Source organism: Sus scrofa, chromosome 7 (genome assembly GCF_000003025.6).
Source record: "Sus scrofa isolate TJ Tabasco breed Duroc chromosome 7, Sscrofa11.1, whole genome shotgun sequence".
Lineage (NCBI taxonomy): Eukaryota > Metazoa > Chordata > Mammalia > Artiodactyla > Suidae > Sus > Sus scrofa.
Genome location: NC_010449.5, coordinates 49,946,632 through 50,234,989, shown reverse-complemented (window position 1 = coordinate 50,234,989; position 288,358 = coordinate 49,946,632). Strand labels below are relative to the sequence as shown.

At 46.5% G+C, this 288,358-nt stretch overlaps 3 protein-coding genes across 6 annotated transcripts; 2 read left to right on the top strand and 1 right to left on the bottom strand.

Annotated features, from left to right (window-relative positions):
- TMC3 (transmembrane channel like 3) lies at nt 50,929–106,468 on the top strand. The gene is made up of 22 exons (XM_001928958.5): nt 50,929–51,136; nt 52,547–52,693; nt 59,667–59,742; nt 64,595–64,676; nt 68,281–68,387; nt 69,491–69,589; nt 69,693–69,835; nt 71,945–72,092; nt 73,056–73,099; nt 79,851–79,998; nt 82,422–82,531; nt 85,602–85,680; nt 87,260–87,496; nt 88,531–88,659; nt 88,956–89,023; nt 91,373–91,501; nt 94,210–94,320; nt 95,926–96,051; nt 96,703–96,781; nt 99,155–99,197; nt 101,702–101,951; nt 105,631–106,468. Exons 1-22 carry the CDS (start codon nt 51,048–51,050, stop codon nt 106,466–106,468), a joined length of 3,282 nt encoding a protein of 1,093 aa, XP_001928993.3. The 5' UTR covers nt 50,929–51,047.
- Nucleotides 116,338–127,957, top strand: STARD5 (StAR related lipid transfer domain containing 5). Its single transcript, XM_003128449.4, has 6 exons — nt 116,338–116,554; nt 117,246–117,295; nt 117,651–117,783; nt 121,099–121,216; nt 122,204–122,297; nt 127,334–127,957. Exons 1-6 carry the CDS (start codon nt 116,456–116,458, stop codon nt 127,479–127,481), a joined length of 642 nt encoding a protein of 213 aa, XP_003128497.1. The 5' UTR covers nt 116,338–116,455; the 3' UTR covers nt 127,482–127,957.
- On the bottom strand, nt 132,644–261,053 carry IL16 (interleukin 16). Of its 4 annotated transcripts, none has more exons than XM_013989017.2 (19): nt 260,650–261,053; nt 228,291–228,703; nt 188,983–189,091; nt 180,286–180,428; nt 177,713–177,823; nt 174,220–174,334; nt 166,590–166,663; nt 165,510–165,729; nt 164,522–164,639; nt 161,886–162,018; nt 157,254–157,341; nt 154,300–154,781; nt 150,035–150,185; nt 146,226–147,336; nt 144,083–144,251; nt 141,278–141,379; nt 135,961–136,219; nt 135,607–135,732; nt 132,644–133,124 (listed from the first exon to the last, which is right to left on the bottom strand). In XM_013989017.2, the coding sequence occupies exons 1-19, from the start codon at nt 260,687–260,689 to the stop codon at nt 132,931–132,933; spliced, it is 4,158 nt and encodes a 1,385-aa protein (XP_013844471.1). In that variant the 5' UTR covers nt 260,690–261,053; the 3' UTR covers nt 132,644–132,930.

Genomic DNA, 288,358 nt, shown 5'->3' with positions numbered 1-288,358 from the left:
CAGAAATCGTGCTGAAATGTCTTGAAGTTGGAGTCAGGCTTCCCTGAGACTGGTGCTGGTAAACTATTGCCCTCTGCTCATATTCTTTTCATGATGTGAGTGGGAATGCGTGAGAGTGGAGGCAATTTGCTGAGCCCAGGTCACGTTTGCACATGGGACTCTAGAAACCAGGCATTCCCATGTCCCCTTTCTGGTTCCCTCATATACCAGCAGTGGGGGAACAGGGGCAAAACAGCCGAGCGTCATTTTAGGGGCATCCAGTACCCTTTTTTTGGCTACCCTCCTTATGTTATCTCACCCAATCAGCACCCCCTTTCTTCTTTTTTTCTCTTTTTCTCTTTTTCTTTTTTTTTTTTTTTTTTTTTTTTTTTTTGCTTTTTAGGGCAACACCTGTGGCATATGGAGGTTCCCAGGCTAGGGGTTGAATCGGAGCTGCAGCTGCCAGCCTCCTACACCACAGCCACAGCAATGTGGGATCTGAGCTGTGTCTGCGATCTACACCACAGCTTCATGGCAACACCAGATCCTTAACCCACTGATCGAGGCCAGGGATCGAACCTGTATTCTCACAGACATTTGTTGGGTTTGTTTCTGCTGAGGCACAATGGGAACTCCCCCCTTTTTTCTGATATGTGTTTTTGAGAAACCAGTGAAACCAAAGCCACACTAACAAATATCTTTTTGCCACTGTGGCCAAATCTAGCCATATACACATATGACAAAGTGGCATCCGAATACAAAACAGACACCAAATGTTCGGTCTGTGTTGGATGCAGAGTCTGACCTAAAAGATTGTGAATGTAAATGAGCAAGTTTGCCCAAGATTATCGCATCCAATGACTCCAGTGTTCATTGTATCAATTCTCAAATTGTGTTTAATTTCATTAAAGTCTTTTATGAAAAATTTCCTTGCCCAATTATTACATCTCTTGTGGCTTGGGGAGGAGAAGTGATACCATGAAAAGGTGGTTGCTGATGGGTAATTTAATTAGCATTCTCATAAATTACACATGTTTTCTGTCTGATTTGCATAGAGGGAAAAGTCTCCGGGCAGAAAGAGTGTCTTCCATATTTTAATTTGATCTCCAGGCCTAATTACATTTGCTGAAATTTACCACACTTGTGATTCTACAAAGAGGACAATGCTGTGCGGTGGTATTTCAGCTTTTTTAAAACTTCTGAAGTTGGTTTCCTCTCCTGGAAATTGAACTCCACTGTAATCCGAGGAGAGAAGCATTGAAGGGAACTTACCTTTATCACAAATGGAAGGAAAGATTTAATGTAAAGCTGCTAAATTGACAATAACCTCTTTGCAAAAAATGACAACAGAAGATAGAGCTAGAATTATCTAATAAGGGCAACAGGATAAAAACTTGCCAAATGTGTAGTTCTTTCAGGTACACAAGCTTTATACCTTCTCCTGAAATGCACCGCTTATGTCACAAAAGGTTTGTGAATCCTGTCAATTTCTTTGCACAGTTTTTCATTCCTTTTCATTACCAAATTCCATTTTTTGTAAATCAATAACTATATTTTAATAATTGTTTTTAATTTTTAAAAAGACAAAAGAAGATGTGGTACCTAAATACACAATGGAATACTACTCAGCCATAAAAAATGATGAAATAATGCCATTTACAGCAACATGGAGGGACTTTGAGATTATCATACTAAGTGGTGTCAACTAAAAAAATACAACCTGAAAGTTGAGAGTTAAGTTTTGTTTGCAGGTGAAATTAGGACTTCAGCCCAGGAGACGGCATCTCAGCCCTGGGAAACCTCTCCGAGGTGAGCGGGGAAGCTAGGATATATGAGTTTTTGCAGTGAAGAGAAGGTAGTGGGAACAAAAGATTTACAGATAACCAGATTTATAGAAAAAGATTTACAGAAAACCAGTTTCTATGGGAAGATGTAAAGGTCTGGGCTTCCTGGAGTCGCTCCTTTGATGTGCACCTCAGCTGTGGGCCAGTCTTCTCTGTTTCTTTCCTGAGTTCCCTCAAGGCCCACGGGAGCACCCTTGGGAGTTACTCTTCTCACAGATGACTGTAACATCTTTTGTTTTGACCATGTAATTGCAGCCCAGGAGGCAGTATTTCAGAGGGGGAATATCAAGATATAAGTCATCCTGTTGTGTAGCACTGGGAACTATGTCTATTCCCTTATGATGGGGCAGGATGGAGGATACCGTGAGAAAAAGAATGTACATATGTATGTGTGGCTGGGTCATCTTGCTGAACAGCAGAAAATTGACAGAACACTGTAAATCAGCTACACTGGAAAGAATAAAAAAAACTTTTTTTCTTTGTATTTTTGCCTTTTCTAGGGCCGCTCCTGCAGCATATGGAGGTTCCCAGGCTAGGGGTCCAATCGGAGCTGTAGCCACCGGCCTACGCCAGAGCCACAGCAACGGGGGATCCAAGCTGCATCTGCAACCTACATCACAGCTCACGGCAACGCTGGATCCTCAACCCACTGAGCAAGGCCAGGGATCGAACCAAACCCGCAAACCTATGGCTCCTAGAGGGATTCACCAACCACTGCACCACGACGGGAACTCCTTAAAATTATTTTTTTTAAAAAAGATATAAAGTAAAAAGGTGAAGGGGGAGGTGCCTGCAGCCAGGCACACATTTATAGGAGTTCGCTGCTGGTCTCGTGAAAGTGACTACCAGTCACAGACATCAGTCTTCATTGAAGGATTTTAGCGTTTTTCTAGATTTGAAAAAATGCAAGAACCGGGCTCATACGATCATCTCCTGAAAATATCTAACTCTCTGAACTCTGTTCTTCCAGTTTTCCCAGAGCACAGAGCGCCTCACTCCTGGTCTCCACCCTGAGCTCTGCTCAGGGGGTGCTGCATGTTGGCAGCTGCTGTGGCTCTTGTTTTACTCCATGCAGAGGCTGATGGAAAGTGCCATACTTCAGTTCACAGGGCTCCCCCATGGTCATAAGTTTGACCATAGTTTGGGGAGGCATTTCATCCCATGGTGCTAGGAATGCTCATTCCCAGGTCTGGAGAAGATTTTGGTGGGAGGTCACTCAATGTGCTATTACTGGACTGGTCTTATTATTTATTTATTTATTTATTCATTTATTCATTTATTTATTTATTTTGTTGCTTTTTAGGACCTCAGGTTCCCAGGCTAGGGGTCAAATCAGAGCTGCAGCTGCTGGCCTCCACCACAGCCCCAGCAACCCGGGATCTGGGCCACCTCTACAACCTACACCGCAGCTCACGGTAATGCCAGATCCCCCACTCACTGAGCGAGGCCAGGGATCAAACCCTCATCCTCATGAATACTAGTCAGATTCGTTTCCATGGCACCACTTTGGGAACTCCTCAGACTAGCCTGATTAACAGTAGCTAAAAGTCTCTGGACCACCCGTCTTACTAGTTTCTTATGGTCCAGGAAAAGATTCCCTCTTGTGGCATCTTCCCATATCCAGAGTTACACTATTACAACCATTGCTCTGGTAAAGAACTATATATTTGATCAACTGCTTCAAGTCTCCTAGTTATCATTACTTCCTTGGAGGCTCGGTTACACATTTGATAATACAAGAAACAAAGGTCTTATAAAACAGGGAAAATGTAAACAATACAGCAGTTACAGCAAGAGCTTCTTACACCAAACCAGTTTTGAGGATGCCATCAAGACGAGGAAGTGGGTCACTTAAAGCAGCGGAGGACCTCAGAATTTAGTAGGCGAATAGTCTGGCTACTGTCATTTAAAATCTGTTGAGTGAATTTCTTTAAGATTTTGCAATGGCTGAGTATACGTTCCAATCCTATTGAAGGTATAGAAATAGCTGCTAAATTATCATACTAGCTGAATATAAATCTCTTGACCCACTGGGCTCATGCCAATGCTAGATTGGTTGGGGTCATTTTTAGATGGTCATGTATGTGGCTTTGCGTTCAGAGGAATCCTAGAGTACATCTTCCTATCCATCCTGGTGGAAGCCAAGGCCATAAATTAGTTCTACGGATTAACCGAGTTCCCTTAGGTGCAACCCAGGGAATCTCCGGTCCTCTGACCCAATCTGTTCCATACCAGCCACTATCCTGAAAGGTAATAATTTCTAGACGTTATTTATTAAACACCCAACCTAATTTTCCAATGTCACTAGGCTGATCATCCTTAGTATGACTCATTGTTCTCAACATGGAGGAGCCACAGCCTGGTGCTAACCACATAAATCCATCCCACAAGGGTGGGAGACTCCCTTCTAAAAACAGGAGGTTACAATTTTGATGGAGACTTAGCTCCTTGTTCTGACTGGGTTTGAGTGACCCTAAAGGAAATTTCATCTTTATGGTCAGAGGCAGAGCAGGTATCATGAATTGGCCAAGTGAGGAAAATCTCATCGGGTTCATTACCAAATTCTAGATCAATTGAACCTAAAGTATTTTTTTACAAGCCTGAAATATTACAGTATCTTTTATTTCCTTTCCTTCTAATCTCTCACCTACTGATCTATTCAGCACATAATTCTCATTTTTATTATTTAAATTACCTAATTAAAATACCCATAATTATTTCCTCAATCAAATTCAAAGTCTATAGACTGAGAGGAAAGTAAAAATAAAATAACAGGAGTTCCCGTCGCGGTGCAGTGGTTAACGAATCCGACTAGGAACCATGAGGTTGCGGGTTTGGTCCCTGCCCTTGCTCAGTGGGTTAACGATCCGGCGTTGCCGTAAGCTGTGGTGTAGGTTGCAGACGCGGCTCGGATCCCGCGTTGCTGTGGCTCTGGTGTAGGCCGGTGGCTACAGCCTCCAATTCGACCCCTAGCCTGGGAACTTCCATATGCTGCGGGAGCAGCCCAAGAAATAGCAAAAAGACAAAAATAAAATAAAATAAAATAAAAAATAAAAATAAAATAAAATAACAGTAATGAGGAGCTCCCGCCGTGGCTCAGTGGTAAGAAACACAACTGGTATCCATGAGGACTTGGGTTCGATCCTTGGCCTCGCTCAGGGGGTTAAGGATCCAGCATTGCCATGAGCTGTGGTGTAGGTCACAGAGTGGCTTGGATCCTGCGTTACTATGGCTGTGGTATAGGCCAGCAGCTGTAGCTCCGATTTGACCCCTAGCCTGGAAAGTTCCATATGTCTCAGGCGTAGCCCTAAAAAGACCAAAGGGAAAAAATAAAATAAAATAAAATAATGGTAATTATATTAATTGTGGTTAATTTTCACTATTTTTGCCTTTTTTTTTTTTTTTTTTTTAAGGGCCGCACCTGTGGCATATGGAGGTTCCCAGGCTAGGGGTCGAATCAGGCCTCTGGCCTATACTACAGCCACAGCAATGCCAGGTCCGAGCCGCATCTTCAACCCACACCAGAGCTCACAGCAACACCAAAATCCGTAACCCACTGAGCAAGGCCAGGGATGGAACCTGAAACCTCATGGTTCCTAGTTGGATTCATTTCTACTGCACCACCACAGGAACTCCAATTTTCACTATCTTTGATCCATACACTTTCCTACGTTTTGCATGAATGTAATTCATTATTTCTCACAATAACCCCTACGAGGTAGGTGAGATTATGTACCAATTTGCCAGACGGGGAGGTAGAAGGCAAGCTTGAGGTGACTCTAATTTCAGACACGGCAAAGGAAAAGTGCCTGAGCCTGGGCTGAAGCTAGGGGAGGGAGAGGCCAGGGTACCAGTGGAGTGTGAGTCTGCTGGGAGACCACAGAAACCCTTAAGAAGGACTCATGATAAAAGAAGCCCTTGTGGTTCAGCGGGTTAAGAACCCAACATGGTATCCACGTTGGATCCTTGGCCTCGCTCAGTGCATTAAGATTCCAGGATCGCCACAAGCTGTGGTGTAGGTCGCAGGTGAACCTCCCGTCCACCATTGCTATGGCTGTGGCCTCAGCTGCAGCTCCAAATCGACCCCTAGCCCAGGTACTTCCATATGTCACGAGTGCAACCTTAAAAAGAAAAAGAAACGAGAGAGAGAAGCCCTTTAGTGTCCTCAGGGTACTACTGTCTAAGCAAAATGACATCCCTGGAACTACTGAAGCCAATTAAAACTGTAAGGGAAACTAGCTTTTTGATGAAGCTGATGCTAAGGATGGCAGAGCAGAGAGATGGAAGACACCCAGGTCTATGAGACTGTCTTTCAAGCCCTGAATGTACTGTGCCTTCTTCTTTCTCCTCTGAACTTTCAGTTATATGAAATAATAAATGTACATAAGACAGTTTGAGCCTGGATTTTCTGTTTGACATGGAACAACCCTTGACGTATAGAAGGTGCTCTGTTAATACCAGCAGAACAATGGAATTGATAGTTCACCACATCATTGCCTAAAGAGTTCAGATCCAACTACCATAAAGGAAGAGAAATTATCAGAGAATAGTATTTTTGAGTAGCTGCCATGGAAACTGACACTGGATTTTTAAATGTTTAACAAGAAAATGAGGGAGTTCCCGTGGTGGCGCAGTGGTTAACGAATCCGACTAGGAACCATGAGGTTTCGGGTTCGATCCCTGGCCTTGCTCAGTGGGTTAACGATCTGGCGTTGCCATGAGCTGTGGTGTTGGTGGCAGACGCGGCTCGGATCCCACGTTGCTGTGGCTCTGGCGTAGGCCGGTGGCTACAGCTCCGGTTCAACCCCTAGCCTGGGAACCTCCATATGCCGTGGGAGCGGCCCAAGAAATAGCAACAATAACAACAACCAGACAAAAGACAAAAAAAAAAAAAAAAAGAAAATGAGACTAGTACCAAAAACGTTTTGTGCAAAGATGTAATATGGCGACATATCACGATTTTATATATTTTGGTGACACAATGGGGTTTTATACTTTGTGGTTGTGACTGTTGATTACTACCAAAATTCAACATACACCAGCTACTATGTTTTTAAAGCAAAAGACTAATTTAAACTATAGATCATGGTAGTGGATTTTTAGTAACTGCCACAATGCTACATTTCCATTTCCAAAACTCTATTACATAAACCAGTTTATTTGTTGATTATTTCATAGTCCCATGTCCAGAGCAGTTCATTGTAACAATTAGGAATTCAATGCGTCATTTATGAAAGAATAAGAGGACGAGAGTATTGATCTGTTAGTTATTTTGTGATTTAAAATGTCTTTGTTTAACACATTTATCTATCAAAAATAGGTCATACTTTTTTTTCGTCTTTTTAGGGCCACAGCCATGGCATATTGAGGTTCCCAGGCTAGCGGTCAAATTGGAGTTGTAGCTGCCGGCCTACACCACAGCCACAGCAACGCCAGAACCAAGCCGCATCTTCTACCTACACCACAACTCATGGCAATGCCGGATCCTTAACCCACTGAGTGAGGCCAGGGATCGAACCCGCAATCTTATGGTTCCTAGTCGGATTCATTCCCACTGTGCCACAATGGGAACTCCAGGTCATAACATTTTAATGAATGTCTGTGAAGACTGATCCCAAGTTTGGAAGACTTTTTTTTTTTTTTTTTTTTTTTTTTTTTTTTTGTCTTTTTGCCATTTCTTGGGCCGCTCCCACGGCATATGGAGGTTCCCAGGCTAGGGGTCCAATCGGAGCTGCGGCCACCAGCCTATACCACAGCCACAGCAACGTAGGATCCAAGCCGCGTCTGCAACCAACACCACAGCTCATGGCAACGCCAGATCGTTAACCCACTGAGCAAGGCCAGGGATCGAACCCGCAACCTCATGGTTCCTAGTCGGATTCGTTAACCACTGCGCCACGACGGGAACTCCTGGAAGATATTTTTAAGGATATGAGTCAATTTTTCCATTTTAGCTCTCTAGCATAAACTAGAATAATTAGCATAAACTAATTATTCCCCAACTAAAACTTACAATTTAGAGACAGAGATAGAAATTGAAGAATTCACAGTACTTCCTTTAGTTTTTCATAACCGTAATTCCAGCAAAGGGACATAAATTCTGTTTAACCTGGCTTCACAAGAGATCTATCATGGCTTAGTGCTAACATGTCAGATCTACTGTTGAGAAATTAATGTTATGGGTGATGGAGCAGTTGCAAAAAAACAGACTTTGGAATTCCCTGGCAGCCTAGTGGCTAAGGATTCAGCCTTGTCACTGTCATGGCGCAGGTACGATCCCTGGCCCAGGAACTTCTGCATGCCAGGGGCTTGGCCAAAAGAAAAAGAAAGAAATGAAAACAGACATGGTCTCAATTTGCTGTGACCAGACTGCCCTGTCTGAACTCTGAGCTGCATGGCATCGGGAACCAGTGTTTTATTTTCTTGGTTTTGGTCAAGTTCGGAAACATGAAAGTGAACACCAGGAACTGCCCTGCTGAGATCATTCTGAGAGTCAAAAGAGTAAGGAAAGGAGTTCCCATCGTGGGGCAGCGGGAACGAATCTGACTAGGAACCATGAGGTTGCAGGTTCCATCCATGGCCTCGATCAGCAGGCTAAGAATCCGGCGTTGCTGTGAGCTGTGGTGTAGGTCACAGACTCAGCTTGTATCCTGAGTTGCTGTGGCTGTGATGCAGACCAACAGCTGCAGCTCTGACTACACCCCTAGCCTGGGAACCTCCATATGCCGTGGGTACAGGCCCTAAAAAGCAAAAAAAAAAAAAAAAAAAAAAGAGTAAGGAGAGGTCAAGTGACTCAGCAATTTCAGAGTCTCAGGTTACAGTTTAAAGCCAAGGGCTGAGCAGAAAAAGGCAGATGAGCAAAGAAAGACCTTTTCTTGAGTCTCCCAGGTTCTGCCCAGCCGGGAAGGTGACACTATTTTTTAAATCACATTCAAGGACATAAAGATTAAAGGGGATCCATCGAAGTACTTGCTGGTGCCCTCTTCTTTCTTAGAAGTGGGCTTAAAAATATTTAATTCTTCAACGAGGTGACATGCGGACACCACCTGGAGAGCGAGGACTTGCGCTGTTACCTCCTAAGGGTCTTAGTCAGCTGGAGCCGCCCTGACCAAACACCACACACTGGTTGGCTTAAAAAGCAGAGACATCGTTGCTCAGAGATCTGGAGGCTGTGAGTCATAGCAGCCTGTCAGCAGTTTGGTTTCCTCTGAGGCTTCTCATCTTGGTTTGCAGAATGCCACCTTCACATACTTGGTGTCTGTGTGTGTGTGTGGCACGTGTGTGTGTGCATGCGTGCATGTGTGTTCGCTCGCTTGTCCTCATCTTTTCTTTTTAACGAGGATGCTAGTCAGCTTAGGTTAGGCTCCATACTCATGGCCTCGTTCTCATTTCACTTTAAGTGCCTCTTTAAAGGCCTTATCTCCAAATATCGTCACATTTTAAGGTCTTGGGGGTTAGGACTTTGAATCGGAGGAAGAGATACAATTCATGCCATAACATAAGATGATGATATTAGAGATGCTGTAATAAAATAAAAATCAGTCCAGGATGAGCATCAATTCATGATAAAATAGACTCAGCTGGAACACTCAAGACGTTAAGAATGCCCGTAAGAGTTGTCTAAACTGCCCCAAATCTGTTTTTCTTTTCTTCCTAATCTCATAGGCTAACGAATCAAAACATCATCTTGCTTTTATTAGCATTTAATGCTTTTATTAGCATTCAATACTAATGTGTTTATAGAGTTCCATCTGGGGGTATTTGATTCATGAGTTTTTAAACACCTAAAAACAGAGTGCATTGTTCATTATCATTGTGTTGCTGCTTTGGGGTTTAATTGCACTATGGTGAGACAATGTGTCATGTGTGACAATAATTATTTATTTTAAATATGTTGAAGTTTTCTTTATGGCTTTGGACTTATCCAAATCTTATCATTGTTCCATGTGTATTTGAGAAAAATTGCATTCTCTATTTATGTCCATGAAAATCCACCTTATTAATCTTGTTATCAAGTGGTGTGATGTGTGTATGTGTGTTTGCATGTGTCCAGCCTAAAATTACTGATGTAGGTGGTGAAATTTCCTAATCCAATGAGGAATTGATCACTTTTTCCTTGTAATTCGTTTTATATATTTTGATGCAATTTTAGGTGATTATGTTGAAATTAAAATCTCTCCCTTTCATCATTATTTAATAACGTTCTACACCCATTGTTGTTTTTGTCTCAAAAACTACTTTGTGTAATATTAATAGACAACAGCCTCCTTTTGGGTCACATCTGTCTAGTGAATCTCTTTTCACCTTTTACTTTTGATGTTTCTGTCCAGTCAAAGTCTTTTATGGTATTTTAGTCTCTTGCAGTCAGCAGAGAACTAAATTTGTTGTTTTTTGTTTGTTTGTTTGTTTGTTTTTTGCCTTTTCTAGGGCCGTTCCTGCGGCATATGGAGGTTCCCAGACTAGGGGTCTAATTGGAGCCGTTGCCGCCGGCCTACACCACAGCCACAGCAACACCAGATCCGAGCCGCGTCTGCAACCTACACCACAGCTCACGGCAACACCAGGTCCTTAACCCACTGAGCAAGGCCAGGGATCAAACCCGCAACCTCATGGTTCCTAGTCGGATTTGTTAACCACTGCGCCACGACGGGAACTCCAATTTGTTGTTTTTTTAATCTTATAACCCAATTTGTGCTTCTTCACTGATGTGTTTAGACCCTTCACCTTTTTGTGTTATCAATTATTTAGTTGTATTTACATCTAAAATTATTTTATCTCACTTTCTGATTTTTTTTTATTAATTGCACACATAGACATTTATTCTATCATCTTTTGTCTATTATTGGAAGATAGACAACACTATTTTTATTCTTTTAGGAGGTCTGCCAATCCCCAAATTCACAGCAGTTAGTTTAGACCTTTTTTTTTTTTTTTTTTTTTTTTTGGTCTTTTGTCTTTATAGGGCTGCACACACAGCATGTGGAGGTTCCCAGGCTAGGGGTTGAATTGGAGTTGTAGCTGCCATCCTACACCACAGCCACAGCAATGGAGGATCCAAGACACATCTGTGACCTACACCACAGCTCACGGCGACGTCAGGTCCTTAACCCACTGAGTGAGGCCAGGGATCGAACCCACAACCTCATGGTTCCTAGTCGGGTTCCTTTTCACCATGCCACAATGGTAACTCCAGTTTGGACATTTTTTGATAATGAGTTCGTACTTGGCTGAGTTTACTCTATGGGAACCTGGAGGGCTCTGGGTGGAAGACTGTTTTCCCCAGAGAGGGTTTTGAGCCAAGAACACTACCAACCTGGTACCATTTTCATGTCATGTGTTTAGCTGGGGATGGTCATGGCTCTGCAGACGGCAACCATTCGCATCCCAGGCTCAAACGAGGTCTAGAGTTGGTTTACCAAGGTTCAGGGTGAAAAAAGTTTTGTGTTGTTTTGGTTTGCTTTTTTGATTTCTTATCTGTCTGTTCTCCTCAATCTGGAACCTTGTGGAGATGGGCAGGTTTCCTTGCTGACGTCCTGCAGCAGGTATAAATGTTTTAAGCCCCTTTTGGAGGGAATGTCAAATGTCCTGGCTTGATGGGGTGTCCCAGGCTCAGCTCCCCTCCTCCTCATGCAGAGCCCTAATCTCTTGTTCTCGTCTTTGCTGTCTTCCGGGAAGCTCAAGGAAGCTGTGCATTTTCCTACCTTGGCTTCAGTCCCCACTCGGCTAGTGTAGTCCTTTACTTTCTGGAAAGTTCAGCAATGCTTTACAATATGCTCATTCTAATTTACCCAGCTACTAGTTATTTTGCATATGGCAGAAGTTCTCAGAATCCTTAGACCCCCATCCCGATGGAGGCGGAAGTCTAAGGACAAGACCAAGGACAAGGCGTCAAGTTGAACATTAAATTTGATCAAATGTATTTTTATCCTCTGTTGAGAGATGTTTTCTCCCCTTCTACTTACTATCTAATTACATAGAGAATTTACAACATGCAAGGCAATGTGCTCTGTATGTGGTTTATGTGTTTTATCCTATCTATTCCTCAAATCCTCAAAACCTTGTGAGGGTGTCACAAACTATTACTCTTTAGAGATGGGGTGTGCTTCTAGGCATTTCTTTATCACGATCTCCTTTTCCCACAATAATCCACACATCTCAGTGAAATAGCATTCAAAATAGGCAACTTGTCATAGATGTTATTGTTCAATTGTTGTTTAATTATACTGCTTAATCTTTTCAGGTCTCAGTTTTTCGTCTATACAAAGAGGGTAAAACTGACATTTAACAGATAGAGCAGTATGAGATGAAATGGGAAAAATAAAATGGGTAAGAATGTAGAGCAAGGGAGTTCCCATTGTGGCTCAGCAGTAACGAGCCTGACTAGTATCCATGAAGATGCAGGTTCAGTCCCTGGCCTCGCTCCGTGGGTTAAGGATCCAGCGTTGATGTAAGCTGGGGTGTGAGCCTCAGACGCTGCTCATATCCCACGTTGCTGTAGCTGTGGCATAGGCCAGCAGCTGTAGCTTGGGCATACTAAATACTCAATTTATCTAGTCATTCATTCAACCAATATTTAATTGATCACTTTTGATTTGCTAGGCATTGGGCTATGGGCTGGGAATATAGGATTGAACAGGAACAGACATAGGCCCTGCCTCCAAGGGGTTTATACTCTAAGAGAGGCAAAAGAGGCGAGACAAAAAATTCTGCAGCTTCCATCTTACAATCGTGACTGCCTGTGAAGGAGAAATACAGAGTGAGCAAACTGTTACATTTAGAAGGGATAAGCTATGAGGTCCTGCTGTACAGCACAGGGAACTCTATCTAGTCTCTTGAGACCGACCATGATGGAAGATAATATAAGAAAAAGAATGTATATGAGTGTCTATACACCATATAGATATATATAGATATAGATATAGATATAGATATATAATCTCCACCCTTGCTCGGTGGGTTAAGGATCCAGCATTGCCATGAGCCATGGTGTAGGTCACAGATGCAGCTCAGATCCCACATTGCTGTGGCTGTGGGGTAGGCTGGCAGCTGCAGCTCCTATTCACCCCCTAGCCTGGGAACCTCCATATGCCCTGGTGCGACCCTAAAAAAAAAAGAAGAAAAGAGAGGAAGGAAGAAAGGAAGGAAAAGGGAGATTGAGAGAGTGACTGGAAATCATTTTAGAGAGAAAGACCAGGGGAGGTCTCTCCAATGAGATGACGTGCTAACAGAGATGAGACAAAGCCAGGAAGTGAGTTCAGGGAAGAGCCTCTCATATGTCCCCTTGTCCCCTTGCCCACCGGGCTCTGGTTGTGGCATGTGTCTGGGTGTTACTGAATTCAACCACGAGTGTTAAGACCAAAGGTGCTGAGGCTGCTTGCTGGTGGGGGACTCAGCCACAACCTACGCTGAAGGCTAGAGGTGCAGTATAGCAGGGGTGGGGTGGCAGGTGGGGCTTCTCTTTGCTTTCTTTGGGTAGAACCTGTGTCTGTAGGACCAGCTAACACCGGATTTAAGAAGGTAAATTGGGTAGCAACCATTGGTTAGAACTGGCAGTTCCCCTGCCAGTGAGCCAGGTCTTTTCATTCATTCATTCATCTAGGGGACAAAGTGTGTGCAGGTCTCCAACTGCAGATCCAAACAATCGAATTCACCCTATAGTTTGCCAATCACCTCCCAGACTTTTTGAAAACAGTTGGACTGCTCCCTTTGGTGTTCTTTTTTTTTTATGATTCAAGTGTAGTTGATTTGCAATATTGTGCCAATTTCTGCTGTACAGCAAAGGGACCCTATCATACATGTATATACCTTCCCTGCCTTCAGTTTTCAATCTGGCCTTTTTTTATCATTTGGTGAGAGACCGTAATAGGACTTCCTATCTTAAAAGAGGATCAACTACCAAGTCTAAGGTCATGTAGATGTTTTACGTGCTGGCTTTTCTGGCACATATTTATATATGATATGTCCTATGTATATCTGATGACATTGCAACAAGAACTTTTCACAAACAAGTTCTGTAATGACACATCTTTGAGCACTTCCCTGAATGCATTCCAGAGAAAGCCAAGAGAACCTACCTATAGGGGTCCTGCAAGGATCCAAAGCCTGGGGAGTTTCTGTTGTGGCTCAGTGGTAATGAACCTGACTAGTGTCCATGAGGATGAGGGTTCAATCCCTGGCCTCACTCAGTGGGTTAAGGATCCAGCATTGCCGTGAGCTGTGGTGTAGGTCACAGATGCAGCTCAGATCCCACATTGCTGTGGCTGTGGTGTAGGTCGGCAGCTGCAGCTCCAATTCAACCCCTAGCCTGGGAACTTCCAAAGGCCACGGGTGCACCCCTAAAAAGAAAAAATAATAAAAAAGAATACAAAGATGATTTTGGCATCGGAGAGTTCTAGTCGTGAATCTATAACACCAACGGGCATTAGCCAAGAGCTGGGGCACCTCCCTTTCTAGGGGGTGTCAAAGATGATGATTTAGTGACAAACAGGGTGGTTTCTGTAGCCTGCCTGTCTCCTGTAAACACAAAGGCTCTTTAGAAATGGACATTCTGGTTTTCTGGTTCTCTGGTTCCATCTGGTGGTCTGATGCTAAATTCACATCCCCCTCCAATCATTTATTTCTGCCAAACAGGTCCCCATGTGTGGCAATGAGGAGTACATAATTCATAAATTAAGACTCTGTTGCATCCTTAAAGGTGAAGTGAAGCACTGTACTAATGAAATTAACTAGATCCTTCTGTCGACTTCCTATCCTTCATAATGTAAAATCAAATAGCAGGGTTTATGGTTTGCTTTAAAGAGTGAGAAAGAATGAGTTATGCAGATGGACAGTCTACACTGACAGGACTCATTAGGCAACCACTCAGCATTCGTGTACCTCCAGCTTACACTGCATTAGCCCAAGTTCAAGTGTTAGGAGGACAGTAGGAACATTTTTATTTATTTATTTATTTTTTTTTTTTTTGAGTGCAAGTTCTGAAGACAGTGTGCACTGGTTCAAATGCCACCACCATCACTTTGGAACTGTGGGATCATGATCTTAAACAAGTTATTTTCTCCAAATTGAGTTTAATAGTCTGTGCCCTATAAGGTCATTGTGGGAATTAAATGGCATAATGCGTGTAAAGTGCTTACCACAGAGCCTGTAGTAAGACTTATTAGGTGGCACCAGACTCTTCCATATCCTTTACCCAATGGCCCCTGAAGAATGAAGCTTTCTAGTATAGCCGGTAGGACCAGGCTCCGTGCCAGTGGAGATAGTGACACCTGGGTAGTGAGTACTTCCTGAAAGGGGTAAGTGTTCAGCTGACCACACTGACCACGTGTGGGGTATCATCAAGGCGTAAGTTCAGGCTGGACACAGGCAGATGGCATTGTTTCTGAAAACAGATCACTGAACCTCCTATTTGCAATTGGGAATCACATCCAGTGCGATTCTAGTAAAGTCAACCCATGGAACTTCATGTGTTGGATGCTGAATGGTGAACAAAATCTGATCCCTCCCCAGGAAAAGTATTTTCATGCTTCGCAATCTGGCTGGGGACATTAACACACACAGGCAGGATTCAGTTTTAGTAAGAAGAATTCCATCATAGATGTACAAGAAGAAAATTCTAGATGCACAGAGAAGGGGGCCAAAGCCCCCAGATATGGGTGGAATGGAAGAAAGGACCACAGGCTCCGGTGTGCTGCCCGTTGAGGAGGCAACAAGATGGGGTGTGATTTAAAAACATGCATTTAAAAAAACAGAAAAAAAAAAGGAGTTCCTGTCATGGCGCAGTGGTTAATGAATCCGACTAGGAACCATGAGGTTGCGGGTTCCATCCCTGGCTTGCTCAGTGGGTTAAGGATCTGGCATAGCCGTGAGCTGTGGTGTAGGTTGCAGACGTGGCTCGGATCCCACGTTGCTGTTGCTCTGGCGTAGGCCGGTGGCTACAGCTCCAATTCAACCCCCTAGCCTAGGAACCTCCATATGCCACGGGAGCAGCCCAAGAAATGGCAAAAAGACAAAAAAAATAAAATAAATAAAATAAAAACACACATTTTTTAGGAGTTCCCATCATGGCTCAGCAGTGACAAACTCAACTAGCATCCGTGAGAATGCAGATTTGATCCCTGGCCTCACTCAGTGGGTTAAGGATCCGTCATTGCTGTGAGCTGTGGTATAAGTCACAGATGTGGTTCGGATCCTGCATTGCTCTGCCTGTGGTGTAGGCTGGCAGCTGCAGCTCTGATTAGACCTCTGGCCTGGGAGTCTCCATGTGTCATGGGTGTGGCCCTAAAAAGAAAAAAAAAGAAAAAAAAAATTTTTTTTAAATATGTTTTTTTTCTTTTTCTTAAATTCACATTAACATAACACACAAGTTAACTTCTGAAACAAGGAAACATTCTTATTATATTAGTGATTGTTATTCTTGTAATATCAGTCTTCCCCTCTAACAATCGTGTCGCCTTTGTCATTTGCAAAGAATTTTCAAAAGTAAGATCAGAAAGTTTTTTAATACATACCGAGTTAGTAAACGCAAAGCACCTCAGACTGTACTTGGCACATTGGCAGTGCCAAGTGTGTTGTTGTTCCTTTTGTTGGTGTTATCATTGGAGGCAAATGGTTTCTAGTTACACTTGAATCTAAAAAGAATTTCTTCATAGTGTGTTGCCGCAGGTAGATGGGATTTTAAAATATATCCATGGAGTTCCCATCATGGCTCAGTGGTAAGCGAACCAGACTAACATCCATGAGGACACAGGTTCAATCCCTGGCCTGGATCAGTGGGTTAAGGATCCGGCATTGCCGTGAGCTATGTGGTGTAGGTCTCAGACATGGCTCGGATCCTGCATTGCTGTGGCTGTGGTGTAGGCCAGCAGCTACAGATCCAATTTGACCCCTGGCCTGGGAACTTCCAAATGTCGTGGGTGCGGCCCTAAAAAGACAAAAAGACCAAAAATAAAATAAAATAAAATATATCTAATATGAGTCTTTCTTCAAAAAGTAAATTATTGATTTGAAAAAAATTAAGCTCTTTAAGATAAAGTTCTTTGTCTTATCATTGAAACTGATCATCTCTGATACCAGATTCTCAACACTAAAAATTGTCATTTTTGGTCCTCGGATGATAAATTCAAGCTTCTTATGATACTGATCATTCAATGAGTGCAAGTAAATGTATTGAACAGTCTGAACTAAATAAGCACAGCATGAAATGATTTTGCTTTCAGACTCAATAGGTTGCATCTCTCCTGGCCAACATTTAAAGATGCCCTGGGCAACACTGTAAATCAACCATAAAAAAGAAAAAAAAATTTTAAAAGATGCCCTGGACAAACCTCATAGCTTTTCAGTCACTTTCCAGGGCTAACACGATATTTAACAGCCCACTCTAGCCCAGCTCATTTTGAACATCAATCACTTACTCAATCTCACGTGACTTGCCTCGCTCCCCAGGACCCTGCCAGGCATCAGACCAGAGGCTTACGCATGAGATGATACACATTATCCCCATTTCCTCCCACCTTAGGGCAGAGGAGGATGAATCAGAGAAAAGGTGCAAAGATGCTTTTTACTTCATCGGTGTTATTGTCATCCTGGCAGCAAATGTGCTCTGTGTGGGAGGCCGTTTTGTGAGGCGTGAGTGTGTTTCTTTGCGGACTCCATAGGTGGCTTCCTCATGCTCTTTTTCTTTTATGACTTGGGAGAGTCACTCCAGCTAAATCTCTCCATAACCCCCTCCCCAGCTCCTGCCCCCAGAGAGATGCTCTCATCCCTGTGTTCTGTGATGCACCTACAGCTGCTCCTGCCTGATCGACGGCCCACTTGGGTGAGGTGCCATCAAAGTGATGCAAGCCTGACATCCTCCCACGTATCCACTTGAAAAGCAGGAAACATGCCCAGTGTACCACACCAGCTATGGGTACAGAGGTGGTGGGTGCTCGCTGTAGTCCCTCTCCCTGCCATCTATCTCCTCTTTTCCTCTACTTGAATAGGTGCAATTCACTGCCTACACAGATGTCTGGCCAGGGATTGAGAAGCCCACTACCCCCTACTCACACAGACATTATTGAGCAACAAAATCTCTGTGATTCTCGGAGCACTTCTAATTTTGCCTAGAGGAAGAGAGTGAAAAGCCCCAGCCGTTGGCTATGACTCTGCAGCGTTGAGTCTCCTCTTGAGCCCTGATCTCACATACACTGAAGGATGGAGGGATGTGGTGGACAGATGGTACCCAGGCCAGTTTTCCACCTCTCAGCCATTCGTGGGCAGCCCCTTTGCATTCTGATTTCCTAACCTCTGATTTCCTTCACTAGAGATGAGTTTTATTTATCTATTTATTTATTTATTTACTTGTTTATTTATTTATTTATTTATTTATTGTCTTTTTTGTCTTTTCCAGGGCTGCAACCATGGCATCTGGAGGGTCCCAGCCTAGGGGTCTAATTGGAGCTGTAGCTGCCGGCCTACACCACAGCCACAGCAACATGGGATCCGAGCCTTGTCTGCAACCTAGACCACAGCTCACGGCAACACCAGATCCTTAACCCACTGAGAGAGGCCAGGGATCAAACCTGTAACCTCGTGGTTCCTAGTCGGATTCATTAACCACTGAGCCATGAAGGGAACTCCGAGATTAGTTTTAATGCAGTAATATAAGAATACAAATGGACTAACAACCTATCAAACAGAAATAAGATAGAGAAATACAGGGCTATTCGTTGAATTGAAGTTGAGACTAACTCATCCATGCATTTCTTTTTTCTTTTCTTTTTTTTTTTTTTTTTTGCATTTTTAGGGCCACGTCTGTGGCATGTGGAAGTTCCAGGGTAGGAGTCTTCCATATGAGCTGTAGCTTCCACCCTACACCACAACTACTGCAACGCAGGATCCAAGCCACATCTTTGAGCTACACCACCGCTCATGGCAATGCCAGATCCTTAACCCACTGAACGAGGCCGGGGATCAAACCCGAATCCTCACAGAGACTAGTCGGATTCATTTTGGCTGCACCACAACGGGAACTCCATCCATGTACTTCTTGGAGCACTCAAACAACCTTTCAAATAGAATAATTAGGAATGCAACACAATTTTAAAATTTATAAAAATATAAAAATATAGTATCACATTTTTTATTTATAAAACATGCGAATAGAATTGCTCCATCATTTTCTCTCTAAAACTGCCAAACTACAGAAGGACCCTTTGATTCACTGAGAGAAGTATGCAGATCACCATTTGAGAAGCATAACTTGAGGAAGCTCTTAGCTTTTTGAAAGTCAGTGACATACACTCCTCTAGCTAAACAAATGATAGCTGTAGGAAATGAATATTTATGTCTCCCACCCTGAATTTGTACCTTGAGACTCTAATCCCCAGTGTAATGGTCTCTGGAGAGGAGGACTTTAGACTGGTGGGATACATCATTTGCTAAAATTAGCATCTGGGGAGTTCCTGTCATGACTCAGAGGTTAACGACTCTGACTAGCATCCATGAGGATGCAGGTTCAATCTCCAGCCTTGCTCAGTGAGTTAAGGATCCAGCATTGCCATGAGCTGTGGTGTAGGTCACAGACACAACTTGGATCCCATGTTGCTGTGGCTGTGGTGTAGGCCAGCCGCTACAGCTCTAATTCATCTCCTAGCCTAGGAACCTCCATAGGCCGCGGGTGCAGCCCTAAAAAGAAAAAAAAAAAAAAAAATTAAATAAAAAAATAAAATAAGGAGTTCAGCAGAAACAAATCCGACTAGGAACCATGAGGTTGCGGGTTCGATCCCTGGCCTTGCTTAGGGGGTTAAGGATCCAGCGTTGCCATGAGCTGTGGTGTAGATCGCAGACAAGGCTTGGATCTGGCTCCAATAGACCCCTAGCCCGGGAACCTCCATATGCCATGGGTGGGGCCCTAAAAAAGACAAAAATAAATAAATTAATTAATTTAATTTAATTAGCATCTGAAATTATCAGGGATGTGAACCAAGACCTAATGTGTCATCTCAGCGGAATCCAGGACCAGGGGTGGGATTAGGACCAGCAGACACAAGGCCGGCTGGAACTAAAAGCAACATAGAAAAGAGTGAAGGTAAGCTGTGGACAGCCCTGCTCTTCAACGCAAGGGGGAGCGCAGCCAGGAAGGCAATGCACAGGTCCCAGGGCCACCACCCTCTCAGTTCCACCCAAACTGCCAGCCTCTGCCTGGAGCGGTGGGAATGGGACATCCCAGAGCCTGAGGGCAGGGTGGCTCAGAGCCTCAGGAACATGACTTATCCAGGCAGAGCTTCAAACACGTCTCCCTCGGGGAATGGGTGTGTCTGTCCTCCATCTGGGCCATCTTTGCGTTTCCAAAGCATGGAACTTGTCTGCTTTCACTGCTGGAAGGAGATTTTTGCCTCTCTCCAAGTCTCACTGACGTCATTAACATTTTGATGAGATTTTGGACCTCAGACTCCATGATGCAGTTAAGACGTTGGGGGCTGCTCAGATAGAACGTATTTTGAGGTTAGAAGGACAGAAATTTGGTGCAGGGGCTGGGGGGCAGGGTGACACAGGAGGACAATGCTATCAACGTGATGTATTTCCCCCAAATTCGTGTTGAAGCCAAATCCCCAATGTGATGGTACTTGGGAGAACTTGAGGTGGTAATTAGGTTGAGCCGAGGTCGTGAGGGTAGAACCCTCGCTATAATCTTAGTGCTTTTATAAGAAGAGGAGAACAGCTCGTCCGCTCGCTCTCTCTTTCTCTCTCTCTCTCTCTCTTTCTCTCTCTCTTTCTCTCTCTCTTCTCTCTCTCTCTCTCTCTGCCACAGCAAGATGATGGCTGTCTGCAAGTCAGGACAGGAATCTTCCTCAGACACAGAATCTACTGGCACCTTGATATCAGACCTCCCAGCCTCTAGAAATATGAGAAATAAACTTCTGTTGTTTCAGCCATCCACTGTATGCTATTTTTTTTTCTTTGTCTTTTTGCCTTTTCTTGAGCCTCTCCTGTGTCATATGGAGGTTCCCAGGCTAGGGGTCGAATCAGAGCTGTAGCTACCGGCCTACGCCAGAGCCACAGTCACGTGGGATCCGAGCCTCGTCTGCAACCTACACCAACTTTATCCATAAGGACATTCTCAGTAGAATTTTTATAATAGCCAGAAACTTAAATGGCAGAAATAATACATGGGTGAAAAATTTCTGCTCCATCCACACCGTATCTTATTTAAGTCGTTTTTGCAAATGGCAAGACAGCATCATTTACCTCACTGTCCTTTTCCACAGATCTGTTTTACATTAGCCCTCATATCTTCGTCCTCCAACTTTTATCTTCTAGCCAATAACTTAATAAAATCCAGTATTTATATCTCCTAAGAAAGGCTAAAACCCACTGGCTCAGCCCTTTCCACCAGGCCTGCCACATTTTAGCGCTTTCTTCAGATGCTTTTTCTTGTCTTCCATCACCAGCTTTCATGATTTGCCTTCTTTCCAAGACCATAGATCACAAAGAACGTGATTTATCACTTCATGAGCGGTACGCTCCTGCCTGCTGGAAGTAAACAGCCATCCTGAAACGCAGTGGTCTGGGCTGTGCTGGCCTCACTCACGAGGTATGAAATGGGTTTCCTACATTAATGGTGCACACATAGCGTTGTACTATGCCCTTCGTCCTATGGACTAAATGCCACCTTTTCTGGTCTTGTCCACAACTCCTGTGTGCTTTTGTTTATATACATTTGCCCATCTTTTCCTTTCCACATGTCCCTTTAGGGATGCCTCCTGGAAACGGAAGAGAGCCAGGTTTTGCTTACGATCCAACAAAGTATTTTTCCCTTTGCAGGGGAGTTAAAACCCACTGGCAGCTCTTCATCCAACATACTTTGTCTTGATGCTGACCTATTAGTTTATGTTATAGTTCCTGTTTTATCATTTCAAAAGGCTTATGCTATGCGGCGCGAGTGTGTTTGGCTTTCTGATTCAGATAGATCCCTCTTCCTGAAAGTTTGCTCTACGCAGCTTGGCTTTAATAAAAGACCTTGCATGAGTACCTGTTTTTGCTGATGGAAAGAAATTCGAAGAGGATTTTTACTTTCACCAAGAAAGCCATTGCCATGTGAATGTATGTCTTTCCTAAAAGCTTATTGGCCTAAAGTGAACTTCCGGAAACAGGGGACCCTTGTCACTTTATACCACTTCAGCTTAAGAAAAGTTTCATAGAAAAGCTCTACTTGGGAGTTCCTGTCGTGGCGTAGGAACCATGAGGTTGTGGGTTTGGTCCCTGGCCTTGCTCAGTGGGTCAAGAATCCGGCGTTGCCGTGAGCTGTGGTGTAGGCCGGTGGCTACAGCCCCGATTAGACCCCTAGCCTGGGAACCTCCATATGCCGCAGGAGCGGCCCAGAGAAATAGCAAAAAGACAAAAAAAAAAAAAAAAAAAGCTCTACCTAGTATTTTCAGATAGCGGGGGTGTGGGGGGTGGGGAGGGGAGACACACACCTGTATTTCTTTTCTTTTCTTTTTTTTAGGGCCACACCCACAGCACATGGAGGTTCCCAGACTAGGGGTCGAATCAGAGCTACATCTGCTGGGCTCTGCCACAGCCATGGCAACTCGGGATCCGAGCCACAGTTGCAGCCTACACCACAGCTCGTGGCAACTGAGTGAGGCCAGGGGTCAAACCCAAGTCTTCTTGGATACTAGTCATTGGATACTAGTCGAGTTCATTCAAAGCCATGATGGGTATTCCGAAAACCTATATTTCTAAAGGTGTGTATGTGAGCTCTAGTGGTTACCTACATGGCATCATTTAATACCATTGTCTCTTTATTTCTTTAGATACAACGGAAAAATGGTGATATATAAGCAAATTTCTTTTTCCTTGCCCCTTCTCCATTTCTTGCAACATCATATTACTTTATAAAATTATCTCTCTCCCTATTGCTTTTTGACTCTTAGATAATGTGATTATTTGACTTCGATGAAGCCTTAAATTAATTGCTTTGGCTCCTAATTCTTGCAGACTAGGTCATGAGTATATTTGTTTTATCTCCGCAACTTGACTCGACTCCTGGCATCCATGTCTGCTCCTTCTATCAAATATTATACATCAGCAAATACAATATGTCTATTCTGCTCCAAACCCTTACTTCTGCATCATGGTAGTCCTAGTTCTACAAGTAAATGTATTTCTTACTCTTCATGGGTTCTTCTGCCATAGGATCCTCTGTCACTTCTTATTTTCAATGAGGTCATTTATTTTTTCACGTCCTTTAGTAGTTTCCTCAAAAGAATCTGAGCTCTTGATTATTCAAAAGAATATATGAAGGCATTATACTTGCAGGAAAATTCACGTGGAAATAAAATCCTTGCATTTTTCTTTCTCATGTTGAACCTCTCCAAGTGTCTATCTTCTGGCTTTGAAGGTGGCTATGGAGAAATCCAAAGTCAGTTTGAATTTTTTTTTTCCACCTCTAAATCAATTAGTTTTTTGCTTGGACACTTGAAAGGGTCTTTCTTTATCTATAAGGGGAAGTCATTTTATTCAGACACATCCTTGTGGTATTGGCTGTAGGTCATTTTTCCCTGATACAAGATGTGTTTTTACAATGTGTACATTCAGGAATGCTTTCTTGGATTAAAGCTTTAAATATCAATTCTGTTCCACTGATTTGGTTTTTCTCATTGGAGAGATGCTGGGGTCTCTTCTCCTTCTCTCCTATTTCTCATTTTCTCGCCAATCCTTTCATGTTTACTTCTTTGTGTTCACTGTTTGCATTTCTGTCTTGTGTTTTCATTGTGTTTTTCACAATGCCGTTTTTTCCTGTGCCCCTTCCAATTTTATACACTTACCTGTGACTTTTGTCCCTCATGCTCTCTTTCCTATTGTCTCTCCATCTCTCCCCTGTGTTTCCGCATTTACATACCTGAGTCATTTTTCATGCTCATGAAGGCTTAAAAAAAAAAATCCTTGGCAAATTCCTCCGTCACTGCTTTTATCTCTCTGAGTCAACATTTTTACAGTGCGCCCTTCATCTCTCAACAGTCTTACTTCTGTTTTCTTCCGCATTTTTCCTTAAAAAAAATCTTTTTTGGTTGTTTTTCCTTCATCATAAAATCATTTGTTTTTAAGATCAGCTCTTTTATTTATTTATTAACGACTTACTCTTTTTCTCACCTTCTCTGCTACTCGAGAAATGGGCTGCATCCTGTGTGTATGGTTCTCCTGTTTAATTCCTTGAAATTCTTCTTCCCTCTGCTTCTCCAAACCAAATCATCCCTGGAGGCGGGGGCAGGGGTGGGGGTGGGAGAGGGAATGTTCGCTCACTGTGGTCCTTGCACCTGTTGTTGCAAACAAGGTGTGTACTGTGTCCTCCGGGGCACAGGACTGACTTCCAGGAAAGAGGTCTCACTCCTTTCCGAGGTCTGCTGGCACAGGGCTGTCATTTTACTGTCTATCCTATTTCCTTAGTAAGGGTGGCTTCTATCCAGTCTCAACTGCTTTCTAGATTCACTAAAAATGGAGAGGGTAAATCTCTCCTCCTCTTCCTTATGTCATGGGGGCTTAGGGAGGGAAATTCAATTTTTTAAAGAAATTGCTAGTTAAGAGTTCTCATCGGGGCTCAGTGATTAATTAATCCAACTAGGAACCATGGGGTTGCAGGTTCAATCCCTGGCCTCACTCAGTGGGTTGAGGATCCGGCGTTGTGAGCTGTGGTGTAGAGCACCGATGCGGCTTGGATCCTGAGTTGCTGTGGCTGTGGCTGTGGTATAGGCCAGCGGCTACAGCTCTGATTCGACCCCTAGCCTGGGAACCTCCATATGCTGTGGGTGCGGCCCTAGGAAAGACAAAAAAAAAAAAAAATTGCTAGTTTGTCCAAAACAGCATTTCTTTTTTTTTTTTTTTGTCTTTTTGTCTTTTGTCTTTTTTGTTGTTGTTGTTGTTGTTGTTGTCGCTATTTCTTGGGCCGCTCCCGCGGCATATGGAGGTTCCCAGGCTAGGGGTCTCATCGGAGCTGTAGCCACCGGCCTACACCAGAGCCACAGCAACACGGGATCCGAGCCGCATCTGCAACCTACACCACAGCTCACGGCAACGCCGGATCGTTAACCCACTGAGCAAGGGCAGGGACCGAACCCGCAACCTCATGGTTCCTAGTCGGATTCATTAACCACTGCGCCACTACGGGAACTCCCAAAACAGCATTTCTAATAGTGTATTCTAGAGATCACTGCTTTGTGGGGAAAAGGGTTATGCAAAATAATGGGTCAGAAACACTTGGAAAATATTGGATTAAACTAGTGTCAAGACTACTATTTGACTGGCTCAGATCCCCTTGCATGCTACTGGATTTGACAGTCTCCAAAACGTGCTGTAATATTTCCCCTTACCCCTCACCTCCCTCAATAAACTGTAGAGTGCTATTTAGGAAGCCCTGATTTAACACACTTATTTTGGAGTTCCTGCGGTGGGTTAAGAATCCGACTGAAGCCTCTTGGGTCTTTGTAGAGGCATGGGTTGGATGTCTGGCCCCCCACAGTGGGTTAAAGGATCCAGCATTGCCACAGCGGCAGCACAGGTCACGGCTGCAGCTAAGATTCAATCCCTGGCCCAGGAACTTCCCTATGGCATGAGTGCAGCCATTTAAAAACAAAAATTAAAAAAATAAATCACTTCTCCAGTCAGGTATCACTTGAGCCGTGTGCCCTTGACATTGATGCTGAGGATATCTGGTGGGAGAGGAGCCCACGGTGCCTGACAGCAGCTTCCTCCCCCAAGGGCACAGAAACCCCAGAGGAGTTTCTTGGGCTGCAGCCCACCCCTATCCCATCGTGGGCAGAGATTCGGGGACAAGGCTTCTCTTTAGGAGAAAGAAGCATGTGCCTAGGAGGGGAGCAGGCACAGGAGGTCTTGATGGAGATGTGATATCGCACATGGGAGGCAAGGGCTGTTTCACAGGGAACAAAGCAGGAGCTCAGTCCTTTGAATCTAACTTCGAGGCCAAAGAGTAACCAGGCTGACTCCATGATCCAGCTAAGTGTCCTAGGTCCTCACATTTCCAGATGAGACCACAGCTTCAGCTGACACTGGATTTCAGCTTTGCGATGCCCTGAGCAAGACACTCAGTTGAGCTCAGAAAGCCCAGGTGAACTGTGCCTGGACTTCTGACCCACAGAAACTGTGAAATAATAAACGCTGTTGCTTCAATCCACCAAATGTGTGGTCATTGACCACACAGAATAGGAAACGAATGCCACTTTGATACCCAGTTTAGCAGCTCAGATGCTGCCAGCCTCCACAGGAACCACCCAGCCATTGTCCTGACTTTTCACTCAGCCCACCTCAACTTCCCTAACCTTTTAAAATCTTTATTCTACTTTAGCTGCCACAATCATAATAGCACCTAGGTCTTTGTCATATCCTAGCTCTAATCCACCTCTGCCCTCTTCTCTCCATCCCTCCTGCCACTGTCTTGTTGGCACTGTTAACTTTTCACCTGCCCTCCCAATCAATTTCATAGGACACCAGAGTGTCCTTCCTAAACTCATATGACTTACATGTTGACCTCAGGACCAAATCTAAGCTCTGGATAGGAATTTCCACTGTGGTCTAAGATTGTGTTCCGTGTGTGTGTGTGTGTGTGTGTGTGTGTGTGTGTGTCTTTTGTCTTTTCAGGGCTGCACCCGTGGAATGTGAAAGTTCCCAGGCTAGGGGTCCAGTTGGAGCTATAACCGCTGGCCTACACCACAGCCACAGCAACACAGGATCCGAGTCACCTCTGTGACCTACACCACAGCTCATGGCAACGCCAGATCTTTAAACCACTGAGCGAGGCCGGGGATCGAACCCGCAACCTCATGGTTCCTAGTCGGATTCATTAACCACTAAGCCACAACAGGAACTCCTGTATTCCTTTTTAAAATTCTACCCACACTCTGGACTTGACGTCGTAGCTCAGAGAACACAACTAGTATCCATGCAGGCATGGGTTCAATCCCTGGCCTCGCTCAGCAAGTTAAGGATCTGGCGTTGCCGTGAGTGGTGGTGTAGGTCCCAGACTCAGCTTGGATTCTGCTTTTCTGTGGCTGTGGTATAGGTTAACAGCTGTAGTTCCAATTCAACCCCCAGCCTGGGAACTTCCATATGCCACAACTTGGGCCCCAAAAAGACAAAAATTAAATTAAATTAAATTAAATTAAATTAAATTAAATTAAATTAAAGAATTAGGGAGTTCCCATCGTGGCGCAGTGGTTAACGAATCCGACTAGGAACCATGAGGTTGCGGGTTCGGTCCCTGCCCTTGCTCAGTGGGTTAACGATCCAGCGTTGCCGTGAGCTGTGGTGTAGGTTGCAGACGCGGCTCGGATCCCGCGTTGCTGTGGCTCTGGCGTAGGCTGGTGGCTACAGCTCCGATTCCACCCCTAGCCTGGGAACCTCCATATGCCGCGGGAGCGGCCCAAAGAAATAGCAAAAAGACAAAAAAAAAAAAAAAAAAGAATTAAATTCTACCCATTTCATCTCCTATGTAATAATCAGCCGCTCTCTCTCCTCTTCCCTAATGCACCTCCCCTTGCCATCCCCAAGTTAACTCCCACACCTCCCTCAAGTGTCAGCTCAGATGCCTCCTGTCTAGAATACCCACTGGAGGCCCCAGCTCACCCTACCTGCATAGCCTCTAACATCGCAAACTTCCCCAGGTGTTTACCTGCCCCACCAAACTGTGAACTCATTGGAGGCTGGGTCCGGTCCATGATCATCAGTGTGTCATCGCATATAGTGACCCCTCTCTTGAGTAAAAGAATGAATAGCTGTCTTTGCACAGATCACTGTACAAGTTGCAATCCTCTTCCAAGTGGCTGAAGGAAACCTTCCCTGCTGGATGAATGCTGACAAGCTGCGTTTATGTTTCTCGTGGACGACATTGACCGCTAGCTGCTCCTCCAAGTTGACTTTGAGATGGCTTGATGTTCACAGCACTCTCAAGAATGAGCGCAGAGCTAAGTTTAGCCACGAGATGGAGACTTTATCCTGGCTCTGGAAAGCATCCCAGCTCCTGGAATTTCTGTGCTTGGGATTTCAGGAGGAAATCCCTTCATTAATTGCTAGTCCAGCCTCTGGCCCCATCATAGAAGGGGGGGGCGGTCACAGAGAGGTCACGGCGTCAGTTTTCAGGGGACAGATATTCTCCTGCTGATCTGGGGGTAGTGGGGGGGAACAGCAGCGATGTAAACTGCCTTAGAAGAGGGCCACAGAGCAGGGGACCAGGGAGGACTGGACTTATTCAGGAGTTTACATCAGAATTGGAGGAATTCAAATTGAGTAGTTTCTTTCTTTAAAAAAATTTTTTTTTTATTATTATTATTTTTTTTTTTTTTTTTTGCTATTTTGGGCTGTACCCGTGGCATATGGAGGTTCCCAGGCTAGGGATCCAGTTGGAGTTGTAGCTGTTGGCTACACCACAGCCATAGCAATGTCAGATTCCAGCTGTGTCTACAACCTACTCCACAGCTCACGGTAACACCGGATCCTTAACCCACTGATCGAGGCCAGGGATCGAACCTGCATCCTTATGGATGCTAGTCAGATTCATTTCCGCTGAGCCACAACAGGAACTCCAAAAAAATTTTAAAGTATAGTTGATTTATGGTATTGTGTCAGTTTCTGCTGTACTTTTTTCTCATATTATCTTCCATCATATTCTATCACAAGAGATTGGATAGTAGAACAAATTGAGTATTTTCTTATGAGATGAAGGTCGCAGTACCATTCAGTCTCTTTACCAAGGTGCACATCCTAGACACCCCACTGAGTGGAATGGAGTAAAGGACACCCCACTGAGCACTAGAGCCAGCACAAACGAAGGGTGGGGAGCATCCCTTTTCTTTCTGGCCTTGAAGATCATGTCCTCAGGATGGGACCCCTTAAAAACTTCAGGTATCCCTTCTACCCACACTCACTGAGTAGGACAAGATCTGCTGTCTGCTGATTATCACATGGAAAGATCTTTCTCCAGCAGGAATTATAAATATGAAGCAGGAAAGTCTAGTGTCAGTATTCGGACATATGTCTCTACAGGTCCAAGGTGTCAGGAGTTGTCTTCTCAGTGTGGCCTTATCATCATTGGGCTTCAGCGTCTGGAAAGGAAAATGAGTCCATGTGCACCCCATGGGCATGCGCGCACGCACACACGCATGCACGCATGCACGCACGCACATGCGCACACACGTACGCACACATTGTGATCTCCTAATTTCATCACTTAGGCTGGAGTTTATTTCACCTTCCTGCACTTCCCTCCCCCGCCCCCCAAAGGCCAGACAATGAGACATCAGTTCTTCACAACAGAACCAGAAGACAAGGGTTGCTCGTCTGTTACATACTTGACTGTTAAATTCTTTTTTGGGCCATGCCCGTGGCATGTGGAAGTTCCCAGGCCAGGGACTGAACCTGCTCCACAGCAGCAACCCAGGCCACAGCAATGACAATGCCAGATCCTTAACCCATGCACCACAGGGGAGCTCCTGATGATTACATTCAAACGCTTACTGGCATCAAGACAGGAAACTTGTCTAAGTACATGAGAGAAAGTGTGGATGTTTCCTGCCTTTTTAGATACCAGGAGCTGGGAGCGCCAGAGAAGGCAGGGACAAGGTAGAAAAGACAGAATAAGACCCAAAGATCTTCAGCAGTGGAAGGAGTGAGCATCACACGTCCCGATCATCTCAGAGCCCAGTTGTCTTTCTTTTAGTCAACAAGGAAAGACCAGAAATAAAGAGCAGCAGCCACTGCTTTCAGTTTTCCAGGGAGAAGGACGTCTCTCTGTGTTGTAGGAACACAGCCTTCATCCAGCCCACGCCATGTGGAAAACCTGCTTTCTGTGGTACAGAGCACACTTCAGCTGTACCCCATACACAGAAAGAGGTCCTGGACTCCTGCAGAATGGTGGAGTCAAAATGGGTCGTCTTCCTGGCACATCAATGTGTGACATTATGAAGAAATTAGGAAAGCTTATCTCAGCTTCAGTATCCAGAGTTTTTATTGGAGTTTCATTATGCAGGCATAATTGATTGAATCACTGGCCACATGGGTAAACTCAATCTCCAACCCTGCTGCCCTCCCCGGAGATTGGTCTGGTATCACCTGCCTCAAAGCCTCAACTCCTTAATCACATAATTGATCTTTCTGACCAGTCCAGCCCATCCTGAGTCATCTCCTTACCATAAACTATGGTATGGTCTCAGATGCCCATGAGTCACAAAAACTCCTCTATCATGCAAGAAATTCTAAAAGTTTAAAGGCTGGGATGGGGGACAAGGATCAGCCATGCTCTTTATTAGACACCGATTAAAATAATAAGGATGGTGACAAGAAGTGGTTGTGGGAGGGGTCCATTTCAAGGTCAGATCCTGGGTACAAGGAAAGTGAGGATGGCAAAGTCAGAGCGTGTGAGCATCAAAAGACACAGAGGGTGGGGTTAGGAAACAGGGGGTGATGCAGAACAAGGTCTCGGAGTATGAGGGAGCAATGGGGAGAATGCTGCTCTCTGGTTTATGGGATGGGGAACGTTGGACCCTTTCAAAGGCTGTCATCTTCCAATGTTCCTGTGGGCTCTTCTGGCATTGCTGTCTCAATAATGGTTCCCAGATTTTCTTGGAGAACCTCAGTCTTCAAATATTGATCCTGCTGTCCAAATGCACATTAAAACACTTCTTGCGTCTACATAGCCTAGGGAAATTTCCCTTGCTCCTTCCTACTGCATCAGTGCTGAAGACACTGGGCGAGAATCCTAGCATCTTATCATGGTCGGGGTCAAAGAAAGCCATCACTTTTATTCTCATAGTATCAAACAAAAACCATAAGGAAGGACAAAGGGGTTGGTTCACTCCCTCTTTATTTCCACTCTTCCCTGGAGTGAAGTTCATTTTTACAGCCCGTAAACTTAAAGAGTAGCTTGGAGGTCTCCTTCTGAAGGACCAGCACTCTGTTCCAAACCAATGAATCATTCCGTTTCTCGTGTAGATCAATCTCTGACTGGTCCACTATGCCAGGTGATGACTCTGCTATATGAAGGGACCTGGCCCCAGGCTGGAGACGAGGTCTCTGGTGACACAGAGACAAGGGAGGTCATAATCAAAAGTTGGCCATGGCCTGAAGAGTCAAAGATGATTCACTGGGAAGTCCGAATTCGAATGCGAATTTATAGAGGCTCTATTCCGAAAGGAGCTTTGCTTGTGGTGACTTGTTATGTTCATTTGAAATGCCTTTCTCCTGATCCCTGTTCTCCAGGAGTTAATGATATCATTGGAACAAGGCAGTGCTGCAAATAATAGCCTACTTCTTTCTGTTCTGAGTAACAGACACCGAGGGCTGCTTTGGGAAGACACTTGGCTAGACTCCCACCTATTTATCTGCATCAGGGCTGGCAGACACTGTAATTACATTTGCTTCATTTCCTATACAATTTATAGGAAGATCATCGAGCCAAGGAAAGAACGGAGGTCAGAATATGTGAGAATGATACTGAAAGGTGGCCACTGAGATTAGAAAGAACCAGAACGGTTTGCCTCAAGGACTTACAAAAAATGCAGGACATGAGGCTATAATGCTCTCAGGGATTGTCATTCCTTGAGCCAATATTCTTCAGGAGATTTTTATTACAAAATGATAGACCATCAATCTTACAATAAAGAGTATATAATTGCATTGTGATTCCATAAGAGATACTATTTATTGAATCTCGGGTCTTTGAGGGTCATCATGAAAGAGGTTATGTTCAACACAATCAAAATTAGTATCAGGTGGGAGTTCCCGTTGTGGCTCAGTGGCTAATGAATCCGACTAGGAACCATTAGGTTGCGGGTTCGGTCCCCGCCCTTGCTCAGTGGGTTAAGGATCCGGCGTTGCTGTGAGCTATGGTGTAGGTGGCAGACGCGGCTCGGATCCTGCATTGCTATGGCTCTGGCGTAGGCCGGCGGCTACAGCTCCAACTCAACCCCTAGCCTGGGAACCTCCATATGCTGTGCGTGTGGCCCAAGAAAATAGCAAAAATAAAAAAAAAAATTAGTATCTGCCTCCTGTCGAGACTGATGTGGTTCCAGTGATGCTCCAGAGAAGTTCTTCTCCATGTGGTGACTCAGAGCTCCAGCTCACTCCCACCTGTGGCTCTGCTGTCGCAGCCCATAACAACCACAGTCACCGCCAAAGGGGCTAAGTCATGTGGATGGGTTATGGCAGCTCTTAAAGTCTTGGTCTGTATATAACATGTTTTACTTTGCTCCACATGTCATTAAACCATACATAAGGTCCTGGACTAATTACTAACGTGCTGGGAAGTATAGTCACCCCCGTGTCCATGAAGGACAGAAGAAAAACAGATGTGAGGGAGTCCTTGTTGTTCCTCTCGCCTCATAAACTGTCCCTATTTTCAGGGTTATATTAGAGGTACTCTATTATAGTTAACAGATGGTAAGAGCACACAGGAGGTACCTAGTAAATGCTAGCTTTTGTTATTATTTATTATTTCATGTCATTTGAGTAAATGTGTAGTTTTCACAAAAGAAATGTAAAAATAAAAGGAGGATATGATATTTGGAAAGGCAGCTTATGGCTTTTTTCGGTAATGGATGCTACTTTTTTTTTTTTTTTTTTTTTTGGCTTTTTAGGGCCACACCCACAGCATATGAAAGTTCCCAGGCTAGGGGCTAAACCAGAGCTACAGCTGCTGGCCACAGCAATGCAGGATCCAAGCTGCATCTGCAACCTATACCACAGCTCATGGCAGTATCCCCAACACACCAAGAGATGCCAAGGATCAAACCTGCATCCTCATGGATCCTTGTCAGGTTCGTTAACTTCTGAGCCATGTGAAGGGAACTCCCTTTTTTTCCCATATTTTTAAATAAGCTTTAACTTTGTAATAGTTACATACTTAAAGAAAAATTGTAAAGATACTACAGAGTGTTCCTGTATAGCCCACAGCCGGTTTCCCCTGTTATAAATATCTTACATTAGGATGGTACATTTTTCACAATTAATAAACCAGTGATGATGCCTTATCATTAATTACAGTCCATATTTTATTAAGATTGTCTTAGCTATCACCCAGTGACATTTTTATGTTCAAGGATCCCATCCAGGATCCCATGTTACATTTCTTTTTAGACTCCTCCTGGCTACCATAACCTCCACTTTAGATTCTGGATTCTGGTTCCTCAGATCTGTGCCTGGTGTCTAAATGGCCACACCCCATGACCCCTGCCTTTTTTTTGGGGGGGGGTGTTTTTAGGGCTGCATCTGCGGCATATAGAAGTTCCCAGGCTAGCAGTTACATCAGAGCTGCAGTTGCTGGCCTACGCCACAGCCACAGCAACACCAGATCCAAGCCACATCTGCAACTTACTCTGTAGCTTGTGGCAATGCTGGATCTTTAACCCACTGAGCGAGGCCAGGGATCAAACCCACAGCTTCATGGATACTAGGTGGGTCATTAAGCCGTTGAGCCACAATGGGAACTCCCTGGCATATATTTTGTAACTCCCTCCTTTGTAGCCTGCAGGTGAGTGTGAAAGATCAGTGAATAGAATGTCAAAGCTATGATTCAAAGTCTGCGTGATTGGAGGAGGTGTGGCAGTGCCCATGTGTCCCCATAGGCCATTATAGCTTTTAGTCTTGAATGGCCTACCCAGTGCCCCTCACCAGGCCTCCATGGTCCTTTCAGAATAATAAATAAAATTATAATAATAAAATTATTATATAAAATAATAAAAATATTATAATAATAAAATTAATAATAAATAAATCTTTCAAGGCTCAGATTAAATGATACTCCCTACTTCTCTTTGACCCTCTGTAGCTCCAAGCAACCATCTACTGAGGGGTTCAAAACATGTCACCCCAAAATATGTCACTTCAGCATATTGATTTTTTTTTTTGTCTTTTTAGGGCCACACCCATGGCATTTGGAGGTTCCCAGGCTAGGGGTCCAATCACAGCTGCAGCTGCTGGCCTACACCACAGCCACAGCAACACAGGATCCAAGACACATCTGCGACCTACACCACAGCTCACAGCAATGCCAGATCCTTAACCCACTGAGTGAGGCCAGGGATGGAACCTGCGTCCTTATGGATACTTGTCGGATTCATTAACCTCTGAGCCACGACAGGAACTCCGAACATTGATTATTTTGAATTACTTAAGAAACAGCCATGCAAGGAGTTCCCGTCGTGGCGCAGTGGTTAATGAATCCAACTAGGAACCACGAGGTTGCGGGTTCAATCCCTGGCCTTGCTCAATGGGTTAAGGATCCAGTGTTGCCATGAGCTGTGGTGTAGGTTGCAGATGAGGCTCGGATCCTGCATTGCTGTGGCTCTGGCATGGGCTGGTGGCTACAGCTCCGATTCGACCCCTAGCCTGGGAACCTCCATATGCCAAGGGAGCAGCCCTGGAAAAGGCAAAAAGATAAAAAAAAAAAAAAGAAAAGAAACAGCCATGCAAGAAGGACACTGACCCTCCTTCATCCCTCTGAAAACAGGACACCTCCCCTGTGAAAGTTACCCTCCCTGTACTGGGACGATAGAAGGCATTCTTGTCACCAAAGAGGGAACTTAGGCCCAAGAATGCTGTATTAACAAACTTTGTTGGAGTTTCCTGGTGGCCTAGGGGTTAAGGACTCTGTTGTCACTGCTGTGGCTCGGATTTGATCCTTGGCCGGGGAATGTCCTCATGCTGCAAGGGTCAGCCAAGAAAACAAACAAACAAACAAACAAAAACAACAACAAAACTTGTTACTTCTTCACCATTTACTACCCTTAGTCCAAATCCCTTTGTCTTATCAATTCTTCACAAATGTATTGTTTCTTTGTTTACAAAGTGCAAACACTTCCTCTTCTGGTCCCTTGTCCAGGTCTTCATTCTCTTGTGAAGGCTTCCATGTATATGCAAACACTCAACAAAACTTGGGAGTTCCCTGTGGCTCAGCAGAAATACATCTGACTAGTATCCATGAGAACGCAGGTTCTATCCCTGGCCTCACTCAGTGGGTTAAGGCCCCAGTGTTGCCGTGAGCTGTGGTGTAGGTTGCAGATGCGGCTTGGATCCTGTGTTGCTGTGGCTGCGGTGTAGGCCGGCAGCTGCAGCTGTGATTGGACCCCCTTAGCCTGGGAACCTCCATGTGCCGCGGGTACTGCACTAAAAATAAAAAAGACCAAAAAAAGACAGAAAAACAAAAAAATCCAACATAATTTGAATGCTTTAGTCCTGTTAATCTGTTCCTATCAGTGCAATTCTTAAGCCCAGCCAGAGACTCAAATCAGAGAATTTTTCTTCCCTTACATCACACAGCAGCTACCTGCGTGTGTGCTGAGTCTTGCTTTGTGTGTCTATCAGCCCACGAAGCATCCAGTGGCCTTAAGAAGAAGAGCATCGGAGTTCCCGTCGTGGCTCATTGGTTAACGAATCCGACAAAGAACCATGAGGTTGTGGGTTCAATCCCTGGCCTTGCTCAGTGGGTTGGGGATCCAGTGTTGCCGTGAACTGTGGTGTAGGTTGCAGACGTGGCTCGAATCCCTCGTTGCTGTGGCTCTAGCATAGGCCGGTGGCTGCAGCTCCAATTAGACCCCTAACCTGGGAACCTCTATATGCCGCAGGAGCAGCCCATGAAATGGCAAAAAGACAAAAAAAAAAAAAAGAAGAGGAGCATCACGTATTGTTTCCCATTTCTTCCCTGAGGAAGTGCACTGAACCAGGCCCAAACCAGTCATTCAATGCCTGACGAGCCAACACAGGAACTTCGTGCTCTTTTACTTCTTACTCTCCCAGCTCATCCTTCCCCGGCCATGTCATCTCATTCAAGAACTGGCCAAGCCTGAGAATTCTCCCTTGGCCTTGACGTTAGGATGGACTGTCGGGGGGACAGAACTGAAAGGCTATGGACAGTAGGAGGGGAGCAGACATTTTTAAAATGAGAATGCTAAAAGATTTCTGGTGGAAGAGAGAAAGGACAGGAAAGGGTCAACCAGATTTCAGGATACACCAAGTCTGTATTTTAGCAAACGAAACTTTATTTTTTTTTTCCCTCCTGCGTGTCTGTTGACTGCCCTCTCTATTTTATGGTCATTTGGAGATCATTTGAGGTCCATTCCATAATCGTTTTCTTGCTAAGCTTCCTTTATGCAGAAAAATGATAATAAAGTTAGGATGCTTTCAAAAGTCCCAGGGGAAATTAATTTGTTTACAGGATTGTATATCCTATGGTGAAACCAACAAGGAAGAACAGAAGGCTCGCTTTCTCAGCTGAGTGAAACCACTGCCCAGGGAGGTCACTGGCAGGCAATGCTCAGGGGGAGACAGCGAGCTCAACACGGGCTCATTCCACACATTTGCAAGTGTGACCATCATGGCGCCATCCTTTCCAGGGTCCATCCTGAATCATCCTGACCATTGTGCTGCACTCAGTCACACTGGCTCAGCTCTTTGCTCTGGGATCTTAGTAGTCATCCTGGGACTGATATATGCAGCATGCATTAACACCTGTCTGGGAGTTCCCGTTATGGCTCAGCAGAAATGAACCTGACTAGTATCCATGAGGATGCGGGTTCCATCCCTGGCCTTGCTCAGTGGGTTAGAGATCTGGTATTGCCGTGAGCTGGGGCGTAGGTTGCAGACGCAGCTCAGATCCTGCATTGCTGTGGCTGTGGTGTAGACTAGCAGCTGTAGCTCCAAATGGACCTCTAGCCTGGGAAATTCCACATGCCACGGGTGTGGCCCTAAAAGGGAAGAAACAAAACAAAACTCTCCTGCGTCTACCCCTGCTGCTTCCTTACCTGTGACTCTTCTCTCCATTTTGCAATCACTCACATGCTTTCCTGGCCCTGGGGCCTTATTCCCACATTCTGAGCGTTACGGCTGGAAGGGAATTGAGACAACATTCACACAGATGGCACACAGGGGTCAAAAATAAGTATGCAAAGTTGAGATACAATCAACTTAAACAAGGAGTTCCCATCGTAGTGCAGTGGTTAACGAATCCAACTAGGAACCATGAGGTTGTAGGTTCGATCCCTGCGCTTGCTCAGTGGGTTAACGATCTGGCGTTGCCGTGAGCTGTGGTGTAGGTCGCAGACGTGGCTCGGATTCCACGTTGCTGTGGCTCTGGCATAGGCCGGCGGCTACAGCTCCGATGAGACCCCTAGCCTGGGAACCTCCATATGCCGCGGGAGAGGCCCAAGAAATGGCAAAAAAAGCCAAAAAAAAAAAATCAACTTAAATAAATGATTGTCCAGTGTCATCTAGCAGTGCACGGTTAAGAGAAAATTTCCATGTGACAGCATTGAATCATTCATCTTTATCCTCTGTCTCATATGCCAAGTCTGCATTATCACAGTTTCCAAATCTGCAGAAATTTAATAAGACCCTATCATAATCAGGGCTAGTTCGTCTTCCTTTTTGCATCTCACGAAAGATACCACTTAACAGATTTCATCCTTCCCACAACTGGGCTGGGACCACATGTTCCATTCCATAGTACGTTCCCTCTCAGCCATCAGCCTGCTTCCCTGGAGGCTCTGGGAATTAATCCCTACGTTTCTGGGCCTTGGCAGGTGGCCATCATCTGTGGCCGACTGCAGTAAACGCAAACAACCAGAGTTATAGTCTACACTGGTAATTGGCTACTGTTTGAGCTTGTTTATTAGATTTGCAGGCTTTCCGCAGGGGAAAGGCATTTTCAAAATTTTATGTGTATTTGTAGCTGACTTAAAGAAGGCACACTGTGTATCTGTCTTGGGGTTAATAAACAGATTTGAGATAGACTTTCTTTGCAGACTCTCTACAGGAATCAGTTCGGTTCTCAAGACATCAACAATTTCAAAAAGATTCTTATCAAGCTTTAGGTTGAAGTTAAAATAATGTTAGAAACGGTGACGATAATGGTCAGAAGAGTAGTTCGTATATAATTGCTGAACTCGAAACCCTCCTAGCCACACTTTCATGGTGAGGTTTAAATAACAGTACCATTGCAGACGCAACAATAAAGTATCATTGCCAGTTTTTAGGCTTCCACTCTTCTCCAGACACTGGGCTGGGCTGAACATACACACTATCACTAATTCTTACAACAACCATGCACAGTGATTTCTATTCTACAGGTAAGAAAAGAAAGGCTCGGGGATAGTCAATGACTGCTAGTATTGAGAACTCTCTTGTAAGGCTCTAATATTTGGGGGAAAAAAAAAAAAAAAGCTCGAAGGAGGAAAGGTAGCAGGCCAAAGAATGTGTGTGGAAAGAGCTTTCCCACCAGGGTGGAAGACGTGCAAAGGTCCTGAGGTCCCAGAGTTGGTGTGTTTGGACACAGCAAGGAGCCAGTGTGACCACAGCAGAGGGACAAGAGAGTCAAATTATAGGCGACGAGCTCAGAGAGGTGTCAAAAGCTCTCACTGAGCCTGACAGGTCTTGGTAAGGATTTGACTTTGACTGAGAGGAGACGCTAGAGGTTATTAAAAGAGAAAGGACATTTTTCCCAAGGACTCTCTGGCTCCTGTGAGGGGAATGAGGTATAGTTGGGAGGGAAATAGACTTTGGAGGAAGTCAAGAGAAATAGGACAACTGACAATTAGGAGGTTATTGCAATAATTGATAATCCAGGCAAGACAGGATGGTGACTGGGGTTGGGGTGCTCGTAGCAGGGAGGGATGAAACACGCAGGCTCTGGAAAAGCTCTGAAGACTGAATTATTTTTATGAAATATTACATTTCATGAACATCTCAATCATTGATCTTTACCATGATGAAAAATTACATGGCCCAACGTTTTGAATAAATTAATGACAATCGTGTCTCACATGCATGAACCCTCACTATACCAAAAGCACTCTCATGAGGTTTTTGCAGATATTCAATCATTTTATCATCACCAAAAAAACTTGGACGTGGAAACAATTATTTATCTCATTTTAGACCTAAAGTGACTACATTCCTTTCTTAGGGCTGCTGGGACACACACAAGCCTAAGCCTGGTGGTTGAAAACACAGTGGTGGAGACCAGCATTCTGAAAGCGGTGTCACTGGGCCACAGCGTCAACAGGTCCAGTCCCTCCAGAGGCTCCAGGGGAGAATCTGTTCACTCTTCCAGCTTCCAGGGGCACAGGCAAGCCTTGGCTTCTGGTCACATGACTCCAAGACTTGGCTTCCGGTCACATGACTCCAAGCCTTGGCTTCCATGACATGATTCCAACTGGCAAGACCTGCAACTCTGAATCTACCTCCACTCTGTCTTCACAGCATCTTCTCCTCTGTGTGAAGTACGCTCTTTCTCTCCCTCCCTCTTATAAACGTACGTACGTGTAATTGCATGCAGGGCTCCCCCAGATCGTCCAGGAAAACCTTCCCATCTTAAGATCCTTAACTTAACCATACCAGCAAGGACCCCTTACCATTTTTACTTTTATTTCTTTCTCTATGAGATAACATTCCCAGCATCGAGGAATTAGGGTGTGAATCTCTTTGGGGTAGGGGCATTTCCAGCCTGCCTCAATGACACTGAGAGTGATGCAGGCACCTCATACTCCTGAGAGAAAAATTATCTTCCTTATCTTTTTGAAGTGAGTACTTTGAAATTGAACAGCTTAGAGTCCTTCCTTGTCCTTCTGCCTGATTTCGTTACATCCTAAACACCATCACCCGTAAGCTAAAGATAGGCCCCCTGAGCCCAGTTTCCTGGGGGTTAAAGATTATCAGCACATGATGTTTTTCAGGAACTTCCCTAGTTTGTTCTAATCTCTGATCAATATGCCCTTCAAGGCAAGTACTGTTATTCTAGGCAACAACCCAGAAGACCACTCTCAGGATCAGGCCGAGATCTCCCGACTCCAGCTTCGATGGCTCAGACTCCCCCAAAGAAAGAGGAATGTATGTTTGTCCCAATCCTGATTCCTATCCGAAAACCTGTTTTTCTTCTTTTTGCTATAAAACTCCATGCAATTCTTTCAAAGTGGGGGCACAGTCTTTAAGGCATTAGCCTGCTGTGGCCCTCCTTTGCCTGGCAAAGCGATAAAGCCATTTTTTTCTCCTTTCCCCAAAATTCTGTCTCTGCATCTCAATTCGGCACTGGCAGACAGAGAGTGCATTCCGGCAACAGGAGCATAATCTAAGGCTAAACATCACCAGAGCTTTGTTTATATTGATTGTGTGCTGCGCTTGGGTAGATTCTACTAAAAGTGAATCTCCAGGTCAGACCCATCTTCTCTAAACAGTAAGTTCAAGTAAGTTCTTCCTGGGCCCCCAGGGACTTGCCTAGAATCTTCCCAACATTCACAACCCTCGTCTTAGGAGGCTATTGCGACACAGGTGTTTAGTGAGTGTTCGACGAATAAATGAATGAAAGAATGAATACAGAGGCCTGTTTTTGTTTTTTGGATTTTGTTTTTTTTTTTTTTTTTTCAAATTAGAAGGAAACCTGGGGTTTCCGTCGTGGCTCAGTGGTTAAGAAATCCGACTAGAACCATGAGGTTGTGGGTTCGATCCCTGGCCTCACTCAGTGGGTTAAGGATCTGGCATTGCTGTGGCTGTGGTGTAGGCCGGTGGCTGTAGCTCCAATTAGACCCCTAGTCTGGGAACCTCCGTATGCTGTGGGTGCAGCCCTAGAAAAGACAAAAAAAAAAAAAAAAAAAAAAAAAAAAAGAAGAAGAAGAAGAAGGAAACCTGCAGTAGCACCGGAAACTGGGAGACAGCCTTCAACATCCTAAATGCTTCAAGCAGTTTCTAGAAGACATAAAATGGAAGAGGACTAAAGAAAGCTCTGTTGACCACCTTAGAGCTCCTGTGCATAGGAAAGCGGAGGTGCATTTAACAGGAAGTTTCTAGAGCCCCAGCAAGAACACCATTGTGAAAGGGCGGGGCTAGATGTGAGGACAGGCAGTGGAAAGGATGCCTCTCCACTTATTCTTGTTCTGCCCCTTTCCTTGTTGTAGCTTAAAAACTTTCCAAATGATAAACAAAATGTGGTAAACATACAGTGGGGGAGGAGTCAGCCTGAAAAAGGAAGGAAATTCTGACACATGCCACAACATCCATAAACTCTGGGGTCATTATGCTAAGTGAAATAAACCAGTCACAAAAAGACAAATACTCCAGGGTTCCAATTCTATGAGGTACCCAAAGGTGTCAAAGGCATAGTGACAGAAAGCAGAACGATGGTTGCCAGAGGCTGGGGTGGTGGAGAGAGGGGAGTGGGGAGTTAGCGTTTAATGGATACAGAGTTGCAGTTTTGCACAATGAAGAAAGTTCTGGAGATAGAAGGTGGTGATGATTGCACAGCAACGTGAATATTCTTAATACCGCTGACCTGTATGCTTAAAAATGGTTAAAATGACAAATACTATGAATATTCAGAATTAGATTGTAGAGATAGAGGTGATCAAAATAAGATCGGGCATTCAAGGGAGTTCCCGTAGTGAACTGAGTAGTATTCATGCGGATGCTGGTTCAACCTCCGGCCTTGCTCAGTGGGTTAAGGATCCTGTGTTACCATGAGCTGCCAGGTAGGTTAAAGATGCGGCTTGGATCTAGCATTACTATGGCTGTGGTGTAGACCGGCAGCTGCAGCTCTGATTCAACCCTTAGCCTGGGAACTTCCATACGCTGCAGGTTCAGCCCTAAAAAGGAAAGAAATAAAGGCAGGGGGTGGGGGGAGAGGAAGGAAGAAAGAAAGAAAGAGAGAGAGAGAGAGGGAGAGAGGGAGGGAGGGAGGAAGGGAGAGAGGGAGGGAGGGAGGGAGGGAGGAAGCAAGGAGGAAAGAAGGGAGGGAGGGAGAGAAAGAGATAAAGAAAGAGAAGAAAGAGTGGCCATTCAAGCAGGAAGTTTCCAGCATGGGTATTTTCTGCAGGTTCTTTCTCCCATATGGTGAGATCCTCCTGCTGTAGAAAAGTCCCTAAGAGGAAGGATTAGGGCACAGAAGGATCTGAGGAAGAGGCCACGCTGAAGAAAAGAATAGAAAGAGAGAACTGCCCTCTGGTGCAAGAAGGGAGGAGTAAACAGAACAAAGACCCAATTCCCCTTTTCAGGATGCTGCCAGCCTCGCCACCCCCTCTACCACCTCACCCCACAAAGTCATCTCCCCCGTCTCCACCAGCGCCTGTCAAGCTGAGAGATGGAAGCTAACAGCATCCCTGAAACAGTGAGGAAAACCAAAGAACATTAGGGAGGAGCAAATACCGAACTGGAATAAACCACTACTTACTCAAAAAGCATGAACAGGAAAAGGATTCCCATGGAGCCTAACTAAAAATTCTGCAACATAGAAAAATGGAAACAAACGTAGAGTATGCCAGAGGTAAAGAGAATGCCTCTTTCAAACAAAGATTTGCTACAGAAAATAAAATGTAGATCTTAGACCGTATTTACTTTCCTCTGTGAAATAAAATCTAATGCTTCTTTCTGAAAAAGGATGCAAATGGAGGTAGTAAGAAAAGATAGTGAGTTACAAAGGAAACCAGAAGACTTAAGAAAATGTGAGTGGAGAAGTTCCCATTGTGGCGTAGCAGAAACGAATCCGACTAGGAACCCTGAGGTTGTGGGTTCAATCCCTGGCCTCACTCAGTGGGTTAAGGATCTGGTGTTGCCATGAGCTGTGGTGTAGGTCACAGACACAGCTTGGATCCCACATGGCTATGGCTGTAGCTGTGGTGTAGGCTGGCAGCTGTAGCTCCAATTAGACTCCTAGCCTGGGAACCTCCATATGCCGCAGGTGTGGCCCTAAAAAGACAAAAGACCCAAAAAAAAAAGGAAGAAAGAAAGAAAATGTGAGTGGAAATTGCTATGGCAAAATGAAAACTGGATTAGCAGAATCCCACTAAATAGGATAAGGGTAATCCAAGCCCCTCAGTAGCCTTGCAGGAAGGGCTAAGGTCATGGATTATAAAGATAAGGGAGGAGTTTCCGTTGCAAAAATGAATCCGACTAGTATCCATAAGGATGCAGGTTTGATTCCTGGCCTTGCTCAGTGGGTGGGGGATCCCGTGGTGCCATGAGCTGTAGTGCAGGTTGCAGACACAGCTCAGATCCCTTGTTGGGAGCAGCCCTACAAAAAAATAAAAAATAATACTTTTAAACATGGTGAAAGGAAGGATATCAGTCATATCACACATATTGCAATGAGCTTTTTAAAGGTACCACATAGAGGTGCCCAATGTGGTTCAGTGGATTAAGAACCTGACTACTGTCCATGAGGCTGTAGGTTGGATCCCTGGCCCTTCTCGATGGGTTAATAAGGATCCAGAGTTGCCACAAGCTTCGGCATAGGTCACGGACATAGCTCGGATCCCACACTGCTGTGGCTGTGGTGCAGGCCAGCAGCTGCCGCTCTAATTCAACCCCTAGCTTGGGAACTTCCATATGCTGCAGGTGTGGCCCTAAAAAGAAAAAAAAAAAAAAAAAAGATAGAACATAGAGAGACCAAACTATTAAGCCACAGTAGATAATCAAGGGTCTAATCACAATTTCCAGTTGGTTCTTTGCCCTTTATGATGAAGGATTTGGGGAGGAAGAAAGTTGAACAGTCCTGGCATAGCAGTACAACCATCTCTTTTTTTTTGTTTGTTTGTTTTTGGTCTCTTGTCTTTTTAGGGCCGCACCCGCAGCTTATGGAGGTTCCCAGGCTAGGGGTCTAATCAAAGCTACAGCTGCCAGCCTACACCAGAGACACAGCAACGCAGGATCTGAGCCGCGTCTGCGACCTACACCACAGCTCACGGCAACGCTGGATCCTCAACCCACTGAGCGAGGCCGGGGATCAAACCCAAAACCTCATGGCTCCTAATCGGATTCACCAACCACTGAGCCAAGACAGGAACTCCAACCATCTCTTAATTTAAGGGAAAAATCCAGAGGCAAGGGTAGCCAGGAAAGCTTTTCCAGCCAGGGTTCACACCTAGAATTTTCAGCAGGGATTAGAAACCCCCTAGTCACAGCAGCTGGTAAAGTCGATGGAAAGGTATGGGTTTTGCCTCTGCTCTTGGGCCGAAGTTGCTAGGTCCTAGGTCAGGACTGGGAGTCAGGACGGAGAGCTGGGTGAGAAATGGAGGAGGGTGAGGGCAAAAGGGGTTCCTCCCTTCCCCAGAATGACTGGCGCCCACACGGGCAAACTAGAACCCACTTGTGTATCCCATCAACTCCCACCTCAGCAATGCAGGTGACTTACAGGAGGGGTTGGTGCCTTCACACAGAGCTGCACACCACGTGGCCCAGGGCTCAGAGAGCTGAAAGAGGAGATCCAAGAGGAGCCCAAGGAGTTGAGGGCTGAGGAAAAAAGCCCATGCCAGCAGGGCAAGCTGGCAGTTCAGAGACAATGTGTGTGAACTGCCCCAGCACCTGCCGCCCTTCACCATCTCTCTTTGTTTATTCATTTTTGGCCACACCCAGAGCATGTGGAAGTTCCCCAGGCCAGGGATAGCACCTGCGCCACAGCAGCCACTGGAGCCACTGTGGTGACAACCCTGACCCTTAATCCACTGTGCCACCAGGGAACTCCCCACCAACCTTTAGAGCACAGAAAAGGGCAGCTCCTCCTCTTCTACCTTACAAGTGGTACACATATTTCTTGTAACCAATCACAACCCAGAACCACGTAGAAAGGGGGGACATTGGGAGACACTGTTCCAGCTTAGCTGTGTTCAAATCCCCCTTGAGAAAGAGGAAGACCCGATATTTGGAATCTCTCTCTCTCTCTTTTTTTTTTTTTTTTTGTCTTTTCTAGGGCTGCACCCATGGCATATGGAGGTTCCCAGGCTAGGGGTCCAATCGGAGCTGTAGCCACTGGCCTACATCACAGCCACAGCAACGCCAGATCCGAGCCACATCTGTGACCTACCCCACAGCTCACAGCAACACCAGATCCTTAACCCACTGAGTGAGGCCAGGAATCAAACCCACAACCTCATGGTTCCTAATCAGATTCATTACCCACTGAGCCACAATAGGAACCCCTGGAATCTCTTTTCTCACAACAGATCCACAGCACTCTTCTGTGTCTGCCCACGAGATTCAAGGCAATGTTTCCTTAGCTAATACCAAAGGATGCTGCTCGTTGGCCTTCTTGTCACTTCTACAAGGTTCCTCCTCTGCCAAGAAGCCCTCCATCTACGCCTTGGTGGAACATTGGGACTCCCCACCCCACCCCAGAAATAGAAGGAGGGGAGTTCCCGTCGTGGCGCAGTGGTTAACGAATCCGACTAGGAACCATGAGGTTGCGGGTTCGGCCCCTGTCCTTGCTCAGTGGGTTAACGATCCGGCGTTGCCGTGAGCTGTGGTGTAGGTTGCAGACGCGGCTCGGATCCCGCGTTGCTGTGGCTCTGGCGTAGGCCGGTGGCTACAGCTCCGATTCGACCCCTAGCCTGGGAACCTCCATATGCCGCGGGAGCGGCCCAAGAAATAGCAACAACAACAACAACAAAAGACAAAAAAAAAAAAAAAGACAAAAAAAAAAAAAAAGAAATAGCAGGAGGTATCAGCAGAAAGGCAGTCAGTCAGCCACCAACACACTGCAGAGGCTGCTGGAATGAAAGTGAGGTTGGGAACAAATGGTGATGATGGATTTGGCCAAAGAAAAAGAAACACCCTAAGAAATTTTACTTTTGCCTGCTTTCCCTCCAGTTCCAGTTACCCCTGCCCTGGGCTAGCAAGTCTCTAAGCAAGTAATATAAAAATTGCGGATCTGTAAGGAAGATCCTCCTGGCAGTCATGCTTAAGATGAGAATTCGATTTGTACATGCACTATTTCTGGGCATACATCAGCCGAAATAGACCTCTCCTCATTTGAAAATCAGCAAATATGAGCAGACCTATGAAAATACACTTTAACCTAAAAGAAGGAGTTCGAGTTCCGAAAGAAAAATAAAAGAGAAGAGCATTTAACTTTTTAAAAGTCTTGCTTGGGAAAAGTAAAGTCAATTTTAGGGGAAAAAAATTGCTTTGCATTTTAAAAGAAAGGATTTTGAAAGGTCATTGTAAAGCAAGAAGTGAAAATGATATGTCAAAAACAAGATGAGTTCCCGTTGTGGTGCAGGGGAACACGAGGATGGAGGTTCGATCCCTGGCCTCACGCAGTGGGTGGGGGATCCAGAGTTGCCGTGAGCTGTGGTGTAGGTGACAGACGCGGCTCAGATCTGGCATTGTTGTGGCTGTGGGGTAGGCCAGCAGCTAAAGCTCCGATTCGACTTCTAGCCTGGGAACCTCCATATGCCGTGGATGCGGCCCTAATAAGACAAAAGAAAAAGAAAAATCACAGCCAACTACTAAACAGTTACTTGACAAAGAAGTCAACTGTTTTTTGCTTTACCCCCATTTTTTGACAATGTTCTATATTTTTCTGTTTCCTAGTGCGGTTTGTGTGTTTAGATACAGCCACCTATAAAAAAGAATTTCTTTTTGAAGGAGCACTACTGCAGAAAGGAAAGTGCTATAACATGCAGCCCAGTTGCAACTCATCTGACAACCAGTTCCTCCTTCTAAAGGATTCTGTGGGGTTGGTGACAGTCTGAATTTACTAAGGGCAGGGGCAATCGTAAGCCAAGGACAACTCCCCCACCCCGGCCTCCAGCCCTGCTGTCAATCTCACAACTGTCTCAATGAGCAACAGAGTATTGCAATTTCCCTGATGGGACCCTTAGAGTGTCTGCTCTGTTTCAAACTTACTTGCAGTCGGTGATTTCAGGAGGAATTCAACAACAATAAAATTTGCTCTCAGGTCACAATTCCGTTGTGATTTAGAAAACTGGAAACCATTCTTGAACACCTTCCCGAGATAACATTTTCTGGACCCACACTGTAGTTCTAAACTTCAAAGCTTTTAGAATCACGAAAACAATGTTAACAGGCACGTAAATATATCTTGGAAATGGAACCATCTCTCTTGTAAAACCCAGAGCTAAAACTTTGATAGCGCAGAAAAGGGCGCTTTGGCATTGCGGATGGGATCAAACAGCACGCTCGCCGCTCGCTGGGCTATAAATGTCTTAGAATAGGATTCATTTGGTGGCCGCAAGGGGAAGGGGAAGATGTTATTGTTCCTGTAAACTAAGCCATCTGATGATTTCTGTGAAAGCTTCCTGGGATTTACAACACAACTTTATTCTTTATTTTTTTTTCCTACTGAAAGGAATTCGTGTGTTATGCGAATAGACCTTCCCTTGTGCCTCTCCTTTTTCCCTCATTATCCTCTTCTCCCACCAGCCAGAACCCATAAGTGGTTGGTCTAGGAAATAATCATTTTAGCCCATTTTGACATTGGATCCTTTCTGATTTTTTAAAGTGATTCTGTTGTTAGCATTTGATGGCTTTTTAGTCGTTTTTATCTATATACACAGGCTGGCTTAATTTAAAAACCATCCAGCACATCTAAAGCCTCTAATCAAATTGTCTGAGGAAGTCAGATATGCCCAGTAATTTTTCCTTTGCCTTCAGAAAGCAAAGCGACATCTCCATCCTGTATGTGCCTTTTCTTTGTGGCCCTTGGGAGCCCAGAGGAGCAGAAGCCCAGAGGAGCAGGAGCCCAGAGGAGCAGGGGCCCGGGGGGAACCGGGGAGGTGCCTCGAGCTGGGAGTAAGGAGCAGCAATGACAGCTTCACCTTGAACTCATCACCAAGACCAATGCCAGGTGGATTTCAAAAAGGACTTTTAAAAATTAAACTGAGGGAGTTCCCGTCGTGGCGCAGTGGTTAACGAATCCGACTAGGAACCATGAGGTTTCGGGTTCGATCCCTGCCCTTGCTCAGTGGGTTGACAATCCGGCGTTGCCGTGAGCTGTGGTGTAGGTTGCAGACGCGGCTCGGATCCCGCGTTGCTGTGGCTCTGGCGAAGGCCGGTGGCTACAGCTCTGGTTGGACCCCTGGCCTGGGAACCTCCATGTGCCGAGGGAGCGGCCCAAGAAGAGGCAAAAAGACAAAAAAATAAATAAATAAATAAAATAAAAATAAAAAATAAAATAAAATAAATAAAATAAAAATAAAACTGAGGACACCATAAAAAGACCACAGGCAAATTTTAGCACATTAAAACTCATTTTACCAATGTTCACAAAAACACATCAGGAGTTCCCTTGTGGCTCAGTGGGCTAAGAACCTGACTAGTCTCTGGGGATGCAGGTTCAATTCCTGGCCTCGTTCAGTGGGTTAAGGATCCAGGTCGTAAATGCAGCTTGAATCTGGTGTTGTTGTAGGTGTGGTGTAGGCCAGAAGCTGTAGCTCCAATTTGATGACTAGCACAGGAACTTCCATATGACACAGGTACAGCTGTAAAAAGAAAAAAAATAATAATAAAATACAAAAACCCATCATATCATAATTTATTTTTTTATTTATTGTTGCTTTTTTGCTTTTTAGGGCCATACCTGCGGCATATGGAAGTTCCCAGGCTAGGGGTCGAATAAGAGCTGCAGCTGCTGGCCTATGCCACAGCCACAGCAATGCCAGATCCGAGCTGGGTCTGTGAACTACACTACAGCTTATGGCAATGCCGGACCCTTAACCCACTGAGTGAGGCCAGGGAGCAAACGAACATCCTCATGGATCCTAGTCAGGTTCATAACCTGCTGAGCCACAGCAGGAACTCCCCATAATTTTCTTTTAATAAATCCCTATAGTACGCTTTAAAATTTGCTATTATCTCTTGCAATACACAAGTGTGTGTATATATATATATATATATATATATATATGCGTGTGTCTGTGTGTGTATATATGTATATATATACATACACAGTTTACATATATTTGCAAAGAAGCATCAAAAATGCTCAAAATAGTTGATTGCATAAAATTAATCTAAAATATTTCATTCTTTGAATAAATATTTCAAAATAAGGTAAAGTGGCCTTTAGAGAAAGTAAAATGAAAAAGAATTTTTGAAATGCCCAGATATAGTCCATGTAAGTAAAGATCTCTAAAAGAATGCCAAAAAAACCCAAAACCCTCAGGAGGCTAGAAATAACTCTATTATATATGCCATTTTGTCCACTTGATAAGCGCAAATTTTATCCAACATTACTAGATAGACTGTCAAGCTGAATGGCCTCGGGCAAATTGGCAGACAGATGACCTTGTCTCACAGGCTCCCACATCCATCTCTGAGCAAAGGCCAGCTCTGTCACCTGAGTTTCTGCTTCCTTCCCACGCCCTGAACCCAAGGTCAGAACACCTGTCTGTTAGGTTCAGCTCAGGGTCCCAGCCCAGGGCTCCAGCCCAGGGCTCGGGTTTCCTTTGTTAGCAGGGTTCATTGCAGAAGCAAGAGGGATCTAATGTTTTGCTAATGAACTAACTAACGGAGGAAGGAATGAGTGAGTGAATGAAGCTCCTCTCCTCCTCCCCACACCTGGGGCTGCTGATAGATTTCCTTCCTGTCCCGTGGTCGGGTGCCGCCCTTTCACTGACACAATCCTTTGTGGGGTCTCTAGTGTACTGGCTAGAAGTCTTCACCAGAAAGGCCTTTTCTATCTCAGTTCTGCACCTGCTAATTCTGTTAGTGTACAATCAACCTTATTGCAAGCAAACTGTTTCTTGTGTTAATTGGAAAGTGGAGGTTTATGTGGGGAAACTACGGGAAAGTCTTGGACTTAGGGATGAATTCTTTGACAGGCAATCCTAGTGAATGGTGCTTGTGAATGGAGAAAAGTGGGAACCGGTAGGTAACAAGAGACCTGGGTACCATTCTGCCAATGGCTGAGGCAGGGGCCAGGGAACTGGCCATGTTTACCCAGCAATTAGGATGGGCTAGGCTTCCCATTTGACAGCAGATTTCTTTTTGAATATCTATGTGATCAAGTAATCTCTCTCAAATTCTGACTTTTCTTATGAAACTCTAGGAAATCATTTAATTTCTCTTAGCCCCACACTCCTTGATGGGACCACACTTAAGTGAACATAAAATATAATAAAATGTTAATTTGATTATTATTGATACCATGTTGAAGTATGCAGAGGTGATGGGTTATTCTTCCTGAAACCTACTTTTCAATGGTGTAGGGACAACATGTGTAAATTAAAATAAAGCAAAAGTGGCGAAATGTTAACCATTGGTGATTCTAGGTTAGGCGTATACGATATTCATGGTGCGGTTCTCTCAACATTTCTGTAGGTTTGACTTTTTTCAAAGTAGAAAAAAATGGGGGGAATTGATAAATAAAAACAAATAAAATGTTACGATGGTGCTTTTCCTGAACCCTGCTATGGGAATGTTACCAGATGCAAATTCCTGTGCCTGATGCACAGTGAGGCCAAAGAATAAGTAGTGAAATGTTTGGAGCAAAGTTTATTGCAGGGCCATGCCCCCCCAAACTCAGGACTCCCAGAAGAGTTTCAGCAAAGCATTTTTTTTTTTTTTTTTTTTTGCCAAGCCCGCAGCATGCAGAAGTTCTGAGCTCAGGCATCAAACCTGCACCACAGACATAACCAGAGCCACAACAGTGACAATGCCAGAACTTTAACCTGCTGAGCCACCAGGGAACTCCAGCAAAGCGTTTTTTAAGGCAAGGGTGTGGTTGATTATTGCAACTCCTGGGTGCAGAAATCTGTTGTCTATGTAGGTCAGGTCACAATGTCCCTGTAAATCTCCACCAAGATAAATGTTATTCTCTGTTCTGCAACTTTTTATCTCTGTATGAATGGAAATGTGTCATACCTTTAAAGGTCAGAGCCTTGAAAATGGGCTATCCCGTATATTTCAGGCTATAGGCAACTTTCTTAAAGCAAAAGCAATAGAATATAACAAATAAAGTAAAAGAAACAAATCTAATGCCCTCCCCAAGCTTCTTTTTTGATAGGTTTTTTGTTTGTTTTGTTTTGTTTGTTTGTTTGTTTTGTTTTGCTTTTTAAGTATGCCTTGCATCCCCCTAAATATTTTGTGAACAACAGTTGTGGTAACAGATGAAAAGTGCTTTGCAAATTATGGTGCTCTTTCTAGGCTCGAGGGGTCACAGATGTGATTATTTGGGCAGCACCAAGTGATCTTAGATCACCTGGCCAAGCCTCTTGCCTTTGGCTGTCTTGCCTCCAGCCAATCTCTGCTGCCACAGCCACCTTAACATACATATGCATGACTGACTTCCTGGCTTCTCCCCTGCTCCAAGCATCGGCTACAGACGTGCAGTCCTGCTTCTGAGAACTGGAAGGCAGAGCAACTCGCAGATCCTGTTCAGAAACCTCAGTGGAAGCAGACCCCTTGCCTGCCAGCTCCCCAGCACACTGCCCATCCCTCCTGCTCACGGGCAGCGGGTCAACCCCCATGAAACCATCAAAGGCATCCCAGCGTTATAGAAGCATCGGAAGAAATGCCAGCCAGCACTACTTCTACCAAGAGTCGCTGCTGCTCAGGTGAGCTGGTCCCACCCGTCCACTGGGCAGTGAAGGCAAGGTTGGTGAGGAGGGAAAGCCTGGGTGCCCCTTGCTTGCCTCTGACCGGAGGACCAAGTTCCCACCCTGCCCCACTCCCCTTCAGAATGAATTCAGAAACTCCTTTCTCCAGGTCCGTGAACTACTGGGGCGGCAACCTCAGCGATGCTCACGGAGGGCAAAGGCTCTACCCGCTTCTGATCAGAATCCTTTTAAAAGCCTGTGCCCCGACCTGGCTTTATTGCTGGCCACATCCACAGACGTGCTTTCTGTTTTCTCTCTGTTTCCTCAATCAGCGATGTCACGAGAGAGCAGACAATACATCTGTCATAATAAATGAGGTTTCTGTTGGGAAAGGCTGGTTGGAAGTGGGGGAGGACTATTCAAATTTGTTCAGTATTCATAAAGGTATATTCAGACCTCCATTAATTTGGAGAAACTGGAGAAAATTCTCCTTTGTGTAGGTAAAACCAATCTGAATTAGAGAAAGGCAAGGGAATTATTTTCTCTTACTCTTAAGTGCATCGTATATCAAATAGCCAGAGCAGAATATTCTTATCTCCTTCTGAAACCTTGCCTTGGGATTAGTGTATTCATTTTCACTGAGAATGGATGTTGCTACATGTTGAAAAGTTGTTGTCTGAGAGAGTAATTATTCCCCTGAAATATTTGCCCGTGCAAATTTGCTTAGCTAATTTCTTGTTCATAGAAACCACTGCCTGTTTGCCTCTGTTATCTCAGATTTCAAATGAAGCAAAGCAGGAGTATAGGGGAGTTCCCTGGTGGCTCAGCGGGTTAAGGACCTGGTGTTTTCACTGCTCTGGATCTGGGTACAGCTGTGGCGTGGGTTCAGTCCCTGACCTGGAAACTTCCACATGCCACGGGTGCAGCCAAAATTTTAAAGTAAAACAAAACATCCCCACAACAACAACAACAAAAAAACAGGCGTACAGGGATGAGAGAGTTTGGTTTTTATTTATTTTACATCCAGCAATAGGTGACAGGAGGAGTCTTTTCTCTAAAATTAACTGATCATTCCAATGAGCCTGAAAAAGGAATTGTTTTGCCATCAACGATACTGCTATTCGGGAATCCTACATAAGCACATTCTTGGTTCCTTTTAGGACGTCTTCTGATAATATTTTTTATCCTGAGAAGATATCCTCTTTCACTGACCCACCAAAATAGTAGAATCACAGCAAACGTGTTCCAGTAGCTGCTAACGCTGCTGCGGAACTCCCTCTCTGCCTCCCTGGATCCGTCCCCTTCTACACACGCTCACTTCATACAGATGACCCCAGGCAGCAAGATGCTGAACTTGCCCAGGGCAAGATCTTGGCTGGAAGCAATTCTGCTAATCAGATTTCCTCCTTAATGCCCTGATCCCTGCAGCAACTTGGATGACAGCTTTACTGCTGATGAAACAGGGGACAGCAGCGATCCAGAACAAATCTTCCAGAATATACAGTTCCAGAAAGATCTCATGGCCAACATTCGCTGCCGACCCTGGACCATGGGACAGAAGCTGCGGGCACTGAGGTAAGGGCCCCAAACAATGGGTGGTTATTGCAAGGACGCTTCCCCCTAAACCACCCTACCCCGCCCTGGGAAACGAGCATCACCACCCATCAGAGTGTGTGTCTGCGTACCCGTGTCTGGGTTGGGTGTGGATGTTGGTAGGGAGTTGGGGAGTTTCTACCTTCTTTTCCAATGCTAGATTCTAGCCCTCTGCCTAGAGGTGAACAAAATAGCTAAACTCACTAGAGGTGGGTGTACACTCCAGAATGAATACCCGTGTTCATTTTACCTGCTCGGCTGTCACCTCCTTCTAGAGAAACCGAGATTAGTGGGACACATGGAGTCATAGTGCAAAGTCAATTTCGATAATAATGAAATGCTGAAGACTGGGACACAGATTGCCTAGCCATGTGATCTCAGGCTCTTTTCATAACTCCAAAAATCCCTTCCTTGCTCCTTTAAGTTGAAGTGCTGGGGAAGGGCAGCACCGACTTCCTGAAGCAGTGTTTCCCAGTGTTCACCATTTAGCAGTCTGGGTGCTTGCTGCTAAAGACAAAAACCCCTGATTGTCCTTTATTATTTTTTTCAATTTATTTTTTATTGGGGTAACATTGATTTATAAGCTTCACGTGTACCACATTCTGTCTCTGCCCCTGTGTACCTACAGCATTGCTCACCCCAAAAAATTTAGCTGCCATCCATCCCCATCCCCGTTTTACTGTCCCCCACACTCCCGTTCTGGTAACCACTGCTCTGTTCTTTGGAGTTTTTAAATATAATTTTTACTTTTTCCATTATAGTTGGTTTACAGTGTTCTATCAACTTTCTACTGTACAGCAAACTGACCCAGTCACATGTACATATATAGATTCTTTTTTTCACATTATCCTCCATCAGGCTCCATCATAAGTGACTAGATAGAGTTCCCAGTGCCACACAGCAGGATCCCATTGCTTATCCATTCCAAAGGCAATAGTTTGCATCTATTAGCCCCAGATTCCCAGTCCATCCCATTCCCTCCCCTTCCCCCTTGGCACCCACAAGTCTGTTCTCCAAGTCCTGGTTGCCCTTTAACTTAGTTGGTCAGAAATGATGGCAGAAGGTGCTAGCATTTTTAATATGCATTCAGGTTGATTCTTAAAGCAAACTCGAGTTTGAGATCCTGTTGCCGAAATATCAGCTGCCTCTGTACGGAGATGCCAGCTAGAAACATGAAGACTTGGAGTTCCTGTCGTGGCTCATTGCTTATCCACTCCAAATGCAATAAGCGGAAACAAATCTGACTAGCATCCATGAGGACATAGGTTCGATCCCTGGCCTCACTCAGTGGGTTAAGGATCCGGCATTGCCGTGAGCTGTGGTATAGGTCGCAGACACGGCTTGGATCTGGCGTTGCTGTGGCTGTGGTGTCAGCCGGCAGCTACAGCTCCAATTAGACCCCTAGCCTGAGAACCTCCATATGCCGTGGGTACAGCCCTAAAAAGACAAAAGACAAAAAAGAAAGAAAGAAAGAAACGTGAGACAGAGTTGGAAGAAACAGAAAAAGTAGCTTTAATTTCCAGGCAAAGAGGGAACACAGCAGGCTAGTGTCTCCAGGACTGCCCCCCCACCCCCAGCGCCACCTTGGAGGGAGTAGTGAGGAGCCTTATAATGTTTGAGGAGCAGGGTGGGATCAGCTCGTGGACATTTCCTGACTGGTGGGTGCTGAGATGATTGGGAGTCAGTAACATCAGCCTTCCGGTTCCCACCAGTGCTTGTGGGCAGCACAAAGTTGACTTCTTCCACCTGGTGGGGGCTTCAGCACCTGCATAACAGCACCGAGGACATGGCTCAGAGGATTCTCTGCAGTCCTTAAGGAAGAGCTAAAGGTCCTTGACGTTGCTGAGTGGCTAAGCTATGATTATTCTGTCTTGTTGACTGTTTTCCTGTTTCTTTGTATTGTCTCAACTTCTCAGATTAAATTGATTCTTTGACTAAAGTTTTTCTATAGATAAAAAGGCAGGGGACTTCCCGTCGTGGCGCAGTGGTTAACGAATCCGACTAGGAACCATGAGGTTGCGGGTTCGGTCCCCGCCCTTGCTCAGTGGGTTAACGATCCGGCGTTGCCGTGAGCTGTGGTGTAGGTCGCAGACGCGGCTCAGATCCTGCGTTGCTGTGGCTCTGGCGTAGGCCAGTGGCTACAGCTCCGATTCGACCCCTAGCCTGGGAACCTCCATATGCCGCGGGAGCGGCCCAAGAAATAACTAAAAAAAAGACAAAAAAAAAAAAAAAAAAAAAAAGGCAGGTGGTGGAGTTCCTGTCATGGCTTAGCAGTTAGCGAACCCAACTAGTATCCATGAGGACTCGGGTTCGATCCCTGGCCTCGATCAGTGGGTTAAGGATCCGGTGTTGTCCTTGAGCTGTTGTGTAGGTCGCAGACGTGGCTCGGATCCCGCGTTGCTGTGACTGTGGCATAGGCTGGCGGCTACAGTTCCAATTGGACCCCTAGCCTGGGAACCTCCATGTGCCGCAGGTGCGGCCCTAAAAAAAGATCCCCCCCCAAAAAAAGGCAGGTGGAGGCGGTGAGTGGGGGTCCACTCTGGGAAGGCCTCACAGGGTCCCGCTCTTACAATCCCTTGATAGGTGTTCAAGGATTCAATGAGATGATGAACTTTGTGACGTGAAGCTCTTGCATCTGGGCTCTAGGAGTCACTCCCTAGTGGTTGATATTTCCGATGTCTGGGGTCACAGTAAAGGGCATGTGTAGAATGATCTTAATGACCAGGCCCATTGAGCTCCTCTGACCCATGAAGTGGACTTTCCTGGAGAAACAGACACAACCCCTGCTCCTCAGCCACCCCCTGTGTGGGCAGGATTGGAAGCGCCGCCACATCTTACTATTTAGCGCCCCTCTCCAGATGCCAAGCAGATTGCCTTTTCTCTCCAATCTGCCGTTTGGTTTGCATTTCTTTCCCATCAAATCGTGCCTTCATTAGATTTCCACTCCAGGCACTGTTCTTCCAATCTGGCCAAAGATCCAGCCTCTCCCCCAGGTGGCTGAGGTGGGCAGCTAAGGTCATCCATAGTTTCCATCCCCAGAAGTTTCTTAATTCTCCATGTCCATTATCCGCTCTAATCACCTGAATTCCTTTGAGTAAGGAGGGCATTTTTTTTTTTCAGATGAGAAAAATCAATACTCAGAGATGTTAAGGGGCTTCCCCCAGGACATACAGCTTCTGAGTGCTGGAATTGAATTTTATCTTTTATTTATTTTGTCTTTTTAGGGCCTCACCCATGGCCTATGGAAGTTCTCAGGCCAGGGGTTGAATCAGAGCTGCAGCTGGCAGCCTACACCACAGCCACAGCACCACAGGATCCGAGCCAACCTGTGTCTGTGACCTACACCACAGCTCACGGCAATGCCAGATCCTTAACCCATTGAGTGAAGCCAGGGATCGAACCCACATCCTTATGGATACTAGTTGGGTTCATTACCGCTGAGCCACAACGGGAACTCCCTGGAATTGAATTTTAATCTTGGCTTCTGGAACCCCAACTCCAATATTCTGTTCTATTCTACCAATCTATGCTTAAAAAGAAAAAGTCATGCATGTTATCAGAATTTTGATGATTTAATGATTATCTGAACTGCAGGAGTCTGTCTTTTTTTTTTTTTTTTTTTTTTTTTTTGTCTTTTCTAGGGCCGTACCCACAGCATATGGAGGTTCCCAGGCTAGGGGTCGAATCAGAGCTGTAGCCGCTGGCCTACACCAGAGCCACAGCAATGTGGGATCCAAGCTTTGTCTGCAACCTACACCACAGCTCATGGCAACGCCGGATCCTTAACCCACTGAGCGAGGTCAGGGATTGAACCTGCAACCTCACGGTTCCTAGTTGGATTTGGTAACCACTGAGCCACGACGAGAACTCTGAGTCTGAGTCTTTTTGACCCGTGGGCAGAGCCAAGCAAATGATAACTTTTCTGTCAGAATCAAGAGAACAACCCCGACCTTCCGCCTTCTGCCATGGGCGCGACCAGGGCCCTCAGCCAGGGCTCTGAGACGGCCGACACCTGCCAGGCCTTGGCCTGTGGTCAAGGTCCCAGAGAGCAGCTTGCCCTCTGAGACCTGTATCTGTCACCCCCTTGTCACCCATCTCCTCCCCGTCACCTTGAGAAGCTACTGGAGCAAGGCTTCCCTAATTGGAGCTGCCAGCATGCATCAGGTCTGTAGGATACGCAGAGAGCGCTGGACCCTGACTGCCTGGGGCTCAAGGGAGCGTTGGCAGCACAGGTGAAAGGAGGCAGCACTGGCTCTGGGTGTGGACCAGCAGCCACCTGTCTGGGAGGAGAGAGCACACATTCTTTTCTCCTGTAGCAAGACAAGGGCTTAGCACTGGTGGAGTCAGTGTTGGTCTATAAGGGTGCCTGGGTGAGATGCGATCAGGTCCTCCCTGCTGCCTCAGCCCTCCATGGTAGCACTCGCCCCCATCCTCTCGTGTTGTCACTCCAGGTCTCTCTCATCCCTATTCGCTAGAGGCTCCTCTATGGCAGCAACTCTATTTTAAGGATCTCTCTATTCCACGCTACTTGACCATTGAGGGTGCTGAAAAGGTTTGTAAGCAAAAACATATAAATAACGAAGTGAAGTGAATTATCATTTCACTTTTACAGGCCCCTGTCTTTTTCTTTTTTTTTTTTTTTTTTTTTTTTTTGGCTTTTTTTGTCTTTTTGCCTTTTTCTAGGGCAGCTCCCGCGGCATATGGAGGTTCCCAGGCCAGGGGTCCAATCGGAGCTGTAGCCGCCAGCCTACACCAAAGCCACAGCAACACGGGATCCGAGCCGTGTCTATGACCTACACCACAGCTCATGGCAATGCCAGATCCTTAACCCACTGAGCAAGGGCAGGGATTGAACCCGCAACCTCATGATTCTTAGTCGGATTCGTTAACCACTGAGCCATGACGGGAACTCCTCCGTCTTTTAGATGCTGTATAAGGAAAACATTGACCTTCCCTCTGGCTTGCATTTCTGGGTCTGACCACAATGAAACCAGTGCACTGGCAGGGCCAGAAAGGGAGAAAGATCCAAAGCTTGGCCCTCTGGCGAGATCACGGTCTCAAGAAATGATGCTGTTGGTGGGAAAAGGGGGTCCAGCTAGTTCCTTGTGTTTCTCAGGGAAGCACCAGACACCAGTGGGTGTGGCTAGGACACTGCTCGGGATCTACACGCCTGAACTCCCTAACATGTAAACGGGTCAAAAGAATAAATTGAATGATCCCAAAGCAAGTGGTCAACCATGAATCACGAAGATCTCATCCGTGTAGTGACAGATGAGGCCACCTTGACAGGTGACATTCATCTCTAAGAGTCTTTGACTTCATCTGTCCCCTGGCACTAACCTTTGTTTTCTAATCCCACAAGGAAGTGTGGATTTAACCATCTATTCTAATAAATTCAGTCCATTTTTCAAGGCTAAATCATTTAGGCGAGACATCAGGCCAACTCACCAAAGTGGTCAGCTAGTGGGTCAGTAGTTGGTTTAGGCTACATCAGGTTGTGCATAGCTGCGTAGACACAACTTTCTTTTTCACATTAAATGACACCACCCTTTCCTCAAAGCTGATTCTCAGGGCTAGGTCTGACATTCACTTCCAAAGAATCAAGTGCAGGGGGAAGGGTGCTGAGATAAAGTGGAGGAGCTGAGATGCTGTAAAATCTCCAAAGCCCAGGATGCCCAGCCAACAGCCAGCATCAGGGAAGGGCATTTAGAAATTCAGTTGCAGGAGTTCCCATCGTGGCACAGTGGAAATTAATCTGACTAGGAACCATGAGGTTGCAGATTCAATCCCTGGCCTCACTCAGTGGGTTGAGGATCCTGCATTGCTATGGCTGTGGTGTAGGCTGGCAGCTATAGCTCTGATTTGACCCCTAGCCTGGGAACCTCCATATGCTGCATGTGAGGCCATAAAAAGACACATAAAAATTCACTTGCAGAGTTCTCATTGTGGCTCAGCAGTTAAGAACCCGACATAGTATCTGTGAGGATACAGGTTTGATCCCTGGCCACCCTCAGTGGGTTAAAGATCTGGTGTTGCCACAAAAGCTGCTGTTTAGGTCACAAATGCAGCTCGCATCCAATGTTGCCATGTCTGTGGCATAGGCTGGCAGCTGCAGCTCCAGTTGGACCCCTAATCTGGGAACTTCTGTAATGAGCAAGGGTGACTGTAAAAAGAAAAAAAAAGAAAAAAGAAATTCAGCTGCAATTGATTTTGGTAGTCTTTCATCATTTCTTAAGAATTCATGTATGTAAATGCTATAGAAACTATTTCAAAGGAGAAAGTTCCCTGGTGGCCTACTGGTAAGGATCCAGCATTGTCACTGCTGTGATACAGGTTCAATTCCTGGCCTGGGAACTTCTGCATGCCAAGGGCACAGTCAAAAAAAAAGAAAGAAAAAGAGAGAGAAAGGAAAGAAAGAAAGAAAGGACGGATGGAAGGAAGGAAAAAAGGAAAGAAAGAAAAATAAATTAAGAGTTCCTGGAAACTTGTGGCACAGAGGAAACAATTCCGACTAAGAACCGTGAGGTTTCAGGTTTGATCCCTGGCCTGGATCAGTGGGTTAAGGATCCGGCATTGCCGTGAGCTGGGTGTAGGTTGCAGATGTGGCTTGGATCCCGGTTGCTGGGGCTGTGGTGTAGGCCTGCAGCCACAGCTCTGATTCGATCCCTAGCCTGCTAACCTCCACATGCCACAGCTGCGGCCCCCCAAAAAAAAGCAAAAAAAAAAAAAAGAAAGAGAGGAAGGAAGAGAGGAAGGAAGGAAAGAAGGGTGAGAGGAAGGAAGGAAACATCTTGAGGGAGTTTTCTGGTTACCAAACATCAGGAGATGCAAGATTGGCAAAACCGCCTCTCATCCTGCCCCTGCTTGGCTCCCGATTCCTGCTGCATGTTCGCATACTTTGCCAGGATGATCTGTGTGATAAAACAGGCTCATCATCGTGTTTTTCTTCTCTCAGACGAGCGAAGGACATTGTGCTGAAGTTTGAAGGGAGGCTGACCCGGACCCGAGGCTACCAAGCAGCAGGTGCAGAGGTAAAGAGCGCACACTTGGAGGTGCCCCCCCTTCCCGTGGTCTCCCGGCCGGGGGCAGTGGTCCACGCCCTGCACTTGCTGTGCTACACAGGCTGTGAACATCCATCGTTAATAGCTGAAGAGCAGTATGATGAACTGGAAGGTCCGAATTTCCCAAAACTTTTGGTCCCCAGTGCCATCACTTACCAATTGTGTGACCCTGGATAAGCCCAACTCATCAAAAAAAGAATACCTTCCCTTAGATGGACAGTAATTCCTTCCCAAGGTAATCCCACCCATCCAGGTAGGTTATATTCACTGTATTGCATATAATGAGAAAACTACAGGCATATTCCAATGCTCATTTTATAATACCATGCTAAGATTTTTGTTTACTTTTCCCATGCAGTTACAGCTAAATGTTTGTATACATTAAAATTATCTGTTTATGAAGACATTTTTGATAATTTTCATAAACATTTAGAAGACAAAGGAAAAGAACCATTTCTACCATGATCCTCTACTTCCCAAGAGAGTATCTTTTTTTAGACTTCATTTTTCAGTCATTGAGTATATAATTTTCACATCAGAGTAATTATAGCATACAAATATTTTTGTGTTGCTTTTTTTTTTCACTTAACACTGTAACAAGGATTTTTCTTGATGTTGGCTATACAGTTTTTACACATCATTTTCAATGGCTGTGTAATATTCCATCCGAAAAATATATAATTTAATTAGCTACTTGCCTGCTGGAGATACTTAAATAGCTTCTGATTTTTCCTTATTATTAACAGCCTTGCAAAGAATATCTTTGTACCGATGGTTCTTCCTATCTTAAATTTTTTTTTTAGGATAAATGTCAAAACTATGATCTCTAAAGAAAAGACCATGATCCATGTTTTTTGGCTCTTTATAAATATTAATCAATTATTTTTCAAAAGCCTTGATAATTTATATTGTCATCTACATTGAAAGAACTTGCTGTCTTCACAGTTCCTCCACCAATAATGAATATTGTGTATTTTAAGTTTATTAACTGACAAAAACTGACAAATTCTCTTTTCAGATTCTCTGAAACAAAAAATATTCTTAGTAACATTTAAATTGTAGCCAGTCATAAATTTTGCATAACTGAAGAATTACAAAATATCAAAAATCCACAAGTTTCTACCTTGGCTTGCTTTCTTCTTACTGCTCACAGACTCTGCCTGCTGGCTCTAATCCATTCCTATGACCAAAATTACTTAACTCCTTATGCTGTGTTATATTGTGATGGAGCTTATGGAATAAACATTTAAAACAAAATTATCTTTTTTTTTTAATGGCCACACCCTCAGCATATGAAGTTCCCAAGCCAGGGATTGAATCCACACTGCAGCTGCGACCTACCCCACAGCTGCAGCAAGCAGCAGATCCTTTAACCCATTGCACCAGGCCAGAGACAGAACCTGCATCTCACCAGTCACCCAAGCCACTGCAGTCGGATTCTTAACCCACCGTGCCACAGCGGGAACTCCCAAAATTATCTTTTTATAAGCACATGTGCTACCAAACTCTCTTGTTTTCTCTAAATAAGGTGTATGAAATGCTAGGGAAAATATCTGTGAAATAAATACAAGGTTCAGTTGGGTTCAGACAAGCTGTAATATATATAACAATGAAAAAGTACTGGGGGAGTTCCCGTTGTGGCTCATTGGGTTAAGAACCCAACATAGTGTCTGTGAGGAAGTGGGTTCCATCCATGGCCTCACTCAGTGGGTTAAGGATCCAGAAGTTGCCGCAAGCTACGGCACAGGTCAAAGATGTGGCTTAAATCTGGCATTGCTGTGGCTGTGGTGCAGGCCGGCAGCTGAAGCTCCAATTGGACCCCTAGCCTGGGAACCTCCATACGCTGCAGGTGAGACCCTAAAGAAAAAAAAAATAAAGTACTGAGGCTTCTATTAACAATGAGCTCAATATAGATTAAAGGTAAGGCGTAATTTGATAATGGCCTGAATTATTAGAATCAGGGTGTTTTAAATGAGAAAGGGAATCCAAATGTTCAGCCTTACCTAGAGATTTTCCAAACGCTGTCAGCTAGCACTTAACAGACCCAGCACTTTCCATATTACCAATGGCCCTGCAGAAGGCAGTTCCATCCAGTGCAGTGTAATCCATGTGCCATGCTTTGTGCTGGGCACTGGGGGTAAAGAGATACTGAGAACAGCTGCTTCTGCTCCCTGGAGTCACAGCAAAATGTCCAAGGAAAGTCATTCTCCCACCATGTCTTCCTAATATTTTGGTTCTTTCCCTCCTCATTCAGAACATCATTCCTCTACCTTTTTTTTTTTTTTTCAGCTTTTTAGAGCTGCACCTGCAGCATATGGAGGTTCCCAGGCTAGGGGTAACATCAGAGCTACAGCTGCCGGCCTATGCTACAGCCACAGAAACACCAGATCTGAGCTGCGTCTGCGACCTACACCACAGTACATGGCAGCGCTGGATCCCCCCAGCCCACTGAGCGAGGCCAGGGATCAAACCTGCGTCCTCATGGATACTAGTCAGATTCGTTGCCACTGCGTCACAATGGGAACTCCTGGTTTTGGGTTTTGTTTTATTTTGTGTTCACTTTGCTCTTAAAATCAGGACTCATTCCAAGGTTTCAAGGCTTTTGCCATGGAGATTCGGTACCAATCATCAAAGAAGCGTGCTGTTTTTCTCCATGCCTTACTACTGATCCTTGGTCATCAACGCTTCCTGTTTTTCGATGACTTTTGCCTCCAGGAAGCTCCTTGCTAATATAGATTCCCCTTTACCAGAATGCGTGCTGAGGGGTCATTCAATCCAGTGCCCTTTAATGGGGCCCCAGACTTCTCAAATAAGCATCAGAGGCTGGAGAAGGAGGCTTTGCATCTCCTACGTGAGTTGCTCTGCTCTAGTTGGTTTCGTGTCTTGACATTCTCATTAAAATGTATTTGAATTCTAAATATAAAGAGCATTCTGAATCCCACTGATTGAATCCTCCTTCTTGCACAGATGAGGAAATCGAATCCCAAAGAAAGCAAATCACTTTCCCAGGGCCCATAGTAAGATAGAGGTTGAGCTGGAGCAAGAACTCAGGTCTCTGGCCTCCCACCCAGTGCTTCTTCCACTTTAGGGCTTTACAATGGACCAGCGTCTCCAATGCTTTCAATACCAAATCCTCCCCAGTGGATGTTGGGCACCCTGCCTCTGGATGCTCTAGCAGATGAAAAGTCAGAAAGCCTGGGTCTTCCTCTCCATGCTAGACGAGATAAGCCAGATGAGCAATTTAAAGGCAACGCAAGCCCAGCACATGATAGGCTTTAGCTCAGAGACCAAAAACGACTGCCGGGGGAGTTTATGGATGGAAGAATGTATTTCTGGCTACAAGGTCTTCATGGGAGTGGCTGTATTTGAGCTGGGTCTTGAATCATGAGCAGAAGATGAACCATTCCAACTTCTGATAAAATTCAGATTCTCGTTTACAAGCAGTCATTCTGGCCTTAGCAGACACATTCAGAATAACATAATGATGCGTGTCTGCATCGGGGCCACGTGCCGTCTCATCGCTCAGAAGGTTGTAATTACATTAGGAGCCCTTCTTTTCTGCAGTGATATCATTTGCTTCTAGCACAAACCCAGATTGTTTGTGCATTGAAATGAACGACTTGCTAATGTTGTGGGAGAGAAAGCCCGGTATCAGGGCACATTTTCACCCTTTGCTTTCTCCCCCTTTAGGAAAAAAAAAAAAAAAAAAAAAAAAGACCTTTGAACTTTTGGTAATTGTCTCTATAAGGTACAAGGCAAATTTCCAGACTTTATCATGGCAACCCGGGCCAGGACAGAGGCTGGGAAGGAAGCTCTGGCTGTAGGATTGGGAGGCACACACTGGGGCTTATTTTCAAGATGTGTTCTAGACTTTTGGTCCTTAAATAGGGACAGGAATTGTAATCACTGCCAGTTTGTAAAGTCATATGGGTTCCCGAGCCCAAATGTGGGTTCCCCCATATCCAGACAGGGTTGAGTGTTTGGACATCATTCCTCAAGTAGTTTTGTCTGCCCTTAGTCCTCACAGCCAGAATGGTGTGAATAAGGCAGGCTGCTACCCTAGAGAATTACGGTACAGACACCACGGCTCAGAGCCCAGAACAGATGCCCTCACCTCGGCAGGAGCACAGAGAAGAGAAGCAGCTGCTTTGGTCCGAGCGCTCCCTAAGCTCCCTAAAGGCCTGTGAAGTCATAATGAGAGGTATTAGATGGTGCCTCTGGGAGTCTCGCCTCCATTCAGGACCCTGGTACTCCAAAGTCATCACTGTCTTCGTGAATGTCAGGTCTTCTTCTTTTTTTTTTTTAATTATGCAAATGAATTTATCACATCTGTAGTTGTATAATGATCATCACAATCCAATTTCACAGGATTTCCATCCCATAACCCAAGCACATCCCCCCACCCCCCGAACTGTCTCCTCCGGAGACCATAATTTTTTCAATGTCTGTGAGTCAGCATCTGTTCTGCAAAGTTCAGTCTGTCCTTTTTTCAGATTCCACGTGTCAGTGAAAGCATTTGATGTTGGTGTCTCATGGTATGGCTGACTTCACTTAGCATGATAATTTCTAGGTCCATCCACATTGCTGCAAGTGCCGTTATTTCTTTCCTTTTAATGGCTGAGTAATATTCCACTGTGTATATATGTACCACATCTTCTTGATCCACTCGTCTGTTGATGGACATTTAGGTTGTTTCCATGTCTTGGCTATTGAAAATAGTGCTGCAGTGAACATCAGAGTACATGTGTCTTTGCGAGTTGTGGTTTTCTCTGGATAGAGGCTGTGAATGTCAGGTCTTCTAATCTTATTCCCTCCTGTCCAGCTCTGGCGGAAATTTGCACGTCTGGCCTGTAACTTTGTGGTCATCTTCATCCCCTGGGAAATGAGGATAAAGAAAATTGAGAGTAAGTGTTGGCACTTGGAGGGGCAAGTTGGGGGTGTGGAACTAGTGACCAGCCAATCTCGAACTTGAGAGGGGTCTAGGATGTCCTGGTCCTTATACTGGGCATCCAGGGGCACCTGCACAGGTGATGCTGACCTGGGCTGGACATAGGACCACCGTGGAGATGGAAGATACGGTGTCTGTCCTCACCACCTCCCAGGATAAAAACAGCCCCACGTTCCACATTTCTCTGTCAGCTCACACCTTGGTCAGACACAACACAAGCCCAAAAGAATAGAGGGAAAAACTGTGTAGATGAATAAAAAGGTAATATGGACAAAACAAAAATACAAAAATTTGGGCGTTCCCTTGGTGGCTCAGTGGTTAACGAACCTGACTAGGATCCATGAGGATGTGGGTTCGATCCCTGTGGAGGTGATTGAAATCATTTAGAAAAGTATCCTACAAAATAAATCAATCACAATCACGTTTACACACACACACACACACACACACACACACACACTACAAACACACAGATGCAACACCCAAGACAAGAAATACATGTAACCAGAAGTTTGAAACAAAGAAAACTGTAAAACTGGACCAGGGGATGTTTAAAAAGTCTTGTGAAGAGACATAGGGTGATTGGATATTTGGAAGGTGTTAATTTTCTCAATATCAATCTACAGGTTTATTGCAATTCCAAAGAAATTCTCAATGCAATGGTTTTTGTATTCAACAAAATGAACTCATATCAAAGGAAGACTAATTGAAAACTTTTTTTTTGTCTTTTTAGGGCAGCACCCTTGGCATAGGGACATTCCCAGGCTAGGGGTTGAATTGGAGCTGCAGCTCCCTGCCATAGCCACAGCAACACCAGATCCAAGCCACATTTGCAAACTACACCATAGCTCATGGCAACGCTGGATCCTTGACCCACTGAGCAAGGTCAGGGATCAAACCCACAGCCTCTTGGATACTAGTTGGGATCCTTACCACTGAGCCACAACGGGAACTCCTGAAAACTTTTTAAAAAGGAAACGTGCAGATGAACTTGCATAACCAAAATGTTAAAAATATATTATAAAAGGTATAAGAATTGAAACAGTGTAGCATAAATGACGCTGGAACAATTGACTCAACTGTTTTACAGATTAAGTTTAGCTCCTTTGCTTTAAAGTTCCATTAAATATTTAAATAGAAAATAGAAAACCATGAGAGAATTAAAAGAAATAAGAGAAATGGGATCCCAGAATGGAAGCCTGTCAAATTATAAAAGTAAAGAAGGAAATTACCCAGGAAAGTACTGTTATATTTAACTCCATATAAGAGAAATTTTGTGTGCATAAAAAATAAACACAGCTAAATGGCAGATCGAAGGGAAAAAAGAACATGTTAAATATTTAAAAGGAATTAAGCACGTTCTTACCAGCTGGTGAAAATGTCAATGGAGATGATATTTCTAGGCGAAAGTTATAATTTGTGCCAAATGTCTTCAAAATGTTTATCCTCTTTGATAGAACTCTTCCATTCCTTAACAACCAGGGAAAACAACAGCCACAACAGAATCAGAGCATGAGGCTGTGTGGACACAGATGGTGCCCTGCCCAGATCCATCTCCTTGGCTGGGCCGCCTTTTCTCAGCTGCTCTTGGCTGCTGTGACTCATCGTTGCCCCCTTCTCCAGAGGATTAGTCTCCACCCGTTTTGTTCCAGATGCTGGGCATTCATTACCTGCCCTCACAGCCCCACTGGAGAGCCTAGGGGCAATGACTAAGGGGTATTCAAGTCCAGCCTTTTGTTCATGGTGGGACCAACTCTATGATGCCACGTGCCCTCCAGAGTGCCCCATGGGATCAGGCTAAGCCAGGCTCCAGCTGAGACCACGTCTTTGCTTGGCTCTGTCCCCAGACCTTCCCTGATCCCCTCACCCCCTTCCTCCCGAGATTGATTCCTCAATATAACATGTGAGCTGAACCCTTTTCTCAGGCTCTGCTCTAGGTAATCCAATCTTAGATGAAAGTTGCTTCTTCCAGAATTATTTCCCTAGTGAATTCTTTACCTGGTGAAAAGTTAGAAACTTCCAGGAGTTCCCTGGTGGCTCAGCAGATTAAGGATCCGGCATTGTCACTGCTGTGGTGCAGGTTCTATCCCTGGCCCCGGAGCTTCTACATGCCACAGGGTGAGGCCAAAAAATAAAATACAATTTGAGCTTAAAAATACAAAGTTAGAAACTTCCTAAATGTCCAGCTGTGATAGGTTAAATAAATTATGTAAAATTTGCTTGATGAAATGGTAAAATTCTTTTTATAGGGAAATATTTTATATGAGAAAATGCTCATAGTGTATTGATAACTTGCAATGCATGTTGTAGAGATATACCAATTTTTTTAAAGTATGTGTATAGAATTATAATGAAGGGTTACACTAAAAATTTACTAGAAAGTAATTCTAGTGGTGATTTTTATTTAGTAACCTTGAATAGGCAATTTTTTTTTGGTTTTCTTTATGATGTATTTTCCTAATTCTTATGAAACCTAAGCTAGATTTGAAATAAAATTTCAAGATGTTATTTTTCCAAAGTCTGGTACACGTCCGTCTGCCACAAAATGACATCAAAGCATCACCTTCATTCTCATCCAGTTAATTCTATGTTCCCTTACTTTCTCAGAAGAAATCCTTACATACTCTTTTTTATTTTATTATATTTTATTTTACTGTCTTTTTATTTTTGCTTTTTAGGGCCGCACCCTCAGCATATGGAGGTTCCCAGGCTAGGGGTCCATTTGGAGCTGTAGCTGCCGACCTGTGCCACAGCCACAGCAATGTAAGATCCAAGATACATCTGCGACCTACATCACAGCTCACAGCAACACCGAATCCTTAACCCACTGAGCGAGGCCAAGGATCGAACCTGCATCCTCATGGATGCTAGTCAGAGCCGCAACGGGAATTCCCTCTACCCTTTATTTTAGAATAAGTTTAAATATATGGCAAAGTGGCAAAGGGAGTTCTCATAACCACTTCACCCAGCTTCCCCTGATGTTACTGTCTAGCATAGTGTTATTTCTTTTGAAATTAAGACAAAAGAGGTGTTCCCTGGTGGTGTAGCAGGTAAGGATCTGGCATTGTCACTGTTGTGGCTCAAGGCCCTGCTGTGTCAAGGGTTTTGATCCCTGGCCTGGAAACTTCCACATGCCACAAGTTCAGTCAAATAAAATAAATAAAAAATAAAAAAACAGAAAGAGATTCAGACAAAAGAATCCTTAGAAAAATCCTCTACATTTTCAAAACTATGCAAAAGAAAAAGGAAGTATATTAACTTCTCAAGAGATGCTGAAGTTACATAAAATATAAATTTGATAAAAGCATTTTAGATCAATATGACCTTAGGGAAATTATTACATTGGGGATGTTTTTCTGCATATATAACTGGCAGATATTCATGAAGATTTTAATTCCTATAAGTGATCATTTGAGGGGAACACCCTGACTGGTACAATTCTGGCCTTCTTACTCTTATGTCCTGCTGATCTAAGAAAAATTACAGTGTTGCCTTACAGAGAATGGCTTGCATGGGGGAGATTTTGTATAAACCATTCTCATTACCTTGTCTCTCTTCAGGTCATTTCGGATCGGGTGTTGCCTCTTATTTCATATTCTTGAGATGGTTATTTGGAATCAACATTGTGCTCACGATTATGACAGGTGCATTTATTGTCATTCCAGAGGTAAGAACCGTTTCAGGAGAGTAAAAACTGCCATTCGCTAGCAAGAAGAGGCATTTAGAGCAGTAGCATAAAATAACGCCCTCATTATCCTCGTGGGAAGGATCATTTGGTTGTTAAAACAGCTTGGCAAACCTTTTCCAGAAAGGGCCAGATAGTAAATATTTCAGGCTTTGGGGACCAGATGGTTTCTGTCGCAACTACTCAAATCTACCATGTAGTGCAAGGGCAGCCATAGCCAGCAGAAAACTAATCACTGTGGCTATATTCTAATAAAATTTTATTTGTAGATCCTGACGTTTGACTTTCCTGTCATTCTTTTAAACTTTTTTTTAATTCAAGTGTAGCTGATTGACAGTGTTGTGTGATTTCCCATCATTCTTATGTGTCACAAAACACTCTTCTTTTGATTTCTTTCCGACCATTTAAAAATGCCCAAGCCATTCTTAGCTTTCGGACCACACAAAAAGACATGACAAGCTGGATTTGGCTTGTGAGCCGGTTTGCAGACATTGTGTTAAGATACAACCCATTTCTCAATCAAATTTTATCCTCACCAAGGAAATGGGGCCATTTCCTGTGCCATTATAGAAACCCGGTTACTTCACATAGACCATGATGGAAAAAAATATTTTAAAAAATGTGTATATATGTTTGACTGAGTCACTTTTTTGTACAGCAGAAATTGGCACAACATGGTAAATCAAGTATAATTTAGAAAGAGAGAAAGAAGGAAGGAAGGAAAGACAGAAAGGAAGGAAGGAAAGATGGAAGGAAGGAAGGAAGGGAGGGAGGGAGGCAGGGAGGATGGGGGGTCAGGGGAAGAAACCCAGTGGCTTAAATCATCCACCCATAGAAGCCATGTCCGGCCCAGAGAGAGCACACCAGACAGGCCCTGACCAGGCAAAAAGAAAATCTGGCTATTAATTTCTCATCAGCGGTTATCACCCACGATTAATTTGTCATCACTGGGTATCAAGCAGAACCCACCCCCTAGAGATCTTGTATGTGCAGCATCTTCACAGGTGCATGAGGACTCTTGGCCCCTTTTCTTCTGGTCCTGTCCCCCCCAGAGGACCCCATGACATCCTTTCCTTTCTCACCAGCTCATTGCAGGTCAACCCTTTGGAAGCACGGCCAGCAAGACCATCCCCAAGGAGCATATTGCCTCTGCCCAAGACCTGGACACCGTCTGGTCCCTGGGGGTGAGGTTGAGGCCTGGCCATCCTCTTATCCTGGGGGAGGGGGTGAATGGGCCTCGGTTCTTGGGCTGGGATTCAGAAGTGACACCAAGTGCTCTCTTTGCAGGGCTACCTCCAGTACTCAGTCCTCTTCTATGGCTACTATGGCAGGGAAAGAAGGATCGGGAGAGCTGGCTACCGGCTGCCCTTGGCGTATTTCCTGGTGGGGATGGCAGTGTTTGCTTACAGCTTCATCATTCTCTTAAAAAAGTATGTCTGTTCAGTTTCTCAAAAGACACGCCAAAATGGCCCCATTTCATCTTGTCAATAACCGTGTAAAGGCATAAGTGGACCCATTTGGGGAGTTCCCATCATGGTGCAGTGGAAACAAACCCGACTGATATCCACGAGGATGTGCATTTGATTCCTGGTTTTGCTCAGTGGGTTAAGGATTCAGTGTTGCCAGGAGCTGTGGTGTAGGTAGAAGACACTGCTCAGATCTGACATTGCTGTGGCTGTGGTGTAGACTGGCAGCTGCAGCTCCGATTCAGCCCCTAACCTGGGAACCTCCATATGCCGCAGTGCGGCCCACTGCTCAGATCTGACATTGCTGTGGCTGTGGTATAGACTGGCAGCTGCAGCTCCAATTCAGCCCCTAACCTGGGAACCTCCATATGCCGCAGTGCGGCCCAAAAAAAAAAAAAAAAAAAACCGGGGCAGCCAAAAAAATAAATAAATAAGTGGACCCATTTTACAGATGAGAAGACCGTGAATAAAAGAGATATATGCTCACTTTAACTAACACTGATTAAAGAGTTACTACTTTGTGTCAGGTCCTGTACTGGGTCTGGAGAGACAAGAATTATATAGACTTAGCAGTTACTGTAATTTTATTTTATTTTACTTATTTTATCATTATTATTATTTTGCTTTCGTAGGGCCGCGGGTGTGGCATATGGAGGTTCTCAGGCTAGGGGTCGAATCGGAGCTGCAGCTACCAGCCTACACCACAGCCACAGCAATGCAGGATCCTTAACCCACTGAGCAAGTCCAGGGATTGAATCCACATCCTCATGGATACTAGTCAGGTTTGTTACTGCTGAGCCACGATGGGAACTCCCCAGTTACTGTAATTTTAGACAGTGTGGTTACTGTACTAACAGAGATATGAATAAGATGGTCTAGGTGGCCAGAGTTTGCAGAAAGCAAAACATCTTCCTTTGCCTGTGACCTAGTTACAAACTTTGCAAAGGCCAGCCTCAAATGTATTGTTACATAGTTCGAACATGCAGTGCATTATTGAAAGGAGGCACAGCACAAATAAAGCAAGCTGGCTGCCACGAGTCCCGCACCACTCCCATCGTGAGGCCACCGCAACTCACCTTCCTTCCCTGGGTCTCATCTGTAAAATGGGCAACCTGGCTGAGAGAACGACCAGGTTCCCTCCTGGCTGTCACATTCTGTGCTGTGCAGGAGCGAGAATAATGCAGACGGACAGAGGCTCTGAATCCAGGAGAACCTGGCCGCCACCTGCTGGCTGCGCCTGCTACTTCTCTCTGATGGCTGTGCACCATCTGGTCTGTATCACACTGCCCCTTGTGGCGTCTCAGCAAAGTGCAGGTAGAAATGATTGGGATAAAAAATAGGAAACAGTCACCACCACTGCCATCATCATCATGAAACAGAAACCTGTGAAGATGCATAGTGACTTGAGGACCTTCAATTCACAGGAAAGTTTTCCAGCTTAGCCTCTGCGTAGCCTCAAAACCCCACTCGGAACACAGGTCCTTTGCTGAGATGTTACAATGTAAGAGACAAATTGATGTAAACTTGAGAGCTGGAAATGTGGGTGGAGAGACAAGGTAAATACTTATAACAGGAGAAACAGTCTAAAGGACAGGGAGACTTTCCCCTGAGGAGGGAGCGTGATTCCTCCCTTCCAGTACATCCAGGGAATGTCATGTACAAAAGGGACATGACAGGCAGTTTGTCCTCGGTGAGGTGGGCAAGCGTTACCCTCAGTGGGCAGGGCCACCGGGAAGACTGATTCAGCCCCAAGGAGACAACTTTGTTTCACAGTCACAGCTGCACAGAGATGAAATGGGTCCACACACCTTCAGGGACCTCCTGGCCACCAGTGATGAGAGGGCTTGTGCAGTGGACTCACCCAAGAATGAGCCTTTGCCGTCTTCACACCGATCAAGGGGAAGCTGAGGATGCAAGCGAGGCCGAATCCAGCCGGTGCTCTGCTTGCCTTCACCCGGATGCAGCAGCGTGCTCTGGTTCCCACGAGGCTCTTTGTGGCTTCACAGCAGCCCCCAGAGGCTAAGCTTATTCCTAACACTGTTCTTGTGTGACTCTTTCCGGTCTGCTGTGCAGGATGGCTAAGAACTCCCGCACGAGCCTCGCCAGTGCTTCCAATGAAAACTACACCTTCTGCTGGCGGGTGTTTTGCGCTTGGGATTATCTCATTGGGAACCCGGAGGCGGCAGAGAGCAAAACGGCTGCCATCGTGAACAGCATCAGGGTGAGTAAGGGAGCCTGTCCAGGATGTGGGGAGTCAGGGTCCACAGCCCACCTCGCTTACAGCGGGAGCCGCTGGCCCTCTGCTGGGAGAGGCTTCACAGTCCCCTTCCCTCCCACCGTGCTCACAGGCAGGGCAGCCTTCTCCTCAGTGACATGACATGCCCCCCCATACCCCCCAAACAATTCGATGCTGTACAGGAGGAAAGTGATGGAACTTCTCTTTATTTTTTAAAGTCTTATTCTTCTAAAATGTCAATGCTTTTAATCTTTGATCATTTGCACAATGCTTACTATTGTATTGCATGTATATAACTGGTAAATAAGCACATATGTGGGGGGATTAAAGATTTTAGTGTTGACTTTGAAGATAACATAGTAAAAAGCATTCAGAGACTTGGGTCAACTGAACAACACAGACAGCTAAATGGTGCCCCCTTTTGAGAAAAAAATTATTGAGGTCATTTCAATTGATCTCAATAATTTTCTCCTCCGTCTCTTCTTCCCAATCCCCAATTTCCTTTCTTATCTAGTTATTTTTATATAAAGCATTGATAACAGTAGAATCTTAGAGAATATAGTCTAGACATGGAAGTTATTAAAAATACAGGATTGGAGTTTCCATTTGTGGCTCAGTGGAAACAAATCTTACTAGCATCCATGAGGATGCGGGCTCTATCCCTGCCCTTGCTCAGTGGGTTAAGATCAGGCATTGCCTTGAGCTGTGGTGTAGGTCACAGATGCAGCTCGGATCTGGCGTTGCTGTGGCTGTGGTGTAGGCCGGCGGCTATAGCTCTGATTCGACCCCTAGCCTGGGAACTTCCATATGCCATAGTGCACCCCCTCAAAAAAAGCCAAAAAAAAAAATGAAATACTGGACTAAGTCATTTCTTTCATAAACTATTTCTAAAGATTTGTGATTAATGATAATGCTAAGCTTTCAATACATATGTATCTTTCTTTAAAGGAGGCTATACTGGAAGAACAGGAAAAGAAGAAGAGAAAAAACCTGTATGTATTAAGTTTTCTTATACTAAATTCATTAAGTTCTTTTAATTTGGTACAGAAATTGCCAGACTATATCTTATTTCTACATATTGTTAGGCCATTCTTCTTTCTTCCCCAAATCTGTCCTTCAGCTAATATGATATGTGGGACACCATAATTTTTTTTCTTTTTTTTAATTATTATTATTTTTAAGTTATTTCCCCAATACAATTTTTTTTCTACTGTACAGCGTGGTGACCCAGTTACACATACATGTACACATTCTATTTTCGTACATTATCATGCTCCATCATAAATGACTAGACATAGTTCCCAGTGCTACACAGCAGGATATCATTGCTAATCCATTCCCAAGGCAATAGTTTGTATCCATTAACCCCAAGCTCCCCAAGCACCCCACTCCCTCCCCCTCCCCCTTGGCAACCACACGTCTATTCTCCAAGTCCATGATTTTCTTTTCTGTGGAAAGCTTCATTTGTGCCTCATATTAGATTCCAGATATAAGTGATATCATATGGTATTTTTCTTTCTCTTTCTGACTTACTTCACTCAGGATGAGAGTCTCTAGTTCCATCCATGTTGCTGCAAATGGCATTATTTCATTCTTTTTTATGGATGAATAGTATTCCATTGTGTATATATACCACATCTTCCTAATCCAATTGTCGGGCAATGGACATTTGGGTTGTTTCCAGCTCTTGGCTATTGTGAATAGAGCTGCAATGAACATGTGGGTGCACATGTCTTTTTTAAGGAAAGTTTTGTCTGGATATATGCCCAAGAGTGAGATTACTGGGTCATATGGTAGTTCTATGTATAGATTTCTAAGGTACCTCCATACTGTTCTCCATAGTGGCTGTACCAGCTTACATTCCCACCAACAGTGCAGGAGGGCTCCATTTTCTTCACACCCCTCCAGCATTTGTTATTTGTGGACTTATTAATGATGGCCATTTTGACTGGTGTGAGGTGGTATCCCATGGTGGTTTTGATTTGCATTTCTCTAATAATCAGTGATTTTGAGCATTTTTTCATGTGCTTGTTGGCCATCTGTACATCTTCCTTGGAAAAATGTCTATTCAGGTCTTTTGCCCGTTTTTCAATTGGGTTGTTGGCTTTTTTGCTGTTGAGTTGTAGAAGTTGCTTGTATATTCTAGAGATTAAGCCCTTATCTGTTGCATCATTTGAAACTATTTTCTCCCATTCTGTAAGTTGTCTTTTTGTTTTCTTTTTGGTTTCCTTTGCTGTGCAAAAGCTTGTCAGTTTGATTAGGTCCCATTGGTTTATTTTTGCTTTTATTTCTGTTGCTTTGGGAGACTGACCAGAGAAAATATTCATGAGGTTGATGTCAAAGAATGTTTTGCCTATGTTCTCTTTTAGGAGTTTGATGGTGTCTTGTCTTATACATAAGTATTTAAGCCATTTTGAGTTTTTATTTTATTTGGTGTGAGGGTGTGCTCTAGTTTCATTGATTTGCATGCAGCTGTCCAGGTTTCCCAGCAATGCTTGCTGAAAAGACTGTCTTTTTCCCATTTTTATGTTCTTGCCTCCTTTGTCAAAGATTAATTGACCATAGGTGTCTGGATTTATTTCTGGGTTCTCTATTCTGTCCCATTGGTCTGTCTGTCTGTTTTGGTACCAGTACCACACTGTCTTGATGACTGTGGCTTTGTAATATTGCCTGAAGTCTGGAAGAGTTATGCCTCCTGCTTGGCTTTTGTTCTTCAGAATGTTTCAGCAATTCTGGGTTTTTTGTTGTTCCATATAAATTTTTGGGTTTTTTGTTCTAGTTCTGTGAAAAATGTCATTGGTAATTTGACAGGGGTTGCACTGAATCTGTAGATTGCTTTGGGTAGTATGGCCGTTTTTACAACATTGATTTTTCCAATCCAGGAGCATGGAATATCTTTCCATTTCTTGACATCTTCTTTAATTTCCTTGATTAATGTTTTATAGTTCTCAGCATGTAAGACCTTTACCTCCTTGGTCAGGTGTATTCCCAGGTATTTAATCTTTTGTGGTGCAATTTTAAAAGGTATTCTATTTTTGTATTCCTTTTCTAATATTTCATTGTTGGTATACAGAAATGTGACTGATTTCTGAATGTTAATCTTACATCCTGCTACTTTGCTGAATTTGTTGATCAGTTCAAGTAGTTTTTGGGTTGAGTCCTTAGGGTTTCCATATGCAGTATTTTGTCATCTGCATACAGTGACAGTTTTACCTCTTCCCTCTTCTCATCCTATTTGGATGCCTTTTATTTCTTTTGTTGGTCTGATTGCTGTGGCTAGGACTTCCAATACTATGTTGAATAACAGCGGTGAGAGAGGACATCCTTGTATTATTCCAGATTTTAGTGGAAAGGCTTTCAGCTTTTATCCATTGAGTATTATATTGGCTGTGGTTCTGTCATAAATGGCTTTGATTATGTTAAGGTATGTTCCCTCTATACCCACTTTGGTAGGAGTTTTGATCATGAATGGATGTTGGACTTTGTCAAATGCTTTTTCTGCATCTATTGAGATGATCATGTGGTTTTTGACTTTTCTTTTGTTAATGTGGTGTATGACGTTGATTGATTTGCATGTGTTGAAGCATCCTTGTGCACCTGGGATGAATCTCACCTGGTCATGGTGTATGATCTTTTTTACATGTTGTTGGATTCAGGTGGCTAAAATTTTGTTGAGAATTTGTGTGTCTATATTCATCAAAGATATTGGCCTATAGTTTTCTTTTTTGGTGGTATCTTTGTCTGGTTTTGGAATTACGATGATGGTGGCATCATAGAATGTCTTTGGGAGTAGGGAACCCCATAACTTTTCTTTTTTTTTTTCTTTTTCTTTTTACAGCTGCACCTGTGGCACATGGAAGTTTCCAGGCTAGGAGCTGAATCAGAGCTTCAGCCGCTGGCCTACACCACAGCCACAGCCACACAGGATCCAAGCCACATCTGCAGCCTTATGCCACAGCTTGTGGCAACACCAGATCCTTAACCCCCTGAGCAAGGCCAGGGATGGAACCCACAACCTCATGAACACTACGTCAGGTTCTTAACCCACTGAACCACAACAGGAACTCTGGAACCCCATAATAGCAGTATTTAGGAGTTGTTCTTCCTTCCACGGATCTGGCAATAGGGTGAGAGGGCTGAGGCTGACCAGCATCCTATTATTTAACTTAGATCATAAAAGGCACTTTTTTATTTTTTTTGTCTTTTTGCCATCTCTTGGGCCACTCTCGCGGCATGTGGAGGTTCCCAGGCTAGGGGTCGAATCGGAGCTGTAGCTGCCAGCCTACGCCAGAGCCACAGCAACGTGGGATCCGAGCTGTGTCTGCAACCTACACCACAGCTCACGGCAACGCCGGATCATTAACCCACTGAGCAAGGACAGGGACCAAACCCGCAACCTCGTGGTTCCTAGTCGGATTCGTTAACCACTGCGCCATGACAGGAACTCCATAAAAGGCACTTTTTTTTTTTTTTTTTGTCTTTTTTTTTTGCTATGTCTTGGGCCGCTCCCGAGGCATATGGAGGTTCCCAGGCCAGGGGTCGAATCGGAGCTGTAGCCACTGGCCTACGCCAGAGCCACAGCAACGCGGGATCCGAGCCGCGTCTGCAACCTACACCACAGCTCACGGCAACGCCGGATTGTTAACCCACTGAGCAAGGGCAGAGACCGAACCCGCAACCTCATGGTTCCTAGTCGGATTCGTTAACCACTGCGCCACGACGGGAACTCCATCTCTGAAGTTTTAAGACCCAAAGAGTCTTCAGTTCTTGTTGACAAAGTTTCTAAGGTGACTTCTCAGGGTTGAAGTTCTTCTTAAGGTTTGGAGGGCTTCCTTGATGAGGGTGAGGCCCTTTAGCCAGAGAACCGACAGCAGGAAGGGCCATCTCCAGGAGGGAGCAGTGACCTGGCTTCTGGACCCCACACTTCTGCTCATCTGATACCCTTCCTGGTTCTTTGGGCCCCATGATTAGTTCCTACAATGCAGAAAGCCTGTCCAGAGGAACTGGGGGGTTGGGGGTTTGAAGAAACCCTCATCCCCTGGGAGGAAGCACAACGCTCCCTAGTGAGATGGCTCTCACCCTCCCTGTCTCATTAATTTCTTTTTTTTGTTGTTGTCTTTTTTTTTTTTTCTTTTTAGGGCTGCACCCACAGCATATGGAGGTTCCCAGGCTAGGGGTCAAATCGGAAATGTAGCCGCCGACCTACACTACAGCCACAGCAATGCAGGATCTGAGCCTTGTCTGCGACCTACACCACAGCTCATGGCAACACTGGATCCTTAACCCACTGAGCAATGCCAGGGATCGAACCTGTGTCCTCATGGATGCTAGTCGGGTTCGTTAACCACTGAGCCATGATGGGAACTCCCTTATTAATTTCTACGCTGTCTCCAGGCCTCCACTTCCTCGTCTATGAAATAAAAGAATGGAACTCCATCCCTGCCTCTCTGGGGACATAGAGCGCCCACCCACATCAGAATCACCTACGGTCACTACAAATGCAGACCCTGACGGACTGAATTAATATCTCTGGGAGTGAGACACAGTGACCCAGGTTCTTGGCCAGTCTTGCAAAGCAAAACTCACAGATGGTTTTTATGTCCCCTCAAATTTGAAAGCTCCGACTGTCTTAAATGCTTTCCAGTTCAAAAACACCTCATTCAGTGATTTATTGTTACAAGCAAACAGGTCATCAGGAAACCTATTTCTCTGCCACAAACAAATCCTGAATCTTCCTGATTCTGTCAAAACTCAAGGAAAATAGGCGTTCCCGCTGTGGCGCAGTGGGTTAAGAATCCAACTGCAGGAGTTCCCGTCGTGGCGCAGTGGTTAACGAATCTGACTAGGAACCATGAGGTTGTGGGTTCGGTCCCTGGCATCGCTCAGCGGGTTAACGATCCAGCATTGCCATGAGCTGTGGTGTAGGTTGCAGACGCAGCTCGGATCCCGCGTTGCTGTGGCTCTGGCGTAGGCCGGTGGCTACAGCTCCGATTCGACCCCTAGCCTGGGAACCTCCATATGCCGCGAGAGCGGCCCAAGAAATGGCAAAAACAAACAAACAAAAAAAAGAATCCAACTGCAGTGGCTTCCGTCATTTCGGAGGCAAAGATTTTCCATCCCTGGCCTGACACAGTCAGTTAAAGGATCTGGCATTGCCACAGTAGGTCACAGTTGTGGCTTGGATTCAATCCCTGGCTCAGGAACTTCCATGTGCCAAAGGTGTGGCCATAACATAAAAAATAAAAAAATTAAAAAAAAAACCCTCGAGGAAAATAAATGTGTAATAGGCGTTCTGGGATAATGTCCCTGATATTATAACAGGAGTTGGAAGGAAGAGGGTGGAGAAAGGGGAAAACTGATTGGCTGCTCCCCAGAGCCCATTGCATGTATTTTCCAGTGTAATCCCCAGGAGGACCAACAGTGTGGAAAGAGGGGGCCCATTAATACAAGCCCTGCCTTGGGGGACCATGTGGGTAGTGGGACCCTACAAATGATGACAGTATGGCCTGGGGACAGGAGGAAGTGAAGAAGCCCTAAGCTGGTATTCATGGACCTCTGTCTCACATCTTCCATCTCTGATGCTCTACAGTTCTGATCAAATCTCTCCTCCATTGGACGACAAGGTGACATTTATCATTTTATCTAAGGGTGAATTCCCTCACGGGACAGAGGAAGGGACCTACGTGGGGTCATCCAGAAGGTAGAAATGCCCTTTGGGCAGGGGGTGGTACACCTCTTCTGTGCCTCTCAAATCCTCCTGGCCACACCTCCTTCTCCAGCCCCGGCTGCCAGGCAGGCTGTGCAGGATGCCACCAGCATGTATTTATTGAGGGTCTCGCAAATGCAGGATGGTTGGCACATGATAGCTCTTCAGGCCTTACCCACACCCTATAGGTGCAAAGACCAAGGTTCAGAGAGACGAGTAACTTGCCTAGAAAGCAGAGGAGTCTGAATTTGAACCCAAGTAGGAGCTTTTTTTTTTTTTTTTTTTTTTTTTGGTCTTTTTGCCATTTCTTGGGCCGCTCCCATGGCATATGGAGGTTCCCAGGCTAGGGGTCTAATCAGAGCTGTAGCCGCTGGCCTACACCAGAGCCACAGCAACGTGGGATCCAAGCCGCGTCTGCAACCTACACCATGGCTCACGGCAACGCCGGATCCTTAACCCACTGAGCAAGGGCAGGGACCGAACCCGCAACCTCATGGTTCCCAGTTGTATTCGTTAACCACTGCGCCACAACAGGAACTCCTCAAATAGGAGTTCTTTATGCTGTGCCATATGGCTTCCTTCAATGTCAATATTTATAATAGGACAAAAGTAGACGAAAACATTTAGGACAATGCTTTTGTCTTGGCACCTATCAGCTCCACCTGCTTGCCAGAGGCATTTATTTTTAAAACGTTAAGGGCTTTCATTTCTGGCCTGAATCGGTTGTTTGCTTCTGAGATTATAAACAAAGGGTCACTTCGCAGTGTCTTACCAGCGCGAGACCGGATGTCATCTGTAAGCATTAACAGGCACGACCGGCTCTGAATTCTGGGAATTGAGCATTGATTTATTACTCATTGCTGATCTCTTAGGAAATGAGGGACTTGGGGTGGGGGCGGGCAGGAGAGCACTGCTCCTTCAGGGCAGAGAATCTCCTTGGCAGGAAGTGTCTTCGCATCCTGAGCGAGCATTGTCTGTGCGTCGGATGCTCTGTGCAGAGCCCACTGTACCATCCTCACGCCTGCCTCTCCCCACAGGGCAGTGACCATCTGCCTCAGGGTCGTTGCCAACATCCTGGTGCTTCTCTCGCTGGCCGGGAGCATCTATCTCATCTACTTCGTGGTGGACCGGTCTCAGAAGCTGGAGCAGTCCAAGAAGGAGCTGACACTCTGGGAAAAGAACGAGGTACCCACACAACAGTAGCCAACCCTCTCTTTCCTCGGGATTTCCTAAGTGGGTTACCTGGAAACATCTCCACGGGAACATGGTAGTCCTCTTGCTCTTGAGCACGGGCCTACAAGGGCCTGGAGCTAGAGTGGAAATACCCAGGCTTGGCTCAATGATGTCACTGGTCTTGATGAGGAAAGATTTCTATGCAAAACGTCTTCAAGCATTTGCATCTTCTTTACCTTCTATTTGGCTAACTTGGGTTCTGCTTCTCTCACTTGGTGTTTCTTCATATACACACGTCCCAAAACTGGCTTCACCTAGACTTGCATTCACGACTGCGTTGTACTCCATTGCATGTGTCAAAGCAGACCCTGTGGCCATTATTGGACATTGACGTGGTTTTCGTATTTTCAAAGCACAAATAATGCTTCCCGAACCAGCCCCACACCAATGGCTTGTTTTTCAGAAGATCGTTTCCCACTCCATTTATGTGACTCTTTTCATGCATAGAAAATTACCAAGACCCAAGACAAAGGGTATGAATACTTTTCTAATTCTTACTATTTATTATGACTGTTGTCCTGAGAGCTTGGTTCAGTTTATCTGTGGAGATGGGAACGCAAGAAATGGCATAAGTGCCACCTCTCAGACCACTTATGTGAAAAGGATTATCATCCTTGGGATTTATTTATTTATTTATTTATTTATTGACTGTTTAGGGCCACACTGGCCACATATGGAAGTTCCCAGGAATCCAATAGGAGCTGCAGCCCCCAGTCTGGGCCAGAGCCACAGCAGCACAGGATCTGAGCCACGTCTGTGATCTACGCCACAGCTCACAGCAACGCTGGATCCTTAACCCACTGAGCAAGGCCAGGGATCAAACCTGTGTCCTCATGGATACTAGTTGGGTTCATTACTGCTGAGCCACAACGGGAACTCCTCCTCCTTGGGACTTAAGAAACAAAGGGTGCAGGTAATATGATACTTACCAATTTATCCTCACTGTATAATAATTTTTCAAAATCCGAGACTGTATTGGGTAATCTTTTCCTATACCCCTTTCTATTTTATGTCAGTTAAGTGCATCATGTAAATGTGTGCTTGTGTATAAATAGATAAATTTTTAAAAGATATAGTTAGAAATTATTTCTTACTCACCTCGCACCTCTCGGGTACCAGCTAAACCTCCTCTTTCATTTGCCGTAAGTACAGAGAAATAAGAGCCAGGCATGATTCTCTAGATAATTAATCTTCCATGAGCAGAAAGAATATTAAATTACCTCTCAGCCTTCCCTTTTCTATTCTTTTTTTGGTCTCACCCACAGCATATGAAAGTTCCCAAGCCAGGGATCGAACCTGTACCACAGCCATGACCTGAGCCACAGCAGTGAAGCAGTGACTCAGCCATGACACCGAAGGATCCTTAGCCCAGTAGGCCACCAGGGAGCTCCCCCTTTTCTATTCTTTTTTTTATTTTCTTTTTCCACCTACCCTCAGCATATAGAGTTTCCTGGTCAGGGATCAGATCCAAGCTGCAGTTGTGACCTAAGCCAAAGCTGTGGCAATGCTAGATCCTTAGTGCCAGACCATGGATCAAACCTGCATCCCAGCACTCCCAAGATGCCCCAGATCCCATTGTGCCACAGCGGGAACTCCTCTTTTTCTCCCCCTCCCCTTTTCTATACTTAATAGCTGTAGTTATTTCCTTCCTCATCCAAGGTAAGGGAAGAATAAATAGGATGAGATGGTAATTAGAGAAGGTGGCAGAAATGTCAGCAAATCCTGAATGGCACGTGACTGTCTTCAGATTAAGGAGCGTGCCTAGAAGGAATACACCCATGACAAAGTGGCCTTTTGAAAACAGCTAATTAGCAGAGATTTGGGGGAGGGTTTCCATGTAAGAACCACCTGACCCAGGAATCCCCATCATGGCTCAGTGTTAACAAACCCAGCTAGTATCCATGAGGTTGTGGGTTCGATCACTGGCCTGGATCAGTGGGTTAAGTATCCAGCATTGCCATGAGCTGTGGTGTAGGTCACAGACGAGGCTCGGATCCTGAGTTGCTCTGGCTCTGGCGTAGACCGGCGGCTACAGCTCCGGCTGGACCCCTAGCCTGGGAACCTCCATATGCCACCAGTGCGGCCCTAAAAAGACAAAAAAAATAAAGAGAAAAACGAACTGTCTGACCCTCCGAATAACCTCTGACTAATAGCAGGCTAAGAGGAGTACCCCTGTGGCTCAGTAGGTTAAGGATCTGGCATTGTAATACAGTGGCTTGGATTTGATCCCTGACCTGGGAACTTCCATACGCCACAGGAATGCCCCCTCCAAAAAAAAAATATATATAGCAGGCTAAGAGACCAAAATGGTGAGGGGAGGGAGGCTGGGATGTGGGACCCTGAGGAGCTCAGTCTGGCACGTGCTCTCTTGGTAGGTGAGCGTGGTGGTCTCCCTCGTCACCATGTTGGCACCATCAGCCTTTGACCTCATTGCCGCCTTGGAGATGTACCACCCACGGACCACGCTGCGCTTCCAGCTAGCAAGGTACCACCGCCCTGCTGGGAACTGCCCCACAGTGTGTCACCCACCTGGCCACCCATGGTGGCAACGCAGTCCCTCGAGAGCCAGGGCTTGCCCCCCACACCTAGCACAGGTTTCCCCAATGACTGTATCTCAAGACCACGGGAGAGGAGGGCGGGAAGAGGGAGGAAGAGGAGGCAGAGAGAGAGGAGGAGGCCGGAGAGGAGGACCAGGTGGACAGGACAGAGGAACTGGAAGAAAAGGTGGTGACAAGAACAACAGGAGGAAGAGGGGGAGGGGAAGAGGGCGAAACGGGCAGAATTAGCACATACGAGAGAAAGAGAGCCAAGGAGTTCCCGCTGTAGTGCAATGGCATTAGGGGCATCTCTGAATCCCCAGGATGCGTGCTTGATCCCTGGCTGGCACAGTGGGTTAAAGGATCTGGCGTTGCTGCAGCTGTGGCATGGGTTGCAGCTGGGGTGCAGATATAATCCCTGGCCCGGGAACTCCATGTGCCTTGGGGCAGCCAAAAAAGAAGAAAAAAAAAAAAGAAAGAAAGCCCAGAAAATGATGAAAATTGTGCCGTTTTCCAGATGTTGATTCCCTCAGTGGATTGACCCTGAGGAGTGAGAGATCCATACTGTCTTTCCAGATATGAGACAAACATAATGCCTTGCTGAGAATTCCCCAAAGCGTAGACTCAAAGAGGTTCCTGTGGAGAAGTTGGGGAGCATCTGGGCTGTGCAGGGGTGGTCAGTGGGTGTGACAGCAGGTGGCAAATGCAGCCATAAGCCACAACAGGCCACGCCTCGTGGTGGAGCGGGCGGCGGGGCGGGGGGGGGGGGGTGCAAAGGGGCCGTTTCCATGACAACGCATTGTATCTCTAACTCTGGCTTCATCTCCATCTTCCTGAGAAATCTCCATCTCCCCTTAGGTGCAGTCTCTTCCTCTATCAGTAAAGCAGCAGCTTTTGGGGAGTTACTGTTAGGGTGACTGCAGCAAACGGAGGCCCAGGCAGAGCCTTCCCACCCCTCCTGGGTCTACTTGTCCTGATTGCATTTCTTCTTATAACACTTGATCACATTCTATAGAATGAATTTCCCACAGACCACTTTGCAAAGAATGGGCTCTCCTTCAGGAGTCGGCCAATTTTTGTTCCATCAAGGACCAAACGGTAATTTTTTTTTTTTTTTTTGTCTTTTTGCCTTTTCTAGGGCCGCTCCCGCGGCATATGGAGGTTCCCAGGCTAGGAGTCTAATCAGAGCTGTAGCCGCTGGCCTACACCACAGCTCACGGAAACGCCAGATCCTTAACCCACTGAGCAAGGCCAGGGATCGAAGCCTCAACCTCATGGTTCTTAGTTGGGTTCGTTAACCACTGAGCCATGATGGGAACTCCAGTAAATATTTTTAGTTGTGTGAGTCATACAGCTCTGTAGCATAGGCTCAACTCAGGCTGTAGCAGGAAAAGCAGCCATGGATGTTACATGACCCGAAGGCCGTGGTCGTGTTCCTTGCAATTCTATTCGCAAAAAATAGGTGAGGGTAGGAATTGGTTGGAAGGTCGTGGTTTGCCACCTCCTGGCATCCAAGAGTCATTTCAAAGGTAGAAAAACATGACACAAAAGATCCAGAGGTGTGCGGGAGCCCCTCACCCGGGGTAGCTCTGGAGGAGCTTCCTAGCTTCTGGGCTCGAACCCTGGCCTCTGTGCGAGGCTTGGCGCTTCTGTTGACCTCAGAGATGGAAATACCTTCCTCAAAACCCCCTCACAAGCAGGCATTGAGGGGAAATCAATTCTATGATTGCATTTGGTTGAGCACAGTCCTGTTGCTATAGAGTGGCCTCGTTATTCTTGGGTTCAAAACTAGGGAAACAGAGGTATCCAGAGATGTCCCCCTGATGAATTGGAGTTAATTCTAGAAATAAAAGTAAGACATAATATTTTGGTTCCATTAACTCCCCCGCAGACTGAGGTACCTTGTGTTCGCAGCCCAGTGGGAGCCAGAGGGGTAGGATACCAAGATGGCGGGAGGCTCCGCTGACTCAGTGCCTCCCTCAGCCAGCGCCTGCCCACTTGACTCTGAGGGGTCCTGCCCTGTGTTAGGTGAACACAGAGATAGAAAAGTCCCAGCCCAAGGCCCAAGGGGAGCCCTTCACAGGTGGTCAACTCTACACCTGAGATGGAGGAGGCCTGTGGGGATGGGCAACTCAAAGTTCCAATCTAGAGTCTTTTCCTCACCTCACCATTTCTCTTTTTCACCAATTGGCACTGCCTTCAAGACTCTCAAAGCGCCAACCACTGTCCTGGGAGGGATTTGTAAACCTGCCCTTTTCTTTTCTCAACTCATTTTCCCAGACAGGTTTCTGATAAGACCTAAGGCTGCTGCCTGGGAAACACCATGATATGTTTCCCCAAACCTCCAGGGAAACTGGCACCACGTCTTCCATCACGGGCTGATGGAGGCTGCTTCCAGCAGATGCCACCCGCTCACAAGGGCCCACCTGGGAGCAGGTGTGTCTGTGCCCACAGTCTCTCACCTCTCTGGCCCCTCAGTGCCTGTCTGAAGGGTTCAGCCTATATTTTGGAACCAGACCACCAAGATCTGGAAATTGCCTCCTGCCTCTTTTGAACGGCGTGACCTGAGCAGGTCGCACGGCCTGCCTCAATGTGCTCACCTCTTGAGTGGGGTTCGGTTGATGTGAACCTCACAGAGGTGTGAGTATCTAATGAAATAAAGCCTGGAAAATCACTTTATAGAGCAGAAGGTAGGACACAAGGACCCATATAATTCACACTCCACTTCAGGGCCCCGCTCTCTAAGCTCACACCCTTTCTGCTGTACTAGAAGTTTTAAAATGCGGATCCAGAGCTGGGCTACACGAGAATCTGCCAGGATGACAAAAGATCCTCAGACACCATCCAGACCTTCTGAAACACGGTGGATTCCCAGGATTCTATATTTTTAAATGCCCATGATCTGATTTTGAAGGAAACCAACCACTGTCTTAGTCTGACCATGGTAATTGTGGGCTGTCTACAGACAAACCATGGATGTTGTGTGGTGGTCACTGAAGGTGAGTTTGTGGCTTTCAGGGTTCTCGTGCTGTATCTGGGGAACCTCTACAGTCTGATCATCGCCCTCCTGGACAAAGTGAACAGCATGAGCATTGAGGTGAGTGCTCTGTCCTGGTCCCAGCCAACCAGACACACACACATACACACACACACACACACGCAGATATACATACATACACACATATATACACATATACACAAATATACACACATGTATGCACATACATACTCACATATATCACATTATATACACGCGTGTACACACATACACCTGCATATATACACATACAGACACATACACACATAGAGGCATGCATACATATACACACATGTACGCACATATACACACATGCACACGTGTACACTTATATACACACACCCGCTATACACACATATACCTGCATATACATATAGCTACATATATACGCACATACATATAACATGCATACACACACACACACACACACACACGAGTGATCATCAGTGTTGTGAACATCATTGCTTGTGCTTGCACGCTATTCAACTTGTTCGAAACTTAATTCAGTTGTGGTCTTCTCAGCATAAAGATAGGAAAATTAGTCCCATTTCTAAGATAAAGAAACTGAGGCCAGGATTTATGGCTAGTCAGTGACAGTGCTGGAATGAGCACCTGGGTCTCCTGACCCTCTTTCCTTGAATTCCATCAGGAAAGTCTATCAACAGCTGTTGGAAATGATCCCAGGAGAGGGGAGTTCCCGTTGTGGCTCAGCAGAAACAAATCTGACTAGCATCCATGAGGACACAGATTCGATCCCTGGCCTCACTCAGTGGGTTAAGGATCCGGCGTTGCCCTGAGCTTGTGGTGTAGTTTGCAGACGCGGCTCACTCGGATCCTGCATTGTCGTGGCTCTGGTGTCGTCCAGGAGCTACAGCTCTGATTCAACCACTAGCCTAGGAACCTCCATATGCTGCAAGGGCAGCCCTAAAAAGACAAAAAGAAAAAAAAATGATCCCAGGAGAGCAGCAGACCATGAGACTCACTTAGAAAATTAGGAGAAAATAAATTTCTCATGGAGAACAGTTCAGCATAGGCCCCACCATCCCCACCCTACACGGGGATCCACTCCCAGCCCAGGGTGGATTTAGAGGTCACTTTAAAGCTACCCCACAAGGCAAGGGAAAGGAAGGCAGGGATGAGGAGGTTCTTTGGGTGGTTTACCCAAGCCACAGCATACTAGCCTCAACTTCTACAGCTTATAAGACAGAAGAGGCCACGGGGAGGAATCATTCTGCTTCCGGGCTTTGACGTGGCGTAGACTGGCTCCTTAGCTGCCACTTACTAGCAATGTGACCTTGGTGGTTCAGCTTCAATAGCTGAGCTTCAGTCACTCCTGTGCAACGCAGACTCATTCTTACCTGACCCTCTTGGGAGGATGAGAAATATAACATGCTTTCACCTAGGACAGGCTCTGACACTTACGAGGCACCAATAAATACTCCACATTGCAAATTCCTGTTCATTACTGGACCCAACTCTGGTCAAATGGCTATTAACCAAGCTAGAGATAGAAAGAGAAACAGGAAAAAGAGAGAGAGAGAGACTATCCCCACTCAATGCAATCATATCCTTGCTGTTCATGATAGCTTCTTATTTACAAATGCATTGACAAGTTTTTTTCTTCCTTCCCTTGCCGCAGGAAGCTGCTCCCTCGAATAGCACGAGGATAGATCCTACCATCTTCTTTGCCACCAGGGCAGCCCCTGAAGAGAAATGGTCCACGCCTGGGCCTAGGATAGGGCTCAGGAGAAACAGCACGTGGGCCCCAGGAGAGGCCAGTGTTCCAACTTACCCCTCGCCTCTGCCAGAGGCCAACAAGACGACTGTCTCTACCCAGAGTCCACAGGACCAGTGCTGGGAGACATACGTTGGGCAGGTGACTCCCTTTCCCCTTAGAAAGCCCTTCAGCATCCCTTTCATCTCTTAACTCTAGCAACTCTCTGAAGTGGCATTAGCCCTATTTTATAGAAAAGGAAAATAGGGAGTTCCCATCATGACTCAGCAGTAACAAACCCAACCAGGATCCATGAGGACACGGGTTCGATCCCTGGCCCCACTCAGTGGGTTAAGGATCCGGCATTGCCATGAGCTGGGGTGTAGGTCGCAGACGCTACTCAGATCAAGAGTTGCTGTGGCTGCAGTATAGGCCGACGGCTGAAGCTCTGATTCAACCCCTAGACTGGGAACTTCCATATGCCATGGGTATGGTCCTGAAAAGACAAAAAAAAAAACAAGAAAGAAGGAAGGAAGGGAGGAAAGAAAGAGAAAGAAAGAAGGGAGGAAGGAAGGAAGGAAGAAAGGAAGGAAGGAAAATAAAGTTCGGTGATGGTTTAAGATTGTCCGGGGCTCAAAATTAATACTAATCTCATCAGTGTAAAGACTCAGGCAGCATTAACAGTGTGCTTGGTCCCATTCTCAGTGTTTGGTCTTACTGTCTTATTTTATCTTATTGCGATCGTCCTTATAAGCAGAGATGTGGAAACTGAAGCACCAGAGTTTAGGTAAATTGCCCAAAACGCAGATAGTAGAGAGCAGAATGAAGCCCCAAACCCAAGCACCTGCTCCAAACCCCGTGCTCTGAACTGTGCTGCCTTGCCCCTTCGCCATGGAATCTTGCACAGAGAATCTCAACTCCCAGGTATTACCCCAGGGTCGTCCCTGAGTCATCTCCTGTGGCTCAGAACCAGAGAATTTTTTTCTGAATTTGAGCGATACTGGTCTCAGATATCAAAATTCCAATTCACAAAGGTTTATCGAGCACCTATTATGTGCCAAGAATGAGGTCGCCATTGGAGGGGGCCCCAGTGGCTCAAGCCATGGGAATGAACAGAGAAGGGAGGAGCCTGAAGGAACAGGTGGACCGTGGGAGGGGCGGGGTGCAGCAGCATCTGAGGACACCCTGTGTTTCAGGAGATGCTGAAGCTCTCCATCATTGACATGCTCTTCACCGTGGCCAGCATTCTGCTCATCGATTTCTTCCGAGGACTTTTTGTTCGGTACTTAAGTGACTACTGGTGTTGGGACCTGGAAAGCAAGTTTGTAAGTATGATGCTGCATCCATTGGGGACATTCATGTGGCTAGATCCATCCTTTCCTGATGGCCAGCCTGGGAAACTGATGTGGTTGAGAGAGAATACATGAGGGAAGAGGGAAAGGGTATACAAAGCAGAGTTTTCATGCCTTCTTACATTTGCTGTTGGCTGGGCTGGCCACATAGGATGTGATCTCTGTGTATCTATGTGAGCAAAGAATTCAATACATGTGACTACAATGAACTGGTTTATGCAAAATATTTTACCATGTTGTTTGATGCAGAAACCCATTTTCTCTTGTAGCCTGAATATGGGGAATTCAAAATAGCGGAGAATGTGTTACATTTAGTCTACAATCAAGGAATGATTTGGTAGGTATCAAAGCTTCTTCCTGGAGTTCCTGTTGTGGCGCAGCAGAAAAGAATCCAACTAGCAACCATGAGGCTGCGGGTTTGATCCCTGGCCTCGCTCAGTGGGTTAAGGATCTGGCATTGCCGTGAGCTGTCGTGTAGGTAGCAGATGCTGCTCAGATTCTGTGTTGCTGTGGCTGTGGCTGTGGCTGTGGTGTAGGCCGGCAGCTGTAGCTCTGATTAGGCCCCTAGCCTGGGAGCCTCCATATGCTGTGGGTGTGGCCCTAAAAAGCAAAAAAAAAAAAAGCTTCTTCCTGCCTGTGCTTACTTCTCATCAGGGCTAAATTTTAACCTACTCAGTCTGGAGGGAACATGACCATAATAAAAACAGTCATAAGAGCCAGGAGAGGACAAAGAGAGTTGAGCATAAAGCAATATTCCTGGAGTTCTCTGGTAGCACAACAGGTTAAGGATCTGGCAGTGTCACTGATGTGGCTTGGGTTGCTGCTGTGGCTTGGGTTCAACCCCCAGCCTGGAAATTTTCACATGCCTCGGGCACGCTAAAAAAAAAAAGTAATATTTCTTTACTCAAATTCTATATTCTTGTTGTCCACCTATTTTGAAAAATAGTTTCACAAATAGAGTAGTAAAAATACCATATAACATTTGCTAGATATTGGGCACTTTTTTTTTTAACCTGTAATGACTAGTTTAATCCTTACAAACCCCCCCCCCGAGGTAACCAGGGTAACTAGTATTATTTCCCCCATTTTATCTTTTTGTTTGTTTGTTTTTATTTTTTAGGGCCACACCCAAGGCATATGGAAGTTCCCAGGCCAGGGTCAAATCAGAGCTGAACTGCCGGCCTATGCCACAGCCACAGTCCCAAGGGATCCAAACCACATCTGTGACCTACACCACAACTGACAGCAACACCGGATCCTTAACCCACTGAGCAAGGCCGGGGAACAAACCTGCATCCTCATGGATACTAGTCAGGCTCATTACCGCTGAGCCACGATGGGACCTCCTATGTTCCCCATTTTAAATGTGAGGAAACTGAGGGAAAGAGAGGCTAAGTCTCTTGCCTAATATTCCACAGACAGTAATATTTTTACCTGATGTGAAAAACCAAAAGTTTCTTTTATTTTTTATTTTTACTTTTATTTTTATTTGTATTTTTATTACACATCCTTGTTAAACATATCCTTATATCTATATTTACTTTCCTGCTACTAAATGCAAATTCCACAAGCATTATACTGAATGCACATCTGGTATAACGATGCATCTTTTTCCCTGAGATGGTCCAGATCTCTCCCATTGTCCCAGATCTGTCACTCTCAAAAGCATCTCAATCTGGATGATGTAGGTGACCCTTTTATTAGCAGCATGCTTTTGAGCAAATCATCTAATTTTCCCAGATCCACTTTCCCTGTTTACAAACTTTATATATTTACCCATTCTTTTATGATGGCAGAAGATTAAATGAGCTAAAATATGTGAAGATACTTAGTACAAAGTCTGACAGAAGTAGCTGCTTCACATATGTTGATTAAACCTGAAAGCCCAGAGTTCCCATCGTGGCTCAGCAGAAACAAATCTGACTAAGTATCCATGAGGATGAAGGTTTGATCCCTGGCCTCGCTTAGCAGGTGGTATAGGTCACAGATTTGGCTCAGATCTGGTATTGCTGTGTCTGTGATGTAGGCAGGGAGCTGCAGCTCCAGTTCGACCCCTAGCCTGGGAACCTCCATATGCCACAGGTGTGGCCCTAAAAAAACAAAAAACAAAAAAAAACCCTGGAAGTTAATAATTTATCAACACAGCCCTCACCATGGATGAGCAAAATCTAGAGCTTGCTGAAACCATTATTATCGATTACTTGCCTCGGTACCAGAAGAGGCTACCAGTCTTTGTTAAGACTGAAGAGAGAGGAGTTCCCATTGTGGCTCAGTGGGTTAAGAATGCAACTAGTATCCATGAGGATGTGGGTTCAATCCCTGGCCTCCCTCAGTGAGTTAAAGATCCAGCCTTGCTCTGGCTGTGGTGCGGGCTAGCAGCTGCAGCTCCAATGCGACCCCTAGCCTGGGAACTTCCGTATGCCGCGGGTGCAGCCCTAAAAAGAAAAAAAAAAAAGAACGAAGAGGGAGACATTTAGCATTCCTGCACCAAGAAGATATTTTTGCAAATAAGCCCACTGGTCCTCTGCAGAAGTGACTTGTCTTACCTCCAGAAAGTGGAGGGTGGGGGTGTCAGACCTCCGGGCATGTCTTTAGTTCTCTAAGCACAGTGTATAAATCTCAAGCTCTCAGGAGCAGGATAGACCAGAGGAGAGCAGATGCTAACTGGCCTCCCATCACATTTCAGGATGGGGGCCTTCTTCTCCCCATGCCTTCCTGCCTTCAACGTCCTCAAGCTGATTGGCCTCATGTACCTGCGCAGCTGGGCTGTGCTGACCTGCAACGTGCCCCACCAGCAAGTCTTCCGAGCCTCCAGGTCAGTGAGCATCAGGTCCGCCTCGCAGAGCTCCCATCATCCCCATGCCCCCACCCAGGGCTACCTCCAGCCAGGGGCTCTCCCCATCGCTCTGCCTATCAAAATCATGTCTGTCCCCCCACCCCGATTTCATGTCCCCCATGAAGCCATTGCCAATGCCCCACCCTTAGAGTGGGTCAGGACTCTCCTTAAGGTCATGGCGTACCTATTCCAGCTTTTCACTGATGCTGAGTAATCATCTAGATGCACACACGGATCACACATGTCTGGTTGGAGGAACATCCACCAACTGAACACAACTCTGTAGCCAGCCCCCAGACTGAGAGGCAGAACAAGAACAGCACACCCCGAAGCCCCCTTGTACGCAGCTCCAGTCACTACCAACTTGATTCTTTTTTTCTTCTTTTTAGGGCCACACCTGTGGCATATGGAGGTTCCCAGGCTAGGGGTCCAATCGGAGCGTAGCCACCAGCCTACACCACAGCCACAGCAACGCCAGATCCAAGCCGCGTCTGTGACCTACACCACAGCTCATGGCAACACTGAATCCTTAACCCACTGAGCGAGGCCAAGGATTGAACAACCTGATGGATACTAGTCAGAGTCTTTTCCACTGAGCCACGATGGGAACTCCATTCACTACCAGCTTTTAATGGCATCATTCGTTTCCCCCAGTTTTTTACTTTAAATAGAATTGCACTCAGGATGAGCTCTTTTGTTTCCAGCTTCTTCCCTCAATACCGTGCTTATGAGATTCACCCCATTGAGGACACCCACCCCAGGCTCTTTATCCGTCCTCCTGCTGTTAGCTTTACAGAACAATGCTGCCTTGAACTTGCTCACGAGAGCCTCTGTCAGTACCTACCTAGGGCTGCACTTGCTGACTCTGCCGCGTGGGCCATGCATGTGGTCGCTTCGAGCAGACAGCACTGACTAGTTTTCCAAGGTGATGGGGCCCTTTCCACTCCTGCCAGCATCTTAGGAGAGGTCCTGTTGTCCCACAACCTTGCCGACACTCGTTCCTCTCTGCATTTTTCATTTGAGCCATTGTGGTGAATTCTGAACACATTTTGAACACCTTGACTAGAACACATTTATTTTAATTGACATAGTAGTTATTTATGTGGGTGTGTATGTGTCAGTGGCTTTCAAACTTTTTGACACCACACAATACTCTATTTATATTTTACCCAGTGACCAGGACACACAAATGCATACATTCATAAATAAATATTTATTTATATATTTTATTGGTCTTTTTTGCCATTTCTTGGTCCACTCCCGCAGCAGATGGAGTTTCCCAGGCTAGGAGTCTAATCAGAGCTGTAGCTGCCAGCCTATGCCAGAACCACAGCAACGCGGGATCCAAGCCGCGTCTCTGACCTACACCACAGCTCATGGCAACACCGGATCTTTAACCCACTGAGCAAGGGCAGGGATCGAACCCGCAACCTCACGGTTCCTAGTCGGATTCGTTAACCACTGCACCACGATGGGAACTCCATTCATAAATATATATTTATATATAACATATATATGCATGTATATATCCATTTATATGTATGTATGCACATATATATGCACACACATAAATGGACACACATACTCACAAACACACAGACACACATTCGCAGAGACATTTCACGGACAGTCACCTACCTACTACATTCTATGTGCTCTGATGTTTTCTTTCTTTCTTTTTTTTTTTTTTTTTTTTTTTGTCTTTTCGTCTTTTCTAGGGCCTCACCTGCGGCAGGCATATGGAGGTTCCCAGGCTAGGGGTCGAATCAGAGCTGTAGCCACCGGCCTACACCAGAGCCACAGCAATGCGGGATCCAAGCCTTGTCTGCGACCTACAGCACAGCTCACGGCAACGCCAGATCCTTAACCCACTGAGCAAGGCCAGGGATTGAACCCGCAACCTCATGGTTCCTAGTCGGACTCGTCAACCACTGAGCCACAATGGGAACTCCCCTCTGATGTTTTCTATTCTCTTCTAGTCCAGTCTATTTCATTAGAGAGGGAGAGACAGAGCGTGTTGGCTGAGAGGGTCTAGGGTGACGGATCACGCACTCTCTTCCCATAACTGTGTACAGGGCCTCGCACACCAAATAGATCTGCGTTGCCCTTGGGGGAGGTCTAGGCAGCCAATCTCCAAGATACCAGCTTAGAGCCCAGGGCCCAAGGCTTAATCAGACAAACGATTTACCCTGAGCAGCCAGGAGCAGAGCCCATAAGAGGTTGAGAGAGACATTCAAGTAAGAGCGTCAAGAACCATAACAAAGGAGTCAAACCATCCTCAGACGGAGGGGACAAGTTCAAGGCTGGGGATAAGAGAGGGAACCATTAGGTAGATGAAGCAAAGGTTCTAAATTTTTTCATGAATTAAGCTTATTGTGTGATGGCCCTGGGTTGAGTTCTGTCCTGGTTTGAGAAGGACAGGCGCTCAGCAGATGTTTAGCAGATGAACAGGTTGGGTTGGGTGGTCTACAAAGTACCTTTGGTGATTTTTGAGTTTGCTAAGCTGCCTGTGACCCTATGAAAGCCCCTTTCCTAGGCAGGTATAGGAAGAGGATTCTTCCGTTTGCAGAGTCGGGGCTATGGTTTCTGTATTTGCTTGTTGTTGTTTTTTTTTTGGTGGGGGGCATATCCTTCATTGGCAGCTGCCACAGAGTGAACCCAATGCCTGGCCCTCGGTTTCTTTGCAGATCCAACAACTTCTACTTGGCAATGCTCTTGTTTATGCTCTTCCTCTGCATGTTGCCAACCATTTTTGCCATTGTCCGGTACAAGCCATCTCTAAATTGTGGGCCCTTCAGGTAAGTTATTTTACTTTGGTCAGCTCTACCTGGAGCTAAGGACGGCTGTTAGGGCTAGGACCTGGCATGAAACTGAATTTCTTTCTGGCTCAAGGGAGGGCAGCCACAGAGAAGATTTACCACCTCACATCTTTTGAATCCGAGACCTTTTCCTTGCTAAGCAGGCTGCCCTGGTGTGTAATAGCCTCTCTGATCATCTTTTTTTTTTTTTTTTTTTTTTTTTTTTTTTTTTTTTTTGGTCTTTTTGTCTTTTCAGGGCCACACACTCGGCATATGGAGGTTCCCAGGCTAGCGGTCCAATCGGAGCTGTAGCCGCCAGCCTCCACCAGAGCCACAGCAACTCGGGATCTGAGCCGCATCTGCAACCTACACCACAGCTCCCGGCAATGCTGGATCCTTAACCCACTGAGCGAGGCCAGAGATCAAACCCAAGTCCTCATGGATGCTAGTTGGGATCACTAACTGCTGAGCCATGATGGGACCTCCTCTGTGATTATCTTTAAAAGATACAGCCCATTCCAAATCAAAAGGGAAAATGATATTGCCCCAGTGCTGAAACGAAATTCTACCTGGTCAGTCTTCCGCTTCCAGAACTCAGAAACTCAGAGAGCTTTTATTTTTATTTTTATTTATTTATTTTTTGCTTTTTAGGGCTGCACTCACGGCATGTGGAGGTTCCCAGGCTAGGGGTCTAATCAAAGCTGTTGCTGCCGGCCTACGCCACAGCCACAGCAACGCCGGATCCTCAACCCACTGAGCAAGGCCAGGGATCGAACCTAAAACCTCATGGTTCCTAGTCAGATTCGTTTCTCCTGTACCATGACGGGAACTCCAAGAGAACTTTTACTGAACTTTTATGGAACTCCAAGAGAACTTTTATTGAAAGATAATCACTTTTTTTTTTTCTTCCTTTCTTTCCTCTTCTTTTTTTTTTTTTTTATTTTTTTTTAACAGCCTCACCTATGGCATATGGAAGTTCCCAGGCTAGGGGTCAGATGGGAGCTGCAACTACCAGTCTAGCCACAGCCACAGCAACACCAGATCTGAGCTGCCTCTTTGACCTACACTGTAGCTTGCAGCAATGCCAGATCCTTAACTCACTGAGCGAGGCCAGGGATCGAACCGGCATCTTTGCAGACTCTATATCAGGTTCTTAACCCTCTGAGCCACAACAGGAGCTCTGAATCCATGTCACTTTTGATTCTGCACTATCTGACTGCATTGAGAGAGAAGTGTCCACCCAGCTTCCACCTAGCATTTGCTTTAAGTCAGTTTTGATGACATATATGTAACATTGAGAGTCTATCCATGTGTACATTATTCATACACACACACACACACACACACACACACACACACATCATGTAATTATTGACCCTTATCTTCAAACCTGCATGTTAATAAAATGACTTCTTCAGTGGGAATGTTATGTATCTTTCACATTCATCAGATGCTCAACTCTAGCTTTGTAACTGACTTTGAGGACTGGACTTGAGCCAGCCAGCCTTTGATTTATTTTATTTATTTATTTACTTTTTTAGATGACTTGCAGGATCCCTCTGCCAAAAGCAATATAATCTGAAATTATGGTTTTCTTTCTCACAGCGGGCAAGAGAAAATTTACGACATCGTGTCAGAGACGATTGAGAAGGACTTTCCCGCGTGGTTTGGCTCTGTGGTTGGCTACGTCAGTAGCCCTGTGGTTATCCTGCCAGCTGTGCTGCTTCTTTTGTGAGTATTTTCCTGCCAGCTTTGGGGTGGGGGTGGGGGTGGGGGTGGCTCTGCCTGTTGGGCCAACAAGAAAGCACCGCTTTCCAACAAGTGTATAAAAATCAGTGAGCTCGTTCAAAAGTCCCTTGCAGAGTCTGATGGTCTAAGCAGGGACACTGAGTCACACTGGGGCCAGGGAGGTACAGCATGACTGATTCATCAAAAGCACTTATTTGGACAATCGTTGTGGCCACTATTGTGGGGTCGAATGGACTTATTTTCCTCATGATCTTATTTTCCAGAAGTTTCCAATTTTACATTGCACCTGAGTGGTGTCTATTTTACCTTAAAGGAAAAATGACAGCAAGTAATGGGTGCAGTGCTCCTAGCCTGACACAGTGTAACATGCCTCTCTCGTCTTGGCTCCTTCCTTCTTGCTGTCATTCATGCAGAATTCCGGGTCAAGGCAGGTGGCTTTGAAAAGAGGGAGAAAGACAAGGAGAGCAGCCCATTCCTAGTGCTTGCCAGCTTGAGACCTCATTATATCTTCTGTCCTCAGGGTGGGGTGGGCTTGGGGGGCTGGTGGATAGCCCTCATCGGGCAGGGAACCTGCGCGGAGAAGCCGACAAGTCGGGAGAAGACCATTCACCGCCCTGTGCTGTTCTGCCCTAGCATGCTCATCTATTACCTTCAGAGCATCGCAAGATCCTTAAAGCTCAGCAACCACCAACTCAGAATGCAGATCCAAAATGCAAGTATTATGTCATCTCTGCTGTTATGTGAGTCAACCATCTGATTGGTTTCGCTGGCCGGGGAATACAAGTGAGGTTCCATTTTCCTACTGCTGTAGGATTCTTGGCCACCTGCTAGGGTGCAAGGCTCCCTCCCCCTCCCCCAGGATCTCCCAGAGCTATTTCAAAGAATGCCCAGGGGCAGCTCCCAATTGCCAGGAACAGAAAGGAGGCTGCTATGTTTTCCTCCTCTCCAGGAGAACTTGCTAACGCCCTGAGCACTGAGCGCCCCTCTTGTGGCCACACCAAGTTTGCAATGTGCAGGGTTCTTCTGCTGGCTCGGCTGGACCAGGAAGGGAGGGAAGGTCCCTCCTCAGTCCCATGGCAACTTGGGCATCTGAGCCCCAAAACACTCTTTGGACCCAAAGATCCATCTTTTTCATAATTTTTTATTTTGTTTTATTTTTTGTTTTTACAACTGTACCTGTGGCATATGGAAGTTCCTGGGGCTAGGGGTCAAATCAGAGCTGCAGCCGAGGCCTGTGCCACAGTCCAGCCACAGCAATGCTAGATCCGAGCCGCATCTGCAGCCTACGAAGCAGCTTGCAGCAGCACCTTTACCCTTAACCCACTGATGGAGGCCAGGGATCGAACCCTCATCCTCGTGGTTACCAGTCAGGTTTGTTACTTCTGAGCCACTATGGGAACTGCAGGAACTCCTGTTTTTTTGGTTTGTTTGTTTGTTTGTTTTTGTCTTTTTGCCATTTCTAGGGCCGCTCCTGCGGCATATGGAGGTTCCTAGGCGAGGGGTCGAATTGGAGCTGTAGCCGCCAGCCTACGCCAGAGCCACAGCAACTCAGGATCCGATCTGCGTCTGCGACCTACACCACAGCTCACGGCAACTCAGGATCCTTCACCCACTGAGCAAGGCCAGGGACCGAACCTGCAACCTCATGGTTCCTAGTCAGATTCGTTAACCTTTGCGCCACGAAGGGAACTCCCAGGAACTCCTGGTTTTTAAACTTCTTTTTTGGCCATGGCATGCAGAGGCTTGATGTGGGATCTCAGTCCCCAGACCAGGGATTGAACCCAGACAGCAGCAGTGAATGCACTGAGTCCTAACCACTAGACAGACCACCAGGGAACTCCTGCCCGTCTTTTAAATTCTGATTTCTTTTACCTTCTCTCCCACCAGGGACTCAATTCAATGATCTCAGAACAGTCAGAGGGAGGCCAACACTCCCCAATCCTCCCACAGTTTCTCCTCTGCACACCGGAGGTGCTCCCCTAGGACCAGGACTAGGGTGAGGCAAGCGAGGCAGCAGGGTGCCAAATTTCGAGACACAAACTCTCAGGGTCACGGTGACCCTTCATCCTCACAGCCCCTAAAGTGAGCTTCTCCTTTGACCCCGGGATGCCTTACTTGCTTCACCCCAGCCCCAGAACCCCTTTCAAAAGACTTTCAGCTTTCTCTGGTTTTAAAAAAATGACTTTCACGGATATCAATTTGTGTAAAGAAATACCCACTTCTTTCACAAAGAGTCAAATAAGAAATGTACTTGGAGGCATTCCCACTGTGGCTCAATGGGATTGGCAGTGTCTCCGTAGTGGCAAGGATGTGGGTTTGATCCTGGGTCCGGCACAGTGGGTTAAGGATCCAGCATTGCCACAGCTGTGGCATAGGTTGCAATTCCAGCTGGGACTCAGTCCCTCATCCAGGAACTTCTATATGCCATGGGGTGGCCAAAAAAGAAAAAAAAAAAAAAAAAAAGGAGTTAACCATTGTGGCACAGCAGAAATGAATCCAACTAGTATCCACGAGGACGTGGGTTCGATCCTTGGCCTCACTCAGTGGGTTAAGGATCTGGTGTTGCCCTGAGCTGTGGTATAGGTCGAAGTTTCGGCTCGAATCTGGCATCGGTGTGGCTGTGGTGTAGGCCAGCATCTGCAGCTCCAGTTCAACCCCTAGCCTGGGAACTTCCATATGCTGCAAGTGCAGCCCTAAAAAGCCAAAAAAAAAGGAAAAGAAAGAAAGAAATGCATTTGAAGTTGCAAAGGGCATCTTTATGGAAATACACATCTCCTGTACTTTCCCTTCTGGTCCCAAGCAAACCATTCTTAGCAGTATCTATACATAGAAACCTGGCCTATCAAAGAGCTGCCCCTAAAATTAAAACTTGCCAGGGATAAAACTTCAGCTCTCGGGTGTCAGCCTTTATTCATTCAGGTAGCAGGCCTGAGCCCAGAGCACACCGTCCCCGGGTAGCAGAAGCAGTTCAGTCGTGGCCCATCATGTGACAGGTGATACATACATCATTTTCCCCCAAGAGTAGTATTTGTTATTCCTTCCTGCTAAATCCCAAGCAAACATATGATTGTCATTTATATTTTAGGCAAGATCTGAAGATAAGAAAAAGGTTGCTCAAATGGTAGAAGGTAAGTACAAAAATCCCTGATGTCTTTGTTGGTGGGCATTTAAAAATACAGCAGTTTAAGGTGTACCACTAATAAAAATTCCTGTGGTTTTCACAATTAATTAGGCACAATAAAATAAAATCTAGGAATCCACATGTTGGTTTAAATCTGCAATTTTTACATCAGACCCAGGCCTGTGAGTAACCCCAAAATATCAGCATTCAGGAAGAACTGTTGAAAAGGGAAAGAAAAAGGAGTTCCCGTCGTGGTGCAGTGGTTAACGAATCTGACTAGGAACCATGAGGTTGCGGGTTCAGTACCTGCCCTTGCTCAGTGGGTTAACGATCCGGTGTTGCCGTGAGCTGTGGTGTAGGTCGCAGATGCGGCTCGGATCCCGTGTTGCTGTGGCTCTGGCGTAGGCCAGCGGCTACAGCTCTGATTAGACCCCTAGCCTGGGAACCTCCATATGCCGCGAGAGCGGCCCAAGAAATAGCAAAAAGACAAAAAAAAAAAAAAAAAAAAAAAAAAAAAAAAAGAAAGAAAGAAAGAAAAGAAAAGGGAAAGAAAAAGAAGACAGAAATCTGGAGAAAAGCCAAAAGAACTACTTGGCCTTGTTCACTTTTTTTTTTAATTTTTTTTTTTTCTTTTTAGGGCCATACCCCGCGGCATATGGAAGTTTCCAGGCTAAGGGTTGAATTGGAGCTGCGGCCGCCGGCCTACACCACAGCCACAGCCACAACAGATCTGAGCCATGTTTGCGACCTACACCACGACTCACAGCAACACTGGATGCCCAACCCACTGAGCAAAGCCAGAGATCGAACCCACGTCCTCATGGATGCTAGTCGGGTTCGTTAACTGCTGAGCCACGACGGGAAGTCACCTTGTTCGCTTTTGTGTACTGCCTCTCAATGGTCTGTTTCTTCCTTGCAAGACCCCCTCCCAGGGTCTCTGCCCCCTTAAGTCCCATCCTCCCAGTCCCACCCTTGCAGAGCAATGCCAGGTGGGCAGGTCCAGCCAGGCAAGCAGGTTCCAGAGTAAGAAATACAAACGCAGTGGATACACCTTCTCTTCCCATCTTCTCCAGCTCCTGGACCCACTTGTTCCCACCAAGGTTCATGGAGGGAAAAGGAAACCATCCCGTGGAAAGAACAAAACTGCAAGGAGCAAAAGTCTGGTCTAGGCTGAAAAGAGGGGAACGTGGGCAGGTGCAGCTCAAAGGAAACCCATCTGCCCCTTGGGGCCACTCACATGTCACATTATGAGCTTGAAGGATCACTGGGCAACGGCAAAATGGATGGTCCATATTCTCTCTCAAAAAATGAGAATGAGACCCAAAGGCTCTATGGGCCAACACTTTGGTGTGTTTTAAGCAGAGCTAATTGGGAGGGACATGTTCCCTTCCGGGAAAATCCCCGGGTAAGAGTCATGAGGCCTAAGGGTGATGCCTGCTCCACCCACCTCCTCAGCGAGCAACCTGCAAATAAAAATTGTCATGGGAAGAGACTGAAGCTCATGTGATAGAAAATTCCACTGTAAGAATTCCCACTGTGGTTCAATGGGCTTGGCGGTGTCTGCAGCACTGGGACGCAGGTTTGATCCCCAGGCCGGCACAATGGGTTAAGGATCCAGCATTGCCACAGCTGTGGCTTAGGTAGCAACTGAGGCTCGGATCCGATCCCTGGCCCGGCAATTCCATAAGCCACAGGATAGCTGAAAAACAAAATAAAATTCCCCTGTACTTGTTAAGTATTATATGCCAGTGGGGCATACATAAGTTTAGTCCAATTTGTGTTCAAAAACTAGGATTTTGGAGTTCCCGTCGTGGCGCAGTAGTTAACGAATCCGACTAGGAACCATGAGGTTGCGGGTTTGGTCCCTGCCCTTGCTCAGTGGGTTAATGATCCGGCGTTGCCGTGAGCTGTGGTGTAGGTTGCAGATGCGGCTCGGATCCCGAGTTGCTGTGGCTCTGGTGTAGGCCCGAAGCTACATCTCCGATTCAACCCCTAGCCTGGGAACCTCCATATGCCGCGGGAGCAGCCCAAGAAATAGCAACAACAACAACAACAACAACAAAAGACAAAAAAAAAAAAAAAACTAGGATTTTCATAAACGGTCTCAGGATAGCAACCTCATTGTCCAGAGTCCCTTTTCCAACTCAGGACCACATTTTTTTTCAGACTGCTCTGTGAATTGTTTCCCAAAAAATCACAATTATAATCTAAGCTTTATTTTATCCATTCTAAAGAACCAAAGCCCCAAAGCTGGTGAATAACCCACTTCGCCTCATGGGGGCATCAGACGGTGTGTCATCATTGCATTCCTCCTACACGCCCTTCCAGCTCCAGCTCTTGGAAAGACCCGATTTGAATGATGCTGTTTGTTGCCCGTGGGTTAGGTGCATCTGTGAGCACACACAACTGTCTGTAGACCCACCTGCGGGAAGTCATGACGCTCTTGCAGCTAAACGAACCTGAGCGGGTCACCCTCGGCCTGTCTTCTCATGACCCTCCCTCTTCCCGCAGCCCGCATCCAAACCCAAGATGAGAGCACCAAGAGGCTTCCAAAGGACAGCGACCTGGGCAGCCAGATGTCTTCAGCTCACTCGGCGACACCCCAGAACAATGGCAACGTGGTCAATGTTGACTCCTCAAGCAGCAAGAGTGGCAGAATAGAGACCATCCGCCAACCCACGCCCCAGAGTCCCCAGCCAGGGCCTGGCAGTCCCAGCCCGCCTCTTCGTGGCATCTACAGATCCAGGCACCACACCACCAGGTGAGCTTAATTGCAGCTGGGCAGGAAACCCGCCTCCTTGGTGACACCAAGCCAGGACAGCCCAGAGCCATAAAGTGCAGGATGTAAAAACCATTAGAGCTTCAAAGGCTTTAACTGTTGCAGGAAGTAAGAGCCATTAAATTCCATCTCTGCCTGAAGGCCACAAGGACAAGAGACTGTGACAGTTGGTATTGAGAAGAAATGAAGGGACAAAGGTTGTCCAAAAAAAAAGTCTGTCAATTCATCCTCCTTGGCCTGCTGCCATATAACCTGTAAGCCAATTCTCGCCAGCATAGGGTATTTATTTCCATTGTCTAAGAAAAGAAAATGCTGGGGGTTCGCCTGTGGTGCATTGGGTTCAGGATCCAGTGTTGGCACTGCGGTGGCACAGGTTCGATCCCTGACCCAGGAACTTCCACATGCCGCAGGCACAGTCAAAAAAAGAAAGAAAAGAAAATGTCTTAAAATTTTTTTTCATTGGGGACCTGTTTTAATAAATCAAAGGATTAATTTTAACTAGTATATTAGCCATTTGATTATAAATGGCAACAACACTCTAACTCATAAATTCCAAATTAGCATAACCAAATACATTTTTGTTGTAAAGGAGTTGCTAGTATCTACTTCAACACACTTTGACTAAGAATGGGCTCTATACCAGTTTCTATGGTAGATACACGGTCACAAAAATTGATCAGATGTAGTCTCTGCCTTAAGGAATTGACAGTACAGTGAGAGAAGGGCCAAAGTTAATTATACAATGTAATACACGCTATGCTTCTGTGATAAATAGTATACTTTCAGAGGACAAGGAAGGGTGAGATCAAGTCTACAAAAAAACACAAAAAGGAGTTACCGTCCTGGCTCAGCGGAAACGAATCTGACTAGCATCCATGAGGACGTAGGTTCGATCCCTGGCCTTGCTCAGTGGGTTAAGGATCTGGCGTTGCCGTGAGCTGCAGTGTATGTCGCAGACATGGCTCGGATCTCATGTTGCTGTGGCTGTGGCCATGGGCCAGTGGCTGTAGCTCCAATTCGACCCCTAGCCTGAGACCCTCCATATGCTTCGGGTGAGGCCCTAAAAAGACTAAATAAATAAATAAATATGTCCTAGGAGGCAATAATAATAAACCTGGGCCTTAAAGAGTAAAAGCTCACTAAATGGAGAAGAGTCAAGAATAGTGGAGAATAAGCATGAACAAAGGTAGGATGTTTGGAAGAAGTGAGGGGTCTTCGGGAAATGACAGCCGCAGAGGGAGCCTGGGAGCGAGGCGGGAGATGAGGCTGGAAAGAAGTGTGATCCAAGACACTAATGCATGTGAATCTTTTCAAAGCTGGGACTTTATCTTTTTTTTTTTTTTTTAATTGAAGTATAGTTAGTTTACAAAACTGTGCTGGTTTCAGGCACACAGCAAAGTCATTCAGTCATGCATATATATACACACAAGAAAGGAGTAGAACCCTGCTTTTTTTTTTCTTTTTTTGGCTTTTTAGGGCCACTCTTGCAGCATGTGGAGGTTCCCAGGCTGGGGGTGGAATCGGAGCTATAGCTGCTGGCCTACACCAGAGCCACAGCAACTCAGGATCCGAACCACATCTGCAACCTACGCCACAGCTCATGGCAACGCCGGATCCTTAACCCACTGAGCAAGGCCAGGGATTGAACCCATATAGTCATGGATGCTAGTCGGATTTGTTAAATGCTGAGCCACGACGAGAACTCCGAACCCTGCATATTGTGTGTGTGTGTGTGTGTGTGTGTGTGTGTGTGTGTGTGTGTGTGTGTGGAGATAGGACATCTGGAAGGATGCACTGACCCTAACTCAGAATGATTTTTTTTTTGTCTTTTGTCTTTTTAGGGCCGCATCCAAGGCATATGGAGGTTCCCAGGCTAGCAGTCTATCAGAGCTACAGCTGCCAGCCTATACCACAGCCGCAGCAACACCAGATCCGCACCGCATCTGGGACCTACTCCACAGGCTCACAGCAACGCTGGATCCTTAACCCACTGAGCAAAGCCAGGGATCGAACCTGCAACCTCGTGGTTTCCAGTCAAATTTGTTTCCACTGGGCCACGATGGGAACTCCCCCGAGAATGATATTTGATTTAAATGTGACACAGTGAAAGTCATATAAATAAAATGTAGGAGGGTTGTTGGGGGAGTTGTTTTGTTTTTAAAGACAATGACTAAATTAACAAAGAAGTCAAAATCTTGCTGTATGAGAAGCTGTCTTCAGGTATCTACTGGGCTTTGGCAAAGAGGAGGGATTCCAGTGGTACTGGGTAGGTGTCAACTGAAAGAAAAAAAAAAAAAAAGCACAACCTGTTAGTTGAGAATTACGTTTTATTCGGTGAACTTCTCGAGGACTAGGGCCTGGGACATGGCCTCTCAGATAGCTCTGAAGTGGTAAGGGAGAAGCCAGGATATACAGGAGTTTTTGCTGGGAAACAAAAACCAGAAAAAAACATGAAGTGGAACACCAAAAGCTGACTGTTAATCACAAAAAAAAAAAAAAACAAAAAACAAAAACAGATATCTCAAGTTAATGATTTTAATGCTTTTTTCCTGGAAGGGAAGATGCAAGAATCTAGGGTCGTTGAAATCATCCCTTTGGCTGGAGTTCCTGTCATGATTCAGTGGTTAACAAATCTGACTAAGAACCATGAGGTTGCGGGTTTGATCCCTGGCCTTGCTCAGTGGGTTAACGATCCGGCGTTGCAGTGAACTGTGGTGTAGGTTGCAGACACGGCTCGGATCCCACGTTGCTGTGGCTCTGGCGTAGGCCGGCGGCTACAGCTCTGATTCGACCCCTAGCCTGGGAACCTCCATATGCCGTGGGAGCAGCCATAAAAAAGATAAAAAAAGACGAAAAGAAAGAAAAAAGAAATCATTCCTTTGGGGGTTCCCATCATGGCTCAGTGGAAATGAATCTTACTAGTATCCATGAGGACACAAGTTCGATCCCTGGCCTTGATCAGTGGCTTAAGGATCCCATGTTGCTGTGAGCTGTGGTATAGGTCACAGATGCTGCTTGGATCCTGGGTTGCTGTGGTGTAGGCTAGCAGCTACAGATCTGATTCCACCCTTAGCCTGGGAAATTTCATATGCTGTGGGTGCAGCCCTAAAAAGACAGGAGAAAAAAAAAAAGAAGTCATTCTTTTGATATGCATCTTAACTATTTAGGGTCAGTATCTTATTTTTCTCCATCCTGAATATCCCTCAGGGTGCACCGTGGTGGGGAGGGGGCAGCTGTAGGGGCTGATGGCTTTGCATCCTTTGTTTACGGAAATGGCAGGTGACATTCTTGGTCCACAGAGGCTCTGGCAAGGAGTTGTCCGAGAAGCCGGGCACGGCAGAGATGGTGAGGGGTGGTGTTCCTCGCACATGCTCCCCAGCTTGTCCCCCTGGGTGCCTGCTCCTGGACAAAAGAAGGGCTCCAGACTGATATACACTAGCACAGAGCTCTTTGCCCTCCATGGAGATACACGTTAAGGGCGCTGAGAATCCCAGCTTAAAAAAATACAGTCAGCCCAGTTCCCCGAACACTCATTAACACTTCAGAACCAGTTCCGTGAAAATGCAGAGAGAACGGCTGCCCTGGCTCGCTTGCAGTGCTCAGCTGGCATGGGGCTCTGAGAGCACCAAGGCCCTGGTGCTTAACCGTCCCTGTCTTGCAGGTATCCACGTGGCCCGTGTGCAAGCACAGGTGACCTTCACAGGAGCAGATCCTGCACCCCTGGGATGTTTGCAAAGCACATCGAAGACGTGCACTCGGAGCCTCTTTTCCGAAAAGACTTTGAGCAAATCGACCACAGATCAGTGGTCTCGGCCTTGGGGCCACAGGGTCGCTGGTCCCATGGCCCCAGATACTATGTTGTTAATGAACATGACTCTCACCAAAAAAACCATTCGACTTTCCGGCCAGAAAGACATTTCGAGATAGATACCTTTGGGGACATAGTGGAGAGGTACCCCAGGAACATGCGACAGTGTGTGCCCGGGGTCTCCCACCAGGCTTGCTCTCCACAACGAAGTGAAGAAGAGGACGAGATGCTGAGGAGAGAGGTGATCCAACGGGCTTTCCACCCACGCTCCCTGACCGACCTCCACGGGGCTCCTCATTTTTACGTCACAGAAAGTTTAGAAAGTCACGCCCTGACTCCTGAGCCCCAGAGATGCTGGACCCATTACACGTCTTGGGATGATGGTTTTGAAGGTCAACTTGACAGGCCGATGTATGTGCTCAAAAAGCCACGCTCCCGGAATTTCCAGTACCCACAGCACCCAGGGAAGCCCAGGGGGAAGCCCAGGTTCGAGCCATCCGCCACAGAGTCGGATTCCATGTCGGCGGCGTCCAGTAGTGACCAGCAGAACAGCAGCGCTGACCAGTACCTCCAGGTCTCCCGCAGCCAAGGCAAGCTCCTGAGGTCTGCGGGGCAACGTGGCAGGAGGAAGGCCATATCAAGGCAAGAGGTGATGGAAGATCTGAATGATCTGATTTGTTCAAACGTCTAGGGCCTAGAGATCAGAGCCCTAGTGGAGTGCCTAGTATGATAGCATATGTCCCTCGCTGCTGGGAAGAGAGACAACTGCGCCCAGTAGGTGAGACCCTCAGGGCATAACCAGGGCACTGTGTGCAGCCCTGAGACTCACAGGGCCCCAACTCCCTCTTCTACAGCAACCATATACAAGTGCGCTGTTTCAAAAACCTCTGTCCTTGGAGGTCCCGTCGTGGCTCAGTGGAACTGAATCTGACCAGTATCCATGAAGAAGGAGGTTTGGTCCCTGGCCTCGCTCAGTGGATTAGGGATCCGGTGTTGCCATGAGCTATGGTATAGGTTGCAGACTCGACTCAGATCCTGTGTTGCTGTGACTGTGGTGTAGGCCTGCAGCTGTAGCTCCGATTTGTCCCCTAGCCTGGGAACCTCCATATGCCATCGGTGCGGCCCTAAAGAGACAAAAACAAAAAATAAAACCTCAGTTTTTGACCTTCATCCTGGGTGACCCCTAGTCATAGGCAAGCCAGACAACTTAGCCAGTGGCAGAAGGCTGCACTTGTCCTTAATCTTAGGAGTGAACTAAGACTGTGTCTTTCAGCACCCAAAACTCAGTCCTCCCCAGTCAGCACCCCGAAATGAGACAGCTGCCCTTCAAGATTTTCCAGTGTGTAATTACATCATATCAATAATCAGTTTAGGAATGACAAGAAATTTATTGAGAGCTTGCCTTACTGTTTATCTGGCTCTAGATCTGTATGAATGAGTTAGGACACGTGGGCTGGAAGCAACAAAATCCCCAAGGTTTATTAGTCCCTTTAACTGGGAGGGATGGGACTCAAGCTGGCTTCAGGCTCAGTTGGATCTGGGCATCAGACAGCTTCAGGATTCTGTCTTTTCACCTCCCAAGTCTATTTCTGTTTCTTGACCACGTTTTCTTCTACTGCCATGCAGTAGGTGGAGGAAGAATGCAGAGCCACAGAAAATTCCAGGTTGCTGGCACCCAGCCAGTGAGCCCCAGGGAAAGAACAGAGTTGTCCCTCCTCCCTGCATGCTATGTTCACCTTAGGGGTCAATGCCTCTTTCACGGGCAGGTGCTAGGGGTTGGGTAGCAGGGAGTGTTCAGCTGCCAGGATTCGCCAGAAGGGCACCCCTATTCCTATGTCCATGATAATTCTTTTCACTTTCAATTGTGTCTTTCAAGTTTTCTGAAGTCTTCTCAATGAGTCTGTGAGTGCTTCTGGGACAGGAATTGTGTTTATTCATTTCCGCAGCCCCAGTAACTGACACCTAACAGTGATTGCACCCCTTTTCTCTTATTGCATAACAAAGTTTTGGGGCTTAACACGCATTTATCATCTCAGTTTCATGGGTCAGGAGGACAGAGGTGGCTTAGCTGGATCTTCTGCTCAGGGACTCAGTCAGCCAGAGCAGCTTCTCATCTGAGGCTGAGGCTCATCTTCCAAACTCACATGGCTATTGGCAGAATCCATTTCCTTGAGGCTATAGGACTGAGGCCCTCTGCTCCCAGAGGCTGCCCGCATTTCCCCACCCCATGGCCCTCTCTGACTGCTTGCATCTTTGAGGCCGACAAGAGAAGGCCTTTACAGCCTCTAATCTTCTTCTCCTGACAAAATGTGGACCCTCTCGCTCTTTTTTTTTTCCCCCTTTGGGCTACACCTGCAGCTTTCAAAAGCTCCAGAGCCAGGGATCAAACCTGTGCCACAGCAGTGACCCAAGCAGCTACAGAGACAATGCTGAGTCCTTAACCCACTGCACCACAGGAGAACACCATGGACTTTTTTTTTTTTTTTTAAGGGATCCCCTGATTAGGCCCGGCCCACCTAGGGTAATCGCCTTTTGATTAATTCAAAGTTAATTGATCTGAGATCTTAATTACATTTTTAAAATCACTTTTACCATATAACAGAACCTGATCGTGGGAGTGAAATCTCATCAGAATGATAAGTGCCAGCACATTCAACAAGAAATCTTATAGGAAATGTGCACCAGGAGCATGAATCCCAGGGGCCATCTCAGAATGCAGCCTATCATAGGTACTTAATAAACATTTGGTGAATGTCAATGGACGGATGAATAATGAACTGTACTAATGAATGACATGGTAACAGGATTATCTTGCAAGATCTATTGCAAATTCTAACTGAAAAGAAAAATCCAATATAAATAATGTCATTTTAAAAGTAAACACAAATTGGAGTTCCCTGGTGGCCTAATAGTTAAGGATCTGTCACTCTGTGGCATGGGTTCGATCCCTGGCCTGAGGAACTTCTGCATGTCATGGGCCCAGCCAAAAAAAATAATGTTTTTAATAAATAAATAAAAGTAGACAGATTCACACTCTTGCCCAAATTCATAAAGAAGTGTGCAATATTTTCAAATTTCTTGACAGTGTTTAATTGCTTCAGGTCTTGACCTCCTGATCATGATGGATCAAAAAAGATTGTGGTTTGTTCAAAATGAAATGCCCTCTATGCCATGAGAACGTCCTTTTGTGGTCCAGGTGCCCACAGGTGTTTCACGATGTGGGTACCCCCTTTCCACATGCTTGGTCTAGGCTATGCCGTCGTACTCCCAGGGACATCAAAACGTGTTTTGGAAAAGCCTGGCCCAGCCCCCAAGCACCTGTAGGAGCACCTGTGTCTGTGTGAGAGGAGGCAGCGACCTAATAGCATTAGGGCCCTTACAGCATTCCTAAGAAAACTTGAGTTTTGCTAATATACATGCAGAGTTGCAGATCTGAGCAATACAGCTCACATATACTATTCCAGCATCTGGTATTGGGCTATGTCTTTAATTTAGAGAAATTTATGGTGTGTTTTTTTGTGATTTTTTTGCTTTTCCTTTTTTTAAGGCCACATCTGCTCCATATGGAGGTTCCCAGGCTAAGGGTCACATCAGAGCTCCAGCTGCCTGCTTACACCACAGCTCACAGCAACACAGCATCCAAGCCACATCTGTGACCTACACCACTGCTCACAGCAACACCAGATCCCCAACCCACCGAGTGAGGCCAGGGATCAAACCCACAATGGAAACTCCTAGAGAAATTTAAAAGATACAGAATACCACAGAGACTAGTGTGACAAGCACCCATATTCCCACTGTGTCAACAACTGTTGAAATTTTATTTCCATCTAGTCCCTTTGTTATCATTATTAAAGAAAATATTCAGATAGCATCGAAATCTACTCTAATCCCCATGCTTAGTTTACTCCCCTCATGCTACCAAGAATTCATCATATGTCTGTATTCAGTCACCTCTTTATAGTTAGAGATGCTGTGTGCATGTGTGTCACTATATATGTATGAGCATCTATAAACAATGTGTAGGAGTTACCCAGTGGCTCAGCATGTTAAGGATCTGGCGGCGTCACTGTTGTGGCTAGGGTTGCAGCTGTGGCTCGGATTTAATCCCGAGCTGTGGCCTGGGAATGTCCACATGCCATAGTAGAGAGGAGCAGTTGGCCGAAAACCAGACCAAAACAAAATTTTTGAAAAAATGTAAATATGTCTTGCTTAAGTGCTATCATACCGCGTGTATTATACGTATTTATGTTTTTGATGTCTGTTGAAGATGTACACAGATCAAGGTCACTTATCATTAACTGCTGTGTTGTGTTTCATCCTATCAATAAACTGCACACTATGCATTTTTTTTACTGATGGATTTTGATGTTATTTCCACTACTTGGCAGCTAAAAATAATGTTGCAGTAAACAGCTTTTATGGCTTCTACTGCTCATGTGCTGAGGTTGACTTAGAAGGAGATACTGGTACCATGAAAGGTGAACTCCTGGGATCCTATTGGAAGAGTACGCTCAGCTTCCCTAGCTGCTCTTTTATTCATCTCCACATGCCCAGACCCCCAAGCAAATTCTACAGATGGTGGGCGCGCCATTTTTCCTACAGCTTCACCATGAACATTTTACGTGACACTTGATATTGCCATGCTCTGTCCTTTTTACCCACCTGGTGAAAATAATAGGTCCCAAGTTATCTGCATTCATTTGCATTTCTTTGTTAGCGATTACCCCTTGTGCTGATTAGGCACTTGCATTTTCTTTTCTATAAACTGGTTGCTGATTCAACATCTTTGGTCATTTTTCTTTTGACAGGAGCCATCACCTCCAGCCCTTATCTAAGTTTTAGCAACAGAAAGCTCTGTATCTACATGATCAAAATGCCTTTGCATAACTGTGGTTTCACAATATTCCTTTGACTTTTAGTAATAGTCCCTGGTGGGGGATGGGGAGGGGAGGCAGGATGATTCATGCCTGGCTTTGGTCAAACTCCTTGAGGGCTCTCATCCACAATATTATTAAAAAATCTCTCCTAAAAGTACCTATAGAACCAACTCCTCTCAGGTGTCAGAGATCAGAACAATTGTGTCCACTAAATATAAAGGGTGAATTGCTCTGGATAAGAACCGTCTAAAAACAGAAATAGACTCACAGGCATAGAAAACAAACATATGGTTACGAAAAAGGATGGGGGGTATAAATTAGGAGTTTGGCATTAGCATATACATACTACTATATATAAAGTAGATAAACAACAAGGACCTACTGTATAGCACAGGAAACTATACTCAATATCTTGGAATAACCTAAAATGGAAAAGAATTTGAAAAAGAATACATATAGGTATAATTGAATCGCTTTGCTCTATACTTGAAACTAACAAAGCATTATCAATCAACTATACTTCAGGACTTCCCGTCGTGGCGCAGTGGTTAACGAATCCGACTAGGAACCATGAGGTTGCGGGTTCGGTCCCTTCCCTTGCTCAGTGGGTTAACGATCTGGCGTTGCCATGAGCTGTGGTGTAGGTTGCAGACACAGCTCGGATCCCGTGTTGCTGTGGCTCTGGTGTAAGCTGGCGGCTACAGCTCAGATTGGACCCCTAGTCTGGGAACCTCCGTATGCCGTGGGAGCAGCCCTAGAAAAGAAAAAAAAGACAAAAAAACAAACAGACAAAAAAACCAACAAACAAAAAAAAGAGTTCCGTCATGGCTCAGCAGAAATGAATCTGACTAGCATCCATGAGGACACAGCTTCAATCCCTGGTCTTGCTCAGTGGGTTAAATATCTGGCGTTGCTGTGAGGGTGGTGTGGGTTGCAGACATGGCTGGGATCTGGCTTTGCCCTAAAAAAACAAAACAACAATCAAAAAAACCTATCAAAGAAAGAATAGTCTGGTAAATATCTTAGCAACTTAAGGATGATTCTCTTGGTTACTCCTTCTGTCTCCAAATTTGTGAATGCCCAGAAATTCAGAGGAACCTTTTCTCCGCACCTCTAAAAGACTCACTTCCCTCATCTGAGGTAGTATTCCTGAGTTCCTGCTACTCTGCGTATGTGTGTTTGTGTGTTTTCCTCCTTTTCAGGGTTTGTAGGTTCTTATGCATGTGTGTGTCTTAATCTTTGCCCATTTCGTGGGAGAGACGGCCCATCCTTCCAGGAAGTAGGAATCAGTAAAGTATGTGAGTAAACATGAGACTTTCAGAAATAGAAACTGGGTGTGGTGGGTGCCACAGCCCTGCCACTTATTAGCTATGTGGCCTTGGATACCCTATGTGATCCCAAGTTTCTTCACCTATAAAAATGAGGGTAGTTGTCTCTACCTCCGGACGCGTGTGGTGCTGTGAGGGTGAAACAGCACAATGTGGGTAAAGCACTTAGGACAGTGGCTGGCAAGCAGTAAGCGGGGACTGACAATTAGTTGTTGCTAAGTGAATAAATAAACACACACACGCTCACAGAGTGGGAGTGGATTCACCTAACATCTGCCTAAGCTAAGTAAGTAAACAGGTGTATAATTCTTCATAAGTGTCTAAGTACAAAACAAATACTCCATTCAGGAGATTTTAGGATTGGAGCCCATCCCCTTGATGGTCTGGCGGTGGTTTGGGTTAGAAATCTCTGGTCCCCAGCCCCCATATACACCTATTTAAAATTCAAGTAGGAGAGTGCCTGTCATGGCTCAGTGGTAATGAATCCAATAGGATCCATGAGGACGCGGGTTGGATTCCTGGCTTTGCTCCGTGGGTTTAGGATCCGGCCTTGCCATGAGCTGTGGTGTAGGTCGAAGACATGGCTCAGATCCCACGTTGCTGTGGCTGTGGTGTAGGCTGGCAGGTATGGCTCCAATTAGATCCCTAGCCTGGGAATTGCCATATGCCGTAGGTGCAGCCCTAAAAAGGCAAAAATAAAGAAAGGAAAGAAGGAAGGAAGGAGGGAGGGACAGAGAGAGGGAGAAAGAAAGAAAAAAAATGCAAATAGGAACTCAGTAAGGTCTTCTCTGGACAACTAGGTGACTTGGAGACCCAAGGACCTCATGGGAGGAGCGCTGACCAAAGGAATCTATAGACGTCAGGCATACCTTCCGTCCTGTCATCTCTGAACCTTAAGCAGATTGCTAAACAGAGAGCCACCCCTGGCCAGGCAGGGCTGAGCAGCTCCCATTGCCCCTGGCCCAAGCCAGTGGCTCTTCCTGCCCCGTCCAGGCCTCCAGAGGCAAAACACAGCAGAAGCCTGCCCACGGCCATCCCAACCTCACCGTCTCCTGCCGCCCGTGGGCACAGGCCTCAGGGATAAACAGTTTGCTTCTCCAAACATTTCACATACACCCAGGACTGACACTTTCTGGCAGCAAAGATTACAGTCTTATGTTAGAAAAAATGTTAAACTCACGCTCTGTTTGGCTAAGTAAAACTCATGCTCCGTTTGGATAAAAATCTTGTAAATGTTCACTGTCTGACAAAAGTCACTTTCTGCAGCAAGACTTACTGTCCCTCAGCTTTGCTTTCATAGTGTTTTATTCTCAAGCAAAATTCTTACAGGCTTCAGACTGAGAGGGTCTGGAGCTGTAGTTTTATAGAAATATTCCACATTGGATTTTTTAATGACACTTTGTAAGTTCAAGAAGACCTGCGTGTTTGCAGCTAATATATTAAGCAGTATATGATGATGTAAAATGAAAAAAAAGTGTCTTTTGGCATCGTCCCCTACTGTTAACAGTTTATTCTATACTTTTCTAGAAGTGAATATTCTAAACCTAGACATAAAGTAACATGAACAACCTTTATGTAGACATAAAAACATAAATATATGCAAGCACATCTCCAGGTATTTATTTCTCTTTCTCACTCAAGATTCATGTGCTTGAGGAGTTCCCATCGTGGCGCAGTGGTTAAAAAATCCGACTGGGAACCATGGGGTTGCAGGTTTGATCCCTGGCCTCGCTCAGTAGGTTAGGGATCCGGTGTTGCCGTGAGCTGTGGTGTAGGTCGCAGACGCAGCTCGGATCCCACGTTGCCGTGGCTCTGGCGTAGGCCGGCGGCTGCGGCTCTGATTAGAGCCCTAGCCTGGAAACCACCACATGCCACCACTACGGCCCTAGAAAAGGCAAAAAGACCAAAAAAAAAAAAAAAAAATTAATGTGCATGAGATATGATATAAATGATACTATAAGTGTGATATTACATAACAATGTTTACTGTATGTCAAGGACCATTCTCATTGCTATTCATTTATTAAATCCTTTAACACATGTGTCCACCCTATGAGTTAGTACTGCTATTTTTCTCACATTCCCGAGGAAGACACAAAGGTCTGGAATGGTCAGTTACTTACCAAGGTCACAGCTAGTGAGCAGTGATGCTGGGATTTGAACCCGGGCAATCTGACTTGGGCACTGACTCTCTTATGTGCAGTACTATTGCCATCAATTTACATGTTGAATATATATGTATGTATCATAATATATATGATATTGTTCTGTAATGTATAAAACTTTTTATTTTGTGGAGGTAAGAATTTAAATAATTTTATTTTAACAATTAAGTTTGAAACACCTTTATTTTCTTCACAGAGAGTGATATTGCTCTTGGAAAGAACAATCTGCTCACATCAACTCAGATTTCTAATCCCCTAGGCTCTGTTGAGCATTTCCTGTCTGTTCCAGCTCCACCTTTGTTCATCTGGGCCACATTATGGTAATGGCTACATAATAACCCACTGCATGGATATCCTGTAACTTTAATCTACTAGCAAATAATAGGTTGTTTCCGGTGGCCAGCACATCTTCATGCAGGAGTGGCTGGGTCAAAAACAGGTAAATTAAAATTTCCATCCATGTTATTTTGCTCCCAGAAGGTTGCAAAAATTTACATGCTCACCCAGTGTGTAAAAACAACTGTTTCTCCACTCACCAACACAGAGAATTAACAAACCTCTTCAGACTTGTCCCTCATATAGGAGTAAAATGTTTTAATTTTTTTCACTTGTAATTCTCTGACTATGAGAGAAGTTCTGCATCTTTTCATTCCTTTGTTAGTCATGTTAATTTTTTTGCAAAGTGTCTGTTCGTATCTGATGCATTCTTTTCGTCTGTTGGGCTGTTTGAAAATGCCTTAATGATTTGTAAAAGCATGTTGTACATTAAGAAAACTTACTTTTAGTTAAAATATGCTCCAGTTTCCCCCTCAAATTATGGTCAGACTTTTATTCATTTATTTATTCATTATTAGTATTTTTTTCGCTACGCCTTTGGCATGTGGAACTTCCTGGGCCAGGGACTGAACCCATGCCACAGCAGTGACCCAAGCCACTACAGTGACAACGCTGGACCCTGCACCACAAAACTCCCTGCTCTAACGTTTTGTGACATTTTGATGTATTTAATTTTTTAAACTTGGTTATTGATCTTTTTCTCTAATGTCTCCTAGGAACGTTCACACACGTTACTTCCCTTGCCCAGCACAATGGCACAGTGAGGCATTCATTATTGTTCCATTTCGCCTCCAAGCACAACAGCTAAGTGATTTGGCCAAACCACACGGAGTTGTGGGTGAAACCAGGTCTAGAACTTGGATTCTCTAATGTCCCATCCAGGCGTCTTAACACCTGTCAGCCCATCAAATCGTCCAAAAAGAGGTTTCAAGTGGTCATTTTCCTTACACTACTTTTTTTTTTCAAACCTTTAAAGGAAACAATAAACACAATACGGAAAATACAGATTTCACCGTTGACCTTTCAAATATTTAGCTGGTTATAGCGCTGAAGAGGAGGAAAGGAGGCTGGGGGATGTGACCCCCACTCACTCCCCAAGATAGAAGCCACCCAGATGCGCAGAGCTCAGCGACCTCTTATCTAAACGCCAGCGCTCTCCCAGATATTAGGGTATCTCACTGTCTCCTGGACATCACTTACAAGTCTTTCAGGCACCTGCAACTGAGTCTCCCCAGAACTAAATTCATCATGTTTCCCCTCAATCCTGTCTCTCGTCCCCATCTCAACTAACCACCGGTGGCTCAAGCCTGGAGGTGGGAGTCAGGATGCTTTCCTGCTCCCGTAGCCTCCACGGTCTAGCACGGAGATCTCTATATCCTATCTCCTAAACACACTACGAGAGGTCCTCTTCTCGCCGCGTCCACCACGCACTCCCTACAGGTCACCACGGTCTCTCCCCTTAAGGCTGATGCTGCCTAGCTGGGCTTCCGGTCTCCACAGCCGCCCTAGAAAGATACTTGTGATGCAAATCTTCCTACCGTCCCGCCAGGCAGAAAGTCTCTGCGCATTCAAGGCAAATTCCTAAAACAAGCCTATCACGTACTCGTTGATCTGGCCCGCCCACTTTGTTCTCAGCAGCCGGCCCTCTGGAGTCCCCGCTCTCCAGCGTCCCTCCCTGAGGCGGGACAGGCTGGAGGCAGACGGGGCAGGACGGTGAGGGGCGTGTCTCGGACCCACCCCGCCAGCTGTGTGTCTCTTGGTGCCCGGCCGGGCGATCTCCGGCCCTGCCAATCCCAGAGCCGGGCAGGAACCGTCACAGGGCCCGGACCAATCCTAGGTCGGGGGCGGGGTTATGGGCGGGGCTCTGGGTTCCGCCTGGGGCCCGGGTTTTCCTGGCTTCAGAGGCAGGTACCTGGCCATCCCCGCACACCCTACCCGCGATTCCGCAGCCTCGCGCAGCTCTCGTCGCAATGGACCCGGCTCTGGCCGCGCAGATAACCGAGGCGGTAGCGGAGAAGATGCTCCAGTACCGGCAAGACAAGTCAGGCTGGAAGATTTGCCGGGAAGGCGTGAGTGAGAAGCTGGGCAGGAAGGGATCCGGGCACCTCTGCTCCTTGGGGCCGGGGTTTCAGAAGCCCCCAGTCTCCTCCTCTCCCGGTAGTTTTTTGCATACAACCCCCCCTCCCCGCCCCCCTGAGCTAGATTGAGAAGGAGATTCCACTGCGGGTTGTTCCCTTAAAAAATATATCGGGCCTTTTGTGTACACAATGACGCCGGGAAGTAAGTTTCTGCCCCTCTCATTGAAAGACTTGGCCAAGGTCACCTGGCTGGTAAATGCTCGAAGTGGAACCCGAGGCACCAGGCTCCCAAGCTCTTACTCGGTTCCTCAGACCCTGCGGCCCTCTCTTGATTCCGGGAGGGTGGCGTGGGGATAGTGCTACTCACCGAATACTTAGGATTTTGAACAAGCAGACCTAAATTGCTCGAGGAAACTAGATGCTGGTGGCTTTTAAGGTGGTTTGAAACCACCCCCTCCCCAGTGCTCTTCAAGCTTTAAGACCCCCCCTTTACCCATCTCGTGCTCCTATGAGGCAGCTTTGTCCAGGACTGGTCCCCAGGGTGCCACGTATCACTTGGGTCTCCTTGGAGATTCGCATCTCCTGAGGCTCTAGACTTTGCTTCCATGAAACAGGACTGGGCCAGGTGATCTCCCAGAGCCCTTCTAGCTCTAAAATTCTGCGATTCTGTGCCTTTTGACAGAATGGAGTTTCAGTTTCCTGGAGGCCATCTGTGGAGTTTCCAGGGAACCTGTAAGTGCATGCCTTGTTCAAAGCTTGTCAGAGGTGCCACCCCTTTCCTGCAGTTTCTGTGGGTTTGTTTCCCAAGACACCCCAGTCCACCCTAGCACCTGGAATCAACTTATCGGTTATCTTCCAGAAAAGCTTCCATGTTGTACTAAATTGCTTTTCCTCAAGCTGTATTTCTTATGAAAGCTTATTGTCTGTCCTTTTCTGCAGGCCTGAGGGAGGAGGACAGGTAAACCTCAGCCCCTTCTCTTGCAAGACTGTCTAAAAAAGTGATGATGAGATGGCTTCTAGTCTTTCTGTGTTATCCCAGGATAAGTTTGACTAATGCCTTGGGGACACATTCTTCTTTGTGCTCCAGGTACCGAGGAGAAGGCATTGTGAATGGGACTCTAGAGCAGGTGTGGGACTGCATAAAGCCACTTGCTGGGACCCTACGAGATAAGTGGGATGAGAATGTGGCCGGTTTTGAAATTATCGAAAGCATCACTGATGTAAGTCTTTCCAAGCACTGTTGTTACTCCTAGTCAGTAACCTGGCTCTGTCCCTCTGGAGGGGGTGAGTGAAACCTTTAGGCAAGGGGACTATCCTGTGACCCCCCTGGTACCCAGGAAATACAAGCTTGCCACTCAAGCCCAGCCTCATCCCAGGTACAGGTAGGAAAAAGTGAGACTGAGAAGGGGAGAGGCACCCTGAACAGAGCTGAGAGAATATAGCAGCTGCTGATGGAGGCAGGAGTGTAGAGTGAACGTGAATTTTGTGTGAGCTCTGAGGATGCTGAAGCAGTTCCTGGATTGGACACATGGCTCAAGTTTGAAATATGGCCCCTTGATGGACCATGATAATAAACTGAGTCCTGGCCAAAAAGGCAGGATTCTCTGCCAGCTGTAGGGCTGTGCCAGGTGGCAATTTCTGGATGACAGCTTCTGCACTGGTAAAAACGTGTGGTAACTTGTTTAGTGCTGCCCAGTAGAACTTTCTGCAGGGATGGAAATATTCTGTAGCATATTCTGTACTCAGTACAGTAGCCACTGGCTCCATGTGGGCACAGAGCGTTTGAAAAGTACCTAGTTTGAAGAAATAAATTGTTGACTTTATTTAATTTTCATGATTCTCAATGTAAATTTAAATAGCCACATGGAATTAGTGGCTACCATATGGGACAGTGAAGTTCTAGATGATCCTATGCCGGGATCCTCTGTTGTATTAAGAACCCACCACATTTTGCATTAAGAGGAAAAAAACAAGGTACAGCCGAAACTAATTTAGAAGTTGTCTTGGGGAAATATTGCCAGCCTTTTGGATTTGAATGATGCCTTGACTTTGACATCCGTATACATGGTAGCCTCCTGGGTGTTTCCATAGATGGTGTTGTGAAACCTCAAGGTATAGTTCTTTCCCGGAAGGACCCAAGTGTTCTTAACCTTGACCAAGAATTCCCTCCATTCGATATCCCAAGGATTTATGTCAGTGTTTCCTGAAGGGTGGGGCGCATAGTGTTAGGGCTCAAGGTGATGTTGGGTCTTTAACGATTAGTGCTGAAACTGAGATGCACATAGTGAGGTCCTCTCATTTCACATCTTCAGTCTCTCTGATATGTGAAGAGGAAAGTTTCAATTAGGTGCGCATGTGCTTTTAATGCCTGTTTAACACTTGCTGATCTCCTTTATCAGGTGGCTGGCCTTGGGCTCTGAATTAGAATTAGGATCCTACAGTCTCGTGTGTGTGTGTGTGTGTGTGTGTGTGTGTGTGTGTGTGTATTTTGCAGTTGCTTTTTAGTTATGTCAAATGATAGTCTTCCCCCCCCCCGCCCCATTTTCCGTCTTTAAATAGCTTTCTTTTAAAATAAATTTAAGTTTTAGGCGTTCCCTTTGTGGCTCAGCAGTTATCCAACCTGAGTAGGATCCATGAGGATGAGGATTCGATCCCTGGCCTTGCTCAGTGGGTTAAGGATCAGGCGTTGCTATGAGCTGTGGTGTAGGTTGCAGACGTGGCTCGGATCCCACATTGCTGTGGCTGTGGCGTAAGCCAGCAGCTTAGCTCTGATTTTATCCCTAGCCTGGGTACTTCCATATGCCACAGGTGCATCCCCACAAAACAATTAATTAATTAAAAATAAGTAAATTTAAGTTTTAAAAAGTGAGCACATTTAGATGAAAATATTAGTGAATAACGGGATAGGTGCTACCAGAGATAGGAAAAATTCGTGAAGATAGTATATAAATAATTGTACACAGATTCTTAAAGCTGAGGAAGCATGGGTTAATGCCCTTCAAAAAGTTTAATAGAAATGGATTAACAATGACAGAATGATTTTGACAAATCTCAAAAATTCTAAGCTAGATAGATAGTGGGTGGATGGAAGAATGAACGGAAAGATGGATAAATGGATGAGACACAAAGCCATGTTATATGTTTGTTGCATTTATAGCACATCCTGCTGCCTTTAGCATTTCTCATCAATGTCCTCTTCATCGTGTTCTCCAGGATTGAAGCATTTTGTAGCTGTAATCAGGAGTGAAAACGTATAGGTATTTAAAAAAAAAAAAATCTCCTTACTTCTGCCATTCCTACTACAAAATATCAGAATTCAGAAAAGGCAAAATTAGCTGGCTCTTAACAGCAAGCATTGGCCTTTAAAAAGAATGTGCTTTAAGAGAGAGGACAACATGACATTCTAACTCTAGTGAGCTTTGCCTTGGTTAGATATTGAACTCAGCATCCCTAAGTGTTCCTTTGACCCCTGGGGGATTTTACCCCCCAGGACAGTGCATGATTACAAGAGTCCAGTTGGGTGGGGTGGTGGCCCCTTGCTTCGAGCGGAAAAGGGCAACCTGCACGAAGGTGCAGCCTGTTCTCAGGCAGGTCATTCCAGGAGGAAGGTGTCTGGAAATTGGTTGCACCCACTGGAAAGTTCTCATACGTTTCCAAGATCACATATGCCCACCTGACCTCACATACCCTGAAGTCAGAGGTTTCTCAGCACCACATGGTGCCCAGAGTCAAAGGCAAAAGACTAATAAGAGGGCTAGATCTTCTCCAAGCCCTTCTCCCCTGCCCCCCCAGAGGTCTCCCCAGGACTGGCCTGACCTATACCTTTTGACCTTGAAAGCATCCTTCTGGAAGAGGGGAAGAGTAGGATGGAGCATGGGGCGGGTTTGGAGGCTCCTTGGCTTGTAAAGTGGGAGAGTGGACTTGGTGGGATATTCTCAGATAGGATGAAGGTCAAGGGGGTGCTCCCTCCTAGGGCTGGGGCTAACCAGAAATCTGCCCAGGACACCCATTTAAAGAGGCACTGCTCTCAGGGTCAGGCCAAGTACAAGGTCAGCCTTAGAAAGGAACGGCCTCTTACCTCACCCTAGTCCTGGCCCCGCTCAAGTCTCATCTCCAACATGAGTTTGTGACAAATTCCTTCATCTCTCTGAGCCTCAGTTTCCTGACCTGGGCTGGTGACATCTATTTCTCAGAGTCGCAAAGGCCCATTGAGAGCTTTGTCCAGCCAGGCTCTTACTAGGTGCTCAGTCAATGTCAACTTCCATGATCTTTGGAGACAGAGCTCAGAGTGGCCCTGATCAGCCACGGGCAGCACGGGTCACAGCCCTAGGTTTTACAAACTAGGTGTGTTCCCTTGACCCTTGGCACCTGCAGGGAAGCTCACTCTAGACCCTCCAGGTCACAGCGCCACCTTGCGATCAATGCGGTTCCCCTTTTCCAGACCCTGGGGAACGGGAACAGGTTCCTGAGCTCAGAGTGGGGCGGGGGCAGGTGCCTGGCCTCAGATGCAGCTGGATCCCCCTTTGCTCTGATAGACACTGTGTGTCAGCAGAACCACCACCCCGTCAGCCGCCATGAAGCTCATTTCTCCCCGGGACTTTGTGGACCTGGTGCTGGTCAGGAAGTATGAGGACGGGACCATCAGTTCCAATGGTGAGTGACGCCGGGACGGCTGCGAGGCCTCTGTGGGACACTGGGCTCTTTCTCTCCACATCTGCCCAGTTGCTCGAGGAAAGCAGAGCAGCTGGAAATCACTGGGAAACTCTCAGCCTGGGTCCCTTTTCCTGTGTCTGCCTCCCCTTGTCAGGTTTGGGGGGATTCTGAGCCAGGAGCGTCTGAGGTGCCAGAGTTCACACACTAGTAATCTTAGTTTTCTTCTTTTTTTCTTTTTTGGCTGCCCTGCAGTATATGGAGTTCCCGGGCCAGGGGTCAGATCCGAGCTGCAATTGCCAGCTGTGCCATAGCCATGACAGCCCTGGATCCTTAAACCCACTGTGCTGGGCCAGGGGTTCGAACCTCCATCCCATCACTGCAGAGATGCCACCAATCCTGTTGCGCCTCAGCGGGAACTGCATAATCTTAGGTTTAAATCCCAGATTTGGTCAGCACCCCGTTTTTATCCCTGCTAAGGCGCACAGTTTGTGCCCTAGGCCTGAGGCAGACGGTTTGGTGTCACAGAACCCCAGGGAGCAGTGATTCCCCGAATCCATGGAGCATCTTCCCCAGAGGGCTGCGGGGCTGTGCCCTCCCTTCCTTCCAAGCGAAGTTCCTGCCTCTGCACTTTTTATGGTGCCTCCTTCTGAAAGCTCTAGCCCCTGCCGCTCCTCTGAATCTTCCACGTGGGGGTGGGTGCAGGGCACATTCGTGCCTCTGTTGGCTGCGATTTGAGAGGGGTACCTTCGTCCACCCAAGCCTTATAGTCTGAAATGTTCTTTTCTGTGTATTCTGGCATTTGGGGGAGCTGGGAAGGTGAGTGTGTGTGTGAGTATAAGGGACATTGCGGTGGCACTAGGAAAGGCTAACTCGTTGGACCCCAGGTAACTGGTCTGCAAACACCGTGGGTGCTGGGTAAGGCCCTTCAGCGGCAGTGGCCCGACTGTCCAAGTTGTAGTTCAGTGACCCTGTTGTTCTGTCTTCCAGCTACCAATGTGGAGCATCCGTTATGTCCCCCGAAGCCAGGTTATGTGAGGGGATTTAACCATCCTTGTGGCTGCTTCTGTGCACCTTTGCCCGGGTAAGGATTGTCTCCTGGAGCGAGTTATGTGCCCCGACCTACCTTACTGGTTTAACTGGATGTTCTGTTCAAAGGGCACATTAATAATGATTTGCAATAATTAAGAACACCTTCCAGGAATTCCCTGGTGGCACAGTGGACTAAGGAGCTGGTATTGTTGCTGCAGTGACTTGCGTTGCTGCTGTGACAGGGTTTTTATCCCTGGCCTGGGAACTTCCACATGCCATGGGTGTGGCCAAAAAAAAAAAAAAATCCTTCCAGCTCTGTAGATCTTAATGTCATAGCATACACATGCATGCCAGTGACCCAATGCTCTAAAGTTCTAGGTGCATGAGAAAGAATGGGGGAGGGTAGATGAGGTGCCTTGGTTGTGATGTGGGGACTCCTCCCTCCAGCTTCAGGCAAGCTGAGCAGATGTCATGGTCCCACTTGACAGATGAGAAAACGGAGGCTTGGGGAGGTTAGGTGGTCTGTGCAGGCTCACAGGCTGGTCTTCCAGGGGCTGGGCGCCCAGGCTTATCCCGGCTCCGAGCGGGGGCTCTGAGCATCCTGGAGCTTCGCTGTGTCTGTCACCCCACATCCTACACGGTGCTCGTGTTCCCTCAAGGAGGAAGGGGATGGAGATGCTCCAGCCAGGTGATTCTGAGAGCACGTCGTGAGTCGCTGTAGAACTGAACTCAGGAATGATTCTCTTCCCATTTTCTCACAGATCATGGCCAGGTTTTTTACCAGGAACTTTTGGGTATAATAACCCTAAGGTCACTAGTTGATCCTGGGAACTACCCAAGCTGACAAGGAAAGAAATCGTACCCAAGGGCATGTCCCTGTGTCATGCTGAAGTCCTTGAGCATACGCACCAGGAGAAGTGTCTGTGCTGTCACCACACAATCCTGGGAGAAGGGTTTGGTGGCCTTAGTGTTTTACTGAAAACCCACATCCGTGTAACACTTTATACAAAGCTGGCTTTTCAAACATCACATGGAAGACTTATGTTAAACATAGCAAAACTTTATAAGTTTGAAAGTAGCGTTGTGCAGTCCTACACACTCCCCTTACACGTGCACACAAACACACACACACCCTGTACTCATTTTGATCCCTCCACACACAGGAATTTTCAGAGGAAGAGGCAGAGCCCTTTCTCCTTAGGGGCTAAATTCCATAGCTGTCTTCTTTGGGGAGAACACACAATGTGAGTATCATCATGCCTCATATGCCAGAGAGCTGGGGTGACTCAGAGGCTTTGTAGCTGGGACAGTTAGAGGCAGAAAGGTGTCACGGAACCCAGCTAGTGCGGAGGTTTTGACTTAGCTTGATCAAAGGCATTTTAGGTAGGTCTGAAACCTGTGACAATGATGAATTTCATTACTTTATGAGTACAGGCCTGTTCTAGGCTCTGTGGACTCAAGAGATGATACTAGGAGCAGCGGGAACAACAGCAGATGCTTATACATCACGACAGTGTGTGAGGCACTACTCTATTCAGGCGCTTGAGTTTTTACTCTTATAACAACTCTAAGGTACTATTATTACCCTCATTTTTTAATATAAGGACTCGGGCACAGAGAGGTTGTGTAACTTACTCGAGATCACACAGCCAGGATGTGAGAGAGCTACAGTTTAAATTCAGGCACCTGGAGTTCCGGATGTGGCTCAGGGGGTTAAGAACCCACCATAGTGTCCACGAAGATGTGCATTCAGATACCCTGGCCTTGTGCAGCGGGTTAAGGATTTGGCATGGCCACAAGCGGCTTGCTCAGATCTGGTGTTACCGTGGCTAGAGCATAGGCCTCAGGGGAACTTCCATATGCCAAAGGTGCGGCATTAAAAAAAAAAAAAATCCAGGAGCTCCCATCGTGGCTCAGCGGAAATGAATCTGACTAGCATCCATGAGGACACAGGTTCCATCCCTGGACTCACTCATTAGGTTAAGGATCTGGGGTTGCTGTGAGCTGTGGTGTAGGTTGCAGACGCAGCTCGGATCTGGCATTGCTGTGGCTGTGTTGTAGGCCGGCAGCTATAGCTCTGATTAGACTCCCAGCCTGGGAGCCTCCATATGCCGCAGGTGAGGCCCTGAAAAGCAAAACACAAACAAAAAATCCAGGCATCTGACTCCAAAATCTCTGCTCTTATCTCGATATTGATCTCTAAACAGATAAGCCCTCTTGGAGCTTTGAGTCGCATGGGAACAAGGTAGACAGATAAAGCTGAATCACAGCAATTGTATCAGACGTCATTATTGGATGTTAAGTGTTTTGGAGACAACTAAAACCAGATGAAGGTGGCTGGATGAGTGGTGGGAGGAGGCACCTGGTGGTCATCAGAGGTCTCGCTTCCCTAACATGGCATTTGAGAGAGCACACTGCAGGGAGCCTTGGGGATAGCCTGGGAGTGGGTGGGGTGGAGGTGTTCCTGGCAGAAAGATGAACAGGTGCAGTGTCCCTGAGGTGCAGGCAGGTGGGGAGTGTCTAGGGAAGGACACCAAGGCCATCGTGCCAGATCGCAGTGAACAGGGGCACAGGCGAGGGTCGCTGAGGTGTCAGGGTTCTGTGGAAGTGGGCGCTTTCCTCTGAATGAAGCAGGAAGCCCATGGAGAGTCTTGAGCTGGACGTGTTCTGAGTCGGGTTTCCAGTGCTATGATGCCTCTAGAGTGGACGAGGTCTCAAGTGAGAGCAAGGGGACCATTTAAGGGAGAGAAATGGTGGTGGCTGAGTGGAGTGGCTGCAGTAGGGAGGGGAGAGTGTTGGGTTCTGGTTGTTCTCCAGGTGGGGCAGCGGAGGTGGGGGTAGTGTCTTTGACACAGCAGCAGCATGATCATGCCATCAGTGGAGCCCTGCTCTGTGCCCAGCAAGTCCACGTGTTATCTTGGTCCTTGAAACGCAGTGGTGGTGGACGCCACGTCTAGCCAGCCTTCTCTGTGAGGAGACCGGGCGCCTCCAACCCGTCCCTGAGCCCCTGTTGCCCGCTCAGTCAGTGATGTCTGAGCAGGGACCATGCTTCACTGGGGCTGCTCCGGGAGGTACCAAATTTGCCTCTTCCACCCAGCCTGTTGCCTGTTCACCTCCTACCGAGCCCATTCCTCACACAGAGGAACCATGGTCACTGAGCAGAATTTCTCCCTTACCTATTCCCATTTCCAGACCAAAGAGGACACTGCTGAGGGGTATGAGGGCTTGAGAGGAGGAGGAGCAGAAGGAGGAGAGAGGGTCCCAGCAAAGGTGGAGGGCCTGGGGGGGGTCCGTGAGCAAGAAACAGTCTGAAGATGCTGAGGATTGGAAATGTAAGAAGGTCTCTGCCCTGCAGGGGTGAAGCTCTGTGCAGAGATGGCTCAAGCAGAGGAGAAAAGCTCCCACCCCAGGCAGCACGTGTCATCTGCTGGCCTGGTCCCTGGCTGTGCATCTAGGAGAGAAGGCTGGGTTCTGAAGAGTCTCCTTTTCTCAGACTCTGACCTTCACAATGTCAGGAAACATTTGATGGGCAGGTGCGATGCGCCATGGGTTTCTGATGCGTCAGTAATACTGTTGACAGCTTCATCCAAATGAAAGGCCAGATGGTCTCCAAGCCTATGCCCTTGTTGTCCTGGCTATTGGGAAGTTTGTGACAGTGAAGACCCTTTGTCCCTACCAAGTTGGGTCCCATCTCCTCCCCTGCATGTCTCCCACTGAATCTGAATCTGGGCATCACTGAGGTCATTATATCTGCAGCTCGGTGAGGTCATTATATCTGTAGCTCGGTGAGGTCAAATGAGTTGCTAGTTGGTGACAGGACCCTGCCCCTCACCTTCCAGGGGTCTGTGCCATCTTCCATGTGCTTGCCTCCCCCTGGGCTTCTGCCACCTCTAGCCAAAGTCCCTTCACCTGTGCCCAAGGTATCTGTCAGGTCTCTAGGTTAGCCATTGTCACATTTTTGGTTAAGTCTCCATACACCTTAAATATTATTCAGAGCATCAAAGGGTTTTTGTTCATGGAGATTATATCCATCTACATTTACCATATTTGAAATTAAAACTGGGACATAAAAATATTCATTTAAAAATAATACATTTATTATTTGTCAACATAAATATTATGATGAAAAATAACCCTATTTTTTCAAGAGAAAAGTCGTGAAGAGTGACCTTGTTTTACATGTTTCGAAATCTCTTTAATGTTAGGTTTACTAGAAGCTCATATCTGCTCCTGCATTCACTCTCTTGGCTTTGCTTGTGTGTTCGTTTGGCTTTTTAGGGATACACCTGCAGCATATGGAAGCTCCCAGGCTAGGGGACGAATCAGAGCTATAGCTGGTGGCCTACACCACAACTCCCAGCAATGCTGGATCCTTAACCAACTGAGCAAGGCCAGAGATTGAACCCACATCCTCACGGATACTAGTCGGATTTGTTACCGCTGAGCCACAACAGGGACTCTTGCATTCAATCTTTTGTGATATCATACATCATGTGGCCTCTAGAAACCCCCCTGGAGCTGTGGACAGCCCCATTCAAATAAGATGCTCAGTGGTCTCCACAAGACTGTGCCTTTGTTATCCTGGCCATTGGGATGTTTGTGACAGTGAACTAGGCACTGAGAGAATGGGAGTGAGAGGCAGGTCACATCCTAGTGCTGTGAGGAAACAGCATTGACCTTGCTGCTCCCTGGAAAGGGTGTCAGGAATGCTCAGGAGCTCCCTGACCCCTTGGACAACGGTTCCCCTACATGGATGGAGGGCAGTGTCACGTCTGCTCCTCCCAGGACCCAACACAGAGTTCCCCAGAAGCCTTTGCTAAAGGAATCACACGCAGGGACTAGATGACCTTCCTGGGCTGGAAGTGGGAGCTTCTCACCGAATAGCCTGGCAGGGCCACCGAAGCATCCACGGGAGAACACACTTCTATCCTGAAAAGAAGCAGGTCCTCAGGGGACCCCTGGGCAGTGTGCCCAGGCAAATCCCTGTGTCTGGGCCATTTCCCAGGGGGACCACTCCCCACCTGCCCTGATGCTCAGCCCACTTCTCATGTCAGGGATGCTTAACAGCCCTGCCCTTGTTTTCTGCAGGGAGCCCGGCAAGACCAGCCTGGTCACATTCTTCCAGACCGACCTCAGCGGTTACCTCCCACAGGGCGTGGTGGACTCCTTCTTCCCCCGCAGCATGGCCGGGTTTTACGCCAACCTGCAGAAAGCAGTGAAGAAATTCTATGGCTGACAGCTGGCTGGTTGGCCGGCCAAGAACTCCTGTGACTCAGGCGGACCTGAAGTTGTCGGGACGCCTCCAGGGAACCAGGCCGGTGGACAGTTCATCTCCAGGGACATCAGCCAGGGGCAGCCCGGCCCCTTGGCTCCTCCTTCCACTTGGGGGGGGCGGGATTGGTGGGGGAGGAGTCACTCCTTGCTGGCCACGCCCCCTGTTAGCCACACACTCCTCCCCCACAGGGTGGACCAGGATGCTGGCTTCTGGACAGGGACTCAGCTGGGCACTTGGGCCTCTCTGTGCCGGTCTCTCTCAGACCACGTTTCCCTGTTTGTGGAAAAGAATCACCATCCAGACCGAGAGCGCTCTTGTCTGTGCCACAGATCCCCGGGCGCTCACTCCTGATGGCACTGTGCCAGATTTTCCCCCTTATAAATGTGTCCACTTGGAAAGTGATGTTTAAAATATGAGAGAAGCATTTGCGAAAAGCACTTCCAGTACTCCTTGGTTGTCCCTTTGATTCAGGTCACTTTTCTCTCTTTTTCCCCAACATGAGTTAAGGTTTGTGCCCCCAAAACTCAAGTGGTTTGAGTTTGCCCCAGGCAGCACTCCAGGAGTTGATTCTGAGCTGAGCGAGCCTGCACATGGAGCCCTGAGGAGAGGCCTCTGTCCCTTGGGCATTTGCCTGCTCTTGTCCTTTATTATAGGAGATAGACCAGGGTCCTCTGGCCTCCAGGGTCTGGTCAGGCCACACTGCTGCCAGCAGAAAGGAGAGAAGAGCGGGCCCCCAATCCCCAGCAGGCCTGGCTGGAACCCACCTCTGGATTCTGCTCTGCAAGATCGCACAAGCCTGAATGGGCTCTGCCTAGCCTGGTACATCATCAGAAGCTGCCTGGAACAACTTCCGTAGCCACACGACTCCCTCTCCCCCTGTCCAGTTGGGGCCATGCAATCCTGTGTGGGATTTTCCAACATTCCCTCACAAGCCTCCTCTGCGGTCCCACCACCTTGCTGGTGGGCAAGGTCCCTCGTATGTCTGAGCAGAGTGCCCCGAGTTGCAGTTTCTCTGGTTACTAGCACCTGTGTGCGGGAAATTTCCAGAGCCCTCAGCCTTCAATCCTCCAGATGCAAAACATTCCCCTTGTGGCATCATCACTAGCTTCCCCACTTTGTGTCCCGGGCTGCCTGTCTCCAGAATGTGCTAAAGTCTGAGCAAACCCTAAAACAGAAAAGCTCAGGATCCAAGGGTAAGAAAGCCTTCTTGCCAGGGTCTAATGCAGCTGCAGATCCTGCAGTCATGCCATGAACGTCATCCGGCCAACTCTCTCTTCTCGCCAAGAAATCTTCACGGGACTCCAATTTACTTAGATTTCATTCATTCATTCGGTAAGTACTTAACGAGGCCCTATTTTGTGCCAGGCATTGTTTTCTATCAACTTCATGAGTTGATCTCCCAAACCCAGCCAATTCTGAGCACACCATCCCCGGAAACCCAGGGAGGTGATGGTCTTACCAAGATGGAGCTGCCTGTGCTGCCCTGTCTGGCCAGGCGGAAAGGCAGCTTCCTAAGAACTCAATGTTCAGAGTTTCCTCTGTGGTGCAGCAGAAACGAATCCAACTAGGAACCACGAGGTGGCAGATTCAATCCCCGGCCTCACTCAGTGGGTTAAGGATCCATTGTTGCCGTGAGCTGTGGTGTAGGCTGCAGATGCAGCTTGGATCCCGTGTTGCTTTGGCTGCAGTGTAGGCTGGCAGTTACAGCTCCGATTCGACCCCTGGCCTGGGAACCTCCGTATGCTGAGGCTGTGGCCCCAAAAAGCAAAAAAAAAAAAAAAAAAAAAAAAAGATGCACTGCTTCTACACCCATCTGCTCGCAGCAGGTTTAACAGGTTTGAGCACTGGACCAGGAGTCGGAAAACATGCATCTGGTCCAATCCCTGCCACTTAGAAATGAGGTTCCTGGAAAGTCACTTAACATTCCTGTGCCCTGGCTTCTGGATAAAGGAAATGCGGGGATATGAATACCAGTCCTATGGTAGCCAGCTTCTTAAGAGTCCGTGCAAAGGAGCTGATGTGTGAATCAGTGAGATGCTATACAAAGCCAAGAAAAAGGGTGCCTGGGAGAGGCTCAGGTGGATTCTTTCCAGTGGAGAGTTAAAAGTGGACCCGGGCTTCTTGGCTGGGATGTTTGCAGTGTTGGGGTGACTGGTAACATAGTTTGCAGAGGCATCATTTTCTCCGCCTGTTGCCAGCTCTGAAGAAGGTGGCAGCAGCGTCACACACTGTCGTTTTAGGACCTTCTTGCTGACTGTTGATTTGAAGTCCTCCTCAGTGGTGCATCCTTAGTGGTTTGATTTGAGCTGGGGGAGAAGGGGGTCTTCAGAAGCATAAAGAGGTCCTGGGGGTGCCTGGGGCGCACCCTGGCAGTACTCTGGTCCACAAACAGCCTTGCCCCAGGCACTCACGTGATTTATCTGAGCACCCAAGGAGGCTTTCTCCCTACCCCAGCGCCGTGGCCAGCATTGTGTTCATGCACATCACCACCTCCCAGTCCCGATGGAAAAGCCGCTTTCTCCTTCCCCAGCCTGGACCACATTCATCACCTGACTGCTTGATAGGACTCAAAACAATAGACCAACTAGAGGAAACCTCACTGTGCAGACACGCAAGGCTGTGGGGACAGGGATGTGCTCTCTGAATCACATGGCTTGGGTGCCCAGCCCCAGCCGGGCACACCATAAGGTCCTGTGGGGTGGGTCTCAAACTGGGTCACACCCTCATTATCAGACCATGTTCATCTTCAGCATTTCTGTTTAATCTAAAGAGGCGACACAAAATGGCATCACAAAGTTCTTGCCTACTCTGGGGCTTGACAAAATTCAGAATGGGACATGGGACCAAGGATTCTAAGCCCGTTTTTTCTCAGAATAGAGCAGGGAGCTGGCGCCACCTGTGGTGAGGTCACTAAAGGGGGTGGCATCAAGATTAGGATCCCAGGTGAGTTTTTTATTTTATTTTTTTATTTTTTTTATTTTTTTTTGTCTTTTGTTGTTGTTGTTGTTGCTATTTCTTGGGCTGCTCCCGCGGCATATGGAGGTTCCCAGGCTAGGGGTTGAATTGGAGCTGTAGCCACCAGCCTACGCCAGAGCCACAGCAATGCGGGATCCGAGCCGCGTCTGCAACCTACACCACAGCTCACGGCAACGCCGGATCGTTAACCCACTGAGCAAGGGCAGGGACCGAACCCGCAACCTCATGGTTCCTAGTCGGATTCGTTAACCACTGCGCCACGACGGGAACTCCCCAGGTGAGTTTTTTAAGAATTCATGGCCAGGAAGTGGATTCTTAGGTTCCTAGGAGCCTGGAGAAGCTACCAGATGACGTTAACATTTCCCCACCAATATTGGTCTTTCGTAAACTGCTTTTTGTGTGATGTCTGTGCTCCTTGCCATGTCTCCCTTTGCATCCTTATTCATGGGAGCAGGGGCTGGAGCAGGGAAGATACACTGTCCAGGCCTGGTCAAGGGATGCTGGGTGTTGTGAATGCATTTCCTTGTCCTGAACTGGACAAGCAGGCATTAAGTGGTGACTAAACCAAACAGCCCTTCTGTCAGGCACACACAGCTATTTTCCCTACAATGTTCTGTCTGCACTTAAAAGCATCTTGGCCTGTCTGTTAGTCTCTGCCAAACTGATAAGGATGGAGTAGGTACAGGTGGTTGTAGAAGTCCCAATAAAGGACCACAGATAATGAGGGAAACTTAGGGGACATTGGGAGATCACTGTAAGTAAATAAATTGCTCAAAAAAGCCATCAGAACAAGGCAGGCTTGACTAGTGGAGGTGCGAGAATTGTCTCAGGTCATTAGGTGGGGGATGGGATGAGGCCCGCATTCAGATTCAGACCAAGGGCAAGAGTTTGAAGACCGCCCTTCTGCTGATTTAAATACACACTTTACCTGATACGAAGGAGGAGCTACTGTGCCCAGAAAGGAAGAGGAAGGCTTTTCCAACCCCTACTCCCCTAGATGATAAAACTGTAGCCCACTGGATCCTTGGAGCAGAGCTTCCGTGCCTGCCCACTTGCACCTCTCACAAGCATCCTATCCTAATAAATCTGTTTCTTGCCTATCACTTTGTCTCTCACTGAATTCCTTCTGTGCGGAGGCATGAAGAACTGGAACCTCAGTGAGTCCAGACACAGGGTGAGTGATTCTAATTGAAAACTGTGGGTTCAAGTCCCAATCTGGGTTTAAGCTGTGTTGGAGTCCCAGCACGTGGGTTCAAGTCCAAGTCTGTGTTCTGGATGGGTTCAGGCCATTCATGCTGTCAGTTTCAAAACCACAGAAGAAAAGACTTGCCCTCTCCATATCACTTACCAGCTGGACAGGTTGCCTGTTGCCTCAGTAGATGTGGGCCTCAGTGCCCTCATCTATTCAGTGGGACAGTACCATGCTCTGTAGACACAGCTGTGGTTACTAAAGACCGTGTCTGCTTAATGCCAACATGGTACTCGGCACGTGGGAGGTAAATGGCAGCCACTGCATCTTGCCCTCTCAGACTCATGCCAGTCCATCCTGCGGACATGGCTAAGCACACATGGAGTTTCACCTGGACTCCCTTGCTCTGCCACCAGGTACCACCCTTGCTAGGAGCACTTCTCCAACCCAAAGACAAACAGTTTTGTAGGTGTTTTGTGTGATGGATTGTATTTTCCAAAAATAGCCCCAGCCATCTTTCCCTTTTCCCTAAAGCTAGGCAGGCTTGCACCAGCTCTGACTGCTCGAACACAGCAGAAGCGATGGACTTTGGAGGCAAGGTCCTGAAAAGGATGCAGCTCCTCCCTGGCTCTCACACTCTCAGGGGACGCCCAGCCGCTGTGTTGTGAGGAAGCCCAGGACACAGGGAGGGGCCCCCAGCAAGGGTCCCGGCCAAGAGCTCCAGCTGAGCTCCCAGCCAACAGCCAACATCAGCAGCCCCATGTGTGGGTGAGTGACCCTGTGGGTGGTTCCAACCCCTGGCCTTTGAGTTGCTCCAGCTGATGCCATGTGGAGCAGGATGAGTGGTCCCCTCCAGGCCTGCCACCAGTGCAGAGTCATGAGAAAAACAAAGGCTGCTGTTTGGGGTGGGTCATTGCACCATGAGAGGACTTGGAAAATCTGCAAAGCAAAACATGGATTTCCAATCAAATTGAAATAGATCCATTTTATTTACAGCACCACAATATTATCATGAAGCTCTCTCTATACATAGCCTGTAGTCTGTATCAGCCACCCCAGTGTGACTCTGCCGTAACATCTGGGACAACCCTCTTGCTGGGTAGTATCCCAGAAGGTCTGGACCCGGTAGCCACCAGGAAACACACCTATGCTTTCCCCCATCAGGTGGGGTTACAGTGACCCTGAGAATGAGCGGTTGTGGGGAGCTGTGTGCTGTTGGCTTTGGCATCAGCACTGGCACTCGGCCTAGGGGTCTCCAGCCCCTGTGGTCCCCTTGGACTGGAGGCTTTTCCTCCTGATGACAATCGTGACAGGTCCATCAGGCAAGGCCTTGATGATGTTCCAGGCTTCGAACCGTGTGAGGCCCTGCACGGCAGTGCCAGCCAAGTGTAAGATCTCATCTCCTGGCTGGATCGTCTCATTCTGTTCTGAGGCCGCCCCTGAGAAGAGAGAGGACACAATGGGTTCCACTAGTGGCAAGAGAATGAGGAGTTACCCTTGGTCTCTGAGGACCCGGGTCAGCTCAGAAGGGAGCTGGCACCCATCCCTCTGCAGCTTGTTTTGGTGAAGCACCTCCTCAAATGGTGTGCCTTCAAGGATGGCACACTGGGCTCCAGCTCTCTGCGGCCCCTGGGAAAAGTGAGCCCTGTGCTGTCTGCAAAGAAGGGAGGTTGCAGGCGTCTCCAAGCCAGAGCCTGGTTGGGGAGCCATCCACAGGGCCTAGGGGACTCTGGGAACTGAGTGCTCCTCCAAGCTTCCTTGGACACCATCCTAACACCCCACTCCTCTCCATGTGGTCTCTCCACTTCTAATGAGGTCAGCAGGCATTGAGTGGTGTTGGACCAGAGCTGGTGGGATTTTCATGAAACAATCCTCAAGCACTGTTGGCTCTGAATGGCCTGGAGAAGACCCGTGAGTCCAGGTAAAGACATAACCACACACGGCTCCCACTCTTTCAAAGCTACTTGGGGAAAGAATGCTATTTGGCTATTTACCTTGAAAGAAAAGTCTCCCGTCTCTTTGACACAATGATATTCACGGGTATTGAATAAGAGTAAAAAATAATGGTAATGATGATGATGAGAAAAATAGCTAAACTATATTGGGCAATTATATATAGAATAGTCCTTGTGTTTACACCTTGCATTTATGGCAATAATCCTCTGAGGTACCTAGTATTTGTATTCCCTTTTTCCATGGGAGGAAACCAAGGATTCTAATAACTCATACAAGCTTCAAAGCTGCTGAGTGGAGGGGCCTGGATTTGAACCCAGACTTTCTGACTCCAGAACTCACATACCCTGGTACCATATCACCCTGCAGCTCAGAGGTTAATCCCCATGTGAGCAAATGGGACCAAGATGGTGAAGGGACTTGTCCAAGGTCATGCTGCCATTAGTGGCAGAACTGACGCTAGAAGCCAGGTCTCTTGACTTTGAACCCTATGCTCCTTCCAAGCTGACCTTCAAAAGTTAGAATTGTTCCCGGAATTAGAATCAACAAGGATCCCTGGGGAGCCTCCCCCTGAGCCTGGGTCCACTCCCTGGGTTTCAGCAGCTGTAGTATATCTCCTGCTAACAAAACCAGTCTGCAGAAGGGCTTCCAGGGGGACAGGAAGCAGAGCTAGGAGAGCACTTGGGTCTCAGTACTAAGAGCTCTCAGACACACACCTGCACCTCTTTTTACAGATATGGTGCCCCAGGCCTAGAAGGCAATGGTCACTCAGCAAGTTAGAAGCAGAGCTGGGACTAGAACCTGAGCCATGACTCCCTGTCTACACTTCTGTGCTCTGTGACTCCGGGGGTCCAGCTTGAGAAGCAGTGAAGAATCAGGAGTGATTCTCTGTGAGAGTATGGGCCATTCATGATTTTCGCAGGAAAATCCAAGTGATCCCCCACTATGGACTGGCTTGCTCCCCAATCCATGAAGAATAAATCTCAAAGTTTTGATTAAAAGTAGGAGCTGAAGGGCCCAGGAGTAGGGTGAAGTGACTGAGGCCGAGTCGTGCAAGTGAAAAGTCAGACTCTGTATTTAAAACGTGATATCTTGTTCATGATGTATTTGTTTGTTTGTTTATTTGTCTGTTTAGGGCCGCACCCTAGTTCCCAGGCTAGGGGTCCAATCGGAGCTACACCACAGCTCACAGCAACACCAGATCCTTAACCCACTGAGTGAGGCCAGGGATCAAACCTGCTTTCTCATGGATGCTAGCTGGGTTTGTTGCCATTAAGCTGTGACGGGAACACCCTATGACGGGCTTTTTGAATTAATTTTGATGTTTTTAAAATATTGCATTGAAATAGTATGTATGTTGTATGTGTGTTGATGACAGTTTTTTGGTGCCCGCTTCAATTCTGTGCCCAGGAGAGCATCCCACTTGCCTCACCAAGTCCCAGTGCTGCCAAGCTGACCCAAGCCCAGTGCTCGATCACTTACAAACACCGAGAAAAACAGAGGGATTAGGGGATGTCTGAGCCAAAGGGAACAGGTGAAAAAAGAAAGTCGAGTCCTGGAGTTCCCGTCGTGGCGCAGCAGAAACAAATCCAACTAGGAACCATGAGGTTGCGGGTTCGATCCCTGGCCTTGCTCAGTGGGTTAAAGATCCAGCATTTCCGGGAGCTGTTTTGTAGGTGGTGGCAGATGCAGCTTGGATCTGGTGTGGCTGTGGCCCTGGTGTAGGCCGGCAGCTGGAGCTCCGATTAGACCCCTAGCCTGGGAACCCCATATGCCGTGGGTGTGGCCCTAAAAAGACCAAAAAAATAAATAAATAAAGTCATGTCCTTAACTAGGCCTGCCTGCCTTCCCAAAGGGCCTGGGACTGTGAGAAACTGACATGGCCTAGAGGGTGCCCAGAAGCCTTGCGGGGGCCTGGCCTGACACCCGCAGCTGGAGAGAATGACAAGAGGCAGACACACAGCCTACCTCTGAAGATCCTGTTAACCGTCAGAGGCTTGTCTCCGTGCAGGGAGCCCTTCCCTCCTTCCAGGCTGAAGCCCAGCCCCGCAGAGGTCTTCTCCAGGGTCACCGTGCAGACTGTGGCCTCTGCTGCTGAGAAAAACACAGGGGTTTTGTTAGGGACGCCCTCTTCTCCAGCCTACAGACAGGGCACATCACGCAAGCCTGGCTGATGCGGCCAGTGAACTTGGGCCCGTGCACAGATGAACCCAGACACATCTGAGCAGCATGCAAGGCAGCCCTCATGTCACCCAGCAGCTTCCCTCACGTATCTGAAGATGAGAGGGTCCACGGGGCTCCCATCAGGCACAGAGAACTCACTGGAGTCTATGGAGATGTCACTGGCCACAGAGACGGAAGCTGCAGAATCTGTGGAGGAGTTGAGGTCAGGCGAGGCCTCCAGGGTTGGCTTCCTTGTGACAATCACGGCTTGTCTGGGGTCCCGAGCTTGACGCAGGATGGCCAGGGCATCGTTGTGTGTGGCCCCTTTGAGAGACTTGCCGTTGATGGAAAGCACTTCATTGCCCTTCTGAATAGTCCCTTCCTGGGAGGCCAACCCATTAGGGAACACCCTGTGAACCTGAGCAAAGCAAAGACGTCAGGACCCAGGACTCACCATGCTGGATCCAGATTCTTGCTGGAGCAAGATTCAAACCAGTCAGTCAAACCCAGAAGGTACTATATATATACTAGATATCTATATCTATATCTACATATCTATATATATCTCCCAGGAGATTTTATTTACACACACACACACACACACACACACACACACACACAGAGCCTTGGCTTTTTTTAAATTTTAAATGATTTTTATTTTTTCCATTATAGCTGGTTTACAGTGTTCTGTCAGTTTTCTTTTTTTTTTAATTTATTTTATATATATATATTTTTTTGTCTTTTTGCCATTTCTTGGGCCGCTCCCACTGCATATGGAGGTTCCCAGGCTAGGGGTCGAATCGGAGCTGTAGCCACCAGCCTACGCCAGAGCCATAGCAATGCGGGATCCGAGCCACGTCTGCAACCTACACCACAGCTCACGGCAACGCCAGATCCTTAACCCACTGAGCAAGGGCAGGGACCGAACCCGCAACCTCATGGTTCCTAGTCGGATTCGTTAACCACTGCGCCACCACGGGAACGCCCCTGTTCTGTCGGTTTTCAACTGTACAGCAAGGTGACCCAGTCACACATACATGTATGCATTCTTTTTTCTCCCATTACCCTCCCATATTCCGTCATAAGTAACTAGATATATTCCCTGTGCTATACAGCGGGATCTCATTGCTTATCCACTCCAAAGGCAATAATTTGCATCTATTAACCCCAGATTCCCAGTCCATCCCCACTCCCTCCCCCTTGGCAACCACAAGTCTGTTCTCCAAGTCCATGATTTTCTTTTCCGTGGAAAGGTTCATTTGTGCCGTATATTAGATTCCAGATAGAAGTGAAATCCTATGGTATTTGTCTTTGTCTTTCTGACTTATTTCACTTAGTATGAGAGTCTCTACTACTCAGCCATAAAAAAAAGAAAATAATGCCATTTGCAGCAACATGGGTGGAACTAGCGCCTCCCAGGACATTCTTAAGCCAGAGAAAATAAAACTAAATGTGCGCTAGATCAGGGCTGCTGACCAGCATCCCCTCCTTCTCCACCCAAAGCAGAGATCATTAGCAAAAATGGCCCAGTTGACCCTCAGAATCCTTCCCAACATAAGGTCCTAGACTACATCACTACAATCTTAGTTAACATTTGGTAAAAATCTTTTTTTTTTTTTTATGGCCACACCCGCAGCATATGGAAGTTCTCGGGCCAGGAACTGAATCTGAGCCACAGCTGTGGCAACACCACATGAGATCTTTTAGCCCACAGCACTGGGCCAGGGATCAAACCCTCACCTCTGCAGCAACCTGAGCCACTGCAGTCAGATTCTTAGCCCACAGTGCCAGAGTGGGAACTCCTCAGTTAAAATCTTTTGCCATACCTGCTCTGTATCAGCATTTCCAGAGGAATTTTCTCCGAGCACTGATTCTGTGCCATGTAATAGGGATTATATAAGAAAAGACTCTAAAGTCTAAGAAACTTAAGAACATTGGATAAAATACAAGTCTGATAGTGTCTACAGTTTAAAAAATATATTAGAAATGCTACAGTGCGAATTTGCATGATAGCTCTCTAAGAACAGGCAGTAACAGTGATCCCCCGGGCCAAGATGGAAAAGAATAAAAAAAAGAATGTGTGTGTGTGTGTATATATATATATATATATATATATCACTTTGCTGTATAGCAGAAACTGGCACAAAACTGTAAATCAACTGTAATTTAAAAATTTTATGAGTTCCTGTCGTGGCGCAGTGGAAACAAATCCAACTAGGAACCATGAGGTTGTGGGTTCGATCCCTGGCCTTGCTCAGTGGGTTAAGGATCCAGCGTTGTCGTGAGTTGTGGTGTAGTTTACAGACACGGCTCGGATCTGGTGTTGCTGTAGCTGTGGCATAGGCTAGCTGCTACAGCTCCAGTTGGACCCCTAGCCTGGGAACCTCCATATGCCACAGGTGTGGCCCTAAAAGGACAAAAGACCAAAAAAAAAAAATTTTAAATAATAATGCAGTGATTCCCAAAAGCGTCTCAGCAAAGACATCCTTTTTTCACAGAGAAAGTCTCAGGCCCCATCTCCTGCAGAATGCATAATTCCTGCTCTAAGAAGTCTCAACATTTTTAAAGCTCCCTCCTAAAAATTCTGGTCGTTTAACTCCAGTTAAAAGGGACCAACCCCTGCTCCAGTTCCCTTTCTGAAAAAATATGTGAGATTTTAAAAAATCTTATGTCTTTTTATTTTTTCTTTATTTTTTTTTTAAGGGCTGCACATGCAACATATGTAAGTTCCCAGGCTAGGGGTCAAATTGGAGCTACAGCTGCTGGCCTACACCACAGCCACAGCAACGCAAGATCCGAGTCACTCATGGCAACGCCAGATCCTTAACCCACTGAGCGAGGCCAGGGATCGAGCCTGCATCCTCATAGATACAAGTCAGATTGTTACCACTGAGCCACAACAGAACTCTCCCTTGGGCTTTTTAATGATGTGAGTTCTAATGCGCTTCACTGAGAGGATCGAGTGACAGCGTGCCGGGTGGTCCCCTCACTGTGCTAACTGTGGCTTGACTACTGTCATCTGAACGAGGCTCTTTGTTTCTCTAAACTGTTTCTGTGTTGGGAAAATTCTGTTAGGTGGTCAGATGAGGTCAGGGTCCCCAGGCTGTAAGATCCCAGTAGGAAGCAGAGTCTCTGCTCTGCTTCTCAGTCGCTCCGCTCTAAAGGAAGCATACGTGCCAGCACGTGCCCATCCTGAGCTGTGGGAAAGATCTGTTGAACATGGCAGGGAGTTCCCAGCTTGCTCTTGGTCAAGGATAGGGCTCAACGTTAGTTCTCCTTTATGACTCTGGGAAGGAACAGAAGCATTCAAACACGGAAGGAGAATGGAGAAGTGTGGTGTGTGGTGCATTCAATCAGCCAAGGGATAGTGCTTCCTTCGGGTTTTTGAGTGGGGGCAGTGTCTCCAAGATGGCAGCCAAGAGAGGTGCAGAAAAGTCCCTGCTCAAGGGCAGACCCGCAGACCCAAAGTACTGTTCCCACAGACAAGCTCTCTTTCTTCTCATCAAACAGAAAGCAAACGGCACCATCAGGAGCCTCTTTATGATGCTCTATTATGTGCTTGGTGACAGAAATAGGTCCTCGTTGGTTTTATGTGCTTTTTTTTTTTTGCTGCAGAGAGCTAGCTTGCAAAGAAGGAAGTTGGTCACACACGACTGGCTCTGAAATAACCAATAGGAGCAGGCCAAGTTACCACTGCTAGGGGCTATGGTGTGTGTAATGCTCGCTGCTGCTCTGAGCTGGAGGGTTGGTTTTCAGCTGGGCGAGGAAGTTCAGATGTGCCCACATGAAGGATATACTGAATGTTATGTGAGACAGCGCAGCCATGGGGTGACAACATTGCACGCAGCTTGGAGGGATGGAGCAGCCATGTCTCGGCTCGGTCCATGAGGATGGGATGACCAGAAACCACTTGAGTCAGGTGCAAGTGACCTCAAGAGCGGGCAGAGGGCGCCAGCCAATGCTGATCAGACTGTGTGGGCCAGGAAAACAGGGCCCATAGGAAAGGATGCAGGTGACCCAGAGCTGCTGCCTGACCTACTCTTACCCTCGGCTCTAGCCAGTCCTGAGAGAACAGAGGGGGCTGGACCACGAGACCTGAAGCCTCAGGTGACTCTGTGAACAGGGACAGAAACTGCTTCCTGTTCTTTCCAGCACAGCCCCGCTGCCCTCAACCAACCATCAAATCCACTCGCAACTGTTCATGGTAATATCCTCAATCCCCAAGTGGGCAAAACCAGGAAAATAGCCTCCTTTGCAAGACCTGCCTTCCCAAAGCCTCTTTCTTTCCAGGTGAGGCCCCTTTCCATTCAGGTGTGCTGTGCTACGTTTCATGGCCAGGTCTTCGATCCTGACTGTAAAGCTTTCCGTAAAGGCCCCTGTGGTCATAAGTCATTCTTCTCTAAATGTTGGTGACTAACCACTGGTTCCTATTTCCAAAAGAGATGACATTAAATAAAATTTGCCGTGCACTTTTTTTCTATTGTGTCGTTGTCGTTGAGGTGAAATTCACATAATGTTCAGTTGACCATTTGAAAGTGTACAATGCAGTGACACTGAGTGGGTCTGAATTTTTTTTTTTTTTTTGTCTTTTGTCTTTTTAGGGCCGCACCCGCAGCATATAGAAGTTCCCAGGCTAGGGGTTGAATTGGAACTACAGCTGCTAGCCTATACCACAGCCATAGCAATGCCAGATCTGAGCTGCCTCTGCAACCTACACCACAGCTCACGACCACAGCAGATCCTTAATCCACTGAGCAAGGCCAGGGATTGAACCCACATGTTCATGGATACTAGTCGGGTTCGTTAACCACTGAGCCGCAATGGGAACTCCACGAGTTTGGATTTTTAAAACATCCCTCCAGAACTTTCAGAAATGCAGGCATAACGGCTTTGATCTGAAGAAATTGATTCAATAATTCCTGAGTGAGGCTGCCACCCTCGTCATTTTTCTTTAAAGTGCCACAAATGATTTGGATTTATTTTGGTAATTTAAAGGTGTCTTGTGTACTTAGAAACCTTTTTCTAAAATTAAAGATCGTGACGAGGGTATGGAGTTTCCACTGTGGCTAGTGGAAATGAATCTGACCAGCATCCATGATGATGTAGGTTCCATCCCTGGCCTCACTCAGTGGGTTAAGGATCTGGTGTTGCCATGAGCCGTGCTGCCTTCGATCTGGTGTGGCTGTGGCTATGGCTGTGGTGTATGCTGGCAGCTACAACTGATTGGACCCCTAGCCTGGGAACCTCCACATACCACAAGTGCAGCCCTAAAAAAAGACAAAAAAAAAAAAAAAAAAGATCATGACAAGGGTTGACAACAGGAGTGACATGTAGATGGCAGTTACTATGTTCTTGAAATGGACCCCAAGATCCTGCCCTAACCTCCTGCCCAGTGGGCCTGGGATCATGCATTCCTTGGCCCCTTCCCAAGCCATTGCTGCTGGCCCCGACGAGCCACCCCAGCTGGGCCACTCACCGTGATCACCTTGTTTTCCAGATCTGCTCCTCCTGCCAAGCTGAACCCAAGGCCAGCCCCTTCCTCCTTGTGCAAGATGGTGACATGGATGCTGTCTAATTGCTGCAGAAGGAAATACATGTATTAACAACCATTTTACTGTAACAGTCTGAACAATTTAACAAGTGTTTTGACATCAGGCTGATCTGATCTCAAACCCCAGCTCGGCCATGAGACCGGTTACCTCACACTCATTTCATCATTTGTGATGAGAAGACTATACTTTCTGGAGTCATGAGATACTCAGAAGAAAAAAAAAATGTGTGTACAGCAGCAAGCAGAGTTGTTCTCCTCTCCTGTTCATTCCATCCACACCCACATTGGTACGGACAGAGCTGGGCGCTGCTAAATCTGCTGGAGATCTTAGCGAGTGGTCAGTGTGGGATGAGATGAGGTCAGCACTGTTCTGCAGAAGCTGGCTGTGCCCTCTCTCCCCCAGCTGCTCCATGGGGCACAGCAGCAGCAAGAAGGAACCCAGCAGACTCCTCGCCCCAGAACACACACACACACACACATACACCAGGTACACACAGTACTTCCCAGCCTGGATGTGGGCTCACCTGGAGCCAGATCATCCCTCTGCAGTGTCTAAAGTCAGACACCCTCATTCTGGTCTTGATGGGGGTAGGGGTGGGTCTCAAACTCATATGCATTCAGGGCCCCAGCAGATCACTTAAAAGAGTAAAATGGGCAGATGTTAGACATGGAGCAGCGGGGACTGCAGAGAATGGCAGGGCACATGTCTCGCTCAAAAGGACCTGCTGCTACTTAGAAATGCAGACCCAGGGCTACCAGATTGTTCCCTTTCTGAAAAGAGAGAAGCCAGAAATCCAGGTTTGGATTCCAGTTTTATAATATTGAGAATGTAATAATTTGCAAAAGTCCCCATGCAGACCAAATAAAATATACCTGCAGGCTCCCGGGGCCACCAGGAACAAGCTTGTGTCAAAGAATTCACTTGCTTGGGCACCGCCAGAGCCTCTGCCACGCGGCTGGCTTAGTGATCTTTTGATCTGGAGTCCCCAGGATCCAGGAGGGATGAAGGGGTGAATGGACCTCACTGCCTCACACTCTACCCTAGCACTGGCCCAACCCCCCCAACTTTTACCCAGTGCAAATACTCTCCCAGGAACGCAGCAGGCAGGACAGCTCTTTCTATTTTAACATGACACTTTTATCCCTGTTATTTTGTTTGAATCAGGCCCTGGGGGTGATGGTTCCAGTGCACAGGTGATGAGTGGGAGCCCCAGAGGAGGAATTCTGGCCCAAGGCATCTTGTGTTCTTCAAGCTCACCCACACCCTCGACCTAGGGAACACAAGCTATGATGCCCCCTTTTATCCTCTCATCCCAGTCTGGATGCTTCCAGTGAAAAAACACCTAAATGTCATCGACAGATGAATGGATTCAGAAGATGTCATATATGTACACAATGGAATACTTCTCAGCCATAAAAAGAGAATAAAATAATGCCATTTGCAGCAACATGGATGCAACCAGAGAGTCTCATCCTAAATGAAGTAAGTCAGAAAGAGAAAGACAAATACCGTATGATATCACTTATAGGTGGAATCGAAACTATGGCACACATTAACCTACTTACAGAACAGAAACAAACTCCTAGGCATGGAGGACAGACTTGTGGTTGTTGCCAGGGGTGGGGGAGTGGGTTGGACCGGGAATTTGGGGTTAGTAGATGCAAACTCTTGCCTCTGGAGTGGCTAAGCAATGAGGTGCTGCTGTTCAGTACAGGAAACTATATCCAATCATTTGTGGTAGAACATGATGGAAGATAATATGAGAAAAGGAATGTAGATATGTATATATATATATATATATATATATATATATATATATATACATATGACTGGGTCACTTTGCTGTACAGCAGAAATTGGCAGAACATTGTAAATCCACTATACTTTAATTAAAACTTTTTAAAAATAAATTAAAAATTGCTATGCAAAAAAGAAAGAAAGAAGGAGAAAAAGCCTTCGTGGACCCAGGGCAGCCCAGGCGGGTGCAGGCCCATGAGCCCGTGTTCACCCGGGCTGAACGGGCCCCAGCTCTGCCTCACCACTTCCTCTCCACACACCTTTGGGTCGTGCTCAGAAAGCAGAGGGGAAGCGGGACTTTCAGAATGACTTAACTGGAGCATGGCGAGCCCTGGGATTCGTCACCTCTCGGTGTGCAGGGCAAGTCTTGAGGCAACAGCTCAGAAGTTACAAGGGACAGTTCTCCCACGCTGCATCTCCCTGGAGATGCACGCCAGGCAGGCGGCCCATAGGGCGTGGAAAAAGCACTAAACGTGGAGATGGAAAACCCAGGCTCTGCAGCCTTGAACCTCAACTTTCTCATTCGAAAATGGTCAAAAATATACGTCAGTGATTGAAAGCACTTCATAAGCTACAAAGCTCCCGGCTCTAGAAGGTCTTACTGTGGTCCCTCAATAAAGCACCCCTCTGCCCCTGGAGCAGGACACAACTGGGGCTGGCGTCAGCCCCTAGGAGCTGCCTTCTCAACCTCAGGGGGGCTGGGGCTACATGAGCTGCTTCCCCCCAGCCCAGCCCATGTGAGGTGACCACATTGCTCATAGCAAGGCCTTTGCCTCTGTCGGTGCTTCTAAGAGAAACCTAACTCTTTTTTTTTTAACCTCATCCAAGGCATGTGAAAGTCCCAGGGCCAGGGATCAAAGCTGAGCCACAGCAGTGACAACAGCTGGATCCTTAACCTGCTGAGCCACCAGGGAACTCCAAGGGAAGCCTACCTTTAATGTCGCCTCATCCAGATCCTTCACTTCCTCTATGAGCTTCTTCAACTCCTCGGAGCTCAGCAGGGAGATAACTGACTGGCCAGACTGAAGGGTGCAGTGGTCCCAGTCGTCGGCCTCCGTGGGCTCACTGAGACCCTCTGTGTATTCTCTCAGCTCCGAAAGGCTGTCACAGGGAGAAGCGGCACACAGTATGAATCATGATATTCATAAGAGCTGGCATCGACTGCAGTGACGACTCTACTCCAGGCATGGCACGACTGTGCATTCTATTATTGGGTGCAATAAATCTGTGACTAGATTCTAGCATCCCTTCATTCTACAGATGAGGAAACTGGAGCTTAGGGAGGGGAAATAACTTGTCTGTGGTCACGTAGCCATGAAATGCAGCCACCTGGGACTCATGATCAGAGATCATTGTATGTCTGATGCCAAAGTCCATCTTCCAAATCTCCACACCTCACTCCAGAGTACAGCTAATGCTTCGGACAAATCTGTACTCAATGTCACAGCAATCATGCACTCCCTCTGACTGACAGACCTTTATTGCTAGTGGAAGGGGTCTCGCAGCAATAAATTCTTTTTTTTCCTAAGCAGTTTTGTTTATGTATTTGGCTGTGGCATGTAGCAGCTTGATGTGGGATCTCAATTCCCAGACCAGGGATTGAACCCCGGCCTTGGGCGGTGAAAGTGCCAAGTCCTAACCACTAGACCACCAGGGAACTCCCCCAGAAATAAATTCTAATGATGAGCCTTGCAGTTCCAAAAGGAGAAGAGACTCTCAGGCAGAAAGAGCAAAGCTACTGGGAAATCTAAATTTTGTTTGTTTTTTGCTTTTCAGGGCCACACTTGAGGCACATGGAGGTTCCCAGGCTAGAGGTCCAGTCGGAGCTACAGCTGCCAGCCTATAGCACAGCCACAGCAACGCAGGATCCGAGCCATGTCTGCGATCTACACCAAAGCTCAAGGCATCGTTGGATCCTTAACCTCCTGAGCGAAGCCAGGGATCAAACCCGCAACCTCATCGTTACCAGTCAGATTCGGTTCCGCTGCACCACAATAGGAACTCCGGGAAACCTAAATGTTAACAAACAGGATTCTAACTCTGCAGACCCCATTCTAGGTGTATTTTGGAGGATTATTCCCATTCTCTCACCGTAGCTGGGACCTGATGGAACACCTGAGTCAGTGAGTCTTAAGCATTTCTCAGCGGTGTAAGCACAGTACATAAAACCGACAGATGTAGAGCTGTTGGGATTCAAGGCAGAAGACTAAAGCCTGGCCCCACAGCAGGAGCTCTGGGGAACCCCTGGGAGGCCCTGGTTCTGTGGGGCAGCAGTCATCCAGCCCCTAATTTCAACGAAAGGGAAAACAAGTTAAGCCTGGCAGGAAGCAGCTCGTGGTTAGGGCATCAGTGCAGGAGCTGGGAATGGGACCCAGACACCCTAATGGCCAGTCCGGCTGCTGAACCCATGTGGAGAGGACCTGTGGATTCTTTTTGGGGGACAAGGAGGAAGCAAGAATCCCCAGGGGATTATCTCCTGGTCTTCCTGGGCAATGGCCAGACGTGTCCGATGCGCATTTGTTCCAAATATGCATGTGTCATTTACCACGAGGCCAGTTCAGTTCTGTCCTCACCTCCCACCCCTCCCAAGGCCAGGTGTTGTGAAAACTCCACCTTAATATGGAAGGTACATGTGTAACACACACACACACATGCGCACACACATCAACTTAAAAGAACCAGTAGGGAGTTCCTGTCGTGGCGAAGTGAAAACGAATCCGACCCGGAACCATGAGGTTGTGGGTTCGGTCCCTGGCCTTGCTCAGTGGGTTAAGGATCTGGCGTTGCTGTGAGCAGTGGTGTAGGTCGCAGACGCAGCTCGGATCTGGCATTGCTGGGGCTGTGGTGTAGGCAGGAGGCTACAGCTCCGATTGGACCCCTAGCCTGGGAACCTCCATATGCCCCGGGTGTGGCCTTAAAAAGACAAAAAGACAAAAAAAAAAAAAAAGAAAAGAAAAGAAAAGAAAAGAAAAAGAAAAAAAGAACCAGTAGAATAATCCTTTAGTACGCCTGAGAAACATTTAAAAAGACATAGAGAGGAAGGAAGAAAGGTCATCACTGGGCAGAAACACTCACTTGAGCGAGAAGCCCGTGTCCGTGGCAGGGGTTTCAGCAAAACTATTTGCACCTGGGTCTTCGCTGGACAGCGACGGTGGTGACGCCCCTTCCTTGGGGCTGCAAGGGCTCTGGCCGTAGGAGAAGGAAGAAGGAAGGCACAGCAGGGATTTCATGACAGCCGATGACACTTGGCTGCTGATGGAGTAGAGTTTACTGGTCTTTTCATCCAGTGGCTTCATCTCGCAAGACTGGGTCCTGCTTAGGGGGAAGCTCCGTGCCCGCTGGCTTGGCATCTTGACAACTGGGCCTCGAGACCCCTCCACCTGTGTCAACAGCAGCCTCGAGAGAGGGTCAGGGTCCGAGGGGAGGGCCTTCTGATCTGGCTGTTGTCCTGGGGGAGGGGACTCCGACACACTGGAGTCACTGGCCTCCGGGGCTGTGGGCGAGGCCTGCGGCAGCTGCTCTGGCTCTGGCCGCGGCTGCTTGACGGTGGGGGGCACCCCTCGTCCCAAGGGACCAGAAGCAAGTCCTCCCTCTGGCTTTTCAGCAGGCTTTGTTGCCTCTCCCAAGGAGCTGGAGGGCTGGAGGCTCAGTCTCTGGGCTCCTCTGTCAGGCAGCTGAGAGGAGCCAAAGGTTTCGAAGGAGCTGATTCTCTGCTTGATGGAGGAGGAGGTGGCACGCAGGGGCGGCCCTGGGCGCTGCCTGGAGGCAGGTGTGGGTGTGGGTGTGGGCTGGCTGCAGGAGGCTGCCTCGGGCAGCTGCCTTGCATCTGGAGCCCGATTCCGCAAACCTTTCAAGCTTTGGCGAAACCAAGCCGGCTTGGGGGCCACGGGAGGACCCTTCTTTACTGTGCTGCCGTCTACCGATTTGTAAACTTTGGAGCCACCACTGGTGGCATCCAGCTTCGATGCAGTCCCATCCGGGTGGCCCTGGGTCCCATCATCTTCACCCAGTCGGACGCTGGGCTGCAGCGGCACGTGGCCATGATTCTCACTCATGATGGGACTAAAGAGATTTTTGATGCAGTCAGAGATTCTAACCCAAGGGTCTTCCGCTGTGGTATCAAGGCTATAGTCCATCCGAGCCTGCCTCTTAAGCAGTGGGTGTTTGGTTGGGGATGTTTGCGTCACTAGGGGAGCAGAAAGAAGGCCAAAGCTGGGCGTTACGCCTGACTGTGGTTTCTCCCTAAGTTCTAATTTCGGAGACGGAGAGTGAGGATTTTAGAGGAGATGAGCAGAAGTGCTGAACCCCTGGTTCAGATGCTCTTACCTGGCTGAAGGGCAAATAGGCAGGGTCACAGAACCAGAGGACCAGAACTCCATTGCATCCTAGCATTTTAGAGCTAAAGCATTCACAGACTGTATGGAGCCTGATGTCTGGCTCTGTACAGCTGAGGAATCCAACATTCAGAAGGGTAAGCTGTCATCCGCTGGTGGAGCCCGGGCGAGACTCAGTGTTTCCTGATGCCCTGCTCTCCTGCCCTTTCCCTGAACTAAGCAGCCTCTTAGCTAACGCATAAAAACATGAAGGGTTAAAACAAAGTTAAAAGATCCTTTTAAACTTTGAAGCCAATGGGTCACAAATTGGCAGGGGCAGCCGTATTTGTTTTGGACCACCCAGGTCATTAAAAAGCAGTGTCAGACCACACGCATCCCAGCTCAAAACAGTTACAACCCTCCCACTACACCCCTGGCCCCCACAGCATTTCACACATATAAGCATCTCTGGTCCCAGGTGAGTTTGCCACTCAACCCACTCAAAGGGGAAAAACCAGCTTGCTCAGCAAAGGAGGGTCCCCCCTGACTAAAGAGCTGCTGAAAGGGTTCCAGGTAGGAAGAAGCTTTGTGACCAAGATTCCTGAACATGGCTGCACACTGGCATCTGGAGGATCTAGAAAATACTGATGCCCAGCCCTGGGGTCTGACTTACTACACCCGGCCATTGGCACTGGGGCAGCTCCACAGTCATTCCAATGCGCTCCATCAGGCAAGATCATCTGGCCAAGTTCAGCCCCTCACCATGGGGGGCGGGAGCAGGGGCGGGGCGGGGGAGGGCAGCACTTGGAGGTCTTTCTTGCAAGTGAGCATTGAACACGCCAGAACAGAGCAGCTTCTGCCTCTGCCTCTTTCCCAGGAACAGAGGGAGGCTGGTCCCCAAGCCCTGTACAGCCAAGAAGCCAAATGGAGCTATGGCTCTTCAGTCACCCCAGGTCTGCGCTCTCCCTGGTTAAGAGAAGGCTGCCCTGGTTCCACACTTTGGGGATGCTTGAACACAGAACGCAACCCAGCTTAAGGAGGGCTGAGTCCTCCTGCCTCTTGGATCAGTGCCAGGCCTCAAAAGACACAACCCATGCAGAGCATTAAGCCTTAAAGGCCCTAAAGAGGAGTTCCCGTTGTGGCACAGCGGAAACGAATCCAACTAGGAACCATGAGGTTGCAGGTTTGATCCCTGGCCTTGCTCAGTGGCTTAAGGATCCAGCGTTGCCCTGAGCTCTGGTGTAGGTCACAGATGCAGCTTAGATCTGTTGTTGCTGTGGCTGTGGTATAGGCTGGCAACCGTAGCTCCAGTTTGATCCCTTGCCTGGGAACCTCCATATGCTGCAAGTGGCCGCCCCCCCGCCCCAAAAAAAAAGACTCTAAAAAGACCTGCACAATTCCAAGTCAGGATGGTTACCACGGACTCTGAGGCTTTAGCCAGTGAGCCCAGCCGTCTCAGCCTGACTCTGTGTTTACACACTGCTCCGCTGCAGGGCCATTGTAGGACTCAGGAGTCAGATTTCTAGAGGCAAGCCCTTTGCAAATGGGTGGGGAGCTCTTGCCAGCAGAACACCAAGGCAGGCGTTCCCTGGCTAGTTCCTCAATTGGAATGACTAAGGGAAGGGAGGGGAAGGAGCCTCCAGAAGTAGGACACCTGCTCTGGGTGAACTGTGCCAGATAGTTCCACTATAATGTCCATTAACCCTCACTTTTCGTATAGTGTTTCTCAAACGGGTGGGTGTGTGGTTTGTAGCCTACGTAATTATTACTCTGCGAAGGCGGGAGCGCCTTGATGGCAGGAACTGGTCTTTCTTCTTCCTCTCATTCTCTTTCTCCTTCATTCTCATGTCCTCCCTCTCTCCCTCCTAAGATGCTAGCACAGGGCCTAACGAAGCCAGCATTCGATCCATGCTTGAGGAATCGCACTGTATGTTGGGCTTCTATCTGATTCCCCACACCTTGCTCAAGGCTCAGAAAAATAAAGAAACTTGTCCAGAATGACACGCGTGAAGGGCAGAGCCAGATTTCCTACCCTGGTCTTCCAGACCCGAAATCCAACACTCTTTCCAGCAAACCTCTACCCACTCAACTCCTGTCTCAGCATTTCCTGGGGTACCACATGGGCACACCCCTTCCATCCCCCAGAGAGGTGGTGACCCTCAGAAACATACTATTCATTCATGCCTCTCCGACCCCGCATTTCCAGGCTTGGAAATAGTGACGGCAGCCTGCTAGAACGTGGTCACCCAGAGGCAGCAACTGCCCACTAAGGATGGGTGGGCATGTCTTGGCCTTTCCCGAAGGCTCCATCCTCCAGTTAACTATCTGGATTGGCCTGCTTCTCCACACATCCCCCCACCCCAGAGCATCACCAATCCAAACAGGAGATTCCCACCCTAGCTAGCACTCCCACTGTCCTGGGGGGACTCCTGGCTGTTCAGCAGCTCATGTCCAGCTGTCTGTGCAGAACCCCCATCACCACAATGCTTTGGACAGACTCAGGTTCTTCTACGACCACCAGACCTTCATGCAGAAGGTCCTTCCCTCTGGAGGATCTCAATGAAAGCCTACCTGGGCCGGCTCCTCTCCTCCCCGGCTGGTCCTCAGCGGAGTACGGTGTCTGTGGGACTGCAGTTCCGGGGCAGCAGGCAGAGGCCTGGGGGGATCTCCCTGCTGCGTCTTCCTGCGGAGGCAGTGGTGGTGGCAGTAGTTCTCTGGCTTCCTGTGGTGTAAACAGGAAGCGAGACTGTGTCAAAACGGTAGCCTCCAGCTGTGAGAAGGCAAGGCGCTCTTTGATGGGGACTGCTGAGCCAGCGTGGGGCTGCTTTGATGAGAAGTCCAGCAGCAGCCCTGAGGGTCCTCTGTTCCACTGCGCTGCCTGCATCACGGACCCGGGGAGCCGGGGAGCTGGCCCCTCCTAGAGGCCTGGAGCATCTCTGCCTCCCAGGAGCCGGGGTCCAGAACACGGGCTCATCCTGTGCTAGGGAAAGAATCTTGGGAGTGGGGAAGGGGGCTGTCATGGCTTCACATACCCCTGCATCCTGGCGAACTACCTATTGCCAGAGGGAAGAAGACAGGGCGAAAACAAGCAGGCAAAGTACTGCCTTCTAGTCTTCATAAGTTTGGGTCCGAGCAATCAGAGGAACGTGTGTGCCTACTGCTTTCTATGTGGTCCCTCGTTATTCATTCACTTAGAACGCATGCTGCCAAGGATGAGCAACACCCTGGACTGGGGCCAGCGCTTCCCTTTGCAGCCCCTGGAGTGACATTATCGATCTAGGGCCGGATGGTTTTCCCCACGGAGCCTGGATGCAGGCTCAGGCACCTTCACAAAACAGCCTAAGGGGAAGCATCATCAGGCACCAACTTTATCACGCTTGGCTAGAATCTGGGTTTTCGTACAGCATGAAGGAGGCGCTGCCAGGGTCCAGAGGAAACAACGAGCACTGGTTCTGTCCCAGAAACGTCCAGAAGGCTCTCTGAGAGAAAGGCTTTTGATCTGGCTCTTGAGTAAAGGCTAAGAATTTTCCAGGCCAAGAAGCTGAGAAGGAGTGTTCCAGAGAGACACACATACACAGCAGAAGGAGCAAGCGTGTTATAGACAAACACAGAGAAAAGGAAAAAAAAAAAAAAAAACCAGAGAAGTCAGACGTTATCCAAATGGGGAGATCTAAATCTGTCTGCAAGGGAAGTACTTTGCTATGCTGCAGTGGGTCTAGGTTCTGCTCATTCCAGGGTCAGACAGAATGATGGGCTGGCCATTTGACGAGGTTGCAGGCTGCCTCCCAAGAGGAAGGAAGGAAGGAGAAAACAAATGCATCATTCGGGACTAAAAAAGAAGCAGCAAACATCTGGGGCCTGAGACTCCACACCTACATTGTCCGTGAACATTCTTTGGGGGAGTTCCCGTCATTGCTCAGAGGAAGCAAATCTGACTAGCATCCATGAGGATGCAGGTTCGATCCCTGGGGTGAATCCTCACTCAGTGGGTTAAAGATCCAATGTTGCCGTGAGCTATGGTGTAGGTTGCAGATGTGGCCAGGATCCTGCATTGCTGTGACTGTGTTGTAGGCTGGCAGCTGCAGCTCCGATTTGACCCCTAGCCTGGGAACCTCCATATGCCTCGAGTGAGGCCCTAAAAAGACAAAAACAAACAAACAAACAAAAAACAGTCTTTGAGGATGGAAGTTCTACAAGAGTTAGAAATGTGCTCACAAAGCGGTGCCCCAGCCCAAGGTCCCCACTGTAGAACTGAGCTTTGGGGGAGCATTTTGGAAACACTAAGAGACCAACCAACCCAAAGGGATCATTGCACTGCTTGAGCTAATCCTTTGAAAAAGCCAGGCTTGGCCATGGTGTTAGAAGCTTAAGACCTTAGCCAGATGGTACCAAGATGTTTCTCAGCAGGAAAAAAAAAAAAAAAAAAAAAAAGCACGTGGCTGACATTTAACTTCACCCAGTTGGGAGCTCTGTAAGGTGACATCTGTCTACATCCCGGAATGACTGACATTTTCATAAGCCGATGCTCCTGGTACCCACTACAGTAGCCAAAGCAACAGCACCTTCAAACAGACACAGATGTGTTTTGTCTTTTTATCGACACACCTGATGTCGCACCCTCTTCATGGAGGGTTTTTTGTTTGTTTTGTTTTTCAATTAGCTCCTGAAATAAATTGACTTTACTTGAATTTTTCTCTAAATAGCATTTCCTGTTTGGTGAATGAGGGTAAGAGAGGGGAAAGGAGGAAAGAAGTCAGAGATGTGGACTTAGGGGGAGAAAGTGATTTTTAACTAAAAATGATAGTTGGAACTAATTTTTTTTGTTGTTAGTATTGTTGTTTTCTCTTTTTTTAGGGTCGCACCCATGGCATATGGAGGTTCCCAGGCTAGAGATCGAATCAGAGCTATAGCTGCCGGCCTACACCACAGCCACAGCAACATGAGATCCAAGCCACATCGGTGACCTACACCACGGCTCACGGATCCTTAACCCACTGAGTGAGGCCAGGAATTGAACCCATGTCCTCATGGATACTTGTCAGGTTCATTTCTGCTGAGCCACCATGAGCACTCCTGGAGCTGATTTTCTAGAAGGGAGAGAATTGATCTTCTGGTGAAGAAGATGTGCTGAAGGCCATGTTGGGTTGTGGAAGTCTCCTGGAGTCACAGTAGATGGGAAAGATTTGGGGCTGGTCCTCAGAGCCTGAGAAGGGCCTTGGGACCCTGGTGAGAAAAGATGGTGAGTGGAGGTGGAGGGCAGGGAACAGAGAGAGAGAGAGACATACACACACACACGCAGAAGAAAGAAGAAGAGGAGGAGCTGGCAGAGGGAGGAAGGAAGGATGGAGGCATATTCTACACCGAGGCCCAGTGAGAAATCCCCAGAGTGGTGGAGGAGATACTAAGAAGAATGATGTGCACACAGCCTCGTGTTTTGTTGTGCTACGACCCTTTCTCTGTATCCCTAACGTCCAATGAAACAATGTGGCGTTGTTTGTAAAAGGCTAGAGAAGGGTCTGTGGGCCACATGGGACAAAGCAGAAGGACAAGGAATGGCAGCTACAGCAGGAGGGATGTGGGCAGGAACCAAGGATGCTGAAGAGGCAGCACAGGGCGGCAATGACAAGGGATGTTTGCTTTGCTGGCCTTTCCTGCAGAAAGCACACTGCTCCTCCAGCAGCCTCACCTGGGCAGGCTCCCTGCCCCCTATCTGGTCTAGTCGGACCAGGCGGTTCAAGGGCATCACCAGGCAGCCCCTGCGGGTCCTGCAGACCTACTCCGGCAAATCCATACTTTTCTTAGTCTCCAGGAATAAAGCAAAAAAGCCTGGCTTCTCAGCCTCTCTGTTCCTAAGTGGCCCTCCCGGACTTAGAGGTCCCAGGCTCGAAGGAGAATGAAATGTTTGCTTGTCAAGGAGGAGAGGGGAACAGATCCACCTTGCCAACTCCACCGTGAACTGCTAACCCGGCCACATCCTGCCGGCTCGCTGCTAACCTGCTTCCTTTGCTGTAACCTGGCTTCCTCTCCCGCCTTCACTCTCACCCTTCCCTCCTACTTGACACTTTCCTCCCGGGGCTTTCTTACGCCTCCTGAAGTTTGCCCGCGCTCATTACAGATGGTGAGAGGGGACTTCCAGGGCCCCAGTTCCACCTGCCTGGGGAAGGCAGCTGCTGGGGTCAGAAGTGAAAGACAGCCTGGCCTATAGATAAACGGTAACCCACGGGCTATGTGAACTTGAGGAAGTCCCCTGGTTCCCTCTTTGCATGAACGGGACCCCCCCACACCATGAGATGGCTGTCAAGGTTAACTGAGACACAGCATATAAAGTGCCTCGCACAGCGTCTGGGCATACAAACGACCCAGGGTGCCAGAGCTGCCTGGCTGTCAGCCTGCCTGCTAAGGGTGTGGGATGGGGCTGCGGAGAAAGGAAACTCAAGTCTTTAGAGGAGTGATGGAGGAACAATCAGTCATAAACACTATTATGCCTCAGAGTCGGATGGGTATTTACTTGGTTGAATCCTAGCCTTGGAGACAGGCTCTACACTCAACCCCAATGAATAGATAAAGAAACGGAGGCTGAGAGAGCCATGAAACCAACCTTGAATTCCAATGTGTAATGGACAGGAAGCCAGAAGCCCATCAGCAAGAGTGGGGCTTCACCTGAGATCTGCCAAACTTCAAACCCATCTTTCCGCAGTCAGCCCTCAGCTTAGCTGAGTCTCCTCTCTCTGCTGGGGGTGAAACCTTCTTTGCCCATAGTTAACACTCTGCCAAGTCTCAAGATCAACTGTGCTTAGTGCAGGAAAACACTCAACCCCACCAGACACCTGTCTTACCTGGCCACAGGTGGGCAAGGTGTGCCCAGAAGGGCATAGGGAGTTCTTGCTCTCTTCCAGACTCTTCCGAGGGTCACTGTCACTTTTAAAGTATTTTCTGGGTGGAGGCTTAGGCTTGGAGGAAGTTGGCTTTCTCACCAAAATCTCAAAGGACTTCTTCAGTCTCAGTGGCGGGTGGCTGCCCTGGCTGTCGGGGAGGGGCGGGCTCTCCTGGGGAGGCCTGGGTGATGATGCCCCCGGACGGCCCCCTGGCTCCGGCCCCAGGGGCAGGCTGGGGCTGTGTGTGCTGGTTTCCAGGTCGGAGGGAGGCTGCTCTCCGCTGCTGCTGGGGCTGCCCCCGGGGGACCCGGACATGTAGCTGCTGTCGCTGCTGGAGCGGATCATGACCTTCTGAGCCCTGCGATGCGGGGGAGCCGAGTTCTTCTCCCGCTCCCTCTCCAAGGTCGGCCGCCCATGCCAGCTGCTCTCCAGCCTTTTGACGCCTGCATTGGAAGTACAGGAAACCTCTGAAGCTGGAGAAGACACACCCCGGCCTCGCTCATGACTGTCACGGGTGGTGCCCTGCTCGCCCGGGGCTGTCCGCTTCTCTGAGGAGGTCACTGGTTTGGAGCTCAGCAGTCTTGGGTCTGGTGCCCAGCTCCAACGACTTTAGGTTGGGAACATCTTGCACACTTTCTGAGTCTCCATGCAATGGTTACTGAGAGGCACCCCTAGACTGCCCTTCAGAGGGGCTTGGTGTCCTGTGTGGGTGTCCTACAGAGCACTGCATCACCCGAGGGGCCGCCCACCTCTAATAACTGATGGAGACGTGACCAGAAAAGCCCAGTCCTCTCTGCCAACAGGACAACTCTGCTGGGCCATTTGAGCTCCAGAGATTGGCTGAAGCTGCTTGGGCTCATCTCAGCTCAGCTCTTCTCTCTGCCCAGCCCTGCAACTGGCCAGTCCCTTCCACAGGTATGCAGCCCCAGGATGCTTCTGAACAAACATCCTGCATGCTCAACACCATCTCGGAGTCAGCCTCCTGGGGAACTCAACCTCTCCCACTCCACTTCCCCATCTATCAAATGGAGATCATAATTCCTGGGTCACTGGGCATTTGGAGGCTTAATGTCAAAGAGATAATGACTATGAAGGTGCTTTAAGCCTTGTACCAAGAAGTTACCATTTCTTCCCAGACATGAGGATGAACCAAGGCCAGAAAGACACTGTTTCTTCCTGCCTTCCTTTCTTTTTTTTTTCTTTTCTTTGCTCTTTTAGGGCTGCACCCACAGTATAAGGAAGTTCCCAGGCTAGGGGTCTAATCAGAGCTGCAGCTGCCAGCCTACACCACAACCACAGCAACACCAGCTCCAAGCCGAGTCTTCGACCTACACCACAGCTCACAGCAATGCCTGATCCTTAACCCACTGAGTGAGGCCAGGGATCGAACCCTCATCCTCATGGATACTAGCTGGGTTCTTAACTTGCTGAGCCACAACAAGAATTCCTGAGAAAGCCTCTGTTTCTTAGCCAGAGTCCCCTCTTCTTTTTCTTTACCCATTCAGCCCCACTTCCTGGTGCCCATCTAGCACCCCCCTTTTCTCCCCCGGAACCAGGGCCATCCCCACCTCCTTCACTGGCCCTTCTCTCAGTGGTAAACTGTTGATGATACCCCTTTCCTAGAATCACAGCTCAAGGAGTGGGAGCAGACTGAGGGCCATTCTCTTGCTCAAATGCCAGCACACTCTGCGGGGCTGGGAGAGCCACTCCAGCTCCATGGGAGCGCTTCAGACCAGGCTCATAATTCAAATCCTCTTTAAAGAAAAAGCTTGCTTTTTCCTGGTCTTAAAGTCAGCCGTAAAAAGGAAGATATGAAAGTAAAAATTCACCTGCAGCCTATCGGCCAGTGATAACCAATGTTAAAAATTTTCCTCGTTCCAGAAAAAAAAAAAAAATTTCCTCTGTCAAATAGATAAATAATAAAAAACCCATTTTTCTCTATCATCTTTCCTTGAGCATATATGCACTGTTGAGTGGGTAGAAAGGGCAGAACATCCCTGAAATAAAATTCTGTGTCCCAAGCTTTTCTCTGAACATTTTTCAGAGCATTTAACCTCCTGGTCACTATCAGGGCTAATGGCTCCACACCGTCCTGTCACATGGACATTCCCCAAAGACTTGGTCAGTGCCTCAAAGGGGGGCGCTGCCACCAGACAGCCTGGTTCCCATCCCAGATCCTCTGTGCACTGAGTGACTTGGGGTAAGGGAGCCCTTGGGGCCCGACTCTTTCCTTACAGATACGCACACAAATTATATGTGAGGATTCAGGGAAATAATGCATCAGTTAGCCCAGTGTCTGACAGTGTAAAGACTCCATATGTGTCAGAAATTCTATTCGTAGATACTATTATTTCTAAAAACGCTATTATTATGGGCTAAGGATTGAAATCTTGAATGCCTACAGACCAGTGTGTGACTGCCCATTGGGTATAAGACAACAGGCTAGTGGGGACTACAAAGAACAAGAGAGCTCGCCTATTTAAAACAATTCAGATTCAGATGAGTTTAAAGTCTTGTGCCTCCCAGCAAAACGTGAGCCAGATTTAGCCAGCAGACTGCTAGCTTTCAATTCTCAATTCGATGAACCAAGATCACTAACAATGACTATTATGTATTCCTGGGGCAGAGGCTCAACTCAAAGATTTCTAAGGGAGGAGTTCCGTCGTGGCTCAGTGGTTAACAAATGCGACTAGGAAACTTGAGGTTGCAGGTTGGATCCCTGGCCTAGCTCAGTGAGTTAAGGATCTAGCATTGCTGTGGCGTAGGCCGGCGGCTACAGCTCTGATTAGACCCCTAGCCTGGGAACCTCCATATGCCAAGGGAGTGGCCCTAGAAAAGACCAAAAAAAAAAAAAAACAAAACACAAAGATTTCTAAGGGAAAGATATTGCCAATGAAAGTTCACTGTTTCCTTACCTTCCAGACTCCACTGATGCCTCTCCTTTCCAAACTTGATATTCTCCACAGCCTGGGCCACAGCCTCTTTGAGTTGCTGTTCAGAGACCTAGAAAATATCCATCACCACCTTAAGTAAACCATGGAAGCTCCTGCAGCAGGATTTGAGTCCTATACAAGCTCCTAAGCTGGGCCCCCAGATACTTCACATCCACTCTGTAAAGAGCCCACAAATTCCATTTCCAGAAGCAATGGTTCCCCAGGCAAAGTCCAAACTCTGGACGAAGTCCCCAAAGTGGTCCCTCTCAACTCTCCAAACTTCTCTCCGTTACTTTCGGCAAAACTCTAGGCAGAGGTTACTTACTTCAGAGCTGACCCCTGGGAGTTACTCCATTCTTGGCAATGCTGTCGTGATGTCATCATCATGACCACCACCAACAACATCACAACCATCACCAGGACCATGTTAGTGCCACAGGTCACCTTCGAGTAATAGTTAAGAGTACGAGTCTTGGAGCCAGACTTGTGTTCAGGTCTCAGTCCCCCCACTTTCTAGTTGCATATACTTGGATAAGTCACTTGACCTTCTAAACCTCAATTTCTTTTTCTGTAAAGTGATAACAATTAAAGCCTTCACAGTAAGGCTGTCCTTAGGGTTTTTTTTTTTTTTTTTTAAATACATCATTTTGACACCAAAAGCACAGGCAACAAAAGAGAAAATATATTGAACAATGTCAAAAGGAAAATAGTCTGTGTATCAACAAGGGACATAATCAATAGTGTGAAAAGGACACTCACGGAATGGGAGAAAATATTTGCAAATCAGAGACGCCTACAACTCAACAGCAAAGACAAACAATCCAATTAAAATGTGGACAAAAGACCTGAATAGACATTTCAACAAAAGAAGATACACAAATGACCAATAAGCACATGACAAGATGCTCAACCTCACTAATCATTAGGGAAATGCAAATCAAAACCACAATAAAATACCACTTCACACCCATTAAGATGCCTCCTATCAAAAAAAAAAAAAAAAAAAAAAAAACACAGAAAATGACAGGTGCTGATAAAGGTCTGGAGACCCTGAAACACTTCTGCGCTGCTGGTGGGAATGTAAAATGGTCAGGTTACAGCCAATATAGAAAGCAAGTATGACAGTTCCTCACAAAATTAAAAATAGAACTCCCTTATGATCCAGCAATTCTACTTCTGGATATACATCCCAAAAGAATGGAAAGCAGGGACTCCAAAGAGATATTTGTACACCCATGTGCATGGCAGCCTTATTCACAAGAGACAGGAGGTGGAAGCCATCGGACTGTCCATCAACAAATGAATGGACACACAAAACACAGTATACACAGACATAGGAATCTTATTCAGCCTTAAAAAGAAAGGAAATTTTTTTTTTCCTTTTAGGGCCACACCTGTGGCACATGGAAGCTCCCAGGCTAGGGGTCCCATTGGAGCTACAGCTGCCAGCCTACGCCACAGCCACAGTCACACGGGATCTGAGCTGCATCTGCGACTTACATCACAGCTCATGGCCACGCCAGATCCTTAACCCACTGAGCGAGGCCAGGGATCGAACCTGCGTCCTCATGGATACTAGTCAGATTCATTACCACTGAGCCACGACGGGAACTCCCAAGAAAGGAAATGTTGGTGGTGGTTATAACTTGGATGAGCCTAAAGGACATTATGGTAAGTGAAATGACCCAGTCACAAAAGGACAAATACTCTATGATGCGACTTACATGAGGTAGGCAGAGTAGTCAAAATCCTGGAGATGGAAAGTAGAATGCTTATCTCCAGGGGCTGGGGGAAGGGGAGAAGGAGACGTTTAAGTGAGTGCCATCCTGGAGATGGCTGGTGCTGACAGCTGCACAGTTCAGGTCACAGAACTCTATGCTTCAAAATGGCTAAGATGGTAAACCCTATGTTAGCTGTATTTTATCACAATAAAAAATAATAATACTAAATAAGTCACTTAAAGTGCGGGCACAGGCGTTCCTGTCGTGGTTCTGTGGTAATGAACCCGACTAGTATCCATGAGGACATGGGTTACATCCCTGGCTTCGCTCAGGGGGTTAAGGATCTGGCATTGCCATGAGCTGTGGTGCAGATCACAGATGTGGCGTTGGCTGTGGCTGTGGTGTAGGCTGGTAGCTGTAGCTCCAATTCGACTCCTATCCTGGGAACTTCCCTATGGTATGGGTGCAGCCCTGAAAAAAAAAAGGACAAGAAAGAAAGAGCCATTTGCAGCAACATGAATGGAACTAGAGACTCTCATACCAAGTGAAGTAAGTCAGAGAAAGACAAGTACCCTATGATATCACTTACATCTGGAATCTAATATATGGCATAAATAAATCTTTCCACAGAAAAGAAAACCATGGACTTGGAGAACAGACTCGTGGTTGCCAAGAGGGAGGGAGAGGGAGTGGGAAGGACTGGGAATTTGGGGTTAATAGATGCAATCTATTGCCTTTGGAATGGATTAGCAATGAGATCCTGCTGTGCAGCACTGGGAACTATGTCTAGTCATTTATGATGGAGCATGATAACGTGAGAAAAAAGAATGTATACATGTACGTGTAACTGGGTCACCATGCTGTACAGTAGAAAATTGACAGAACACTGTAAACCAGCTATAATGGAAAGAATAAAAATCATTATAAAAAAATTAAAAAATAAAAGAATAAGAAAGAAGGAAGGAAGGAAGGAAGGAAGGAAGGAAGGAAGGAAGGAAGGAAGGAAAAAAGGAAGAAAGAAAGAAAGAAAGAAAGAAAGAAAGAAAGAGAAAGAAAGGAAGAAAGAAAGAAAGAAAGAGAAAAGAAGGGAGGAAGGAAAGAAAAAGAAGGAAGGAAGGAAGGAAAGAAAGAAAGAAAAAGAAAGAAAGAAAGAAGGGAAGTAAGTAAGTGCTGGGCACAGTTCCTGGCGAAGAGTAAACTCTCCACAGCAGTCCCGGAAGGTAAAGACCATGCCCCCATTTCAGAGTTGAGGGGCCAGAGTCTCTGCGAGGTTAGATGAAGGTCACTCAAACTAAGCAGGTAAAGAGGGACATGAGCCAAGCCCAGGGCCTGCTTACCTGGGCCACTGGGTCTCCCTTGCCTGCAGAGCTCTGCCTTTTTTGCTGGGAGTTTGGGAGTCCATTTACTAAGAACATAGGCTGTCGTGGGTTTAAATCCTAGCTTCTCCATTTTGTAGCTTAACCACTGGTCAAGTTCCTTTTCCTTTCTAAGCCTCAGTTTCCTCATCTGTGAACTGGGGGTTGGGGAATCACACTGAATTTAGAGGATCGTGTAACAATTAAACGCAATTGTCTATGTCAGGTCTTAGGCAAGCCCACCTGGCACACAAGGATGAACTCAATATTGGTGACGATTATCACCAGGCTCTCCAAGGTCATCTCACCCATGCCACGGCTTCACCTCCCAAGTCTAGCTCCCACCTGGATTCCAGCCTTTATCAGCCCTAAATCGAATTGCCTGCCAGCATCTCTAACTAGACATCCCACAGGCCCCTCCATCTCACTGGGTCCCACCCTGAGTTCACTCTCTTCCCTTCCAAGCCCCCTCCCCTTTTCCAATTCGCTGTGCTGCTGGTGGTGTTGCCATCACTCCATCTTCCAATCTGAAAATACTCCGGTGCTCCTGGGCTCCCCCTGTCTTGCCCCAGAGTGACTCAGCCAGCAGACCTCATGGATTCTTCCCAAGTTGGTTCCTGTTGCCCTTTCTTCTCGGTTCTCTTCCCACATCTGCGATTTAGCTCAGGCCCTCACCATCCGTTTCCTTCCTTTTAAAAACTCCAAGCTCCACCAACTCCATCCTGCCCTCCGCAGTTCAATCAAAGGACAAAAGAAACCAAACCTGAACACGTTACATCTAGAGCTGCAGGCCTCCTCCTACCTCCTCACGACCCACAGAACAACAGGTGCACAATTCAGCCTCCCATGAAAAGCCCTTGGGCAGATAACACCAATGCCTCTGCCAAACTCCATTCTCAACCCTCTCCTCCAGTCCCCACATCGCAGCCCCCAGAACCCACCCCTCTCCTTCTGTAACAGGTCCCTTCAGGATTCTTCCCCTTAATGTTATGTCTCCACTGCCTGAAAGGCCCTTCCTCAAATTCTGCGCCTGGAGAAAACTAACTTGTGCTATTTCTTGCTTTTTATCTCCTTTCCTTCTGTTTGCCTGTATTCTCAGACCACTGTGTATTGCAATTCTTTCTATGTCAGTCCTTCCAGCGAGAACATAAGCTTCTAGAGGGCAGAGCCATATGCCAGAGGACAGGCTCTCTGTACACTCAGTGCCCAGCTCTAGTCACACGGGGGGACCATTGACGCATGGCTCAGTGAATCTATTTCATCGACTAGCAGGAAGCCCGAGTCTATATTTCCCTGCCCTACAGCTTGTAACACAGCTGCAAGAGCTTCCCTAAGCTAACGCCAGCCACTTTGGAGTCCAGGAGTTTGTCAGGGGACCTCTGCTGTGGACACTTGTTACTGCAGACACGTGGGGCAAGTTCTGGGAAATTCAAGTTCAAACTCAGTCAACAATGTCTCCATGTTCATCCATTTCTCATTCCAATCTGAGTATAGAAAGAGTGCGTCTGGGAAGAAGAGGATGCTGAACGGGGTGTCACCTGTGCATCTGGATGTCGGCTAACGATGATGGGGACCGGACCGGGACTGCAGTGACTCAGGATGGTGTAGACTTCATTGAGTGTCATGCAGTGCACGGGGCAGTCGTTGATTTCCACAATCTCATCGCCGCACCTGCGAAGGCATCAACAGGAAGCCATGAGCAGGCTCGACCACATGGCACAGGCAGGGCTGCTTTCCCCACGTCCCACTCTTGCCTGGGCTGTGTGATGAGACTGCAAACTCCCATCCTCCTTAGTCTCCTGACGGAAAGAGAAGAGGGCGACCAAAGCAGCGCATCACACGCCCGCTTAACGCACAATCACAAAGTGGGAGACAGGTCATACCCACAGTGAGGAAACATTCACAAATTTTGGAATCTTTTTTCTGTCTTTTCCACTTAACTAAACTCAATCAGGATGGAGGGCGGAGTTTAATCAATTTAACAGATTAACCAGTTACCCACAATTTAACCCCTTTTGTCCTCTCTTGGGGCCTCAGTGTTCCCATGGTTAAGAGGAAGGGCGGATGGGAGGTGCTAAAAGATAAAGAAGAGCTGCTGAAATTCCCAGGCTAGGGGCTGAATCAAAGCTGCAGCTGCCGGCCTACACCACAGCCCCAGCAACTCGGGATTGGAGCCACATCTGCCATCTACACCACAGCTCATCACAATGCCGGATCCTTAACCCACTGAGTGGGGCCAGGGATTGAACCCACATCCTCATGGATGCTAGCTGGGCTCGTGTCCACTCTGAGCCACAACAGGAACTCCCAGGACGAGATATTTAGAGTTATCCAGGTATAGCTCAGAGCCTGGTTCCTTGGGTCCCTGGACTCTCGGCGCATCAAAATCACTTGGGAGATCCTTAGAAATGCAGAAGCTCAGGGCCCTCCCCTGACCCACTGAACCAGAATCTGCATTTTAACCAGATCCCCAGGAATTTGTATGCACCTTGCAGTTTAAGAGGCATTGTCTCAGAAAGTACCGGTCTGAAACGGAAAACGTGAGGTAAATGCCTTTAATTCAGCTGTAACTAATATAGACCGTACAGTGACATAAATAGGAGCTCCGATGAAGTTTACTCATATAGTCTGTATGGAAAAAGACGCTTACTAAGTAAATCAGTAGTATTAACTCTATTTCATGGTAGCATAAAGAAAATATTTTCGGGTAGTCCACGTTGATCTTTCTACGAATGACTTCTGAGAAGCAAAAATCGAAATTTTAGTTTCAATAAGTGATCTGTGTTTAGTAAACATTTAGGTCCAGGTTAACTCGTTATATGCTCTATACTCTAACATTCATTTCCTCTCTCAGACAGCATGTGATGTATATGCTATATATTATATATCTCAGCATATCTTCATGTTTATTTTCCCTACTGGGTTTGGGTTTTACTAACTCCAGACAGTGTTGCCATATTTAAAAAAAGTCTTTCTATAATTGCAGTATATAAAAGCCCTGCATAGGCTGGTATCTTGCAGCTGTGCAGGGATTGTTCAGGAACCTTCCATTTTCCTTGGCACTAAGTGCTGAATGGGCACAGTCTTCAGTGACATCAAGGCAAGAGTGTCCTATCTTAGCAGAGAAGGTGACCCAACTCGGCAGAAATGTAGACAGAGGGGCCTTATACCGCAGAAGGAGCAGTGAAATCAGTGTCAGGAGATCTGAGTTCCAATCCTGGCCCTGCTGATAACCAGCTAGGGCAGAGGATGGTCAAAAGGGGTCCATCATCTATTTTTTTAAATAAAGTTTTATTGGGAGTTCTTGTCATGGTGCAGCGGAAATGAATCCAACTAGGAGCCATGAAGTTGCAGGTTCAATCCCTGGCCCTGTTCAGAGCATTGAGGATCCAGCAGTGCTGCGAGTGGTGGTGTAGGTTGAAGATGCAGCTCGGATCTGATGTTGCTGTGGCTGTGGTGTAGGCCGGCAGCTGCAGCTCCAACTGGACCTCTGGCCTGGGAACCCCCATATGCTGCAGGTGCTGCTCTAAAAAATAAAATAAAATAAAATAAAATAAAATAAAGTAAAGTAAAGTAAAGTAAAGTAAAGTAAAGTAAAGTAAAATAAAATAAAATAAAATAAAATAAAATAAAATAAAATAAAATAAAATAAAAAAGTTGCATTGGAACAAAGCCGTGCTCACTCATTTCCATATTGTCTACAGCTTCTGTTTTCCTGCTATGATATGAAAGGTGCATAGTTGCCACAGAGACAGTAAGGTCTGCAAAGCCTAAAGTATATACTATTTGGCACTTTCTAGAAAAAGCTTTTCAATCCCTAAATGAGGTCTTATTGAGATAATTTCACCTTCTCTGCCTCATTTTCCCCGTGTATGAAACAAGGGGATTGGATTGTACAAATCCTCTATGTATCGATGCAACTTGATCTTTTCCACCTCATTTTTGTCCTGTGTGGGTTGCCAATAATCCATTTCCTGCCTTTCAACAAGAATGAACCCCGTCGCCTTCCCTCCCTATTTCCCCCAGCCTGGGAACTTCCATATGCTGCGGGTGTGGCCCTAAAAAGCAGCAAGAAAAAAAAATTTCATCTCCACATCTGTCTCTTGACATGCTAGGAACGCCTTCCCTCTGTTGTAAATCAGGGGTCTTTTCCAAAACAGAAATCAAGACATACCTGAGTCGCCCATCCAGATGGGCCACAGATCCTGGAGAGAGCGTATGAACGAAAATGCCAGAGATGCACTGGAAGTAGGGGACACTGCACAGGCCGATTCCCAGCCCAACGCCAGCTTCTGGAAGGCAGAACGGGGTGGCGGGGGAGACACTTGTGATTGAGCTTCCACAGGTGTGCACTAGTCTGTCAGGTCCCTGAACTCTATCCTGGTTACTTGGTGTCTCCTATGTTTAAGGCATTCATCCCACCCACACTTATGGAGCTTCACTGTGAGTAGGGCTGCCAGGGTCAGCAGCAGTGACCAAGGCAGATGAGGATGCTGAGATCGAGTAACGAAAGAGAAGGAAGGAGGCAGGGAAGAAGAAAGGAGGAGAGGGGAGGTGGGAAGGAAGGAAGGAGGGAAAGAGGAAGGGACAGAAGAAAGAATCCAGGCTGGTCCCTCTGCAGGAGCCCAGCTCGGTGCTACGCCTCCTCTTCACCCTCCAGGTCTCAGCCCAGCTGCACAGTGGCAGAGAGGGCTGCCGAGCCCCCGCTGTCAGCATCCACCCAGGGGGGCAAAAGGACCGGATGTCCATTCCCAAACCTCAATTCTCTACCGCAAGGAAGAAAACTGAGCCCCAGAGCAGGAAAGTGACCTGCGCAAAGTCTCGGCAGATTAGTTGTAGAGATGTAATTCCTGGTGTGCATGCGTGTGTGTGTGTGTGAGAGAGAGAGAGAGAGAGAGAGAGAGAGAGACTTGAGTTTGCTTTGTTTTCTTTTATTTTAACCGCTGCACCAGAACATGCTGACTGAGTGTGGACGGTATGTCCCGGACTTCTATTACCCAACAGAGCCCTAGACCTTGCAGCTGAACAAAATCTCTTGATGGACCACGCCTCGGGGGCTGTCCCTGGGCTGTGCCACATGCAGAAGGTCTGGGAGACGACACAGTGGTGGTGGCCTAAGGAAGAGGGTGGGGAGGCTGCTGGGTCCCCCAGGAGGCACCTACCTTTCTTCAGGGATACCTCCACCATGACCCTGTAGTTGGGCTTGGCGCCCCCGCTGGCAGGAGCTTCCGGGCTTTCCGGGACGAAGGAGCTGCAGTCCTTGGTGACACAGGTGCTGGAGCTCAGGGAGCGGCACAGCGGGGGGGACACGTGGCTGCTCAGGGAGTCAGGGGCCGTCAGGCGGGTCCTCACGGTCAGGGTGAGGAGCCCCTTTTTGGCTTGCTGCAAGGAAACAGAGAGGTCCCAGCGGCAGCTCAGGGCGAGGTGAAGAGAACAAGCCTTTGTGAATTAACAGGAGTAGAATGCTTCTGAAGGAAATGCAGCCGTGTGTGTGTTGTATGTGTGTATGTGTGTGTGCCTGTGATATGCAAGTGTGTGTATACATATATATGACATTTGTATGTGTCTATATAGATATGCTATATAATGTACATGACATATGTACATAGATATACACATATGCCAAATAGTCTTGAACTAACTAGAGACTCAAAAATATCTTTTAGCGATTGCCTTCAAAACGTAAAACAGATTATAGTATACATACATAGAAGGCTTTCAAAATAGTTCTATGAACCTTAAAGAGTTGACAGATCTCTTAACAATAGTCCCAACTACACTGTTTTTGTTTCTTTTCTTCTTCTTCTTTTTTTTTCTTTTTAGGGCCACACCTGCAGCATATGGAGGCTCCCAGGCTAGGGATTGAATCAGAGCTACAGCTGCCGGCCTACACCACAGCCACAGCAATGTGGGATCTGAGCTTTGTCTGCGACCTACACCACAGCTCACCAAAATGCTGGATCCTTAACTCACTAAGCAAGGCCAGGGATGGAACCCACATCCTCATGGATGCTAGTCGGGTTTGTTACTGCTGAGCCACGACGGGAACGCCTACACTGGTTCTTTTCTGAGTAAGGTCTATTTTTGAGTGCTGTGCCAAGATCAGCATTGGCTGGGCGCCCCATGTGAAGGACCCCACATTTTGAATGCATAGGTTTGAAGGAAGGCGGGGGATGCTGGGAGCTTGGTTCTTTTGCCTGGAAGCCCCAGAGCAGGGCTGTGCATTGAAAACAAATGGTCACCTTGAACTTCTGCAGAGCATCCTGATGTGTTAGTCCTGCCATCGATTCGCCGTTGAGTTCCAGAATTTCATCACCTGTTGGGAGAGGGAGGAAACCGTAGCTGAGAAGAACGTTGCATTATCCCCACCTTAAGCTCTAGTGCCCCCCCCCGCCGCCACCCCGACAGCTTTTGGGGCCACACACAAAGCACCCACTGTGAAGAACATATTCACTAAAGGTAGTGGTTATCACGTTTGCCCCCACTGAGCGCTCTCCCCCTGGGAGTCAGGCAGGGCAGCGGTGATGGGCCATGTCTGGCTCCTCTTACCTTCAGAATGAGGTCCAGGGTTCTTAGCCAGGCACACATGGCCTGGCCTGATCGGCCCCCTGACCACCTCTTGGCTACACCTCTTTCCCTTTTGCATCCCTGCACCTCCCACTATTCACTCCCCTGGACCATTTCTTGATGCCACAGGCCTGCCTTTCCCATAGTGGTCCCTGCAGCTCCATGCCTATTTCCGTGCCACCATCTCAACTAAAATGTACATCTCCTGCCTTCTTCACCTCCTGCTTCTTCACCTCTCAGTCTCCATTGACTCTGTCCTCTCATGGCACCCAGGATCCACCACTCTCACAGCCCTTGTCACCCTGGGGTAACCGATGACCTGTGGATGTCTCCCCCCTCTGCGGGCAGCTCCCTGGGGACGAGGCTTTGTTATATTAGATGCTGTACCCCCAGGGCCAACTGTGGGTGAGGCCTCCAAAGTGCTCGGTAAATGTGGAGACGAGACATGGTATTTCCATAATGCAAAGGAAGCCCATTTTACAGAAGAGGAAAGTGAGCTCAGACGGTCCAAAGTCATGTGGTAAAAAGAGTTAGGACCCGGATCTTTTTACTCCAAGTCATATCTTCACAACACTACACACCTAATAGGAGACTTTTTCCTGTATCCAGAAATCCATTTTTTTGCGGATGGAAAACCGCTTTCTCCCTTCCATTCAATCTGTTCAACACACAGACGAGGAGCCCTGTCTCTGTATTCAACATTGTGCTGGGAAATTCTGATGCAAATATGACTTTTGACATGGGTTTCTGGCGTGGTGGTTGTTGGTGAATCTGCTGTCACCTAATTACAGTTCCATCGTAAATCATCCATCTCTGGTTGCTTTTAATGTACTTTTCCTTTTGTCTTTTTTTTTTTTTTTTTTTGGTCTTTTTTGCCTTTTCTAGGGCTGCTCCCGCAGCATATGGAGGTTCCCAGGCTAGGGGTCGAATTGGAGCTGTAGCTGCTGACCTATGCCAGAGCCACAGCAACAACCTACACCACAGCTCACGGCAATGCCAGATCCTTAACCCACTGAGCAAGGCCAGGGATCGAACCCGCAACCTCATGGTTTTTAGTTGGATTTGTTAACCACTGTGCCATGACGGGAACTCCTTTTTTGTCTTTGATAGTCTGAAGTTTCACTAGGAAGTGTTAGGGTGCTTCCTTATAGTGAAGTTCCATGCCTTAAGAAAATTCCCTTTTTTTTTTTTTTTTTTTTTTTTTTGGTCTTTTATCTTTTTAGGGCCGAACCTGTGGCATATGGAGGTTCCCAGGCTAGGGGTCGAATCGGAGCTTCAGCTACCAACCTACGCCACAGCCGCAGCAACGCCAGATCCGAGCTGTATCTGCGACCTACACCACAGGTCACGGCAATGCACCATCCTTAACCCACTGAGCAAGGCCAGGGATTGAACCCACAACCTCCTGGTTCCTAGTCTGATTTGTTGATGCTGCACCATGACAGGAACTCCAAGTTCTGGAAAATTCTTTTTTTTTTTTTTTTTTGCTATTTCTTGGGCCGCTCCCGCGGCATATGGAGGTTCCCAGGCTTGGGGTCGAATCGGAGCTGTAGCCACTGGCCTACGCCAGATCCACAGCAACGCTGGATCCGAGCCGCGTCTGCAACCTACACCACAGCTCACGGCAACGCCGGATCGTTAACCCACTGAGCAAGGGCAGGGATCGAACCCGCAACCTCATGGTTCCTAGTCGGATTCGTTAACCACTGCGCCACGATGGGAACTCCTGGAAAATTCTTAACCATAATCTCATTGCCTATTGCTTCCCCTCTTTCATTCCATTCTTTCTAGAATTCTCATTAGGTTACTTTAGACCTTCTCAACCCATTCTCCATGTTTCTCTAGGACTCATCTTTTTCTTCTCTTTTCTCCACATGGCCTCCTGGATAATTTTGAGCTCACAAATTCTCCCTACAGCTTCATTTAATCTGATATTTAACCCATCCATTGAGGTTTTTTTTTTTTTTTTTTTTTTGGGCTGCACCCATGGCATATGGAAGTTCCCTGGTTAGGTGTCAAATCAGAGCTACAGCTTCTGGCCTACACCACAGCCATAGCAACATCAGATCCAAGCAGCATCTGTGACCTACACCACAGCTCATAGCAACGCTGGATCCTTAACCCACTGAGCGAGGCCAAGGATCAAACCCGCATTCTCATGGATACTAGTCAGATTCTTTTTTTTTTTTTTTTTTTTTTTGTCTTTTTGTCTTTTGTCTTTTGTTGTTGTTGTTGTTGTTGTTGTTGCTATTTCTTGGGCCGCTCCCGCAGCATATGGAGGTTCCCAGGCTTGGGGTCGAATCGGAGCTGTAGCCACTGGCCTTCGCCAGAGCCACAGCAACACGGGATCCGAGCTGCGTCTGCAGCCTATACCACAACTCACGGCAACGCCTGATCGTTAACCCACTGAGCAAGGGCAGGGACCGAACCCACAACCTCATGGTTCCTAGTCGGATTCGTTAACCACTGCGCCACGACGGGAACTCCACTAGTCAGATTCTTAACCTGCTGAGCCACAACAGGAACTCTGTTTTTTTTAAATGTTTTATTTCAATGACTGCTTCTTTTTTCATTTCTAAAAGTTATTTTTCATGTCCCATCTATTTTTCATTTTATTCTGCCCTGTCCTTATTGTTTCTATATTCCTTCTTTTATCTTTTTAAAGACCTCACACATTGAGAAATGATCACCACAATGAGTCTAGTTAATATTAGTCACCAGGCCTGGTTACAAGATTTTTTTCCCTTGTGATGAGAACTTCTAAGATCTACTCTTTGAGCAATTTTCAAACATATATTACAGTATTTTTTTTTCTTTTTATGGCCACACCTGTGGCATATGGAAGTTCCCAGGATAGGAAATGAATCTGAGCTGGAGTTGTGAACTACACCACAGCTGCAGCAATGCTGGATCCTTAACCTACTGCTCTGGGCCAGAAATTGAATGTGGGATTGGATCTGCAGTGATCCAAGTTGCTGCAGTCAGATTCTTAACCTACTGTGCCACAGTGAGAACTCCCTACAGTATTATTAACTAGAGTCACCATGATATATGACAAATCCCCATGACATTTATTTTATAACTGGAAGTTTATACCTTTTGACTCCCTTCATCCATTTTGCCCCCACCCCCCACCCCAGTTCTGGCATCTGTTTTCCATATCTATGAGTTCGGGGTTTTCAGTTTTTGGTTTTGGTTCCACATATGAATGAGATCATGCCGTATTTATCTTTCTCTGACTTATCTGACTCAGCATAATGCCCTCAAGGTCCTCCCATGTTGTCTCAAATGGCAGGGTTTCCTTCTTTTTTTACGGCTGAAGACTTGGAATCTTAATCTTCAACACATTTTTAAGGGGAGCTTGTTTTTCTGTAGGATTCCCATATCCCTCAGGTTGCTACCAAGCAGCTGCTCCTTTATTGCCAGTAGGCATCCAGGGTTTTCACTGGTTCAGGACTAGTGTCAGCATTAACTCCTTGGTGGAAGTCTGAGCTCTAAGGGGCGACAGGTGGGACCTGCCACAGGCTTGTCAGAAGCTGACAAGGGAGGGAGGGTGGGAGGTGTCTTGAGGGAGATGTCTCCCCACCCATGAGTCAAGGACAAAGTTGAGTTTCACTTGTTGCTTTCCTAGGCCTGCTGGCCTTTCACTAGAGCTGCTCCTCAGCACAAAGGCTTTCTGCTGGTTCTCAGAGGTTCCCAGGGGCCCGGGGCCACCTCGCCTGCTCCTGTGTGGGCATTCTGATCCTGGCCACTGGCCCTCAGGCCCTATAAGCAGGGCCATGTGCTATCACATCGTCAACTCCGGGCAAGGTCAGGCATAGATTTAAAGTTATTTCTTTGTTGCTTTGAAGCTGGGTATTTCCATTCCTTTCTTTCAAGTTCTGATGTGCTATTTTACCCAACATGTCTTGTGTTGACACTAAAGGGGTGGGAAGAATATTCAAATTACCTTAACCTGTTAAGCTGTTAAAAATAGAGGGAAAAAACAAAAGGCTCAGTCCTTGCCCTCATAAGATGCCAAGTTGAGGCATGAACATAGGCAGATTAAAATACAATCAATGGACGTTCCCAATGTGGCTCAGCGGGTTAAGAACGCGACTAGTATCCATGAGGATTCAGGTTCTAACCCTGGGCTCGATCCCTGGGCTAAGGATCCGGGTTGCCACAAGCTGCAGTGTAGGCTGCAGAGGCAGCTCAGATCAGGTGTTGCCGTGGCTGGGGTGTAGGCTGGCAGCTGTAGCTCTGATTCGACCCCTAGCCTTGGAACCTCCATGTGCCGCAGGTGCAGCATAAAAAAAAAAAAAAAAAAATCATCAGTATATGTGCTGAGGGAAAGATCTACAAAGAACATACTTCCGAAACATCCATACTTAATGACGCAGAGGCTGGAGGGTACTTGTCTTTAGGTTATTAGAATGGCCATCTCCATAGGGCCACGTGGCCCAAATCCAGTCCCTATCCTTATTTGGCCATGCCTGTTAGAAGGTGATTAACTTTGGATTTGCCATATAAGTCTTAACACAGTCATTTCTTTCTTTCCTTTTTTTCCCCCCCAAAGGGAATACAAATAAAAACATGATTAGCCTTGATGCAGACACCGAACTTCTAATTTCTTTTTTTTTTTTTTTTATTTTCCCACTGTACAGCAAGGGGGTCAGGTTATCCTTAGATGTATACATTGCAGTTACAGTTTTTTCCCCCACCGTTTCTTCTGTTGCAACATGAGTATCTAGACATAGTTCTCAATGCTATTCAGCAGGATCTCCTTGTAAATCTATTCTAGGTTGCAGACACCGAACTTCTATTGCAAATGATATATCCCCCATAAACTCAAGGGCAGATTCTAAAACTTCACTTTTCAAACAAGTTGCAAAAGATGATTTGGTCAATTATTTGAGGCTGGAAGCAAGGATTGCAGACTAGCTGAGTGTCATTTTCATTGAATTTTTACTATTGCTACTAACCAAGTGAGACAAATACCCATTAAACAAAAAAGAATGAAGCATGGCTTGGACAGGCTTATCTCTTATGGACACTTCAACTCCTCTTCCTCATCTTTTATTCAAATACAGAAAAGTACAGAAGACAATAAAGCCAACGGGCATAGTCTCAAGATTTTGGGGCCACCATCCTCCCTTCTCTCACTGACTCCTCTCCGTGCCTCCGGATTTAGCTATACCCCTCAAGCTGTGCCTCAGCCCTCTTCCTTGCCTCCTTCACCCACTCTATAACTTCAGCTATTTTCTAACTGTCAATGACCCTAAAATCTACATTCAACAGGTGCTCCCTTCCTGAGCTGGGATCCAAATTTTCCTTCCCTTGCTGGACAGCTCCCCCTATTGGTCACCTGCAGACCTCACTCCACTCCATTGTAAAATATCCTCATTTGCTTTCTTTTTCTTTCCTCTTCCTCCACCTCTTGTCCTATGTAATTCACCATCATTCTCTCATTTATTAAGACCTGAAACCTTCATGTGTTCTCTGACCTACATCTCATCAGCCACCTCCACTGAGGCTGTGTGTCTTCCACCGGTGTGCAAAGTAACACAATGTCTTCTATCAAGACAACCAAGAAATCATGGTTACTCTATTTTGCTCCGGTTTCCCCTGAAACGCCTTCCTGCGACCCCCTCCTTTTTACCTCTTCTCCCAGCAACAGTTTGTTTCAATCAGCCAACCGGGAAGAATGTGCACCCTGACCTGACCAATGGGAAGGGAACAGGTACATCACCTGCATTAGGGATAAATAGGGAGGGTCTTTTCTTCTTTGCGGGTGCTTTTTGGAGGACCCGCACCCTTCTGCAGAAGTAGAGCCTTGTCGAGAGACATCCCCGTGTTCATGTGTCTCGTTTTCTGACACTGATGATCTGAGCTATTCTCCTACAACCAGCACTCTTCTTCTCCCAGGGTTACATTCTCAGGGCAGACCCTAAAGAGCTGGAGTCTGGCTCTTACCATAGCCTCGGAACCAGTTTTACTGCTTTTGGTGTCTCGCCAGCCCATTTCATCTTACACTCAGCTTCCTGAAGCATCAAAAACCCTTGGACCCAACTGGTCCCTCCCAAATGATAAAAACCTTCAAATGCTCCCCACGGCCTATACAATAAAATCCATATGCATAATCCTGCATAATGTTAAAGTTGGCAAACTTTCTCTATAAAGAGCCAGACAGTAAATATTTTAAGCTTTGCAGGCCATATGCACTCTGTTGAAACTATTCACAAAAGCAGCCAGAGACCAGAGGTGAGTGAGTGAGCATGGCTGTGTCCCAATAAAGCTTTCCTATGGAGCCTGAAATTGGAATTTAATTCTCACAAAAGAAGCAAAAGTCCTTTTGACTTTTTTCAGCCATTTGAGAAACATAAAAATTGTTCTCTGTTCATAAGCCTTGTAAAAATAGGCACTGGGCCAGATGTGGGCCATAGGCTGTAGCTGGTCCACACTGCCCTAAACAAGTTAGGTTATGAAAGGTAATTAAGCTCCCAGCATAGTTTACGGACACGGATCTGAGAGAGGAGAGGAAAAAGGTTGGGAAATCCCTTCTCTTTAAAGAGCTCCACGCTGGCCCAGGGTCAGGTGCCCAGGGTCCTCCCTCTGCTCCTTGACTGCCTGCCCCTCCCCCCACATTCTGCCTCCTGGTTAGAACCTGGGGATCTCTGCCTGCTGCCCACGGATCCACAGCAGACTGTGGGGTGGGATCAGAGGTGGCTGAGGAGACAGGGAGGGGTACTGGGGGGCCCTCAGCTCCCTGGGCCCCTTCCTCTGGGGATGGCCAAGGGCTTCTGATGAAAGTGCTGAAGCGAGGCAGTTGATGGGAGCGGGATGGGCAGCTGAGCCTCTCAATAGAGGGATCCTCTCTGACAACCCTCCAGATTCCTAGAGCCCAGGAAGGGGCAGGCTCAAGGAGACTGTTTCTCCAGCTCATGAGAAGCACTCGGTCTGGTTCCCTGTGGCTGTGGATTCAGGTGGGCAGAGAAAAAGAAGGAAATGGGAAGTCAATGGATGCCAGCAACCGAGAGGGGCCTTGGAAAGAAAGGCGAAGGTGGCCGTGGGAATGGGAGGGACAGGGCAGACACCTCAGTGTGTCCCAGGCCATAACAGGATGGGGACTGAGGGTGCAAACACACACAGGCCAGCCATGACAGAGCCATCGGGGCGACTGTCACGCCTGCAGACCTTCAAATCCACGGAACAGTGTTCTGAAGGCCCAAGACATGTGTCGTGTTCCCAGCAGCTTCTATGGGCAGCCTAGCGATTCTGCTTTGGATCACCTTGACATCAGCTACGAAGAGCTGGGAAATTTACCTTCCTGGAGCCTTCCATCAGCTGCCGCTGCTCCCCCTGCAAAGATGGTTTTAACATAAATCCCAATGGGGCCATAAATGCTGTCCTGTCCTCCAACGATGCTGAAGCCCAGGCCCTGGGAAGGAAGAGGAGACGGTCAACCTTCGGAGATTTCCACGCCATTCCCCAGGCTGCCGTTTCCTGCGGCCGTGCTGTGATGAGGAGAAGGACCTGGGCCACCCCGGGGAGCAGCCTGCCTTATCTGGTTGATGACCGAGGAGCTCCCTCCTTCCCAAGGAGGCTTAGCTTGGGACCCGGTGAACTCCTCTCTAGACTGTGTGCCCTGTGAGGTCCATGAACGCATCTAATCTGTCTGTGTCTGGCCTCCAGCAAGTGCTCAAGACAGGTGCCTGGTGGAGTAGAGGCACCCATGCCAGCTGGAGGCCAGGCCTTTGGGTCCAACTCACAAGCACGACAGGGAGTGTCAGCAGCTTGGGTCCCAGGAAGACCCCCTCCAGTTGATCGCCGCTGTGTAACAGCAGCACCGCCTGTGAGGCCAGCAGCTGCTCAGAGCCAAGTACATGCATCACCCCAGCACCACAGAGGGGGCAGGCTGGGCAGCCAACGCTAAGACCCCAGAGGGGACCGAGTGAGCAGGGGCCTGGCGGGAGAGCTGTGTGGACGAGGTGCCGTTCTGAGCTTCTGGTGAAGGCGGTAAATGTTTCAGGATGGAAAAGATAAAATGACGTCCAGGAGTAGCACATGGGTAGGAAAAAAGAGAGGAGTCTCCAGGCTCCTGTACAGCCCCCCTCTGATTTCTGGCTAAAAGAACTAATCTAGACGCAAATGTGCACTGCCCTGGTGAGGCGGGATGGCTGACCCCTGAGGGTCAGAAAGTCTTGGGTCTTTGTCTTAGTTGAGCTGCTTGGTAACCAAGTGACCTTGGGCACATCCTATAACTCCCAGGTCCTCAGGCTCCTCATCTATTAATAGGAGATAATAACGGTGCTTGTGCGAGAATGAAAGGAATGGTCCTTGCAAAGAAAGCCCTTAGCACAATGCCTGGGTTTGGGTGGCTGGTTTTATTTGATTTTGACCCTATCTCAAGTACTTGTAGATCCTTCTAGCTCTGGTTCTTCCTCCTCCACCTGAACTTGGTGCTGACCTCACTCCTACTTGTCCCTGTTAACGATGAGATCTTAGGTGTGTGGGTTGGATCAGGTGGACAGTGAGAGACCTGCCTTATTTCTGAGTCCATGACCACTGCTCTGTGCTCCAGGCTTCCTACACCAAATACATCACACTTTCCATCGGGGCCAGATCAATCTGCCTGGGGACACATTTGCCCATGAAGTCTACTGATTGAATGCACAGTCTATGTCCACCAAGATAACTGGCACCATTTTTGCTCATCTTTGCACAATGGCTGGCACTCTTTTCCATTCTGCCTTCTTTTGAGCCTTGCAAAACATTTAAAAGTCAACCGTGTTAAAAATGCTTCTACCCAAATTCAAGGACAGGGCGGGGCAGGGGGGGTAGTATTACAATTTACTCATCAGAAGGAGGGGCTGTTTGGAGAAAAGTCAGCACTGGAGGTAGTTACTCTCTGGTAATTAGAGGAACAATCATCTTAGCACTTCTTACCTCTATCTGAGCTCCCAGGAGACAGAAGGAGTGTGTGTGTGCATGCGAAAGAGAGAGAGAACTGCAGAGTTGGGGACTCTGCTCGGAGAAGACCACAGCGGTGATTAGATCGTCCCTCACACCACACAGCAAAATCACCAGGTGGGAAGAAACCCACCCCCCACTATTTAAGCATTTTGCTGGCTTGTACTGGTCTGAGAATGTGGCTGGGTTTATTGCAGAAGTTCTTCAGTGTGCATGTCAACTCCATGCACAGGTGTGCAAAGGAACACTGGAGATGTCCCATGCCTGCCACCGTTTTTGTTCTCCCTTTTATTTATTTATTTATTTATTTATTTTTGTCTTTTTTGCCTTTTCTAGGGCCGCACTGGCAGCATACGGAGGTTTCCAGGCTAGGGGTCGAATCAGAGCTGCAGCTGCCAGCCTACACCACAAGCCACAGCAACGTGGGATCTGAGCCACATCTGCAACCTACACCACAGCTCACGGCAACACCAGATCCTTTACCCACCGAGCGAGGCCAGGGATCGAACCCACAACCTCATGGTTCCTAGTTAGATTCGTTAGCCACTGAGCCACGATGGGAACTCCCTGTTTTCCCTTTTAATGTCACTCAATCGTGGGGCAGAAATCAGTCTGAATATACAAACACGAGGGACTCACATGGATTGAATGTTGGTGTTCCCCCCTAATTAATATGTTGTGGGGGGCCTTCAAGAGATGACTGAACCATAGACAGGAAAGACGGGCAAGATCAGGGTAGGAGATCAGGAGGTACAAACTACCACGTATGAAATATATAAGCTACAAAGATATACTGTACATCACAGGGAATATAGGCAATATTTTACAATAACTATAAATGGAATATAACCTTTAATAATTGTGAATCACTATGCGGAACCCTTGAGACTTATACAATATTGTACATCACCTATACATTCAATTTTTTTAAAAGTTGGAGTTCCCGTCGTGGCTCAGTGGTAACGAACCCAACTAGGACCCATGAGGATGTGGGTTCAATCCCTGGTCTCTCTCAGTGGGTAAGGATCCAGCATTGCTGTGAGCTGCCATGTAGGTCACAGATGTGGCTTAGATCTGGCATGGCTGTGGCTGTGGCTGTGGTGTAGGCTGGCAGCTGCACCTCCGATTCAACCCCTAGCTGGGGAACTTCCACATGCCACGAGGGTGGCCCTAAAAAAAATAAATAAATAAAACAAAATACAAATTTAATAAAATGGAGGCAAAAACAAAAGAAAAGAAATGCTAATCTGTTCACATCTGTACTTGCTTGGTTTACAAAATATGTTTGCACTAAAGAAAAATGCTGCCTTGGTCAAAAAAAAAAAAAAAAAAAAAAAAAAGGCAGAGCCCTCATGAATGGGATTCGCGCTCTCATAAAAGAGCCCTCAGAGAGCTCCCTGCCCCTTCTGCCGTGTGAGGACACAGAGAAGGAGGCATCTGTGAATCAGGAAAGCAGTCTTCAACATGTGTGGCATCTGCTGGCACCTTAACCTTGGACTTCAGCCTCCAGAAGGGTGAGAAATAAAATGTCGTTTAAGCCGTCCAGTCTATGGTATTTTTAAGAGTGGCCTGGACCAGCTACAATGTTTTTCATATGATTTGAGTTTCATCATCGGGTAAGACTAACTTCTGGGAAATCCCATGCCAGGAACACATCAGGGAACATTCGTCCTCTGTGACCTTCATGGAGCAGAGCAAGCCTGACAGCCCCTCCCTGTGCCCACACGAGTGCGTCCCAACACTCACATTCTGATGCTCCTTTCTCTCCTTCTCCTCCCCTGGACACCGAAGCTCCTCAGAACCCGTGTCTGTCTGGAAGTTTCTGTTGCCAACAGCCCCGGCTTACCTTGGCCTGGCCCTTCATCAGCACGATGTTGGAGATGACGGAAGCCTGGAGGCCCCCCGAGGGCTGCACGAGCTGAGCCGTGCTGAGCGACCGCGTGGGTCTGGCCGTGCCCTGGAATGAGAGACCAGGATAGGGGAGGATGAAGCACCAGGATGGCAGCAGACCCCCCTCTGGCGACGTGGAGGCCCAGCCGAGGAGAGGATCAAATCCCCTCCTGCCTGAGGGTGTGCAGCATAAGGGCTGGAAGGGGTTAATGGGGTGCAATGGGAGTCTCGGGGAGAGGGCTGGTTTGGGTGGCCACAGGAGCCAGCTGTGCTGAGCCCAACCCCGCTTCATCAGATCGGCAGCCAGAGGCTCATTAAGGCTTGACACGGGAGCGGGTCCCGAGTCACATCGCAGACCATGCTGCCCCCAGACAGTGAGTTCCACAACCACGGTCCCCAGCAGAGGCTGGAAAGCCAACAGCCAAGAATGCCCTCAGCAGAACTCAGGATGCATTTCCTGAGAGCCCATTTCAGAGCCGGCAGGGGGTGCTAGACAAAGGGTCAGGGACCCAACAACGTGAAAACTCAGAACATAAATTCTGGAGGGAGGCAGCCAGGCGATTAACCATTTACACAAGAGAAGGAAAGTGTCCCAAATAGACGCAGACCCCGTGCACCATGAGAAGCTGCCTCCAGAGGGTCACGAGAGCATGGTGGGTAGGTCTTGGGCCTGGGAGCCCTGCGGCCTGCATTCATCTCCCGGCTCTGCCAACTACCAGCTGGTGATCGTGGGGAACTGCCTTATCCCCTCTGTGTCTCTGGTTCCTCATTGGTAAAGCCACCTGTTGCTTCAGAAGCAGTCTTTTTCTAATACCAGAACACCAGTGCGTCCCCCTTTCGAGCAGAAAGCATAATAGCTCGGAGAAAGGAAGGAAAGAGAGCAGAAATCGTCCAGCATCTGCTATGTGCCCTGTGGGAAGAGTCAAACCTCACTTGACCATGGAGCCCGCCCTCAGCGAACTCACTCGGCAGGTAAGATGCTCACTTAAGTGATGACACCAACAAGGCACGCTGGGTGGGCCATAAAAGAACAGACGTGTTTACAATGGGCGCCAGGAAACACGTAAGGGTCGCGCAGTTGGAAGAGTCAGGAGAGCTTCCAGCGGAAGTGGTGTTAGGAAGATGGGTTAGGGTTTGTAGAGCTAGAGGTGAGGCAAGGGGGGCAGGGTGCTGCAGACAGAGGGCGCTGTTCACCACAGGTGCTCTGTGTCTTGGCTGGGGCTCAGGGAAACTACAGGCTGGCTGGGCTGACATGGGAGGGGATGGTGCTTCGAACTTGCTCAGCTCCCAGTCTGAAACTGGTGCCCCAGGATGAGAGGGGCACAGGCTGGGGAGCCACACGGGGCTGGGTTCAGATGCTGGTCCCTTAGGGTTTCAAGATTTATGAACTCAGGCAGCTACTCATCTTGCCACGCCTCGTTTTCCTCCCTGCACCACGGAGCTAACGTGACATTCCTTTCTAAGCTTAAGAATTAGAGGCCGTATGTGTAAAGCAAGTCACTATATCACAGGGGCTAAAAGCAGATGCTTTGGAATCCTGAAGATCTGCCTTGAATCCCAGCGCCGGCTCTTGTTAACAGCATGAACTCACATGCCTCCCTTCATCTGTTTCCAGTCCCCTCGCCCACTTCCTAGGGTCATCATGCAGACGAAATAAAAGGATCCGCAGAAAGCCTCGGGCAGGAGTCTGTGCAGGTGGACTGCTCTCTGCACATTGAGGCAACAGCAGTCAATGGAGTTTCCACTGGGGCTCAGCGGAAATGAATCTGATTAGGATCTATGAGTGTTGGAGACCACTGAACTGCAGAACTCTGCGGAAGGCAAATATCTGCTGACGCAGTTCTAAAATAGAGGGTCTCCTTCAAAGACAAGATAAGGGAGCTATGCATTAACCATACTATTCCATAAGCAGCTCCACCCTGCCCTAGAGGGATGCACCAGTAATTCCCTCACTAGGAGTTTCCTTTGTTATTCACTAAGAGATGAATATTCACTATGCCCGTCCCTTGCTCACCTACATACTGTCACCTTCCTTAATAAAAGTCGTGTGGGCTAAAGCCCAGGTGCCTTTGTTTTGCTGAACAGATGCCTCTTGGTCCCCACTTTCTAAATATAAGAGTCTTGTGTGTTTTGTTATACTGTGCCGGCCGTCTTTCAGGATCTCCTGTTGCCCTGCAGTGCTGGACATGGCACATGAGGATGTGGGTTCGATCCCTGGCCTTGTTGAGTGGGTTAAGGATCCGGCGTTGCTGTGAGCCGCAGTCTAGGTCACAGACGCGGCTCAGATTCCGAATTGCTCTGGCTGTGGCGTAGGCTCGGATTCCACACCTAGCCTGGGAACTGGTACCCACGCAGACACAATAGGTGTGGTTCTTGGCCTGGAGGTGACCACACCCATAACGCCAGCCCCTCTCCCCTACGTCTAGTGGACATAAATCCACTAGGAAGACCTCTTCAGCCACTTCTAGGTCTGGACCCCCTCCCCTCTCTCCCTCTCCTCCGGGGACCCCCCACCCCCTTTGCTCTTACCATGGCCTTTCCTGCTGGAAAGTCCAGCTGTTGAGAGAGAGACTTCCTGCTGCTGCAGAGGGAATACGGCTGCCTGTCTGTGGAAGCTGCAGATTTCTTGGCCATTGGAAAATCAATCTCTCCTGTGCAGTAGGGATTAACACCTAAACCAGGAGAGGAAAAGAGGAAGAAATCACATGTGCTTTCAGAAAGCAAAGCTCAAGGGAGAGCAATGTCAGCTCCGCCAAAGGCCGGCCCTCAATAGCCGGGGTCACAGTGAACTTGAACCATGCAGTGCCCAGTGCCAGGTGCATGACAGGGAAAGGGGGCCAGGGAAGAAGTAGGTGGCATTCTCATTACCTCCGGACACGCTCCCTGCACCATGGGGTACAGGCAGGACTGTCACTTCCACTTCACCCCAGTTCAACTCAATGAGAGTGAACAGGTATCGCCTACGTGTCAAATAGTGTCCAGGCCCTCAGGAAACCACAATGCTCTGTCCACTCCAGTCCCTGCTGCCGGGGGGTTTCAATCCCAACGCAGGAGAGAGAGGAGGAAAGCACAAAGGATGCTCCAGACAAAGTAAAACAGAGGAGGGACCAGGTAGGAGCCTGGGGGTTCTGCCATGGCAACACCCAACTTCCCGAAAGCATCTGACTGCCTCTTACACACACACACACAAACACACACATTCACCCATAGACATGTACACACCGCTAACACGATGAGTCAACTCTTGATTCCTTGGGGATCTAAGAAAATGCAAAGCAATCATCTTTTTTTTTCTTTGCTGCGGGGCTGGAGGACCCCAGACTTCCTTTCATCCAACTAGGAACTCTACCTCAAAAAGCTGGAAAAATCTTCAGAGATTATCTGCAATAGCCCCTCACTTTCTAGAGCAGCACTTAGCTACTGAAACATAATGCAAGTCACATATGCGATTTGAATTTTTCTTTTCTTTTCTTCTTGCCTTTTGTCTTTTTAGGGCTACACCTGAGGCATATGGGGGTTCCCAGGCTAGGGGTTCGATCAGAGCTGTAGCTGCCAGCCTATACCACAGCCACAGCAGCGCAGGATCTGAGCCTCATCTGCAACCTACACCACAGTTCACAGCAACGCTGGACTCTTAACCCACTGAGCGAGGCCAGGGATCGAACCCAAGTCCTCACGGATACTAGTCAGGTTTGTTAACCACTGAGCCAAGACAAGAACTCCGTGTTTCTAGTAGCCACGTTAAAGAAAAGCCAGAAGGAAGAAAAAAAATGTATTTTATTTAGTCCAAGATACATAAACTGTTGTCATTTCAACATATAAATAATACATAAAAGTATTAATGGGGTGTTTGGCATCCACGGTACTGGAAAGCCAGCACCCAGAGAGGGGCAGGCTTTTCCTAGTGTTCTGCCACTTCAGTGCATGCCCAAGGCTTTGTGGAAAATTCCCCAAGAGGAAGAAGCGAGCTTGGTGGTGGTTCGGAGGGAGGAGGGCGAGTTGGAGCAGGGTTTCTGGTTTGCTTTTATTCTTAGGATGGGAAAGACTTCAGCTTGTTTATAGGCTGAAAAAAGGAAGCCGCTGCCCAGAGTGGGCTGAGAAAATGAGACAGAGTGGGCATCCCTGGGGATGTGACATCCCTAACGGAGGAGGAGGAAAAGGGCAGAGGTGGGAGGGAGAAAGGAGGTATGCTGGTCCACAGGGGATCACGGCAGCTGTCTCCACATTAGGAGTGGTTCTTTCTGATTTACAGGACTAACTGCTCCCCAGAGAAGCCAGGAGAGAGAGGAAGCCAAGAGGTTCAGAAAACCATGCCCTGGAAAAAGGGGACACAGAATCACAGAGACGGGTTGGGAAGAGGGGCTCAGAGGGTCGAGCCCTAAATCTGCCTGGGCATCATGTTCATCTGGGTGTTTAATCAAAAGTGGGGCAGGAGTTCTCTTGTGGCACAGCTGGTTAAGGATTCAATGTTGTCATGACAGCGACTTGGGTTGCTGCTACGGTGCTGGTTTGATCCCCAGCCCGGTGCAGTGGGTTAAGGATCCTGCCTTGCCGCAGCCGTGGCGTAGGTCGCAGATGTGGCTGGGATTTGATTCCCGGCCCAGGCATGTCCATATGCTGGGGTGCAGCCAAAAACAAACAAACAAACAAATAAAACAAAAAAACAGGGGACAGGAGTTCCCCTCGTGGCGCAATGGTTAACGAATCCGACTGGGAACCATGAGGTTGAGGGTTCGATCCCTGCCCTTGCTCAGTGGGTTAACGATCTGGCGTTGCCGTGAGCTGTGGTGTAGGTCGCAGACGCTGCTCGGATCCCGCATTGCTGTGGCTCTGGCATAGGCCGGTGGCTACAGCTCTGATTGGACCCCTAGCCTGGGAACCTCCATATGCCGCAGGAGCGGCCCAAGAAATAGCAACAATAACAACAACAACAACAACAAAAAAGACAAAAGACAAAAAAAAAAAAAACAAAAAAACAAAAACAGGGGACAAATTTCATTTGCAGCAATATGAATGGACCTAGAGATTTTCACATTAAGTGAAATAAGTCAGAGAAAGATAAATATATGATGTCACTTATATGTGGAACTAATAAAAAATGACACAAAAGAACTTACTTATAAAACAGAAACAGGAGTTCCTGATGTGGCTTAGTGGTTAACGAACCCAACTAGCATCCATGAGAACGTGGGTTCGATCCCTGGCCTGGCTCAGTGGATTGAGGATCCGGCGTTGCACTGAGCTTTGGTGTAGGTCGCAGATGAGGCTTGGATCCAGCGTTGTTGTGACTCTGGTGTAGGCCAGCAGCTCCAGCTCCTATCAGACCCCTAGCCTGGGAACCTCCATATGCCGCGGGTGTGGCCTTAAAAAGACAAAGATAAAATAAATAAAATAAGGTAAAATAAAATAAAATAAAAAATAAAGCAAAAACTTACGGAGATTTCAAAATCACACTTATGGTTACCAAAGGGGAAACCTTGAGGGGGGAGGATGAATTGGGGGGATGGGATTAACACACACACTACTATATATAAAATAGATAACAAGGACCTACCGTGTAACACAGGGAGGTCTATTTGATGTTCTGTAATAATCTACACAGGAAAAAAGAATGGATACATGTCTATGTATAACTGATGCACTTTGCTATAAACCTGAAGCGAATATGACATTGTAAATCAACTCTACTCCAATCAAATTAAAAAAACGAAACCAAAAAAACCCCTAAACAACGACAGCAAAAAGGGGGGCAAATGTCCATGCCCCACCCAGACCTACTGAATCCACATTGCACCGGTGGCTCTGGGGGAGTCTGTGCAATGTTTATAATAATGATGTAATATTATCTGGCTCCCCAGAAAACTCAGCCAGCCCCTCAGTAGTCCTCTGGGGAACCGTGAGGGAGTTCAGCGCCCTCCTTTATCAGTGAGGGCATGGATCCCGTCTCCCGTGCTCTCTGCCCGCAGCAGGGCAAGGTAACCCCCCTTAGAAGAAGGTCAGCATGTGGTTTGGGGCGGGTGGGGAATGAGGGCAGGCAAACACGTGGCCCACTCGGAGTGGCTCACAGAACAGAAGAACCTAGAGCCACAGGCAAGCACCTTGGGGGCAGGCCAGCCATGCCAGCTCTGCTCCTGCCCTCACTGACCCAGGCAGAAAACCCTCGGCTTCCTGCGGCTCTTGCTCCCGCGGTGAATTCTGATCATCGGGGGTGCAGGTCCGGAGTCAGGACAGAGCTGTCTCTCCGAGCACTAAGTGGTCTGAGCCCTCACCTACTCTTCTTTTTCTTTTCTTTTTTGTTAAGTTTAAAATTTTTTTTCAGTTTTTTTAATTTTAATTTTTTTTCCATTTTTTAAAAGCTTTATTGAAGTATAGCTGATTTACAATGTTGTGATCATTTCTGCTGCACAACAAAGCGATTCAGTTCCACACCTATCCATGCTGCTCTTCCTGAAAATTACTCTTGGGTTTGAGTAATCACTCCTTGTGCCCCAACGACAAGGAAATGTGTCAAAATTATCACCCTGGGGGGAGGGGTGTTAAAACCAGTTAACACATTGCATTGAATGAGTTCACTGAAGACGTAGTTATAAAATGCTATGCAGGAGTTCCCATCGTGGCAAAGTGGAAACAAATCCAACTAGGAACCATGAGGTTGCAGGTTCGATCCCTGGCCTCGCTCAGTGGGTGAAGGATCCAGTGTCGCCATGAGCTGTGGTGTAGGTCACAGAAGTGGCTCGGATCTGGCTTTGCTGTGGCTGTGGTGTAGGCTGGCAACTGGAGCTCCGATTTGACCCCTAGCCTGGGAACCTCCATATGCTGTGGGTGAGGCCCTAAAAAGCAAAAAATAAATAAATAAATAAAATGCAAAAGCCAAAATAATTTTTGACAGGGAAGCTTTATATTTTTGATGATTATATCTTAATAACATGAGTTTCTAATTTAAGTTTACATTGAATTATGTAATGTGAAAGAGGGACAATTTGGAAAGTATAGTCTAAGAGTAATTAATTTAACTTAATTGATTAAGGGAAACCGGAAACGGTAGTAAATGATTACAAAAATTAAATACACACACACCCAAACAGAAAGAGGCAGAAAACAAATGACAAGTGACCATAAAAACAGAAAGTATAAAAAAAAGTTAAGTAAAAGTAAATATATAATACTAAATGCATACAAATGTATATACTAAATATAATATATACTAAATAATATATATTAATACTAATAATTAATATATACTGAAATATACAAATACATAATACTAATGTCAACTAATGGCTTAAACTTCTCTCTTTTTTTATTTTTCTTTTTAGGGCCATATCCGCAGCATATGGAGGTTCCCAGGCTAGGGGTCAAATCAGAGATACAGCTGCTGACCTACACCACAGCCACAGCAATGCAGGATCCAAGCCACATCTGAGACCTACACCACAGCTCATGGCAACGCCAGATCCTTAACCCACTGAGCGAGGCCAGGGATCGAACCCACAACCTCATGGTTCCTAGTCGGATTTGTTTCTGCTGCACCACAACAGGAACTCCCCAATCTCTTCTCTCTTCAAAAAGATTGCCAAATCCAGCTCTATCTGACTCCAAAAAAAAAAAAAAAAAAAAAAAAAAAAAGATTGCTAGATTTTCTCTCAAGATCTAACTGTATTTCATTTACAAGAGATACACAAAATAAACAAAAAGAATAAAATAAAAGGATGAGCAGACACTATCAATGAGTGATGCAGAAATCAGCCACTCAGAGAAAAAAAACAGACCCTTCCATAACATCAAAAACCACAAATAAATTACAGATAGAGTAAGTTTTCTTTTTAAAAGGCAAATCATTAAAAAAAACTAGAAGATACTAGGTAGAGATAATTGATGTGGCTTTAATACTAAATAATCCTTGTATTATATAATTTCTATGATTCTCTTCTAAATATGCAATCAGATATGATGAAAGCAACATGTACAAGCATGTATCTATAATTATTTTGTAAATGTTGATAAATTGGAAGCAACTTAAAGGTGTCATAACGTAATAATTAAGTTGTAAATATGAGGGAAAAAAAACAGAAAAAAACATAGCCAAATATTTAATAGTTGTCTGGATGTGGAAGAAACTTTTAACATTAGACGGGAAAAATCTGATGGATTCAATCACACAAACATAAGAACATCTTCATATTAAAAATTAAATTAAAAGAAAAATAACAAAGTGAAGAAAATTATATTCAATAAATATGGCAGCCTAATATGAATTTAACCAAGAGTTTTTTTATAAATTAATGATAAAACGATGGTCATCCTCATAGAAAGGTGCCCTCAAAAGAAGGGAAATAGTTTCCCCTGTGTCACAGCAGGTTAAGGATCTGGCGTGGCTGCAACTGTGGTGTAGAATTCAATCCCTGGCTAAAGAACTTATATATGCCGCAGATGATGCGGTCAAAAAAGAAAAAAAAAACAAAGAGGCAGAAGAGAAATAAATAAATGAAGAAACTAGAGACTCTCACACTAGGTGAAGTGAGTCAGAAAGAGAAAGACAAATACCATATGAGATCACTTATATCTGGAATCTAATATAGGACACAAATAAACCTTCCTACAGAAAAGAAACAAACTCCTGGACTTGGAGAACAGACTTGTGTTTCCCAAGGGGGAGGGGAAGGGAGTGGGATGGACCGGGAGTTTGGGGTTAGCAGATGCAAACTATTGTATTTGGAGTGGATGAGCAATGAGATCCTGCTGTACAGCTGTATATCTAGTCAATTGTGATGGAACATGACGGAGGATAAAGTGAGAAAAAGAATGTATATGTGTATATATATGTATGATTGGGTCACTTTGCTATACAGCAGAAATTGGCAGAACATTAGAAATCAACTATAATAAAAAAATGAAAATCTTAAAAAAATAAATACAAATAAATGAAGGAACATTGAACCGCACCTGTGTGGAGAGGTGCTCTTCCCACTGATTTTACAGGCACATGTACCAGTCAGGGTTTGACAGAAGCCAAAGGCACACTCAGCTAGGACCTTGAGAAGACTGAATGAAAGGGCCATTTAGAGTAGACGGGGTTTAAGAAAATAACAAGGCCCTTCGAGGCATTTAGAAACTGGCAAGAACTGGAGGATGTCACCATCCCAGACCTGAGAAGCTGAAACAGCATCGCCAGCCCAGTAGGTACTGGGACCAAGACACTGCCAGAGCTGCAATGCCAAGGCAGGAGAACAGGAGGAGAAATACTCCAGTGGTTCTCTTCCACCCTCCTCTGATCTCCTGCTGACCCTCTCATTGGCTGAACTCAACTAGAAACCACAGGGCCACGGGGCCTGGATGATGCCATCAGTAAGAGTCAGTGCCTGGGGTGTAAGCCGTACTGGCTTCACGGGCATGCAGCCTGTGAAGTCACACAGAAGCCCAGACTTGGAAGGTATTCAGCTTGATTGAAGGCTCTGCTGTCACCTTTTTGAAATTTTTAATAATATTTGAGGAGTTCCTGTCGTGGCTCAGCAGAAACAAATCTGACAAGCATCCATGAGGACGCAGGTTTGATCCCTGGCCTCACTCAGTGGGTTAAGGATCTGGCATTGTCGTGAGCTGTGGTATAGGTCCCAGACACGACTCAGATCTGGTGTGGCTGTGGCTGTGGCATAGGCCGGTGGCTACAGCTCTGATTCAACCCCTAGCCTGGGAACCTCCATATGCTGCAGGTGCGGCCCTAAAAAGACAAATAATAATAATACTTGAACAGGGGTCCCACATTTTCATTTTACATCAATCCCCACAAGTTGTGTAGTTGGTCTTGGGTGCAAAACAAGCCATAGAAACAAACAAGCAAAGAAACCAAAAAACAAAACCCCCCAAAAGACAATGGGTAGGGGAAGAGGGAAATAGAGAGAAGGTACATAGCGAATATTTTCTAATATTTAACGTTTTTTATTATAGTTGCTTTACAATGTTCTATCAATTTCTGCTGTACAGCAAAGTGACCCAGTCATACATATATACCTACACTTTTTTTTTCTCATATTATCTTCCATCATGTTCTGCAAATATTTTTGAAATTATCATCCACAGTGGGCTATGACTGAGTACATGGGCGTTCACACATTATCAGAGTATTAGCTATGGAAATATGGCAACACAGATCAAAATCTAAGGCACATTTATCTTTTGAAACTCCATTTCTAGGATATTATGCTAAAGGGAAAAAAGTGATTAGAAAAGGCCGCGAGCAGTCCCAAAATAGTCAATGATTCATTTAAGGATCATACATCCTACAACAGAATAATATGAGGCTCAGTGAGTTTAAGGGATTTGCCCAAGGTCACATAGAGAACTATTTCTGGAAGCAAGAACTAAATCCAAGTGCCTTGGCTCCCAAATATGAGCTCTTAACCATGCACTAGTCTTGCATATTTTCCCTAAGAAAATCATCATAAACAAAATTTCATAGACAACCTCAGCAATGTCGGTCTAATGTCAGTGAAAAGCTGAGAATAACTGAATTATCTAATAATAAGGAGTTGGCAAACTAGATCATGTACATTCACATCATGGAATACTGTGTCCATGAAAAAGAGTGTTTACAAAAGAATTTCCAATGATGTGAGGTAAGAGGGAGTGCGTGTGTGTATGTGTGTGTATGTGTGTCTTCTACAGGCGTGTATGGGCATAGAAGGGAAATAATTGACAATGTTGACAGAGATTGTCTCTAATATGAGGATTTAGCTTTGTTTTAATTTCCTCATGCTTTTCTGCATTCTTCACATTTCCCTGGCTTTATATTAGAGCTCTTCCATTTGCAACAACCAAGAGTCACGACATCTTCCAAGCCCCCCTTCCATCCTGCAGCAGAGGAGGGGATGGAGGCCCTGGGAGAGAGTGGCCTCCCTGAGATCAAGGAGCACCCAAGATGACAGAGCAGGCACAGAACCTTTGTCTTTTATCCTCTATGTAGGGTCTTCCCAACATGCAACTGAAGACCATCTAGAGGAGCAGGTGCCTAAACCACCCAGAGCTCTACTGGCAAAAGCAGAGGTGCTGTAGCTGGCCAGGACATGCACATGCACTGAAGGACGCTCTTGGGAGGCAAGCAGACCAGCATCTTGGGGTGGTCCAGCTGGGCAAGCAGAGACCCATCCTCCCCCATGCTCCCACATCACTGATATTCCTAGTATTCATAGCTAAGCCTCGCTCCTGAAGACAGTTCAATGACATACTTACTAGTTGAGTTGCTGCGTGTCCTTTGGTGACAGGCTTTGGGAAACAGGAAGTTACTACCTTGCGCGTCTAGTTTTCCAGACTTTTCTCGAGAGGAAGTTGAAGAAGCTTCCTGCAAAACAATGTCCATGTTTTATTCAGCAAGTTAGGTAGAACAGAAAAACATGTCTAGAAAGCTGAGATTTTGACACTGAACATGGAAGTGCTTGTTCCTCTAAATGATAGGCTCTCTGAGGACAGAGATTTAGAATTACTGTCATCCATTAACTCATAGATATATTGATTCATTTAGTAAAATTTAAAAAAATCAATTCATTTAATAAAGAATATTAAGGAGTTCCCATTGTGGCATAGAGCAAACAAATCTGACTAGTATCCCTGAGGATGAGGGTTTGATCCCTGGCCTTACTCAGTGGGTCAGGGATCCAGCATTGCCACGAGCTGTGGTGTAGGTCTCAGATGTGGCTCAGATCCCGCTGTGGCTGTGGTGTAGGCTGGCAGCTGCAGCTCCGATTAGACTCCTAGCCTGGGAATTTCCATATGCTGCAGGTATGGCCTAAAAAAAAGAATATTAAAAAGTAATACTCTTTATGTTATAAAGAATATAAATTATAATAAAGAAAATAGCAACTGCATCAATGTTGAACTAACACAATAAATGCTGAAAGACTATACCAGGTATTACGTGTCAGGTTCTTTTTTAGGCATTAGGGGTTTAGCTCTGAATTAGGACAGAGAAGGATACTGATCTTGAAGAAAAGACATTTCAGTAAAGGAAGGCCAACAACAAACAAGCAAGCAAGCAAGCAAATAATGGTGAAAAAGGATGACAGAGAATAAGAAGTGCTATGAAGAAAAAACTAGAGAGTGACATGAGTGGGAGGCTGAAAGGTATATTTTAGAGAAGATCAAGTAAGTTCCATTGTTCGGGCACATAATAGGCACTCAGAATCAGTCACTGAATGAATACTATATAAATAGACTTCTTAATATTGAACCATCCATGCATTCTTGAGTGTATTATGATTTTATTTTTTTATTATTATTATTATTATTATTTTTTGCTTTTTAGGGCCACATCCATGGCATATGGAGGTTCCCAGGCTAGGGGTCTCATCAAAGATAAAGCTGCCAGCCTACGCCAGAGCCACAGCAACACCAGATCCGAGCCGCATATGCAACCTACAACACAGCTCACGGCAACACGCAGATCCTTAACCCACTGAACAGGGTCAGGGATCAAACCCACAACCTCATGGTTTCTAGTCAGATTCGTTTCCAATGAGCCACAACGGGAACTCCTTTTTTGCCTTTTTTAAATGATTTTATTATACTGCTGATTTTTCTCTGTGAAGATTTCATATTCTAAAAATCAATATTCTCAAGTTAAATTTGGTTATCATTCTGTTATTCTTTTTCCACTTTGGCTTGTTGATCAAATTTTCCCTGCTTCTTTTTCATACTAATAATTGGGAAACTCATTGTACTGAACCTATAAGCAGTATGTATTAAACAACACACTTGAATTCATCTATCAGGGCCAGTAATGAAAGAGAAAACCCATGACCCTTCCTCAAGTAAGATGAGAATTTGACACAACTTTCACTCCCTTCCCTCTTCTGATGCTGGTATTTTAGAAACTGGGGATACAGGGATCGAGGATAGAGGTTGATAATGAGGATGATGGTATGATTTATTTTACTTCTCTTCCCAGAATTGTTTTTTATATTGTTTTTCTATCGCATACATTCATTAGCCGCAATGATCTTGACTTAATTCTTGAGTTATGTTGGCTTTATTACTCATTACCATAGTCCTTAAGAGAGAAAGAGAGAGTATGTGTGTGTTTGCAAGAAATCTGTGCAGATGGAAAGCTCTCTGAATATTTGCATGTCTGAGAATGTCTTTCTGTGGTTGTCACACTTGAATAATTCGCTGAGTATAGAATTTGGGGGTATAGGTTATTCTATCTGGAAACTCTAGCTGGCTCAAATGCTACCTGGGATTTAGCGTTCAAGCGGAGTGGTTTGCTAGGGGTACCTGCCACCCTTTTCTGACAGGTCCGTCTTGTTCCAAGCCAGGCTTGGCAGTGCCTGGTTAATTTCATGTGCCAAGTGCCTGCAGACTTCCAGCAGCTGGTGCATTTCCCAGAGTGGAAGGAAGACCTCTCTGAGACCTCTGACTGTGCACCTAGGAACTCAGCCTTCCCTCCAGCCCCTGGCCCCGTGAGCTGGTGGGTTCTGGAGGGTTCTGCTGGCCTCTGTCCCACTCATTTCCCAGACCTCTCCCTTTCGTGTGGTCAACATCAGGCTAAGGAACCATTCCCTCAATCCTATCTCACCTGCACTAAGTCAGGGAGAAATTTCTCATGGGTCCCAGAATACGGTTGGCCCCTTCCCATGGCTTCCTGTTCTGACATGCATTTCTCGCCACTGTTTTTTTGTTGTTGTTGTTGTTGTTTTGTTTTTAATTTTTGGTAGGCATTTCTAAGAGGTGGGGGAGTTAATAAAGTGTACTCTGGAACCATCTGGAGCCAGAAGTCCACTCACAGCTTTTTTTCATTTTAAAACTGTATCCAATTCTGACATAAGGGGGTCCTGCAAGAAACCACACATCAGCTCCCTTTTATTTCTTGTACACATCAATGTTTAAAATCAGAGAATTCATCTTCTTAGACACTCATTTTCCTTCTCGACAGCAGATGGCGCTATATTAACCTGAACAAAATTATCTTCTCTAACCCAGGTAGCCCAAGGTGTTTTTTAAAGGAGAGAACAGAGATCCTATAGAAGGTGGTTTAGTTCAGTTGAATCCTTGGCACTCTAAATTTCTAAGACTTATAATGACTGGTTCTAAGTCCCAATAATGACTGGTTCCTTGAATTAATTGTTTCACAAAATATATTAATCAATAGCTTTTACTTCACTACAATAGTTTCTCCAGGTCATGTCCTAATTCTAACATAAAGACAGGCCTCTGGCATTATTCCCACTTCTTGATGTTCTCCAGTGAGACTATGAAAATAAATAATAAGCTGAGATTTCAGTAGCTCTTTTGGATTCACATAACACAGAAGAGCCTAATAAAACAGCCAGTGTGTGTACTTGTTCCAAGTGGAGCCTTATTTGCAAAGCACAGTTGAAATGTATATTTTCCACCAAATATCTAATAAGATGAAGATAAATAAGTAAATGAGGTATACACCAAAACATGAAATACTAAGCATCTTTTAAAATAACATTTATAAGGAGCTCTGGGGCCATAGATGTACCTATATTTTCATAGTAAGTTTTTTTTTTAAAAAGATATTATATTGTGAATAGAGTCTGACTACAATCAAGTAAAACAGGCGTAGAAAAAGGACTGTAGGAGTCCCCTTCATGTCTCAGTGGAAACGAATCTGACTAGTAACCATGAAGACGCAGGTTGGATCCCTGGCTTCGCTCAGTGGGTTAAGGATCTGGCATTGCCGTGAGCTGTGATGTAGGTCACAGATGCTGGCGTGGATCTGGCATTGCTGTGGCTGTGGCATAGGCTGGAAGCTATAGCTCCGATTGGACCCCTAGCCTGGGAATTTCTGTATGCCCCGGGTGTGGCCCTAAAAAAGACCAAAAAAAAAAAAAAAAAAAAAAAAAGGACTGTAAATAAATACACGAAAATAGTAACACTCCTTCATTCACCATATTTTACTAAACACTTGCTATATATGAAGCACAGTTCTAAACATGTATATGTTTGTATATATATATATGTATGTATACAGTTCGAAGTGTTTATTTTTGTGCGTATATATGCATATATGTATATAAACACGCACACATGTATATTGCAGTACTTGAGAAAGACAAGGTCCTACTCTCATGAAATGGCAGGAATGTGTTTGGGTGATGGGGTTACAGATACTTATTTTCTTTTTTCTACACCTGAGCATTTTTCATATATGCTACAATAAGCAGGTATTACTTTTACATTCGGACAAGAAAGAAATGATTAATTCTATCTTTATTTCAATTGTCATTAGTAGACTTGAGACAAAGAGTGTTTGTTGTTAAATTTCTTTCTTTTTATCCTCTTTATAAAGCTCCCTGTCCAAAGTATGATTTAGAAATTGCTTGACATCTAGAGCCAGTTGATGGCAGGAGAATGAATGACAGTGGAGCTTTCTTTTCATGTCGCATTTAGAAGAAGGAATCTTAAAAATTCTTTAGACCTTATCCAAAAGAAATTGAACCAGATCAACCACTTGGCTTCTGCTCTCTGCATTTCAGTGCCTCAGCCTTCTCTACCACGCGCCAGGAGCAGCAATCTCACTGTGCACTTGCCAGCCATGGAGCCTCTTCTGCACACACGAGTCTCTCCTCACAACTCTGTGTCCTCCAACTACAGCCAACTCAGACATGAGACATGTAGCCTCTTCCAGGTAGCAGGTCTCTGAACTAGCTGAAGACCTCAATAAGTTAGTTGTATCTAACTAAGTCACTGTCAAGCTCTTGGATGGCAAAGAAAAATTGATGTGCTTCCTCTTGAGCATAGACCCAGACAAAACTCTAATTCGAAAAGACACATGCACCCCTACGTTCATAGCAGTTCTACTCACAATAGCCAAGACATGGAAACAACCTAAATGTCCGTTAGCAGATGCAGTACATATCCACAATGGAATACTACTCAGCCATAAAAAAGAACAAAATAATGCCATCTGCAGCAACATGGATGGACCTAGAGATTATCATACTAAGCATAGTAAGGCAGAGAGAGGAAGGCAAATACCATATGATACCGCTTACATGTGAAATCTAAAATAGGACACAAATGAATGTCTACAAAACAGAAACACACTCACAGACTTAGCAGACTTGTGGTTGGCAATGGGAGGGAAGGATTGGAGGCTGGGATTAACAGATGCAAACTAGTATATATAGAATGGATGAACAACAAGGTCCTACTGTGTAGCACAGAATACTCAATATCCTGTGATAAACCATAATGGAAAAGAATATAAATATGAATATAAAAAAGCATACATATATAAATATAAATAAACCACTTTGCTGTACTGCAGAAATTAACATGACATTGTAAAAGGACTATACTTCAAAAAGATTTTTTTTTTTTGTCTTTTGTCTTTTTAGGGCCGCACCTGCAGCACATGGACGTTCCCAGGCTAGGGGTCTAATTGGAGCTACAGCTGCCAGCCTACACCACAGCCACAGCAACGCCAGATCCAAGCTGCATCTGCAACCTACACCATAGCCCTCGGCAATGCCAGATCCTTAACCCACTGAGTGAAGCCAGGGATTGAACCCGCAACCTCACAGTTCCTAGTTAGATTTGTTTCTGCTGTTCCATGACAGGAACTCGCCCAAAAAAAAATTAAAAAAAAATTTGATGTGCTTCATTTTTACACGGTTGTGGTATGAACTTAAATGCTGGAGGGCTACTACCTACAGGGAGAATGGAAATGTACTACTGCAAACAGAAGATGAGGTCTAAGTAGCAATTTTCCATCAGACATGTATGTAAAAAACTACATGGTTCCTTAAAAAAATCCAAAAATACAAGTAATGCACAAGTTCTGCGGACCTTCTATTTCTTGGACATCAACCAGGGTCCAGTGCTCGCCCAGACTGTGGGATCATCGCAAGGTACTGTTCATTCTTTTCATGGAAAAAACCCTGAGCTTATTCCTCTTAGAACGCACAGTGACTGCATTCCTCTTAGGAAAGCACAGTGGGATTTCCCATCATGGCTCAGTGGTTAACGAACCCAACTAGCATCCATGAGGACTCGGGTTCGATCCTTGGCCTCGCTCAGTGGGTTAAGGATCTGCTGTTGCGTGAGCTGTGGTGTAGGTCGCAGATGCGGCTCAGATCCCATGTTGCTGTGGCTGTGGCGTAGGCCGGTGGCTACAGCTCCCATTCGACTCCTAGCCTGGAAACCTCCATATGCCACCATGCGGCTCTGAAAAAAAAAGACAAGAAGACAGAAAAAAAAAAAAAAGGGAAAGAAAAGAAAAGCACAGTGGAAGAGAGCAGAGAGGGTCGTGAGACCAGCAGCATTAAAGCCTCTCATGACCCTGGACTTGTCAGCTACTTGTCTGAGCTCAGTATCCTGTTCTGTAAGCTGGAGAGGTGGACTTAACTTCTGCAACCACTTGACAGCCCTATCCTTTTGATGTAACTGCTGATCCTGTTGAAAGAGCGAAAGGGCTACTGTCCTCTCTGAAATGATCACATGTCAGAAGATCATTCACAAGAATGAACGCCCTTCCTTTGGCTCTCAGAGATGCCTGGTCGCTCTCCAGCAAGGAGGTCCTGGGTGGAGTGGTTTCCCATCAAAGGAGTCTCTGTAGGAGCCCCTGGGAACATGTGCAGGGTACCACTCCCCTCCCAGCCCGCAGAAAAGAACTCTTCTGTGTTCCTGCTCCCAAGGTGGGGCTGCTCTCAAAAGCTGAGGATTTGTCCCCTGAGGCCAGAGGCTGGCAAAGTCCTTTCCAGACACATTTCTCCTTGTTCTCATCAGAGACTGCACCCAGAGCAGCAGTTCTGTGGGTGACATCACCATCGTCACCTGGGCGGAAAATCTCTACGTGGATCAGCCCCCCTGGTGCCTGAGTGGGGAATAAGGGGGATGGTCCAGAGAGCCCTTGATGGTATTTTTCCCCAAGTAAGGACCAGTCAGGTAACTGTTAGAACTTAACAGCCAACCTCAAGAAATGGGAACAAACAAACATGACCTGCATGTAACCAAGGAAGAAACCCGAATGAAAATGCAGAATTCTGGGGCATTTCTGTCCTGCAAGCAACATTATTTTTGGAGTCTAACCTCCTCCCTGAGGGTTAGAAGGCTCTATTGCTCTCTTAGGAAGCTTCCATTTGTACACAGAACCTTGACATTGCTGACAGAGCTTGACACTTCTGGAGGCTGGTGACTGCATTCCTCTTAAATACAAGCCTTTCCATTTTCTCTTTGAACTGAGAAGCTATAGCTGCTCCAGTCTAAGGGAACCACAAAATATAATTCAAGTGCCCTCCTGATCAAGGCTGGTTTTCTGTGGTTGGGTTGATCATACAGCAGCAGGCTTTGATCTCTAAGTCATAAGGATAAACAACTGGCCCCCACAGATTGGTTCTGGGATGGTCACATGCTCGCATGGGATGTGGAGGCTGCACCCCTCCTGATATGGAAAGGCAGGGTGGAAACCAGAAACCTAGGAGTCCCCGCAGTGTCCTCCTTCTCCTCCTGTGGTCCCCCCATGACCACAGTTACCAAGTCCCTATAATTCCACCTTCTCAAATTTCTTCAACACATCCATTCTCCCTGCCTATGTTCTAGTTCATAGTATTCCTTTTAGATTAGACTATTACAGTGGCCGAGGGGGTCTAGGAAAAGTGTTTTTAAGAATATTTTTAACAAACATTCTGGGACAAATGGATATTCTCATTTAAAAGAATAAAGTTGGGAGGCACAGTCTTCAGGGCATGAGCCTGCTGTGACCCTGCTTTCTCACACCATACACAAAAATTAATTCAAAATAAATCAAGACCTACCCTATGTGTAAAGATACAACTATAAAACTCTTAAAAGAAAATACAGGAATAAAGATTCATGACTGGGTCAGAGAAAGACTGGGTAGATATGACATCAAAAGCACAAGTGACAAAATAAAATACAGATAAATGGACTTTTTAGAAATTAAAAACTTTTGTGTTTCAAAGGATTCCACCAAGAGAGTGAAAAGACAACCCACAGAATTGAAGAAAATATATGCAAATCATGTATCTGATATGGAACCTGTATCAAGAATATATAAAGAGGAGTTCCCATTATGGCTCAGCAGTAATGAACCCAACTAGTATCCATGAGGATGTGGGTTTGATCTCTGGCCTTGCTCAGTGGGTTAAGGAGCCAGCCTTGCCATGAGCTGTAGTATGGGTCACAGATGCGGTTCGGATCTGGCAATGCGATGGCTGTGGCACAGGCCAGCAGCTGCAGCTCTGAGTTGACCCCTAGCCTGGAAACCTCCATATGCTGCAGGTATATGTATGTATATGTGACTGGGTCACTTTGCTATACAGCAAAAATTGACACACCCTTGTAAATCAACTACCCTTTAATAAAATAATGAAAACAACTAGCACGTAAAATAAATATCCTGCAAAATAACCAAAAAAAAAAAAAAATCCTTCACAATGAGATCCCACCTCACACCAACTAGGACAGCTTTCTTCACACCCTCTTAACATCCGCTCATACCTGGAGGATTTGGAAAAATTAGAACCCTCATGCATCACTGGTGGAAATGTAAAATCAGGTTGATGCTTTGGAAGGAGTTTGGCAGCTCTTCTGAAAGTAAGATATGGAGTTACCAGATGATTCAGCAATTCCCTTAGGTATCTACTCAAGAGAGAGGAAAACACACATCCACACCAAGACTGGTGCACAAATGTTCAAAACCGCATTTATACCTTATGGCCAAAAAGCAGACATGACCCGTGTCCCTCAGCTGATGAACATATGAATAAATGTGGAATCTCTATACAATGGAATATGATTGGGCAACAAAAAGGAATGAAGTACTAACACATCCTGTGACATAATGACCCTGGAACACATGACACTAAGTGACAAAATAGTATATGATTCCCTTTATAGCAAATGTCCAGAACAGTCCTATCTATAGAGATGGAAAGTAGATTAGCAGATGATTAGGGATGGAGCAGTAGTGTGATAGGCAGAAGAGTTGGGGGGAGTGGGGAATGACTGCTCCTGGGTGTTAGACTGCCGTTGGGGGGTGATGAAAACATTCTAAAATCAGATAGTGGTGAAACCTGCAGCACTATGTAAACACACTAAAAACCAGGTAATAGTGCACATTAAATAGGTGAATTGTATGTTATGTGAGTGATATCTTAATAAAACCATTTAAAATAGAATAGTCATTCATTCACAATTTCCCTGCCCCCAATCGTTTCTCACTCAGTCCCTCTACACTCGACCAAAGCACAATTTTGCAAACATGCAAATGGTACTCAGGAGACAAGATGGATTCAAGATCAAATCCAAACTCCCCAGCATGTCATTGAAGGCCCTTCCTTCTCTCACACTACCCAGGCTGACTCGAGCCTCCCTTGCACCCAGTTAGTCACATTTCCTATCAGTGGACCCTCGTGTGTCCTGTCCTGTCCTGTTTGTGTAGTTACCCATCCTGGCACCCCTTCTCTCTTGGAGAAGCAATTTAGGAGAGTTCCCGTTGTGGCTCAGTGGTAACAAGCCCAACTAGTATCCACAAGGATGCGGGTTTGATCCCTGGCCTCTCTCAGTGGGTTAAGGCTATGGCATTGCCACAAGCTGCTGCATAGGCTGTGGATGAGGCTTGGCTCTGGCGCTGCTGTGGCTGTGATGTAGGCCAGCAGTTATGGCTTGGATTTGACCCTAGCCTGGGAACCTTCATATGCCTTGGGTGTGGCCCTAAAAAAAAGACTTAAAAAAAAGGGGGGAATCAATTTATATATCACTAACTTTATAGTAATGTTTCCAGGCTAGGGGTTGAATTGGAGCTGCGGCCGCTGGCCTACACCACAGCCACAGCCACAACAGATCTGAGCTATGTTTGCGACCTACACCACAACACTGGATCCCCAACCCACTGAGCAAAGCCAGAGATAGAACCCACATTCTCATGGATACTAGTCCGGTTCATTATTGCTTAACCACAGTGGGAACTCTCAACTGTTCTTTTTTTTTTTTTTTTTTTTTTTTTTTTTTTTTTTTTTTTTGTCTTTTGTCTTTTTAGGGCTGTACCCGCGGCACAGCATATGGAGGTTCCCAGGCTAGGGGTCGAATCGGAGCTGTAGCCATGGGCCTGCACCACTGCCACAGCAATGCCAGATCCGAGCAGTATCTGCGACCTATACCACAGCTCACGGCAACGCCAGATCCTTAACCCACTGAGTGAGGCCAGGGATAGAACCCACAACCTCATGGTTCCTAGTCAGATTCGTTTCTGCTGCACCACGACAGGAACTCCTCAACTGCTCTTTTTTAAAAAATCTTTTATAGGAGTATGGTTGACTTATGGACCATGTTGTATTAGTTTCAGGTGTACAGCAAAGTGGCTCAGTCAACTATTCTTACATGTTTGTTTTTCCAAATACACCACAGAATTAAGTTGTCTGGTTAAATAAATCTTCTTACTAATTTTGGAAGAGCTACCCCAAATCTAACAACAACTCTAGAAAAAACCACTTTCCTAAAAGCTGGATATTTTTCTCTAAAAACAAGGTCTTTATTTCTAATTATTTAACAGAAATACCTCTCAGTGGAATTTTTATCACATTAAGTTACAGTGGGATTATTAGGAAGATTAAATGAAATAACCTATGCAAAGTACCTGATTCCATGACCAGCAAGAACCCTAAGAATCCAATCGGTTACCAAATAGAGTCAATTTCTCAATTCTGCCATTTCCTTTTAGTAGGCTAGTAATTTGTTGTAAGAAATAATAGGGCAAAATACAAAAAGACATGTGTACAACGATCTTCCATCATCGTGTTATTTGTAATAGAAAACATGGGAGGAGGAGTTCCCGTTGTGGCTCAGCGGAAATGGATCTGACTAGCATCTATGAGGACTTGGGTCCGATTCCTGACCTTGCTCAGGGGGTTAAGGATCCGGCATTGCCATGAGCTGTGGTGTAGGTCACAGATGTGGCCCAGATCCTGCCACTGGCATGAGCTGTGGTGTGTAGGCTGGCAGCTGTAGCTCTGATTTGACCCTTACCCTGGGAACGTCCATATGCTGCAGGTGCAGCCCTAAAAAGACAAGGAAGGAAGGAAGGAAAGAAAGCAAGGAAGGAAGAAAAGAAGACAAAGGAAGGAAGGAAGAAAACACGGGAGGAAATGTTCAATGTTAGGAAAGTGATCGAAGTTTAAAACGGGAGAATTTGGAGTTCCTGTCGTGGCGCAGTGGTTAACAAATCCGACTAGGAATCATGAGGTTGCAGGTTCCATCCCTGGCCTTTCTCAGTGGGCTAAGGACCCGGCGTTGCCGTGAGCTGTGGTGTAGGTTGTAGACATAGATTGGATCCCGTGTTGCTGTGGCTGTGGTGTAGGCTGGCCGCTGCAGCTCCGATTCCACCCCTAGGCCTGGGAACCTCCATGTGCCGCGGGAGCGGCCCTAGGAAAGGCAAAAAGATGAAAAAAAAAAAAACCAGGAGAATTCTATTTCTGGAAATATGATGGACTAATTATTTTGATCCTTCTGCTTAAACAAGTAAAAGTGTTGGGCCAGATATAAATGCACCAATGAAATAGCAAATGGGCAAGAAATTCTCGAAGGCCAAAAAGTAAAATAAAGGCTGCACCATAGTCCAGAAGCTGGTTGTTGCCCTGAATCATTTAATGAACTGACTGAACTTAAACTTCATTTTCTATAGCTTTATGGGATATTGAGAGCAGACAGGAAGTCTTGGTTCCGTCTCAAGATGAGGAGTTTAATAGAACTCTCGTCTTACATAGAGGGAGCCCCAAAGGATTTTATCTTCATTTTAAATGTGGACTGGAAATAAATCCATCCCACCCTCAGGAACTGCATGAAAATTGTCAGTCTGGAAACGGCCCTAAATGGAAGGGGGAAAATCCTTCCTGATTTGCTGGTGAATAATAATTACCACATGGTCCTCACAAGAGTTGGCAACCCTAATTCATACCACATGGATGTCTTAAAAAACCTCTAGACAAGAATTCAGCTTAAAATTGTTCCAGGGCAGTAGGCCCCTAACCACCTGGTGGAAGCAAATTCAAATCTTCTCTGGGGGAAGGAATCAGCTTTGACTTAATTCACAAAGAGTCCTGCAAGGAAGGGGACAGATATTATGAGATCTCGGAGGAAAACTTTTTTAAGAAATTGTTTAACATAAAACACATATTGAAATATGGAGCCATGAGAGAGAACCAGAAGTAGTAATACACTTCAAGATTGGATCTGAAAGACTTCAAATCGTGGAAAGACTGGACACTCAAAAAATTTTTAAATTTGTTTACTAGTATAAAGATATCATTAAAGACTTGAAGGAGAGAGAAACGGCAAAGTTTCCAAGCATACTTGAAAAAGAACTAAGACATTTTTTAAAAATTAATAATGTTTAGGAGTTTCCATCATGGCTCAGTGGTAACAAACCCAACAAGCATTCATGAGAACGTGGGTTTGATCCCTGGCCTCGCTCAGTGGGTTAAGGATCCAGCGTTGCTGTGGCCGTGGTGTAGGCCGGCAGCTACAGCTCCCATTCGACCCCAACCTGGGAACTTCCATATGCCATGGATGTGGCCCTAAAAAGGCAAAAAAAAAAAAAAAAACAATTAAGAATATTTAAAAATAAGCAGGTGAACAGCAGATTAGATGGCACTGAAGAGAAGATAAAAGGAATGAAATACAGATCAAAAAATACCCAGATGGCAACAAAAGGGGGTGGAAAAAATGAAAAGAAGTTAAGAAGCATTAAGATAAGAGTGAAAAAGCATCACATCTAATCTGAGTTCCAGACAGAGGGGCTAGAAGTCATCAGAAAGAGACATGTGCTTACGATAATGTTTGTGGTTTTCCAGACCTAATGAAAGACATCAATCCAGATTCATTAGACCCAAGGAATTCCAAATAAGACAAATAAAAGAAATGCATACTTAGCTCCTAGTGAAACTGCAGCACATCAACACATATGAAAGACCTTTAAAATATCTGGAAAGAAAAGCCAGACTATCTTCAAGTGGGCCACAAACTTAAAACTCACATCCAACTGCAATTGTATTAAGTCAAACAACAGAGAAATAATTAAGTCAATGTGGCAAGAGAAAATAACCATCCACATAGAACTGTGTACCAGCTAAAATATCTGTAAAGAATGAGTAAAAGAAAGATCTTTTCCTATATAAAACTCGAGGAATTTTGCTTCCAGCATGCTCTCACTCAAGAAATCTCCCCGAAAAAATGTTTTTAGCGAGAGTAAAGTGATCCCAGCTTGAAGGCCTATAGTATAAAGAATGATGATAACAGGAAGGAGGAAGTATGTGGAAAAATCTAAACAAAAGCATGACTGTTTGAAATAATAATACCTGTGGTTTTACAAATAAAAGTAGAGCGAATTACCTGAAAACAACATAAGTCAGGAGAGAGCCCTCGTGGAGTGAAAATATTTAATGGCTTGGGAGTTCTATTGTGGTTCACTCCAACTAGTGGAGTTCCCAACAGGGTGCAGCAGAAATGAATCCAACTAGTACCCATGGGGATGTGGATTCAATCCCTGGCCTCACTCAGTGGGTTGAGGATCTAGCATTGCCGTGAGCTATGGTGTATGCTGAAGATGCGGCTCGGATCCCGAGTTGCTGTGGCTGTGGTGTAGGCTGGCAGCTGTAGCTCCAATTTGACCCCTAGCCTGGGAACCTCCATATGCCACGGGTATGGCCCTAAAAAGCAAAAAAAAAAAAAAAAAAAAGAAGAAGAAGAACCTAACAAGTATCCATGAGGAGGATGTGGGTTTGATCCCTGGCCTCACTCAGTGGGTTAAGGATCTGGCATTGAGATGCAGCTCGGATCTAATGCGGCTGTGACTGTGGTGTAGGCCAGCAGCTGCGGCTCCAATTTGACTCCTAGCCTGGGAACTTCCATATGCCACAGGTGTGGCCCTAAAAAAAAAAAAACAAAAAACAATGGTTTTTGTATTGTTCAGAGGGAGAGTAAAAGTAAAAATTGATAAATTTTACACCCTGAAAACCTGAGTGTGCATGCCAAGCTTTTTGGGATAACCATGACATAATAGAAACAGAGTTACAAACAGAGCCAACAGAGGAGGAGAAAAAAAAATAAGAAAAGCAATGAAAGATAAGAAAGCAGAGAAAAAAACTGGAAAAGTGGAATATGACAAAATGAATTAATTTCATATACACACATGTTGTGTGCATTTTAAAAAGTCCATACAATCCAGCCTAAAAAAAAAAAAAACAAAGATTATCAGGATGGATTCAATTTAATGTTTTTAAGCATTTAATTTTTTAACTAAAACCTTTACTTTTTCGAGCAGTTTTAGATTTAAAACAAAATTGAGAAGGATGTACAGAGATTTACCGTATATCCTCTGTCTCCACGTATGCAGTCTCCTCCATTATCAACATCACTGCCCAGAACATTATATATAAATAAATATATGTATATATTCATATTTTTAGAAAATACAATATTTATATATATATTAGATTAAACATTTATATATACTTTTTGCTTCTTAGGGCCACACCTGAAGCTTATGTGAAGTTCCCAAACTAGGGGTCGAATCAGAGCTTCTGGCTTATGTCATGGGCACAGCAACACAGGATATGAGCCATGTCTGGGACCTATACCACAGATCATGGCAACGCCAGACCCTTAACCCACTGAGGGAGGTCAGGGATCGAACCTGTGTACTCATGGATTCTAGTCGGGTTCTTAACCTATTGAGCCACAATGGGAACTTCTAAAAATATATATTTTTTAACCAAAGATGAGCCTGTATTGATACATCATAATCCCTCAAAGTCCATAGATTGCTTTAGGGTTCGCTTTTAGTATTGTATATTCTGTGGGTCTGGACAAACGTATAAGGATACACAGCCAACAGTATAATATCAAAACAGTATTTGCACTAGCCTAAAAATCCTCTGTGATCTGCCTATTCATCTTTCCACTCACCACAACCCTGGCAACCAGTTATCTTTTTGTTGTCTTTGTAGTTTTGCCTTTTGTAGATGTCACATCGTTGGAATCATACAGTGTGTAGCCTTTTCAGATTGGCTTCGTTCACTTAATAATATGCATTTAAAGTTCCTCCATGTCTTTTCATGGCTTGATAGGTCATTCATTTTACTGCTGAATAATATTCCATTCTCTGGATATACTACTCTCTATTTTCCATCCACCAACTTAAGGACATCTGTTTGCTTTCACATTGTGGCAATAATGAATAAAACTGCCATAAACATTTGTGTGCAGGTTTTTGTGTGGACATAAGTTTTCATTTGGGTGAATGTCAAGGAGGGCAAATGCTGGGTCATACTGCATGGGTATGTTCAGACAAATTGCCTTTCAAAACGACCATCGTGCATTCCCAACAATGTATGAGAGTTCCTGTTGCTCCATTCTTGCTAATATTGGGTATTTTTGGTGTTCTGATTTTGGCCATTCTATTTTTTTTTCCATTATAGCTGGTTTACAGTGGTCTGTCAACTTTCTACTGTACAGCATGGTGACCCAGTTACACATACATGTATACATTCTTTTTTCTCACATTATCATGTTCCATCATAAATGACCAGACATAGTTCCCAGTGCTACACAGCTGGATCTCACTGCTCATCCATTCCAAAGGCAACAGTCTGATTTTGGCCATTCTCATGGGTATTCAGGGGTATCTTGTTTTCATTTGTGTTTGCCTGATGCCACACGATGCGGGGCATCTTTTCATCTTCCTTTTGATATGTCTGTCTTCTTTAGTGGCATGACTGTTAAGGTCTTTTCCCATGTTTTAATTGAGTTTTTCTTTTTCCTTGTTGATTTTGTATATGTTGGATAACAGTCCTTTATCAGATGTGTGTTTTGTGTGTGTGGTTTTTTTTTTTGTTTGTTTTTTTGTTTTTTTTGGCAAATATGTTCTCCCAATCTGTAGCAGTAACTAGAGAGATAGAAAATAGATTAGTTGTTATCTGAGACTAGGAGTGGTGTGAGGCGGTCGGGCAGCACTGGGGAGACCTTTGTGGTGATGGAGAAGCTCTGTATCTTGACTGAGGCGGTAGATACAGAAACCTACATATGTGATAAAAGAGCATAAAACCACACACACATTGTACTAATGTCAAATTTCAAATTTCTGGTTTTCGTGTTGTACTACAGTTATGTAAAATGTAATCATTGGGGAAAACTGGGTGAAGAGTGTGCTATCTGTACTATCTTTGCAGCCACGACGGGAACTCTAGATAAAAGGTTTTTTTAAAGATTAACTAGACAATACCCATATGTTTGAACACTAAGAAACACACTTCTAAATGAGTCAAAGAAGATATTATACTGGAAATTTTAGAGCATTTAGAACTGAATGATAGTGAAAATCTAGACATCAAATTCTTGTGGAAATACAGCTAAAGATAAAGGAGTACTAACAGGAAACGTTATCATCTTAAATGCTTGTATTAAAAAAGGCGAAGGCCAGGAGTTCCCATCGTGGCGCAGTGGTTAACAAATCCGACTAGGAACCATGAGGTTGCGGGTTCGGTCCCTGCCCTTGCTCAGTGGGTTAACGATCCGGCGTTGCCGTGAGCTGTGGTGTAGGTTGCAGACGCGGCTCGGATCCCGAGTTGCTGGGGCTCTGGCGTAAGCCGGTAGCTGCAGCTCCGATTGGACCCCTAGCCTGGGAACCTCCATATGCCGCGGGAGTAGCCCAAGAAATAGCAAAAAGACAAAAAAAAAAAAAAAAAGGTGAAGGCTGAAAGTGAGCTAATCATCAAAGCAAGAAGAAAGACAATGATAATAATAAAAACAAAATTTATGAAATTAAAAAATACACAATGGGGGAAGTGACGAAATTAAGAGTTGGTTCTGTGAAAATATTTTAAAATATTGGTGAAACTCCAGCAAGATTAATTAAGCGAGAAAAAACAGACAAAATGCAAATAACATATGGAATAAAAATGGAACATAATTACTCATGCAGTAAAAATTAAAGAGGTAAGAGGATCTTATAAATAACTTTATAGAAAAAGTTAAAAAGGAGATAACGTAAGAAAATTCTTGGAAAAATAAACCTTATCAAAATCAACTTAGGAAAAGCTGGGAAGGCTTCATAGGCCTGTAAAAATTAAGAAACCAAGTAGTCTTAAATGTTCCCATAAGAAAAGCACTGGCACCAGATGGTTTTAAGAGTAAGTTATACAAATCATTCAAGAAATAAATAATCCCAAACACAGACAACATGTTTCAAAGTGCAGATTACACTCACATTTTAGAAGGTTAGCAAATTCAGACACCTTACTTTGTTAACAATAAAACAAATAAGCAAGGAAATTTTGAAAATATCATCAAACCAAATTTCATAATACTGTGGTATAGGTGGCAGATGAGGCTCAGCTCCTGCATTGCTGTGGCTGTGGTGTAGGCCCGTGGCTACACCTCCAATTTGACCCCTAGCCTGGCAATCTCCATATGCTGAAGGGGGAGACCCCAAAAAGACAAAAATAAATAAATAAATAAAAATACTACACTGAATCCAGGGATCCAAAGAATTACTTAACATTGGGTGATTAAATAATCCATCACTGTAACAGACTAAAAAAGAGAAATTATTTACAAAAGATTACATAGTGTAAGAATTCAATTTATACGCTAGTCTGGAAAAGGCAGAACTATAGACACAGACAACAGATCAGTGGTTTCCATGGATTAGGGATAAGGATATGGTTGGACTACAATGGGGCGGTATAAGGGAAATTTGAAGGTGATAAAACTGTACTATATCCCGATTGTGGCGGTGGTTTCAGGAACGTACACACATTAAACCTCAGATTATACACCAAAAAGACAAAGTTATTTTTCATAGTATGTTAATTAAAAAAATTTTTAATTATAGGCAAGGACTAGGTGTTCCTACTGCGGCTGAGAGGGTTAAGGACACAACATTGTTTCCGTGAAGATGCAGGTTTGATCCCTGGCCTCACTCAGTGGGTTAAGGATCCAGCGTTGCTGCAAGCTGCTGTGTAGGTCTCAGATATGGCTGGGATATGACACTTCTGTGGCAGTGGTGTAGGCCAGCAGCTGCAGGTCTGATTCAACCCCTAGTCTGGGAACTTCCATATGCCACAGGTGCAGTTGTAAAAAGAAAAAAAATTAAAATTAAAAAAAATTTAATTAAAAATAAAGGCAAGGACTTTGAAAAGAAGAAACAAAACCACCATTATGCAAGGATGATATGATTATCTATGTAAAAACCAAAATGAAATCTATAGATAAAGTAAGAGTTTGCAAGATAATGAATATAATATTAATGTACAAAAATGAACTGCAATTCTGCTTCTGGGAAGATGGAGTAGACCTACGTTTCCCTACTCTGCCCACTAAGCACAACTAAAAACCCTGGACATTATACAGAAGGCAAACATACGAAGACTCTAAACAATAAAGAGAAGAAGACAGACCAGGTGGAAACCCTAGGACCCATGAAACAAAAAGATGAGGTCCCTGGGAACATTTTTTGCCTAACACATCCCCACACTGGAATTTCCAAAACACGGTGGCCCTATCCCCAGCCATGCCAGCCATGGCTGACTGGGGAGCCTAGACATACAGACTTGCCAGGCTAATGATGTGTTCTAACCTCCCCAACAGGGTGGTGTCAGAGGAGGCTGAGTAGGGGGGACTGTGAGCCCTGCACTATGGCAATGAGGCCTCTTTGCTCCCAGTGTGAATGGAAACCATTGGGAGGGGGAGAGGGACTGTCACGCACATATCTGTCCAGAGTAATGAGAAGCCCTTCACCTTGACCATCACAGGAGGCCAAGTGGGGAACCTGAACTTCTACTTTGACCTGGCAGGAATGAGGTGGTGATTCCTCCGCCTTCCACTGCAGGAACAGGGTCACAGAAAAAGGGCTAAAATGGTACAGTTATTAAAACGGTTTAAATAAGGTCCAGAATCTCATAACAAAACACAAAAATATCCAGGATTCAATTGTAAATCATGCATCATATAAAAAACCAGTAGGTTTTTAAGCTGAATGAAAACAAAATCAATAGGTGCCAACACCCATAGGTGAAAGAAATATTAGAATTATATGACAAAGATTTTTAGAGGAGGCATCTTAAAATATTTGAATAAGCAATTATGAACATGCTTGAAACAAATAAAAAAAATAGAAAGTCTCTGCAAAGAAAAGAGATAAAGAACCAAGTGGAAATTCAAACACTGAAAATTATAACCACTGGAATTTTTTTGAAGAGAGGAGAATGGGCTCAGGGGACAGGAATGAATCCATGAATTAGGAAAATGCCACAATAGAAATTACCTAATCTGAACAAGAGAGACAAAAATAGAGTAGATAAAACAAGCAAAGCCTCAGGGACCTGTGAAACTATGATGAAATACTTAAGATTTGTGTCATCCAGGTTCTGGAAGACAAGGAGAAAGAGGGTAGGGCTGAAAAAGTGCTTAACAAAATATTAGCAAATAGAATTCGTCAATATGTAAAAAGAATTATACGTGATGACCAAGTGGAATTATTTTAAGGACATGAGGATGATTCTATATTCAAGTTAACGGAATTCACTTGATGAAAATTGAATGTTTTCCTGCTAAGACTGGAAGTAAAAAATGGATGCCCAATCTCAACACTCTTATTCAACATCGTACTGGAAGTTCAAGCCACCGCAATAAGATAACAAAAGGACATGAAAAGCATAAAGATTGGAATGTAGGAAAAAATACATCCTTCCTTGTAGATGACATGATTGGCTACACTGAAAATCCCTAGTCATCTATAAAAACAAACCCTAGAAATATAATAAGTGAGTTCAGCACTTCACAGGATAAAAAATAAACATACAAAACTTAAGAGTATTTCTATCTATAAACAATGAACATGTGGACACCAAAATTAAAATGCATAACCTTTGAAACCACTAAAAAATAAATCAATACTTTGGTATAAATCCAGTAAAATATGTACAGGACTTGTGAACTGCACATTGTAAAATACTAATGAAATACTTCAAAGATCTAAATAAACAGACACACCACATTCAAAGGCTGGAAAATGTAGAATAATGAAAATCAATTTTCCCCCAACTGACATAGTTTTTATAGATAGAGAATTATTTTTTATTTTTAGTTTTTATAGATAAAGACAGAATTTTTCTAAAATTTATATACAAATGCAAAGGGACAAGAATAGCTAAAATGACCTTGAAAGTGGGAAGAATCAGTCTACTTATTTTCCTATTATATAACAGCTATGTAATCAAGACTGCATAGTATTGGAGGAGGGATACCCGCCTAGAATTGAGAACCCAGAAACAGACCTACACAAATATGCCTACTGATTTATGACAAAGGTGCAAAAGCAACTCAATGGGGGAAAAAGAGAAACTTTTAAACAAATGGTGCTGGAGCAAACGCACATGGAAGGGAGTGGGGAGGGAAGAAGCTTGTCCAAATCTTGTATCTTATATAAACATTAATTCAAATGGACATAAGTGTAAAACTACACAGCTTTTAGAAAAAAAACAGAAAAAAATTTTTGTCCCTCTGGTCAGGCAAAGAGTTCTTAAATGTGACACCAAAAGCATAATTAATAAAAGGAACATCCAAATTAAAAAATTCAAAAATCAGTTTCATTTCTGTTTACTAAAAATGAAATATTAGAAATCGATAGAAAAAAACAATACCTTTTAAAATTACACCCCCAAAACTTCAATATCTAGAAATAAACCTGACCAAGGAGGTGAAAGATTTATATGGCAAGGACTATAAAACATTTATCAAGGAAATTAAAGAAGATTCAAAGTAATGGAAAGATATTCCATGGTCCTGGATTGGAAGAATTAATATTATTAAAATGGACATACTACACAAAACAATCTACAGATTCAGTGTGATCCCTATCAAATCACCCATGACATTTTTCACAGAACTAGAACAAACAATCCAAAAATTTATATGGAACCACAAAAGACCCAGAATTGCCAAAGCAATCCTGAAGGGGCAAAAACCAAGCAGAAGGCATAACTCTCCCAGGCTTCAGACAATATTACAAAGCTACAGCAATCAAGACAGTGTGGTACTGGTACCAAAACAGACATACAGATCAATGGAACAGAACAGAGAACCTAGAAATAAACCTAGACACCTATGGTCAATCTTTGAAAAGGGGGCAAGAATAAAAAAATGGGAAAAAGACTGTCTCTTCAGCAAGTGGTGCTGGAAAAACTGGCAGCTGCATGTAAATCAATGAAACTAGAACACACCTTCACACCATGCACAAAAATAAACTCAAAATGGCTTAAAGACTTAAAAATGACAAGACACCATAAAACTCTAGAAGAGAACATAGGCAAAACATGCTCTGACGTCAACGGTACAAATGTTTTCTCAGGTCAGTCTCCCAAGGCAATAGAAATAAAGATAAATAAACCAATGGGACCTGATCAAACTGATAAGCTTTTGCACAGCAAATAGAAACATAAAATAACAAAAAGACAACCTATGGATTGGGAGAAAATAGTTGCAAACAATGCAATGGACAAGATGGTAATCTCCAAAACATAGAAACGACTCATACAACTCAACAGAAAAAAAAAAAAAAAATGAGCCAAAGACCTAAATAGACATTTCTTCAAATAAGACATACAGATGGCCAATAGGTACATGAAAATATACTCAATATCACTAATTGTTAGAGAAATGCAAATCAAAACTACCATGAGGTACCACCTCACATCAGTCAGAATGGCCATCATTAATAAGTCCACAAATAACAAATGCTAGAGAGGGTGTGGAGAGAAGAGAACCCTCCTACACTGTTGATGGGAATATAAACTGGTACAACCACTGTGGAAAACAGTATGGAGGTTCCTAAGAAAACTAGATACAGAACTACCATATGATCCAGCAATCCCACTCTTGGGCATATATCCAGACAAAATTTTCATTCAAAAAAATACATGCACCATGTTCATTGCAGCATTATTCACAATAGCCAAAACATGGAAACAACCTAAATGTCCATCAACGGATGAGTGGATTATGAAGATATGGTACATATACACAATGGAATACTACTCAGCCATTAAAAACACCAAAATAATGTCATTTGTGGCAACATAACTGCAACTAGAGATTCTCATACTAAGTGAAGTAAGTCAGAAAGAGAAAAACAAATACCATATGACATGGTTTATCTGTGAAATCTAAAATAGGGCACAAATGAATCTATCTACAGAACAGAAATGGACTCACAGACATGGAGAACAGACTTGTAGTTGCCAAGGGGGAGGGGAAGGAAGTAGGATGGACTGGGAGCCTGGGGTTAATAGATGCAAACTATTACATTTAGAATGGATAAGCAATGAGGTCCTGCTGCATAGCACAGGGAACTCTATCTAATTACTTGTCATAGAACATGATGGAAGATACTGTGAGAGAAAGAAGCTATGTATATGTGACTGGGTTACTTTGCTGTACAGAAGAAATTGATAGAATATTATAAATCAACTATAATTTAACAAAAAAAATTTTTTTAATTTTATTTATTTATTTTTTGTCTTTTGTTGTTGTTGTTTGTTGTTGTTGTTGTTGCTATCTCTTGGGCCGCTTCCGAGGCATATGGAGGTTCCCAGGCTAGGGGTTGAATCGGAGCTGTAGCCACCGGCCTACGCCAGAGCCACAGCAACACGGGATCCAAGCCACGTCTGCAACCTACACCACAGCTCACGGCAACGCCGGATCGTTAACCCACTGAGCAAAAGCAGGGACCGAACCCGCAACCTCATGGTTCCTAGTCGGATTCGTTAACCACTGCGCCACGACGGGAACTCCCACAAAAAAAAATTTTTAAAGAACCCTTGTAGTAATGGGATTGTTCTGTATATTGACTCCTTCAATATCAATAATCTGATTGCCGTAGTAACACTGCAGTTTTACGAGATGTGACCACCGGGGGAAATTAAGGTGTGGATCGCTTGGGATTATTTTCTTACAACTTCATATGAATCTACAATAATCTTGAAATAAAAAATTAATTTAAAAAACTATTTAAAATGCACTTCTATACGCAAGGAAATAGCTGTTAGGAAATAGAATTATTAAAAGGAAGAAACATTTACAATTGCATCAGAAAATAAAGGTTGCCTAGCAACTAATCCAATGACAGATATGTAGCCACAGGTGCAGCCTTAAAGAGGAAAAAGAGGAAAAAGAAAAAAAGATATATAAGCCCCTTCTGAAGAAGGTTACAAAACTTAATGGAAAGCATTGACTAAGACCTCAATAATGGAGAAATATATCTTGTTCATGAAAATGGGAAACTAGTATATAAATGTAAGTTCTCCTCTAAACTCATTTAGAAATTTAATGTAGTACTAACTACAATTTCAAGTATTTTTTTTTCCAACATCACAAACTGACCCTTAAATCTTTATCAAGATGCAAAGGGCCTCAAATAAAGACACGGACCTTAATAAGCACAAAGGGAGAAATTTCCATAGACGAGAACACCACTTATTTTAAAATACAGTGATTGAGACAATAGAGTTTCAGCATAGCAACAACAAATTGACTGACAGAAAGAACACAGAGCCTAGAAAAAACTTCATGTTTCTATGAGGAAACTTGATTTGTGAGAGAATTAGCACTGAACCTCTGCGGGGAAAATGGACATTTCAGTAGCAGGTGCTGGGACAGCTGGGTAACCATGTGGAAAAATCCCCCCTATGCTTCACAAACATCAATTCCAAGTGGATTAAAAGCATAAATCCAAAAGGCAAAATTGGAGTTCCCATCGTGGTGCAGTGGTCAACGAATCCGACTAGGAACCACGAGGTTTCAGGTTTGATCCCTGGCCTTGCTCAGTGAGTTAAGGATCCGGTGTTGCCATGAGCTGTGGTGTAGGTTGCAGACACAGCTCAGATCCTGTGTGGCTGTGGCTGTGGCATAGGCTGGTGGCTACAGCTCCGATTAAACCCCTAGCCTGGGAATCTCCATGTACCGAGGGAGCAGCCCTAGATAAGGCAAAAAGCAAAAAAAAAAAAAAAAAAAAAAAAAGGCAAAATTAAAGTTGCTCAGAAGACAATAAAAGAGAATGACATTATAACAGAATGTGTTTACTTTAGCAAATGATAAAATTTTCAAATAAGATGCAAAAAGCACGAACAATAAAGGACATGATTGATAAAGTCTAGATTAAAATGAAGAACCCTACTCCTCAATGAAAAGAGTAAAAGGACAAGTTAAAAGCTAAGAAAAGAAAAAGACCAACAACCTGACATCAAAACAGAAAAGGCTTGGACGGGCCTGTCACTGAAGGAGAAATTCAGAAGTTCCATAAACACATGGAAATACGTGCAACCTTACTAGGAAGTAGAGAAATGCAAATTACAAGTAATATGAAAAACAGTTTAATAGGCCCCAGACTGGAAAGTGGAAAAGCCTGATGATATAAAAAATTAATGAGGGTACAGAGCCACTAAGAAACTTACACTTGCGGATGCAAGGGTCAATGCCACAATCACTTTAGAAAGCTAACTTGGTGCATCTAGTACAAAGGAGAATATCCATACCCTAAGACTCACTGATTCAGCATCTCGCTTTATGACCCATTGCAACTTGCAGAGATGCACTTGGAGACAAGTACAAGAATGTCCACAGCAGTACAGGCTCTTGAAGAGCAGGAGGGGGAACTATCCCCCAAATTCTCCGATAGTAGCACAGATAAATCAGCTCTGTGTTGCCACAAGAGCATACCATAAAGCAGTGAAAAGCCAAATGAAATAACGAGAATGAATTTCTGGAATATAATGCTGAGTAATAGGAGCAAATCTATGCAACTATGTTGATATCATCTTCAAAAACAAGTGGAACTGAGACTTCTGGTTCTAGAACAAGGCGGTGTCAATTTACTTTCTTCCTTTCTGCTAAATACAACTAAATTACCCTGAAAATTATTCAACAGATAACAATAAAAAGATTCTGAATGCCAGAAAGGAGAAGGCTAACTGGCTAGAGACCCAGGACCTGATGGATAACAATATGGTGAATCCCCTGTGTTTTCTTTTTCTTTTTTTTTTTTTTTTTTTTTTTTTTTGTCTTTTTGCCATTTCTTGGGCTGCTCCCGCGGCATATGGAGATTCCCAGGCTAGGGGTCTAATAGGAGCCGTAGCCACCAGCCTACACCAGAGCCACAGCAACGCAGGATCCGAGCCGTGTCTGCAACCTGCACCACAGCTCACGGCAACGCCGGATCGTCAACCCACTGAGCAAGGACAGGGACCGAACCCGCAACCTCATGGTTCCTAGTTGGATTCATTAACCACTGCGCCACGATGGGAACTCCCCCTGTGTTTTCTTATTAAGTATATACACCCAGACCAATCACTAGAGAGGCCTGCAACCCAGAACCGCCAATAGGCAAAGACGAGAAACACATAAACCAACAACAATTCTTCCTCTGGACTGGCCAAAATACCAGGAGAGGGGAAAAGATCAACAAATGAAGACAAAGCAGGAGTCCCAGGCCCTGCCCCACAAACCAGGGTACCAGCAGGAAGTGTGACTTGCCTGCCTTAGTGGCAGGAAACGCTGGCAGGTGTCCCAGCTCCTGGTCTTTAACTAGGGCACCAGCAGGTGGTCCAATCTACCTGCAGAAGGGGTAGCAGCAAAGCCCCAGGCTGGCCCAGCCCCTACTATATAACTTGGGCCCCAAGCAGGAGGTCCAGCCACCTGTGGGGCCAGGATCTGCTGAGTGCTTCATTTTCCTACCCTCCACCTCGTGGCAAAAGAGACCCAGGCCCACCACCTTCTGCCCATCCCCACCCTGAGCAGCAGATGGTCACCAGTGATACCTGGCAGGCCAGTATACCAAGTTCTCTCCACCCCAGCAGGCAGAACTGCAGGGATTAAGCGAGAGCTCTAGCTGTGTCAGAAAAATGAAACAGACCAGAATAGCATCGCAAGGGTTCTGAAAACTAAAATGTTGGTTCAACAGGAGCCCACAAAAATAGTCCAGAACTGGAGTTCTCTTGGGGTGCAGTGGGTTAAGGTTCTGGCAGTGTCACTGCAGAGGCTTGGGTTGCTGCTATAGCATGGGTTCAATCCCTGGCCCAGGAACTTCCATATCCTGCGAGTGCCCTCCCTCCCAAAAAAAGTAGTCCAGAATTATATGCTAAATGTGAGCAAGGGTTGCCTGCTAAAATGGCATATTTGAACCAGATCAAGACATGGAGAATAGACCCGCAGTTGCCAAGGAGGAGAGGAGAGGCAGTGGGATGGACTGGGAGTTTGGGTTAGTCGATGCAAACTATGATGTTTAGCATAGATAAATAATAAGGTCCTACTGTACAGCACAGGGAACTATATCCAATCTCCTGGGATGGACCATGATGGAAGATAGTATAAAAAAAATGTATAAACCAGATCAAGAGACTCCAGCATACTAATGAAAATGCTTAAGATGCAATTAAAAGTCACTTCTAACATCATGAACCAGGTATACATGGTTTGAATGAGAAAAGACAGCTACTGTCTTGCCAGTACAAAATGAATCAGATGCGGGAACTATCTGACAAGGGTTATGAAGCAGCCATCATAAAAATGCTTCAACAACCATGAACAAATTCTCTTGAAAGAAGTGAAAAATTAAGAGACATCAACCAAGAAACTGAATTCGTGGGGGGCTTTTTGGCCATGCCCATGGCATTCAGAATTTCTGGGGCCAGGGATCGAACCCACGCCGCAGCAGTGACCAGAGCCACAGCAACCAGAGTCACAGAGTGACAATGCTGGATCCTTAATGTGCTGAGCTGATAGGAAATTCCTTTTGTTCTTTTTTTAAAAAAATATAAGTTTTTTTAAAAGAAATAAATGGAGATTGGAGAACTGAATATGAGAACCCCAGGAGTTCCCGTCGTGGCGCAGTGGTTAACGGATCCGACTAGGAACCATGAGGTTGCGGGTTCGGTCCCTGCCCTTGCTCAGTGGGTTAATGATCTGGCGTTGTAGCTGTGGCATAGGTTGCAGTCGCGTCTTGGATCCACCCTGCTGCAGCTGTGGTGTAGGCTGGCAGCTGCAGCTCCAATTCGACCCCTAACCTGGGAACCTCCATATGCCATGGGTGTGGCCCTAAAAAGGCAAAAAATTTTTTAAAAAGGAATGAGTAAAAACAGAAAGAGAGCGATTATTTTTTCCTCCATGAGTTTTTTTTATCGTATGTATGGTTGAAGAAAAAGTTAAGTTACCTGATATGGTACCCAATGGATGTAGAGGAAATATTTAAGACAAAGATATTTGAGAAATAAGAGTAAAGGGGCCTAAATGAAGTGGGTTTTCCACAATTCACTCAAAATAATAAAATGTTAGTACCAACATGGTAATACATATACAATATGATAGCATAGACACCACGATGAAAATTATGACAGTGATATACTAAACACATTATAGAGAAGTCAAAATGGAACTCTAAGAAATGTTCAAGTGATCCACAGGAAGGCAAGGCAAAAGCAGTCGAGGAACAAGAAATAGAGGGAACAAACAGAAAACAAATTATAAAGTGGCAGTCTTGAGTCCTGACGTATTATTACTTTAAATGTACATGATCCAAATACATTGATTTTTTTTTGCAATGACCCAGTTACACATACATGTATACATTCTTTCATTTCACATTATCATGCTCCATCATAAGTGACTAGATATAGTTCCCAGTGTTACACAGCAGGATCTCATTGCTCATCCATTCCAAAGGCAATAGTTTGCATCTATTAACCCCCAATTCCCAATCCATCCCACTCCCTCTCCCTCCCCCCTTGGCAGCCACAAGTCTGTTCTCCAGGTCCATGATTTTCCTTTCAATGTAGACAATCTAAATATATCCAAAACACAGAGATCAACAGAATTGATAAAAATTTTAAATGATCCACTTGAAACATAATGACAGAGGTAGGTCAAAGGTAAAAGGATTAAAAAAAAAAGATATGTGGAGATTAAGCATTGTGGTTACCTCTGAGAAGAGTGAGAATGAGGTGGCATCAGGTAAGGACGCTCAAAGGACCTCCGAGTTCATGGGAAAGTTTGTTTCCTAAATGTCACAATTGATAGGTATTTAGGGCATCTTTATTTTTCAGAGTGCATGAAATTGTATAAATTCATTTTTATATTCTCAATATTTGATAAGGAGTTCTTGTGTGGTTCAGTGGGTTAAGGATCTGGTGCTGTCACTACAGTGGCTCAAGTCACTGCCATGATGCAGGTTCAGTCCTTAGCCTGGAAATTTCCACGTGCCACAGGCATGCCCCCCCCACCCCCCCGGATTTTTAAGATCCTAAGATAATATATTGTGATACCTCCAAGTGATGGAATCTCTTAACACCTTAAGCTTAACATAGCTGTTAACATCTTTCCAGACATTCTCCTATGGCTAGTACTCAGAATTCATTCTTATGTTCTTCAGTGGGAACATATATAAATTTGTACTTCCTTGATAAATTACTGTAGTAAAATAGGGAAGCACAGCATGCCCTAAAAATCCAGAGGGAGAAGGCTGTTTCAAGTAGGGATAGTAGAAACTAAAGAATACAAGAAGGAGGGAGAAAAGCTTCATGGCCAGTATTCCACTGAAGCTGAGCCTTAGAGAATGCCCAAGGCGTAGATTCATGAGAATGAGAGGAAGGTATTCAAGCAGAGGGGGTGTCTGGGGAAGAGGCTTGGAGATGGCACCCAGCAGACTGTATGCAAAGACTAGAGAGCATCCTTGAGTGGCTTGTAATGTATATATGAAGGGTCCTATTGAGAAATAGAGTTGGAAAGAGAGATGGTTTACTACTTCTTCCCAATTTCCCTTCTTCTCCTGCTTCTTTCCACCAAGCCCTTTTTCCCTAACCAAATGGTGTCCTCTCAGAACCAATGAGATCCACAAGACCAGTTTCTAGGCAAAGAGCTCCAAAGGTCTTTTGACCATGGAAACAATGACTAGAAATCACGTGGCGTCTGGGAGGCGAGGCGGCAAGTGGTCCTTAATCATACCTGTGGGCCGCCCCTCCGGTTTCCTGCACGTGGACCATGCTGGCCTCCCTCCCCATCTTCCCCCACCTCAAGGATGTGGCTGGCTCCGTGGGAGTCCTAGAGCCTCAAGCTTCCCTCCCAGTGGCTGTTCTCAGCCTCCACAAGCTGCTCTTCTGTGGCAGGAAGAGGCAAGCGGCCAAAGGATTGGGTTTCCCACTTGCCAAGGAAGGCCGGGCCTCAAAGCCACAAGGCTGAGCTGCTCACAGGCAGCAAAATGAAGTTCCTTCTGTGCTCATGGAGGGCCCTGACCGCCCTCTCTCCACCCAACAGCACACGCCAGAGATTCAGACGGTTGATCTGACCTCATCACATCCTGAGTCACTCTGCGTGAGTGGTGACTCTGCCTAACCGACAATTTGAATTTGTAAAGAAAAGCAGGATTTTCCCCACTACAGAGGCCATTCCCATGTCGATCAAAGCGTTTTGCATCCTTTTAGGAGGGCAGCCCCAGAGAGAGGACCTCCCACATGTCTGATCTCATCTGCTGCTGTCTTATTCCCAGGTTGAGTGTCCAGTGACTCCAGACCCCAACCAGTGGGAATGCCCAAAGTGATATCCAAGGTAAACCCATGTGTTGGCAAAAAGCCGATGCAAGCTCAGGCTATGTCAACACACTCTCAGCCTTAAGGGTGGGCTCATTATATTCATTTTTGCAACCATTCTGTCTACAAATATTTATAGAGTCATTGCTATGTGCCTGTGCCCAGTCTCATCCAGTGCCACAAAAAGACTGCCAGCTCCAGGGTGGATAAAATATTGGGCTTCAGGCCTATTTGGTGATCTCCTCATATTTAGCCAGAGAGAAACTGAGAAACACATGAAGGTGGGAGGCATCAGATTGCATCAAGGGACCTTGTGTCCCCAACCCCATCTCTCTCCCCTGGGTCTTTCTGATCAAGAACAAATCACACCATTGGTGTGCACGGCCCTAGGCTGGAGGGAGGCCAGGGTGGCTATTTGACAGAATGTGCAGGGGTGGGGGTGATGTTAAGGGAAGTGCAGGTGTCCACATGCTTCCATGTAAAGCCCCTTGTGGTACTGGACAGTGCTTGGGAGCAATAAGAAAATGGGGACCATGGCCAGTGACCAAGAGCCAGGAAACGTTTCCCCCTGTGCCACCACATTCCACGGCAGAACGCTGAGAAATCTAACTTCTTTGAACTTGTCCATCCAAGTTCTTAGGTAGGTATGTTTGTTAAAGCAGAAGGACAGAACATATATTTTTAAACAGAGTTTCATCTCAATTTATAACTTTCAAATATTGAGACATTGGGCATGTAGATCTCCATTCACACTCTCGTGCCAGGGTCTGCCCATCTTAGAGGCGGGCCTGCTTCAGGCAGAAGGAAAACGATCTCAGTGAGAGGCAGAGGAATGCAGGAAGGAATGAAGAATGAGGGAATGCATCAAATGTGAATTAATGTAAATGAATATCGATGCTACAAAACAATTAATAGTGATCTAGTCTTGAGTTTTAAATATATGTTGACTTGGGATGCTTAATATCCAAAAAAGTGGGCCAGTACAAATGGGATTGTGTGTTCTAAGGTCTCAGTGTTGTCTAAGAACTGATAGGAGTACTCACTTCTGTGAGGCTCTAATACATTAAGAACATCAGTTGCATATATATATATATAGTCTTTTTAGGGCCACACCTGCAGCATATGGAAGTTCCCAGGCTAGGGGTTGAATCAAAGCTGTAGCCATCAGCCTATGCCACAACCACAGCAATGCAAGATATGAGCCATGTCTGTGACCTACACCATAGCTCATGGCAATGCCAGATCCTTAACCTACTGAGGGAGGCCAGGGATTGAACGCGCATCTCCATGCATACTAGTCGGGTTCACCATCGCTGAGCCACAACAGGAACTCCAAGAACATCAGTCATATATTTTAATGGTTAAAGAATAGTAGGACATGTATAACTAACAAGCTAGTAGAAGAAGAAATGGAGTAGTGTAAAAAAAAAAAAAGTGTTACTCTCATAGAGTGCAGGAAGAAATGAAAAAAAGAAATGTTGAGCTTTTGGGACAGCTAGACATCAAACAATAAGAGAGTAGATATAGCCCAAACACATCTGAAATTACATTAAATGGAAATAGTAACAATACTCACTATTGCAAGATAAAGATCATAAGATGGAAGAAAAATAACCTAATTACATGCTGTTTACATGAGATATTCCTTAAATATGTGTACATGCGCTGAAGAAGAAAAGAGGAAAAAAGAGAGACAGTGCAAACACTAACCAAAAAGACAGGAGGCTAATGTATACTAATATCGGATAGTTTTTCAGCAAACATCAATGCTAGACTAAAGAGGACTATTCCAAAATTATAAAGGTGTTAATCCACAAGGAAAACATTTTTAAAATTCTACATGTGTATGCACATAAAAATATAACTTTGAAATATATAAAGCAAAAGTTGACAAAATTAAAAAAGGCAAAATAAATCTACAATCATAATTAGAGACTTTAACACATTTCTTTCAGCTAAAAGAGGAATGGAATCAATAAAGATTTTTAAAAAATCAGGAAAATGAGATTATTGAACTTGACCTAATTGACACATAGAGGACACTGCATTAAACAATAACTATATTATATATATTCTGTCTCAGCAAATTCCATTGACTAACATCATTCACAATATGTTCTCTTCTCTGACTATAGAATAATCAATCGAGGAACAGAGAGAGAGGGAGAAAGAAAAATTAGAAAATCCTCAACTACCTGAAATAAAAGAAAACAATTCTAAATAAACCATGAGTCACACAAGAAACCACAATAGAAAAAAAAATCTACATCTATTAATCTATCTACCTATGTAAAATAATGAAAATATAAGGATGTCAAAATTTGTGAATGAAGCAACTAAACTTAGAAGGAAAAAAAGCTGAAAATTATCCAAGCTTCCATCCCCCAAATCCAGAAAAATAAAAACAACCAATTAGACCTAGAGAATGTAAAAGAAAGGAATAACAAGCATGACAGTCAGGATTAACTAAATAGAAAACATAGGACAGAGAAATTCGACAAAATCAAAAGTTTTGAGAAGACATAAAATAGATGTATCCTTGGAATGATAGATGAATTAAAAAAGAGAAAGAAGACAATTACTAATATCAGGACTGAAAAATGGACATCACTACAGCACAAACACACACGCACACACACACACACACATTTAAACACATACACACGAGTACAAACAAAACTGGGGAAATTTGAGTAAGATGAGTGGGTTGTATCAACGTCAATACGCTGACTGTGATGCCCTAAGTTTACAAATGTTACTTTTAGGGGAAACCAGAAGCTACTAAACTGAGAGGGAAATTTATAGCCTTAAATAAGGGGAAAAAATGGACATCAACTATCCAAATTTCCATCCCAAAAAGCCAGAAAAACAAAAGCAAAATATCAGACATATCTGTATTATTCTTTACATCATGTAAATCTACAATAATCTCAACAAAAATTTCAACTAAAGTGTGCTAAGAGTTTATGAACAGCTTTATGCTAATAAATTCAGAAATTTAGGTGAAAAAAAAAAGTCCTAGAACAAACATGCATCTTACCAAAACTGATGCAGGAAGAAATTAAAAATGCGAACATTTCTATATCTATTAAATAGATTCAATAGCAGTTTATCTTTTTTTTTTTTTTTTTTTTTTTGTCTTTTGTTGTTGTTGTTGTTGTTGTTGCTATTTCTTGGGCCGCTCCCGCGGCATATGGAGGTTCCCAGGCTAGGGGTTGAATCGGAGCTGTAGCCACCGGCCTACGCCAGAGCCACAGCAACGCGGGATCCGAGCCGCGTCTGCGACCTACACCACAGCTCACGGCAACGCCAGATCCTTAACCCACTGAGCAAGGGCAGGGACCGAACCCGCAACCTCATGGTTCCTAGTTGGATTCGTTAACCACTGCGCCACGACGGAAACTCCCTCAATAGCAGTTTAAAACTTTTCCACAAAGATGGCTCATGGCTGAATTCTTTCAACCATTTAAAAAAAGTTTATCACCAATATTGGTCAAACAACTCAGAAGAGGGAAAAGAGGAAATATTTCCTAAATCATTTCATGATGGGTATCATAATATGAAAATCAGACAAGAACATTACAAGAAAGGAAAATTTGGGGTTAATCTCCGTCACAAATACAAATAGCAAAAATCACAAACAATATTACTATATCAAATCCATGGTTATATTAAAGGGATAATATATTATAACTAAGTTTATTCCAGGTAGGCAACATTGTTTTAACACTCAAAAGAGTCAATCAATGTAAATCACCACATTAACAAGAATAAGACAGGGAGTTCCCATTGTGGCTCAGTGGTAACGAACCTGACTAGGACCCATGAGGACTCGGGTTTGATCCCTGGCCCCGCTCAGTGGGTTAAGGATCTGGTGTTGTCATGAGCTGTGGTGTAGGTCACAGAGGCTGCTCAGTTCCGGCATTGCTATGGCTGTGGTGTAGGCCAGCAGCTGAAGCTTTGATCTGATCCCTAGCCTAGGAACTTCCACATGCTGCGAGTACAGCCCTAAACATAGAAATCCATATAATTATCTCAATAAATGCAGAAAAAGTCATTTGATAAAAGTCAACAATTCATGAAGGGGAAAATAACTTTTTTTTCCAACTGCACATAGAGGGAGACTTCTTCAATCCAATAAAGAATATCTACCTAAAGACCACAGCAAACATCAAATTCATTTGCAAAATAATGAAACTTCCACCTTAATATCAGGAATGAGACAAGGATGCCTACTTTCACCACTCCTAGTTTACAATGTACTATAGGCTCTAGCTAGCAAAATAAAGGGGGGAAATATATAAAACTTAAAAGGAAGAAATAGAGGTATGATTATTCAGAAATAGCAAAAAAAAAAGGGGGGGGTTGTGTATGCTGAAAAACAAACCAAAAAAAAAATAATAAAAAAAAAATAAACGCAGCCAAACTTTGAAGAAACATATCATGTCAAAAGATTGGAAAATTCAATACTATAAAGATATCAGTTCCTTTTAAATAGATCTATAGAGTGCATGCAATTCCAATAAAAATCCCACCAGAATAATTGTCTAGTTTGTAGAACAAAGCTAGAGGATTTATATTACCAGATATCAAAAAAGTTAATATAAAACTACCATAATTAAAGTTGCATGGTATTAGTGCAAAGAAAAAAAAATACTAATGGCTCAGAATGGAGAGACTATAGATAGATAGATAGATAGACAGACAGACAGACGGACAGACAGATAAACAGATAGTTCTTGACACAAAAAGATAATATTGTCGTGCAGTGGAGCAAGGTCGGGCTGTTCAAAAATTAATGCTGGGGAGGGAGTTCCCACTGTGGCACAGAGGGTTAGGAATCTAGTGCAGTGGGTCAAAGAATCAGGTGTTACTGCAGCTGGGATTCAATCCCTGGCCCAGGAACTTCCATATGCCATGAGTGCCGCCATAGGGGGAAAAGAATAGTGCTGGGTCAATTGGCTATTCACATAAGAAAAAAATTCTTTCAATGTGTATCATACAAGGTGTAAAAAAAAATGGACTTCATGAGAATTAAAGATCCAAATCCGAAAGACAAAACAACAAAGCTTCCCGAAGAAGCATGGGGAACTATCTTGACAGCTTTGAGGTAGACAAAAATTTCTTCAAAAGGCTCCCTAGTAAATCTAGAGCCAGGCTTGACTTGGGGGATGTGCAAGGGTCTCCCTCCCGTTCCCACCGCCTCTTTTTTCTCCCCTCTCTGTTGTCTCCCTCTGACTTTTTGTTCCAATCCTCCCTGCACGCCCCTCTGCTCTGGCTCCCTCCTAACTCTCCAGGAGAGTACTACCTTCAACCACACGTGCTGAGCCTCCTGGAGGGGTAGGCAGGAGGGACTTCTGCTTGACCGAAGCCATTCTCTTGTTTTGAGGTTGCTTAGATGTCCCAGGGCTTGAGCTGGATCCTTTCACTTCTAGGGAGGTTCCATAGTGAAGGACATAAATCCTAGGCCTGTAGAACACTCTGGGGAAATGAAAGGTAATCTCCAAGGCTCCTTTGAGGATCTAATTCCCCAACTACTCATCCTTCAACACGAGGCTCTTTGCATGAGAAAACAGAACAAGCGAAGCCATAACTCCGGGGAGAGGATGAGGGACTGGATTAATTACACTCGCACCTGTCCCCTTCTGTAGAAGGCACCCTCCTTGAGGAAAGCGATGGAATCAAAGGTGTTTCTCCATCCCCAGCGGATAGCTCCTAGCGGAGGCTTTGCCAGAGTTTGAGAAACAGAAGGAAAGGGATGAAGGAGAGGAGGAGAGGAGAGAGATAGCGGTTTGGATAAGCTTCGCTCCCACTTGATTGGGCTCCCTTCCCTTTGGTCTCAACATCCTACTTAAAGGGCACTTTAAAATACTCTTTCCATTTGGAAATACTCCAGCCAAGGAGTCTGTGCCTTCCCTCCTTTGAAAGGTCTAGGCCTGACAAATTGCATTTTTGTGGGTTAGGTTGGGGAACCCTGCTTTTAACATTCTCCCACTTGAACTCACCCCCAGGGATCTGGAAGCTCCCCCCGCCCCAACTGAGGAAGAAGCCCCAGGGGTCCCTTTGGCACAGTACAGAGTTAAATGCCTGCTCCAGATCCTGTCCATCCCTGCTCAGCGCTGGCACATCCCTGAGTGGTGACTGACTTAGTCCTGGTTGTGCCAAACACAACACATCCAATAAGGCTTTTCTTTCAGTTGGCTGTTTATCTAACTTCCTCTTTTTTAATTTTCGTATGAGGCGTTTCTAGAGAAGAGGCTGAGGTCACGGGGCCTCCTTCCAGATGTTGTTTTGAAATCAGTGTAACCATGGCATTGCTGGAAGCTGAAGACTCCATCTGGGCCAACTGAGTCATGCCTGGGTGCAAGGCAGGGCAGGAGCCAGGGCGGGACCACAGTGCCGCCGAGAGAAGGAGAGGGAGGGGGTGTTGCTGAGCGCACGGAGGCTCCTCTAGAAAAGGATACTGGGACCAGCTGTCACCAATTCTGCCCTGGCACTTTGGATTCAGGACCCACTCAGACAACTAAAACCCACCCTTGCTTAGAACCCACTAATGGATGGTTACAGATCACCTGTTCTCCTTAAAAAGAAAAACAAAAAAAAACATGCTGTACAGTAGACAAGAAAATTATATTGGGGAAATAACAATTAAAAAAATAAATAAATAACTTTCAAAAACAGTTTAAAAAAAAGAAAAAAGAAAAAAAAAGATCTGAGCTGGCCAATACCCTTCTTGGTCTCCCAGTTCATCCCTGCCTTAGACTTGACTCGAATGCACACCACCCCTCCCCCACCCTCAGCAAATTAACCTTTTTCCAGCCTCTGGGTCCCCCTTCACCTCTGCCATTTGCACTGCATCATCTGGAGGCGTCTATTTGGAGATCCTCTTTCACCTCCTCCAGGATGCCCTTCCCCAAATAGAGCTGCAAGTGAGGGATCTGCAGCCACGCCCTGAAACACGCCCTGGCATGATCTGTTTGGTCCTTGCCTCTGTCATTAGCCTGTGAGCACCGCAAAGCGACAAGTCTTGCCCACTGCCTGGCACGTTACTGAAGGCACCTCACATACGCTATTGAATTCATTAACTCCTTAATTACTCAGTATCCCCATCCTAAAACAGAAATAAGCATAATAATTCAGTAATAACAATGTGCACTGCAGTGTTTCAGGTGGATTTTCTTTTGTAAATACTTAACACTTTATCCCCATAAAACTCATATTGTTATTAACATTCTCCATTTCATAGATGAGCAAATGGAGGCATGGAAAGGTAAAGTGGCTTGTCCAGGATCACACAGCTACTAGATGGGAAAGCTGGAGTCAAGCAGTTAGACAAATGAACGTGCACCTCCAGCCCCTGTGCCATACTATGTGAAAAAGGTGAAGCCTGACTTTGACCCCTTGCCAGTTTCCTCCCTTGGGCACATTCATCTATAGCTTCCCAGGTCCCCAGGCTCTTGCCACTGGACAGGTGCCTAGAACACAGCTGCAGACCCGCTCTGCTGTGCACGGTGGCCCACACATAGGCACGTGGTGCCTCCTCAGCTCCACGTCTTTGCCAGCTCCTCCACCCAGGATTCCCTCCCACCCACCCCTGCTTTGTCCAACCCCGGGGTCTTCGGACATCTCCCCTTTTCCTGATCCTTTTTGCAGTCCCGAGTATTTCCCATCTTAGAACACGCCATCATCGCTTTTCCCCCCGTCATCGCTTTTGTCGGTCAGGTCAAAACCTGCAGTTCAACTCGCCACCTCACATCCTCCCACGCCCTCCATCCTTCCAAAGATAAATCCTGTTGGCTTTGGCTTGGAAATAAATGCCTACCCTGGCCATTCTCCGTGCCTGCAGCACCACCCTCTCAGTCCCCCGTTTCAGCCTGGGTTGTTGTCATAGCTCTGCTAACTGGCCTCCCTACATGCCATTCTCAGCCCAGCAGCCAGAGTCCTCCTGAAAAGGATCATATCACTCCCCTGCTCAGTATCCCAGAGTTTTGCCCTCCTTCTTAGAATAAGACTCCATGTTGGCACCTGGCTACCACCCAACTCCAGCTCCACCACTCCCCCCTTCCGTGAATACCCCGTGCACACTCTTGTCATCCCTGCTCTACAAGCAGACTCTTCTCTTTGTGTCTTTGCACATGCTGTTCCCATCCCTCTGAAATGCTCTTCCCTCAGATGTTCAGAGGACTCCCTCCTCTGTTTCATGCATTCAGGTCCTGGCTCAAGCATCACTTCCTTAGAGAAGCCTTTTCAAAAAGGGCCGTGACCCCTCCTCATCACTCTCTACCCCTTTATCCTGCTTCATATTTCTTCAGAGCCCTTCACTAATATTACATCATATACTAAGTCATTGACATCTATATCCACCAACCAGAATACAAGCTGCCCCAGCAGGGACTGAGCCTGGCTCACTCCCTAGAACCGTGCCTGACATCAACCGAATTTCCTGAGACCCACCCCCAGAGACATGCCGCTTCCTTCTGAGCCTCCTACAGCCCATGTGGAGTGTCATTTTTTAATCCACTCTAGACAAGTTCCTTGAAGGCAGAGGCTGGATTCTTACAGGGCCTGGCGCATAACAAGTGCTCAGGAAATACACAGTTAAACAGAAGCAAGAGAAAAGTTCCTTCGAGGAATCGGCTGGAATCTCAAACGATTTTTAAATTTCTTTGACTTGAGCTCGAACTTGGAGAAATTGGTATTGTTATTAATAAACCTGATCGATGATGTGCTATGGCTATCACATCATTCATAGCAACCCCAGAGCCTCGGCAGGCACCCCCAAGCCCACTGGGCTTCTGGTCCCTCCTTCTACCCTATCAGGGAAGCACAGGTCATATCAACAGAAGCCACTTTCTGGTGACGGAGCCGCCTGGGCTGGGTGGGACCCTTGAGGCAGCTCAGTTGCTTGTGTCTGGAGATTATTAGGCTGGACCGGCTAAACTGTTACATAATGTTTCACAATGTTGTTTATTATACACGTGTTAAGCAATGATTTTCCTCTTCAAAGAGGCAAGTGGTGCAAAAAAACTGGATCCCCTCCAAAGATACTGGAATGCCTTCCCTACTTGCTATTGGCAGTCATGTGACTGTGCCCAGGGGGACTTCAGCAGTGGTAAGATGTAGGAAAAACCCCTTGGGGCTGGCCCATCACTGAGTGGCCTCACCGGCTCCAAGGTTTGGGGCTGTTTGGACCCTTGAGAAGTTCCACCTTTGATGGAAGGCTGAAGGCCCAGTCCTTAGAATAATTCGAGACTCAAATCCTTTAATCAGCCTCTATCACATGGTACTCTGCAATTTCCACCTCGCTGTGATGACAAAAAATGCAAATATGGTCTAACAGAAGAGAAAACAATCTGAATCCTGGCAGGTCTCCAAACCCTATTCAATTTTCCCTCTTCCCCTTGCCTCCGTCAGCACTCATACCTGTGCTGGAACCGGCAGGGACCCTGTGGAGGACGTCCATGGTCAGCATCCAGCTGCAAACTCACTCAGCCTGACTCCTTATCCTGCTCAACAGAAAGATGGGCTCCTTCTCCCTCCGGGCCCCATAAGTAGCTTCTATCGGGTTGTCAACTGGGTGTGACTGGAGCTGCCTGTGGTCCACTGGATATTATCTGTCTGGAGATGAGCTCGTCTGAGTGTACTGACTATTGCACTTGGCATTTTTCCAGCAGGGATCAAGGCTCAGTTTACCTAGGGCTGCCACCGTATCTCAATGCATCTCACAAGCAGGAAGGTCAACTGAGCCTGATTCACTGCCATGCTCATTGTTACCTTTCCAGCAGGCCCTGCCTCAGCTTCCTCCCTGCTCTTGTTCCGAATAGAGATCCTGCGCCTTTCCGACTTTGGAATGAAAGGGTTTGAAGACTTTCATTCACAGCACCAGAGGCCAACCACAGACTCCTCCAGCCCCACAAATCCTGGGCGCACCTTCATGAAAAACAGCCTCCTGTAGGTCTTGCCTCGGTCGCTCCCAGCTGTCTGGAGATGAGCGGCCTCGGAGGCCAGCATGAGGTCAGGAGTGCTGCCGGGCCCGGCTTCCGACGTGTCTGCCAGCTGCATGGATGAGTGGAAAATTCTGTCCTTGCCCTGGCCTAGGGCAATCTCAAAAGGATCCGGATATCTCTCATCGGGGCTTGAGCCCTCGTCACTGGTCTTCGCATGACAGAGGATGAGGGACCGGGAGATGGACCGGAATTTGGTGGATTTTCGGCTCTTTCCAGAACGGCTGTGTGGCTCCATCCTCAGAGAGGAAGTAAAGCTGCCCTTCTTCCTTTCCTGATCCCTGGCCCTTGGCTGACGGGTGGCCACTGGACTGGGCTTAGCTACCACTTCATGGGTGCCTAGAGGAAAAAGAAAATGGGAAGAAGCAACGTGACTTGCAGCTGATGAGGGGAGCGAGACAAGCATCCAGGAGCTGGGCCATGAGTGCCTGGTGTGGTGCCAGTGAAGAAGAGACAGCAAGATCCTCATTCAGGATCACTGGCCCTTTCGGGGTGCCAGACACATGAGGTTCGGTGAGCCCACGTGTTGACCATGCCCTCCGCTCCCAGGCTCCTGGAGGCCAGGGCATCTCCTAGCCAAACCCTTCGACAGACAGGGACACAGAGGCACAGAGAAGGAAACTCAAAGCCACAAAGAGCATTCGAAGAAGAGCCAGTGATCAGACTCACACTTTAATCAGAGTTAAAGATCACAGTTTTGTTTTGTTTTGTTTTGTTTTGTTTTGTTTTAGGGCCATACCCACTGCATATGGAGGTTCCGGGCTAGGGGTTGAATCAGAGCTACAGCTACTGGCCTACACCACAGCCACAGCCAGATCTAAGATGCATCTGCGACCTATACCACAGCTCATGGCAATGCCGGATCCTTAACCCACTGAGCGAGGCCAGGGATCAAACCTGCGTCCTCACGGAGACTAGTTGGGCTCATTACTGCTGAGCCACAATGGGAATTTCCAAGATCTCAGAGATTTTTAAACACAGACCAAAGTGTGCAGGGACCTCCAGACTACAGAGCCGACCAGGGCGAAGAGGAAGACTACACCGCACCTGCCAGTCCCTTCTTCCTCCCCCTGGTGACTCCTATACCACCTCCCAGGAACCCCGAGAATTCATGGAGCCCAACCTGATGACTACTGATTTTCTATGCCCTCAAGTCACAGAACAAAAGTCTATGAACTAGGGAGGTTGGGAATCTCACCTAATGCTGATCCGCCAGGATACCTGTGAGTGTAAAAGAGGGAGACGCATGGATGATGCACGCCGAAGTGCTCAGCATACAGCAGGCACCTGGCAAACCTGGGTGCCCTTCCCTGGGACCAGAGCGCCTCTGGCCAGTATCATGGCCAGGCTTAGGGTCTCCTGCCCCGTCACCTAGTCCCACGGGAGCAAACCCTCCCAGGCTGGTGGATCAAAGTCTGCCTTCTCCCATCAGGTCAATGGCATCGCTGTCAGCCCAGCCCAGCTGAGCTTCACCAAGAGGCGCCTGCGTGGATTCCGTCTCTCCAGGAGGCAGGTGGCGATGGGGGCCCTGGTGCAACATCCAAAGATGTTCTGACACAGGCCCAAGCCACAAAACACAGTCTGCTGCCAGGATAACAAGCTGTGGGATGCCCTTGGCCCATGCGTATTGCTGTTTGTGCACAACTAGTAGCGAATAAGGAAAAGCAGAGGCCTTCCAACATCTTATCAAGCACAAGCCCTTTCACATTATGTAATCCTCCCCCAAAGAGAACTTCTTAAAAGAAGACAGTGTTTTTCAATACTCAGTTGCACCATTTTATCATTTTCCGCATTAGCCTTTGCATTTTTTTATAAAGTGTTTTTTTTTTAATTTTAAAATGTTTTAAATTTTTTGGCCACCTCGCAGCATGTGGAGTTCCCAGGAGAGGGATTAGATCAGAGCCACAGTTGCGACCTACACCGAAGCTCCGGCAATGCTGGAGCAGCCTTAACCCATTATGCTAGGCTGGGGATTGAACCTGCATCCCAGTGCTCCAGAGGAACTGCCAATCCTGTTGTGCCACAGCAGGAACTCCAGCCTCTGCATTTTATCGATGTATTCACCAACCATTTATGGCAACCAATAGCAATGAATTAAAATGAATGAATGGGAATTCCCGTCATGGCTCAGTGGTAATGAACCTGACTAGTATCCATGAGGATTTGGGTTCAACCCCTGGCCTTGTTTAGTGGGTTAAGGATCCAGCATTGCCATGAGCTGTGGTTTAGGTTGCATATTAGGCATGGATCTGGCATTGCTGTGACTATGGTATAGGCTGGCAGCTGCAGCTACAATTCAACCGGTAGCCTGGGAACTTCCATATTTTGAAGGTGTGGCCTTAAAAAGCAAAAAAAAAAAAAAAAAAAAAAAAAAAAAATTAAATTAAAATTTAAAAAAAATTAAATGAATGAAAGAATAACTGTTTGAGAGCCTACAATATATATGGCACTCTTCTTAATGCTTTCGTGTAAATGCACTCAAGGAGTTCCCATTGTGGCCCAGCAGGTTAAGAACCCAATGTTGTCTGCATGAGGATACGGCTTCGATCCCTGGCCTCACTCAGTGGGTTAAGGATCCAGCATTGCTGCAAGGTGGAAAGTAGGTGGCAGATGCAGCTCGGATCCGGCCTTGCTGTGGCTGTGGTGTAGGCTGGCAGCTATGGCTCCAATTGGACCCCTTGCTTGGGAATTTCCGTGTGCCACAGGTTTGGCTATTAAAAAGGAAAAATAAACAAACCAACCAACAAATTCAATGTTGGTCCATTTCACCAAGCACCCTCTTGGCAACATCCCAACATCCTATACTCTGTGTCCTTCCATCTCAAATAATAGCAAAGCCCCAAGCACAGATGAATCCAATCTTCTACTGAGTTCCATGCCTGCCTGCAGGTTTCTGAGCCCTGCAGGGGACACTCCCATTCCTGAGCAGCTTGGTACCAGGAAACATTCACCGCCACCAACTGGGCCCCCAGCTCTGGCCAACAATTGTACTGTGTTTCCATGGTTAGCTTGATGATCCTTTCTCCATCACAACAATTTCAAGACTTCACTTTCTTCAAAACTAGATTTACCTCTAGTAATGTCACCTTCACAGAAACATAGACACATACAAGCTAGCAGACAGCAATCCTCCCAGCTTTTCACCATCAAATTTGCAAATCCAGGGAGTTCCCGTCGTGGCTCAGTGGTTAATGAATCTGCCTAGGAACCACGAGGTTGCGGGTTCAATCCCTGGCTTTGCTCAGTGAATTAAGGATCCAGCGTTGCCACGAGCTGTGGTGTAGGTCGCAGACACGGCTTGGATCTGGAGTTGCTGTGACTGTGGTATAGGCCGGCGGCTACAGCTCCGATTAGACCCCTAGCCTGGGAACCTCCATATGCCGTGGGAGCAGCTCTAGAAAAGGCAAAAAGACAAAAAAAAAAAAAAAAAAAAGAAAAAGAAATTTGCAAATCCATTTGCCATCCATACAGACCTAAACATACTCTTTGTAGTGAAACATAGATCCTCCTACTAAGGCCAATCCACCCATCTGTTCTCTGAATCCTGCTCCTCATTCAGGTTTAGCAACAATAAAAATAATAATAGCTAACACTTATTGAGTGCTTATGAAGAACTGTTCTAATTGCTTTACCATTAGGTGTTCACAAAATCTACTGGACGTTCCCTCAATATCCTCATTTTACCAAAAAAAAAAAAAAAAAAAAAAAAAAAAAAAAAAAAAAAAGGATAACTGAGGCACAGAGAGGTTAGGTAACTTTCCCAAGATCACACAGCTAGAACTCGGTGAAAGCAGGAATCCCACGAGGCAGTCTGACCCTAGAGCCTGCATCTTTCCCATGGCTCCACACTGCCACTGATTATCATCTCTTTACCCTCTCAACCTCTCCCCTTTGTTCTGGGTTTGATCATTAGCACAAAAACATACTTGTTCGTTTTTTAAAACCTATGTCTTGAGTCTATATCCTCCTCTTGCTAACTACCTCTCTTTAGTCCCTTCATGAACTTTTTCTTTTTATTATGATAAGAATACTTAAGATGAAATCTACCATCTTAACAGGTTTTTAAGTGTACAACCCAGTGCTCTTATCAATAGGCACAATATTGACAATGGAACATTATCCAGCCGTTCCTATCTTCGTGAACAGGTTTTATACTCTGTACTTTCTGTCTTCAAGCTCACTTCCTCTGTGAACCACAGGTCACAGAGTCCACTTCCTTCCCCCAAATCACTGAAACTCTGTTTTATCAGTTCTGCATTTTACATGCACGGGTCATGAACCCAAGTCTAGAGGGCATGGTCTGCTTGCTGGAAAACCTGCTTCATTTCTAGAGGCTCGACACCTGAATGTCAATGCTCAGATCTATTGGCTATAGAATGGGGAGAATTCTTGTAAATCAACTATAATAGAAAAAATAAAAAATCATTAAGAAAAAGAAAAAAAAAAGAATGGGGAGAATTCAAGCTTTTAGAGTAGTTCTTTTTTCCCCATGATTCACTTTTACTTCCGGGTGGCACCTTTCAAATCCAAATTGTAAATGCTCTCCTTCGTGCTACCAGCCCCCAACCCAGGAGTTCATTTGCATTCTGTCCATTCAACTTCCCAGAACTAGTGGCTCTCAACACCAGCATCACTGTAAGGATTAATTTATCCAAGCCTCTTTGCATTTTGTTCAGCTTCACTGGAACTCCCCACAGTTCATGGGATTCATGGAGAAGAGTGTGTGTGTGTATGTGTGTGTGTGTGTCTCACAGTCATCACTGATCCATTAGGCATTTGAAATATTGAAAGATCAAGTTTAAAATCCTTCTGATTGTGCTGCTACTATTCAGGGAGAATATAAATGGAGTTGCTCATGCCACCACATGGAAAAGGCTGCCTGAGAGTGAAGCCAACACAGAAGGTACAGAATTCACGGAGGAAGGAAAGAGAGAGGAAGGAAGGCAGACAGAGAGAAAGTGAAGGATGAGCCTAATTGATACAACAGGAGCACCTAGATTCAGCCACGCCTGAAGTCGCTCTATTCACTTAGACAAGCTGATAACACTTCCTCTTTTTTGCTTAAAATAATCCCCCTGACATAGTTTGTTCTTCTCTCTGATGCCACTGGCACAAGTTATGGAAAACAGTCACATTCAAGGGCCAGGAGGCTTTTTTCTGAGACTGTCTTTTGCTCCCCATCCTGAGCCAAGGAGAGAAGCCAGCCATCCCTAGTCAAGGCCCAAACTCTTCTCCCCTTCAGTCCCTGGCTCTGGTATAAAGGCCTCTTGCCTTCTTTTTTTCACCAAACATTGCCACCATCTGCATGGGCTCTTAGACTGCAAACCAATCCCCTTTTCCCTCCATCTTCTACCCTAACCCATAAGAGCTGTCCCAGCAAAGGCCAGCGAGCTCACTGGGCATTTCCCAGGACGCAAGCATCTAGGGACCTTTGGGACCAGGTACAAGGCTGTGTGCTTCCCTCTGTGATGGAAAAGTTGGCTGCATGCAGAATTTAGGACAGCAGAGGGATTGAATACCAGGGGACCACTGAAGGCGTGTCTGATGAGTATCGTCCATCTTTAAAAATAAGCTTTTACAGAGAGAACTGTGACTTCTGCAGTCTTGGCCCTGGCATGGGATGGCAGGAGCCAGGGGATAAGAGGCCAGCCATGCACCAGGGACAAGGGATTAACCCTTTGTCCAGAGCAAAGATGGTTTTCAAAATGAGCCTTGTCGTTATGGAAAATGTAAAAAAAAAAAAAAAAAAAGGCGGGGGTGGCTGCAAAAGGCCTATAGAGAAGCCAGGATTGGACATCAGTGGGAGACAGCCGTTCCCTCTAGGCCTGGCATGGAGAGAGAGAGAGACAATAATTGAAAACATAGCGCCGTGATCACATGGTTCAGCTTAGCTTTGGTAATTGTGCTCAGGACATTGGAACCAGCTCTTGCTCCCTAATGGATACAAATGTCAGCAGAGCTTGGGGGCGAGCCCGGCCGTTCCTCAATTCCAGCCATCTTCAAAAGGTCAGAACTAATGAGCTTTCTCTGATTTTGCCCCCAGGGCCCCACAAGCATTTGCCAAACTCTTGTCAGATCTGCTCTGCCCCCAGTGGGTCCTCCACCAGACTGTCTTGCGGGGCTCTTCCAGAGGCTTCTCAGGGAAGCACAGTTAAGGTTTCCAATAGGGCTAAGTCGACCAGCTGCTTCCACTTGCCAGCAGAAAAATCCAGAGGATCCGCTTCACCCTAGGAAGTGGCTCTCTTGCTCCCTGGAGTCCTCTCTTTCCAAACCATGATGGTATTTGCTTCCATAGAACATTCTGGAAGGGGTCTCCCCTTCACTCACTTTGACCCACCTTGGCTGAGCTGTCATCTGTATAGAAAATGCAGAGCTGAAAGCACGAAGCTGAGGCGCAAAGAAATGGGCGGTTCCTCCTCTAAAGGGGCTTGAAAAACTTCCTGACTGGGTGCTGGGAGCAAGTCCTTCCTTTTTTCCTTCTTTCTTTCCTTCCCTCCTTTTCATGTGCCCATTCTCAGTGCTTGCTGAGAAAAGCTATTAGGTGCCTGTCTCTACACTGGACAAATCTAACCCACTGGAGGAAAGGCAATGGTATTGCCATCTGGTTGAAATACACTTAATTCACCAGAGAACTCAGGGTAAATAACCAGATGGAGAAAGAGGAACTCCATATGTGTTTCAAATTTTGGAATTCTCTGATAGTGTTCTATATCCAAGGCAATTTTTATAGTTTGGTCACTCCGGCTCAGGGGGTATTTTTTTTTTTTTTTTTTTTGTCTTGAGCTGAAGAGTGACTCAGAGATAAGAAAAGAAGGGAGGGAATTTATGACTCCTTTTCTTCCTAAAGGAACATCTTTAATAGGACTCCAGGGGACCTGCAGCTAGGACTGGTGGGGGGTGGGTCTATATACTCTGGCCACAGGACAGACGAATGGCCCAGGACCTCACGGCCTCTTTCCTAACTGGAGTAGGTTGTGTCGAAGCCAGTGTTAGACCCTTGGTCTTTCGACCTCTGCACCGTTACCTCCTGGAGGGGAGACCACATCTCACTATTTTGATGTCCCCAGAGCTCTGCTGGGGCTTGGCACAGAGGTGGGACACCTGCACATCCAGTGAATGAATGACTAAACAGTGTACGAACATCTCCAAGGTCCCTTTGCCCTCAAATGACCTTTCTCGCACCAGTGTGAGATGGAATGATGCCCAGTGTGATGATTAATTTGATGTGTCAACTCGACTGGGCTAAGGGATGCCTGGAGAGCTGGTGAAACATTATTTCTGAGTGTGTCTGTGAGGGAGTCTCTAGAAGACGAGATCAGCATCAAATCGGTAGATTGAGGGAAGAAGAGCTGCCCTCATCCACGTGGGCGGGCATCATCCAATCCCTTGAGGGCCTGAATGGAAGAAAAAGGCACAGGAAGGGCAAAATCACTCTCTCTGCTGGAGCTGGGCAGCCAGCTTTTCCTGCCCTTGGACTTCGGTGCTCCTGGTTGTTGGGCCTTCAGCCTTGGGCCAGGACTCACACCACTGGCTCTCGGGGTTCTCAGGCCTTTGGGTTTGGGCTAAACTGTACCACTGGCTTCCCTGGGCGTCTGAATTGCAGACAGCAGATCTTAGGACTTCTCAGCCTCCACGTTCACATGAGCCAATTCCTCATTACAAATCTCCATCTTTGTATCTATCTAACTATCTACCTGTCTGTCTGTCTGTCTATCATCTATCTATCTACCTATCTATCTATCTATCTATCTATCCATCTATCTATCTATCTATCCATCTATCTATCTATCTCCTATTGGTCTGCTTCTCCGCAGAGCCCTGACTAATACAACAGGGAAGACATCCCATCCAGGACCACAGAATGAAGGATCCAGATAACTGACTGACATCAGAGCAATGTCGAGCAGATAACACGTTGAAGCCATTGGAAAAATATTCTGGAATCTGCTTCTTTGGGAAAATCCTAAAGGCATGGGGAAATCCTGAGAGGGCTCCTCACATGGGCCACTGAACTTTCGGCATCCTGGAAGGCGGTCGAATTCATCAACACACAGGCACAAGTGGGGTCACCAGGATGCACCCTCCCCCCGCAAAGACCCAGGCCGCCGAGATGAAGGATGAAGATAGACAGGGCTATTCCCCTAGGCATGTACTCCCTCCAAGATGGTAAAGGCTGAAAATGCAATTAACCTCAAGAAGAACCTAGAGAAATCCAAGAAAGGCACATCCACTCACCTCTGTTCTGGAAGGACTGGCCAAGGGTAATTCCCCGTTAAATCCCAACGCCTGGAAGAAGGCTTCACATATGCAGATACTCAATAAATGTTGTTGACGGGAAACAGGCAGTCAGCTGCCCAGAGCCATCCACTAGGATGTTTGGGATTGGGAGCAGTGACAAGCAGGTGTACAGCTGTCCTGGAGGTGGCCTTAGTTTGTATGCCACATCCTTCCATTACCTATGCAACTTCAAGCAAAGCACTGAACTCCTTTATGACTTTAGGTGATCACCTACAAAATGGTGAGCAATGCTCACCACTCTGAGAACAAAAGAAGATAATCCTGAAAGGGACTCAGCTTCCCGCCTGACACATAACATGAACTAAAAAAGAAAGCAAAGGATTACTCAAAAAAATGTAAAGTAGGGAGTTCCCATTGAGGCGCAGCAGAAACAAATCCCACTAGGACCCATGAGGTTGTGGGTTCGATTCCTGGCCTCGCTCAGTGGGTTAAAGATCCGGCATTGCTGTGAGCTGTGGTGTAGATGGCAGACGTGGCTCGGATCCTGCGTTGCTGTGGCTGTGGTGTAGGCCAGCAACTGTAGCTCTGATCCAGCCCCTAGCCTGGGAACCTCCATATGCTGCAGGTGCAGCCCTTTAAAAAGAAAAAAAAAAAGGTAAAATAGTAGAAACCACCTAAATGTACACCAAGAGGAGTTTTGATTAAATATATTATGATATATTTACACAATGGAACATTATGTAACCAATATCAAGGATCAAAATATGGGTATGGAAAGAGGTCCACAGTATATTGTAAATCTAAGAAATACCATAAAGTAATCATATTGACTATTTGGGTTATAAAAATATACTTGTATGAATAAACATGAAATTGTTGGTAATTTTTTTTTGAAAGTATAGTAAGGTGCTTGGGGATGGAATTTACTGCAAGTTTTTCCTTTCTATTTAATAGCTTCCTGTTCCTGATTTCTGTTGATGACAATCATGTATCAAAATTATAACCAGAAAAATAAAGGTTTCTCTGTTGAAGAATAAAAATTGAAATTTATGGCTCTTTTTGTTAACCAGCAGTTCTGATTAACTTTATAATTTTCTCAGCTTTGAAAATAGCCGATTTTAATTTTTATTGAGATTGCCTTAGGTATACAGGTGAATTTGGGGAGAATGTCTTCCCATCCAGGAACACTTTTTTTTTTTTTTTTTTTTTTGTCTTTTGTTGTTGTTGTTGCTATTTCTTGGGCCGCTCCCGCGGCATATGGAGGTTCCCAGGCTAGGGGTCGAATCGGAGCTGTAGCCACCGGCCTACGCCAGAGCCACAGCAACGGGGGATCCGAGCCGCGTCTGCAACCTACACCACAGCTCACGGCAACGCCGGATCATTAACCCACTGAGCAAGGGCAGGGACCGAACCCGCAACCTCATGGTTCCTAGTCGGATTTGTTAACCACTGCGCCACGACGGGAACTCCCAGGAACACTTTTTAATTGTCGTTTTGTTTTTATATTTTATTTTATATTTTATTCTAGATTTACATTTTCTTTTCAGACCTTCAAACCAATTTTTTCTTCTTGTTCATATGGGCTTTAAGTAACTCTAATAGCATTGATTCCTCAGCACTTTTGTTACTGCTTTCAATGGAACCATTTGTAAAATATTTTTTTCTCATTGGTTATGGCTTATCTACAAGCGAGTTATGACTTGTGCAGATTTATTTCATAAGAGGCAATCTGACAGCTGTCTTATTCCAGAAACTATTCAACAGGTTCACCTGAGTTTCCAATTGTGTGGTCTCTGAATGTTCACACACTCACCATTGTAATAAAAAGCTAGAAATTCTCCTCTGAATATCTCTTTGGCCGCAACCCATAAATTTTGAAACATGATACTCTAATTGTTATTTTAGAAATGTTCTGTAGTTGCAGTTTTGATTTCCAATTTAAACTCAGTTTTCTAGAAGACTGCTGTTATTAGTGTTAATTTCTTCTGGTTAAATTTCCAAGATTTAGCCTTGTTGTTCTTGTACTTTTTGTTAGAAAATGCCAGTTTAGTTTTATCGTGGCCACAGGATATGTCCTGGACACTTTTTATTTGTTGGAATTTATTGGGGTTCATTTTGTAAACCAGTATGTGATGTCACTAAATATTTTCAATGGTCTGCACACATTTGAAAAGAATGATGATTCTCTGGAGTTTCAAATATGTATATATTCAAATATGATATTAAACTACATATATATGTATATATTCAATCGTGTAAGTCATTAACTCTTTATATTTTGTCTACTTAATTTGAAAAACCTTAGAGCATTGAAATCTGGTACCATATTTGTAATATATGTCCAAAAATGTTTGTCTGACATATTTCAATGCCTTGCTTAGGTGCATAAAATTCCCTGAGTTTCATGTCTCCATTGCGTGTTCTTCTTTGATCATGTTGTAAAAAGTACTTCATGATCTATTTAACAGTTGCTTCAGTTTTTATTTTGTCTGACAGAATTAACAATGTTATCCCACTTTCTTTTAATCTGCATTTGCATGTTTTTTGCCCAAATCTTTGTTTTTAACGTCATGCGATTTAGTTTTAAATGTGTCTCTTAAAAGTGGGATGTAGCTGGAGTGGGACAGAGAGTTTGTTTCTTGGGGTTTCTTTTTTTTAATAATCAATCCCTTCTAATTTGACTTTATACATTTTCTTTTTTTAATTACAGTTGACTTACAATGTTCTGTCAATTTCTGCCATACAGCAAAGTGACCCAGTTACCCATATATATATATATATATACCTTCCTTTTTTCACAGTATCTTCCATCACGTTCCATCACAAACAATTGGATATGGTTCCCTGTGCTGTACAGCAGACTTCATGGCTTATCCATTCTAAATGTAATAGTTTGCATCTGCTAACCCCAAACTCCCAGTCCATCATACTCCCTACCCTCTCCCCTTGTCAACCAAAAGTCTGTTCTCCATGTCCATGAGTTTGTTTATTTTCTGTAATATTTGGCTTTCTTAATTTCCCTCTTTTAAAGCTGAATCTGGGAGACTTGCTTTTTTAATATATAACCTTATGTATTATACTATATTGTATATATCTTATACACACTTAATATACAACTTCATTTCTTATACTTTTTTTTGTGTGTGTGTCTTTTTAGGGCAGCACCCAAGGCATATGGAAGTTCCCAGACTGGGGTCAAATTGGAGCAGCAGCTGCCAACCTGCGCCACAGCCACAGTAACTCCAGATCCAAGCCACGTGTGTGATCTACACCACAGCTCATGGCAACGCTGGATCCTTAACCCACTGAGCAGGGCCAAGGGTCAAACCCACACCCTCATGGAGGCTAGTCAGGTTTGTTATCACTGAGCCACAACGGGAACTCTCCAATATATCTTATATCTTAATTGAGACATCTTCCTTCTGATATTGTTTTGCTCTCTTTAGGTGGCTTCTTACTGCCTCCTTTTCTTGCTTTCCAGGCAAGTCATTCACTCTTTCTTATCCTCCTTAATGAATCAGAGGTTTTACATTCTATTCTTATGTTTTAGGTGGCTCCACAAGGAAATTTTAGAAGTGATATTTGAGCAAAGATGTTTCCTCTTCATCCATCTCAGGAAAGACACTGTATCTGATGCCTCTTCCTATAGGTGCTGCAAACTCTTTCACTTCCTCCCGATCCCAACCTCTCAGTCTGCACTCCAGAGCAAATGGCTTGGGGAAGGACATTATGTATTATCTCTTTCAAGATTTTTTTTTTTTTTTTTGTCTTTTTAGGGCTGCACTCACGGCATATGGAGGCTCCCAGGATAGGTGTCCAGTCAGAGCTGAAGCTTCAGAGCTGAAGCTGTAGGCCGCGGCCTACACCACAGCCACAGCAACGCAGGATCCTTAACCCACTGAACAAGGCCAGGGATCGAACCTGTGTCCTCACAGATACTAATCGTGTTTGTCAACTGCTGAACCATGACGGGAGCTCCCGAGATTATTTTTTATTACTTGTATTATTTCAAAATCCTGTTAAGAACAATGACTTTGAGCCAGCCTTCTGAGATTTAACTTAAAGCCAGCCTTCTTTTGTGCCCTGAATGTCCACTCTTTCATCAGCACAGTCTGCCCCGTCCACCCTCACAAGTTCTTGTTCTGCTCCTTTCTTGAACTCTGTCCACTGTAGTCCTAAACCCTTTAGTCTCCTGAACAACCCTCATTTAATCTAGCCCACCAGCCACGGCGCAGACAGGTCTCAATGTCTTGTAACCTGGTTCTCCGTAACCCTTGCTGACGCTACATTTTCATCACTCTTCAGATTCCATTTTTAGACAACACTCCTTTGAATCAAAACCACACCCTATCCAGACCTAGGGCTCTTCTAGGTGTCTTTCTGTGTGCAAAGTGGCGATGTAGTAAACTGGTAATAAATCTGTACATACTACTCAATTACAATCTAAAAATGAAAAAAGATTAAAAACAACAACAACAAAGCAAGTTTAAAACAAACAAACAAACTCAAGATATGACCCACTTGCTAAAAGACTTGGATCAAGAAAGATGCTCAAAACACCCCCATGGATAAACAATGAGGATCCTTTCCTGGGGAAGGCATGGCAGGGCCATCAAATTAAAATCCCATGATCTCTAAATAGAACAGAGAGGATATTCGAAGAAAAGCAAAATACAGCTACAAATCATCTTAGAGTCTTTGGCCTGAGAGGAGTGTTCCACCTTTGTGGTCCAACTGCTGCCAGTGTGTGTGTGTGTGTGTGTGTGTGTGTGTGTGTGTGTGTGTGTGTGTGTGTGTGTGTGTGTGTGATGATTGTTTGGGGTTTGGGTTTTGGTAAGAGATAATATATCATCTTTCAATACGATTTTCTACTTGTCTCAACACACACACATGCACAAACACTTCTATTGTTTTCTTGTGACAGTGAGTTCAAGGCAGGGGCTCAGACACGGAGGTCCGGCTGGAATTGACCCCGAACACCCTTAGAGGATGAGGAGAAGCAGGAAGGAAAGGGACAGCACATGAGGCCGGCCTGCCTGCCCATTTGCTCCGACTCCTTCAATTGCTGAAACTCTTCTAGTCAATAAGGAACAGGACAGGAAAAGAGAAAGATCACTTCACAGCAGACTGAGGTCTGGAATGCCTGCCTTGGATCGTGGGGAGAAGACCAGCGTGTTGAAAGGCAACATCAGGAATATTTGAGACTTAAAATGCTCTCCTAACACATCTCCACTGTTCCAGATCCCAATGTCCTTTCCACAGCATGGTTTTGGAATTTTTGTAAATCCTGACTTACGGTAAGAATTTACATGTTACATGACAATACATACCACATAGATACACATAAGATGTATATACATATTTATAAATATACAAATAAACACATATGAGATGTATACACATATTTATAAATATTCAAATAAAAGGCTTATGAAACAATACACTTACTACGGTGTAATCATGGAAAAACCTGGCAAACATAATATTAAAATGGTTTTGCTAAGAACCTATTCTTTTTGTTGTTTGTTTTTATCTTTTTAGGGCCGTGCCCGTGGCATATGGAGGTTCCCAGGCTAGGGGTTGAATTGGAGCTACAGCTGCCGGCCTACACCACAAGCCACAGCCATGCCAGATCCAAGCCACGTCTGTGACCTACACCACAGCTCATGGCAACGCAGGATCCTTAACCCACTGAGCAAGGCCAGGGATCGAACCCACAACCTCATGGTTCCTAGTTAGATTTGTTTCTGCCATGCCATGATAGGACTCCCTGAGCCTCAGAATCTTTTCACGTGTCTATTGCTTTTATGGCACCTGCTCATTCTTACTCAGGGACCTGTGCTGATCCAGATTTGAGAGGTGGGATGAACCCTGAAATTCCCTGTTCACATCTTTCACATGCGGATGGAAGACTGAGCCAGGGCTCAGGTAGCCTCTCGCTTTCCCTTGCCTGATGAGAGCTGCTGTGAGCAGCAAGGAGGGCAAACCACTGCCGGCCAAACCGGGAGTAAAGAGAGCTTCTGCATCATTCAGAGAGCAATTTTGTGGGGGGGAGGCCCACTCCTTTTGACCTGGCAGGACAGCCGTGTCCTAGCTGCTGTCACTCTCTGCCTGAGAAGCATTTCTGGCCGAGTTTCAGACAGAAGCAAGACCAGCAGAGATCCCCGCTCTGGGTGGTCTCCAGAGCTAGGTCAGTGCCCAGAGGTGGCGCCAGCCCTGCAAGGTGCTCCCACTCAAGGCACACCATCTCCTCCAACATCCACAAGCATCACAAGCACAGCAGCTCCCAGGGGGCTCTACCCTTCCACCCAGGCATCCCGCTCCTCCACAAGCCGACCTCAGCATCCCTGCATGCTTCCGGGCAGACCCCTCAATGTTTCTCCCATAACTTGCCGAGCTTACAGGACCAATGTAGATTTGTCCTTATTTAAGCTGCGATCCAAAAGAAGAACCCAAAACCGATTCCTATTTTTAGGCCGCCTTCCTAACCAAACTCCAAGCTCTTAGTTTGTTTATTTCACCTCACTGGGTATTCTCCTCCCTGCAGATACAAGTATGTGGCTATTTTCACTGATTCGTGTCTTAGTATCAAGAATGTCTCATAGATGAAAATGTGTTGCCAGCCCAAGTGGACGAGGCCAATATTACATGCTATTATTAGAGTTAGGCTTGCTGTTATATCCATATTGGTCTTTTTTTTTGTCTTTTTTATCTTTTTAGGGCCATGTCCGCAGCATATGGAGGTTCCCAGGCTAGGGGTCGAATTGGAGCTGCAGCTGCTGGCTTACACCACAGCCACAACAGCTCGGGATCCAAGTCGCGTCTGCAACCTACGCCACAGCTCACGGCAACACCGGATCCTCAACCCACTGAGCAAGGCCAGGGATCGAACCCGCAACCTCATGATTCCTAGTCGGATTCACTTCTGCTGCGCCACGATGGGAACCCCAGTCATTTATTTTTTGACAACTATTTTCTGAGATTGGTCGTGTGCCAGGTGATGATGATGTAAAGATGAAGACAGAGTCCTTCACAGCCGGTCGGAGAAGACGGCTGTGTAAACGGATAATAGTCCTAGCCTGGAAAATCTAATAATGAAGGTTTGACTCGAGTGCCACAGTCCGAAATGACCTTATGGATGGTTTCACCGAGAAACCAGCCCAGGAGCTGAGGAGGGTTCTCCACGTGGAGAAGGGAAGACAGAAGGTTTGGCAGAGAGCAGTTCCAGTAGAGAGAACAACCTGCACGGGCCGAAAAGCTTGAAAAGAGCCCTCTGTATTCAGATCAGAGCAGATCTCTCGGAGGCACTGGAGCCTGGGGATGTGAGCAGGGGGAAGGGACCAAATCGTCAATTCAGAGAGAGGAGCAGTCACAGGCAAGGAGTGAAGACCCCATCCTGTCGGCGAGTGGATTTCCTTTCCAAGTCCACCCTCACCCCGTCACCTCCAAACCCCGGGAGGCTGGGGGGGAGGGGGAGGAAACTGGGGCCCAGAAAGAGGAGGAAGGATTTTGGTAAGAGGGCAGGTCTCAAACTCCTGGCCTGCCTTCAGCCTGAAAAATCCTGCTTCTAACTGTTTACATATGAATTTTTACGAAAGACTTCAATTCTAAAAAGGGTTCCATGGATAAAAGGAACTAGAAAACAACTGCTGTAGGTAATTACAATCCAATCCTGATTTTCGTGTATACGTTTCAGAAACAGGACTATTTGTTGAGGCATATGGAGCAGAGTAATTAAGAGTGTAGATTTTGGAGTCAGACAAGGCTGGAGTTCGGTTCCACTTGCCAGCTGAGGGACCCTGGGCAAGTCACCTCATTCTCAGTTTGGGGGCTATGCTACTTAACTCAGGGTTGTTATAAGGCTCTGATAAACTGATGTAGGCGAAGATCTTAGCACAGAGTCTGGGGCAGGAAGAGTGGCTGGGGTATGATGAATAAGCCTCAGCGGGGGTGAACAGGTGGCTAGCAGGGGCTTCGAGGAGGGGACCGGCCCACCCTGCCAGCTCATGCCCTCACCATGTTTGGAATACAGGAGGTGCCCTCTACTGTGGTTCTAAGTGTTGACCCCCACTTAACTGTGAGAAAAAGGAGAACAGGACAGAGGAAAGGAATAGAGCCATCCTGTCCTTCTGAGCAGCCTGGAGAAAGGGAAACAAGGCATCCCGGGCCATTTGGGGAAGGCCTGGCACAGGGCTCCTGGGAAAAGGGTGCTGCCTTCAAGGGGCTCAGCCCAAAACAGGAGGATTTCACTTGGCAAGAGAAGGGACTGGATGCTTCCCGGTGTCCACAGGGAGCAAGGAATCTGCTGGGTTCCTGAGTCCTCCGACCACAGACAGCAAGCACGTCGACCCACCCAAAGAACAGCAATGGTTGGGGCTGAAACTACGTGGAGGTTGTCTAAAGCAAGTGGACCCTCATCTGAAGCAAGCGGAGTGACTGCTGCACAGAGAGAACACTCTTCCCACAGGCAACGCCTGCCCGGGAGCGGGGTAGCCTGGCTGGCAGTGGGGACAGCCGCCTCTGGGCACCTCCACTCCTTCCTCTCCAACCTTCCTTCTGCCTCTTCCACATCCCCAGTCCCAAGGATGACGTCTCAGCTGATACGTCAGAAATCCCAGAACCAGAAGCTCCAGGGGCTGCAGAGCGAGGACCAATGAGAGCCCCCTCCCCACCCAAGCTCCCAAGCAGCTTCCTCCTCCCCCCACTCTGCACACAATTCTCACCCAAGAGACTGGTTTCTGCTCCAGCCCCCCCCCCCCCCCACCAGCTTCCAAACAGGAAACCAAGTTCGAGCAACCAAGCCCTTCCCCAACGCAGGTCAAAGGGGCCAGCCTCCAGCCTCCAACAGCTGCCCAAGGGACTGTCACTCGCCCAGGCCCACCTACCTCTCTGTTCACAGTCCCTGGGGCTGCCTCCTCCTTGGCGCCGCTCTCCACCTGCCCAGCCAGGACCAAAGCACCATTAAGCCCGGAAAAGCCAGGACACAGGCCTGGGTCAGAGCCTCAAAGAATGAGAAAGGGATGCTTGTTTCTCCCTCAGACTGATCTGCGGAGCAGACTCCGATAGCTGGGATGCGGTGAGTTGGGCACTGCTTTCACCACCTGCTCTGGGCAGGTGACTCAGGGCAAACGGGTCCAACCTGGCAGGGCTGGCGCGGAGACTCCCAACCCGAGCCATCTGACTTCTCGGCGTGAAGACGCGTGGTCCAGAAGGGCTGGGCTGCCAGCGCTGTGAAGCTCAGCCTCAGAACAAAGTCCACCATCTGCTGGGCTGGCAGAGAATATCCAGGAGGTCAGCCCTGCTCAGAACCCCAGAACCCAGCAAGGCTCCTTCACTGTGGCCCCCGTTGCCCCCCCACCCCCTGACTTCCTTGGACAACCCAGAAGTGGCACGAAAGTAACAAACACTACTCAACGCCTCCAAAGTGCCTGGCAAATGTCAGCTTACACGATCTCACCATCCATCCAGTACTCATTCCACAAGTGAAAAAGTCACGGCACAAAAATTCATCAAGCACCTACTATGTGCCAGGCCTGGTGACCTTGGGTCACAGCCCATCACTGGTTCAGCCAAATCCAGTGACTTTCCAGAGCTTACCTTGCTAGTAAGTCATCAAGCCAAGGGTCTCATCAAGAACCACCTGACCCCAAAGCCCAGGCTCTTTTTTCTTTTTTGGCTGCCCCGTAGCATATAGAGTTTCCGGCCAGGAATCAGATCTGAGCCACAGCCCTAAGCTGCAGCTGCAGAAACACCAGATCCTCAACCCACTGGGCCCAAGCCAAGGATCGAACCTGCGCGACCCAGCGCTCCCAAGATGCGGCCGATCCCATTGCACCACGTCAGGAACTCCAAAGCCCAGACTCTTTTCATGGTATCACATTGCCTCCTTACGACAGGCTGTCCTTAAAATAAGAAACTGGCTCTTAGGAGCCAGTCTAGTCCCCAGGCCAGCAGTGGGCATCAAGGGGGAGGCCTCTGGGGGAGAAAAATAAAGGAAAAAAATAAGTTATGTACTAGGGTTGAACACATAGAAGATTTTGCTAGAAATGCTAATTCTCAGGCCTTCTGAATCGGAAAATGAGGGTGGAGCCTGGCACTCGGCTTTTGCAAGCCCTCCAGGTGATTCTGGTGCCTGCTCACGTTCAAGAACCAAGGCCTTATGAAGAGCATGTTGAGAAGCACAGCACCAAGGGACAAAGCATGTCGGTGCATCCTTTCAGGATTCTCATCATGTGACCAGAGTGCTTCCCCCCCGCCCCCGCCGCACGTCCCCTTGGAGCGCCTAATCTAGGTGACATTTAACCCATCTGCCCCTTAAGGACCATCCCACGCGTCTCTCCTAAGCATGGCCTCTGTGAGCTGTCTGTAAGCGCCAGGCCGGGACGTCTGTGTGGCCCTGTCGTCTAACAAATGGAATGTCTGCCACCGCTCACCACCAAACATTTCAGGGATGGCCGGGGGTTTTAATGAGGGTGTAGGCGCAACTCGTAGGAAGCCCCAGGAATTCCGGGCAAGGCTTCAGAGATCCAGTCACTGAAGTGGGACCCAGGCCCACAGTCACAAGGGAGGCACTTTGGGGATAAAGCAGCCTTTGTCAGGGGGTGCGGGGGACAGCTCCGCATTGCAGGGCTGAGTCTGGAGCACCGTGGAATCAATTCTAAAGTACCCAGAGCATGGGCCTTGGTCACACTGCCTACCCCCCTCACATCTGCAGTGCAGGCTGGGCCAGGCCCAGAGATCAGCCCTCAAGGCTGCTTCACTGGCAGAAAGGCTGGGGGTGTGGGGTGGGAGCGATTTGGTAGCTCAGGTGTGAGATCCCTCAGCTTGGGAGGGCCCCACAGCCTCCCTCCCACACCAGGCCTAAGCTCCTCCTGGGTCACCTGGGCCGAACCCAGGCCCTGCTTCTCCACGTTCAGATGATACATGGCTTGTCCACTCTCAGAAGGCGAAGGTGCTCCTGCCCAGACTGTTACTGACTCAGGGTGGTTTCCCCCGAGGTGGAGACCATATCACGTCAGTGCCCTCCACGACCTCTTCCAGAAAAGGGAGAGCCTTCCCTCTGAGCCCTAGAACTCTCTGCAGGCCAGTTCACCTCGTGCCTGAAGAAAGGGGGGCAGATGCAGCTAGGAGAGCCCTGCCCTGGTGAGAACTAGGAAACCCCCGCTGCACACCAAAGCTCGGCTGTGGGAGCCTGGTTACATCTCAGCTTCGGTTTACTCATCTGCTCAATGGAATTAAAGACTCCCATCCACTGCAGGGTGTTAGAGAGAGACAACAGAAGAGGGATCCTCGTGCAACAGCTCGGCAAATCCCTGTGCTTAGAAATAAGGTGGAGTTCCGAGCATGGCTCGGGGAGAGGAATATGACTTGCATCCAGGAGGACATAGGTTCAATCCCTGGCCTCACTCAGTGGGTTAAGGATCTCGCGTTGCCGTGAGCTGTGGTGTAGGTCACAGACACGGCTCGGATCTCGTGTTGCTGTGGCTGTGGTGTAGGACAGCAGCTGCAGCTCCAATTAGACCCCTAGCCTGGGAACCTCCAAATGCCCCAGGTGCGAACCTTAAAAAAAAAAAAAAAAAAAAAAGATAAGAAAATCACCATGCCCTCCTCATATCATTAACTCAGTTTTCCCTTAGCATGAAAATCAATCAAAATTCAGCCCATGAGACCTCCCCATGTACTTGTACACACACTCATGCACACATGTGCACACATATCTCCACTCTCAGTTATATGAAGCAGGGCTGCCATTTGCAGAGAGCTTTCCATGTATTAGACACTCCCATGAGCATTTTATTTTGTTTAATCCTTTCACCCTCTCTGTGAAGTAGGTTCTATTTTTTTTTTTTTCTTTTTAGGGCCACACCTGCAGCATATGGAGGGTCCCAGGCTAGGGGCTAAATCAGAGCTGCAGCTGCTAGCCTGCACCACAGCCACAGCAACCCAGGATCTGAACCACATCTGTGACCTACACCACAGCTCACAGCAATGCCGGATCCTTAATCCACTGAGCAAGGCCAGGGATCGAACCCGTGTCCTCATGGATACTAGTTGGGTTCATTAATCACTGAGCCATGACAGGAACTCCAGTAGGTTCTATTTTTACACCCATTTTAGAGGTAGAGCAACTAGAACATGCTGCTGGTCTTTCTGGAGCAGCCTCACAGCCCCTGGATGTATCCACAGGCCACGCTGCCTGCAAAGTCTGGGAAGAAGTGGACATTTCAGGAAGGAGAGGAGCTCACTGTGTTGCTCCTTCCAGCTTGTGGAGCCCAGAAATCTATTCAGCAAGTGATTCTGAGGCTTTCTAAAGTCTCATAACCAACAACCTACACTAGAACACATAACGCATGTTGAAGGTCAGGGCATAAAGTGACAAGACACTCCTGCATGTGTCCCATCAGATTAGTGCCAAGTGATCAGGAGGCCTTTCCTACAAGTCTCCCTAGACCGCCAGCATCTTCTGGGATTATACCAAGAGTTCTATTTATTATTTTTATATTTTTTGGCCATGCCCACAGCAGGTGCAAGTTCCAGGACCAGAGATCCATCCCGAGCCAGAGCAGTGACCCAAACCACAGCAGTGACAATGCCGGATCCTGAAGCCCTAGGCCACTGGGGAACTCCCCAAGAGTTCTATTTATACAGTGATGTTTTACTTTTTTAAATTATGATTACATTTTCTTCTGATGCTTCTTGCCCTTTTGTTTTTTGCAAGGACAAAAGTAATACCTGCTTGCCAGAGCAAGTCAAAACAGAAGGCAAAAGCAAAAGTGCTTTCTTTTTAAAACACCACAGAAGGGTCATCTCTTCTTCGGATTAAACAGCAGCAAAATAAAGAGGGCAGGGCTTTCCAAGCAGGGTTGGGACCCCAGCTTCTGCCCAAGCCAGCTCTGCCGACTTGGGCAGGTCCCTTTACCGTTCTGAGCCTCATTTTCTTCCTCCACAAAATGGGAACAATAAACCAACAATCTGACTGGGCTGCTCAGAGCTCTAAGCAGAAGCATCTAGTGTTCATTTATTTATTTTTTGTTTTGTTTCATTCTGTAAGTTTTACTAATGGAACACAAGTATGTAAAAAATCCTGTTTATAACAACATGGTGATTTTGCTGAATTAAAAGCAAGAAAGTGTCACGAAAACAGAATAATGTATGAGCTTGTCTGTCTTTATATCGTTGCTCCTCCAAACAGTGCTGGTTCATCTCAGAAACATTCAATAATAATTAAATTAGGTTGCCTTTGCTATTTTGCCAACTTTTTGTTATATAAAACCATAGCTTTACATGCGTATTTCAATTTTCTTGTTATAAAGATATATATTCAAGGTAAGAGATACAATATTTTTATTTCATACTTTCTTAAGCTTGATGGGTAACTTTTAAACACTTGGACACAGGAGGTAGGGGCCTCCCTCCATTCTATTGTCCTCACCCCTCCACATGTTAGAGGAGAGCCCGCTGATTCTCACACACAACCCCCTGCTACATGGCCACAAAGCCCCAGGGATTCCTTACGCTGGGAACTCTGGGTCACGAGAGCTGTTTTGTCAAGATGCAGAACATAATGGAACGGTGTCAGCCAGAAATGAAACACCATAATCCAATCATGGATAAATCCTCTGCTTATGCAGCACTTTCAACTTAACAACCAGACCAGGGTGAGGGCAGGACTTGACCTTGTCACTATAACCCCTCATTTATGGATGCAGACACTGAGGCCCAGGAAAGTGAAATGGCCAAGGTCATGCGGTCAGGACTGCTGGTCTCCTGACCCTTCCTCCTCTCTTCCCGCCACCCTACACAATACATCGATGCAAACCAAAGGTCTCACTTTCTTTTTTTTCCTCGTCTTTTTGCCATTTCTTGGGCTGCTCCCGCGGCATATGGAGGTTCCCAGGCTAGGGGTCAAATCAGAGCTGCAGCCGCCGGCCTACGCCAGAGCCACAGCAACTCGGGATCTGAGCCGAGTCTGCCACCTACACCACAGCTCACGGCAACGCCGGATCCCCAACCCACCGAGCAAGGCCAGGGATCGAACCCGCAACCTCATGGTTCCCAGTCGGATTCGTTAACCACTGAGCCACGACGGGAACTCCCAAATGTCTCACTTTATATGAACATTCTAGCCGACTTTCTTAGAGACCATGTCACTCTTCCTCTGGCTCTTACTTTGTCTGTTCCGGCTCGCATCCATTCAAAACAATATTCCATCACTAATATACTATATATGTGATAAATACAAGACACGGCGGCGGGTCTCATTGGCGTGTAGGAGCTGCCCCTATGCCAACAACTCCCAAATTCACGTCCCAGCCTTGGACTCTCCTCTGGGTTCTAAACTCTTTTTTCTTACCACCTGCTTAACATGTCCTCAGACAGTCTAACAGGTATTTCAAATTTTACACCACCCCACAGGACTCCTGATCTCCCCCAAGAGAAATCTATTCCTCCCAGGTTTCCATATGACGGGAGGTGTCATCATCACTCATTCTCCCCCCTCCCCCCAAGAAAAAACCCACGTCAAGGAGTTAGGAACATGGGTTCTGAAGCCAGAATTCCTGGATTCACATTTTAGCGCTGTCCCTGGCCAGGGGTGTGATCACGGGCAGGTGAAGCGGTCCCTCTCTGTGGACTGACTTCCCATCCACAGGATGGTTATTGCACTAGGACTGGCCTCCCGAGGTTGCTCTAAGACCGAATGTGGGAACACTCGTAAAGTTCTTGAGAAAGCACTTGCCAGAACAAGCCCTCCACATTGGCTTAGATTAATCTTAACTCCTCCTTTTTTTTTTTTTTTTTTTGCTTTTAGGGCCACATTCATGGCTTATGGAAGTTCCCAGGCTTGGGGCTGGCCACAGCCACACAGGATCCAAGCCGCATCTGCGACCTACACCACAGCGCACACTGGATCCCCGACCCACTGAGCGAGAACAGAGGTCAAACCTGCATCCTCAGGGCTATTAGTCAGATTCATTTCTGCGGCACCACAATGGGAACTCCCCTCCTTCTTTCTGACTTTCTCTCGATTCTCCCCTTCTCTCTCCCCTCCTTCTCTCTTCCCACATCACACCCCATTTATCAGCAATTCCCACTGGCCTGTCCCCAAAAGATAACCCAAATCCTTCCGCTTCTCTCCGTCTTCACTGCCACGGTCCTAACCCCACCACCACTGCCTCCAGCCTGGCTTCCACACTCGCCCTCTCACTGGGATCCTGGCTCCCCGTCAGGTGTCCATAGTTCATTTCCACACACTAAGCCAGCAGGTTTTTTGAAAATATAAAATGGATCATGGCACTTTCCTATATAAAACCCTGCTAGGACTTTGCATTGCTCTTTGAAATTATTTTTTTAATTTTTTTAAAAAAAGACTTTATTTTTAGAGCAGCTTTAAGTTTACAGAAAAATGGCACAGAAAGGACAGCAAGTTCCCATTGGCTCCAGGCACAGTCTCTCCCATTATTAACATTTTGCATTAGTGTGGTGCATTCTTACAATTCATACATCAGGATTGAGACATTAGGATCAACTCCAGTCCATGGTGTATGTTAGGGTGCACTCTTTGTGTTACATGTTCTATGGGCTTTTGACAAAGGCGCGGTATCACGTATCAACCACTGCACTGTCACAAAGAACAGTGTGCTGCTGCCCTAAAAATGCCCTGGGTCCCACCCTCTACCCCTCCCCAAGACTTTGCATTGCTTTTTCAAAATCAAATCCAAATTCTTTACCACGTCCCCAAAGACTTACCTGATCTTCCTTTTCCTGGATAAGCCAGGCCTATGTTACCCTAAGGCTTCTGTCCAAGCTGTTTCCTCTTCCGAGAAGTTTCCACCTCCAGATCCTCGTATGGCTAACTCCATCCTGCCTTGATATCCTACATGTGGCCTTTCCCATCTACCCAATGTACACTAGCCCCCAGGTACTCCCTATCACACCTCCTTTTTTTTTTTTTTTTAACTTTCTTCGTTAGTGTGGTACATCCTTACAATTCATAAATCAGTATTGAGACATTACGATTAACGAAACTCCATAGAGTACACTGGGGTTCGCTCGTCCCCGTCTGAAGATGTCTTGTTAGTCTATTTGGTCCTCGAGCATCATCTCTGTTCCATCTAGAGCGCAAGCACCCCAAACCAGAATTCATCAGCTTTGTTCACTGCAGGGTCTCCAGCCCTAGGACACGCCTGGCTCAGAAGGGCTCAGTAAACACTCACTGAATGAATCAACCCCCAACTGAATGAATAAATAAATGACTAATGCCATGCAATGAGCGTCTACATTTGTTTGTGTTTTAGAGCTTACAAAGAGCTCTTGCAGACATTTTCTTAACCTAATTTATGTGATTAGGCTCAGGTTTAGATGGAACTTGAAAAACATATTCATACTCTCTCTCCCAGTTTCTCAAGGGCACAGATCAGGATGGGGTAGGAATGTTCTCTCCAGGGGGAGAGAGTGATTTTCCCTTTGAACTGGACAAACAGAATCGCTTGGTTTTAATTCCTAGCTCTAGGACGAAGAAAAACACTTGGAGATGCAGAACCTTGACTGATTAGTAACAGTAACACTTTGTCATTGGGCAGCACTTGCTGTGGGCCGGACACGGTACTGAGTTCTGTAGCATCTATCGCCACAACTTACCTGGAGGGTCAATGCCATGAGTCATCCCTATTTTCCGGACGGGGAAAGGAGAAAGAGGAAGCGAGGGGTGGTAGAATGGCTTTCCCAAGGCGCGGAGCAGCATTTGAAGCCAGGGTTATCTGACAACAAAGTCCAGGCAACTCTGGCCCTTGGAATAAGAGCTGAATAAATAGACTAAGCCTAGCTGAGCAACCTGGAAATCCCACCCATCCTTGTCCGCCCCGTCACATGGGTGGGTTGAGAAAGGGTTAAACCCCCAAAGCAAGAGGGAACCATTGGGGTTTGGGTGGTGCTTTTTCAAGGCCAAGATCAGGAAGGTTTGCACAGCATGCTTCCCCTCCACCAGGCCACAAAAAAAGCCCAGGTATTAATGAATGACACGGGGGCGGGGGAGGGATGTTTCCACTCAGCAAGATTTTGGCAGGGACTGTGTGTTCACTTTGGGGTCTCACACTTTTTCAGTCCCTCATCTTTTCTGGCTCTTACAGGATGCTGGAGGCCTCCCCCTCCCCCGCCCCGAGCCAGGGGGCCCAGCCCCCTCCAGTGTTTTCAGCCTGGACAAGGGGCGAGCTGAGGTGGAGCATGCTTGGCCGGGGAGGCGGCCAGTCTCCCCTCCTGCCGTTCTTCTGCCCACACAATTATCTGAGGAACGCTGCTCCCTGCCTTGCATCAGAAAGCAACATTTTTAAAGATGAAGAAATCCCTACTTTCTTTTCTTAATTTGTTATTGTCATGACATGCCTGACTCAATGAGGAAAAATGTTAAATCCCTGCCCAAGGTTGCAGGCTTGTCTCCCCCAGCCTTGAAGTTCCTCCAGATGCTTTGTGCTGTCTCCCACCTCCGCACCTCAGCTCACGTACACGCTACCCTTGTGAACTCACAGGGCCCCTGTTTTTCTCCTGTGTGTTGCATGGTTTGGCTCAGAGTCACCGCCTCCAGGAAGCCCTCCCTGACACATCCCTCCCAACTTGCTGATAGGATTAGGAGCTGCCCTTCTGTACTCTCAAAGCTCCCTCATCTAAGCCTTACCTGGTACCTGCGTGATCCTCAATGCCAGGGACTGTGTCTTAAGTCTCTCTCTCTCTTTCTCGCTCTTTCTCTCTGTAGCCCTACACAGTCTGTGGCACAAAGTGGGTATTAAATAGCTGTTAAATAAAGGGATGTGAAGAGGGAAAGAAATGGGAGAAAAGGTAGGAAGAAGTAGGGAGAGAGGTACCTTCGTGGTCAGATGAATAGATGCAGATATAGTATAGATGCAGAGACAAATGGATGTAACTAGCTGCACGCTCAGGTCTGCTTATGCATGCTCCAGCCACAGGCAAGGTCTGGCCTGGGCAAAGCTCCAGTCCAGGAGTCCAGAGGCCTGAGCCCTCACCACCCCACCCCCAGGCTGCTGCTAACTGGCTGTGTGACATGGGATAAGCCACACCCCCTTCTGAGCCTCACATGTCTCATTATAAAATATGTTATTTAATTAAAGACTTAAACATGGAAACAACCTAAATGTCCATCGATGGATGAATGGATTACAGTGTGGTATATATACACACTGGAATACTACTCAGCCATAAAAAAGAACAAAATAATGCCATTTGCAGCAACATGGATGGAACTAGGGACTCTCATACTAAGTGAAGTCAGAAAGACAAAGACAAATAGCATAGGATATCACTTCTATCTGGAATCTAATACACAGCACACATGAACCTATCAAAGAAAAGAAACAAACTCACGGACTTGGAGAATAGACTTGTGGTTGCCAAGCGGGAGGGAGAAGGGGAAGGAGTGGGATGGACTGGGAGTTTGGGGTGAGGAGATACAAACTCTTGCATTCGGAGTGGATAAGCAGTGAGATCGTGCTGTACAGCACAGGGAACTATAGCCAATCACTTGTGATGAAACAGGATGGAGGATAATGTGAGAAAAAAATGTATATAACTGTGTCACTTTGCTGTACAGCAGAGATGGACAGAATGTTGTAAATCAACTATAATAAAAAAATTAATTCAAAAAGAGACTTAAACATGAATGCCCTCACTGCCGGACGCGTGGCAGTGTTTCAACAAGACCCCGCACTGCCTTCCCTCAATGGCACTCCATCAGCAACACGAGGGACAGAACGCAGGGTGCATGAGCCGGGAGTCCCTGCATCTGGACCCTCCATTTCCGTCTCGTACCAACACAGCACTTGAGACAGTCGAAACCTCCCCCAGCCCCATACTGCATAGTACCATTTCGGCTGCGTCTGTGTTCATCTTCCCAGGGATAGATACACGCAATTCCTGGATCACATGGACTGTAGCAGGAAGGACAAGGCAGCCCCCATGAGAACAGTTTGGCACCCATCACCCTGCCTCCAGGATCCATGGGGACCCCACGTGAGGCCCCGGGTCACAGGAATATATACAGAGCTTGATGCAGTTCTTCCACCACCCAGGGTCCAGTTCCCAGGACAGGGCACCAGCTCCAGCTCCTCTGTCCTGGCCTGTTCCTAATCCCACTGTCAGATCCCAGAGCCCCAACTCTAACCCCATGCCCAGTTGGCTCTGCTCTCTCTTCCTGCTTCCCCTCAGCCCCAGAACACCTCCTGCTTGGTGTGGCTCCCTCCTCCCAAAACCCCAACCCAAATCTGCACTTGAACACATTACGAGGCCTCCTCAGCAGAGTTAACCTGTTATGACCAAGGGTTCTGTCCCTTGGCCAAGGTAGGACAAAGCAGGTACTGTACTTTATTAAACCAGGCCTTTAAATCTAGCAACACAGTATATATTATTAGTAAAAAACTGAAAGTGGAGTTCCCGTCGTGCCTCAGAGGTTAATGAACCTGACTAGTACCCATGAGGACTCAGGTTCGGGTTTGATACCTGGCCTTATTCAAGGGGTTAAGGATCTGGTGTTGCCATGAGCTGTGCTGTGGTGTAGGTTGCCGATGCAACTCAGATCCAGCGTTGCTGTGGCTGTGGTGTAGGCTGGAGCCTATGGCTCTGATTCGAACCCTTAGCCTGGGAACCTCCATATGCTATGGGTGCAGCCCTTAAAAAAAAAAAAAAGAAAAAAAAGAAGCAGCAGAGAAATCAAACACTGAACTCTATTTAATTACACACATGCTGAAGTGTTTAGAAGTGAAGTGTAGTGATGCCTGAAGCTTATCTGGAAATGTGTCCAAAAAAAATTAAGTTGGGAGCATGAATGGATAGAGAGATGGAGGGAGGGGTGGACATGTGACGAGGTAAACAGAATAAAATGTTACTTGTAGAATCTAATAATGGGTATATGCTTGTTGGCTACCCTTCTTTCCACCTTTCTTATGTTTAACTTTTTTTAATAAAAATATTTAAGGAGTCCCTGCCATGAGGCAGTGGGTTAACAATCCAAATGCAGCTGCTCGGGTTGCTGTGGAGGCATAGGTTCGATCCCCAGCCCAGCCAAGTGGGCTAAAGGATCTGGTGTTGCCACAGCTGTGGCATAGGGTCACAGCTACAGCTCAGATTCAGTCCCTGACCTGGGAGCTTCCATATGCCACGGGGGCGGCCATAATAATAAAAGTAAAGAAAAATTTTAAATAAATTTTAAAATAAAACTATTCTGGAAAAAATATAATTGAAAGCAAGCTGAAGGATCGATCATTTGGGGGATGGTAAAATCAATTGTGTCATTGATGTGGTTTTCTGAGGCCACAACAGTGATGGTTCTGATAACTTCGCAGGAACTCAGAAGCCTAACATGGAAAAGAAACATCAGCCGGCAACTCAGTCTGTCTGTCTCTAAGGATCATTATTGTTTTTCGGCCACATGGTGGCTGAAAAGAGACCATCTTAGTTCCCACTGTGGCTCAGCAGCAACGAACCCGACTAGTATCCATGAGGATGTGGGCTTTAGCACGAGACAGACCTGCCTGGGTTCAAATCTCAGCCCTGCACTGACCATCTGGATAAACTCCCTGTGTCTCATTTCTGCTCACCTATAAAATGAAGACAAGGCATCTGCCTCATAGAGCTGTGGGAGGCGGGGACAGGGGAGACCCAGTGCATCAGTGCCCATCGGGATCCTAAATCAGTGCCTGGTGTCAAGAAGCACCCAGCTGGAAGGAAGTGCCAGCGTTTTAAAAAAAAAATCTCTGACTCCAGGAGGCCCCCTTGGGGCTTTGCCACAGATGTGGAAACAGAGATAACCAACTGACACGCAGAGAGATGCACTCTTGAGGTCTTGCCCCACCAGCAAAATCTTTTTCCCAGAGCTAACAAATCACCAGGATGATTTTTTAAGAGATGCTGCAAGATAAACAGACTGGATCAAAGTATGCTTATAAAGCTCACAGCGGTGACGTTAAGCTCAGAAGATTTGAGACAGTTCTTTTTTCCCATCCCTATTCTTTGGCACCCTGTTGCCTTTACCCGGCTTGCTTCTCTGGTTCTGCACCCGCCCCAGCTCCCAAACACCCGCACACAGCTCACACAGCACCTCCTCCGGGAGGCCCACCCTGACCCACCAGGCTAGGAGGGATCACTGGTTGGAGCCTATCCTAGAACCCGGTCCTCTTTGTCATTCTATGTATGTGTGTGTGTGATTGTTTATCTCACGTCTCCCGTCAGACCCCCAGAGCCCAACACAGTGCCTGAAGCATAGACGGCTCTAAGTACGTAATTGGTTGCAAATGAATCCCAAGCAACTTCACTTTTTTGGAGATGGAAAAATAAAGAGAAATTGATGGTGGGGTGGGAAAGGCAATAAAATAAATCCAGCTACATCCATGTTTATCCTAGACGACATGAGATGTAACTCGTAACTATTAAAGCGGTAGGGCAGTGTCCACAGTGGTCTTACTCTGTTTGGAGGGACAGGCAGTCGGGGTGAAGCGGGAGAAGGCATATGGCATAATTCTCCTCAAATCCCACTTCCTGCTGTCCAGCCCTCTGCATCTCACAGGCCTCGCCCCTCCCTGCTGATAGCTGTCCATGGGGACCCATAAGGGCCCCCAGGGGGCTGGATTCCATTTTCTGTAAGAAGGAACTGAGGCACCTGTGCAGATCATATGACCTGACTACTGTTGCAGACACAACCAACCACCTTGTCACATGCTCAGAATTTGCACTTGAAAGGCTGAGCTGCAAGGCTTCTTAGAGACTATCTCAGCGTTCCCGTTGTGGCTCGGCAGTAACCAACCCAACTAGTATCCATGAGGATGTGGGTTCGATCCCTGGCCTCGCTCAGTGGGTTAGGGATCCGGGGCGCTGCCGTGAGCTGTGGTGTAGGTCCCAGACTCAGCTTGGATCCTGTGTTACTGTGGCTGTGGTGTGGACCGGCAGCTACAGCTCCAATTCAACCCCTAGCCTGGGAACTTCCATATGCTGCGGGTGTGGCCCTAAAAAGACAAAAAAAAGAGAGAGAGATAGAGAGAGAGACCATCTCTGCCGCAGACCCCTTCCATCCATCCTACAGTGAGTCCTGATCCATGAAGGGGCTTATCCAAGCTCACAGTGCTGTGTAACGATTTAACTGAATGGGTGTCCATGCATTTAACACCCAATCTTCCAGCTGCTGAACTCAGAGAAGAGACTTGGGCATCCTTGCTGAGTGATGTGGGCTGACACCCAGAGAAACATCCAACCCTAGGACCAAGCATTTATTCCCACGGCTGACATGCAGGCTGCCTGTGACAGCTCAGAGTTGAGTGTCTCTCTTAGGAATTACCCTCAAATGAAGGGAGCTGCCTCTCTCAAAGTTATGCTCCAGGCCCCAGGGCAGCCCACACGCAGTGATGGGTCACAGCAAGGGTACAAAGCCCCATGGGATTAGCTGGATCGACTGAGGCCTGAGTTGAGGGAGCATCTCACCCCAACTCCTCCCTCTGTCCAGTTCTGCCTCCTTCACCCTCACAGGTATTGCTCCAAGGAACAGTCTCCAATGAACTTCCTACACACAAATCTCTATCTCAGAGTCTGTTACCAAGGAAACCCAACCAGAGATGGTGATGCAGCCAGGGACAGGAAGTGGCAAGGCGCCGTGGAAATAAAAAGAAATAAAATGGTTTCACCAAAGAGCAAGCACCTACTAAACACCAGGTTAAAGCCAGTCCTCCAAGATTCCCCAGTTTAAGTAAAAGCATTCTATAGTTTACCTCCTAAGAGAGTCACTCTGAGTACCTGGCCCACCTTCTGTAACAGAGGGCGGCCACAGCCACCCGCAGCCCTGGAACACTCTGTCTTTCATCCCCGAGGGCGGGGTGCTCTGTGAGGGTCCCTGGTTCACAACAGGGGGAGCAGCTGCTCTGGGTGTTGAAACCTTTTCTGTGTTACACAGACGCTGCTGGGGCCATTTACAAGCTTCATCTCATTCATTGCTCCTATGACAGCAATTTATGGTCCCCGATTTGCAGGGGAGGAAACTGAGCCATTGTGAGGTTAAATATCTTTCCCCAAAGCAACCAGCCTGTTAATCTCAGAGCCAAGATTCCATCCCCGATGGCCAGACCCCACAGCCCTGGTTCTCGGTCCCTTTGCTCCACTGCCTTTCTTTGGAACTCACGGATTTGTTAACAGAGCCTAACTAAAGGGATCCCAGGATTCTAGCCATATCTGCCACATCTTCCTGGAGCTGGAAAAGTCAGAATGTGCCTTTGACTTGCTCTCCTTTTTAAAGAAAACCACGTGTTTATTCTCTTATGCCAAAGTTACGACAGAGCTGAAGTTTTGCCAGTGTTGACTTTAAAAGCTGGGCTGAGGGGTTAAAATCCTTTTCCCTGATGCGTGTTTGTTCATATTTCCCGAGAAAATGAAGGCGGTCGTCGTAAGAAGCGATCTGGTCCACGGAGCTGTACCTGCAGCAAGGTAGGGAGTCCTGGCGCCCCTCCCAGTGCTCAGATCTGCGAGGCTCAGAAGGGTCCCCTGCTCCAGAGACCTGCTCTCTTTCCCATCTCCCCCAGATGCCGAGCAGCTCCCCCTCCTGTTTCGCATCTGGCTAGAAGCAGAGCCTGGCCGGACGGGCTGGGTATTTAGGCATCATCCCATCAGATGCCCCTCCCCTGAGTGTGGCCAGGCACACTCGGAGAGGAAGACAGGGCAGGTAGAAACCAGCTGCTCCAGCCTGGGCTCAGTCTCATGCCCTTGGGGGTCCTGCAATATGCCCATCCCTCACCCCTCTGCCAAGCAGCCTAGTAAGCGCTCAGCCAGCATCTGGGAGGACAATGCAGACAGGCAGGGAGGGACCGCGTTCTGCTGTACCACACACGTGCGTGAGCGATCACTCACGGGCGCGCGCGCACACACACACACACACACACACATACACACACACCAGGGCACAACCAAAACAATGCTTCCCTGTGCGTCCACTCCCAAAGAAGGGGTCCAAAAGTCAAACCCTCCATCCCCACCTCGCCATGAATCCCTCAGGAAGCCGCCCCACTTACCATTCTCCCTTCGAGGGAAGATTGTCTTCTGTAAACTCATGACGGGGGCTCTGAGGATGCCAGAGAGCCGGGAGCCGTCCCTCTGAGTCTGGATCCCGAAGTCGTGGGGGATCAACGGCAGTGCCTACGGCTGGGAGTATTTGAATGGGAGTTAAAATTACAAAGTAACTCCTCGTTAGAACTGTTTTTCCTCGGCAGGGAGGGAGGAAAAAAAAAACCCCTTTCCCTCTGCCAGCAAATCTTTAACGTCTCAAAAAAAAAAAAAAAAAAAAAAAAAAACGGTCGCTTCCAACTCCTGCCCTCCTTGCGAAGCAAATGTGTAGAAGGCAATGTTATTTCACTGAATCAAGCCCTCAGATCCTAAGCCTTTTCCTGTACCACAAACAGAAATGTAAAACCTCAAACTTTCCTTTGGGCTCGGAGTCTGTTGTGAGAGGGCAGAACACAACGCCTTCTGAGGTCTAATGTATGGAAACTGTGCTAAACTGTTAAATCATCCCAAGCACTCAACCCGGCTCCCCCCTCCCCCCCAAGTCTTTTTTTTTTTTTAATGAGCTCTACTGTGTTTATGTAATTGCAAGGGACAAACACAACACCTAAAATCCTTGCCTGAAGTTGAAGTGATTCATTTTCTCCTTTGCACACACCACACACAAACACAGCGCCTGTTTAATCCAAGTGAAAACGCCTTTCATAAAATCTGCACAGGGCTGGGGCAGAGCTGGGCATGGTGAATGCAGCCTGTGTCCCCCGAGAAGGGCAGTTGGCCTTAGGGGAAGGTGGAGGCTGATTTTTAATCAAGACAAACAGAAGGCACTCTGACTCCCCGCCCATGTCAGGACAAGGATAGATGAAAGAAAAGTGGACTCAGACCCTGGTAACGGGGCTATAAAATGTTTTCAGCCTACTCTGCCCCACTTCCCCTTGCTGGCCTTCCCATACTAGGGGGATTTATTTTTAGACTTGGATGAGACGTACTATTATTTTAAATGACCAATTTGATTGCTGGGTTAAATAAATCCTTGGATTCCCCCACCGAAACAACCAAAGGAATATACAATCAGTGGGCAAAGAGTCAGCGCTGTAAACTGGGGAAGAATGTGATGGTTTTCGGGACACAGCAGTGTGACAGCAGACCAAGGGGAAAGCCTGCTCTGTTGGAGAGAGAGAGAGAAAAACTCACCAGGGAAGCAAGTGAGACAGACCCCGGGCCAGTTCCTGGGTTACATGTCACCTGCCAAGTGACCCAGGTCTTCCAGGGATGGGCCCCTGCGGTGGCTGCCTCAGGCCCCTTGGCATTCATCGTCTTGAAGAGTCACTGTCGCTTGATGCAACCACCTCTAGGTCACTGTGACCACTCTAGCCATCCCCCCACCTCCCCATCCCCTCCACATCCCTTAAATAATCATTTCTCAGGGCAGTGCTGCAGGGTGCCAGAAGAACCTCTGCTATCAGCACCTGGAGTCAGAACAGCTCCCTGAAAGTCACCCTTATCCCAGGATGAGGGTGAAGATCTGGAGATGGCGCTCCCCTACTGCCTGCTCAGCCTCGCTCTGGGTAACTAACTCACTGCCCAGGCCAGGAACCTGCAGGATGCTGCAGCTAAACTATGCATGAAACTTTGGTTGCATTCTAGTGGTACCCAGTTCCAGCCACAACAGAAACTGACTAGATAAATAGGGAATACTTAGCAGAAGTTAAAATGATGTAATAAAGTAAGATGTATTATCATAGAAAGATGTCTGCATTACATTGCTAAGTGAATTAAATCAGGTTACAGACACAGAGTGTGGAGTGTGCTCAGTGGACGTGAAACTAGATTAAATGTGAAGAAGTAAAATTGAGGGGTGTTTTCTTCATGAGCTTCCCAGCATCCACTGAGCTTTCCAACATCCATAATGTTATCTACATAAGTCAGATAATAGCAAGGGCTTTCAGTTCACACCACCTATAGGATGATAGAAACATTTTTAAATTTTAAAAAATTAAGTCAAGTCATTGGCTTTGGAACCCCTAAGTAGACTTTGTTAAATCAGTAGCAAAGATTATATTTTTGGAAGTCATAGCTTTAGATCATGTGCGTTAAGTCTTTGACAAAGGATGTATTGTTTGATTGGTGGGCAGAATAAAGGCCCCTCCAAAGATGCCACATGCTGTTCTTGGGAACCTGTGAACAAGTTATGTTTCACTCAGGGGGGATTAAGGTTGCAGATGGAATTAAGGTTGCTAATCAGCTGAATTTAAAATAAAGGGATTAGGAGTTCCCGTTGTGGTGCAGAGGAAACAAATCTGACTAGTATTCATGAGGACAAGGGTTTGATCCCTGGCCTTGTCCACTGGGTCAGGGATCTGGCATTGCCATGAGCTGTGCTGTAGGTCTCAGGCGCGGTTCAGATCCCACGTTGCTATGGCTCTGGTGTAGGCTGGCAGCTGCAGCTCGGATTCAGACCCTCGCCTGGGAACTTCCGTATGCTGCAGGTAAGGCTCTAAAAAGCAAATAAATGAAATAAAATAAAATAAAATAAAAGGCATTATCCTGGATCATGCAGGTGGGCCCAATGGAATCAGAGTCCAAGAGGAGGGTGTCCAAGATGTGGGTGGCCCCCAGAAGCTAGAAAAAATAAGGAAAAAAGAGTCTCTCTTCCAGTTTCCAGAAAGGAGTGTTAACTCTGCCAACCCTTTGATTTTAGTCCAGTGAGACCCATTTTGGACTTCTGACCTCCAGAGCTGTAAGATACCACTTTATATTGTTTTAAGCTACTAATTTTGTGGTGATTTGTTACAGCAGCAATTGGAAACTAACACATTTGGACTTGTTTTTATTGTGTTTGTTTCTTTGATGCCAAGAGCTTGGCTTCGACTACAAAGAGCAAAGCCTGGAGGACACAAAGCACAACATTTACACCATAAAACCACAGACTTGGGAAGAACATTCGATGATATAAGAAAAGCTATTTTCTTATTTAAAAGAAGATAAAAGTCTGCCCAACTGGAGGGAAGATGGGTTTCAAGTGCCAAAGGCTGGGGCCTGAGAAGGAACCCCTTGCTTTTGGTGCCCTTCCCAGTTGGCACCAAGACACAGGGGCAGTACACCCTGAGGACAAGACCTAGCAGGGAGACCTGCCTCCCATCCTTTGCCTGAAACACTAAGAGGAAAGAGCCTCAACTGAGTGTCCTGGGCCTACTTGGAGTGGAAATATCCACCTGGGATATCTGGACCAAGATCCTGGGACAATCCCCTGAGCTTCCTATGGGGACACAGAGGCTAGGGTAGGAGAGGGTGTAGCTGGAAGTTCCCTGTGCCTTAAAGAGGTACCCAGAAGGCCTGAACATGCCAGTTGACCCAGGAGGTCTGGACAGTTGGATGTGGAAGAAACAGGGTGACCTTCATGGTGGAGGGACCAGATGCCCTGGCAGCCAACACAGTGGGGCTGGAACCTCCCAGGCAAAGGAGAGGCTATCAGGCTCCCTCCACAGTGAATGTCTCAGAAAGGCAACCGTGGGCTGTGTAAACCCTCCCCAGTGCCTCCATACCACATAGCAACGAGGCAGGGAGACCCCGAACTGGCTGAGCAGGTATCCAGAGGAGACAGGAAAATCAGGAGTCAACCAGGAATGACTGAATGTACTTTGAATTGGCAAAATCAAATTTTCCACCATCCACAGAAATGGGGGCCTAAGAGTTAAGTTCAATAACAGAGAAATAAGGAAGATTGCATGTTTATACATGATTTTTTTTCTAAAAACAGTTTGTGCCAAGATATAAACAAAGGTTATCTCTAGCTAGTGAGATTATGAGTGCTTTTCGTTTCTTTTTGTCTGCATTTCCTAATTAATTTTTCCAAAAGGAACAGATTTGTGTACACATACACGTACACACACACACACACACACACACGAGCCCCTAGTGTTTGGGAGGCCAGAGCTGAGCAGCTGAGGAAGAGGTCTTGGTTTTGTTCACTGATTTATCCCAGGTGTCTAAGCTGGGGTCCAGCACAGTAGATGCTTAAGAAATATCTGCTGCTGGAGTTCCCATAGTGCCTCAGCGGCTAGCAAATCCAACTATATCCATGAGGTTGTGGGTTTGATCCCTGGCCTCCTCGTGGGTTGAGGATCTGGAGTTGCTGTGAGCTGTGGTGTAGGTCAGGCATGGCTTGGATCCTGCATTGCTATGGCTGTGGCTGTGGTGTAGGCCGGCAGCTGTAGCTCAGATTCGACCCCTAGCCTGGGAACTTCCATATGCTGCAGGTGCGGCCCTAAAACGACAGACAGACGGACAGACAGACGGACAGATGGAAGGAAGGAAGGATCTGCTGAATTATTTCCTCAACTGGTCAGCATGCCTTTAAGACAACCTACATGTCCCGTTTCTAGCAATGATGACAACAGTTTCATCCGCTACTGAATGTCCCCAGGGGCTTCGGTGGAAAGTTTGGGAAGCTGCACGAGGAATCACCAGCCCAACGCCATGGCTTTTGAGGTTAACATTTCTGCAGTTCGCAGCAGGGGTGAAACCAAAGCAGAACCGTGAGCGAGCTGCTCTCAGCCTCCGGCCTCCAGGAGCTCATGTCTGAGACGAAGGCCCTGATCCTGACTTCTGAGTTTCTGGCCACCGCCAGCTTCAGGCAGAAGCCCCTAAAGCTTCCTCACACAGCTCCTTCCTCTCAGAAGACACCCCCAACCCAAGGGAATGAAATGGGGGTGTAGGGGCGCAATCTCTATTACAACCACAAAGTAGAAGGGAAATATGATGGGGGTCTCACCTTCATGGGGGGCTTTCTCTCTGTTTCCTCCACTCTTTCTCTGTGGCCTCTTCCCATAACTAAAGCCTTGTCCTTGGTATCCTTCCCCTGCAAAAGGTGACCAAGGGACTATCTTTTTGTCACCCGGGGTCTGCAACAAAGTATGGAGGGGGTTGTCGCATCTCCTACCAGTCAAATTACCTGAGGAAAGATGTCACCTCAACTCCCACGTTTCAGCTCTGTGTCCTCCCCTTGGCCTCGGCCTCTGCCTCCCCCAGTAGTGTCCCTCACTAGGATCCTAGGGCTTGGCACTTGTCTCGCCCCCACACCCTTTCAGTAGCCCTCTGGATCATGCTCACGTCAAAGGGTTGGGTTTCCTTCTCTGGCTGGTCCCTGTGTCCCCCAGCCCCTCAGGGTTATAGACACAGATGCCTCCCGTTGCAAAGTGAGCCCTACCCAATTCTGAGCCAAGTCTGACCAGGCAGCCGGAATGCTGGAGGCTCAGAGAGCTTGGCTGGTGAGCCCATGATCGACCTGCCTGGAGGAACTCCGAGTCCTCCCAGGTGTTGACTTGCTCAGCCAAGCCTTCCTCCTACTTCTGTTGACTGGCCTGTCCACCCTCAGCTGGATCTGAAGCCTACCCTTGACTGTCGATTTCGTCTAGTTTAGTGGCCCCTAGCTTGGCCCGTGGCACCTGTCCCTGCTCCATTCTTCCGAACCACAAGCTACTCCCCTGGCAGGAACCAGCATGGGCATCTTCCCCCAGAGGAACAGCCCAAACCAAGTGCCTCTTATGTAATGGACTGGTGGTGTTCCCTGAGGCCAGGCTTGCAACAGCCCAAGGGCCAGTTCCCACAGCCCACTTTCTCCTCCCAAACCCTGTCCCCTCTGCTGGGGTGTCTGAGCTCCCTGCTGTCATTGTCAAATCACATTTAACACTGAAGGATGAGCTGAGCCAATGTCTGCCGGCAGCATCAAAATGTCACAAACATCTAAGGCTTTGCCTCTTCATTCTCCTTCAGGGCCTGTGCAGCAAGTGGCCTGTTCTGTCCTCAGATGAGGTCAGTGCCGACGCCCACACATGCCCACAGATGGGACTGCCACACTGCATGGAGGGACATGTGACAGCTTGCATGACAGGGACCCCGAGGAAGCCTGGGATGGCTCAGTGACAGCCAGGAAACTATTTTTTTCAATCTCATGTAATCATGAGCCCAAATGCCTTTATCCCCATGGATGGTAAATGCACCAAAAAAAATCAATTTTCTTGTTCAACCAACACATTCACTTTAAAAATGCTTACAGCCTTTAAATTTTACTTTTGCACTCAGAAATTATGAGAGCCTCTTGTGCCAATTTCTGATATTTACAATGCCTTATCATTGTTAAGCATGTATTGGAAGGACAAATCGAACCTCCTACAACATTCAAACAAGAGCAAAAGCACAGACTGGTTTTCTCGTCTGGAAGACGTGGTGATCCCAGGAAAAAGTTGCCAGTTCCTGAGTCTTTACTCCATATTAGGCACCACACTAGTCATTTCACATCTACGAGTCTTTCGTTTGTTTGTTTTTTGTCTTTTTTTTTTTTTAGGGCCCCACCCTCGGCATATGGAGGTTCCCAAGTTAGGGGCCAAATCAGAGCTGTTGCTGCTGGCTTATGCCACAGCCACAGCAACTCGGGATCTGAGCCACATCTGTGACCCACACCATAGCTCACAGCAACACCGGATCCTTAACCCACTAAGCAAGGCCAGGGATTGAACCTGCATCCTCATGGATACTAGTCGGGTTTGTTAACCACTGAGGCACGATGGCAACTTCTCACATCTACTGGTCTTAATTAAGGCAGTGGTCAACATCACACTGCAGAATGCTGCAGCAAAGCTTGGCCATCGCCTCCATTCCAGACAAGAAGGTAGGGAAGGAATGGACAAGTTATCTACAAACCCTGGTGGCCACGCTCTGGCTGGCTGGCCGAGCCCAGAGCTTCAGCCAGGCTGTCTGTTGCAGCACAGGGAACAAGAAGGACAGTCTTTCCAGGACCAGGCTGGGGGGGGGGGAGGAAGCAATAAGGGACCCAGTGAGGGGTGAGGACACAGGAAGGACATGGGAAGCAGAACCAACATGAAAACCCCATCATAAGCCCTGTGTCATGTCTTCGCTCTCCTTTGAGGGGGTGGAATTAAGGTTGCTAATCAGCTGACTTTGAAATAAAGGGACAATCCTGAATAGTCCCAGGGGGCCAATGGAATCACAAAGGTAGGCAGTGACCCCACCATTGGGAAGATGGAGCGAGCTGGCCCTTCCTACCCAGTGGGGAAATGACTCAGGGTCCAGCAGAGGGGAGCTGCGCCAGGCAGCAGCTGGGTGGGAGTGCTCAGATGGAGGCTGATGGAGGCCAGGGAGACAAAGGACCACTGTCTGAATCCCACCTCTGCAGGGGGAACTGGACGTGCTTGGACGGACCCCAAAGTGAAATAGGTCCACCCCAGGCCAGGTCTCGTCTCTGAGGTCCAGAGAGGAGACAACAAAGGCCAGAGCTTATTCTCAAAGGAAGCTGAAGAGCCCAGTTGCAAAGACCAGCCCCCAGGCCTGTGTCCAAAGGACAGCGTGGGAGGACCTTGGGGAGCTGAGGACACACTGCGGGGGTGGACTGGATGGGTGTGGGGGGCCAGAGTGAGCTCCAGGAGGAACAGGAATCCCAGTGGTGAGAACACAGACCAGACTTCGTGGAGGACGTGGCATGGAGCTGGGCCTCAAGGGCAGCCTCGCTCCGTCCAGGTGCCTTCCCAGCTCCTCCCAGGCCGTGCCACCCTCCCTGCCCCCTCCACTGGCCACAGAGTCGGGAGAACCACAGGGGAGGCGGTCAGCCTGGAGCCTCCCAATGTCAGTCCCCCTACCAGCTTCAAGTTCACTGTCTCTGAGGCTGACTATCTGCAGGGGACACAGCATGCTGCTTCACTAGGGCCATTGGTCCCTTTCCTCTTCCTTCCACTGCTCTAGTCTCTGCCTTCCCCATCCTCTGCCCTCAACACCTCGATCATCTGCTGTCCTTGTCCTCTGCGAAGATCCCGCTTGCAGCTGTCTGCCTGGGCTACTGAGGAACCAAAGGAAAGGCCTAGTAATGCTCCCATCTCGGCTCCCTTCGCTGTGGCCTCTTATGGCCTTCATGTTGTTCCTTCCGCTGCTCAGCATTTCCACCAGCCCCGAGCAGGTCTCTGAAAGGCCTGAGCCCACACCCTATGGTCAGTGGACTCTGCCTCCAGAGGGCTGGCCATCCATTTGCGCAGATGAAACTTCCCACTTACCCAATAGGCGGATGTGGTCCTAAGAAGTTGCTACAGCCCCAAGTCATACCATCAGATGCTGGCCACCCTGCTGCAAACGTCCCTGAGACTACACTGGAACAACAGCCACAAAATCAAAGCTCAGATGACACCCCCCCCCCATGCTGTCCTCATCTCGCTGATGCATTGAGTTTCCATCCTATAACCAAGATGTAGGCAGCAAACAGCAACTGAACGGCCACTGGGCTGCAGTCCTGAGGGGCTCTCTAATGGAGAGTGATGGCAGGGATAGAGGCAGTTACACACACTGCAGTGGGGTGGGGGCAGGGATCAAGCCTAGTCCTGGGAGGTGCGAGGGCACAGAGGAGGGCAGATGCAGGTCAGAGATGCAGGTCAGAGAGGCTCTGGATGGATGAACCGACACTCAGGTGAGTTGAGGTGAGTAAGGATGCTGGTACGTCTGTACCAGAGGAACCAGCACCCACCAGGGTACCAGGAGATATGAAACAGGAGGGGATCCAGAACTATGAGCCAACCTAGGGAGAATGTTTCTGAAACGCCCTGTGCTTTCTCTCCTGGCACCATTACTAGACTCCTTATCACTCAAGCCAGATATCTAGGAGCCATCCCTGACTCCTTTCTCTTATCCCTACTTCAACTCAATCCTGCCAGGCTACATTCCAAACATCTCTCGAATACACTGCCTTCTGTCTGTTCCCTTTGCCACTCCCTGAATTAGGCTCTCAGACCCGTAGCCAGAACAACCCCAGCATCTCAACTTCCCCGCCTTCCTCTGTCTTCCTCTCCTCAAATTCCTCCTCTCCCGCAGCCACAGAAATCAGACTTTACACCTTCTAGTTAACGTTCCTCTGAGATTCCCCATAAACTATCTGATAAAATCCAGACCTACGAACAAGATGTGTAAGACCTGCAGGATCTGGCCCCTGTCAGCCCTGCGATCCCAGCCAAGCCCTGTCCGTCGCCAGCCTCCAACCTCCAACTGCAATGAAACTGTGCTGTTTGTCTGCTCCCACCCCACTGCGTCCCACCCCAGGGCTTTTGCACACACCGCCTCCCCTCTCCAGCTTTACCCAACTCACCCTTTGATCCTCAGCTCAGGCATCAGGCTTCTAAAACCTTCCTCCGAAGAGGTCCCTGGTGGCTCAGTGGGTTCAGGACCTGGCGTTGTCATGGCTATGGCTCTGGTTACTGCAGTGGCATAGGTTCAATCCCTGGCCCAGAATGAATATATTTATATGTATAATCGATTCACTTTGTTGTACATCTGAAACTAATACAACATTGTACATCAACTCTAGGCCAATACAATTTTTTTAAAAATCCCTGGCCTGGGAACTTCCACGTGCTGCAAGCACGACCAACAAAACAAAACACCTTCCTTTTAATTTCCCCCATCTCCACTGTGATAGGTCCCCTTTGCCATGCTGTGGAGGAGCCTCTGCACATGTCTAATGCTGGGCTTTCTAGAGTGCTGTGATTACTCATTCATATGTCCATCTAGCCCACGGCGTTATGAGGATGTTCAGGGCAAGAACTAGGTCCTAATTATCTTTGCGGCCCCTTATCTAATTCAGTGCCTGGCATACAGTGTCAGTGCCTGGCATACAGTGAGAGCTCAAAGTTTCCTGCACTAGTTAAATAATGGCATTGGTGACCGAATGACTGGCACTGCTGGTTCCTAAAATAGTTTAAGGGCAGAGAGAGAATGGCTGGAGTGAGGAGGGAAAGGATGAGTGGTGATTGGACATAGTGAGTTTGGGGCATCTGTGGCTACAGAGAGTAAAGATGCCTGGTAGGCACATGGATGCAAGACCTGGGGGCCGGGAGACCGGTCTGGGCTGGAGGTAGAAATCTGGGCATCATCAGCCTAGAGGAAGTCATCCAAGCTGAGGGTTCAGATTTAAAATCACCTGGAAAGTGCAATAAGAACAACAGGCTCAGGAGGAAGTCTCAGGAAATTCCAACATTTAAGGGATATGCTATAGAAGAGACATGCCACATCAAGGCAGAGAAGAAACTAAAGAGAGAAATAAAAATTAAGTTCCAACACAGAAGCCAAGGGGAAGGGAGGATCCATTCTGTATTTTGTTTAGTCTTCGCTGGCTTGGGGACAAAAGAAATAAACTTCAGGAACCTCTGGCAAAATAAGCTGGCCTCCCATCTTTCTTGGAGGAAAGGCTAGCTTTTCGCATCCCCTGGAATGAAACAGCTGTCATTTCTAGGATGCTAAGGAGGGGAGCTGAGGGGAAGAGCAGATGGACACGACCAAACTCAGGACCTGGTCAGGGATTCAACCAATTTCCCAAACCTAGTGCTAATTTGTGCAGCCCACAGTCCATTTCCCATAAATTGAAATCCCTGTGTATTTGAAAGGAAATAGAATCCACGTGTTCATGATTCATTTGCACTTTGTGCAACCAAATGTTGGGCTGTCACTGTTTGATGTCCAAGAGACCATCTGAAGAATCTTTGCAGCCAGGAGTTGTGAGTCGCCAAAGAAATGAAACAGAGACAAACCTTGGCCAGCCCCACCCAATCCAAGGCAGTCAGCAGGGAATGAATAGGTACAGTGTGAAAGGCAGCAGCATCCAATCTGCCAGGTATTAGATCAGACCGATTTTCTGTGTCTCTAGCTACAAACATCTGATGCTAAATAAGCCGCATCAACAAACAGGCAACGCCTGGAAAAGCACTGTCATTTATGTAACTCTTTGCTTACTGTTGAACATGCAGAAAATTTTCTTTTTCTTTTTCTTTTTTTTTTTTTTTTTTTTTTTGTCTTTTTGCCTTTTCTAGGACCGCTCCCACAGCATATGGAGGTTCCCAGGCTAGGGGTCAAATCGGAGTTGCAGCGGCCAGCATACACCACAGCCACAGCAATGCGGGATCCTATCTATGTCTACAACCTACACCACAGCTCATGGTAATGCCAGATCCTTAACTCACTGAGCGAGGCCAGGGACCAAACCTGCAACCTCATGGTTCCTAGTCAGATTCGTTAACCACTGCGGCACGACGGGAACTCCAGATGATTTTCAATTTTGATATAATAACGCTAAAACAAAAATCTTTGTTCATCAATTTTTGTCCATATCTCTTATTATGTCCTGATGATAAGTTTCCAGAAATAGAAATACCGGATCACAGGAGACAAACACTTTCTTCAACTGCATTTCAGAAAAATTGCATTGAGTGACCCTTCTGAACTCGTCTTTCTCAGCATACTTGCCAAAGCATTGAACGTTATCAATAAAATAATATAATGAAATGTTAGGAAGTTATTAAAGTCATGTTTACAAGACTATTTGACATAGGACGTAAGGCGATTAATAATATAAATATGGGGAGTTCCCGTTGTGGCTCAGAACCTGACTAGCATCCAGGGGGATGCAGGTTCAATCCCTGGACTCGCTCAGTGGGTTGGGGGATCCAGCATTGCCGTGAGCTGTGGTGTAGGTCACAGATGCAGTTTGGATCCCGCACTGCTGTGGCAGTGGTATAGGCTGGCAGCTCCAGCTCCGTTTTGACCCCTAGCCTGGGACCTTCCATATGCTGCAGGTGTGGCCCTGAAAAAGACAAAATAAGAATAATAATATAAATATAAATTGTATCATTGACTAATAATTATATACAAGTGCAAGCTCAATTTTATTTAAATTATTACATAGAGGAGATGTGTATTATATCAGATAGACAGCAGTTTCAGTACATGAAAAGGTGCCCAGCAGCACTAATCATCAGGAAAACGCAAATCAAAATCACATGAAGATATCACCTGACACCTGTTAGAATGTCTAGTATCAAAAAGACAAGAAGAGACAAGTGTGGGTAAGAACTTAGAGAAAAGGGAATCTTTGTGCCATCTTGGTGGGAGTGCAACCTGGTACAGCTACCACAGAAAACTGTATGGAGGTTCCTCAAAAAATTAAAAAGAGGACTCCCATATGATTCAGCAATTCCACTTCTGGGTATTTACCCCCCAAAAAACAGAAACACTAATTCAAAAAGATATATGCCCCTCTATGTTCACTGTGACATTATTCACAATAGCCAAGATATGGAAACAATCTTGGTGTCGATTGATGGATGAATGGATAAAGAAAAGAACATGTTATTTTGCTGATGATGAAATATACAACATACAATAGACTATTATTCATCCATAAAAAAGGTGAAATTTTGCCATTTGTGATAACATGGATGCTCCTTGAAGGGATTATGCTAACTGAAATAGGCAGAGAAAGACAAATACTGCATGATATCACTTATACGTGGAATCTGAAGAAACAACAACAGCAACACAAAAGAAAATCCAAGCTCACAGATACAGAGAACATATTAGTGGTTGCTAAGTGGCAGGCAGCCAGAGCAAGGGGCAAATCGAATGAAGGGAGTCAAAAGGTGCAGAGCTCCAGGAGTTCCCGTCGTGGCACAGTGGTTAATCCGACTAGGAACCATGAGGTTGCAGGTCCAATCCCCGGCCTGGCTCAGTGGGTTGGGGATCCGGCGTTGCCGTGAGCCATAGTGTGGGTTGCAGACTCGGCTCAGATCCCGCGTTGCTGTGGCTCTGGCGTGGGCCAGCAGGTATAGCTCCAATTCAACCCCTGGCTTGGGAACCTCCATATGCCACGGGTGCGGCCCTAGAAAAGGCAAAAAGACAAAACAAAACAAAACAAAAAACCTCTGTAACTCTGCATGATGAGGGATGTGAACTAGACTTGGTGTGCTGATTGTTTCACAATATATACAAATATTGACTCATTACGTTGCATACCTAAAATGAGTGTAAAGTTGTACATCATTTATACCTCAATGCAAAAAAAAAATTTTTAAAGAATAGCAGTTTCAGCTGCAATAACAAAATCAATCCTCAACTCTCAGTGCTTTCACCCCAACAGAAGTTTGGTTCTCATTCACACAAAGTCTGATGCAACTCAGGCCACTCTCCAAGGCAGCACTTTCCAAGTGGTGACTCAGGGACCCGGGCTGTCTCCTCCTGTGTCTCCACCATCTCAACATGACGCCTCCAGAGTTCCAGAACAGAGGACAAAGGAGCGTGGAGACTTACCCGTGGGCTTTTCAATGCCTCAGGCCGGACGTGACCCGTGTCATTTTCATTCATGATCTATTGCCTAGAACTCACCCTCTGCTCTTGCCCAGCTGACAGGCAGCTAGAAAGAGCACAAGGATTCAATGTCTCAGCTACAGCCTGGTCACCAATATCCCTCTTCTGTCCCCTTCCCCCACACAAAGAAAACACCCCCAGTCCATGGGAGACGAGCCACCCTCCCATCCGGTCCCAGCTCCCAGCTCAAAAGATCAGAATTCCCAGCAGATGCACAGTGGTCTCTGCATCAAGCCAGATGTAGCTGCTCTCGGTCCAGAGGACTATCTGTCTACCGTAGGAGTCAGCAAACTTTTTCTTTTTCTGGGGGAGGGGGCGCACTTGCGGCATATGGAAGCCCAGGCTAGAAGGCAAATGGGAGCTGCAGCTACTGGCCTACACCACAGCCACAGCAACACAGGATCTGAGCCTTGTCTGTGACCTACACCACAGTTCATGGCAACGCCAGATCCCCTGACCCACTGAGTGAAGCCGGGGATCGAACCTGCATCCTCATGGGTACTAACTAATCGGATTCATTTCTGCTACACCACAATGGCAACTCCCAGCAAACTTTTTCTTAAGGGCCTGAGAGTAAACATGTTGGGTTTGTGGGCCATAAGATCTCTGCTGCAACTATTTGATTTTGCCATTGTAGCCCCACAGCAGTCTCTGACCATCTGTAAATAACTGGGCATGGCTGTGTTCCAACCAGGTTTTACTTACAAAATCAAGCAGTAGGCTGGATCTGGCCAGTGGGAGTTTGCCAAAGGCTGATTGAAAAAGTCCAATTAGTGGCCTCTGCACACCTAGCATTCAGTGCTAGAGCGGCAGGACAACAGCCATGGCATAGTCCCATTCAAAGAGAAGAAAAATGGCAGGCACCCAGTGGTCACTGGCCCGTAGAAACTCTGAATCCTGCTGGACAGCCATGGCAAAGGCTTCCAGTCTGAGGATGGGGGATGTTCCCTGATGAGGCCTCCACTCTGCTCTCAGGAGGGCACTGCATTCTGTCCTGCTCTCCAAGGACACACTTTGGAAAGTTCTTCCTTTTCCATGGCCTCCCTGGCCACTTCTGCAGTAGACTTTGGAAAGTATGCCCTCCATGGGAGCTGCAGAGCTTTCTCAGCCTGTGTGCTGCCTGGTGGATGGCTGGAGCTTCAGGGTGGTTATAGGGTTAAAGGTCTCAAGCAATCACAGGCCTTTTTAAGGCCAGGAACCTTTTTTTTTTTTCAAGTTTTTCTGGCAGTATGACTCTCAAGCTCAGTAGTCAAGTTTCCAGTTTCATCTTCCAGGAACCACACCCACTGTTCTTTCAAGACTTGGTTCCCACATCTGCTTTATTTCTTTATGCCATGCCCCCAAGCCTCTTAATACAAGAGTGGCTGCCTTAAGGCAACCTAGAGCAACAAGTGTGAAGTTCACGTCCTTCTTCTGCTTCCTCTGAGACTTTGTAACCAGAGGGAAACGGTAATAACAGCTGTTAGATGCACACCTTTCATCTGATTTTTGCCCTGATTCCAACTGGATACCACACTGGGGACCACACCCTGAATCTGAATTTGCCTTCGGCCACTCCAAAGTCTTTCTCAACTCAGTTTCTGACTCCATCATCTAGAGGCAGTTGATTTTCCCCACCTGCATTTCTGGCCCTTCGCCATTCCCTTTTATTACTCTTGGAAACTAATTGATTCTTTTCCACGAGCATCTCTTCCTTGTAACACCATGTTCAACATGGCCAGAAACAAGCAACACAAATAACCAACTTTCCAACCACTTTCTCTGGAGCTACACCCAGGAGACCAGTCATAAATATCTCACCACAACATAACAGGAGCTGGTGGTTTCTTCCGACTCTGTTTCTCACTGCCAATTACCTAATGACTCCATGGATGCCATGTATTTTGGGTGTTTGTTACGGCAGCATCTTACTTCTCTCAATTTCCTTAGTCAGAATAAGATAGGGTACATTACGGTCACAAATTAACCCCCCAATCCAGTGGGTTAACACAACATGTCACTTGCCTGTTCACGTAGTGTCTGATAAGCACTCTATGGCATGTAAAATATATGTTAAGGGAATACACTGAAAATCAGCAATGTTTATTTTCCTCAATTTTCCACAACCAGTATTTATTACTTTGTAATCAGAAGAAAACTGCAAATGCTTAACAGGCAATTCAGTTGCTTGGGGGGTATCGTTCTTAACAGTTCAACTGATTTTTGTATGGGCCTTTCAAGAATCTCTTTCGAGGAGTTCCCACTGTGGCACAAAGGTTAAGGACCTGGCATTGTCTCTGAAGCGGCTCAGGTCACTGCTGAGGCATAGGTTCGATTCCCAGCCTGGCGCAGTGGGTTAAGGATGTGCCATTGCCATAGCTGTGGCATAGGTTGTAGCTATAGCTCAGATTTGATCCCTGGCCTGGGAACTTCCACATGCTGTGGGTGCAGTTACAAAAAAAAAAAAAAATCTCTTTCAAGATTATGCACAAGTCGATAGGCCCTTCCTTCTGCTGGGTTGGCCTTTACTAGAAGTCTTCCTGATCCCCAAAGCATCCTCAGGCCCGCCCCTTTCTGTTCTCCATAGTCCTGTCTATGTAGTGGTGGCACTTGGGTATGGTAGTTATATTTTTTAATGTATTAATGTGTTTTTTGCTTTTTTGTTTGTTTGTTTCTACTCTTTTCCTAGACAGCCTGAAGCCCACACCTGCTTGAAGATGGGAGGAAAGGCAAACAGATAGGGACCAATAAAGCAGGAAGGCAAAGCAACTCAGCTTCTGATGCATCACCTAGGAATTTGGTGTCTCCAGACACACAGTGGTCCTGTAAGCTAGACTTGTTGCAAGAAAGGGATTTCCCCACTGGGATTTTTTTTTTTCTTTTTTAGGGCCACACCTGTGGCATATGGAAGTTTCCAGACTAAGGGTCGAATCGGAGCTGCAGCTGCCAGCCTACACCACAGCCACAGCAATGCCAGATCCAAGCTACATCTGCGACCTACACCACAGCTCATGGCAACACCACAGATCCTTAACCCACTGAGCGAGGCCACAGATCGAAGTTTTATCCTCATGGATATTCGTTGGGTTTGTAACCTACTGAGTCCCCCATTGGATTTTCATCCCCAGTACTCCCTGTCTTATCGTAAGCAGGTCTGGATGCAAATTTTCTTAGTTTATCCCATAAGAGAGGGAACATACCTCTGGCCTCTACAGGAGACTGTGGTCTAGAATGTTGCCCAAGAGGGAGGGGGTACAACTTAGAGGAAGCAGACAAATGGGAGCCACACCTCTGGTCCCAAAGGATAATGGACAGGAGGAGAGACTGGCCAGAGAAGGAAAAGGGAATGTGAGACCTTGACCCTGATGTCTTTGGGAAGTTGAGGGAAATGCTCCTGCCTAATTCCAGCTGGACTCACCTCTCAGGTAATGACAACCACACAACCCAGGGGGAAATCACAGCAAAGTGAACTTGAGATACTGTAGAACGGGGGGGAAAGGGGGGGGTCTTGAATTTAGCACTCATTGTTCCCCATTCCCTGGGCTGGGCACATGATCAAGAAGTTCAAGTGTGTGGCAGAGGATAAGCAGAAGTTAGCTGAGAATGCTGAGGTGATGATGCTAAGGCAACCAGGAAGGACCAGCTCTGACCAGGCCAAAGGAGACACCCATCACTAATCACCCCAACCACAGACTCCTAAGGTCATGGTCCACGAATACCAGGGGAGGAAGCTGGTCCCCCCACAACTGTTACCAGTCCACGGAGCAGAGCAGTCCAGGTGCCCCAGGGCAGAGCTCAGGATCCAACAGGACAGACCCCGGACTCGAGGACCCACCTCCTCCCCCCTGCCATGCACGCTCGGCAAGCCCTCTGCAGGCTCCGAATGCCATCTCGGGGTACAGAAAGGCAACGAGGACAAGCTTAAGAGATCAAATATTTTGCCCAAGGGGACTGTCTGAATGATTACACTGGAATAAGATTCCAAGGTTGCTGTGAATCTGGTTACCCACCCCCATCCTCCCCTTAGGGCTTCGTAAAGAAAATCACGGGCACTGTAGAGTGTGAGAGCCCTCTGTTTGTTTACACATCCTCACTGCAGTGAGTCAGTGTTCACACCCCTGCCACATTTATCTCTTTCTTTCACAAAACTGTGAACTCTCCAGCCACAAGGACCATCAGGGATGAGTCCTAGGAGACCCCCTGAGAGATGCAAGAAGGCAGGTGAGTGGAGATGGTTCCTTGTGAATAAAGAGCCAAGATTAAAGGCAGGCAGGGTGATGAGCAGCAGAACAAGCCAAGCCGTCAGTGTCCCAAAGGGTGTGAGGCAAGGTGTGAGCAGGTGCATGGAATGAATGGGTACCCGAGAGAGGACGGGAGCAGGAGCTCAGGTATGTGGTGACAACTACATGGAATCCTTTTTGAAGAATGTGCCAGCCAAGGACTATCCAACTATTTCTTTTTTCTTTTCTTTTTTTCTTCTTTTTTCCATTTACAGCCACATCTGTGGCATCTGGAAGTTCCCAGGCTAGGGGCTGAATGGGAGCTGCAGCTGCTGACCCAGGCCACAGCCACAGCAATGATGGATCTGAGCCACATCTGCTACCTATGCCATAGCATTCGGCAATGTCAGATCCTTAACCCACTGAAAAAGGCCAGGGATCAAACCTGTGTCCTCAGGGACACCATGTCAGGTTCTTAGCCTGCCGAGCTACAACAGGAACTTCTCCAACCATCTGTTGTATCCCCAACCCCTGGGGACTGGATGAATGAATGAAAGAATGAATGAGTAAAAATGAACATCTCATGATGAAGCATTTGATTGAAACAGATGTTTTGGCCTTATTTTTTAAACAGTCGTTCTTGCTATCAGTCATTCTTCATTTGAACCATCTTCTCTTGGACCAGCCTGCTTCCTGCAAAGATGGAACTAATAGAAGTCACAGTGATGGACTCTATTGAATCAACACCCTTCTGGCCAAAGGCTTTTCCTTGAAAATCAATTTTTTTGGAAAACAATAGAACAGGAACCAGAAGGCTCAGGGGATTGAGAAAGACTTGGAAGTAATGAGGTGGCAAAGAGGGCATGATTGGAGGAAACCTCAGCTTTCCGAGAAGCAAAAGTTGCACAACTGTGTCAAACCAACACTGTGCCAGGTGAAAAATGAAAACCAGCGCCCAGAGTTGTCCCAGTATCTGTGTGTACAAATCACCAAAGCAAAAGTGTGTCCAGGCCTGGATTCTCTCCATCAGCCTTTCAAGTTCTCTCGGTGGATCCTTCATTATAAAGAAACAGAAAGAGGCAAAGCTGTCATTCACGTTCTGGTTGTCCCAGACTCATGTGTCCCTGCTCCTCTGAGGACATCATCTAAACGCCCCAGAGCAGATGGAGAGCTGGATCTGATCTTGAACACCAGCCTCAATAAAAGATTCCTCTGAGGGGCTGGTGCAAGGGGACAGCCAGCCCACACAGAGCCGCCTCCCGACCCCAAACCAAAGGACTCGTTCAGTCACTTAACAAACACCAACAGAGCACCAGCTAAATGTCAGGCTCTGCGCTGCTGGTCAGGGGTGTGGAAGTGAGCAGCCCATAGGGTGCCCTCAATAGATCCTTGCCGGGGCCCTGGCCAGAGAGAGCAAGCCTTACCAGGGAGTTGTCTGTGTTGGCAGCGGGAGGGAGGGGGCGGCAGTGGGCAAAGGCACTACCTCTGCCCAGGAGGTTAAGGGATGTTGCTTTGGCAACTAAACAGAGGTGGCTGCCCTGGGATGGGTCTGCACATCTAGAATCTGTTGGGACTCTAAGAATCCATGACTCTTGCTGCAAGATGAGAACCACACGAGAGAGAGGGCGGGCATCTTAGGTCCTGTCCAGAGGTGTCCCTGGAGAGTAAACAGACCTCAGCAGGAAGAATCCAGAAACACAAAGGACATCCAGGGGCTGAGAGTAAGAAATGAGTAGGAAGAGAGATGCATTTGTCTTCAAACCCTAAGGAAGATCCCAGGAGCAAGAAGTGTCTGTTGTGCCTCAAAGGTTAACGAACCCAACTAGCAACTGTGAGGACGCAGGTTCTGTCCCTGGCCTCGCTCAGGGGGTTAAGGATCCCGCATTGCTGTGAGCTGTGGCACAGGTTTCAGACGCGACTTGGATCCTGCGTTGCTATGGGTGTGGCGAAGGCTGGCAGCTACAGCTCTGATTAGACCCCTAGCCTGGGAACCTCCATATGCTGCGGGTGCAGTCCTAAAAAGACAAAAAAGACAAAAGAAAAAAAAAAAAAGACTCCTAGGAGTGGGAGATGTGCCCAAAGAACCCACCAACACATCCTTGATGGACACTAGTCATGGCCACTGGTCAAGACGGGAGAACCAAGACGCTGGGTCTCCCTGCAGTATCTGTCAGGAAAGAACTCTCATGATGTCCCGACCTCTTTTTCTGCCCCCAAGCTCCAACCCGCAGAGGGTCAGAAAGTGCAGTGGGTATGATAGGGAAGAAACCTACCAGGGGCCTCCTGCCAGGAGGGGGCCGAGCTAGAGGAGGAAGAAAGGCTCGATTTGCCATCAAGTCCAGAATTGGGTGAGTCCATAGGAAAATGGCCTTTGAATTGCTAACCTGAGTGCGTGTTTAAGCGTGTGGCATCATAAAGTAGTTAAAGGACACCTTACCACTGAAGGAACGAGCCGAGTGTCTGTCCTGGGGCCAGGGAGGAGCGGGGGAAAGAGGGAAAGGCCCTTTCTTGGGGGATACAATGAATTCCCTTCTGATCCCATCCCTCGCTTGTTCAGGGTTAGGGCCACATCAGGAAAACAGAGGAGAGGCGGGTACAAAAGGAAAAGGAGAGAGTAAGAGAGCTGACAGAGACAGGGAGATGGAGAACGGGAGGGGGCTGGAGGGAAGCGGATAGGGGAGGAGAGGGGAGGAGGTGGAGATCAAGAGGAAGAGGGGAGGGAAGAGGAACCACCGCTGTGCCAGCGCCCAACAGCCTCCATCCTCGTCCTCCTTCTCCCAGCCGTCCAGGTCCTGCCCTGCTATACCCCTCAGCTGCCCTCCAGGCAGCAGCTGACTCCTGGTGCTGTGCTTGAAAATGTCATGGGTGACTGCAAGCCACCAGTGGCTTACAAACTGGCTTGAAAAGTCTTGAATTTTTTTTTTTTTTTTTTTAAGGGCCACATGTGCGGCATATGGAGGTTCCCAGGCTAGGGGTTGAATTGGAGCTGCAGTTGCCAGCCTGCGCCAGAGCCAGAGCAACGTGGGATCCGAGGCTTGTCTGTGACCTACACCACAGCTCATGGCAATGCCAGATCCTCAACCCACTGAGCAAGGCCAGGGATCAAACCTGCATCCTCATGGATACCAGTCTGATTCATTTCCGCTGCGCCACAATGGGAAATCCCTGACTTTCCTATCTTGCCTGTTTCTCATCATCTCAAACAGGCTCACATCAAATAAACTACTTGCACTGGCATCTTTGTCTCAAGGTCTATTTCCGGGACACCCAGAAAGCCACTCTCCTTCCCTCATCCTCCTGTCTTTGCTTCCCCAGGGAAGGGGGGATTTTGACATACACGCCCTCTCCCCACCCCTGGCTGTCCCCAACAGGCCCCTCTTCTATGACCATCCCTGATCATAATAGGGTCGCTTCCCAGGAAGAAGGTAAGGACAGAACCAAGAGCTCTCCCACTGCCCAGTCAGCCCCCACAGGTCCCAGGACAGCCCACCCGCCCCAGGCAAGCCAGGCAGTGTCCTGGTGCAGCCGCCCAAGCCCCTGGCTCTTCAGCCCAAGGGTGGTGCTGCTTCCTGCCCGTCTGTTTGGGAGCGCACACAGGAGACATGAGCAGATGTTTGGCAGATGTTCAACCTTGTTCACATCAGCCAACAATAACAGCACTGCGACGACGCTGCCGGGAGAGGGGAAGGGAGGCGGCTCTGGTCCCGCAGCTGGGGACGGCCAAGGGAGACACCGTCTCCCCTCCCTCTGGGGCAGGTGGGGGGGGCGGTGACCGAGTGTGACCTGCATGCAGCGAGTTGGAACACAGAGGCCATGGCATTGGTATTCTGGGGTAGAACCCTGGGGTGGGTCAGACTGTTGCAATCTGCCCCTCAGACAGAGCCCACAGCCCCCATGTCAGGCAGCCTGGCAGCCCTGGAGGCCTAAGGGAGCTGCAGGAATCTGGGTCTATCAGAGGGAAGCTTTGCCCAGCATGGCCCACGGAGATGCTCCTGGACCCTGGGAGCATCTCTAATGCTCTCTCCACTGAGACTGGACACATCCCCAGTCTTGCTTAGCAAAGGGTTCCAGAGAGCCTCTACTCATCCACAGGGCTGGTACCCAACCAAACCCTACACACCACCCATCCAGGCTTGCTGGGTAACTGAGCTTCCAGCCGTGCCAAGGCTGACTGTGGGTGCCCAGGGGACTGAGCACTGCCTTCCGCTGAGAAGAGCTGCCTGCAGTCCCACCATGGACTTGCTCACGGCAGCTCCCAATCTTCTCCACGTCCCCACCACTGCTGTCTGCTTCTGCAGGGGGCACGGTTGGAGCGAGGCAGGGGGTGCAGGTGAGAGGGTCCCTTACACCCCCTCTCCCCCTCATTCAGCCATTCCCAGCAGGCACGGCTCTCCTGTCCCCCACTGGAATGCACATCTAAAGCAGCTCTGAATGCAGAGCTCAAAGGCAACCTCCATGACGGTCACTCCCCGTAATGCACTGACACTGCTCAGGATCCAGTCTTCCTGCTTCAATTCAATCCAACAAAATGCATCAGAGGCTTTCTGCCTGAGTGGCAACACCACCTACCGATTATGTGCTCTGTCCCTGGATCCAGGCAGCTTGGCTCCCTACTCTTAATTGTACGATAGCAGGTAAGTTAACTTTCCTCTCTGGGTAAGTTAACTTTCCTCTCTGTCTGCCTCCCCTCCTATAAACTCAGATATAATGATGATACCCATCTCACAGATTATATGTGAAGTTTCAATTGATTCATACATGAAAAGGTGCTCAGAACAGTGCCTGGCACCTGATGCCCCAAAAATGTTTGCCAGGATGATGGTGATGACGACGAGGCTGTTCTAACACTGGGGGCGCAATTCCACATAGGTTTTCCTGCCTTCAGGGAGCTTGCAGTCAAGCGCGGTACACAGAGAAGTCAACACACAATTACAACTCAGAGTGACAAGTGCTGTGCCAAAAGGGAGTGCAAACTCATAAGCAATGCTGGATAACTCAATTTACCTCTCCAGGCTTCCACTGACCTACCTGTAAATGAAGAGAGTGGACATTTAGTAGTAGGAACACTGAGGATACAGATACAAAAATTATATATGCACAAGTGTGTTTCGATATTTGAAGAGCTCAGTCTTGTGGAGGAGATGATATTAAGAAATTATAAGAGTTCTCACTGTGGCTCAGTGGGTTAAGAATCCAACCGTAGTGGCTCGGGTTGCTGCAGAGGTGCAGGTTCGATCCCCAGCCCAGCCCAGTAGGATAAAGGATCCTGCGTTGTCACAGCTGCATCTGAGATTCAATCCCTGACCTGGGAACTTCCATATGCTGAAGATATGGCCATAATAGAAAAATAAAAAAATTAAAAAATAGGATGCAGCCTATGCACAATAGCCAAGACATGGAAACAACCTAGATGTCCCTCCACAGACGAATGGGCAAAGATGTGGTACATATACAGAATGGACTACTACTCAGCCACAAAAAAGAACAACATAAAGCCATTCACAGCAACACGGATGCAACCAGAAATTATCATACTAAGTGAAATATGTCAGAGAAAGACAACTTCCTTATGATGTCACTTATACGTGAAATCTAAAATACGGCACAAAAGAACAAATCGACAAAGCAGAAACAGACTCACAGACAAGGAGAACAGACTTGTGGTTGCCGAGGGGGAGGGGGAGGGATAAGAGCGGGGTGGGGGGAGCTTGGGGCTAGCGGATGTAAGTAAGCTCTTAAACATGGAGGGGATAAACAAGGTCCTACCGTACAGCACAGAGAACCTTATTAAATGTCCCATGACAAACCAGAATGGAATTTTTCTTTTCTTTTTAGGGCAGCAACTGTGGCATATGGAAGTTCTCAGGCTAAGGGCTGAATCAGAGCCTCAGCGGCCGACCTATACCACAGCTCACAGCAATGCCAGATCCTTAACCTACTGAGGGACAAACCTGAATCCTCAGAGTTCCCATTGTGGCTTAGCGGAAGCACATCCGAATAGTATCCACCAGGATGCGGGTTCGATTCCTGGCCTTGCTCAGTGGGTTCAGGATCCGGCGTTGCCATGAGCTGTGGGTGTAGGTCACAGATGCGGCTCGGATCTGGCGTTGCTGTGGCTGTGGTGTAGGGTGGCAGCTGTAGCTCCGATTAGACCCTTAGCCTGGGAATCTCATATGCCGTGGGTGCAGCCCTAGAAAAGGAAAAGCGAAAAACAAAAAACAGGATGCAGCAACGCCAGGCAGCACACATGGCAGAGACATACATGAGATACCCAAGTCATAATGACAATTATTGCTGTTACTGACATGGTGCTGGACGGGATATGGAATATGCTTAGCATACATACTCTCACAGCAAGCCTCTGAGAGGGGGATATTTTACGCCGTTTTTTAACCTATGAGCGACTGGAGGCTCAAAGAGGTGCAGAGACTTCAAGGTCACACACCTAGGAAGTGACCAGTATCCCCACTGAGTAGTCTGGCCCCACAGCTGGGGTTTATAACCATCTCTTGAGAATACATCATGTCATTTCATTCAATCTTATATTAAAATAAATAAATAAAAACAATAATAAAAAACCTCTGAGGGGAAGCCAGTAACCCAGCAGAGAAAACAGGCTTGGCAAGGAGGACCTGGGCAAGGCCGGGAAGGAGCAGAGAGGGCTTTGGAATGGCCCAGACATCGTGCTGCTGCCACTTGGGGCAGATTCAGAGCCCAGGGGCCCGGCCCTGGGTGCAGAGCACAATTTCCTGGGGGGAACTCCAGACTTTTATAAATGGAATGCTTCTAAAGGGTCCCCAAGGGGCTGTATCCTCACCTGAACCCCCCCGTGGCACCACCCCTCGGAATGCTGTCCTTTAAAGCCGTCTTTACGTGCGCCTCACACACTGCTTCTTTTACAAGGAAAGAAAATGAACCGATACCCTGATTGCAATACTTTTATGGTTTTTCCCCTCTTAAAATGTACGTTTTGAAAACTAGAAACTCCCTCGTATTTTGAAATTAAGCTCAGCAGTTGAGCAATTTCAGCATTGACGGGTTAGCATTTTTAACACTGACATCGTGTGGCTGCTTTGGAAAACTGCAAGCGAGACCAAATGGGCCGGAGAGAAACCCATCTCCTTTGCTTCTCTTCTCTTTAATTGAAATTTAGTTGAGGTATAATATTAGGTTAGTTTCAACCATACTCCATCACGATCTGACACTTGTATACATGATGCAATGATCACCTCCATATGATCATCAACCGTAAGTCTAGTCATCATATGTCCCCACACAAAGTTATGACAATACTATTGTCCATTTTCCTTATGCTGTATGGGACATCCCCTGGATGGATGGATTGTCTTTTTAGGGCCACATCCATGGCATGTGGAAGTTCCCAGGCTAGGCGTCAAATCCGAGCTGCAGCTGCCAGCCTCTACCACAGCTTATGGCAACGCCGGATCCTTAACCCACTGAGCAAGGCCAGGGATAGAACTCACCTCCTCAGGGATATTAGTCGGGTTCCTTATCACTGAGCCACAAGAGGAACTCCCAATTATCTGCTGTATAACTGGAGGTTTGCATCTGTTAATCCCCTTCATCTATTTCACCCAGGCCCCCATCCCCCTCTCCTCTGGCCACCACCGCTTTCTTCTCTGGGAGTCTGTTCATTTCGTTTTGTTCGTTTTTGTTTTTTAGATTCCACATGTACGTGAGAGCCTACGCTATTTGCCTTTCTCAGTGTGACTTATTGCACTTGGCCTAATGCCTTCTAGATGCATCCAGCAGACTTCAACACCTGTGTGAGTCTCACCCCAATTAGTTCCATTAGTTAAATTAAGGGACTTAACTGAGTGTGAGACCTATCAGCCCAGACCTCCCAACAGGCACTGTCATCCCGGGTGGCACTCTGCCAACCCTGCCTGTCTTCCCTCTGGGCCTAAGTGTGTCCCTTCCCTGATGTGATCTGTTTCCTCACCTGTAAAATGACCAGGTGAGGTCAAATCACTTTGGTCCCAAAAATGACCTTGGCCTTTACTTTACCTTGCACTTGTCCCTCCCAGATTAACCCATTCGACGGTTCTGTCCCTGTCCCCCTTCAGAGGAAACAAAAATGGCATCCCATTATCCACATGGGCACGTTCTCCACAGTAACAGAATTTACACTAAATTATTATCAAATCTATAAATAGTTCTAAATGGTTCTTCTTTAAAATAAAGCACGTATCTTCCCTTTTATCTTCCTTTTTTAAAAGCGCCAGGTAATATCAAGAGATGTTGAGTGAATTTACTAATCGAAAAAAAAACAATGTCTGCATCTTAACTTTTGGTGAAAGGTCAGTAGAAAAAAAAAATAATTTACCCACTAAAACCCGTCAATCAGAATATCAGCTTTGTGTCTATAGGTTTAAGCCTTAGAAGTCTCATCAACTGTGATTATGGGCTCAAAAATGACCTTGGCCTTTACTTTACCTTGCACTTGTCTCTCCCAGATTAACCTTCCTTTCTCGTCCTATCCGTCCCTTGCTCCAACACCTGCAGTGGCTCCCCACTGCCTACTATATTAAGCACAAACTTTCACACTCCAGTCTTTCTTTTCAAGGTTCTACCTCTTACTCAGTGCTCCAGTCAAAGGGAACTTCCAGGAGTTGCCATCATGGCTCAGTGGTAATAAACACGACTAGTATCCATGAGGATGCAGGTTTAATCTCTGGCCTTGCTCAGTGTCTTAAGATCCAGTGTTGCCATGAGCTGTGGTGTAGGTTGCAGACACAGCTGGGATCCCAAGTTTCTGTGGCTGTGGCGGAGGCTGGCAGCTGCAGCTTTGATTCGACCCCTAGCCTGGGAACCTCCCCATTCCACAGGTACAGCCCTAAAAAGACACACACACACACACACACACACACACATACACACACACACACACACACGGCAACTTCCATCTGCTTCCGGAATATATCCTACATTTTTCCCTAAGACAATGGTTTTAGCTTATGCTTTTTTTTTCTTTGACAGGAATAAGCCGGAGTTCCTTGGTAGCCTGGTGGTTAAGGATTCAGTGCTGTCACTGCTATGGTTCCTGTCACCACTGTGATAAGGGTTCGATCCCATGCAAGAAATTCTGCATGCTTGGAGCATGGCCAAAACAGCAACAGGAATAACCTTTTCATCTTAAGCATCATCTTCCCAGTTGAAACTCTAAAGGTAGGAACGTGTTTAGATATCCCTAGATCCCCAGCAGTCAGCTCAGCACTTGATAGAAAAAAAAAGTCCATGAGGTCTGTTGGATTTGACTGAATGCACAAGGTCTACTGGGGGTAAGAAAAGGGGTCCCATCCCAGATTGGAACTGAGTGTGGAGATGGGGCTAAAATCACATCCTGACTTGGAAGTCCATTTACTGAAGTCACATACGAAGGCAGAGGAAAAACTGGGGGGCACAGACACCCACAGAGCACCTGCCTTCACACAACTGCACACACCCAGTCCTCCCAGCAGCCCGCAAGTGCCGCTACTCTCCCCATGTCACAGACAACGCACTGATTCTCAGAGAGTGACTTCGCAGCTGGGAAGTGGCCTGTCTTAGCCACCCCCGGGGCTCCCCCAGACAGTGAGTTAAAGATGTTACCCAATCCTAAAGTTGTATCTGCTGCCAATTATCAGGATTTAGCTGAGGAGCTCAGCACACTGGGGAGGGCACTGTAGCTAGGTGGCCGCTGGACCCACAGAAAAACAGCCTCCATCTGGGTCTTCATCTCTGGGCATCCGCTCAACCTCCCTGCACAACTGCTCATCCTCTTGTGTCCTGAGTCTCAAGGATGGGCACACGCCCCGAACCTGCATGGCCACCTCCTGCTCCTCTCTTGGTCTCATGTCCTTCTGGAGTCGTGTCCCCCCCTCTCTCCATGACTTCTCTCCAATCCACCTCTTTCCACACCCTTTGACTTTGCCTCATTTCAGAGCCTCATCTCTCCACGGGGACCCCTGCTGCCTTCATGATAATCATTCCACAGCAAAATCCTGCCACTTTCCTTCTCAAACTCTTTCAAAGGCTGACCATCACCTTCGAGATAAAATTCAACAACTTGATCCACGCAGCCAAGAGTGAGGCTCAAAATGTTGAACAACCTGCGGAGTTTTTCCTGAATCTCCCAGGGCACCAACCACACAAAACAAACTCAGGCCACAGAGGTGGTTTAGGGTCCTCAAGGCCCCCGGCTGGGCCAGACATTAACTCTTTAGTTGCTGAATTGCAGGGAAGTTCAAGCCCCACCCACCCAAACCCCACAGGAAGATGCCAGAATTGCCAGGGGCCCCTCAAGGACTTGGGTCAGTAGCTATTTTCCAAC

Bases quoted from the DNA above. Each gene is read 5' to 3' on its own strand.
- TMC3 (XM_001928958.5), top strand. From the start codon at position 51,048: ATGAAACCATCAAAGGCATCCCAGCGTTATAGAAGCATCGGAAGAAAT. The intron at 69,590-69,692 runs GTGAGGTTGAGG...CTCTCTTTGCAG, and splicing joins ACACCGTCTGGTCCCTGGGG to GGCTACCTCCAGTACTCAGT. The intron at 89,024-91,372 runs GTAGGTATCAAA...ATCACATTTCAG, and splicing joins TACAATCAAGGAATGATTTG to GATGGGGGCCTTCTTCTCCC.
- STARD5 (XM_003128449.4), top strand. From the start codon at position 116,456: ATGGACCCGGCTCTGGCCGCGCAGATAACCGAGGCGGTAGCGGAGAAG. The intron at 117,784-121,098 runs GTAAGTCTTTCC...TTGCTCTGATAG, and splicing joins TTATCGAAAGCATCACTGAT to ACACTGTGTGTCAGCAGAAC. The intron at 122,298-127,333 runs GTAAGGATTGTC...TGTTTTCTGCAG, and splicing joins TTCTGTGCACCTTTGCCCGG to GGAGCCCGGCAAGACCAGCC.
- IL16 (XM_013989017.2), bottom strand. From the start codon at position 260,689: ATGAGTTTACAGAAGACAATCTTCCCTCGAAGGGAGAATG. The intron at 154,782-157,253 runs GTAAGGAAACAG...CTTCCAATGCAG, and splicing joins GCATCAGTGGAGTCTGGAAG to GCGTCAAAAGGCTGGAGAGC. The intron at 141,380-144,082 runs GTAGGCTTCCCT...TTCCTTCTGCAG, and splicing joins TGGATGAGGCGACATTAAAG to CAATTAGACAGCATCCATGT.